Below are 243,793 nucleotides of genomic sequence, written 5' to 3' on the forward strand. Positions count from 1 at the left end.
TCCATCAGAGCAGATGCAGCATTCAAACGCTTCTGACTTCAAAAAGTCCCAAAGATCCTGGAGCGGGCTGGACATGTGCTGAGGAGGAGGCTCCAGAACCAAACGCCGGGACCAGTAGGTGGAACCAAACGCCGGGACCAAACGCCATGACCAATAGGTGGAACTAAACGCCAGAACCAATAGGTGGAACCAAACGCCGGAACCGATAGGTGGGACCAAACGCCGGAACCGATAGGTGGAACCAAACGCTGGGACCAATAGGTGGAACTAAACGCCGGAACCAATAGGTGGAACCAAACGCCGGAACCGATAGGTGGAACCAAACGCTGGGACCAATAGGTGGAACTAAACGCCGGAACCAAACGCCGTGACCAATAGGTGGAACCAAACACTGGGACCAATAGGTGGAACTAAACGCCGGAACCAAACGCCGTGACCAATAGGTGGAACCAAATGCCGGAACCAAACGCCGGGAAAAAACGCCGTGACCAATAGGTGGAACCAAATGCCGGGACCAATAGGTGGAACTAAACGCCGGAACCAATAGGTGGAACCAAACGCCGGAACCAAACGCTGTGACCAATAGGTGGAACCAAACGCTGGGACCAATAGGTGGAACCAAACGCCGGAACCAATAGGTGGAATTAAATTCCGGAACCAATAGGTGGAACCAAACGCCGGGAAAAAACACCGTCACCAATAGGTGGAACCGAATGCCGGGACCAATAGGTGGAACTAAACACCGGAACCAATAGGTGGAACCAAACGCCAGAACCAAACGCTGTGACCAATAGGTGGAACCAAACGCTGGGACCAATAGGTGCAACTAAACGCCGGAACCAAACACTGGGACCAATAGGTGGAAACAAATGCAGGAACCAATCGCCGGGACCAATAGGTGGAACCAAACGCTGGGACCAATAGGTGGAACCAAACGCCGGAACCAATAGGTGGAACCAAACACCAGGACCAAACGCCGGGACCAATAGGTGGAACCAAACGCCGGGACCAATAGGTGGAACCAAAGGCCAGGACCAAATGCCGGGACCAATAAGTGGAAGCAAACGCCAGGACCAAACGCCGGGACCAATAGGTGGAACCAAACGCCGGAACCAAACGCCGGGACCAATAGGCGGAACCAAACGCCAGAACCAAATGCCGGGACCAATAGGTGGAACCAAACACTGGGACCAATAAGTGGAAGCAAACGCCGGGACCAATAGGTGGAACCAAACGCCGGAACCAAACGCCAGAACCAAACGCTGGGACCAATAGGTGGAACTAAATGCCGGAACCAATAGGTGGAACCAAACGCCGGGACCAATAGGCGGAACCAAACGCCGGAACAAAACGCCATGACCAATAGGTGGAACCAAACGCCGGGACCAATAGGCGGAACCAAACGCCGGGACCAATAGGTGGAACCAAACGCCGGAACAAAACGCCATGACCAATAGGTGGAACCAAACGCCATGACCAATAGGTGGAACCAAACGCCAGGACCAATGGGTGGAACCAAACACCGGAACCAAACACCAGAACCAAACGCCGGGACCAATAGGTAGAATCAAATGCCTGAACCAAACGCCGGGACCAATAGGTGGAACCAAATGCCGGAACCAAACACCAGAACCAAACGCCGGGACCAATAGGCGGAACCAAACGCCGGGACCAATTGGTGGAACCAAACGCCGGAACCAAACGCCAGAACCAAACACCGGGACCAATAGGTGGAACCAAACGCTGGGACCAATAGGTGGAACCAAACACTGGGACCAATCAGGAGATAAATAAATCACTATGAAGGTGGATGTGCAGGTGTGTCAATCACATCATCAAAATGTCCAACAACAGTATTAAGCAGAGGTCAGTTCTGCAGGAGAAACCACACACACACACACACACACACACACACACACACACACACACACACACACACACACACACACACACACACACTCACACTATACACACACACACACACACACACTATACACACACTATACACACACTATACACACACACACACGATCTCAGAGCAGGTTTATGGATTGGACAGCGTTCAGCCCGGAGCTAAGTAGAGATGAGAGGTTTCCTGTTTCAGCAATTTGACACACATGAATGATCAGACCACACAAACATGAGCTGAACACACACGCAAACACACCCCAACGCATGCCCACACACACACACACGCAGACACACACACACTATAGACACAAACACACACAGATGCCGTTTAAGTGGTTCTGCTCAGGCTGTTTCTACAAGACTTCTCTAACATAAACATGGCAACTTTCTGTGTGTGTTGGTGTGTGTGTGTGTCTATAGTGTGTGTGTACAGTGTGTGTGTGCATAGTGTGTTCTTTTTGCTCGCTGTCATCAGTTATTTAAATGTTTAAATGAAGTGAGATTCATTAAGACAGAGAGGAAGATCCTCTTTAAACTTTGATGCTAAAGGTGAATTTTTCAGGAGCTCAGCGACAGCAGAGCTCGTTATGCATGTGAGCGTGCACGTATAAACGTGCACGCTCACATGCACGTGCTCTGGTTTGTGAGCATGAATTATCCCAGCACAATCTGAAATATTAATGCAGACCTCAGCTCCAATCATCTTCACCTGCTCAACAGCTGGAAACGTCAAAACACAAAAACAAACGGCTGCGTTTATCGGAGACGTGAGACACACACACACACACACACACGACTCCTGGTACCGGTCCGAACGGACACAGAAAAAGGTTCTGGAACTGATCCAAGCACTGGCCCAAACTCAGAAAAATGATGTGCAGCTCTAATCCTGATCAGCAAACCCTGGAAACTGTTTTGCCTCCATAAAATGAGGAGTTGGCAGCGAATGCAGCTGGTTACTGGTTCCAGTCACAAAACTGGGAAGAAAAGACAGGAATCGATGCAGAGATCCATTAAATTCAAGTTTTTAAAATAGAGAAACCAGGAAGTCATCAAGATTAAGCTCAACTTTAAAAAACTATTAACATTACATACATATAACATGCACAAAAACAAATGTTAAACAAGTTTGAACACAAATACATTTCATTCAGTTAATGTGTGATTTCTTTTGTTTCCATTGTATCATATTGGTACATATAATGTTACCCACCCATCACAATATGTATCATGATATGAAGTTTATGCCGTATTGCACATCCCTACCACACAGTGGATCCAGGAACCGGCGGTTTCTGTCTACACTCGGGTCTTAAAAGTCGCTGATCCAAGTAAACATGAAATCATGGAGAAACAAAGTGGTGACCTGCTCTTGAATCCCGCCTGGCTCTGCATGCTCTCCCTGTAGTCCAGTCAGAACTGACTCATTTTTCAGAGATTACCAATCCATTTATCATCGACCCACTTTAACTCTTCACACTATAAACCAAATCCAAAGTTTTAGCAGCCGAACTCTGGTTGCTTTGACTGGGACATCAGTCGGCAACATTCCTGTTGCAAATTATTACTGAAGCAACAGGCAACAAGCCACAACTAAATAATAGCTTTTATTATTAGGAAACACCATCACACATAAAGTCCAACATCATCTTCATCATCACTACCATGATCTCATTCATCATCATCATCATCTCTGATGTCAACACAAAAACTTTTCTGCAGATTTTACAGTTTTCAGCTACACTGACTGACATCACACAGCTGCTCCATGTTGGCCAATCAGAGTTCATCACAGCACACTAATAGACTGCCAACTGGTTCACACACACACGCGCGCGCGCACATAGCCCCCCACACACACACACAGTCAGTCAGAGTCAGGAGGTGATGACCTGCTATTACTAAGCTTTTCTGCCTCACTGCAGACTGGTAATGATGGTCAGCTACGAGTGTGTGTGTGTTCCTGAGGGTGTGTGTGTTCCAGGGTGTTCCTGAGTGTGTGTGTTCCTGAGTGTGTGTGTTCCTGAGTGTGTGTGTGTGTTCCGGGGTGTTCCTGAGGGTGTGTGTTCCTGAGTGTGTGTGTTCCTGAGTGTGTGTGTTCCTGAGGGTGTGTGTTCCTGAGGGTGTGTGTTCCTGAGTGTGTGTGTTCCTGAGGGTGTGTGTTCCTGAGTGTGTGTGTTCCTGAGGGTGTGTGCTCCTGAGTGTGTGTGTCGGAGCTGTAATGTGTCGGCTGAGTAACTGACTGACTGACAGAGGCGGTTTTGGGGAATGACAGACGGCGTGACAGCAAACGAAGAGGAGAAATGGAAAAAACAGAAAAGTGCGAGTGTGTTGACCCGTCCAGAGTTCAACGTCAGACCCACAGCCAGACACACACACACACACACACACACACCATCACAGCAGGCTTTTAATTAGTGATGTAGTTTTAGTTGACTGATCAGCTTGTAAAGCTAACAATGTTTGCTTCCCTGTGTGCACACACACACACACGCCCACACACACACAGAGGAAATTAACTCGAGTCAAATCAATTTCATTTTGTGCTTCTGGGATCAAACGTGAGTCAACAAACTGGTGTTGTTGGAAGCAGCAGGGGCTGGTATTGACCTGAAAGTTATTAATTCTGTCTGATCCGCTTTATGGTGGACCAGAACACACACACACACACACACCCACCCCTGAATGAAACAAACACACAGCGGTGCTGATCAGCGCCCCCTACAGGCAGTCGGTTCTCTGACATTTCCTCACTCAGTTCAGCTTCTTCTATCTGGAAGATTTCAGGTGTGAACCTCTGGCCAATCAGAGCTCAGGAAGAACACCTGCTCCTGGTGTCCAGGTCATCCTGGGGACCTCGAGGCGTTCCCAAAAGGACAGATAGTCTCAGCAGGGAACTGTGGGTCTGACAGAGTGGAGGTAGACGAGTCCAGACGCTGCAAACAGGAAGCACATTTTAGCTACTCGATCTTTCAGTCATGAACTTCAGCTGATGAAGTTCAGCTGAGGTTGAATGCGGATCGATCAGGAACCTCAGAACCTTTTGTGTCAGCTCTTACAATAGTTCTCGACCCACCCTAGCCTCACTCTGTAGGACTAACCCTAACCAAACTCCTTTACTCCTTTACCGGGCCCTGCGGTGTCCTGGGCAGGGTTTGGTGTTCTCCAAGCACAAACAAATCCCAGTCTGCTGAATGTGTAGCTAACCAGAATGTGATGGGAACATGTAGGAGAATCTAAGATACAGAAGATGAAACTGACATGGAGAACCAAGACGTCTGGTGGACGTCACACAAGTCTTTGTATCTGTTTCTCTCTGTGAAACATTTTCCACCAACCATTGCTTCTTTCAGGTCAGCCATGTTTCTTTTTTCTCCAGAGGTTTTGGGAGGTTCATACATGACGAGTTGCTGCTGCTGTGTATCTCCACACCAAACCTAGTCCTCCTAAAGTTTTTTAAATTGGCCAACAGCTTGCCATGTGAATCTCAGGTGTAGATCTCTCAGAACCAAAGCAGGTTCCATTCGGTGTCCAAAGCCTGCAGGAGGTCAGGTTGAGTAAGAACAGAGAAAATGATCTTTCCGGTTTGTTCTGAGTCAGAAATCACACGCTAACCTTTCCGCAGGCCATCAGCAGGTAGCGGGCGGAGTGGCGACCCCGACCTTCAACGGCTCCTCGGAGGACGAAGCCGTCGTTGGAGGCAGACAGACGGAGACGGACGGGAAAAGAGCCAGAAATCCATTCACAGACGTTAATAAAATCAAAGAGCCCCATATGATCAAGCATGAAGTACATCACAAAGGTAATGTGAATTTAAGCCCAGATCCTTTCATTATCAAAAACAGTGAGCCGTCGCCCAGCAGCGCGCACACGCCGGCGAATTTATGAGGCCGACTTCCTGAATCTAATAGAAGGATTCAGGTGTTACTAATGGGCGAAAGAGGGAGGTAATAGAGGAGAGACGGAGCTAATATGGAGTGATGGAGACGGAGGAGAGGCTCGACCGGCTAAAGAGAAACAGATGAAGACGGATGACAGAAGAAGAAAAGTTGGAGGAAAGATGAAGAGATTCGATTACTTTCAGTTTGATGAAAGATCAGAGTTTAACCTGAAACATTTGCATCCTGATGAAATAGATCCAAACGTGAGTAGAAACTTTGAGCTGACCTCCGACTCTGAACACAAGCCCACCGTTTTAACCCTTGACCCTGATTTCAGAACATAAACTCACCTGGGGGTCAGGGTGAGACGGGTCAGACGGGTAGAGACAGCCTCAGGTCACCGAGTTTACCTGAGGAAGCCTGATCCTGGGAAGGATGGAACCTCACCTGACCCAGTGGGGATTCTGGTTCTGTTTCTAACGGAGACATCTGGATCGTGTGTGTGTGTGTGTGTGTGTGTTGTACAGGGTCTTTATGGAGCCCGACTCGTGAAAATTGATTAGTCGTACAGAAAGAAGGTTAATCGGGACCTTAAATAAGACTCATAACTCTCCCCCCTTGCTGCGTGTCCCCCACAGGGTGAGAGGTATTACCCCGGGTGGGGGTGAAGGGGTGTCGCCTTCGGGTGCTTTATGGTGTCGTCCACCTTAATGATGTCTAACAAAATGTCAGCGGCCGACCAATGACGCGGCAGCACTCAGAGAAAGAAGGTTAGTCGAGTGGGAAGTCTTTAGGAGTCGTTATGGAGACAAAGATTGAGGAGGGGGCGACGGGTAGGAGGAGGGGCAGGTTTAAATCAGCGGGGGGCAGCGGGGGTAGGGGGCAGGTTTAAATCAGCGGGGGGCAGCGGGGGTAGGGGGCAGGTTTAAATCAGCGGGGGGCAGCGGGGATAGGGGGCAGGTTTAAATCAGCGGGGGGCAGCGGGGGTAGGGGGCAGGTTTAAATCAGCGGGGATAGGGGGCAGGTTTAAATCAGCGGGGGGCAGCGGGGGTAGGGGGCAGGTTTAAATCAGCGGGGGGCAGCGGGGATAGGGGGCAGGTTTAAATCAGCGGGGGGCAGCGGGGGTAGGGGGCAGGTTTAAATCAGCGGGGGGCAGCGGGGGTAGGGGGCAGGTTTAAATCAGCGGGGGGCAGCGGGCTGTTCTGGAGTTGCTGAGGAACAGGTGAGGAAGCCGAAGCTGCAGATTCTTCCAGAGGGAAAATCTTCTCTTTGCCTCAGAGCCAGGCAGCGTCTGACCTCTGACCTTACAGCAGCCTACAACATGTTCACTGACTGTGGGACATCAGGCCATCACAGACAGAACAGACTCTGCTCCGTCAGGTAGAAGGAAAACGTTCAGTTACCCCATACTGGTTTCATATTGGTTTTAAACTGGTTTAAGACTGATCTCTTACTGGTTTGAAGCTGCTGTTTTCACCAGGGTTACTGATGTAAGTGCTGATTATCAATCCATTATTTGCTGATCAGTAAATAAAAAAGTTAAAGAAAACATCCTTCCAGTTCATAAACATTTTGAAAGTCAGAACAATTTGATCTCTTAAGACAGTTTCTCATTTTTTAATATTTTTGTATTAATGTTATTTTTGTAACTTGTGTTTGTTTTATGGGACTGCGGATGGAAATTAGCATTTTGCTAAATCAGTAATATTGATAAAATTGTACATCCATTAATATGCACTGTTCCAATAAAACCAATTTAATCTGTCCATCCAGAGGTCAGGGGTGAGAGGTCACCTGGCTGTTAGTCTGTCACTGAGATAACTAGTACAGACACATGCATCCTTACCTAAATGCAGATTAGCATGCTAACAGTAGATTAGCTTGCTAAAGGTTTACTGCTTTATCGTCTTCATGGTGAAACTCTCCCTCCCAGTGTCTCAGCTGTTTATTGATCATTTTCTTTATTAAATGTTGAAACCTTCTCTCTTAAAATGGTCATAATAACTCCCTCCAATACACACACCGACACACACCCTCCCCTGGTGAGCAATTATTGTCGAGACGCAGAGTAAATCAATCAATAATTCCCTCGCTGCCGCTGCAGCGCGACGGCAATCAGGACAAAACAGGAGTCATATTTATGAAGCAACAAAGTGCTGACACAGCAGATCGCTCTGCAGGGTGTGTGTGTGTGTGTGTGTGTGTGTGTGTGTTGCCACTGCAAAAGTGTGTTTATTGCAGCTGCAGCTTTAAGCTTAAATTGAAACTTGAAATAAAACAAATGCTTCCTTTAGATCCGGAACACAAACATCCAGGAAACCACAGAACACGGTCAGAACTGATCAGAGCCGGTCAGAGCCTATCAGAACCGATCAGAATCTCGTCTTTCAGCTGCAGACGGTTCTGGGACCGACTGGTTGAGACAGCTTGAAGCCTCCCAGAGAGTGAAGCATAGGAAAACATTAATGTCAACACATGCAGGACCAACTGGATCCTGCTGACCTGCAGGACCGCAGTGTTTTCTGTTGGACCCGCTCTGACCCGCTCAGCATCTGACCCCTCTGAGCTCCTGTAGTCGCAGCGTCAGTCGGATCAGGAGTTGGTGATTCTGAGCAATCAGATGCTGAATTCAGGAGAATCTGAACATTAACCAGATTTACAGCATTTCACAGAACTGGAGATTAAAAGCTGTGAAAAAGCTCTTCAGGGGGCGTGGCGTGGTGGCGTAGCGGTTAGCGCGACCCACATTTGGAGGCCTGGAGTCCTCGACGCTGCCGTGGCAGGTTCGACTCCCGGACCCGATGATATTTGCTGCATGTCTTCCCCCCTTCCTGTCAGCCTATTTTTATATAAGAGACACCAGAGCCCACAAAAGGCCCCCTGGAGGGGTAAAAAAAAAAAAAGCTCTTCAGAACGTGGCTCCTTGTCCAGCAGCGTCCGACCTCCTGCAGCTGTCCAAGCATTGCAAGACGCCTCTGATTCCAACACATCCCAGAGTCGTTTCTCTTACCTCTACGTTTTATGCTCTTTCCCGAAGCATCGTCTCTCGTTTTAATTATGACCCCAAGAAAATCATAGCAGGCTGAAAAGGTGGGAAATGGGCCGCTCAGTCTGCCCTGAAAAAAAATCAGATAGGAGTCGCAGTTGGCATGAACATCACAATCATTTTGGGTGAAGGAGACTTCTCCCTCTCAAATATGAAAAATATTTGTATGGCCCTCCCATATTTATAAGTAAATCCTACTTGCTCCAGCAGTGTTTCTGCTGCTTGGTGAAATAATCCGTTCCATTTGATTGATTGACAGGAAAGCCATTCCGCTAAAACTCCACTCCAGGTTTTCCTGGTTACTTAAGACAACTCACCGCAGCATGCTCCTGTCATGAACAGTAAAGAAATTCTCTACTGCAGCTGCTAAGAGCTGGATATGGTAACATACTACTAACCTACTACTAACCTACTGCTAACATGTTGCTAACGTCCCGCTAACATATCTCGAAAGTGCCAGTAACGTCTTGTTGACGTCCAACTGACGTACCGTTGACCTAACAATGACATCTCTCTAATGTCCTGCTAACGTACTACTAATGTTTTGTTGATGTACAGCTGAAGTACTGCTAATGTCCCGCTAGCGACTCTGACGTCCCGCTAATGTCTCACATTAGTGTCCAGCTAGCGTAATGAGGTGATAGAACTTCCTGGTCAGGAGGAGGAAGCTGATATTTTTCAAAATAAAATACTCCACAAACTGCAGTTGAACTGAGAAGCAGGAGCCCGTTCTCTCTGCAGATTCCTTCCTCTCTTCCACTCGGTTTTTACATCTCTTCCTCTCCAGGGAAAAAAGCAGATTGCTTTTCTCACCCTGCTGCTCAAAATGTCATTTTCCTGAGAGCAGCTCAAAGACAGAGGAGGAGGAGGAGGAATATAAAATCACTTAAATAAACATGAGAAGAAAAAGCTGGGGGTCAGATGACTGAAAACAGAGTCTGTTTATGAACATCCCATCAGAACCACGGGAGGTTCTGGAAGGGGACTGGACCGGTATCACTGAAGCTGAAGATGTTCAGAAACCAAACTGGGAACAAGCGAGACGCCTTCAGACTCCATAAACATCTGCAGGTCCCATCATCTGGTCTGTGTCTGTGGTTCTGTTTCCTGGATGCTGGTTGGCCTGGTAGCTCCTGGTACGGCCTGGTGGCTCCTGGTGTCACAGAAGCAAAAACTTCTCAAACACCTGGAGAGGCTGCAGAGGAAGACCTTCAGTTGGCCTCAAGGATGATCTGGACAAGAGTCCAGCAGCTCAGGAAGTGAAACCATAGATCAGCCCTTAATCGGTTTGAAACAGAGGACCCGGATTCGAACATGGACCGAGGGCTGGGATGCACAGAGGGAGGTCATGGTCCCAGGCGTGACAGAGGGCAACTCGTTTCTCCTGCCCTGTGGAAAGGCGGCTGGCTGCTGAATCTTCCTGGAGCCATTGTGCCGTCCAGGAACTTTACTCCTGCTGGGACGACCGGATCGGTTCTGATGAGGACAAACCTTAAGGCTCCCAGGGAGAGATGGAGGACCAGGAGGGGCTTTGCAGATCCAAAGGATGGGTCAGTCTGAGTTGCAAAACCGCCGGTACCGCTGGGCCAGACCTGGTTACTTAACAGGCTTCAATCAGGCTGGACCTTTCCTGTCTGCAGGGAGAAACCGGGTCACATCAGAACCGACCGAAGGTCTGAGCGGGTTGCAGCTGTGTCTTCAGAACATCCATTCGGTCCGGTTGAAAGGAAACAATCACTGGTTCTGGTTCTGACTGGTTAGACCTGCTGCTCTGTTGAGACTGAACCACATCAGAACCGGATCAGAAACAGACTCAGAGGTCAGTTCTGTGAGTCCTGAATCCATCTGAGTGTATGTGTGTGTAAAGATCTCTAACAATGAGAAAAATGTCTGGAACAGTAAGAGAAGCAGCCAGCAGGAGGAGCTGTGGTCCTGCTCTCCACTCAGAGACACACACACACACACACACACACACACACACACACACACACACACACACACACACACACACACACACACACACAGCAGCTTCCTTTGTTTCAGCGGTTTGTAAAATGAACTCCACTGAACACAAATCATCTTTATATTATCATCATTAATATTATTCACATTTGTATTTTTACAGTGTGGATGGAAATTATATTTTGTTTTGGAATAATTTTCTGTATTTTTAATGCGTGACTCATTCAGAGTACGTTACATGAACCTTTCAATGTTTCAAATGTATTTTTCATGTAATTTGCAAAGATAACATTTTATCAATTATTTTACATGAGAAGGTCATAATTTTAAAACAAAAATAAAAACCTCTGAAATATTACTTACGTGTTTAAGTCATTGAATAAATTTGATCCTCTGGCTGTCGGCAAACAATTGATAAAAATGTCAAGATTAGAATAAAGAATCTATTTTTTCAAAACCTTTTTCATTATTTCAGTTTTTTGTTTGAACTGATTTGAAAAAAAAGAGTTTTTATTCAGAGAATCAACTCTGTGGAAATAAAATGATCAAAATGAAATTTATTATAAAATAACATAAAAACTTAAAATTAAAGGGCAGTTCTATAGATTTTAGCTTAGGAAGCATCAGCAGAATATTGATCGCTGATCTGAATGCTTTTAGGCTTCCTGACCCAAAAACTGCACTTTCTGTTTCAGTCACTAAAAACCTGCAGAAAAATACAGAAACATCAAATCTGCAAAAACGCAACAAGCTCAGCTATGAATCATATTTTTCTTGTTTATTAAAGAACCTTAAAGTAAAAACATCAGATTCACTAAAGTCTGTAAATTCATTATAAAATGTCAGTTTAAACTCAGAATCATTAAATTAGGAAGAAAGTTAAAAGTATTGCAGGAAATTTTACTCCGAATTAAGAGTTTTTATGTTTCCATTAACAACAATTCAGTAACTACATAATATTTGAATCAGAAAGTCTCACTGGGTCCAGAAGGTTCTGGTTCTGAAAGAGAATAAAACAGAACGATCCCTGAGGAAAAACTGAATTCCTCGAGTTTCTCTCAAAAAACAAATAAAAGTTGAAAAATGGAGACGGAAGCGATGGAGTTCTGCGGTGACCCGGGTTCTGATGAACAACCCAGTTCTGATCATCATCGTTATTAATATCAATAATATCTTTGATTAATGCAGACATAAAAATCCCAGAAAACGGCTCATTCTGACTTTTAATCTCTGGGATTAAAACAAGTTCAGCCTCGCTGCTGGAGATCCAATCCTGCAGTTTATTCCTAAAAGCTGTTTAAATCAGGCCACTGGGGTCACCGGGGTCACCAGGTCCAGCAGAACCTGATGTTTACTCAGTCCAACACTAGTTCAGGTCATTAGGGTTTTATTTTTACTGTAAGTAACTGAAGTTGAGAGGAAAGTTCTGAGGACAATAAAGCAGCGAGATGGAGCAGGTTCTGAGGTGGAACCTGCTCCATCAGAACCAGCTGGTTCTCCACCAGCAGGAACTTCCCAGTGGCTGTACTGGAAACTATTTCAGCCGATTCCATCACAACCACTCCAGGTTTATTCCTGGAACTCTGGGTTGGTCCCACGCTGACCAGAACATGCTAATTATCTGCAAACTCTCTCTCTCTGTGTGTGTGTGTGTGTGTGTGTGTGTGTGTGTGTGTGTGTGTGTGTGTGTGTGTGTGTGTGTGTGTGTGTGTGTGTGCGTGCGTGTGTGTGTGCGTGCGTGTGTGTGTGGGTGTGTAGGTGTTTAATACCAGTGTTAGCCGCTGGCCATCACATCAATCTGTCACTCTAGAGAAGTGTGAGCCAATCACAGCCCAGCACTAGCAGGAGGAGGGACAAAGGTGAAGTCACACCAATTTACCTGCTGGAGGTGTGTGAGGAACCACGCACACACACAGTCGTGTTTTCCTGTCTTGTGGGGACTTGCCATCGATTTCCATTCAGTCTAAACAAGAGCAGCGTTTCCCCTGCTGGGGACCAAAACGTCCCACAAGAAGCAGACGTCCCCACAACCCACTCTATAGAGATAGGTCCCCACAAGGAGCTAAAAATCTGTTTCTCTCTCTCTCTCACACACACACACACTCACACACACACACACACACACACACACGCACACTCCGCAGCTGGAAGAAGTCAGTAATGATGAATCAGCTGAGCTTCACCAGCAGCTTCTTCTGCCAAGTGATCCAGATAGATGGATGCTCGGTTGGATGTATTGTCATACAGATGATGGGAGTTTTGAATATGAATTGTTTCTAAATATTGAAGCTTTTTTAATCTTCAGGTAATAAAAAGTTCAAACAGAGGAAAGAAAACTGATAAAAAAGTGAATTTTATTATAAGTGGAGTTAGGGTGCGACGCAGCAACACGACGCAGCAACACGACGCTGCAACACGACGCAGCAACACGACGCTGCAACACGACGCAGCAACACGACGCAGCAACACGACGCTGCAACACGACGCAGCAACACGACGCAGCAACACGACGCAGCAACACGACGCTGCAACACGACGCTGCAACAAGACGCTGCAACACGACGCTGCAACACGACGCAGCAACAAGACGCAGCAACACGACGCTGCAACACGATGCTGCAACACGACGCTTCAACACGACGCAGCAACACGACGCTGCAACACGACGCTGCAACACGACGCTGCAACACGACGCAGCAACACGACGCTGCAACACGACGCTGCAACACGACGCAGCAACACGACACTGCAACACGACGCAGCAACACGACGCTCCAACACGACACAGCAACAAGACGCAGCAACACGACGCAGCAACAAGACGCAGCAACAAGACGCAGCAACACGACGCAGCAACACGACGCTGCAACACGATGCTCCAACACGACACAGCAACAAGACGCAGCAACACGACGCAGCAACAAGACGCAGCAACACGACGCTGCAACACGACGCAGCAACGAGACGCAGCAACACGACGCAGCAACAAGACGCAGCAACACGACGCTGCATTATTCACACAGGCTCTCAGAAGTAATAATTTATCTTTAATAAAATATTCATCTGCTTTTAATATTTATTCTGGCTTTTAAGAAACTGCGTCTCTGCCAAACCCAGTTGGGACACACACACAGACTTACACACACACACAGACTTACACACACACACACAAGCTGATGCTCATTTTAAATGTTAATAATTACTAAATAAAGATGTTCATTTCCAAAACTGTTTAAGTTTTAATCTACAGTGTCGACTGCAGGCTGCAGCAGCGTCTGACCGGCTGCATGCTAACCTGCATGTTAATCCGTGCACGTGTTAATCCGTGCACGTGTTGTGTCAGCGTGCTGCACGTCGTCTTAAATGGACCAGTGCGAACCCCGTTCATATTTATTTCATGTCAGACATCAGCTCTGGTGGGGAACTTGTGTCTGTAATGAAAGAAAGATGAGCGCTGACATTTCTGCACATTAACTTCTACAACATTCATCCCGTCCACAAACACACATCTCACGCTAATGCGTCGCTTTGTGCGGCTGAAAGCTTCTCCAAAGCTCACTGACACATTTTATTGAGTCTCTGTGTCTCATTACAGGGGAAGTTTTTCTGCACGTCACATTTTATTCTCATCTGCAGAAAACCCGAGTTCACAGCAACAGGAAGAGGAAACGACAAACTATAAACAAATCTAGCAATAGAGACGAGAGATTTATGTTCCACAGCCGCATCGCACGACAGGAAGAGTTAAAAATACAAAACAACCTACAGGGAGACTAAAACGCCGTGCAGTCTTCATGGGAGCTTTACACTCATGTCTTTACCTCTTTTTGTCTTGATTTTTACTCAACTGCTCCAGTCAAACTAGATGCTCTGTAATCTTAGAGGGGGGTCTAACTGTACAATGTATGGATTTTTCTAAAGCTGCTAAAATGACAAAAAAAACAAAAAAAACGCCGTGCAGAAACAGAAACCCGTACTGGAAGGAGCGACGTGGACGTAATGTGCTACACAAATAAGTTTGCAACAGAGGGCAACGGAGGGGCAACAGGAGGGCAACTCCCCTCAGAACCAATCGGACCGGTTCTGCTCCTCCAGAGTTTCTTGATACGTCAGATAATAATGGAGTCGACTCAAAGTGTCTCACACTGACTAATAAGACAGGGTCGCGACCCCAACGTCTCGCATCACAGCGGCGTCCCATCGGACGCCTCAGACACACACACCTCACACCCTCCCCGCGTAGCGTGTGTGATATTTTAATAGCAGTGAGGAAGCGTCTGATTACAGAGAGAATAAACTCTGGAGTCCGTTCTGCCGGACCCGGCCTGCTTCAGCTCCTCCTCCAGTTTCGGCTCATCTTCCCGTTTCATCTTCATCACCTATCAAAACACTGGGTAACCGTGGCAACGGCACAGGTAAGATGTTGGAGATGCTCTCCAAACTCTGGGTCAGGATGAGGCTCAGAGAGCCGTCCATCTCTGAATACTGATGATGCGCCGCGACTGCTCCCCTGGTGCACACACACAAAGATACACTTATACACACACACACACACACACACACGCACTGATGCACCGATTCACAGAGACATGATTGGTATTCCTGACAGGAGGACGAAGAGTGAAGAAAGAGACAAACATTCATCTATTTAGCTCTTTCTGTCAGTTCAGGAAGACAGACGGACAGATGGATGGACATGTAACCCAGCAGACGGCGCTACAGAAGTAGAAATGAAATGAATAACAATTTCATATCTTATTATATCTAAAACTGAAGTTATTATTTTTGGACCTAAAGAGGAACGATCTAGAGTTATAGATCTAGAGTTATAGATCTAGAGTTATAGATCTAGAGTCAACGCACAGCTTCAGTTATTACAACTAAAAACTAGCGATCAGCCCGAAACCTGGGAGTAGTGATGGACTCTGACCTGAACCTCCAGAGCCACATAAAGACAGTTACAAAGTCGGCCTTCTATCACCTGAAGAACATTTCCAGGATTAAAGGACTAATGTCTCAGCCAGATCTAGAGAAACTCATCCATGCCTTCATCTTCAGTCGTATTGATTATTGCAACAGTGTCTTCACAGGTCTGTCCAACAAATCAATCAAACAGCTGCAGCTGATCCAGATGCTGCTGCTGGCATTCTGACTAAAACCAGGAAGATAGAGCACATAACACCAGTTTTAAAGTCCCTCCACTGGCTCCCTGTAGCTCAAAGAATAGACTTTAAAATCCTGTTGTTAGTTTATAAATCACTGAACGGCTTAGCACCACAATACATTAAAGATCTGCTGTTGTTGTATCAACCTTCCAGACCTCTCAGGTTCTGGTTCTGGTTCTGCTCTGCATCCCCAGAACCAGAACCAAAGGAGGAGAAGCAGCTTTCAGCCTCTATGCACCACAAATCTGGAACAAACTTCCAGAAAACTGTAAAACAGCTGAAACACTGACTTCCTTTAAATCTCAACTAAAAACCCACCTGTTTAGGATTGTATTTGAAATGTAATCAATTACCAATTTATTGATGGAACTTGACTTAATGATTGATTCTATGTTGCTTTGTGTTTCTGTGTTTGTAATGATGTAAAGCACTTTGAAATGTCTTGCTGCTGAAATGTGCTATACAAATAACATTTGATTGATTGATTGATTGATTCTACAATAATATTAAAAAGTAATTCAAGAGTTAAAATCAGTTTGTAAATATGAAAAAAAAAAAAGTAAAAAAAATGTTGAAAATCTTTTAAAGCGATGCAATGCAACTTTAATATTCATTTTGGTGACGTCCTCAATGACCAATAGCTGGCACCGATTGATTTCCCATCAGCCAATCAGGTTGATGGTCCCGCCCCTCCCAGGCACAGAGAGTCTGCTGATTGGATCAAGCTTAGTGAGCTATGCCTCTGGCTGCTATTAGCCTTGGAAACCTTAAGGTAGCTGGAGAAAAGTGGAAATTGCTGGGCTGCAGATGACGCAGCACCAACGTCACGCAATGCAGTTGGGAGTCAGGAAGTAAATCTGTTGATCCAGCATCAAAATGTCTAAAGTCTGAGTCCTGTACGGTTGTTCCAACTGTTCTAATAGAGAGAAAGATAAACGTTATTTTTGTGTTTCGAAGGTAGTCGGTCACAAGGGAGTTAATTTCAAAAAACTTAACGAAAAAAGATCAGAAAAGTGGATCAACAATCAAAAAACAGGAGGTGCGGAAACTAACAACGCCAGAGTTTGCAGCGCCACTTTCTAACAGATAACGATTGGATCATTTAAATTGTATTTTCAGATTTTTTATTGGACAGTTACATAGAAAGACAAGAATTCATATGTAGGGTAAAATATGCTATTTTTTGCACCCTAGCTTGGTTGTCCCCAGAAAGGTTTGTATGTTAGCATCTAACTTAGTGCTGACATCTGCAGTTTATATCTTACTTTACTATTTTTTAAGATGTCTAAGTGCAGCAGGTGATGTAGATTCCCAATCCTGCCTGTGACTATTTCCTGACTCTCTCTGGCCACCAAGAGATTGCTGCCAATGGTTGACCTACTTTGTAGAAATGCAATATGATGCAACATGAATTTGGGTTTACAGAAGTTAAATTACTTACCAAGAGATAGAATAGAATAGAAGTACTTTATTCATCCCAGCAGGGAAATTACTTCGCAGTTACAGCAGCATAGAGACAAGACACAATAACAAGGTCCAGGTGTTGAGTCTGTAGTTTGGCTGTGTCAGAGCTGATGATGTCACAGGCCACCGCTGCATCAGCTGATGGGGGAATGTAAACAGCGATCAAAATGGCGGACGTAAACTCCCTCGGTAAATAACACGGCCGCATTCCCACAGCCAGAAGTTCAATGTCCGGGCTACAAATCTGTTCCTTCACGTTAACATGACCGGGATTACACCACCTCTCACTCACATAAAGTGATCCAAGAAACACTGGATCTACGTTTAATTACTACTATTAAACGTAGTAATAACAATAATAATAATAATAAATAAATAAAAAAACTTGACAAGAAGTTGTATTCTTATTATTTGCAGTTGTTTTGCTTGTAGAAAACCAGGTAAAAAATTGAAGGGTTTCCAATTTTGTGCAGATCCAGCTGGACAGGAAATGGCAAACGTCTGGGAATTTCTTCTTTTTTTACAGCATAGAACTAATGCAGCATTTTGAATTTCTTTCCGCAAATGAAATAACATGAAATAGCATGGGTAAGCTTGTTGCTAGCGATAGCATCGTTATCCTAGACTAATTACTTAAAATAGCACAACTCACCCGACAGAAACAAGTCAACAGTCATTTAATGCTTCTTTTGATCCAAAATGGTTGATCCAACCTGAAACTAAATGATTTTATTCTCCAGGCTTTTGAAAACTTTTTTCTGGCTTGTGGTATAATATGAACTCTGCAGCCTCAGATAGTTAGTTATGTGGACAGAGATAATACAGATCATATCCTAAATATACGTGCCAGCCCATTTAGGGCATTAGCTATTGGCTGCGATCCATTTTGCTCTGTTTTAAAATTCACTTCCGGACCCCCGTCTGAATTTTGTGCATCATCTGGGTTGCGTGTCTGAAACCCAGAAATCGGACAGAAATTCAAACTGTTCTGCAAAATATATCAAAAAAGAATAATTTCATGTTAAACTTTAGAAAGCTTTTGTTGTGAGCAAACTGGAGCCAAGGAATCTCCGTTCTGTTAAACACGTAGCATCGGTTTATTCTGCTACTTCATTTAATTTTTTCAAAAAATGTGTCAAACTCAAATCAGTCATTTCTGCTGCTTTCCTATGAACCGTGTACTTCCAATCAATTATGATCAGATCTCTAAAACTTGTTGCAAAAACATTCATTTTCAGTGTTCCCAACAAAACCAGTGCAGAACCAGTGGCCAGTTTCCACCTGACTGTAATGAGAATGCTGAGCGAACCTTTCAAATGCCGTAAAAACAAAAAACAGAATTGGGCGTGTTTCCATCTACTGATTTGCAGCGCAGAACGTGATTTCATCAGATGTTGATGCTACGTAACAGGAAGCAGCAGTCCTGACATAGCTCAGAGCTTCATGCCTCTGGTAAGGCACAGACCTATTTATCACATTAACTGTTTTTCTTAAAAACCAAAACCACCTCGAGTGTAAGACATTTCTGCAAAAATATTTTGAAATTTGCCATTTCCAGAAATCCTCCTCTAATGTAATATTTAAGAAAACAGATGGAAACATTACAGCAGTGGAGCCCACAGTGGGTCCTGGAGGCCCGGCATCCTGCATGTGTCGGTTCCCTTTCTGGTTTAAGTCACCTGGATCCAATAACGGCTCATTAGACGAACTTTGACCTGCTGAGGAGGAAGTTACTGCCACCAGCAGGGAGGAAGTGGAACATGCAGGATGCCGGGCCTCCAGGACCCACTGTGGGCTCCACTGGTTTACAGTGATTGATCAGATCTGATTCCTCTGAAATAAACTTAGTTTGGAGTTTCAGTAAAGTTTCTAATTGTTAACACAAGTTTATAAGCCGTGGACACACACACACACACACACACACCGGGCCAAATAATGGGTGGAGAGGAACTGCTGAGGCCTTATTATCAGGGCTCATCTGCTGTGTTTCATTAAACAACCTCCTGCAGCACAGATCTCTCTCGCTCACACACACACGCACACACACACACACACACACACACACACGCACACACACACACACACACCGAGTCCCAGCAGAGAACGCTCAATAACAGAAACATACTAATTAATACAAAAACTGACACACACTCTGTCTCTCTCTCTGTTTATCTGTCCACCATCTCTGTGCTCGCTCGCCCTCGCACAAGATAATTGCCTCTATGGCTGACATCGTTACTCTGAACTGTGTGTGTGTGTGTGTTGATGAAGAGGTGTCATCACTTAATTAGCCTCCTCTTCTCCCCGTCACCTCCTGCAGAGCGCTCTGATTAGACAGCTTTACATGTTACTGTGTGTGATCACTGTGTTACTGTATGATCAGTGTGTGGATCACACAGTAACACACACACTGATCACACAGTAACACACACACTGATCACACAGTAACACACACACTGATCACACAGTAACACACACACTGATCACACAGTAACACACACACTGATCACACAGTAACACACACACTGATCACACAGTAACCGATCAGAGCAGCAGTTTGGTGTTGGAGCCTCCGTCTGCGATGAGATTATCAAGTAGAAAAGGAGCAACAGCAGCTGAAGCCGTTCAGATACAAACAGAACCATCTGGTTTCCCTGCAAGCAGCCAGACCCAAAAGAACAGCAGAACCTGCTCTGATCCGATTCACTACTACAGCTGCTTCCTTTAACTCTGCAGCAGGTGAGAGAAGGTGAGAGAGGACCGCCAGAACCCGAAAACGACGATCAGCAGGCTCTGCAGTCAGATGAAGATGAGAAACTTTGTTTCCGCTGCTGTTCATAATAATTCTCACAGTTCGTCACTAGAAGCGTGCATGTGTTGTTTACATAAGGTGCACGCGTGTAAACAAACTGGTTGCCATGGCAGCGCCTAATGAGGCTAATTAGAGGAACGCTACTGATGACATAGCTTCATTAACAGAACACACACACAGATGGCGCCAAGCAGCCGTTGGGTCTTGATGTTCTTCATCATATAAAGTGCAGGTCACACACACACACACACACACACACACACACACACACACACACACACACACCCCACACACACACACACACACACACGCACATGGACACACCAAGCCTGAAACGTGTGTGTGTGAAAAATCCAAGTGTGACTGACGAGCTTTTTCTCAGTTCATGTCGTCGGTGGGCGCTAACAGGCTAACAGGTGCTAACGATGTGGCGTCGCTCTCTCACACACACACACACACACACACACTGCCAGGGTTAAGGTGTGTGTCACCGATCCATTAGTGACAGATTATTAACAAGTTCTGAAATTTATTGGTGGACTCATTAATGAGGTGATGATGAAGTGAAGCACCTGTTCACACCTGTCACAGCTCCACTTCCTGCCTGTCGTCATGGAGACAGCTGTTGGGCCCCAGTCTGTGAGCTGATTGGACGGCTGATTTAGCAGTAAGTTATGGCTGAAAGAGCTCAGGGTGTTCTGATTATCAGATCCATCTAAAAACTTTATTTTCTGATTAATTTCACGTTTGCAGGGAGGCAGACGGTTTGGTTCTCTGGTTCCACTCTGACTCCAGTTCTGGTTCTACCCCGACCAGAACCAGCTGGAGGATTCTTCCTGCTAAAAGGGAGTTTTTTTTCTCTCCACTGTCGCCCCCTGGTGGTCCAGGAGGACTGAGTCCTGGAGGTTAACGGCTTGATGCTCTGCTGGGTTTCTTTAGAAACTGTTTAGATGAATGAACTGAAGTTGGTGCGTGGTTGATAATAAGGATTAACTGGAATATCAACGTTTTGTGAGCTATAAAATAAGCTGAATCGTTTTTCCGGCGTGGCTTCTGCTGCTGAACAATCCCAGATGGATTGTTTGTCATGAGCTGATCGTCTCTCTGAGGATCCTCCAGATGTTTCTGCTAACCGAGCAGAAACCGACCCAAGCCATCGGCCTCACAGAGACGCTTTCGTTCCTCAGCTGGTTCGGTTCGTCTGCGGAGGACAAACTGGACGCGCCAGCCTTCTTCCCTTTAGTCAGTAAAAACATCAGTAACTCTTCATCAGCTCCTCCCCTGGGTATGAAGTCCTAGTTAAAGTACTTACGATATTTAAAGACTGTAAGTTTTCTAAATCTGGGCCCACTGCTGACTTCTCCTCACAGCTTCCCCGTCTGTCAGGTGGTGGAAGATCAATTTAAAATGTCTCCACCTGCAGAAACAATCTGCAGATCTGCAGGATGATTGAGCCCCGCAGGAGGAGAGAGAGGATGATTGATAGAAATATAACCCTTCATCTCTCCGTCCCTTCATCTCGGTGTGACAGATAAATCCGTCCCAATATTTGAGAATAATTGTGTCTGTAAAGGTGAATCTGTGAGGACCAGAAACCAAAGCTGGATTTCTGCTGTTTTCCTCCCACAGCGGCCGGACGTCATTTCCCAGAAGACCCGACGCCTCGCCGAGCAGGACTCCCACCCGCTTTCTGATTGGCTCCCGGTGATGATGTCACCCTCAGCAGAGTTCCTGAGGCCCACAGAACCTCTCAGCCCGGCCGCAGCTCCGTCAGCTGAACCCGACAAAAATCCAGGTCCGGTCCGGTCCGGTCTAGTTGGTCCGGTCCGGTTCCACACCTGGAGCTCAAGCTGAAAGTTTCCAAAGCGTCTGCAGTCTGACGTGACGAAAGCAGTCAGTGAACGTATCACATCGCAACCCACCACAGAACCGGGTCAGAACCGGCGTTGGTCCCCACAATGCATCAGATGCACACACACACAGGCGGTGTGTGAGCGGGGTCCGGGTCTCAGGATGACGAATCGAGCTTCGCAGCATTAATCTCATTGTCTCTAAATCAGCTCTCTGTCGCCATGGCGACCGCCATCCATCACAACAAGCCGCCTCAGCGCCTGCAGCACGGCACTAATTGACCTCTGACCCCGAGACCTCTGCAAGTTTGGGTTTTTGAGGTTCCAGTCTCGCTCTGGTTCTGATCTTTCTGAACCATCCGGACCTCCAGCCCGGTCCTGGTTCCGATCCTCCTATGTAGCTGGTTCTGACCCGGCCTGGTGCGGCCGTGGCGCCTCCTGCAGGCCGCACTCTGCTCCCTCGTCTCTCTCTGTTCCGATGAGGCAGCCGGGTCGGCGCCGGTGCTTATCGCTCTCACTCACAGACGCAGAGACACTTGAAGCCCAGAGCTTTGAGTAGGACCCGTCAGAACCGGCCCTATCAGTGCCGCCAGACGGGTCGGCTGAAGGACGCCTTCACAGAAACTCCACATCAAAGGAGCTCTCTGATTGGACGAGAGGGGCGGTGGGCGGGGCCTCGCTTAATGAAGCCAGTTCTGTTTCTGAGGATCTGAACCACACGGGTCAGAACCAGAGCTGCTGATTGGATGGACAGAATCTAAAAGTTGCCTTCTGATTGCCTGAAAAACGTATAAAAAATTTGATCTGGTATGATTTGTTTTCAGATCAGGAGTTGGTACCAACCTGACCCACTGGGACCAGAACCCGACCGGAACCAGAACCCGGTGAGCGGTCTGTGTTGCGGTCCGTCTCCCTGCAGCCATCACAGTCTCTGCAGTTTATTGATAGTTATTGCTTCTGTTTGGAAGCTTCCTATTGGCTGCTGCTGCAGATGGCCCGCCCCCGGCAGGACGTCCATATTTGGTTATCAGATATTGGCAGGAGCCTGGATTCACTTACAGTCTGTCGGCTGAGCAGGAACACCAGGAATCCTGGGAATGATGAGGGTCAGGATTTAATCTGATTCCATGGAATAAAGATCCTCCAGCAGCAGCTGGGATTCTTCAAAACCAACATTTCTCCCACAGGTTTTAGCAGTTGGAGGGTTTCTCTTTATCTTTGGCTAAAAACCAGGAACCATTTCTGCTGCTAGCACTAGGCTAACATGTTGGCTAGGGTTGCATTTACCCAGAATGCCCTGTGCTGTAGTCCACTTCCGGGTTCTGGAGCGGTCTCCGGTCCGCTTAGCGTTCAAACTGAACCAGAGTTCACTTCAACCGAACCCAGACCGAGGTTCGGAGGACCAGAGGTCAGAGGTCAATTAGCGTTCATAAAGCCCCAACGAACCGGACTTTGACTAAGCAGATGGACTGGACTTTGATTAAAGTTTACTGAACAAAATTGGGTTCGATTCCCTGGGTCTTTCTGCATGTTCTCCCTGTGCATGGTGGGTCTCTCTGGTTCTCCAGCTTCCTCCCACAGTCCAGAAACATGTCCTAGGTGAGTGTGTGTGTGTGGTTGTGAGTCCTATCTGTCTCTGTGTCGCCCGGCGACAGACTGGCGACCTGTCCAGGTGACCCCGCTTCTCGCCCGAAATATTAGCTGTAGAGGCAGCAGCTCCTCCTGACCCATTAGATGTTAGAACATGAACAGTATTGGTGGTAATGAGATGTGCAGATGTTCATCAGCGCCGCCTGTCGAACGCTTATGGACTTCCTGTTTCTAAGAGCTGCTCCTTCAGGCTCCCAGTGGAGACAAATCCTTCAGTTTGATGGATCTACAATAAAAGCAACTTCTTCTTCTCTGTCTGCAGGCTGCAATCACGTGCACACGCCCACATGCACAGATCAGTCAGCTGCAGATTAAAAACAAAAGCATGATTTGTTCCTGCTAAACTGGAAGCTTCAATTCTCTGGTGGCTCCGCTCACACACACACTGTAACTGTCTTTGTGCCGAGTCCCTCGGCATCAGCACGCCGCCGCCGTGTTCAGCACATTTCCAGTGCTGAAGCTTCAAACGTCTCCGTCTACCCGATTCTGCCGGTTCGGTTCCCGCAGGCTGAACCTGAACGCGCTGCCGCCGCCGGCCGTCGCGCTCGCCACTGCTGCGGCCGCAGGAAGTCCCAGATGCTCTGGTTCACAGGTCACAGTTTCCATGGAAGTCAGGGGTTGCTACAGGTGCAGGGTGTTACTGTCACCTGAGAGAATCAGCAGCGGACAAACACACACTCACACTGACAGTGTGTGTGTGTGTGTGTGTGATGCTAATAAAGCTGCAGTGTGTTTGGTTGTTGGCTGGTGACCTTTACATGATGATGAAAGACAAATGTCACCACTGTAACTGAGTGTGTTTGTGTGTGTGTGTGTGTGGGTGGGTGTGTGTGTTAGTCTGAGAGAGACATTAACAATATGAGCAGCAGTTTGCAGAAAGTGATGAAATTTTGTTTTTAAAATCTCACATCTTCTTTTGTCTGATCTGAGATCCACTGAAGCACCGGCCTGCTCCTCTTCCTCACCTGTCCCTCCTCTTCCTCACCTCCTCTTCCTCCCAGCCTGCTCCTCTTCCTCTTTCCATACCAACCTCGTTTGAAACTTCATTTCATTTCTGATTCTTCGTCCCTCCTGGTTTCTTTTCATTTTTCCGCCCTGCAGTTCAAACTGAGTTTCAGCCTCACCGGGACAAGAGAGAGTGTGTGTTATGTGTGTGTGTTATGTGTGTTATATGAGTGTGTCTGTGTGTGTTATGTGATGTATGTGTTGCCACGGTGACGGGTAATGGGAAATTGATTGTGACAAAATGACATTACAGACAGACATTTCCATAAGAGTTTATTTACTGCGTCCTCCGCGGGGAGCGTCGTCCGCCTCCATATTGCGGCGCCACGGCGTGAAGTGATGCGGGCGGGCTGCGGCGCTGCGGCCTCGGGGGGAATCGGACCTGCGGCGCACTAACAAATGAACAGCCCCGACAAACTGGCTGCTCTGCTCTCTGATTTACCCTGAATGTGCCGCAGCCGCTCCTCCAAATCAGCAGGTAATTTCATTCCCATCATGCTTTGGGCCTCGGAATGTTTGGAGGAAGTTTATTGGTCCGTATGAGGAAGAAGGGCGCAGCAGCAACGCAACAATTATGGTTGCAATAAACAGTGATCTGCATGTAAATGAAAGAAATGAGAAGAAAACAAACTGGGTGGACCGGCCAATCAGAGCAGAGGAGGCTCGGTTTTGGGGGGGTGGGAGGAAGGATGATCAGCCAATCAGAGCAGAGGAGGCTCGGTTTGCTCCTGGATCAGGAAGTTTGGGATTACGACGGGTTGGATTCTGTTTGTTTCTTTCAGATTCTGGTTTCTGTTTAAACTAGGATGAAGCTAATCTGGGTTAGCTAATCTGGATTAGCATGACTTCACCACATCCTTGCTGACGTCGTGTTGGCCGTCCACCACCCGCCCACTGCTCCGCCCATCTGGACCATCCAGGGCAGCTCAGCATTCATCAGTGAAAATGAGTCTTGATGCTCGTCTGGATCCCTGACTGACCTGGTCGGTGGCCCAATCTGGTCGGTGGCCCAATCTGGTCGCTTTATGGGTCACATCAAGCCTCTGGAGGAGCCAACAGCTTCGGGTTGGTGGGACTCCAGAACCAGCAGCTTCACTGTTTGCTGCTTTGTAAATTTGTTCATTTCAGCAGCTGCTCTCTGAACCCCATGAACGTATAACAGAAACTTTCCTCATTGTTCCTTCATCTGAATCAGCCACAGATCTCTTCAGACTACGATGCTCACGCTTCAGTGTTGGTCAAATATCTAATGTTTTCATCCCTTGTCCACTTTGCTGTCTGACGGGTCAGCAGAGATCTTTTCTCTTTCCCATATTGTTGAAGCCTGATTGATAATGTGGAACATCCTTTTTAAGTAAGTTTCCTTTCGTTGAGCTCACCTGGTGAACTAATCAGAAGAATCACAGAGATCCAAAGAATCCTGAGACACAAAACCATCTAGGAGTTTAATGCAACAACAAAAAATGTAATCTTTATAACTTGAATCCAGCCTGCATAATAATTTGGAACCTGGTGTTCTGAGCGGTTCTCCAGGTCAGAACCAAAATCGGAGAAGTTCAGATCCGTTTCCTGTGAATAGAGCCAGACCCGACCCGTGACAGAGTTAAACTGAATGCTTCCAGACCGATCCGGACCCGTTCCGGTCAGAACCCGTCCTGCGGCTTGCGGATCGTCTTGCTATCATCGGAGCTGTCAGGCGGCCGTCCACTCCTCCTCCTCTGCTGCCGGGTCATTTGTCATGGAGCGAATCGCAGCTCAAATCTGGCGCCGCGGTAATATCTCTGTCATTCACCGGCCGCCCCCCCCCCCCCCCCCCCCCCCCCCCCCCCACCCCCGCCCCGGGCCCGCCCCCCCTCTCATCTCTGAGCGATGCAATCGGGCAGGAGGAGGTGACAGTCTATCAGCGCGCCTCCTCCTGCTCCCTGATAACACTTCACTGCTTATAATGTTAAGAAGATGATAAGGAATAATAGCGTTTCTGCTCTTCATGTCGGAGCGGCGCGCCGGCCGACATCCATCACCTGCTATTTATCAGCAGCAACTTTTCCAGGTGAGGATCCAAATAATAACCAGCCTGGAAACAATCAGCAGATAGATGCAGCCGCGCTGATGGACCGCCACATTACTCCTGCAGTTACACATCGCAGCATGTGGCAGCAAGGAGAACATCTTGCAGACCGTCAGAGGTCAGAGGTCAGCTCATGAGGAGCCAGCACGACTCCTGAATGTTTCCCATTAAACTGGATTCACTGCAGAACGCCGAGGCCGGTTCAGAGCAGCTGGACGCTAACTGGGATGCTAACTGGGATGCTAACTGGGTTGACGCCAAGCCAGGGTCTGAAACTTGAACCCGTTTCAGCTGAAATGTTTAGTTTGGTCTCAGTGTTTTTATGGTTTATGACCTCAGCACTGTTGCTAATACATGTTTACTGTCAGTGACCTGCTGACCCCGGCCGTCTGACTGGTTGACCCAGTGGACCAGATCCCAGCTGATGTCAGTGAACTCACCACGGATCAGAGAAAGCTTTTTGTTCCCAAAATTCAGCTGTTAAACATTGTTGTAGTTTTCTTTCACTTATTGATTTTAATTCAGTTTGTTGAAAGTTGTTATAAAATTCCACGTTTTCCTGCATTCACAGTTCTGGAGCTGAATCCAATTTGTTTGGGATATTTTTATTCAGAGTATCAGCGGCCCGGTTCCACCAGAATCACCAGGATGACCCAGCAGACGCCGGAACCAAACATTCTTTCATTCTGAAAGAGATTTTGATCTCAATGGGTTTGATCTGGTTTAAAAAAAAGGTTTAATAAAACAAAAGAGATCCAGACTGGTTTCAGAGATTGGATCTTTAGTAAGCTCTGATCTTTGTGGGTCGGACCCACGGGCTTTAACAGTCCTACCAGTGATGGAGGAGCAGGCTGGTTTCTCCTCCAGACGGGTCAGCAAATCCACCCAGCGCTTTGGACCAGAAGGTGGGTTCTGGGTCCCCATCACCACGAAGAACTCAAAACGGTTCCCAAATCTCCAAAGCAACCTAGCCTGCATAACACAGAAATAACCGTCCAAATTCTTACTTTTTTATGGCCATAAGACATTATGATCACTTCAACATGTCATGTCAGCATGAATGAACATTCTGTGTTCATCTCACGGTACAGCAGTTTCCTCGAAAATCTATTATTTTACACAATAAATAGATTTTTCCCTTAGTTTAAGTCATGAATTACTTAATTTCAAACAAAACTGATTTTTTAAATAAAACTTTATCAACTGAATTAAGCCTCGGTCTGAATAAAGTAAAACTTACTTTATTAGGTTTTACTTTATTCAGTAAAACTTGAAAGTTTTCACTTTCAGGTGATGAACCAAAAATACAACGGCCAACATTTCTTAATAAGAAACATTAATGTTCAATATGGCAACCAAACTAAAGATAAACAACTACTAATGTCATCAATATATGAACCACAAAGTTGCTTATTTAATGCAACACAAAATGTACCAAACAGTTTCACCCCTCAGCTGTTAACAGCCTGGAAACACTGCTGGTAATGGCGTCTGCCATGTGCTAGTCGGCCGTTCATGGGCGTAGGTTTGGCTGTGGACGGCTGTGACATGTCACGACCAATATTTGCCATATTAATTTAAAAAAAACACATATGTATTTTTTAACAAAAACAAAATAAATAAACGAAAATCTACATTGATTAGTTTAATATTTCAATATACTACGCAGTGGTAGCATTCATTTTAAAATTCGCTGTTCTGAACTATGACGACCCGCTATTGGCTCACAGGACGTGGATCTTCGTTCTTTGATTGGCTGCAGGAACGGAAGCTTGGTCCACGGTGCTGACAGTGAACTCGTCTCCTTCTGAGTTTGACATTTATTATGAGTCTCCATGTCGCCACCAAAAAGAAAAGGACAACAGACATTAGAAGTTATTTCGCTACCTCGGCTGTGAGTACAGTGAGGGGACCCATAAGTTAGATATCTATCACGCAACACATTTGTTGTAAAGTCCGGTGTTTAGTAAGGTCAGCACTGAATGTGAGGTAGAATAGGTCTGTTAATTATGTAATATTTTTTCACATAGGATGCTCAGACAGCAGAGCAAGAAATTTTATGAATCTTTTTTCCTCTTAAATGCATAATATCTCAACAATTGGATCTTTTTCCTGAAGTGCAAGAAGTCATTTTTTGTTCTTATCTGCAATTGTGTTTGTTGTATAATCAGTAGATCCAGAGGATATTTCTTTTGATCTTACTTGTAATGTTTGCTGAATTTTGAAAAGGAAAAAGTAAAGTGTTCTTGAACTGATCTGCTGAGTATGACTGTATCTGGTTGTATACGCAAGATGTATGATCTGGTTATGGTTGGGGGGAGGGGGCTATAAGCCAATGTAGTGACTCCCTCCCCCCCCACTGGTCAAAAATGGTCAGGGGGGGGCTCAGTAAGTTGTAAGGTCCCACTAAAACTTAGACCAAACCTACGCCCTTGCGGCCATTAGCCGTTTCTCTCCGCCGCTCTAACTTTAACTTACCAAGAGTTCGCCAAAAGTTATTTTCTTGACATTTCTATCATTAAAGTCGGAGCCAGATGCGTCACAAAATGTTCCCCCGATATGTAACATATAAATCCAAATCAGTTTGAACTAGCCCAAATTCTGTCCTTCTCTCTTCATATTTGCGTATCGGTCCATTTAGACCTCTAGGACTTCTTCTTCGTTTATGACGGTTGGCAAGCAACGTATTGATGTGCATTACTGCCATCTACTGTAGTGGAGTGTGGACCGGGATGCAACATATATTACCTGTCATGAACGGCTACCTTTTATGAAGAACCAGTTATAGACCAGTTATGCAGCTTGTAGAACTCAACTTTATTACTCTGTGTGACTGACACCAACTGGATGTACAGCGCATGCTCATCGGTTTGCCCCCAGGCTACGGAAGCCTCACTGTGACATATCACTACATCTCCCCCTTTCAGCAGCGAAACACACATGCTTAACCTTATACTGGTACTTTGCAGAAATACTTACAGGTTAGAAAATAGCATATCTGAACACTAGGGGTAAACTGCCCTCAACAGTTGCTGTTCCTATCAATCCTACAAAACAAACTTAAAGTTTTACTTGCTTTTAGTAGACTGCTGGTAACTCCAACATCTTTAGTATGTGAATCTTTACTCTTACAGTTCTAGTGCACTTTCAAATTCCAATTTACTCATTTTCTCTCCCTCCTTTTTTTTTACATGTCAAATTACCCTTATATATGAATAAATCAAAATTGTAATATGCAATAATGTTTTGCCTTGTAAACTTAAAGTAGAACAAACTTAAGACATTTCTGAACTCTATAGTTTTCACACTTTAACATGTGAAGTAGAGGACTTTGAGTCACTAAGTGTCGATATCTCAGAGGAATTCTGACTACTCTTCCCCTGGATGTAATCTGTGAACCTTCAAGTGAAGCAGGATGCTCCACCTCTGGGTACAGCTGCTTTTGCACAGGGCTTCTGGCCATGGAGTCGGAACTGTCCTCAGGTGGAAAGCTACTGGTCGGTTTCACTGTGGAGTCAGGTGACTGTAGCTGATCTGGTCGATCGGTGGGCGGTGGGACGGCTTGCAGGTGTCTCCGATTCCGTCGTAGCACAGCTCCATTCTCTGTTTCCACCATGTAAGACCGTGGCTCCTGGCATTTGGCAATAATCTTAGCCGGGGTTTTCCAGCCTTTTTCACCATCCAATTTTATCCTGACGTTCTGTCCTGGTTGTAGTGTGGGAAGTGATTGTGCAGAATGATGGCGATCATGGAAGAACCGATACCCTGACTTTGTCTGATTGTCCTTTTGCTGTACCAGTTCTTTGTCCACCGGAGCAGCTTGCAGCTTGTTCTCCAGCATCGGAAGTGTAGTTCTAATCTCTCTCCCAATCATAAGTAGTGCAGGGCTCAGGCCTGTGGCACTACTAGGGGTTGCTCTGTAGCACATCAGGGCCAAATGGGGGTCAGGCTGCTTCAAGTTTAATCTCTAACAAAAGGTCTGGTCTACTAATAGCATGATTATTTTCCAATGAATATAATGATGAACCTGAATCAGAGCATATTTTACTTCTTAATGGACAAACTTCCTCAATCCATCCTAAAGCTAAAATGAGTCCCATCATCTGTCCTGTATAAACTGAGACTCCATCAGTAATTCTTTTATATATTTTAATACTGAACTCTGGAACAATGAAGGCACCCCATTATTGCTATTTGAGATTTTTGAAGCATCTGTATAAACTTGTACATATCCGTAGCACTTATTATCTAAATATGATTATACTGAATATGGAGCTGAAAGGTTTTCTTTTTTCATTTTCTCCAACAAAGTAAAATGAACAACACTAATAGGAAATAGAGACAAACTGGGATGAACTGGTGAAAGAGGAAGTGTGAGATATCTCAAAGTCTTGTAGAATGTTTTCTAGAGCGCACTCTGGCGCTTCTTTCCAGAAGTACCGGTCTTAGGGATGGGACCTACATTGCCTGACCAATCAGAAGCCAGCATTTCTTGATAGCGCCAATAACGCTTTCTGTGAAGCTATGATAGACACATTATATAACCAATATTAGTTTTTTGTCAGATTAATAATAAATGCCATATTAAAACACTTAAAATTACTTCAGAAAAAACGGGTTTTACTGACTGATTTGTTACTGAAATGTGATAAAGCTGCTGGATATACAGTAGCTTAACATTATATATATATATATACACTGCTCAAAAAAATAAAGGGAACACTCAAATAACACATCCTAGATCTGAATGAAAGAAATATTCTCATTGAATACTTTGTTCTGTACAAAGTTGAATGTGCTGACAACAAAATCACACAAAAATCATCAATGGAAATCAAATTTATTAACCAATGGAGGCCTGGATTTGGAGCCACACACAAAATTAAAGTGAAATAACACTACACGCTGATCCAACTTTAATGTAATGTCCTTAAAACAAGTCAAAATGAGGCTCAGTATTGTGTGTGGCCTCCACGTGCCTGTATGACCTCCCTACAACGCCTGGGCATGCTCCTGATGAGGTGGCCAATGGTCTCCTGAGGGATCTCCTCCCAGACCTGGACTAAAGCATCCTCCAACTCCTGGACAGTCTGTGGTGCAACGTGACGTTGGTGGATGGAGCGAGACATGATGTCCCAGATGTGCTCAATCGGATTCAGGTCTGGGGAACAGGCTGGCCAGTCCATAGCTTCAATGCCTTCATCTTGCAGGAACTGCTGACACACTCCAGCCACATGAGGTCTAGCATTGTCCTGCATTAGGAGGAACCCAGGGCCAACCGCACCAGCATATGGTCTCACAAGGGGTCTGAGGATCTCATCTCGGTACCTAGTGGCAGTCAGGCTACCTCTGGTGAGCACATGGAGGGCTGTGCGGCCCTCCAAAGAAATGCCACCCCACACCATTACTGACCCACTGCCAAACCGGTCATGCTGAAGGATGTTGCAGGCAGCAGACCGCTCTCCACGGCGTCTCCAGACTCTGTCACGTCTGTCACATGTGCTCAGTGTGAACCTGCTTTCATCTGTGAAGAGCACAAGGCGCCAGTGGCGAATTTGCCAATCCTGGTGTTCTCTGGCAAATGCCAAGCGTCCTGCACGGTGTTGGGCTGTGAGCACAACCCCCATCTGTGGACGTCGGGCCCTCATACCATCCTCATGGAGTCGGTTTCTAACCGTTTGTGCAGACACATGCACATTTGTGGCCTGCTGGAGGTCATTCTGGCAGTGCTCCTCCTGTTCCTTCTTGCACAAAGGCGGAGGTAGCGGTCCTGCTGCTGGGTTGTTGCCCTCCTACGGCCTCCTCCACGTCTCCTGGTGTACTGGCCTGTCTCCTGGTAGCGCCTCCAGCCTCTGGACACTACGCTGACAGACACAGCAAACCTTCTTGCCACAGCTCACATTGATGTGCCATCCTGGATGAGCTGCACTACCTGAGCCACTTGTGTGGGTTGTGGAGTCCGTCTCATGCTACCACGAGTGTGAAAGCACCACCAACATTCAAAACTGACCAAAACATCAGCCAGACAGCATAGGTACTGAGAAGTGGTCTGTGGTCCCAACTGCAGAACCACTCCTTTATTGAGTGTGTCTTGCTAATTGCCAATAATTTCCACCTGTTGTCTATTCCATTTGCACAACAGCAGGTGAAATTGATTGTCAATCAGTGTTGCTTCCTAAGTGGACAGTTTGATTTCACAGAAGTTTGATTTACTTGGAGTTATATTGTTTTGTTTAAGTGTTCCCTTTATTTTTTTGAGCAGTGTATATATGTGTGTGCGGGTTTGTTTCTAATACCTTGTGGGGACCATTTTCCTGACATATACTATGTTGTGGGGACCCGCTGCTCCTTGTGGGGACCGAAACCTGGTCCCCACAAGGGGAAACACTGTTTTTGGGTTCAGATGTCAGATTTAGGACTAAGGTGTGAATTGAGTTTTGGTTAGGCGCTGTAACGCTTGGGTTGTGTTTAAGGGAGGAGAGGAGGCGGCAGATTCGTCAGGACGGTCAAAAACTCACAACCGCACTAGTACTGGGAATTTCCAAGTGTTGTCCTTTAATAAATACGCTCTTCATCAACCTTACAAAGCCCGGCTGAACGGCTGCTATATTATCAGACATGAAAATTGAGCAGCGTCCAAACAACCTGTAACATTACTATAAAGTTAGGGAGCTAACATGTCCGTCTAGCACGTTTCTCCCAAGCTCTCTACAGAGAAGCCGTGGTGCATACTTGTGACATCATTAGCAATACTAGAGTATCTTAAAGAGACACTACACAATTACGGCTGTTACAGCGCCTGACTACGGCCAAATATGGTAATAGGCAATCAGAAAGGTTCTGCTGAGGAGACCGTGTGTGTGAATGCGGCCCAGCCTCACCCAGACTCTACCTCCAGCGGCCCCTGGGTACATTGAGTTTGAGACCCCTGATCTAGATAGACAGATATTAACAGAAAACCCATTAATCTAATAAAAATCAGCAGCCATTGTTTTGAATCCTTAAAGTGTAACTGACCTCTGACCCCGCCCCTGGCAGAGACGCGCCGAGTGAGGGATGGGTGGTGTCATCAGGATGAAAGAAGGACTGTTGTCATCTTATCCACTTTGTTGCTTATCGATTTTTTAGATTCCTCTGTGACTTTTTTCCAAAACAATAACTAATAATAAGCGAATATTATTCTGTGTTGTGTAATGTATTTATGTTATGTAAGATGGATAGAGCGAGGAAACATTTGGCTCTAAGCTTCTGGTTTGTTTATGTCGTCATAGCAACGATAGCAACATAGCAACTGTCATGACAGCTGGGTACAAACACCAACTAAGGACATATAGATCATGTATCTGTTTGCACTCTCAGCAACATATTACATGTTTTATGGCGACAGCGTTCTGCAGCCGAACCGCAGCCTGTCTGTCCTGAGCGAGCCGCTATTAGCAGCTATTAGCTGCTATTAGCAGCTATTAGCTTCTGCTTCTTCCTCAGCACTGCAGTCAGTCTGACAGTCATTCGTTCAACACCAAACCTTCACCAATAGTCCGAGCAGAGCCGTTTCACTCTGTATCCACATTGCAGATAAATCACATAAAGCCGAACAGCTATCGAGCAATGCTTGCCAATCGCCATGGCAACCCTTTCTAGTTCAATTCGGACTCTCATTGGGCGGGCGGGGAGGGAGGGAGTGCTGGCTCACCCACTAGTAGGAAACTAACACACCCAGTATAATGTTTGCATTGTATTGGCTGAGAGGTTGCCAGGCAACAGTACTTTTCTGTTCCAAGCAGAAAATGATTCGTAAGCCAGCAGAGAGGTTAGCAAGAGGAGAGTTGATCCGAGCAGAGAGACGGGTTTTGAGAGCGAGGAGAAAAGTTTGAGAGAGCAGAAGTTTGGAGTTCAAGCATCACAAGTTTTGAGAAGAAAAACATGAAGTCCTGCTTTCAAAATGAAAATGTGTGCTCTGGAATTATGGCAGGAAAAATCCCCCATACTGCTGCAGCTGCTGCTGCTGCAGCACACAGACCAAACCATGAACACAGCACAGCTGTTTCCATTTCCTGGGTTGGAGTGAACCAATCAGACGACGCAGAGCGTGATGTCATCAGATATTCTGGCTGAAGTGAACAGGAAGTAGCGGTTGCTAGCTAGCATGCAGGTTGGTTCCTCTGGTAAGGCTCAGAGCCACCAGTAGATGGCAGCGTTCGTCACATCAGAACATATTCAGTTCACTGGTTTCTGTTTCCCATTTATTAATTCTTCAGAGGAACCATAAATCACCTCAAACTCTTTGTTCAACATTCAAATTATTTTAATTTTCACCATTTCCATCGACCGCGTCTAATGCGAAGCTTCAAAATGCAGAAGCTTCGCATTAGACGCGGTTAGACGTGGTTCGCATTAGACGTGGTTTCCTCCGGTGGTTTCACCGGAGGAAACCACCGGTGCAGAGCTTGGTCAGCAGCAGCAGCAGAAAAACAGGAGAACAAACGCCACCCGACGGATCCGGTCCGTCAGGACCAGCAGAACACGGAAAACCTCTCAACAAGATGAGAAATGTCAAGACGTGTTGTTTGGGGGTTAAAGCTCGTCATCATCATTGTCGTCTCAGAGCTTCGTTTTCATCACTCAGCATCTGGACCCCCAGCTCACCAGAACCCTTCCCAGTTACTCTCACCTCGCTGTGGGCCACAAGACAGTCTGCAGATCAATCAGCCAATCTCTGCAGCCGCTGTGTCGCCGTGGCGACCAAGGTGAAGGCGTCCCCAGAGAGCCGCCATGTTTGTTGATTAAACTAAAACAGGACAAACAAAGAGACAAAACAAACTAATTACCGGCAAACACCTGAGAGCGCTAACGAGGCTTAGCGAGGTCACACTGTGTCTACACAGAGGAGGCCACAGAGAGTGTGTGTGTGTGTATGTGGGTGTGTGTGTGTGGTGTGTTAGCAGGATGCTAACAGGATGTAGCAGTATAAACATAACGTTCCATCAGCTTCCAGAACAGAATCAGAGCTGAATAATAGATGCTTCAGAGACACTAAAACACTGTCTGCTTTAATAAAACACCATGTGTGTGTGTGTGTGTGCGTGTTTGTGCACTGAATGAAAGATCAGCTGCCATGTTAACAGATGAATTATAAATCAACACATTAGGGACACAGTTTGTCAATCACACAGAGACACACTGACCCACAAATCTGGCTCAGAAACAGGTGGGAGAGGGGACCTAGAGTGCAGCCTGGCAGCAGGATGGAGGCGGCCAGATATTAATATCTGTAACTGGATTCGTCGCTCAGACGGCTGGACGCTAACTGGGTTTCATGGCTCTAACTGTGATCCATGCCCGTTGTCACGGCGACACGACGAATTATCATCCTGCCTCCCAGATATTGGACCCAGAAACACTGAGAGGCCCGGCCGGCCCGATAGGACCCAACAGAACCCAACAGCTCTGAGGTTCTGACTGTGCCCCAGATGTAACGGAACCAGAACCTTCCATCAGGTCCACTTTGTCTCTTCATTCACCAGGAAGGTTCTGGCCCACAAAGGCGGGTCTTTGTGTTGTTCTGGGTCAGCGGTGGTTCTGGTGGGTCCTGTTCCCGACCTGTCAGCTTCTAGTTGACTGATTTCTGTGTTTGGACTTGACAGGGAACAAACTAACTCAGTAAATGAATAAATCAATTTATCTGGTCAATATTTACATTTAAAACTTTTAAATGTGATTAAAGAAGGAAAACTTTCTCCCAACTCGGATTCATCCTTTAATATTTATAGGCTTTTATTTTGAAATTCCTCATTGAATTACAATAATAACAATTATTTTACCAACAGAATGAATCACCTCAGACACAGAAGTTATTGATCGGGTATTGATCAGTGTTTGTTGTTGTTGCTCAGAGGTCGAAGGTATTGATGAGGACAGACTGCGTGCGTGTGTGTGTGTGTGTGTGTGTGTGTGTGTGTGTGTGTGTGTGTGTGTGTGTGTGTGTGTGTGTGTGTGTGTGTGTGTGTGTGTGTGTGTGTGCTTTTGGGGTTAATGGTGTTGCTGTTTAGCCTTAGTTGCTTTTGATGCAGAATTAATCTATAAGATTATATTCATTATTACACACACACCCCCACACACACACAGGCTCACAAGTTCACCTCACTGCAGCAGCAAACAGGAAGGGGCGGGACCAACCACTGTCAGTCTCAGACCTCATTTGGAAATGGGACCATGGCACTCCGGAAGTGAAGGGGGCGCTATTTCCTATGTTATTTTTTTTTTATTTTTATTTTTTTTAGATAACTCATTGAGGTACAAAGAACATTGCAACAAAGGTAAAAAAAAGAAACAAAGCATGGGGCTAAGACTAAAGACAAACACGTAGCCTACCAGTAAGGCAATGAATAAAAATAGAGCAAAATCTAAAACAAAAGAAAAGTAGAGATACTGGCAGGTACTTTTTTTGCATAAACATGTTTCAATGAGGTGTAATATAGTTTAAATTGGTTAAGAAAAAAATCAAAACAAGGTGTAGAACTTCTCCATTTACAGCAGTGTATATGATATTTAACAAGCAAGAAGACAATATTTAACATGTCATATTACCATAATGTAATTATATTAGTTGTGTTACTGTAACAGATGGTATCAATGAGTCTCAGAAGTCGTTCAGGTGGGTCTCAACCAGATATTTTATTTTTTTTATTCTGGGGGAAGAAGGGAAAACAAATGAACAACCTCCTCAACTCCTTCTCCCTGCACTCCGGCTCCACAGCAGCGCAGAACAACGCTCTCAGCTAACATTTTATTTTTCTCTCAGATTTAACAAAAGTTAACAAAAAAAAAGAAATCTTCTCACAAAAATCGTAAACTAAAAACAAGAGGAGAAAAACGCCACCTGGTGGCCACAACAACACAATACAGTGGGACAGAGTTAAATAAACAGAGATAAAAAGTATAAATTAAAAATAAAAACACATACCTGGGGGAAGAAGGGAAAACAAATGAACAACCTCCTCAACTCCTTCTCCCTGCACTCCGGCTCTAAAAATGTGGAAATAAAAACAATGTTCAACCGAGCTGTACTGGACTAGCACCGGTCGTTCGCGCCAAAATAAAAAAGAAATTATAATAAAACTGTTTATAAAAAAAACCACAATGACGGTCAAAACTGCAAAATAACACACTAACAAACAATAATAAACAACATATGGTAAAGACATCAACATGAACAACATCCATACAGAAAAACAAACATATCTCAGCAGCTAACTTTCCTCTGACTGACCCACAGCAGCGCAGAACAACCTGAGGGAAAAGGGGGGGGGCAGAGGAGCTATGACCATAGACATAATATAAGGGTAGACGCCGCATTGGCCGCTCCGGCGCAGGAAATACGGCGGCCATCTTAGAGCGGTATACCCTCGTACTTTGCTGAACCAAAACAACAGAAGATGCCTCAGTTCTGCTCGGCTTATTCGTGTTTAAATCTACGAACTGTTGATGTCAGGGACCGGGGGATAACTTTTCACAAGTAAGAATGACATATTATTGTTAGTATGTTGTGAATGTAATATTACTGTACTGTATTTATGCCCACCAGCGAAATGACAGCAAATGTTAGCTATCGGTCTTCAGCCGGAGATTTGATGACAGGACTATGTTTCAAACAGGCCTACTCACAATTTCAGTAGCTTTGTTTAATTATCATTATCAACAAATTTTAATCAAATTTGGAGTTTTATGTTCTTTAAAATATGAAGATCAAAAATAGTGAGTGTAACGTTTTTCTGAATGCTCAGCTTAAGCAGGCAACAAGGCTCCTTAGTTTCAACCGTTGCAAATAACATGGACCTCATTCGGACAATGTTTTTGTGTACACACTCCCAGATATCACGTTTTTGTTTTAAAGGTTTCCAAAAGATAAAGAAAGGAGGAAGAGGTGGGAAATAGCTTTGAGGAGGGATGGATTCACTGCAAGTGATTCATCTGTACTATGCAGTGAGCATTTCAAAACGGAGGATTTTGACAAAACAGGTCAGATTTGACTGAGAGCTGATGTGATACCATCACTTGGAGCTCCTGTTTAATTCCATCAGAGCGTCAGGTACTGTTGATGTCCTTTCAGTTAGAATAACTTCATAAAATATACTTCATGAATGTGTTCATATGTTATGTCGTATGATTAACACATGTATTGTATCCCTGTATTCCATTCAAGGTGGCTGGAATAACAACCCATCAGCATGCCAGTTCCAGGCCATCTTCCGCCGGCTGATGGTTCGGTGTGGGGTTACACCCAGTGAGACTGGCAATGTGGCAGCACAAGACAACACCGTGTCCCTGTCTGCTGTTGAAATGTCCTCTCCTGAATCTAATGAAGAGCATCCCTGTCATTTTGCTAGGATTTCAGCCATTCTGGACGACCACAGCTATCTTCCGACCAAGTTTGGTGGTCTGGTAGAAAATGCCTTGGTTTACATATCTGGATTTGTTGTGAGGCAGATTCTGCGTAAACTAACCTGTGACCCATGTCGAGTCAGTTTGATTCAAGATGCCACACCGTCTTCATTTGATGAGAACTACCATCTTCTCACTTTGAAAAATAATGGCGGGTTAGTGATTCCCTCACAAGGCGTAGTGAAGGTGGTGAGAGCTGCAGAGAGGGTGATTCGTGGTGCTTCACCAAACCATCCTCCTAAGCTGTCCGCCGTCACATACATAGTCCGTGAAGACATTGGAACAGAAGATGTTTTCCAGCTTGGGGAACACACTCAGGAGACACAATTTGGCATTGACAATCACCATTCTGACTTGCTGTCATTGGTTGTGTCTGTGTTTCTGAAGATAAGGATGCACCACATTGCAAAAGTCACATGTCTTGGTTTGCAGAAAGGCAACACCAGAAAAAAGCTCTGCAAAACTGTCCTATTTCAAGGCTATTAGATTGTGTAAAAATGTAATGAATATGTAAATATTGTTGTCACATTAGATAAGTATGTGTTTGTGTGTGTATATATATATATATATATATATATATATATATATATATATATATATATATATATATATATATGTGTGTGTGTGTGTGTATGTATAAGGCTATTAGATTGTGTAAAAATGTAATGAATATGTAAATACTGTCACAACAGATAAGTGTGTATGTGTGTATATATGAGATTATCGGAATATATACATAATGTGTGTGAATAAATTGCATCTTTGGTTGTATCTTGCAAAACATGTCATACTTTAAAACATTGTATTCCACCAAAATTATTTAAATATGCTAAACTATACGTTCCTATATATGCAATTTTAATAGCTGTATGCCTAAAATTTAATTATGTGACAATGTGATTATTATTCAGCGTGTTATGATCTATTAAATGCGCTGATCCTTTATTGTGCCTGCCAAATATATAAGGCTGAGTGGAGTGGTATACCGCTCCAAGATGGCCGCCCTAAATCTCGTCAGCTCCAATAGGCGAGAGCGGCCCGTGAGGCGTCTATCCATATATTATGTCTATGGCTACGAGGGCTGGAATAAACTACGGAAGCCCAGGAAACACAAACGAGGCGGAGAGCAGAAGGGCGACCCCCGCAGGCAAAAACAACAAAATAAATAAAAATAACTGAATAAGATAAAATTCACAAATTCTCAATATAAAATGAATAAGAAATAATAATTTAACAAAGAAACACATTTGTAACTCTGTTACATTACCACCGCCTCGACACTAGAGGCAGTATCAGGCCCGAAAAGATTCAACTAACTAAGCAGCAGATTTAGAAGTTCACAGAAAGCTGCAGAACTTGTTAAAAACTGTGAGCTGCACTGAAGTAAATAAAAGAGAAAAGTTCAAATACATGCTGAGAGTGAAAATCCTTCCTAAAGGTGAAGATATATCACAGATTCCAAAAGAAAATAAAAACGGGAAGCCAAGGATAATATAGGAAATAGCGCCCCCTTCACTTCCGGAGTTCAATGGTCGCATTTCCAAATAAGGTCTGAGACTGACAGCGGTCCGTCCCGCCCTTCCTGTTTGCTGCAGCGAGGTCCTTATCCCACAAGAAGGAAACAAACTCACCCAGTGTAACACTTGCTTTTTATTGGGTGATAGGTTGCCAGGTGACGGTACTTTTCTGTTCCAAGTACGAGCAGAGAAATGAGTTTTGAGCGCAAGGAGAAAGGTTTGAGAAAGAGTGAATATTTGGCAGAAAAATTCCCCCGTACAGCAGCAGCAGCTGCAGCAATTAGCTGCTGAACTCCAGAGAGAAACTTTGTTTTCACCTGAAGAACCTGTCAGTTTGTCTCTGCAGGTCAGGTGACTCTCAACGATCCAATTAAAATCCCTAAGGAGGGAGCAGGTGTGCTAATGAGCTGGACGTGACAGTGCGACACGCTGACTCTCTCTCTCACACACACACACACATATGCACAGAGTGATCAATACAGGCGCGATCAATAGCTGATCTATTGAACAGCAGTAATGGAGAGCATCAGTCTGGCAGCGCAGCGCCCCCTGTGGGTTCATTGAACTCCACCTGATGAGAGCAGAACCGGGTCAGAACCAATCAGAAACTTTTAGTGAAACTAACTGAAAACTATCTGAGAGACTTTCTGCGTTACCTGATTTAACACCTGCTGCCATGGCAACCATCACTTCCTGTCCTCCTCAGGCGGAGCGGCTCATCAGGGCACATTTAGAAACACAACTATAAGATCTACTTCAGGGGTCAGTGGTGTAGATATATCTACCTAGATGCTGTGGTTCCAATGTTCCCACCCAGAGAACCCGTTCTGTTCCCTTTCAGCTCTGCACTCTGAACCGCCATGTTGCATTTTAGCAGGAAACAATTCAGCTGCAGAAGAAGAAGGCACATGGAAAATCTGTGGACCAGTTCTGGTTCTGGTTCTGTAGCTTCCACTCTGCTGTTTCTGAGTCAGAGCAGCTCTTCATCACTCGTCTTCCTCAGGTTCAGGTGAATCCCACAGGAAGCTGTTCTTGTTATCATAACTCATTTTAATCACTTCCTGTTTGTGCCTTTGTGCGAACTGATGTTCATTTTAGGTCTCTGTGTTTTATTTTATTCTTTGCTCCTCAGCTTCTGTGTTCGGAGAAAAGCGGCTCAATTGTTTCCGATCTATTGAAAAAGGTTCTTTCCACTGGGGGTTAGCAGGGCTTGTCCAAGGTAACAGTTAATGATGAACATCGATCTGAAGCCCCGACAATAAGCTGGAGAAAGGTTTTAAGATGTTCGCCTCGTTATTCACAGATACGAAGGTGAGTTTTACTTCCTTTAAACTTTGTGGCTAACATTAGCTTTAGCTTATGCTAGTAGGCAATATTCTCTGACATTTGTCTTGTAAAAATGTGCTATTTAAGTATCTAAACATTTTTCATCATTCATTAACAGACAATGTTTTACCTTGTGTTCAAGTATATTACGTGGTTTATTGTCGTTAGTGTCAGAGACCAAGTAACGGGGATTTTACGGTTCAGGCTTTTTGCTTCTGCAGCCTGAGGAACAACAAGCCCATAGCTTAACAGTAGAGCAGCTCTGGTGTCGGAGTTCTAGTTCAGCTGACGGTTCAGGTTCAGTTGTTGCTTTTAGAAAAATATGGCCGTGTTCCTTAAGGTCTCTGTGTTATTTCACTTTATTAGTTTAGCATGTTTCTTGTGAAGCAGGACGGTGTTTCCAGCAGTGTGTACAGGCGGGTCAGTAGCTCGGCTGTCTGGCTCTGGTCTGCTCTCTGGTTCCCATAAACTCTTTCAGGCTGAATACAGAAGTGATTCCATGGAAATAACACAGGAGGCTCCTTTACCTTCTGCTTTAGGCTGAACAAGTTGATCCGGAGTGAAGTGAAGGCTGTAAACTTTGCTGTGCTGCGTTAGCTTTAACTGGTAGCGACGAATATTTACAAGCCACCGTCTTCTTAATTCAGGACCGCTTGGAAATCCATGAAAACTTAAAAGCCCTTTATATTAGGAAGACAATAATGTTCATAGTATTGTTTTATTTGCGTCTGAAATAAGACTTTGTCTTTTCTAGCTGCCATGGTAACTCAAAGCGGAAACAAGAGCCGCATTTGCGCATGCGGTTGTGACGTCAGCGCCGCAGGTGCAAAGAGTCCATAATGACGGCGCTGAGCTGAAAGCTGATCACATGACCTCCATCAGCTGCAGCAGGCCCAGCAGGGGGCGCTGTGGTGGCTAAATGTGCAAATAAAACCGTCAGTGACGCTGTGGAGCTAAACAGGCTTTTAAATTAATATCTATATAAATTGTAAAATGAAATTACCATATTGTTTATTGATTGAAAATAAAGAAAATTACATATAAGGTTGCATGAGTCACCAGAAAACTCTTTTCTGCTCAGATTAGCAAAATGCCTCCGATCCCTGGAGTTTCTGAAAATGAAAAGTCAAAATGTGATGGAAATAAAGAATCTGGAAGGAAAGAGATGAAACATCCAGGATCCAGCAAACTCTGGAACCGACTGCAGAACCACACAGAAACTCAACCCAGACCTGGGACCCCTGGCAGCATCTTCATCATCATCATCATCTCAGCAGCAGCATTTTCATCATCTTCGTTCTGCTGCCTGCCATCTTTCCTCTTTCTGTTGTGACCAATCATTTCTGTTCCTCACTGTGAGCTCAGCAGAAATAAAAGAGGAATTTATTCATTTCAAAGGAGAAGGATGTCAGTAAGAACTCTAACTCCACCTGCAGAGAAGCTGAAAGTCTAAAAGTATTTGATAAAAATGCGACTTATTTAGTATTTTATTATGATGTCAATAAACAGATAAAATGTAAGGTTATGTGCAAATTCTGCATTTTAACTAAACTTTGTAAAAACTACTGTAGCGCCCTCTGGGATTGACACACAATGTAAATCATAAAACAGGATTTATTCTGGTGTGAGAACCGCTCACGAAAGAAAACCACAACTTATCAGCACTAATTCCTGTACCTTATGTTTAATGGTTAACGACTGATCACAGAAAGCTGACGTCCAGGAGGGGCTAAATAACCCTAACTGGTCTCATTTTCTTCTCCTCCATCGTTTCTCTTCAGTATTTCTTCTTTTTGTCTCCAAATTTTACATTTCTCTCTCTTTCTCTGTGGATCATTGCAGATCGCATCTCACTGCTTGTATGAAACTTAAATATAAACAAATTTAGCAGATAATTCATAACTAGGTGGTGCAAAGGTTGAGATGTACACTGCCTGGCCAAAAAAAAAGTCGCCACCTGGATTTAACTAAGCAAATAGGTCCAAGCCTCCTATTGGATAAGTACTGCATAGGCCATTATCTTTCAGCTGGTGTAGCGTAGCTGATCCTGCGTTGTGTCTTGTAGAAGAGTAACCACAGCTGATTGGAAAGCACTTTTAATGATCCTGCATTCAAATGGCAGAAAATAGTGATCAAGAACAGGCTTTTCTTTTCACAGTGTTCCACAGCGCCTGTTTAATCATGAACAATACTATTTTCAGCACATGGATGAAGCAATGTTTCATGTATCAGAAGAGCAGCTAGATAACTGCTAACTGCAGGTTAAGTGCTTCAACACCCATTGTTTTACAAAAACGGTAGTAAAACTAACACTTATTACCCTTAAAATACACTTATTAAACACAAAAAGCAAAACTTCATACCTTCTCCCACGGGATCCGAACAGAAAGAGCGCGACGGAAAGCGTGGGAAAACCTTTCACAGGTTATAATGGTATGACCCGATAACTTTTCTTTTTAAATTTCGAACTGATACTTTAAACAACAATCTATGAACTCAATATGTTAAACATTAAAGGTAATAATTCACAGTTTTATTCACAACATATTAAATTTGAATAAAGATAATAATTTTGGGACAGGAAGTTACCCACTGTTTTGAAATGGATTGGTCGTCTTTTCAAAATAAAAGCTGTCAGTGCTCATATAATTTCCTACCGGAAAGCTTCTCACTTTACAATCTAGTGTAATAACATCACACTGCTACACTGGCAGCAAGTTATTTAACCCCAGCTGATGCAATGAGTAACTCCTCATTTCTTAAACAACCATGGCAAAAGACACATCCTGTGGTCGTGGAAAATACGTTAGTCTGTTTAAGAAGGGTCAAATCATTGGCATGCATCAAGCAGAGAAAACATCTAAGGAGATTGCAGAAACTACTAGAATTGGGTTAAGAACTGTCCAACGCATCATTAAAAACTGGAAGGATGGTGGGGAACCATCGTCTTCCAGGAAGAAATGTGGTCGGAAAAAAATCCTGAATGATGGTGATCGGCGATTACTTAAACGTTTGGTCAAATCAAATTGAAGAAAAACAACAGCAGAACTCAGGAGTATGTTTAATTGTGAACGAAAAAGCATTTCCACACGCACAATGCGAAGGGAACTCAAGGGGTTGGGATTGAACAGCTGTGTAGCCGTAAGAAAACCTCTATGGTGGAACAGGTGACTTCCTGTTGGAAGGGGGCGGGGTTAAAGTGATGTCACTAATTGACCATTTGAATGTGATGAGCTCTGGTCTGTGATGATACAAATGAAGTTTGATGCAGCTGGGAGCTTAATGTGGGGAAGTTATTCCACCTTGATGTTTCATGGCGACTGGTCAGTTTTGAGGCTTGAAGAAACACTTTATTAAGGCAGATGAGAGCTTCTGGTCTAATCAATGGGGGGGGAAATAATTTTGTCTCATGGTTCTAATAAATCTGCTGGTGTTGCTTTACTATTTCAAAACTTTCAGGATAAACTAGAAAGTCAAAGGAAAGACAAGCAGGGTCACTGGATTATTTGTGACTCAAAATGGAAACTAGTTTTCTGATTCTCTGTAACGTCGATGGTTATAACAGTTTAACTCAGAATAAATCTTATTGTCTGAATTAACTAGTCATCTAACAGAACTAGCTCAGAAATATTCCACTAACTATTTCATATTGGGAGGAGATTTCAACATGGTGCACAATGAATGGCTTGATAGATCACCCTCTAAACTCCAATCTCATCATATAAATGTAGTTTTATAAAACTTTTGCTTAGATCTGAACCTGGTGGATCCTTGGAGAGAAGCAGGTCAGAGGTCAGAGGTCAGTCCTTCTCCTGGTTTAAACCTGATGGCTCAGCTAAGTCCCGTATCGACTTCTGGCTAATTTCAGACAGTCTGATGCAAAATAGTGTTAATGCTGGAATTTCACCTTTATCTGATCACTGTCTGATACAACTTAGTATCACAACTCGGTTGAAAAAGTTCCATAACAAAGGTTACTGGAAGTTTAACTCAACCTGCTAAACAACAAAAAGTTTAATAACGAAATCCTGGAGCATCTCAATTTAATTTGTAGTGATAAAAATCTGAATTCTTACACGGAAAAATGGCAATTCTTTAAATTTAAAATCTGCCAAATCTCAATCAAACACAGTAAATTAATGGCTACCCAAAATAAGGAAAAGGAATTAGAAATCATTCAAGAACTTAGTCACATCTGCTCTAAACCGTTTTTTAATGATGATGACAAACAGTTAGATGATTTTTATACTAAAAAAGCCAAAGGATCATATCTGAGGTCCAGGTCTAAGTGGATTGAAGATGGTGAGAAAAGTTCTGCATATTTTTGTAGATTAGAAAAAATTAGACAAGAAAGAAATGTGATAAATTGCTTGCAAATTAATAATAAACCATGAAAAATTAATATCCAAAGAAATTTTTACCTTTTATAGCAATTTATATTCTTCCGCATATAATAACTCAATGGCAGAAACATTCTATCATTCTGTTCAACATCTAATTCCTAAAATTGATGACAGTTTGAAGCAGATATGTGAGGCAGACATCATCACAGAGGAACTGGATAAAGCTTTTTATCCAAGGACAAAACTCCAGGCTGCGACGGCTTAACAAGGAACTTTATAAACATTTTTGGTTCAGATCAGAACCGTGTTTGGATGCTGACAGAACTATTAGAAAACGGCTGTTTGACCCAAACAAGGTGTCATCAGGCTAAACCTGGAAAAGATCCAACTCTTCTTGATCATTTAAGACCGATAACATTATTAAATAATGATTACAAGCTTCTGACACACATTTTTGCTAAAAGGTTAAAATCAGGAATATCCCAAATTATTTCTGACACTCAGTCTGGTTTTATAAAAGGCGTCTGTACATAATAATATCCGCCTTATTTTGGACTTAATTGACTACAACCACTTAATTGAAAATGAAGGCTTTGTATTATTTTTAGACTTTTATAAAGCCTTTGATATGATAGAACATGAATTTATGTTCAAAGCTTTAGATTTATTTGGGTTTGGAAATAAATTTATTAATGTAATTAAAACATTTTACAAAGATACAAACAGTTCAGTGTGTTTTCCTCATGGAACCTCTCAAAGATTTAATAAAGGTAGAAAACCAGGTTGTTCCATTTCTCCTCTGCTGTTTATTGCTGCTGCAGAAATGTTTTCCATATCAATTAAAATGATCAATTTGGTAAATTATCAGTGGTAGGCAAAGAGTTTTCTATTAGTCAGCTGATGACACAACTATCTACTTAAATAAACTGAATGAAATTCCTGAAGTTCTTAATTTAATTGAAACTTTCTCAAAGGCTTCAGGACTTAAATTCAATTTAAACAAATGTGAAATTTAGCCTCTAACAGACTGTCCTATATCCACTGCTTTTAATATTCCTGTAAAATCCAATGTCAAATATCTGGGTGTGAATATAAATAAAAATAAATCTGAGTTAGAAAATCTGAATATTTGGGAGAAACTTCAAAAATGTAAAACTCATTTAAATAAATGGACACACAGAGATTTATCTATTCTGGGAAGAATATTTCTCACCAAAATAGAAAGCATTTCCAGACTTATCTATCCTGCATATACATTAGGAATAAACAATAATTCAGAAATCAAATCCATCAACAGGATGAATTTTGACTTTATATGGAAACAGAAAACTCACTACATCAGAAAAAGTAATTTAATCAAACAGTCTGAAGATGAAGAACTGCAAGATATTGAATTTGACAGCATGAACTTTAAAAATAAACTGGCTTCGGTCATTTCTAACAAATCAAAATGAATTATGGTTCCATATTCCAAGTAAAATATTTTCAAATCTGGGTGGAGTTAATTTTCTTCTTAGATGTGACTTTGACCTTAAAAAACTGCCTGTTAAACTTTCCTTCTTTCACCAGCAAGTTTTATTATATTGGAGATTAATCTATAAACATAACTATAGCCCACACAATACTCCCTAAGGAACTGTTGTTACATAAAAATTAATAATAAATCCATCTTTGCACATAATTGGCTGGAACAAGGAGTTTGGTCTGTGATGCATTTATTAAATAATGGAGGGATTCAGTGTTAAATATAACCTGCAAATTAATAAAAGTGAATTTCAAAAAATGATTAGTTATTCCCCCAAATATTTTATGCACAGCTAAATGTTTTTATGAGATCCCTGATCTACCTGGACTTCTGATTAATGGACCCAGTATCACAGACAATAAACTAAAAAATTCAAAAATTAGGGAATGCTTTACTAGGACTTTGTTTACTTTTGTATCAAATCCAAATTTTATATCTCATTTCTTTTCAAAGTTTCAAATAGTTAAAATTACAACAAATTACTTAAATCTTCCTCTTCCTCCAAAACCCAAGGAAGTCCATTTAAAATCTTTTCAGGTGTTTTTCCCTCTAAGGAATCCTTAGACTTCGATTTGCTGTTGATGATAAAACTTGTTTATTTTGTGATATGGAGTCGACTGAACATCTTTTCTATGAATGTTTATTGCAAAGCTTTCTGTTATAATGTTCATCACTGGCTTTTCCCTAAAACTCCAAACTTACCTGAATTTTCTAAGAAAGACATTATTTTTGGGACTCTGAGAAAAGAAAAGAAATTTGAAAGGCTACTAAATGTAATAATTATCAAGTTTTTCATTCACAAATGTGGTTTTCTTAAAGCCAAACCTTCTTTCCTCACTTCTCACAAGGAACTCTGCCTCCTCTTCTTATCTTTAACATTCCTGGACAAAGAACAAGATGAAGATCTGTATAAAACGATAAACAATTTGAAACTGATGGAAAACTCCTAATGTGTTTTTTGTTGTTTGTTTGTTTCTGTTTTTTATTGTTCTTTTTGTTATTGTTTTTTTTTTCATCCTCTCTGTAAGTATGGAAGCAACCTGGGTCGGCTTCTTCAAGTTTTTCAGGTTTGTGTACATATGATGCCGATACCATGTATTTTGTATATGATGATAATAAAAAAAAAAAAATGTGGGACACAGGACGACCTTTAACCTTGAACATAAACGCCATTTGAAGGACAGGAAGGAGGAACGAGGAGGAGGGACCGGGACTTCCTGTCTGTGAAGTAGGTGGACGGGTGGCGCCGGGCCTGCGCTGGTTCTTATCAGGATCGTAAAGATGGCCGACGGAGGTCATGTGATCAGAGTTGTGCGCATCCAGTTTTTCCTGTAACATTTTCACTTCTTCCCAAATAATAATGTGTGCAGACTGTAAACTGACCGGGACGGAACATCCGTCTGCCTTGTTCTCCAGGGATTAGACCGATCCCTTCAGGGAAGGAAAGAAAGAGTCTGTCAGAGCGACCTGCTGACTTTATTCACTGTGGAGAAATTACAACATGTTCACATTCAAAACAAACAGGCGCAGCTGGTTGGACAGCAGCAGCTCTATAAACACGTGATATAAAACCAGGGCTGTTGGTGTGGCAACAACACGACGACATGACAAACATCCATCAATACTAAAAACAATCTGATATAAATATCTAGATCTTGATATGATACAAAAACAGGTTGCCATGGTGATGGAGGGGCGTGTCATCAACCACAGCAGTCACAAAAGAGTACTCAGCAAAAATCACAGAACCCAGTGTGAAAGGGGCGGGGCTCCAGTGGCTATTTAGGATGCTATGCAGGGTTAGTTTTTACAGTGTAGCCATCAAAAAGCAGGCGCTTCTGCTTTTTCATAACTGCTTTAACACAACTCTGTGTTTAATAGAAATGAAAGGTTTTAAATAAGCTGATCAGAACCAGGATGGACCCAGTGAGTCCAGATGAGGTTTCTGAATATTAGCTCCGCCCACTTTCAGAATCACCTCCACCCAGGTGTATCCACAGGTCTCTGTGTCATCACACAGCTAACACCTGCTAATATCAGATAAAAACAGCAGACGTTACCTTTAATCTGTCATTAAAAAAAAAGACCAAGCCCACCCAGGTACAAGAAGTGATGTCACATCCCAGGTGCGACATCACAGGTGTACATTAACAGACTAGACATCAGAGCGGAACAGAAGGTTGAAGCACCTGCAGAAAAATGCGGCACTAAAAGTCTTTCTTATGGTCCGTGTCCAATCAGAACAGGATCAGGTCTTTGATTGGTCAGCAGCTGCCTGATGCTCCGCCTCCAGGGACCACTGGCCCCTCCCCCTCTGTGGTGATTGCTGCTCGAGGCTGAGGGTGAGGAAGGATCTACATCGGAGGAACGACGAGTCCTGACATGGCTGCAGAAACGCAAGAAGAAAAAAAAACGTCTCATGAGAAGAAACAACGTTGTAAAATAAAAACATTTTTTGTTCATTATCTGTTCGGATCCCGGGATGTTTTGGTAGTTTGGTTTGCTTTTAGTTTCATTATTATTTTGTGCTCTTCTTTTGGTTAGCTCTGTCTTGTTCCCATTTCCTTTAAGTCCGTCTTAGCATTTCTAGTTATGTTTATATTTATTCTTTGTTACTCTAGTTTCATTATGTTTCTTTAGTGTTAGATTTATTTCCTGTTCCCCTGTACCTCTACCTGCAGTCAGGTAGCTCATAGCCCAGGTCTTTTGTTCAGCATTCACTCTCTCCAGTATTTAAGCTTCTCGTTCTCAGTCACTCCTTGCCGGATCCTCTCGTCTACTCCTGTGATTGTTTCCCAGGATTTCTGGTTTGTGTTCCTCTTTGGCTTTTTGTGTTGTTTTTCTGTAAGTTTGTTTCATTTTTCATTTTTCATAATGTTGTCATTGTGTTAGCAGCGCCGTGTTCTTCCTGCTGCTCCACTGCATCCCTGCTGCTTTACGCAACTAATTATAGTGAGAATAATAATAACAATAGAATAGAATAAAAATCTCCTTTAATGTTCCACAGTGGAGAAATTCAGGAGTAACATGTTGGTTCACACAACATAAAAGTATGAAAAATATATAAAAAACAAAATTAAGTTAATATATCATAGAAAATAATAATTACTATAATAATGATTATTATTTTTAATAATGATAATTGCAGTGACAATAAATATTAGTAACAAATGTCTGCTTCTACTGCAGCTTGTATCACTGTTCAAGTTGGCTTTGTTCAGAAGTAACGCTGCAGATCTGCAAGTGCACACACACACACACACACACACACACACACACACACACACACCAAACCAGCTTGGTGTTCAGTGTGTGTGATGGCAGTATTTTTGACAGAGAGGTTTGTCCATCCTCAAATATTCATGTGGGGACCATTTTCCTGACATATACTACGTTGTGGGGACCCACTGCTCCTTGTGGGACCGAAGCCTGGGCCCCACAAGGGGAAAAACTCTGTTTTTGGATCAGGGGTCAGATTTAGGACTAAGGTGTGAATTGATTTTTTGTTGGTTAGGGTTAGGATAGGAGTAAGGTTAAGGCTGTAGAAATGAATGGAAGTCAGTGGAAAGTCCCTACAAAGGTAGCCACATAAACGTGTGTGTGTGTGTGTGTGTGTGTGTGTGTGTGTGTGTGTGTGTTCAGACAGTGTATCTGTGACTGACTGAATAAAACATGGCAGCCCGTCTCTCTCATGCAGCTCTAACAGGACTCTGTTTACAGAGGAAACCGCAGATGTTTGATTGGCCCAGAACCAGAAAACTACAAACATGGTGCCGAAGCCGTCCTGATGGACAGCGCGCCTGCGCTGAAAACCAACGACCTGATTGGTTCTGAGGAATTAACTGGTTCAGATGGGCTTACTGGTTTCAAATAAACCAGTTCAGGACTAAACTGGTGAAAATGGTCTGGCACGGTGTTTGACTCAAAGCAAAAACATCAGATACAGTTTTACCGAGGCTGGAGACGTGGGCCAGCGTGGGAGCAAAGAGGGCGGGGCTTCACCTTGCAGTCCGTTGGCGTTCCCGCCGGAGCAGTTGGGCGGAGGAGGAGGCGAAGCCGAAGGCCGGACCACCGGAGCGAAGGCGCTCTTCTGTTTGACGGCAGCCGAGAAGGAGAAAACTCCGTGAGACGAGTTACAGTTGGACACGGCCATGCTGGGACTGGACGGGACAACTGGAAGACAACAAACACCAGTTTAACCAGTTCACACAGAGACTCCTGAACTGAGGCTTACTGGAGGCAGACACGTTCAGCTGGGAGACGAGCAACCGTAAAGAGGAGAAACCCCGAGCCGTCTGGCCTTCGACCCCTTCTGTCATCAGAATCTCTGGAAAAATGTTTTACCGGTAGTAGTATTTTACCGGTAGTATTACTACTACAGTACTACGGTAGTATTAGTCCCTGGGTACTTACTGCCGTAGGGCGAGTTGGCCGACGATCCGTTCAGGAAACCCGGAGACGTCGCCACTCCGAGGTTTGGCATGCTGGCATTTCCGTAGCCGTTCATGCTGCTGCTGACGGTGTTGCCATAGTTACTCTGCTGGGGGGTGGAGCTTGGGACGTATCCCCGCGGCGACACGCTGCTGGTGTTCCGATTGTAGCCCACTGGAAGAAGAAAATGTTGTAGACTAAACAAGAGAATTTGATGAGGAAACCAAAATCCGGCATAGCCAGCTGGAGAACCACCAGGACTCCAAGGTTCTAGGTTCCTGTCCTCTGGATCAGAACCGGTTCTCACGTGGATGGCGCCCCCTGCGGTGAGCGCCGGACAGTCGTACCTTGACCCGTCTCGGAGACGTTGACGGCCAGCTGGCCGCCAAAGGAGTTGACTCCCATCATGCCGTGGGAGGTGGAGTTCCCTAGCGACGGGATCTGGTTGTGGTTCCTGGGAACGCTGTAGAGCGCCTCGGCGATGTCCGCCGCTCGCTTCAGGATGATCTCCTGCAGAGACAGAACAGACAGAACATCAGCCGAAACGGGAACCCGACAGGCGCCGACCCGTTTTCTCTCGGGTCCTCTGAACGGAAACCTCTGCCAGCCGTCAGAGGGCGGGACTTCCTCCGCTGTCCGGAGCAGGCTGTGCCTCCGGCTCTGACCCGCCCTGGTTCCTCCTGTTTCGGTGCGGCTCACCTGGTTGTTGTGCGGCATGCCATAGAGCGCCTCCACCAGGTCAGCGGCTCGCTTCAGCAGCACTTCCTGTAGTGGATGACATTAGGGTCAAAGGTCAGCTTCAGCTGCTCAGAGAGAAGCAGAACCTGATGAAGATCAGAGTCTTCATCGCTTCACCAGCAGCTTCCAGGTCACATGACTCCTGCAGATGCTTAACGAGCTTAACGAGTGACTCGACCTGAAGGTTTATTATCATGTTTACACTGATCACTGAACCCCAGGGGTTATCCCACACACAAACTGCAACACACACACACCCCAACACCCCCCCACACATACACACCCCACACACACACACACACACACACACAACACACACACTGCACACACACACCGTCAGGCTCAGAGTGGCTCTGAAGCTGATCCACTTCACTTTAACGAGCTGCTGGAGAGCAAACACACGTCTGACCCGCTCTGTTACTCTGCGTGTGTGTTCTACGTGTGTGTGTGTGTGTAGCAGTGTGTGTGTAATCAGGCAGCAAGAGAACAATGCTTCATTTAGGCTTTATCTTAATTAAACACTCTCCCAGTTAATCTGCTGCTTTTCATTACAAACTCCTTCAGGAGGTTTTTCAATTAACCCCCCCTCCCTCCTTCCATCCCTCCATCCGTCCGTCCGTCCATCCATCCCTCCTTCCATCCCTCCCTCCATCCGTCCATCCATCATCTTTCTCTCTTCTGCATTAATTCTTCTTTTCTCTCATACTCTGCTCTCTGTATTTGTCCGTCCTCTCTCTCTGTCCCCAAATGTTTCTCCTAGTTTTCTACCATCCTCATCTATCTGTTATTCCACTGATTGTTGGGACAACAAAGAAATATTGCAGAGCTGATTTAAAGCCAGTTTAACTCAGTCTGATGAACACGTGTCAGCCACAGTGTGTCAGTGTGTGTGCGTGTGTGTGTGTGTGTGTGTGTGTGTGTGCATGTGTGTTGGGGGGGTTAGGTATCAAACTGGGAGGAAACTGGTTTCCTGTGAAGAAGCTCTCAGATTCAGATTGTCTCTGATCTGCCTGATTATGCAGAGAAACATTTGAGTGTCGCAGCAAGAGCAGATTAATGTGCACACACACACACACAGTGAGACACACACACACACACACACACACACAGTGAGAGTGGCAGTGTTTATGAAGTCAAAAGAAAGCCGTATTATTACAAGTGTTTCGTTGTTTCGCTGCCAGATGACGAGATTCTCACAGAGAGATGAAGGTTGGGATGACATCACTGGGGAGGAAACCAATTATTAGACACACACACACCCCACACACACATACACACACACACTGATGCTTCAGGTTCAGCAGCAGGATATAAACTCTAATCAACTCAACAGGTGAAATAATAACAGGAAGATAAAAGTCTAAATTAATCCAACAATAATCTGAGAAAATGAAGGGCCTCTCCTTCCCCTGCTGCACTGGTTCTGACCCAAAAATATCTGACACCTTGTCCAGAACCAGCAGATTCAATGGCATCAGCAGAAAAGGCCAGATTCCAGTTCTGATCCAACCAGATTCCTGAAGGATCAGGAACATTTTATGAAAAGAGAAAGCAGAGGAAACTGGTTTATAGAACATTTCCAGTACTTCTAGTATAGAAACTGGTTTAGTTGTTCTCCATCCAGATGTTTTGGTTTTCCATTAATCGGATTAGTTATTGAATTGATGATGTCATTATTTATCAGTTCCTATGATGTTTTCTGTCTGAACGAGTCTGTGACCTGCAGTCGAGGTCAGACGCGCTAACAGCCGGTTAGCTGCATATTTACTGCATGGAGATCAGCAGAAACACACACATGTTGGTTTTTATAGAAATCTGATAAGATGGCGGCTGATAATCGTGTGTGTGCCAATCTCTTTTCTTGCCACATGGCTGCACTTCCTGATTACCTGATTTCACTGTTTCAACCGTCTTGTTTACCAATGGGCTTAACGCACACGCGCGCACACACACGCGCGCACACACACGGTGCTCGTCTGGACAGTAACAGCCAGTGATCTTTTTGATGGCTCTGTTTGTTTCATTTACTGGATCCTCCACACAGCGCCTCCTTTCCATTAGAGCAGGAACTGCAGCTAAAGGGCCCAAAGCTAACAGTACTAGCGGCCGACCTTGACCTGCTGTTCAGGGTTAATGAACATGTGAGCGCGGCACCACACTGATGTTAACTCAGGAATGACAACCACATCTTCAATAAGCTGGAAGCAGAACCAGTCTGAAGAACCTGGACCGGACCAGAACCACTGAGTTAAACCAGCAATCCAGTTTGAGCTCCTCAGCAGGAAACATCGTCACAATGCATCTCTGTGTGTGTGTGTGTGTGTGTGTGTGTGTGTGTGTGTGTGTGTGTGTGTGTGTGTGTGTGTGTGTGTGTGTGTGTGTGTGTGTGTGTGTGTGTGTGTGTGACACGTTAAACAGCAGAGTCAGTAGATGATTATCAGCCTGAGCAGCCAACCAGAACGCTCACTGATGGAGACACAGAACCACTAATCGCTTCCTCTGCCAGAGGTTCTGAAGGTTCTTCAGATTCTGGGTGATTCTGTGCGGTACCCTGCGGTTCTGTACCTTGGGTAGCCTCTCAGGGTCTCCAGGGTGACGGGGGATGACCTTCTGTAACCTCTGGAAGCCATAGTCGATGGTTGGCTCATTGAGCGCTGAGGGAGAGGAAGAAAAGGAAGGTTACTACGGTTCTGCAAGTACAGTTGTCAGGAGCGGTCTAGTTGAAGTTCAGAACTGGAACACCTGTGATAACTGACACCGTGTGTGTCTGTTCTGGTGTGGGTTGATTCTGCAGTCTTCCTGACCTCTGACCTCTGACCCTACATCCCTGTTTACATTCTCTCTCAGGCTGGATGGATCAGAACCTCTGCAGTAAGTGAGGAACCAGAGGTTCTGATGGTTCTGTTCGGGTCACAATGAATCATAGTCATTTGTAGGGGGGAATTTTTCTACCATATTTCGAAAGCACACATTTTCTTTCTCAAAAACAGGACTTCATGTCTTTCTTCTCAAAACTTGTAATGCTTGAACTCCAAACTTCTGCTCTCTTTCAAATATTCACTACTTTCTCAAACCTTTTTCCTCATGCTCAAAACTTGTCTCTCTGCTCGCACTTCAAAAAGAAAAGTACCATCGCCTGGCAACCTCTAAGCCAATAGAATGAAAGTGTTACATGGGGTGTGTTTGTTTCCTTCTAGTGGGTGAGCCTGTGTGGCTACTACCCATTGTAGCAACATGTAGCCATTATCTATCTATCTACCTACCTACCTACCTACCTACAACGAAAGGAAGGAAGGAAGGATAGATGGATGGATGGATGGATGGATGGATGGATGGATGGATGGATGGATGGATGGATGGATGGATGGAAAAAGGAGCAGAACGCTGAGGTCATCATTTCTTCCTACATTCAGTGGGTAGCGCAGGTTGCTACAATGGGTAGTAGCCACACTCACCCACTAGAAGTAAACAAACGCACCCAGCATAACACTTACGTTCTATTGGCTGAGAGATTGCCAGGCAACGGTACTTTTCTATTCAAGAAGTCCCGCTTTCACACTGAAAACGTGTGCTCTAAAATGATAGCAGAAACATTCCACCATACATCTGGAATCGGAAGCAAACACTCAAACAGAAACAATCCTGATCTGGAACAGAACTTCTGCTGTCGGACCAAAACAGAACCACCAATAGGTCAAAATTCTAGAGGAACTTTGCTATCATCTCTGACACTCAATCTCGATTTTTATTTCCTGCCACTGAATATTACAGCTAAAGCTGGTTGGAGGCGATAAATCAGAGCATCAGTGAACGCAGCAGAGCACAGCTGGAGGGGTGTGTGTGTGGGCGTGTGTGTGTGGGTGTGTGCATGCGTGTGTGTGTGAATCATAATCCCGTCTTGGTTCAGCTGCATTTAACAAGCTTTAGACTGACTGTCCTATACATCATCACAGCCTGTTACCGAGTGTGTGTTTAGTGTGTCTGTGTGTGTCATTGTGTGTGTGTTCAGTCCTTGAAGGCCCACAGGGCGGAACCAGCAGCAGTTCAGAGTGTGTTGTCTCTCCTGATGTGTGTGTTATCGGTGACCTTGTTGATGTTGTTCACTTTGTTATCGGCTGTTTCTCTCCAACCTGCTGCTTCCTGCTCAGCTGCTCTGAGGAGCCATTATTAAGGGTTGTCTGTTTCTCTCAGGTCTGACTTAGTGGAAATAGACCGCCCTGCGTTGGACTCTGCATGTGTTCATAGTTTATTGGTTTCTGGCAGGCCTAACCATATTGTGAGGGTTTTCTGGGAACTCTCAATCAGGAGAGTGTCGAACACGTTCCGGAGGAGTTGGGAACATCGAGTCCAAGTGGGCCATGCTCCATCGTTGAGGCGGTTTAGTGGTGCTGTGGCCGGTCAGTGCCTGTCGCGACAGAAACCCTTGAACCCATTGGCGGATATCGGTGGTGAGGGATGCTATTGGCTGAAGAAGGGATAGCTGATGGGTTCCTACAGTCCAAGCGGCAGTGTGTTCCAACAACAGAGGATCACACTCCTCAGCCTTTGTGGTAAGGTCTATTCAGGGGTTCTGAAGAGGAGAGTCCACTGGATAGTTGGACCTTGGATACAGGAAGAGCAGTGTGGTTCTAGAACACTAGGTCAGCTATAGACCCTCAGGAGTGTCCTTGAGGATTCTGAAAGTTTGCCCAACCACTCTAGATGTGCTTTGTGGTTTTGGAGAAGGCATTGGACCGTGTCCCTGTGGGGGGTACTCTGATGGTCTGGGGTACCAAGCCCTTCCCTGTGTGACCGGTGCCAGAGTCTGGTCTGCATTGCTGGCAGAAAGTCGGGCTCATTGAACTCTGCCAAATTCTGCCCTTTGTCAGTCACTGTTCATAACATTTCTAGGCACAGTCAACGTGTTGAGGGGATCCGTTTGCAGAAGATGGAGTTCTATTGGCTTCAGTAGGCCATGAGCTACAGCTTTTACTACAGCGGTTTGCATCCGACTGTGAAGTAGCAGGAATGAAGATCAGTGTTTCAAAATCCAAGGGTGTTAAGCCAGAAAAGGGTAGTGGAAAAGTGGAGGAGTTTAAGCATCTTGGGATCTTGTTCATAAGGAAGACATGGAGCAAGAAATGGATCAGCAAGTTGGCGTAGCATCTGCAGTGAAGTGGACGCCGTATCGGTCTGTCATTGTGAAGAGAGAACTGAGTCAAAAGGCAAACTCTCAATTTACTGTTCAATCAACATTTCTACCCACATCTATGGTCATGAGACTGGAATGAGTTTCCTCTGCAGGGTGTCTGGGCTCTCCCTTAGAGATACAGGCTCGGTCATTCAGGAGGGACTGAGGTTAGAGCCGCTACTTCTCCACATGGAGAGGAGCCACTTCAGGATGTTCTGAGATATTCAGGTCCCTAAGGAAGACCCATCACTGGAGGGACGATATTCCTCTGCTGGGAACGCCTTAGTATTTTCCTGGAGAACCTGGATCAGAAGGCTGGGGAGAGCCTATAAGTAGCCAATAATTTATGAGCTAAAAGGGGTTTCTCTGGATCATACGTTTGTTCTGGAATAGAGAGGTATAAAACTAAATGTTGGTTCCAGTTGTTCTGGGTCGAGTTCTAGATTTGTAAAGTATAAAGCTAAATGTTGGTTCTCCACTGCAAGACTGAGCAGAGTTGGGCTGTTGAGGTTCACCTGCCTGCTTCACATGGAGGACTGGGTCCAGTCCACTAAACTGGGCCAGCACCAGTGGAGTTGTCCCAGTCTAGTGGAGTGGTCCCAGTTCAGTTGAATGGTGGTATTGCAGGTTAATTTTCTCATTGGGTACAGCGGCCCAGTTTGGGTCATGTCTACGTCTCTCACCCCTGCAATTAGGTATAGACCCAACTCATTCAGACACGCCCCCTGGTGGTGTAGCAGTTTGGCTAGCAATGAATGATGGCGTTTGCTAGAAATGTCATGGGTCTCCTGTCTGCTGCATGAAAGTCTCCAACAACACAGAAACATGTTGCTGAATTTATCAGTAGTTGTTTTTTAGACAAAAAAGTCCCTAGAGGATCCAGAAAGCTGATATAGCGACAAAATCACTAAGTTGGCAACAATGCTTCTCTCGTCATTACACCATCTCCACACTTGACCACGCCCCTCTGTGTATATTGGCTCCGCCCTCTTTAGTGGAATGCCCAGGGGGCGGGGCTAAGCAGACTCCCAGGTTTTTATCTGTGGGCCGTGGTATAGTAAAGTTTACAGAAATCAAAGATGCCGTCAGAATTCAGGTGATCATATAGAATACAGATTCTCACCACTTGGTGGCAGTAATGTGCCAGTCAGTTGTTTAACAAGCTCTAATGAACATACGAACTAGCCAGGCAGCCACTAGGCTAAAACGGACAATACTGGAGAAGTATTTAATGTGAAAATACTTCCATCTCCAGTGCTGATGGTGAAACTCCTCTTCCCATTAACAACCTGTGAATCCTGTGAATCAGGATTCTCCATTATGGATTCAACAAAAACAAAAACCTGAAACACTCAGAGCTGCTGGAGGCTCTGCCAGGGAGCCTTCACCCCTTCACACCTAAACTGGATCTGATGCGTCCAAGAGGAACAAGTGTCTCATTAGTACTACTCTTCCTTTTTTTTCTATCTAAAGTGGCCCTAATACGCCGTGGTATGATGGTCACAGGCCGAACATGAGCCTTTAATTTTACTCCTGTTGATCAGTTTCATGAATTTCTGGCCTGTTCAGATGTTGTCTTATTTGCAGGTTTGCATAAAAATGATCAATAAATCACATTGGGCCTCATGCATAAAAGAGTGCGCAGTTTTCACACTAAAACATGGCATATGGAAAAATTTAGTAAAGTGCGGCGCACAAAAAAATTTGGATGAATGAAGCCGTTCTGCGCTCCTTTCCTTTATAAATCCTGATTTGGGGGAAGCAGAACAGCTGCTGGTCCCCCTGTCGCCTCCATAAATACATATTAATGTAAATTAGAGAGAGGCGGGGTCACCCTGGACAGGTCGCCAGTCTGTCACAGCGCTAATAATAATTATATATTTTATTTAAAAGGTGCTTTCAGGGCACATAAGGTCACTTCACAAAAATAAAAATGTTAAAAAAATAAAAAATTAAAATAATAATAAAAAAGAAAATAAAGAAATCGTGCAAATGCCTGTTTGAACACTAGAGCGTTAAGCCAGGATTTAAACGTTTCTTCTGAATCCAGGAATCATGAGCAGAAGTTACATTTACAGAGTCCAGATGATTTCTGTCCATAAGGCGCATTCACAAAGCGGGCGGCTCCACTGGAGGACGGCTGCAGCTGGACCGGTACCGGTACCGGTACCTGCTTTAAGTTCTGCTCAGAGCTCCAGGATGATCAGTCTGGATGAATCTAAACGCTCAGAAACCATCAGATCAATCTGATCTCTGATCAATGGCTCCATGTTCTCCATCAGAGCCAAAGCTCCTCAGGTAGCGGCTCACCTTGATGCAGCTACTGATATACCTGGGATTGTCTCCACACCTGATCACCTTCAATAATCAAACTGTTTGATCAGCCCTGGTTTCTCTCTAGTGAGAATAAATAGATGCATTCAGACGATGAATTTCATCTTTATGAGACACAAACTGAGCAACATGATTATTTACATTGAGGTTTTCACATCCTCTATTTCTATTTTCTTTATTTTGTGTTAGCTTATTGTCTGAGGATAAATGCGGTTCAGTTCCATCGTTTAAACAATAAAATATTAAAATCATAAATTATCGGGTTTGAAACTTCTTGGTCTAAATAACTGAATGTCGTCGGGTCTCAGTGGATTTTGGTTTGCAGTTTATTATTGTCCACAGAAAAAGTTTGAGTGGCTGCTGCACATTTTCACGCCAGCGAAAACGTATCCGTATATTTATGCCAACTTTGAACCAAAGTTCATTTGTTTGATGCCGATTTGTGCGTAAAATACGGAGGTGCATGAACGCTTTACACATGAGGCCCCTTGTGATTATCACATTATGCTGTGATTATATTTTATGCTTTTGATGGTCAACCATACATAGATTTGATTTTCAAATAGAACAAAAGCCAGATCAGTTTGGTAAACCAATAGACGGTTAATATTTAAATGGGCCCCGGAGAAAAAAGGAACAATACGGCTTCCATCATGGATCAGGGAGAATGTCTGTCTGCTACTAGCTCCTCATGCTTATGCTGTGTATAAGTGTCTCATTGTGTCCCAGTTTGTCCCAGTATTACCAGTGTAGACAAAGCGTCCCGGCGCTCCTTTGCAGAACTGTTTGGACTTGTAGGACAACGTGACCTCAACGACCCCGGGGATGTGACGGGGCGGAGTCTGGACCCGGATGGCGTGGGGCGTGATCAGCTGGACACAGAGACATCAGAAACATCAGACAGCGTTATTGAACTGTGTCCCCTTTAAATGTAGGCTTCGTCCAATCAGAAATCAGGAGAGCAAGTGTCAGACGTGAAGGCCTCACTGTTTCCTCTGACCTGAGACGATAAACACGACGACCATCTGACTGGAATCTAACTGGTGCTTACTGGTGATGTGACTGGTTGGTGTGCGTTACCTCGCTCCACACCAGCATGGTCCCGAAGACAACCTGGAGTCCATCGAAGAAGTTGTCTCCGATGAGAATGACGGTGGCGCCGCCCGTCGTCCAGCCCTCACTGGGACTGATGGCTTTTATACAGGGAGTGGCTGCTGGAGCACAGACAGACCAGTTAACACCAAACTTGGACAAACTACCTGCTGAGACGACAATCTGGAGAGAGAAGGTGCTGCGTTTGACCCAGAGTCACCTGGAGAGCAGCTGATCACCACTAGAATAGAATAGATGTGTATTGGAGCTGTATGTAAATATCTGAGCCTCTGTGGTGAACTTTGACCCGGTGTGGGTCAGAGTAAATCCAGGATGAAGTCGGAAAAGACTCATCAGATCCAGGTTAAGTTCTGCTGCGACCCGCTTTGATGCATCTGGTGACCTGAGTAGGCCCAGAGTCACAGGTTGGAAACCCCCATCTACATAACAAGAGAACACACAAGGCGAGTCTTAATTGGGTCGCGGATTTTATCCTCTTTCGCTAACTTCAGCACACACACACACACACACACACACACACTCAGTAATAGCTGCTTCGCTTTCCTCTCAAGTACAGCTGCAGATTAATTATAAAGTGAAATGAAAGAAAGTGTGTGAGTGTGTGTGTGTGTGTGAGAGAGAGAGAGCAGCTAATCTCATAACTGATAATTTCAAATGACATTACAGCACCAAACTGTTCTATTCTATTGTGTTTAGTTTTGTTGTGTGTGTTCTGGTGTTCGGTTCTGATCCAGGGACAGTAAGAACAGAACCAGGCCGGAACCATGGCTGAGTCCACCAGGTGTTTCTAATTAACCTTTGACCCCTGGATGCCTCCCCAACAATCTGCCATTGTGACACATGAGCTGTAGGCCCGTAAACCCTGAGGGAACGAGATAGGAGGAAAGGTTCCCCAACAGGGGCAGGCAGTAAAGGACCTGCCGACCAATCACAGCCCGGCTGAACAGCCCGACCAATCACAGGACCGCCCTCCAGGTACACCTGGATGGGACAGGAACATGTTGAAGGCCCCTCGGACGCCATCCATCATGTTCTGTTTGTTTCTGTATCCCAGAACCAATGTTCTCCAGAACCATCAACCACGCAACCAGCTGCCAGGCCCAGAAATCCAAATGGACCGATCCGTGGCCCGGGGGTTGGGGACCACTGCAGTTTAGTTATGCAGCTCCAACTCACAACAAATGCTGTCTCTAGGCAATTCAAAAATAATCATTTGACTTCAATAACTTACATTAAAACTGATGCTAGTTGTCGAACTGTACAGTACGCTCAATTAATTATTCAAAGTAGCTTAAAAACTTTCTAAAGAAAGCCGGAGCCCTGTGGGACTCCACCAGTCATCCTGCTGGTTCACAGATGGGATTTAAACCAGCATACTGCTGTTCCCTTCATGCCTTCACGTTCAAACTGAGAGAACAATGTGGTCGACTGGATCAGAACCAGACCTGAGCTCTAACAGAATCAGAACCAGTCCACTACCTGAGGCCAAGAGAAAAACATTTATCATGACTTTCAGCAGTGCTGCTTCAGAGCTACGATGCGCTCTGAAGCCTGACTGGAACTCTTAACGCAGGTCATTCCAGTTCAGACGCTCAGATTTGGAATTCACAGCTCTGAGGTTCTGCCAGAGGCTGGGAGGGAAAACCCGGCCGATTCAAGAAACAAGCGAGTAGAGACAAGTTGGACCCACGGGACTCTGCAGCACTCAAGGTGGGAGGGGTGGTTTCCATGGCGACCGTCTTTAATTAGGAGGGCAATTAAAGAGGCTGAAAGCATACACATACACACACACACTCAGCCGCGGCCTCTCTGGGGACGGGGGAGGTGTCTGGTCTTCTTACCCACAATGCATTGGGCTGCCTTGTCTATGCAGCTCTGGGTTCTTGCGACCCAAATGTGTGCAGATACAGATATGCAGTCTTGCTTCTTGCTTCTGCAAGACTGCATTCACTGTGCACCGGGTCAGGTCAACGTCCAACACAGAACCTTCAGCCCGTCCATCCCACACAGAACCAAGCCTACAGACCATCCTGCCCATTTGGTTCTGATCAGCAGGCAAAATTGTATCTGCTTACCCTCAGATGGATCCAATCTTCGAGCTCGGCGGCCATGTTTGGAGTTGTTATGGACGAACATGTTGTCTGATACAGCGAGGACATGGCCGTCTACGTTGACGGTTGTAGAAACCACCACCTGCAAACAAACGGGCCCGTCAGAACCGGCAGAGGAGTCATGATCCGACACATCCATTGTTCCTCAACATCTAGAACGTTCCATGACATCCCCCCGCCCCCAGGAACAGCTGCTCTGTGACCTTTAACCTCATCATTGACAGGATCGATAATATAATAATAAGAATATTATTATTATTCCAAACCGTGTCAACACACTGCATTGCATTGTGGGTACGTCAGCTGGTCCGGTGGTCTTACCTGGAACCGCCTCATGTCCCGAGGGTTCCCTGCGTTCTTCAGACAGTTCTGGTTACACTTCAGGAAGAACTTCAGAAAGAACCTGCACACACACACACCACTGGTGATTGGTTCTGTAGACATTCAGTACAGAACAAGTTGGTCCAATCAGGTTGGCATGTTCAGAACCCAGACCAGAAACCTTGGAGTGACCCTCATCATGTGATTCTTGTTCTCCAGCGCGGAGGGTTACGCTCCCTTTATCTGAAGATAAACTTTGATCTGTGATCAGCTGACTAGTCTTATCACCGTGGCAACCCTCAGCATCTCTAGCTGATTATCAGCGCTCTACTCTTCACCTCCTCCCAGCGAACAATCGAGCCGTAAATCTCCACGCAGGACAGATTGAGCTCTCAATTTGTTATGTGATAAGGAGGGATGACCCGACACACACAGACACACACACAGCGACAAAACACAACACACACACACACACTCTTGACATACACTTCCTGTATCGCTGCTGATATTTACGAGCAGCAAATTAGGACACACTGCAAATTTATCTCCTCAGAGAACAGAAGATCCACATTCTGACACTGAAAACACACACACTGTGACACACACACACACACACACACACACACACACACACACACTGTGACACACTCCGTCTCTCTCAGTGTCGGAGTTAATCTGCTCTATGAGGTAGAAAATGTAGTCACAGTGTGAAGATGAATTATCCTGACGGTGAAGTGCAGTCGCACAGTGTGTTGCTGTGTGTGTGTGTCACAGTGTGTGTGTCACAGTGTGTGTGTGTGTCGGGGTGTCTTTGTGTCTCTCACAGTGTGTGTGCGTGTCAGGGTGTGTGCATGTCGGGGTGTGTGTGTGTGTGTGTCACAGTGTGTGTCTCTCACAGTGTGTGTGCGTGTCAGGGTGTGTGTGTGTCACAGTGTGTGTGCGTGTCGGGGTGTGTGTGTGTCACAGTGTGTGTGTTAACATGATGCCAGTCCATTTAGCTGCTCCTCTGATCTCCAGCTCCACAGGCTGGTTCAGCAAGTAAACCAGATCCGGTGAGTCAGACAGATTCTGTCTGGTGTTCTGAAGGTCCAACAGAACCAGCAGCTGGTTCCTCAGCTTCCAGCTGACTGGGAACAGATTATCCCAGTTGAAATCACTGAGATGGGACTGGTGATCTGCTGATGCGGTTGCCAACGGTCACAAGTCACACCAACCAATCAGAACCGACAGGGATATCACTTTAATCCGCACCCAACGGACCCGGCTGCAATGTTGATCCATGTATCTTCTGTGTGTGTGTGCGTGTGTCTCTGAGGCAACATTCCTGGTTCCTCCAGTAATCAGTGGAAACAGCAAGCAGGAAGAAGCTGAACACGTTTCAGTGTTTCAACGAGTCCTGATATAAATTTCCATCTGTACATGAGAAAGTGTGTGTGTGCACGTATACAGGTGTGTGTTGTCGGATGTGTTTATGCTTGTAACTAATTATCACCAAATGTTGAGCAGATTTCTGTTAATTAACATCTGTGGCTCATTTGTACTCAGAGCTCATTAACAGTCGTTAGAACTCTGATCGGCCGACATGATCCAGAAACACGCCGAGAGGTTCTACTGCCAGACAGCTTCGGTTCTAATACAGCACCAACAAAATCAACATGGCCAAACCACATCAGGTCACCTGAAACCAGTTCAGTCCAGCTGAGTGAACCCCTGGCTCTGCAGCAATCTAGCGTGCTCAGCAAGCACAACTTTCCATCTGTGATGATCAAATGTCTCAAGGTTTTAATGTTGACCTGTTGGCAGAATCTGAACTACAATGGACCCTGGAATTACAAGCACCACTACCAAAAAACTTCTAATCGGGGAACAATTGTCAAATTGAAGTGATCAGAAGTCGCCAAGACTCTCTGAGGGGATTTCCTGATCTCACTTCGCTCCAACAGACAAATCCCCCAAGTTGCAGCAGTAGTTCAGCTGCACCCTTTGCCAGACCATCAGGGAGATGATACTCTGATGAGAAATGACTATTAATGATTAGGTAAAGGTAAAGCTAATGTAGCTCTTTTCCTCCTCTTCCTCCTTCCTCGCTAACAAGCAGGTGCAGCAGAAGCTGGATGGAACAATAAGGAGCCGTCTCTGAGGGTCCCGCCCACTTTCTGATAGACGCGCCAATTTTTGGCGGGTATCCGCCCACCTTCTGATGGACCTGCCCATTTCTTGACTGTCCATCAAACTGAAGCAGATCTAGATCAGAACCAGCAGGTTCAGATGTCCCTATGGTGGCCAAACTAAGCCAGGGAAATATTCTGACATTTCACAGCTAAACATGTTAATGCCAGCTAACTCTCTAACACACCTGCAGTTTTCCAGAACCATCTGAACCAGGGTCTCCAGACTCTGAGAGCTCCAGAGGACGAGGAGGAAGAGGAGGAAAAAGAGGATGAAGAGTTAATTAGATGAGATAATGAGAAGTCCATCATCAGCTCTTCAAGGTAAATGGAAGCAGACACCTCTTCTTGTTCTTCGTCTCAGTGAGGAAGAGGAGGAGGAGGAAGAGCAGGTTATTAACAGTTAAAGTCGCGCTTGCTCTGTGGTCCATCAGCACTTCATTATCCTGCTGCAACAACCTGACGCAGATTAATCCGCCGCTGAAAATAGTTCCAGAAGAGTTCAGACGTCAAAGGCACGACTGGCAGCAGCTTCCACTCATCAGCGCTTCATTAAGTCTGTTTGCACAAGTACGTTCTGATCCAAATGGTTCTGGAAACAAGAGCAGGTGGACCCAGCAGAACCCAGTTCTGGAAACAGTGCTGATCCAGTAGAACCTGGATCAACGTGGACCACTGTGGCCCTGAAAGAACCAGATCCATAAAGAACCGAATCCTGGAACTGTTCGAACCCACACCGCCTTCCTCACTGATGAAGATGACGTCTATGACATCATCAGAGGGCCGTAAATATGTCACCACGACAACGACTAGCTCCTCACTTAAGGAGGACTAGCTCCTCCTTAAGTGGAGCTAGTCCACTTAAGGACCTAAGACATAGGTAATCTTAACTGATTACCTATGTAATCAGTTAGCAAGCTTAACTGATTACATAGGTCGTTAAGAGCTCGTTAAGCAATTAACTGGAAAAACACCCAGCTGTCAGTCACACTGTCCGTGTGTGTGTAGGGGTGTGTGTGTATGGGGGGGGGGGGGGGGGGGGGGGGGGGGGGGGGGTTAATTACCCATCTGATGTAATGTTAAACTGTCTCCTGAAATTGCAACAGTGAGTGTGTGTCAGATAAAACACACCGGTTTCTTTTTAAATAGTCAATCAATACTGATGCTTCGGGACCTGCAGTACAGACAATCAATACACACACACACACACACACACACACACACACAGAGTGAGGAGGAGACTCCTGTTAAATACTGATGAGATAGACAGGAGGTTCTTCATCACCTGCTGCATCCAGTGACGATGAGGAGGAGCGGCGAACTGAGCCGCGGCTGGCAGACAGTCCGGCAGGTGAACAGAACCTCTGAAATATTTCCAGTACCAGAATCAGAGGAACCAGAGGTGTGTTGAGATGTGTCCCGGTATGTGTGTCCAGGTGTGTGTGTGGTGTTCCTGTCTGTGTGAAACAGCAGAAGGCGGTGTGTTCAGGGTCACTCCGTTTCCCCGCCTGTTTCCCAGGAACAGAAATATTCGGCTCCACTTCATCTCTCCATCGACTGCCATGCATTCATACATTTAACATTTAGCCGGCCGGGGCCCTCTGGGGCCCCAAACATTATGCTGCTGTCAATCACCCTGCGGCACGGCCGCTAATGAGATTCCGTCCCAAGCCGACCCGCAGCATGAGAGGGAGCTCACACCTACGCTGCCGCATGATTGACGGCACACCGTCCTCCCATAATCCCACGCTGCACACACCAGAGACCCTCGCAGGCAGAGAGCGCGCCGCCAAGAAATTCTCACATCAGGAATTCAGATGGAAAGATGAGAGCTGCTCCCATCGTCATCATCATCACCATCGTCAGCTAGAAACCAGCAGAAACTGGAACTGGCTGAGGATCAGAGAATTAAAACGTTCTCACCAAGTTCAGAGACGATCGACTCTCAGACGGGATCGTCGCATCGTCAGCGGGTCCCAAACACCGCAGACTCAGCAGAAACCTGTGAGACCTGCAGCGTCCCACAGCAAAACTGCAAAGAGATAACGTCTAGGGACGTCCCTGTTCACCGCCATGACCACGACTGTCCTCAGGGATGGCCGGGACAGAAGACTCTGTGTCTTTATTTCCAGTTAACATTTAGATTCTTTACGTTCTGTTCACCGTTTCCTCGTTGTTCTAGGACTTGAATTCTTTTGTTGCTTTTCCGTCTTTCGGAGTTCAGTCTCTTCCGGTTGCTGCTCTTCAGATCATTTCACCTGTCCTGTTTAGATCCCTCTGTCAGTAATTACTCCTCCTCACTTCAGGAACTCAGTGCAGTCACTAATCACCTCCGAGCAGCTATAAGCCAGCCAGCTTCCTTCTCTCCTTGTCAGATCCTTCTGTTAACCTTTGCCAGTTTGCCTCACCTGTTACCTTATCTGCCTGACTGAGAACAACTGGTCTTCTCCAGTTAATCCCAGCAAAAACCTGGTGCACAAAGCGGCGTTACCACAGATCCTTCCTCCAGCAGATCTCTGCCCACAGCACACCCAATAAGTATTCACACCCTGCAGGTATTTGGCCAATCATTTGGACATTTCAAATACAATTTGTATTATTATTAATAGATCTGTTTTTCTGGTATACTGGATGGTAAACAGTCTGTTGTTGATTTAATGTTCAATTCACTTTATGTTAAACAATAACTGCTCAGATGGACTGTGCTTGCATTTAATATATTTATGTTTCTGATAATTACACCCTGTTTTTATGGTGTTTCTGTGTTTTAGTAATCTTGTAAAATAAGCTGCTGTGAATTTTGATAATTTTGAATCACTTTTTGAACTGTCGTGTGATCATAGAGATTGTCTCTATTCAACATCATCTTAATATGAAATCAGAATTAATTAATATTAATAATTGTGATGTTGCAGTGAATGTGCAGACATGGAGGCTGCAGGCTGCGCTGCTGCAGCAGCGCCAGAAGATGAAGCAGCGAGTGTTTGAGCTGCAGTCTGACATGTTTCCTGCTCACTGGACGCTGCTGAAGACACAGGAGACCTTCCCATCATGCATTGCAGCAGGCAGGGGGAGAAAAGAGCTGCTGAACAATCACCACTTCTCTTTTCAAAAGCCTGCTGCACTCATCCATCCATCCATCCATGCATCCATCCATCCATCCATCCATCCATCCGTCCAGGTCCACCTCTCTGCTTTCAGACCAGAGAGGTGTGGAGGGGATTAACACTCAGAGAGGAGAGGGGGGAGGTGAAGACAGGAGAGCGCATGATTCCTCCTGGGACAGAGGAGAGGGGGAAGGAGGAAGGCTAAAAGAAGAAGGGGAGAAGGAAGAGGAGGAATAGGAAAGAAAGAGGAAATTTGAGAAAACTCCGTATTTATGTTTTTGCATGTTCATGGCAAAACATAGATTTAGGATCCCACATAATACAGTCTGCAACAAATAATGTGCCAATTGTTTCAGTGTTTTAGTGTAAAACAACTCCATAAAGAGTATTTTCGCTCTTACACTTCAAGGTTTTAGTGTTTCACTATTTCTGTGTTTTAATGTTTCAGTGTTTCACTGTTTAGTGTTTCAAGGTTTTAGTGGTTCAGTGTTTTAGCATTTCTGTGTTTCACTGTTTCACTGGGTCTGTGTTTCAGTACTTTAGTGGTTCAGTGTTTCACTGTTTCTGTGTTTTAATGTTTCAGTGTTCTAGTGCTTCAAGGTTTTAGTGTTTTAGTGTTTTAGTGTTTCTGTGTTTTGACATCAGCTGTTGTTCTTGTTTTCTTCTTCTCTTCCAGCTTCACCATGTTGATGATACTTTTAATGGTTTTCGTGTTTTCTCGAAAACCATTTAATCTAGACTTCAGCTGTGGAGTCTTTTCTATTTCTGTCATGACCAGCTAGTTGGTGTGTGAAGGAGCAGCGGAGGACTGCTTGGGAACGTTTAATGAGTCATCTGTGGGTGTGTTGAAGCGCTACCTGTCGATGATGACCGGGTCTGATGGCGTCTCATTCCTGTTTCCACAGCTCTTCTTGTCGCAGCATCGGCTAACACAAAGAAGGACAAACAGCTCCATCAGATTCATCTTTAAAGAAGATCACCTGCAGACTGGCAGGCCTCTCTTCAGGAGGTCTTTGGCTTTACCTAAAAACAGCTAACATGCCAGGGAAGGGCGAAACATTAATTGAACAAGTTCTGATGTAGGAAACGCTTCCATCAACTGGTGGATTTGTGCTTTACCAGGGGAACAAAACCCAGGGAAATCCTCCATGTTTTTCTTTGTTTGGGATAAAAAACAGAGATATTGAGAATTTGGGAAAAGCTTTTTCCTAGAACGTCTCCTCTAACTCACGTGTTTTTTTCTGTTCTTGTGACCCAAACATGGTGCAGAGAAGAGGGAGAGTGCTGGTACCAGCAGTTACCAGTTAGTAACTGGGAACTGACTGGCATCAGGTAACATTTGACTGGTACCTGCTGGTGTTCTGGTTCTTTACCAGTTCATTCATTTATTCCTAAGCTTTGAGTCCAACTGGGGCTGGAGGTCTGACTCTAGTCTACAGGGTTTGGTTCTGGTTGTTTCCAGCTTGGAGAACCTCTGGGTTAGGTGAGTCCAGGTGTTCTTACCTGCACATGATCTCATGAGTGAGCAGGACTCGGCACATCTCAGGGTTCTTGTCCTGGCCCTCGTAGATGATGGCCTGAAACAGAGACACGGGTTAGAGAGCAGGTTGAACCTTTGTCTCAATTAGGACTCATTGTTGGTGATTAGTCTCCAGCAAGTTCCACTGGAGACTCGAACGTCTCCAGTCAGAGCAGTGCTAAAGGCACAATAAGTAAATAACTTGTTGGATTTAAACAGTGCTGGTTTCCATTAGCGTCACAGTAGAGAGTGAAGCAGACTAACAGAGTCTCCTGCCACACAGAAACTGCGCCCCCTGCAGGCTGGAGATTAGCTGATGATCAGAGCTTAGACTCTGATCACTTAAAGAATATTCACAGGTTTCAAAATTTAAAGAGTTTGTGAGTCATCTGTTGATCAGACTGTGTGGTGTCTGATCAGAGGAATTTCAGAGGGACAGAGTCAGCCTGTGGCTTCAGACACAGGTTGGTCTTTCTGCTGCCGCAGGTCAGGACTCCTCCAGCAGGGGGAACTGACCGCCTGCTGGGAACAGAAATTGGTGTTTATGCTGCTTCACACACTTTTCAATTTTTCAGTTTCATCGCGAAGAGCTTCTGTGCGTGAACATGAACCTGACCGGATGTTTGCTGAGGAGGTGAAACTGGAACAAACCGGTTCTGGTCCAACAGAGCGAGAGCTGAAAATCACCGAGTCAACAAGCACACCACTCCATCCAGTTTTACCATTATCAACCAGTACCGACCAGAACTGACGAGTTCCAACCAGAACACACACAAACACAACCAGTGAGAAAGACCTCGCTGAAGCAAACTGGCAGGAGCTGGACGGACCAGTGTCAGTCTCATATCTTATTTGCAAATGGGACGCGAATGCTACAGAATTTGTTAAAAACTGTGAGCTTCGCTAAAGTAAATAAAAGAGAGAAGTTCAAATACATGCTGAGAGTGAAACTCCTTCCTAAAGGTGAAGATATATCACAGATTTCTCTGTGGTAGTTGGTACTGGTACTTGCAACCAGTACCAACCAGAATACACACCAACACAACCAGTACCAGTACCAACCAGAACACACACCAACACAACCAGTACCAGTACCAACCAGAACACACACCAACACAACTCTCTGGCACTGAATAGGGGGAAGTTTGGACATTTCCAAGTGCCCCTGACTGCCAGGGTCGCACTAAAAGAAGATTTTTTAAATGTATTTAAATATTTTGGGGGCCCTCTCAATAATAACAGTGATGATGATGGCTGTATTCTTACTTGTTTTTCCCTGTAAAAGTTAAATGTTACCACTTCCAGACAAAAAGCAAGCTTCCATATTTAGTGACCCCCCCGTTTCTGATCGAAATGGTTTGTTCTGCTTTAGCGTTTGACGGTGTTTAGTAGCAGACAGAACGAGAACCACACAAATAATAACGATGCTGCTTTGAAATATAATTAAACTGGTTTTAAAAAAGGAAAGAGAAAAAATAAAAATAAGAAATAAAGCATGTTAATCTGTTACAACGTTTTTCACCTAGAGAGGTGAGTGACTATCAACCTGTTAGCTTAGCGACCGACGAGTGTTAGCTTCCATTTGTCTAACATTTCATTAGTCAAAGGAAATACTTAGCAAGATATACATTCATATATTAAGTTGTCGTTGTACCTTCTACCACATTTACCAGCAGACGAGTCGGAGTCAACATCGGTCTTGACCCCCAGACCAACCTCCCTCCTCCCGGGATGAAGGTGAGAAACAACGACATGCTAGGCTAGTTAGCATCAGAATAGCACCGGTCCAGTCTGACTGTTAGGCCAGATGCAAACAAGAACGATTTTTACATTTTTACAGCCGAGTGACTGAGATATTAATGGAAAAGAGATAGGCACATGGACGTTATAAATGAATGTGAGATCATACAAAATTGTAATTTAATTTTTTTTAAAAGAGTGAGAGATGTGCAAAAGAAAACATTTTAAGCGTTCAAGTAATCAAATTTGATCTCATTAAATATTCATTATTTTTTTTCTCGCTATGGCAGTATTTTACAGAATGGAACCGATTAAAACATAATTAAAAGTTTTCAAGCCAAATAAAGGTTTCAGTTAAGGTAAAAATCTAAATATATTAGCTTCTGAGTTGGATTTTTATGCCTGACTTCAGAGGAATCAGTTCTCCAGTCCAAAACCAAACCCAGCGGCTCGGTTCCGGTTCCGGGTGAGTCAGGCTAATCAGGGCCCAGTCAGCGGTCTAATCTGCTGTTTTCACTACTTTCAGATGATAACATATTTTACTTTAGTTAGCAGTTTTAACTTTATAAATGTTATAGTTATTAATTTAGTGTTTCTGTTTTTTATATTTCAAGAATATTTAGAAAATATTTGTTTTATTTTGTTTTTTACTTCCTTTATTTAACCAGGTAAACCCCGTTGAGATCTAGATCTCATTTTCAAGAGGGACCTGGACAGAAGTCTGCAATACACAGCAACCTGGTTACAAAATAAAACTAATTAATACATATGCACATGTGTAAAACAATAGAAAACAATTTAAAAGCAGTGACACTGTTTAATAGAATCTCGTTGCCTGGTTTTAAGAACCGCTCGAAATAAATCCAATGAAATCACTTCTGACATCTTGAGTTCAGACTGGAGCTGATCCAGGCTGTAGGAGCTTCACACTGAATGCCTGCTTCTCCTTTTCAGTTCGAACACGTGGAACATGCAAAAGAAAAATATTATTAGAGCGTTAAGAATGGGAAATAACAGATCTATGTAAGAGAGATTTAAAGTATGCTGAAGCCAAGCCGAGTAGAGTTTTATAGATCAGGATCATTAAATGATTGTTTCTCCGTTCACTTAAAGGAGCCAGTCAGCTTTTGCGTACAAATCGCAATGATGTGTAAGACGTCTACTACCGGTTATAACCCTTAAAGCTCAATGATACACAGTATTTAATGACATTTGGTTGAAACATTTATATATAAAACATCTCCATAATCCAAAAGTGGCAGGAAAGTCGCTGCTACCAATTTACTTCTAGCTTTGAGAGAGAAACAAGATCCATTTCGGTAATAAAACCCAATCTTCATTTTCAATGTTCATAACAAATTTGCTATGTGATTTTTAAAAGAAAGCTCTTTATCTAGAATAAAGCCAAGCTATTTATAATTACTGACAAACTCAATTTGTGCTCCAGCAGCAGTGGTAAACAATAGGGGGATTTCTGATAGTTTTCTAGCATGTGAAAAAAACCTTTGCTTTTGTCTTATCCACATTCAAAACCAACTTCAGTTTGTAAACGTGTTTGAACTACATTGACAGCAGACTGCAAATACTGTGTGGCCTGTGATAGTGATGCAGAATAGCAGTAAGTTACTAAATCATCTGCATAAAAATGATAAAAATCATTTGACAGATTGTCACACAAGTTATTTATATAAATAGAGAATAAAAGTGGACCCAGAACTGAGCCCTGTGGTACACCATTTAAAATAGTAAGGATAGAAGAAGTGAAGCCAGTTGAACTCTCTGGGTTCTGTTTGACAGATAATCAGCTACCAACATGGTGGCTTGATGCTAGAGCCCAATCCTGTGTAGAATTTCAATTAAAAGCCTGATTTACTGTCAAATGCCTTTGATAAATCAATAAACAAAGCAACACAAAGTTTTTTGTTATCAAGAGCCTGGATAAGATCATTACAAACATTTAAAGTGGCAGTAACAGTAATAAGTTTCTTTATAAAACCAGACTGTACATTTTGTAAAACAGAATTTGAATCTGAAAAAATATTCAATTGATCTGCGAATAATTTTTCAAAACTTTTTGCTAGGACACATAGTTTAGAAATTGGTCTGTAATTGTTTACCTGTGACGATTCCCCACCTTTAAATAGAGGCAAAACAAATGCTGATTTCCAGACACTTGGGATTTTGTTAGAGATTAGATTAAAATATGAGACAATGGCTCTGCTATAAACTCTGCAGCCAACTTTAGATTAAAAGGATCCAGGTTTTCTGGCCCTGCTGATTTTCTGCTGTCTGTTTTTAATTCTCTGAGAATCTCAGCTGTACAAATAGGGGAAAAGTTAAAAGTGGTGGAATTGCAATAATTATTCAAAAACAGCTCATCAATATTTACATTTGGCCAAATGAATTTAAATTATCAAATAAAGAGCCTACAGAGATAAAATGCTCATTAAAATCATTTAAAACTGCTAATTTCTCAGACACCATTTTACAGTTTTTCCAAAAAAATTTGGAAAGCCCCTCAGTGACGCCTGCTCAGTAACTGACTTCACTGTTTTCCAAAATTTCTTTGGGTCATTAAATTTTTTTGTCATCTTGGCAAGGAAATGTTTTATTTTTTTTTGCAACATATAAAGTAAAATATGGTTGTTATGACGTTTTATATATTTAACCTTGCTTCAAGTAATGAATTACAATACGGACACCAACAGAACCAGAACCAACAAGAACACACACACCAACAGAACCAATGGAAATAGTGTGCCGTTCGTCCGGACCGTCAGAACTCTTTAATAAAATCAGTTCTTTGTTAGAAACATGAGAAGAAAATTAAATCACAGAAAATTTCCAGTTGGTGTTCAGTGGGAAGTTTTTCTCCTGTTGTCAGATTAAATCTCCCTGAAGAACAGGAACTTAATAATATGGAGAGGAGGAGGAGGAACTTCCTGAATCACTCACCTGTTTGGTCATGGAGTCGATGAGTCGGACGTAGAGGTCTTGCTCCGTTCGGACACCTGAACGCAGAAATCGGCCGTGTTCATGTTGGTCTGCAGGCTTCAGCTGCTCTGGGCAGTGAAAGAAGCGCACCTACCGTTGCTGTAAAGTAGCTGCAGCTTGTAATGAATCCCGTTGTTGGTTTTCTCTCCGCTTGGCTCCTAAAACAGTAGAAGAAGAACACTCATTCAGCCTGCGGTTTGTTTAAGACGCGTTGACCTCCAAGCTCACAGTTCATGTTTTTATCCATCTACAAGATTTCAGGGTGCGTTTGTTTTATAAGTTGCCAGATGTTTGGGGGTTTCTGTCACCTGGCAGGTGCATCTGCTTTTTTGTCGTCCTGTGGGCGTGTTTGGTTTGTGTCACAGCTCCTCCCTGCCTTTGTCTGACTCACCTTTTCTTTCTCCACAAAGTCGACATATGTGGTGCGTTCGATCTCGACGGGCTGCCCCTGCCGGTCGTACAGCGCCAGCACGAAGTGGAAGAAGTTGGATTTCCTCAGGTTGGACGGCGGCTGCTTCTCAAAGTGAGCTCGAGCTAACCCCACCCCGCTGGAACACACACGAGCAGAAAAATCACCTAAAACACTGTTTTATAGATTTAACATGTAACATAACATATTTTTATTTTACATAATCTTTCATTCAAAAAAGCAGCTCAGAGCTGAGAAAGAAACCTGCATCTATAAGAGTAAAGTTCAGTTTAAATTGTGTTTTTAAAATAAATCCTCACGTTTGTTTTTATCTGTAAAATCTGTGGAGTATTTGCAGCGATGTTTTCAGAACCAGAATGAATTTCTCTGAAGCTTCAGCTAAAGCATCATCGTGTCACTGGTGACCAGTAAAAATCCACCAGTTCAGAAAGCGGCTGCCGCAGCGCGGCGTGAATGAAGCGCTCCTCTGAGGACAGACTGCAGGTCGCCACACCTGGCCGCACGCATCAGAAGCGTGTTTGGGACGCGCGTTGGCGCCTCTGATTAGTTTGTGTGCGGCGATGAAAGCGCGGCGCTTCCCGCGGCTTCAGGTCTAGTCAAAGGAAATAAAGTTAAGAATCACAGCGGAGTCACGACTGATTAATATTCATGGAGATGAAGTCAAACTGCAGCTTCGACCCCGACAGTAAATCTGCTCCTCATTATAATATGAGTGAGAACACCAGGAGCGCTTGTTTCACACACACACACACACTTCAATATTTAATAATCTTCCTGAAATATAAAAATCAGCAGTGGACACAAACTCACTGAAACATTTGGTCAATAAGTATTTTTAAATCCTCAGAATAAATCAGCTAAATGATTTCATTAAAACAAATATTTTATATGTTGGTTAAATATTTACTTTAAACCTTAAAGTCATAATTGTTTCTATAATTGTTCTGGGATTAGATTTTCCATAAAGTGAATAATAAGCCATAGTATTAAAGGGTTGTGTGATTATAATAATTACTGTGCAGAATCACATTAAGGTTCAATTTGGACTTTACCGTATAATCCCAGAAATAATCCCAGACAGGTGTTAAAGAATCAGCCTTTTATTTGATTTCTCAATGTGGAAAATCATTTTTCTTTTCAGATTAGTTTAATTTAGATTCATTGAGGTTTTATTTAGCTCAGTGTCATTTATTATTTAATGTTTAATTTATTTATTTAATGTAAATAAACATATTTTATATTCATTTTAATATTTTTACATAAAAATAAAAAAGACTGACTTAAAATAAATTTTCCTGAATCTTTCTGTTAATATTTCAGAAGGATTTGAATGATTTTATTTATTTTAATTGATGTTTTGTGCAGTGAATAATTCAGGCTGAGGAGATGAAACGATGTTCAAATTCAGCCGCTGCAAAGAAGTCCAGCCTGCTTCACTTACAAAATAGAAACATATGCAGATTTTTTAAATAATTAGAAGAAAAATCATTTTAATAATTTGCTATAAATGTTTTTTCCTTCACAGGGATAAAAGTCATCTCAGATTAGAGGAGAATTTTTATTTTTTATTTCTGTAATCTTTGTTTCCCCAGGAACGTCCCATTAAGATTAAAAATTTCTTTTCTGGTGAGAACTGGCTGCCAAGTTAAAACGCCATAAATAAATTAATTTAAAGATTCCTCAGGAAAAACATTTACAGCCTTCTCAAAATCAAATGTATTTTTCTCTCAAATATAAAAAACATACATAAACATATATACATATTTATTTTGTCTGCATTTCAAATGTAGCACACATTGTGACCTGATCATTTTTAAAATCAGGAAAACTTCCATTTTTAATTAAAACAGTTTTTCATTTTGTGTTCACCAGATTCTTCCTCCAGTTGCTGAATAATAAATATAAAAAGTAAGTTTCAGCAGACGCTCAGTGGACCGATTTTGTTTGAGGAGAATGAATTTTTCCCGTCTGTAAACGTCGGAGCGGAGCGCTGGGACTCCAGCTCCCAGAATCCCCTGGGGCGGCAGCAGCTTACCTCTGAGCGGCGGTGTTGGCGTCCACCACGCCGGCCGAGTGCATCCAGGAGCGGACGGCCAGCGGCTCCTCCTTCAGCCCGGCCGCGGCGCCGCGAGGCAGGCTGTCCTGGATCCCAAACATCTCCCAACAAAAAACACCAGAAGAAGAAGAGCTGGACTGGAGGAGCGCAGCGCTACAGGACGGAGCGCAGGTTCAGGGCGGAAGACATTTTAATAATGGAGGACGAAGAGCAAAAACTGGGAAATTTGAGAAGTTCTTTATTGGCTTCAGAACTTTCTGTTTTTCTGCTTTATTCAACTTTAGGCGATGGAAGGGCAGAAAAAAGATTCAACAGTCGGCCGACATGATGAACCCGCAGAGGAGAGGAAGAGAAGAAGAGAGGAAGAATCCTCAGAGGAAACGCTTTGGACGGCGAATCGAAGCCCAGTGCTCGGCTTTTCCCCAAAGAGAGCAGCGAGGCGGCCGCCCGGGACGGACCACAAACTCTCAGCCCTGCGGCCCCACAGGACTGGACGGCAGAACCCAAAAACCCCACGGGTCTTCCTCCCAGCCGCTGACATCACGGTGGGGGCGGGGTCTGGGCGGGCCAGGGGCGGGGCCTGGACCCGCGGGGAGAGAGGGAGAGAGAGAGGGGCGAGGGAGGGGGGCGACACGCTGACGGAGCAGTGTGTGTGCTGCACCAGTCCCACTGGTTACTGACCTGGTTCCCATGGAAACGCAGCGCCAGAACCCATCAGGACCTGCGAGGTCCAACGGGTCAGAGGATCGATTCTTCAAACGGCGAGCCGGACCCGAACCAGAACCGAACTATCTGCACTGAACTAGAACCGAATCGCATACAGAACCCAAACAGGTCCAGAAGAACTCTGAACCCGAGCAGCAGAAGATCTCAGAGATCTATGAAAACCCAACAGAACCCTGACTGGTACCGCTGACCCAGAAGAACCTGAATCTGCTGATGAACCGGGTCGCTGCTGGATCAAACCAGAACCGTCGTCTGGATCACATGTTCTGGTCGTCTCACTGGTTCTGGACGGGCCAGAGGAAGATGCCTGGACCAAACATCTGAGATCAGAGGTCATCGCTGAAGAACTGGGTCAGAATCCAGGAGGTCCAAATCCGAGTTCTGCACAAAACCCAACGTTGACCCAGACAAGAAGATCCAGGACCCGGTTCTGTCCAGCAACGCCAAGGTGCACAGAACCTCCCTGAGCGGGTCAGGAGGGGAGGTCCAATTGGGTCAGAACCTCTGCTGACAGCTTCCTCCATCCTTATGTTCAGATTGGAGAATCAGAACCGCTGCTGCAGCCGCTGCGCCGCGTTACGTTCAGCTGATTAACTCCGAACCGTCAGACAGGAAGCGAGAAAAGGCTTTTCACAGCCGGGACGCTCCGGCCCACCGCCGCTCCACTGGGGCCTCCGAGGCTCCGAGGGGCGGGCCCAGGAGGAGGAGGAGGAGGAGGAGGAGGAGGAGGAGGAGGAGGAGGAGGAGGAAGAGGAGGAGGAGGAGGAAGAGGAGGAGGAGGAGGAGGAGGGCTTTCATGTTTTTCTGGAGAAATAAAAAGCTGAAGGAGAAGAAGCTCGCCAGAGGGAATTTAACAGAGCCTCAGGTCTACTTCAGCCTGAGGAAGAGGAGGAAGCTGAGGAAGAGGAGTTAGTTCCCAGAATTTAGTTTGTGAAGCTTCCCAGCCTCCGATCAATCAGTCCTGATCAATACTCCGTAACAACAACATGCTGGGTAATGAGGATCAGAGCCTGCGGCTCGCTCTGCGTTGTAATAAAAAGCTGATAATTCAATTTAAACGGAGCAATAAATGAGCTGTCTGCAGGTCTGAGGAGGAAGAGGAGGAGGATGAAGAGCGCGCTGGGCCTCAGAAAAATCCACAAATTACTCACCAGTTTCACTTTATCTGAGTTCTAATTTAAATAAAATAGATTTTAATATTTCTGCTTTTTCCCCATTTCTCTGAAGCTGCACTGAATAAATCCTTCAGGTTAAATCCTGGAACTTCAGATTAATTCAAAGCAAATTATTTGGAGACAGGAATTTCATTCTGGGAATGTTCATCAGGAAAACAGAGATATTCCGGATCCAATCTCATTTCCATAAAGAGAAACCGTGTTAGTGTCGGCTCTCCATCCATCAGCTGCAGCCGGCGGACAAATCATTCCTGATTTCATTTCCCCGTCTGCAGCCGCTCCACGCCGCGCCGCTCCACGCCACGCCGCGCCGCGCCGACAGGCTGCAGCTCCCAAATACAGAAAACCAGGAAATTCTCTGACTTGAATCTACATTTTATAGAAGTCGTTTTATTTCAGATATTTTTTATAAATGTTATATTTTAATGACTTTTTATTACTAGTTAAAAAATGTCAACGTGACATTTAAATAAAGCTGTACAGAATTTGAAATAAAATATAGTTTTTCTGAGTCGTGGAGTGTGTGTGTGAGAGAGAGGTGCAGCACACACACATTTGCATTTAAATAGCGACATCAACCAGCGATCATGGCAGCACACCGGAGGGTTTCCCAGATGTCACGGCAAAGTCAGATGAGCCAGCTGTCTCTCTCTCACACACACACACACACACTCGGCTGGCTCGGTGAGAACCATTGATTCATGTGTTCAGGTTAAAAAGCAGCATTTAAACTGTGTGTAATCTGGGATTAGAACAATTGAACTCTGCTGAGTTGCTGCCAGGCTGCTTCCCTCCCTCGGCGTATCGGCTGAAAGGAGCTGCGGCGTTTCCTGCGACGCAGACCTCAGTGATCTGGATCAGCAGCTGTTCAGCTCTGGAAACGTCTCTCAGGGCCGATTTCTGCAGATGGAGTTCAGGCCTCGGTCCAAACCTCCACCCTGCCAGGAGGAACGGTTCCCTAAAACCAAACTGGAGGACAGACGTCATTCCTGAAAACTTTCCATTGGTTGACCTGGAATTCACTCTTCAAAAAAATGGGATTAAATCCAGACAGGCCTGGATCAGGAGCTGGATGATCCTCCATCCTCAGATGCTGTACTGCGTTCCTGAGCGAAGCTCTCTGCGTTTCAGGCGGACCCAGCAGCGCGGCTCCTGCTCTGATTAGTTCATTAGGTGAAGAGCGAGATCAGCAGAGTCAGCTTTGACCGTCTACACTGATATTTTACCTCCTTAATCCTGTTATTAGCATCACGTCGGACACATTTTCTACTCTCGTCTCAAAAAGCCACAGGAAGAATGAAATACTGAAAGCTGAACTTTTCTTGGAGAGAAATTAGCTTGACCATCTAGGAAAGCATAAAATATTGGCACCAGGCCGATATCAACCGATATTTCTTCCCATCCTGCTGCCATTTCTTACTGTTGGACTGTGTGTGTGTGTGTGTGTGTGTGTGTGTGTGTGTGTGTGTGTGTGTGTGTGTGTGTGTGTGTGTGTGTGTGTGTGTGTGTGTGTAGGGGGGAGGCTGAATGACGACAATTCAGACGTTTGATCCAGAATTGCAGCCAGGTGTTACAGGACAGCAGCTCAGAGCAACCAGGCGACCCAGACATGCTATCTTGGGGATCATCACTGAGTCTGGGTCAAACACGCCTGATCAGGAGTCGTTCAGAACCCGGGCGGAACCAGAGTCCAGCTTTACGCTCAGATCGTCTTTGGTATATGATCAGCTGGAGGAAACTTTCCAGCTGCGTGGTAGAGTTTCTACGGAGGTTTCTTCAGATGTCTGCCATCACCAGCTCCACCTCTAGATGCCAGTAATACCCTAAAACAGCCGACTCTCTTCTCCTCCATTATGTTTGTTCTGCTGCTGTTTAAACCCTGAGGAATCAGCTGCAAGGGGTGGAGGTTGATCTCATAGGACCCACTGAAGAATCAGCACCTCCCTTTTCATTCAGGACAGGAGACCAGACCTGAACATTTAGAAATCATCAAGATACAAATATATTAACCTGGACAGAACCGGCTGGATGGAAGGCACTTTTTTCTTCTTGTTGTTCATGCTAATTAAATGAACCGCAGTCTGTGTGAACGGCTTCCAACACCAAAGTAATCCGCAGAATAACAATATAGCAGTCCCCAGCGGCGCTCCGTTTACGGCAGTAAAGATGGCCGCCACCCAGCGGCGCTCCGTTTACGGCAGTAAAGATGGCCGCCGTCTCTGGATAGATTGTAAAGTTGCAGAGCGATAGCATGATCATCAGGTGAAAGAAGCTTATAGAAAGCTAACAGCAACTGCCTTTAGTGGAGAATTCACTGCAGGTTCTGACCCGGTCCAGGCCCAGTTCTGATCCGGTTCTGTTTGGAGTGGAACCAGGAGTGGTGGGGTTGGGATATGATGCGTTCACTGACTCAGACTGCGTCCGTCACTTTCAGGTAAAGTCTAGCTTCACCGTCTGGATTCTCCTGCTGCTGAATGACCAAAGTTTCACCTTGACGACGAAAAGTCGGTAAAATGCGACATGAGCGTTCAGACTGCAGACGCTTTGGAATCGGTCCGATTTAGCTCCACACCTGGATCGGATCCAATTTCTTTGAGGTAAAAAGATTGAAATCGGGCCGATAAGATTGCCGGGAAATATGAGATATGAGTTAGATTTGCCCGCTGTGTGAACGTGACCGGTTCTCCCTCCGACCCGGTTGGTCCAGAACGCCTTCATCACTGTCATGTGATCTAATATAACTGACCTTCAGGGAAATTAAAGTGTCTCTAAAACAACTTCAATTCTGTCACCATGAAGAAAACCAGAGCATGTCCAGCACATATTTATGTTTAATGTGTTCTATGCTGGTACTGTGTTGGTTCTGGTTGTCCAGAACTACTTGAAAAATGGACAAAACACACAAGAAGCAAAATGAGAAGAATATGGGAGGAAACAAAGAAGTCGACCTTCAGCTGCAAACACAAAAACACTTTCAGCTCTCTGGTACTGTGTGTGTGTGTGTGTGTGTGTGTGTGTGTGTGTGTGTGTGTGTGTGTGTGTGTGTGTGTGTGTGTGTGTGTGTGTGTGTGTGTGTTGCGCAGGGATTCCAGTTGTCCCAGTTCAGGGAATTCCCTCTGTCCCAGCAGAGCTTCTGGCAGACATGCAGACAGTGACACCAAGTGGACACAGAAGGAAATTCAGCAGGATTTCTGGCTCCTGTCTGATCGTTGATGAATTAAAACCTAAACGTGTCCGAGTCGGGATCAGAACCTAAACGTGTCAGGGTCGGGATCAGAACCTAAACATGTTTTTCAGTCTGACACCAGAAAATCAGCTGGGCTCTGGATCAGACGGATCATTTCCAGATTACATTAAAACTGCTTTGATTGAAACAATCAGAGACAAACTGCAGGAAACAAACGATGCAACCAGAAATTAATTTAGAACATAAAAAATAAAAATAAATGAACAATAATATGGGATAAAATTTTTTAGCCGATCTGCAGTATTCTATTCAGATTTCCGGGCAAGGTTCTGTTCCAATGGAGACCCGAACACGGTTAGGTCTAAAGGTGACCAGAACACAGGCAAACAAGGCAACAGAGGATCTGACAATGGAGCCTCGTATTTATGGTGGGGAAGGTGATTGCTGACGGGGACATAATGAAGGAACAGCTGTGGGACAACAAGAAGCTACAAAGTTTTGTTCAACCCCGAGAATAACCTATAACAGGCTCATAATCGATGCGACACCATTTGGATCAGCTTTAATCATGTGATCGGCACCAAACCCAGCATGTTGGATATTAAATGATATTCAAACAGATGGCCCAAACATTCCTGCAGCGGAGCTTCCTCTGTTCAAAGCTCCACCTGCCCAGAATGGAGCCATTTCATTGGCTGTTTGTAGAGCTCACCTCCAGCAGAGGGCGCTCTATGCGTAGGGTTCACCTGCAGATTCAGACCAATTCCTCATACTGTAAAGAGTTTCTAACAGGGAACATGGAGGATTTCCAGCTGAGCTGGTCAGAGTGCATTTCGGTCCGATCACTAACTGCAGAAAGAAAACCCTGACTAGTTTCTCTGAACTATTGTAATCAGTTGGAGGGAAAACCGACCTGGTTCACTGACTCAGTGATGGACACTCGTGATGCCAGCTGCATTAAATACACAAACTGAAAAAGAAAAAAATAATTTATATTCACATGTTTTTGCACCATCAAGGCTCCCACAGCATCACAGAACCTCTTCTGTACCCAGCAGTGGGTTCTTCCACACATCCATCCTCAGAGTTCTTGAAAGGAATCCAAAACCACAACAGAAAATCTGCAGTACTACTATACTGCCAACAGGTGGGGGCGGGGATGAAGAAGTACAATTCTGTCATTAAGATCCGTTTTCCATTTCTCTAGAATTCATGATAGAATAATCCTTCCCATGTATTCCCACAAGAGGGCGCCAGTGCCCGTGGTTTACAGACCCAACAATCACCGATTTAAGCTTCAATTTTTTTATTGAAAAAAAAAGGCAGAGAGGAAAATAAACATGTCTCAGTAGCTCGGCATGATGTCCCATATCCTATCTATGAGAAAATTTGACTTGATTGATCAGACGATTGGATGTAAACGAGTCATTTTCATACAGTAAATATATTCACATATTTTAATCGTCTACCAGAAAAGCCCAGTTAGTTTTGAATAAGGCATGAATTGAACAGAAATTTTGTTACATGACAGTAAAATTAATGGTGAGAAAGTTAAAAAGTCATTTAAACTGGTACTGAGGAGTGAAATCTAAACCAAGAGGAGCTTCATCTGGATCCGCCTTTATTAGATATTCCATTGAAACAACTTTATATAAAATAACTTCTTCTTCACAACCGCCCTCAGACTGCAAACCCACGTCTCCCTTCACCCTCACCTCCTCCGTGCTTCCCAGACAGATTTCCGACCCAATGATGTTTGGCGAGTCAGGAAGGCGGTGGCTGGTCTGGACTGTCCATCAACACACCAACATCTCTTCTCTGTTTTCTCTTTAAAGTTCACATTAAAATGAAAGCCTCATAATTATATTTACACGATATCCGTCGGTCCTCACAGGACCAGACCAGAGGGCCTGGTACTGATCCACCGACCCAAACAGCCCAGAAGATCAATAAATGATGTGCTTAGTTACAGTCAGAAGTCCAGAAAGGTTCAGATTTAAAGCAGAAAGGCTGTCATTGCCATTGATGTAATTACCCTGGTGGTTCTGGGTGTGTCCAATGAACCGGTACCGTCAACTTTAGACTTTTAGCTCCTGATCTGGGATGTCTGCTCATGGCATCGATGGATTTGGAGAACGCTGGTCACATCATAGTGGAGATCAAAGCAGGAGGCGCCTTGTGGACATTTTGTTGAAGCATTTCTCAGATTGTGGTTGAGCCTGTTGTGCCCCTTCACACTGGGCTGAGACCAGCAGGAACACAGCGCTCCCCGAGGCTCTCCTGGACCCCGACGAGGACTCTGCTGCTCATCATAGAACATCAGAGTTCCCACAATGCAACAGCTGCGTGCATTAAGCTCTAGTTTCAACCAAAATGATCAATTAAAACCAGCTAGAGTGACACAATGACAGAGAAACAAAGCATCTCCAGGTGCCCAGGGCTGGAGCCCCATGCATTTGGAGATTTGCATGTGCTGCAGTCAGGCTCATAGCTGCTGACAAGAGCACACACATCTCCAAATTGTGCACATTGTCTAAAGCCTGGGAGAAGTTTTCTGCAACATGGCTTAAACTGATGGTGAATCTGCAGAAACTTCTGCAGATTGATGGGAAGCACCTGGAGATGCAGCAATAAGGCGGTAAGCTAACAGCAGGAGGAAATGCTTAATACTGCAGATTAATTGCAGTTCAGAGGGAAGGAGACCTCAGGGTCACGAGGGTCGATATCAGACACACGGCTGTAGTTTTTGAGGGAGCAGAGAGGTGAGCAGGCTGGGGAGACGTTGGGGAGTTTCTGGGTGGTTCCACTCCTCTGAAGGCGTAGCGGCAGTCCAACTAACTTCTAGATGACCGGAGCGGAGCGGTCGTTTGTGACGGTCGGCCGCAACTTCACTGTTGCAAACGGGTTTCCTCCTCTGCAGGCAGGACACAGACAGGTGCATCAATAAACTGTCAAACAGAAGCAGGAAGAGAGGAGAGTTTGTTACTGGAGCTGCGTCACTCACCCCAAGAAAGGAGGTTTGGCCGTTCCATTAACTAAGGGCACCTGTTAACGAGACAAAGGACAAAAAGTTATTCTGCCTCTGCTGAGGCATCTGGAGAATGCAGCTGCTGAGACACGTCACCATCTCTGGCAAACATCCAGAGCAATCTGGCACCAAGTTCAGGTGTATGACCGAGTTAAATAGCGCCTCCTTTGGCCTGGGGTGGTACTACAGCCACTCAGGAACGTTAGAGGTTTAGGTGCTGCTGATTCATCTCTGTGTGGCAGCATTTTGTCTGCGATCAGATCCTCTACATACATGAACATGACCTCAGTCCCTCTGATCATGGCTGCCTACAGCAACAGGTGACCCAACTAGAGGGATTTATTCACTTGTCTTCAATAACACTCATGTTAGAAAGCATCTAAACTCAGCAAGTTTAAATGATGCTTAACGAGCACTAATTGTCCACTAGAGGGCAGACAACACCCAGATATCACTAAACTGGACTGCATTTAAAGCTCTGAGGAATACCAGCATAAAATGTAATAAACAAGCATTCAGGTCAATAATCTACCAGCTGTAACCTCGCAGGTTTTATTAGCTGAACATGAAATTGGGTCATTCTCATCTACCGGGATCAGGTCCACACAAAGCAGGAAAACAATGTCCATAAATCAGGATTCATTAAGCTGTAACTGAAAGCAGAACTATGGAAATAAGACTGGTGGCCCGCAGCATTACTAACCAACGGCTGTAGAGATGGAAACACGCTTCAATAGAGACTGTTCTGCGGGCCCAGGTAGAGACGTGTTGGACCATGAAACACTGTGAAGCCATCAGATTACAGATTATAATCTGTTGAAATCTGAACTCAGGCATGCAGCATTGCAGCTGACCGGATTGAAACCTTGCAGAGGGAAGCAGTCATGAGGCTATCTGGTAAAGAACCAACCAATCACCTTCCAATCACAACACAGCATCTGACAAATTAGAAGCTACGGCTAACAACATCTCAAGCTAGCCCGGATTTATTAAAGAAAACGTCTGGAATAAACGCCAGAAATGACAGAAAACTAGAGATTCACACCAGATAAACTCTCAGCATCATTTACAGCACAGCTACAACTCACTACTACGATCATTTAGTATAAGGAAGTACAAGTTTAATGCTGTTGTCGTAAATTCAGGGGAAGCCCCGCCCCCAGAGCTCACAGCGACCAAAACAACAACAAGCCAGGAGGAAAGTCAGATTCCTACGTGCTAAAAAACTAAAATCCAGGTAACTGGTGGGAGGATTTGGGACTGGAGACGTATCAGAGGAGAAACTCCCTGATGCAGCAGATGAACAATGAAGGACAACAAAGCGTGTCCGACTTCACCTGCTTTCTGTTTTGAAGACCCTGCCAGCACCTTTAACCCTCTCCATGGCAACCTGCCTGACGCGGTGTTGTCTGCCAAAAGACTAACCAATCAGACCAGGAGTTTCCTTCAGGATGGATGCAGCCCAGCAGCTGCTCGGGGTGTGGAGCTGCTGATAAGAGCAGGACTGAAGTCCAACCTGAGGGAGTGGAGTATCGACTGCTCTGACACGGCAGGAAACACAACCCAGTTCAGACTGGGGAGCTCCCAGCAGCAAGGGCCCAGTCCCTGCCCCTAGGAGGAAGAGGAGGGAAGGTCTTCATCTGGAAACATCAGACAAGTTCTCCAGGTTTCATTTCTAAAGCTTTTGTATTCTGGTGTTAAATCAGTAGGATGGAAGTCCAGGGGTCAGAGGTCAGCTCCAGTTGAAGAAAAAACGTAGAACCTTCAAAGTAGTCACATTCCATCGTGCATTTAAATATAACCCAGTCAATAAACTTCAGCAACCACAGTCCACATGCTTTGGTTCTAGAGACCAACCAGCACCATGGAGACAAAATGGACCGCCTGACGTCCACCTGGACGGACAGGACGGCGTTGATCACAGCAGCAGTCTCAGTGGTGAGAGACAGTGATGAAGTTTGCTTGCTCTGCTCCAAACCGCCATGTGGAAGATGATTTTCTGGTCAGATTAACTAAAACTTGCTGGTCTGTGTGGAAGATGCTACACATCAACCGCACACCCCACAGTGAAGCAGGGTGGTGGCAGTGTCATGCTGTTCTTCGGCACAGGAAGGTCAGCCAGAGCTGATGGAAGATTGGAACACAACAAGGTTCTGCTTTGTGTTGTTTTAATGTGAAACGGGTCCAGGCGTGTGAATGCTTTGGAGATCGTATCAGTGCGTCGGGTTCGGTACTGACCGTGTTCTGAGGCGGAGGCGTTTCTGGGAGTGCTGGTTTGGACGGGTTGACGTCGCTGTAGTCGGGTGGCGGCAGCAGGACCGGCTCGTAGTCTTCATCGCCCTCCTCTTCCTCCTGCAGGCTGGCGGCGCTCAGGCTGCTGCTACAGAGGAACAACACGTCAGCAGAGAAACGCTGACTCCGCCCCCTGACCTGCAGCCATGTCTCCATACCTGCTGGATGTGCTCTGGTCGGCGTATGGCCGGCAGTACGACGAGGGGAACCAGCCGCGTCTGGACACACACACACACACACACACACACCAGATGATGCCATCATGTCTGACATTTGGAGAAACTGTCGACTGCCTCCAGCACAAAGAGCATCTTAACGAGATGACTGAGGCGGGACAGAAACTGCGGAGCCTCCTCCTGATGGGAAACGAGTTGAAGCACGTGGAGGAACCAGAACCAGAACCAGCTGCTCCTCCTGGAGCTGCTGCTGATGATGAAGCTCCACTAAAGGCCTCAGAGAGGAAGAGAGGGAAACATACCAGGCATACTTTCTACCCCGCTGCATCACAACAGAAAGATCTCAACCCGACGGAGGAAACCCGTCCTTCCAGCTGAGCGATGTGAAGCACGCCTCTGAGCCGCCGCCTCCGCTGCTGGGAACTGACGCTTTCCTCCTGGGGGGCGTGGCCTATGAGCAGCCAGTGACCTGCGCATGGTTGGAACCCAACACAACCGGTTCTGACCAGCTTGTTGTGGTTCTGTCTGAGGCCACTGGGTCCACCACTTTGACAACTGAAGTTGGTTCTGATACCCAGATGGAGGAGGTTCTAATCCATCCAGAAGAAACCTGTCCAGGAGTCACACGAAGCAAGAAACTGCAAGTTCCAACAAGTTTTGCCCTGTAGGAACCGAATCTGGATGCGATGACAGAGACTGGATTGCATTGGACCGAGCTGGACAGAATTTTGACTGAATTCTAGATACCAGGATCCGGACCGGACCTGGCTCTTTTAACTGAACTGGGATGAAGTTCTGCTCTCCACTTATATACTGACTGCTCACATTTACAGAACCTTAATCTGGGCCAGTCCAGAACTAGGCATCAACCGGTACCCAGCATAGACCAACCAGAACTTCCTCCGGTCCTGTTGGACCTGGACCACTCACTGCTGCGTCCGGTCCAACTCTCCGTACAGCCAGCCGTCCTTCTCCTGGTGGATGAGCAGCGTGATGACATCACCGTGGTCGAAGCTGAGCAGCGTGTCGTTGTTGCCCGCCGTATGAGGGAAGATGGTCTTGACGTGGGACTTGGTTCCCCCGCTGAGACCGGAGGACATGGATGTGGACCTGGACAGGTCTCCCAGGCTGCCCTGCACTGGAGGACAAAGGGACATTCAGGAGGACGTCCTGGCTGGGACGGCGCAGCGTTCTGGACAGGCGTGTCTCTGGTGGTACCTGAGCTGAGGTCCGAAGACGGGCTCAGAGGGGTTCTGGGCTCGGGGTTGAACATGTTGGCCAGTGGGCTGATCTTCAGCGGCGGCGCCGGAGGTGGAGTCAGTGGGCTCACGTGATTCTGAGGAACAACAAGGAAACTCAGATGAGCGTCTCAGGTCCAGAACCTGATAAACCAGACAAGTTCTAATCAGAACCATAACTCAACTGGGCCAGAGAGCAGCCAGAACTTCCTCTTTAGCTGGACTTTGACCCGGAGCTAGAGAGCAAACACTGTCTCATGTGGACTGAGCAGGAAGTTCCCACACTGCTGGGTTCTGCTCTTTGACCCAAACGATGGACGAAACGTTCTGACCCAGTTCCTACTGATCTAAAGTAACATGAGCATCTGCAGCATCTGTTCTAGTCAGAAACAGAACCTTAGGTTCCTATGAGGCTCCTCAGATCTTCTGTCAGAACGTTTCACTGACCAGAACCGGAACCAGCAGGTTCTCACCTTGCTGTGGCGTCGTGTCTGCGCCGACTCTGGGTCGGAGGACAGACCTTGGATCATGGAGGTCACCGTGTCGGGAATCTTGTCCATGTTGCTGCATTTCTCCTGCCAGCTGGGCAGTCTGGTGCTCAGCAGCTCCTTGGCCTGGCGGACAGAAGGACAGAGGGTTAAAGGTCGTGACCCCACTGAGGAAGACGCAGGTCTGCGTCCGTCCTCACCTTGTCATGGAAGCTGCTGAGCTGGGAGGAAAACATGCAGTGCTTCTCAGCCAGGAACCAGAAGCGCCTCTTCTCCTCCACCAGCGCCTCTCTGCAGCCGTCAGCAATGAACTTCTGCATGTCCGTCTGGCGGGACGAGATGGTCTCCAGGTACTGCAGAGACACGACATGAGGACCAGGATTCACTTTCCAGTGTTTCCTGTGTTGTTGTTTGAATCAGTGAACGTGCCGTCGTCACATATTTACACTCAGAGCTGCTGCTTATCAGCCCCATAAACCAGCTGCTCTTTGCTTTTATTGCTCCAGTTATTAGTTTAGTGCTGACAGACTCAGGGTGTGAAAACAGCAGGTCAAGGCAATGATGAGTTCAGGAGCTTTGGGTGTCTTTCTGCCCCAAACACAAATTAATCATTTCCCTTTCATATCGCAGATGACCCTGTCTGCACCAAACTGTTTTTCTACTACGTCTCGTCCATTTTCTCCAGATCGTCATGGTGACCGAATCTAGTCTCTTGGTTTTCCTTCCAATAGCAGAGATAGAGGAGCAGCAGCTCTGATTCAGTGCTGCCTTTCCTCAAGTCATCCACAGGAAAACCTCAGAGCTGTGACTCAGCGGTTTGCTATGAGATTCCTGAGATTAGCTTTAAGAGAGAACATTTCTGTTCATCCCTCATCTGCTTGTAAAGAAATGTTGGTGATTACCTGAAGCCAAGAGGGCGGGGCTTAAAACCCTCCTGGATGAATAAACAAACACAGGTTCAGCAGATTTGACGAAGAACTGAGGGAAATAACAGCAGAGGCTCCAGCAGGTAAAAGATGAGCTGTTAGAGCCGGTTGATCAGGAATAGAAAGTATTGAAACTGAAAGTGTTCATGGCCTCTTCTGCTGAGCTTCATCCATGTCTGAAGTCTGGCCTCTAATCCACCTCAGCTGGGTCCAGTTCAGGAAACGAGCTGATGGACCAGCAATCAGGTCAAACATTAACCACCCCAGCAGAGAGCAAAAGATTTTCTGTTGTTCTTTCAGGTTCACTGGAGGAGGATGAGGAGGGCCGTGTGAGGAAGAGTTTTTCCTGCCGGGTCGGGGAGAAACTTCCCACATGGAAAACAGACTTCAGGGTCTCCTCTTCCATTTTCAGCCTTGAACTAGATTTCAAATTCTGAGTAAAACAGGATGGAATGGGATGCCATTTTTACCCACTGGTTCTGTTTTTATGACAAAACAACCAGATTCAAACACATTTAAGAGACTCCTCATTTCTCAGCCAACTTGTTGTTCAGTTCAGAATATATTGCACAGGTTGGTTGTTCTGATTGTTTCTGGAAGTTCAGACTTTTAGTCAGTGGGACAGAGATTCATCCAAATCACCGATAGCAGGTTTTATTCTTCCGGGAAACATCTCACGCCAGTCTCTTCCTTTTCCAGATTTTCAGATCATATATTTAGAAAATCAGCAGGATTTGCAGCTGTGACACACTAAATGCATCATCGACCGCGTTCAATGCTGAAATGCGTCTGCCATGTTGAAACGACACCGGTTCATAGAGTAACATCTGGAGAAGGGCGTTGCTATGACGACGCCTTGAGCTGTCCAGAGGGCAGCTCCGTCCAGTCCGGCCATCATCCAAACGGAAGCATTCAACAGAACCTGGAGAAGCAGAGGTCAGAGGTCGGGGCAGTGCGGCGGTCTCACCTCGTTCTCCTTTAGGTCGTACTTGAACGCGTGCTTGGATTGACCTTTCCTCCTGAGCTTCTTCAGGTCAGTCTGGGAGCGGTCCAGAGACTCCTGCTTCTGTTTGTAATCCGTCTGGTAGCGCTTGAAGGTAGCCTGGGGACAGACAGAAGACGGACACATGAGACATGGACGTCCTTCAGACGGAGGCGCTGAAGTCAAACACTCACAGTCATGTACTTTACGTCCATATCCGTCTTCTTCTCCAGCTCTACGATGATCTCTCTGTGGAACCGCTTGAACTGCAGAGAGAAACGTTTAGATCGTGGTTCACCTCCAGTGACGCAGAGCGCCCCCTAGAGGGAGACGTGCCAACACCGGTAACCCGGCACCAGCTCAACACGGTGGAAACGTCCTTCTGTTGGACTTGATATCTGGATTCAAATCTAAGATTTACGGATCAAACCGGAGGTTCTGGAAACCGGTGCACGGCTAAACCCAAATATTTACTAATTTATCACTTTGTATTTATGAAATATGATTTAAAGCTACTTACATTCTCCTCCAGTTCAGTGTGCAGCTTCCAGTGACTTTCTGCCATTTCCATCAGAACAACACCTGCAAGACAACGTGTCATGTCCAGGTCATCACAGCGGCTGCTTTCTTTCACAACACGACACTGAAGCTCGTTCTAGCTAACCGCTTTATTACAGTCTGTAGTCAATGGGAAGGACGATACTAATAAACCTCAACCACTCTGCAACAAACCAGTTAGTGTTCAAACAATGAGGAGCTGCTCAGTCCAACAGAACAGATAGAAGTTCAACTGCAGAAAGCATGTCAAATCACGCCGAGGTAGGAACAGAGATCAGCAGAGACAAAACGAGCAGCTGAGGAAACTATGAGGAAACGCTCGACCTCTAAACCCCTAAATCTCTAAACCCCTAAATCTCTAACCTCTTAACCCCTAAATCTCTAACCTCTTAACCCCTAAACCCCTAAATCTCTAACCTCTTAACCCCTAAATCTCTAACCTCTTAACCCCTAAACCATGAACTGTTCAGAACAAATGGTCAAACTGGGCAAGGTGGGAATACGTATTGGGTTTATTGGTTTCAGAGTCCAACAGGAAGACCAACAAATGTTAGAGCAGAGCGAACAGCACTGGATGGAACCAGAACCAGTACGGAACCAGACCAGAACCCATCCGTCTGGTTCTGTCAGCAGCTAACTCTAGCCTCTTTAATCCAGGTCAGATTATGGATTAATAATCTGACTGGCCTTCCTGCTTTATGAGTCGGGAGCGCCCGGACCGGAACAGCCCCGCCTCTTTGGTTCTGATAAGGGAGCCAGACGGGCTGGCTCAGAACCTGAACTTTGGTCAGAGCCTTCATCACCTGCTGATTGCTATTAAAGATGGCCGCCGCCTCTCTGAGTCAGGACGAGCTGACGGCAGCGGCGCTTTGACCGCCGTCACGATGATGCTGCAGCACACCGGCTTAGTAACTAGTTACTTCTACTCAGTTACATCTACTGGACAAAATGGCCTTTTAGTTTTACTACAAAGTACTTTACTTTTACTTGAGTAATAATACTTTGAAGTACCGTTACTCTTACTGGAGTAAAACTGTAGTTGAAACAGAATTTTAGAGAGAATCCTGTTTGAACTGCAGCTGCACCCAAAACTGTGCCCCCCCCCCCACACACACACACACACACACCTGTTCTACTAATTTAAGTTTTAATATTGAAAGTGTTTCTTTTGCTTTAATTTATGATCATGTTATTTATTTGTCTTCATGCTCTCCATTTTAGTCCTTGAAATAAAAAGCTTTGCTCATAACTGATGACATCATTCAACTCCAAGGGAGATGACCTTTGACCCCAGGCCTTCAGAGCTGATCTGATCGTTTTAAAACAGTTAGAGCTGCTTCACCAGGCGTCTGATCTGTCAGTGTTGTCATGTTTTCTCCTGTCTTGTTGTCGGTGACGGTTTGGTTTCTGGTTTAGTGGAGGATCGTCTCCAGCTGATCTGCACAGGAATTTCACACAAACATGGGCGTGGCCTGCAACAGGTCACATGATCAGTATGGGTCTGAACCCGGTTCTGATTGGGTCCAAAGAGGCAGAAGCTGCAGCAAGTCTCAGCAGAGAAACATTTGCTGCAGCTGAAGGCAGCCATTGTTCACCGCAGGGTGCGGCTGAGAAACCTGATCCTGATTCATAACAGGAACCTGTAAATCACATGGCGGAGCTGAAGCTCGGCCCGGTACCGGCCCGGTACCAGCACGACCCCTCCAGTGTTCAGTCACTGAAGCAGAGCCACAGGTGCCATAGGTCCAGTAAAACCCTGAGCTGCTTCAAAATGCTGGTTGGTCTCCAGAACCAGAACCTCAGACTGCAGCTCTGGGTTTATTTGGGGTCGTCAGGGTCACGGGGCTGAACATGCAGCCAGCGCTGCGTGGCCTGATGCCTCTAGGGTCTGATGATCACTGTGGCCTCAAGTGACCCAGGAAACAATGGATATATTATTAATGTGCTTTTGGTATGAAGGCGCTTTATGATGGACGGACGGACAGATGGGTGGCCGGATCTTGGCTCTGGTCACAGATTGTACTGTCGTTTGTACTGAGAAACAGTTTTCGTGTGGATGAAAGCTACATACTGACTGGTTTTCCCAGGGTCACTGAATCAGCATCATGTTGGGCTGAAAGTTTGAGCTCATTAATGGCGACCCTAGTGACGCCATGGCAACCAGGCCTGAACCAATCAGCTGCGCTCACCCAGCTCCCTGGACATGGGCGACACCATGGCGTTCTCTCCGATCTTTGACACTGCGTTGAAGTAAGATTTTCCGGCCGTGGTCATGGCTGCAAGAGAAAACCGCTGTGAACATCATCATCATCAGCTGCCCCACTGACCTCAGGTGACCCCGGTGACCTCACCTGTGACGGACTTCTCGTAGCTCTTTCCCAGGTTGACGAGGTTCCTCAGGGCCGGGTTGAACTGCTCCATCACATTCTGTGAACCAGAACCAGAAACCAGTTAGTTATCCCCACTGCTGCTACTTTCCCAGTAAGCATCTCTGATCGTTGGAGGAAGAGAAGCGATGAAGAGGAGAGTGAGTCCCCTTGCCGCTCTGGGTGGAGAGCCAGGTCAGTCTCTTCCTGCGGTTGGTCTATAAATGTCGTCATGACGACAATAACCTTCGATCTTTAACTTTCCATCGTCACAGAGCGAAGCCCAGACCCAGGAGCGCTACCATGGAGACAGAAACATCAGAAATACCTGCTTCACACACACCTGAAGAGATCAAGGACAGGAAGGACTTTATATGGACAGAGTGAAGTTCCTGGTTCCATCACTATCCCAGTTTGACCTTTGACCTCCAGGCTGGTTCCAGCCAGGACAGATTAATGATGAGTTCACCTAATTGTCAAGCTGGGCCTCCTGGTTCCTGATAGAGTGTGAAGCTCTGGTTTAACTGGTTGAGCCTAAGACGACGCAGGAAATGCTGCAGTGTGGAAGCAAGCGCCGCATTGCAGCTCCTTCAGATAATCTGGATTGAACATCATCAGATATTCCAGCTCATTGGACCTGATAACAGAACATGGATTACTCACCAAGATTAGCCAGTCAAGATGAGGATTAATCTGTTCACAGCTGGATTAACACGTTTCACAAACTTTTACTCTGTTCCTGAAAGTTCTCTAATCTCTTGTTTCACTCCAACAACAACTGAAAAGATAAAATAATCTGAGTTTTGGACAGAGTATGAAATGTGACGCCTGCCTCAGAAATGATTCATTCTGGCCGACAACAAGCTGTTTGAGCTTATCCATGTTCTGAGAGGCTGAGTCTCTGTTTGGGTCCAGAGCAGCAGAAGCTGGGTTTGCTTCTGCCTCGGGCTGGCTGGGCTCTCATACCTGACATAGGTGGAGGTTAGCTGTGTAAACATCCAGCCCATGAATTTACACAAGATAACCCATCAGAAACTGAAGATTCAATCAGTTCAGTTGAGAAGGGCTCATTTCCCCAGAGAGCAGAATCGGACCGGACCGGACCGACTGGCGGCTATACATCCAAACTTTAAATACCAACTTCAAATTAATCAGTGAATTATACAAACATAGAAACAATTTTTAGATGTTTTATCTCATTTCAAATCATCAGAAAAAAAAACATCCAGATTGAATAGAAAGAGAAGCAGATGAGCAGTTTCACCTGAGACAGTGTTTCTGTCTCGGGTGTTTCTGTCCCGGGTGTTTCTGTCCCGGGTGTTTCTGTCCCGGGTGTTTCTGTCCCGGGTGTTTCTGTCTCGAGTGTTTCTGTCTTGGGTGTTTCTGTCCCGGGTGTTTCTGTCTTGGGTGTTTCTGTCTCGGGTGTTTCTGTCCCGGGTGTTTCTGTCTCGGGTGTTTCTGTCTCGGGTGTTTCTGTCTCACCTTGAACGTGCTCTCCGTCAGCTTGCTCACTCCGTCGGGCGTCCTCGCCATGACGGTAGCTCGTCTCTCTTCCAGGTAGCAGAACTCAGAAAACCCAAACGTGACTCCGTAATCCCGGCTTGTCCTCGGTGCCACTAGAACTCCCAGCGGCTCTAGTCTGGACCTCGGTTCCGAGCTTGAGGGCAGAGACGTTCCGGGACTCAGCGGCGGACCGACTGCTGGGTGGACTGGTCCTGACCGGGACACCGAGGAGGAGGAGGAGGAGGAGGAGGAGGAGGAGGGCGGGTCCTGTGACGTAACGAGGCGTCACTTATTAAAGTCAACAGGTGGGATGAGAAGCGCTTACTAAATGATGACGCATCGACCAATGAAATGCGCTGTGTGGCCAGCAGAGGGCGCTGTTTCAGTATGGCACAAGGTCTAAAGCTGTTTTTAAATCATGTTTTTGCTTTTTAAGGCCTAAATGTTTTAACTCAGCCACACTGGAGGAGTGTTGAGGAGGGTTAGGGTTAGCAGTAGTATTTATTCTGGCCCATAATTTGATGGTTGGTGCCTGACCTGGACACTGGGTTTATGGGGGGGGATCAATAATAATATTACTCAAGTAAAAGATAGAGGCAGAGTATAGTAAAACTACTCTTAAAAAAAATACTTTTTTTTTACAAAAAAGTTACTTGAGTGACTTAGACTTAGACTGACTTTATTGTCATTTTGCATGCACAGGGTGTATAGAATAGAATAGAATAGAATAGAATAGAATAGAATTACTTTATTCATCCCAGCAGGGAAATTATTCCGCAGTTACAGCAGCATAGAGACAAGACACACAACAACCACCACTGAGTAGCAATTGTAGACAAAATAAAGTAAAATATAAATGCTGTCAATATAAAAGCAGCTTAGAGCAGTCCTTGCAAGGATTCAAAATGCAGAAACAGTATGTATATGTAAATATATGTACAGCAAGTGTGCCACAGTGCAGTTGTGCAAAATCGGACTGATTAGTGCAGAACAATGATTTAGCTTTTATTGTACAGTGAGATGGCATGTGGCAGGAAGGATTTCCTGTATCTGTCCCTACGACAGCGGAGCTGGAGCAGCCTATGTGAGAAGGAGCTCCGCTGTCTGTCCACTATGTGGTGGAGAGGGTGCTGTTTATTGTCCATCATAGACAGAACCTTCTTCAGTGTCCTCCTCTCCACCACAGTTTCCAGGGACTCCAGCCTTAGTCCCAGTACAGAGCCAGCCTTCCTGATGATTTTGTCCAGTCTATTAGAGTCGCTGGCTCTGATGCTGCTTCCCCAACACACAGCAGCAAAGAAGATGGTGCCGGCAACAACACTGTGATAAAAGGTCTCCAACATCTTGCTGCACACATTGAAGGATCTCAGCTTCCTTAAAAAATAGAGTCTGCTCATCCCCTTCCTGCACACAGCGTCAGTGTTAGATGCCCAGTCCAGTCTGTTGCCGATTACAACTCCCAGGTATTTGTAATCCTCCACCTCCTCCACCACTTCCCCTTTGACCTTTAGTGGCCGTGAAGGTATCTTCTTCCTTCTGAAGTCAATCACCATCTCTCTGGTCTTACTAATGTTGAGCCTCAGGTGATTCTGCTCAGACCACTCCACAAAGCCGTCCACCAGTGTCCTGTACTCCCCCTCCCCTCCAGCCCCTATACACCCAACAACCGCTGAGTCATCAGAAAACTTCTGTAGGTGACATGACTCAGAGTTGTACTGGAAATCAGTGGTGTACAGGGTGAAGAGAAAGGGAGAAAGCACAGTTCCCTGTGAAGCTCCTACGTCACTGACCACCACATCAGACAGGACACTGCCCAGACGGACAAACTGTGGCCTGCCTGTCAAGTAGTCAGTCACCCAGGAGATCACTGAGTTGTTGACACCCATCCTCCGCAGCTTCTCACCCAGCAGCAGAGGCTGGATGGTGTTGAAGGCACTGGAGAAATCAAAGAATGTGATTCTCACAGTGTCTCCTCCACCACCCAGGTGTGACAGCGCTCGTTGCAGCAGGAAGATGACGGCATCGTCAACTGCTAAGTGGGGCTGGTAGGCAAATTGCAGGGGGTCTAGAAACGTCCTCACCTGAGGCCTCAGCTGGGCCAGGACCAGTCTCTCAATGACCTTCATCACATGAGATGTGAGAGCAACTGGTCTGTAGTCCTCTGGGTCGGATGGCCTTGGCTTCTTGGGAACAGGAACCACATGTGATGTCTTCCACCGCAGCGGGACTCTCTCCAGCCTCAAGCTCAGGTTGTACATGTGTGCCAGTACAGGGGCCAGCTGGATGGAGCAGGTCTTCAGGATCCGTGGTGTAATGCCATCAGGTCCTGCAGCCTTCCCCTGGTGTAATCGCTCCAACTGTCTCTTAACCTGGCCTGTAGTCACCGTTAGCTGGGGGTAGGTGTTGTTGTCTGCAGTGGAGATGGGGGAGGAGGGGGCTGAAGGAGAGGTGGTGTGCAGGAGAATGCCGGTAGGTGGATTGAACAACTTGGGGCGGTGTGGATATGTGGGGGGCTGGTGGTGGTAGGGGAGTAGCAGGAGGTGAGCTAAACCTGTTGAAAAACTGGTTGAACTGGTTTGCTCTATCGAGGCTCCCAGATGTCTGTGTGTCCTTCCCCTTCATTCCAGCGACGTTCTTCATTCCTTTCCACACATCTCTCACACTGTTCTGCTCGAGTTTGGACTCAAGCTTCCTATTGTAGTTGTCCTTGCATGTCCTCAGTGTCTCTCTGATTTCAAGCTGGACTCTCCTCTGCTCCTCCTTATCTCCAGACCTGAAAGCCATCTTCTTTTTGTTTAGGTCACTTCAGGTCACTGGTAATCCAGGGTTTGTTGTTGGAGAAGCAGCGCACGGTCCAGGCTGGCATGACAGTGTCCTCACAGAATCTGATGTAGTCCGTGATGCAGTCAGACATGTTGTCGATGTCCTCCCCATGAGGCCCACAGAGCACATACAGAACGAAATTTCGTTGCATACGGCTCAGGACAATGTTTTGAGCTTCCAATGTGTGAGGTTACTCCAGAATAAAATAAAATACAGTATAAAATATGAATATAAAATATAAAGTGCAGGACTGACAGTAAAATGGAAGTTATTTAGCTCTGTACATGTGTAAGGTATGAAGTGATAAGAGACCAGATTTTAAGTGCAGTCCAGATAAGAGTTCAGCAGTCTGATGGCAAGTGGGAAAAAGCTGTTTCGGAACCTGGTGGACCTGCACCGGATGCTGCAGAACCTCTTTCCAGAGGGCAGCAGGGAGAACAGTCCATGGTGGGGGTGTGAGGGGTCACTGACGATGTTTCGGCCTCGGGACACGCAGCGCTGGGATGAAATGTCCTGAATGGAGGGAAGGGGGGCCCCGATGATCCTCTCTGCTGTCCGCACCACTCTCCTCACGTTCTTCCAGTCGGAGGCGCTGCAGCCTCCACACCACACAGAGAGGCAGCTGGTCAGAATGCTCTCTATGGTGCTTCTGTAGAACGTCTTGAGGATGGGCGGGGGCAGGTGTGCTCTTCTCATCCTCCGCAGGAAATACAAGCATTTCTGTGCATCTTGACCAGAGACGTGGTGTTCACAGTCCAGGTGAGGTCGTTAGTGATGTGCAGCCCCAGGAATTTGGTGCTGCTGACCACCTCCACAGCCGAGCTGTTGATGAGCAGTGGAGCGTGGCTGGGCCGGTTCTTCCTGAAGTCGACGATCATCTCCTTCGTCTTGTCAACGTTCAGGATCAGGCTGTTGTCTCTGCACCAGTCCACCAGCTGCTCCACCTCCTCTCTGTAGTCCAGGAATGTAAGAAGTCCTGCCCACTTCTGAACACAGACAACACCAGTAGTCTATGTTTGTTAACAGGCTTAAGGTGCTGTATTGGTGTTAGCTAGTCATCTTTTAGCTAACATTAGCTAATCATCTTTAGCTAACATTAGCTAGTCATCTTTTAGCTAACATTAGATAGTCATCTTTAACTAACATTAGCTAGTCATCTTTAGCTAACATTAGCTAGTCATCTTTAGCTAACATTAGCTAGTCATCTTTTAGCTAACATTAGCTAGTCATCTTTAGCTAACATTAGCTAATCATCTTTAACTAACATTAGCTAGTCATCTTTTAGCTAACATTAGCTAGTCATCTTTTAGCTAACATTAGATAGTCATCTTTTAGCTAATATTAGCTAGTCATCTTTAGCTAACATTAGCTAGTCATCTTTTAGCTAACATTAGCTAGTTATCTTTTAGCTAACATTAGCTAATCATCTTTAGCTAATATTAGCTAGTCATCTTTTAGCTAACATTAGCTAGTCATCTTTTAGCTAACATTAGCAAGTCATCTTTTAACTAACATTAGCTAGTCATCTTTTAGCTAACATTAGCTAGTCATCTTTAGCTAACATTAGCTAATCATCTTTAGCTAACATTAGCTAGTCATCTTTTAGCTAACATTAGCTAGTCATCTTTAGCTAACATTAGCTAATCATCTTTAGCTAACATTATCTAGTCATCTTTTAGCTAACATTAGCTAGTCATTTTTAGCTAACATTAGCTAGTCATTTTTAGCTAACATTAGCTAGTCATCTTTAGCTAACATTAGCTAATCATCTTTAGCTAACATTATCTAGTCATCTTTTAGCTAACATTAGCTAGTCATCTTTTAGCTAACATTAGCTAGTCATCTTTAGCTAACATTAGCTAATCATCTTTAGCTAACATTAGCTAGTCATCTTTTAGCTAACATTAGCTAGTCATCTTTAGCTAACATTAGCTAATCATCTTTAGCTAACATTATCTAGTCATCTTTTAGCTAACATTAGCTAGTCATTTTTTAGCTAACATTAGCTAGTCATCTTTTAGCTAATATTAGCTAGTCATCTTTTAGCTAACATTAGCTAGTCATCTTTTAGCTAACATTAGCTAGTTATCTTTTAGCTAACATTAGCTAATCATCTTTTAGCTAACATTAGCTAGTCATCTTTTAGCTAACATTAGCAAGTCATCTTTTAACTAACATTAGCTAGTCATCTTTTAGCTAACATTAGCTAGTTATCTTTTAGCTAACATTAGCTAATCATCTTTAGCTAATATTAGCTAGTCATCTTTTAGCTAACATTAGCTAGTTATATTTTAGCTAACATTAGCAAATCATCTTTAGCTAATATTAGCTAATCATCTTTAGCTAACATTAGCTAGTCATCTTTTAGCTAACATTAGCTAGTCATCTTTTAGCTAACATTAGCTAGTCATCTTTTAGCTAACATTAGCTAGTCATCTTTTAGCTAACATTAGCTAGTCATCTTTTAGCTAACATTAGCTAGTCATCTTTTAGCTAACATTAGCTAGTCATCTTTTAGCTAACATTAGCTGCATCCAACATTATTACTCAACTCAGTCGGTTAGTTTGAGAAAAACTGTGCAAAGTTCTTTGCGTGTTGCTACCATGATTCAAACACTAACCTTTGCGGCTCTGCGCAGCAGCAGCAGGTATAAACCCAGCTAGCGTCTTAGTGCTCATGTTGCATTTAAAGGCGGCTCGGAAAAACAGGCTAAGACGTGTTAATAACGGATTAAACAGATTTAACTGCTGAGAAAAAGTGACAGAAGGCACAGATATGGGAAGTGCTGAAGCCCCTACTGTATCAAATCGATATAGGAATAACAGACAGTTGGCCACTTTAAGGTCAAAACAACAAACAGCTTCCAGTCCAGAGGCACAGCGACTCTGTGGGCGGGCAATGCCACAACAGGGTCAGGAATGCATGGCGGCTCTGACCGGAAGGATCCTCTGAGCCACCATCCATGACAGGACCTGGAGTCTGTTTGGAAGGACGGGACGGCTCACGTTGTGCCAAACTGTGGTGGCGGCTCCGTACAGGAGGCCGCGCACTGGAGTCACTGGCTTCCGGTGTGGTGCCGAGAATTGCATGCCCTGTTTTTCAGCTCAAATGGTGTCATACAGATATGAAAGTCACACCAATAGCTCAGAGGATACGTGTCATTTTGTAGAAAATGTCATATTCCCATAGGCGTAACATCCTGAAGGACTGGTGTGGACATGTCCCCACCAATACCTCCTGCTCCTTTCTTTTTCTTTTTCTTTTTCTTTTTCTTTACGTGTCTGCTTCTATGTGCGGACAGTAACCCAGCAGCATCTGCACGCTGTATTCAAAGCATTAACAGTTAGTTAATGAATTTTAAAATTCCTTTGTCAAACGTAAACGGTAAGTCCGCTCAGTGTCCAGTGGGTTGGACATCACGTGACTCACTGTTGCTTTGCCCAATCAAGCAAAGAATCTAAAATAGGGACGCAAAATTTTAACTGAAAATGCCACGACAGCAAGATAACAAGGTCCAGGGGAATCACTTCACAGGTCAGTGAAAGGCCTTCATTAAACATGTATCAGAAAGTGGAGAGAAGGTTAGCTAGGCTAGCTTAGCTTTTATCAACATGTACTCTTGCTGCGCAGTTCGGAGTATTGCGGTTCAATTAACACAAAATAAGGTGAACTATTTTCTGACAGGTAATCAGTTCAGGTGTTGAAGTAACTAATCAACCACCGCGAGTTCAGCCGATCACTTTGGTGTTTTGACTTTTTTGTGTTTTGTAGTTTTTAGTGTTAATTCCTGATTCACTTGAACTTAATCTTTGCTCTGCGCAATCACCCGTTTTTCTACATTTTCCTTGGACTAATTGAATGATTGAACGTGGCAATATTCAGATCAATCATCAAATAGAATGAAATATTTCATAAAGCATATAGGAAACAAAGTTTGTTAAATTTTAAACCATGACTCCTACAGCGACTATTAAATAAAATTAAATTATTAGTCAATATAAAAGAGAAATTCGCTTTGTTCTCTCTTGTATCTTTACAGAAGTGACAGAAAAAACTATTTATAGATTTATATTCAGAGAAAATATACATGTGCAAACATCAGCATCTCAGCTTTAAGCCGCATTTTATTGAATCCAGTGATAGTGATAACTCTACTCACCAAATGCCCCAACCAGACCCAAAAAAGGTTTTTGCGTCTTTAATATTTGCTATATTAAAGCAAATATACTCAGCAAATACAGACTCATTCCATAAATTAGAATATGACTGAAAAGTTCCTTTGTTAGTAGTTCCATCACCAAGTGAAAGACTTTATATAGATTAATTAGATGTTTTAACATTTTTATATTTCATAGTATGTTTAATAGCTGCTAAAAGGTTATTTTCTAAAGGTGCTGTTAATCTGACAACCTGATCAGGATGTATAAGACTGTCTGGCATTCACATGTAAGTTTTGGTTTTATTCTCCCAGTGACTGTGGTACATCAGGGCCCTGACCCCCCCTGACCCCCCAAGTTACATCCTTGCTTATAACACATTACCATCCAGCATCTCCACATGGCAGGGCGTGCTTTTCTGATGACCTTCCTCATCTGGCGTCACTGGACTGTTTGACCTTATGCATTCATTATGTCACAACAAAGGTTAAGACTGCAAAGATTATTCATAAAGAGCCCACTTTACTCAAATCTAACTCTCCAGTAACACATTCATCAATCTGTGTCAGTTGGGGGTTCTTGGTACCACTTGTCTGAAAATGAAAAGATTCAAATGGTCTGGAGTTCAGCACCCTCCAGACCTGGATGGATGGATTTCTCTAAATGAACATTTAGAACATCTCATCTAAATGAAACGATGAGATGAATTAAAATACTAAAATATATTATTGACATCAGCAGTAAAAATGTTCAGATGCCGTTTTTTACAGGCTGACATGTTGTTGCCTCAGTGGCCTGCAGGGGGCGGCCTGTGGCTGGTGGAGGAAAGGAGATGCGTCATGAAGGCCAAAACTCTGCACTGATTGTTTATAATAATCCCTCATTGATCCTTGTTATCAATTATTATGAAATAAGGCTGAAGTAGAGCGTGGAGTCATAGACAGAACATCTTTGGTTGTGTTTATATTGCAGTGATTGTTGGAAGTAAAGTCAGTTCAGTAAAATGAGATTTCTTCATCCAGAAGCTGTCCTTCAATATTCCTGCCATTTGATGTGAAAATGTTCATCAGGCTGAGAATCAGCTCTCATCATCAAAATCATTCAAAATCAATCTGTGAACAAATCACATCGCCATCCATAAGAGACATTATGAATCATTTTAAGCGTTTTCCATATTCCAGTCTTATTGATATGATTTGTGCAGATCCTGTTTTGACAGCAGGTTTCTGTTTTACTCCAGTTCGTCTTTCCTCAGTGATTCTACTTTATTCTTTTCTACAGGTTATGTTTAGGTTCATATTCCTAGTTCCCCTGTTGTGTGCTCTCCCTCGCCCCCTGTGCCATGCCCTCTCTCTCCTCACACCTGTGACCCGTTAGCTCATCAGCCCAGGGATTTTCTTCCAGCTTTCAGCTGCACAGTATTAAACTTGTCACTTCCTGGTTTCTCCTGTTCACTTTTTGTTCTGGATTCAGGTTTTTGTTCGGCTCTGGCTCCCTGTGGTTCTTATAAGCTCTTTGTAATTTTTCCCATTAAAATATTCAACACAATCCCAGTTCCTGCCTCATTTTGGGTCCACCAGCAAAATGATCTGCAGTGTTTGGGAGCTTTAGCAGGGACATGAGGCTTTTATTTCATGAAGTGTGACCTGAACCCAGCGTCCTGACTGGGCCACAGCCATGCCGCCGGGAAACGTCCCGGTGCTCCCAATGGCCGCTCGCTCCGATGGCCGCTCGCCCCACTGGTCTCAGTTTCCATGTTTGGATCTCTAAGAGAAAAGTTTGCTTTCTGTGCTTGTTTTCTGGATTTGACCATTCCTGGCCTTAGAAAAGTTCTGGGTCAGCTGTTTGACACCAGAACCGAAACACAAAGGCCAAACCTTTTCATCTGCTCTTCATGGTTTGCTTGGAAGTTGAATCATTCTCAGAAGAGCCACTTTGAGCTCTATAACCGTTAGAAAAACCAAACATCAGCTGAGCGTTCAGCTCTGATTTGTGTTTCAGAGGAAATTATTAGATCAACATTAATTAACCGTGAGAAAGCGTGACGGAACCAGAACCTCCTTCAAAAGCTGCTTGTGTTTCTGCTGCCTCCTGACTGAACGCATGCTGCCGATTTCAGGCTTCAGCTCTGGAGCTCAGAGAGCAGGCTGACGCTCCACCCTGACTCCACCCTTGCTGCCTCCTCGGTCGGAGCGCTGGGCCGTTTGGAGCAGAGCAGCAGCAGACATGGACAGGTAACAACTTCTGTGGTGTGGAAGCTGTTTTCCTCCCAGAATCCTTTCTGAGCGTTTTATTCTGCAGAGCGCGTCCTGCGTGGTTCCTGCTGCGCCTCCTGCTGACAGCCGCCGCCCTGACGGAGGCCGCCGCCCTGACGGAGGCCGCCGCCCTGACGGAGGCCGCCGCCCTGACGGAGGCCGCCGCCCTGACGGAGGCCGCCGCCCTGACGGAGGCCGCCGCCCTGACGGAGGCCGCCGCCCTGACAGACCCGGGTACGTCGTCCAGCGGCTCCTCGGCAGTCGCCAGCGGTTTGGTTGTTTCTTGACCCTGGAACTCGTTGGTGTGTTTACGGCAGAGCGCGTCGCTGGGAGGCTGGTCTTCTACCAGACGGAGGGCAGCGCCACCTACCTGAGAGACTCGGGAGCACTGGCGTCAGGGGTTGCCACGGAGACCGTGTTTGAACTCTTGGATCCTGAGAGGAACTTCCGCTCGGCCGGGTTCAGCTACACCTGGGACCTGGGGAACGGGTACGGCGCCGTCCTGTGGCTCCGTTCTGCTCCGTCTCGTGTTTATTGTCTTCTTTGGTGCAGAGAGGTGATCCGGGGAACCGAGCCGGTGGTCCGGTACCGATACTCAGAGTCAGGAAACTACACGCTGCGGCTGAACGTCGGAGGCGACCCGCCACAGCTCGCTCCTGTTGGAGTCTATGCCCAGGAAGTCCAAGTGCTGGGTTTGTTAAAGTTCTGATGCAGATTTTTCCTGGAGGTTCTGATGGAAACGATGGAATCCAGCTTCAGCTGAAACTTTCATCGTTCCTGACTGAAGATCCAGTTACAGGAAAAATGTGACTTTGCATTTTATTAGAACATTTTTAACAGTTAGCTCAGGATGTTAGCATTTCCACATTAGCTGTATTTATGGGCGTCAGAGTAAAGGGGGGAGAGGCCCTCTCCGTTTCTTTTGTGTTTGTGAAGGGGGTGTGAATACTTTAGCAGACAGCTGATGACCCGGTACCAGCTGGGTCCAAACCCTCACAACCCATCTGGGATTTCACTCCAGATGTGGTCAGGAGCATCCAGCTGGTGGCGCCGTTGGACTACAGCGTGAACCAGAACTCCAGCCTGGACCTGCAGCTGGACGGGAGGTGAGCAGCACCAGAACCTGTCTGCCGGTCGGGACCCGGTTCTCTTTTCTGACCCGGTTCCTTGCTGTGTGTCCAGTCCTCCCATGTGGGTTTGTTGGCGGTTCCTGAGGAACTGCGCCCCGGACCCGGAGGCGGGCTGCACGCTGACCCTGCTGCGTGCCGCCAGCCTGCGGTTGAGCCACACCTTCGGCTCGTCCGGCCTGCACTGCCTGGACATCAGTGCCCGCAACGCCGTGAGCGCGCTGCGGGCGACCTTCAGCCTCAAGGTCACGAGGAACGGTGAGCCTAAACCTAACCCTAACCCGCACCAACACCATAGAAGAAGAAATGGTCCATCAGAAATATCCAAGTCTTTAACCAGGAGGAACGTTGGCAGAAAACTCAGAGCAGAAAAACAGCAAGCGATTCATCTGTAGCTTTCATTGGAACGTTTTAGCTTCCCAACAGACTGAGCCCAACCGGACCGGTCCCACAGTGAGCCCAACCGGACTGGCCCCACATGGCGGTCGTGTGGGGCCAGTCCCGGATCGGTTCCGGTCTAATCCGTTTATCCCTGTGGTCCAGAGATTCCGGATTTTTCACCAAAACGAACTCCAGGAGATAATTTTCCTTCATTTGGTCCCATTAGAAACTCATGGAGCTGCTGTGGTTCCTGGTTTCGGGTTTTTTCTTGTTTCAGCTCCAGATTACTGAGATTCTTGTCAGAGGAATGGCTTCATATTTTACCATCTGTAGTAACATTGTTGCTGTCGCTGTGTGAGGTGATGAGGCGATGAAACCATGAGGCAATGAAACCATGAGGCAATGAAACCATGAGGTGTTTCAGGCTGACATGGGTGTTTCTGCAGATCGCTGCCACCTGCTGTTCATCCTGAGCTGCGCCACCGTTCTCGCTGCCACCTTCTCCTTCATCCTGGCCATCGCCTGTCGCCCTCGGCAACTAAACAGCTCACAGGTACGACACCCAACCAGCCCAACATGGCGGCAGCTGGAATAATGCTCCATTAGCATAATACTCTGTACTATGCCAATGCACAGTTTTATACTATGCTAGTACTATAATATTAGCATAGTATAGTGCTAATAATTTACTAGCATTATACAATAGTATAATATAGTATGACATAGTTTAGGTAGTAGTAGTACTTGGTATAGTGTGTTGTGATCTAGAATATTGTAGTATTATATAGTACAGGGCAGCATAGTGTGGTAATAGTAAAGTATGATAGTACAACTAGTAATAGTAGCTACATAGTACACTGTATTATAGAATAGTGTAGTGTTTAATTTAGCATATTCTAGTATAATGTACTGCAGTATAGAGCAGTGCAGTGGTAGTGTAGAATCGCACAGTGTTGCATAGTAAAGTACATATTATAATATAGTGTGGCATAATGTAGTATATTGTAGTGTCCTACAGTGTGCAGAAGTTTCTAGTCAAATTGTAGATCTGCAGCTTCGCTTCGTGTCGCCGGCTGCTGACACTGGGTGGGTTTATGTTCGTCCTGCAGGTTGCCGCTTCCAGCAACGCCACGTTTCTGAAGGACCAAGACTCTAAAATCATTCTCAGCTTCTCTTCTGTGGAGAAAGGAGAGAGAGTTCCCCTCATCCTGCAGCCTGGGAGCCAGTACCGCGGCTGAACGCCGCCCAGGAGCTACATGGAGCTACATGTTCACCTTTACTCACCTGAGTTTGGGACTGGAACCTCCTCAGTCAGAACTGCTCCTCACATCTCCTCCTCCTGGTTTTCTAGATTTCTACCAGTGACCATGTGAGTCACCAGACTCATCCCGTTATGGCTGTAATCCTAAATAAAGCTGATCGACTAGTAATGTCTGCTTCTGTTTGTCTATGAGAGGAAATGCTGAGCAGTGATTAAATATTGATGACTGATCGACTCAGAGAGGTTGACATTTAAATGGATTTAATAAATGAGTGGCTGATGTGCAGCTCATGTTTAAACAATCAGAACTAAAGGAGCTGTTCAAAAAGCGTAGACTGGGTTCTGTGGAGTGCGTTTGAGAAGTCAGTATCTTACCTGGAGTAAACCTCAAACGGTAATTTTAGTTGAGGGGATCAGGACCAGAAATCATGTGAGTATAGTTGGCAGGTACCAGAAGAAAGCCCAGAACCTCATGAGTATTAAACCCAGCAGTCAGAGCAAATGGTGCTAGAATCGAAAGTTCTAGTGAAACATGCTAATATGTTAGCATGGTAGCATGATTTCCATGTGAAATCTAACTGTAGACTGTGAAGAGTTGCTGTTGTGGTTGTATTGTTACAACAACAAATCCTCTCTGCCAAACTCCTGCAGCTTGTTGCGCTGTTGACTCGTGTTTGGTGTCGTCTAGTAGCCGAAAGTCGGTCACTTCGCCTTGAAGCCTTGTCTAAATCTGTAGAAGAGGCCTCTCTCTGGCGTCTGCTTGAATGTCCACCTTGTGGATGAGAAATAGCCTTCAAAGGGTCAAACAATGCTCCACCATTAGAACCCCCAACATGGCTGCTATTAGGATACCTGAGCTCATCTGGAGGCTGATTGGCCAGCTGAACAGGTATACCTAATAAAGCGCCCATCTGGTTTAGAAATGATCAAATATTAAGTAAGTTAGGAAGTCTTAGATAAAATTAAAACATTTCATTTTCCTGAACAGCTTTGGAGGAAACCAAGGTGGTGGGGCTTCTCACCTGATCTTCTGGCCTTTCACCAGTTAAGCGTTGCTAATACCACATAGTGCACCTGTTGTTGCTGTTTGTGCCAACTGAGCCTGAAGATCCCACGCAACCTGTGTCATTACCGACTCACGTCACACCTGCTTCAGCAGCTTAACAGATCCGAGACAGCGGGTAAACAACCCAGAAAGGTTCATCCTGCTGCACTGCACAGAGCTGAAACCAAAAACACATAGAAGCTAATGCTAAACCCAAAAAACACATTGAAGCTGATGCTAAACCCAAAAAACACACGGAAGCTAATGCTAAACCCAAAAACACATGGAAGCTAATGCTAAACCCAAAAACGCACGGAAGCTAATGCTAAACCCAAAAACACATGGAAGCTAATGCTAAACCCAAAAACACATGGAAGCTAATGCTAAACCCCAAAACACATGGAAGCTAATGCTAAACCCAAAAACACATGGAAGGTAATGCTAAACCCAAAAACGCACGGAAGCTAATGCTAAACCCCAAAACGCACGGAAGCTAATGCTAAACCCAAAAACACATGGAAGCTAATGCTAAACCCAAAAACACATGGAAGCTAATGCTAAACCCAAAAACACATGGAAGCTAATGCTAAACCCAAAAACGCACGGAAGCTAATGCTAAACCCAAAAACACATGGAAGCTAATGCTAAACCCAAAAACACATGGAAGCTAATGCTAAACCCCAAAACACATGGAAGCTAATGCTAAACCCAAAAACACATGGAAGGTAATGCTAAACCCAAAAACGCACGGAAGCTAATGCTAAACCCCAAAACGCACGGAAGCTAATGCTAAACCCAAAAACACATGGAAGCTAATGCTAAACCCAAAAACACATGGAAGCTAATGCTAAACCCAAAAACACATGGAAGCTAAGGTTACTACTAAAAACGCATGTAAAACAGCTGCAACATGAATCATCTTTATTCTCTTTCTGTGATGTCAAAACAGGTAAAAAAACCAAACATTTAATGGCACTTAGACGTCTGTGAAGGCCATGTGATGAGGCGCCAACACTGTAAAACCTAATGATGGGAATTTACAAAATTAAGTAACAATTTAGATTCATAAAAATACATATTAAAGCTTTTTATAGGCTCATTTTCTACAGTGTAACACAGTAACAACATGAAGATAAATATCATTTACAGCAGTTAGTGACGAGAAATGCCCAATGTTCCTTTGGAGAACAAAGAACATTGGTTCCTTTGTTCTCCTCTTTCTTTGGCCTACTGGGAGCGAGGAAGAGGAGGAGAAAGTGGAAGAAGAAGAGGAGGAGGAGGAAGAGGAAGCAGGCTGGATGTTTGCTGCAACACAGAGTTTCATGAAGGAGTTCAGACACATCAGGGAAAACTTTTCCACAGATCATTTCAGATTAGACAGACTTTGACTTTACTACCAGTGGGAGGGGGATGGGCGGATGGATGAACGGGTGGATGGATGAATGGACGGATGGATGAACGGGTGGATGGATGAACAGACGGATGGATGAACAGATGGATGGATGAACGGGCGGATGAATGAACAGATGGATGGATGAACGGGTGGATGGATGAACAGATGGATGGATGAACGGACGGATGGATGAACAGATGGATGGATGAACGGACGGATGGATGAACAGATGGATGGATGAACAGACGGATGGATGAACGGGCGGATGGATGAACAGATGGATGGATGAACGGATGGATGGATGAACAGATGGATGGATGAACGGACGGATGGATGAACGGGTGGATGGATGAACAGACGGATGGATGAACAGATGGATGGATGAACGGACGGATGGATGAACGGGCGGATGGATGAACAGATGGATGGATGAACGGACGGATGGATGAACAGACGGATGGATGAACGGGCGGATGGATGAACAGATGGATGGATGAACGGATGGATGGATGAACAGATGGATGGATGAACGGACGGATGGATGAACGGGTGGATGGATGAACAGACGGATGGATGAACAGATGGATGGATGAACGGACGGATGGATGAACGGGCGGATGGATGAACAGATGGATGGATGAACGGACGGATGGATGAACAGATGGCTGGATGAACGGACGGATGGATGAACGGGTGGATGGATGAACAGACGGATGGATGAACGGGCGGATGGATGAACAGATGGATGGATGAACGGACGGATGGATGAACAGATGGATGGATGAACGGGCGGATGAATGAACAGATGGATGGATGAACAGGTGGATGGATGAACGGGCGGATGGATGAACAGATGGATGGATGAACGGACGGATGGATGGACGGATGGATGAACGGACGGATGGATGAACGGGTGGATGGATGAACAGACGGATGGATGAACGGGCGGATGGATGAACAGATGGATGGATGAACGGACGGATGGATGAACGGGTGGATGGATGAACGGGTGGATGGATGAACAGGTGGATGGATGAACGGGTGGATGGATGAACAGACGGATGCATGAAGAGCTTTCAGAAACTTTCACATTAAAAGCTCGAACCACACAATGGAGATGTAAACTCTGACAGGAAGTCCAGGACGGCGTTGCCATGGTGACGGCGCTCTAGAAGTTGGGGAGCCGCTCCTGGCAGACCTCCAGGGGGCGCTTGGAGGCGCCTCTGCCGAACACCTCCACGCTGCCGGGCAGCCAGGCCACCACGTTCCCGGCCAGGTAGGCGCTGCAGTTGGCCATGGAGCGGATCTCGGCCGGCTTCAGGACTCGGTCCCAGATGTTCACCTGGCTCAGCTCCCCCACGAAGGCCTGGCCCGCGTCAAACCGGCCGCCTACCACGTCCTGCGAGGGACAAACACAGCGGCAGCTAGCAGCTAGCAAGTGAACGAGAGCGCTCTGGTCCGAATGGGCTCCTGATTGGCCTGATATTATGGTTATCATTACTGGGATGATCACATGCAACTGGTGGGAATGGGAAAGCTGCCGCCTTCCTCCCAGTTGAACTGGTTCCTCCATCCCAGGGAACTGCAACCATACTGGTTGGGTTTCCCAGCAGGATCAGTACTTCTCTTGAAGATCTCTAATGTAACTGAGTAAAATACTCAAGTCAAAGTAAAAGTGTAGGTACTGACTGTACTTAGTTACAGCAACAGGAGTAAATGTAACTAGTTACTTCCCCTCTGGTTCTGGTCAGTCTGAGGCAGGTCTTTGGGTTTGTCTGGGTCAGTGGTGGTTCTGGTTCTGGTCTCTCATGGAGGCCATTTTCTCTCTGAATCATGACCTCTGACCTTAGCTGAGGCCAGCAGAGCTCCAGATGTTCTGGTTCACCAAGGTGAATCATTGGTTCTGGTTCTGAGTCGGGTTAGCACTAGCTTTAGCCTGCTTCCTGTTGTCAGCCAGGTTCTGTTAGAGTTCATGACCTTTACCTCCGGGTTTGACCCCAGCTGGTTTCCGTTCTGTCTAAACTGAAAAGCTTTAAAGACCTTCAGCAGCCTGGAGTCACAGCGGGTTCCTCCTGTGCTGCACTAAATACCGAGAGGTTCCCGCTCAAAGCCCTGACCCTGTGACCTCTGACCCTCAGGCCCCCTGACCCTGTGACCTCCTGCTACCTGCTCCTGCCCCAGGATGATGACTCCTCCAGGCTTGATGGGGTGCCAAGCTGCCAGGTTGTCTCCGGCGCCCAGCTTGTCTCCGTCCTGGTAGGCGTCCCACTGGCCGTCCCGGGTCGTCCAGCTGATGCAAATGTGGTGCCACTTCCCGTCCCGGACCTCCAGCGGCAGCTGGGCCACCTGCAGCACAACCACATGTTCTGTTAGCAATCTTTATAGTGGCCTGTTGGCCACTGTTAGCAGCCTTTATAGCAGCCATTAGCATTAGCGGCCTTTATAGCAGCCATTTACGTTAGCAGCCTTTATAGCAGCCATTAACGTTAGCGGCCTTTATAGCGGCCATTAGCGTTAGCAGCCTGTTAGCATTAGCGGCCTTTATAGCAGCCATTAGCGTTAGCGTCCTGTTAGCTTTAGTCGCCTTTATAGCAGCCATTAGCGTTAGCGTCCTGTTAGCTTTAGTCGCCTTTATAGCAGCCATTAACGTTAGCGGCCTTTATAGCAGCCATTAGCATTAGCGGCCTTTATAGCAGCCATTAACGTTAGCAGCCTTTATAGCAGCCATTAACGTTAACAGCCTTTATAGCAGCCATTAACGTTAGCAGCCTTTATAGCAGCCATTAACGTTAGCGGCCTTTATAGCAGCCATTTACGTTAGCGACCTTTCTAGCAGCCATTAACGTTAGCAGCCTTTATAGCAGCCATTAACGTTAGCAGCCTTTATAGCAGCCATTAACGTTAGCGGCCTTTATAGCAGCCATTAGCATTAGCGGCCTTTATAGCAGCCATTAACGTTAGCAGCCTTGATAGCAGCCATTAACGTTAGCAGCCTTTATAGCAGCCATTAACGTTAGCAGCCTTTATAGCAGCCATTAACGTTAGCGGCCTTTATAGCAGCCATTAGCATTAGCGGCCTTTATAGCAGCCATTAGCATTAGCGGCCTTTATAGCAGCCATTAACGTTAGCAGCCTTTATAGCAGCCATTAACGTTAGCGGCCTTTATAGCGGCCATTAGCGTTAGCAGCCTGTTAGCATTAGCGGCCTTTATAGCAGCCATTAGCGTTAGCGTCCTGTTAGCTTTAGTCGCCTTTATAGCGGCCATTAGCGTTAGCGGCCTGTTAGCGACCGTTAGCATTAGTGGCCTGTTAGCGACCGGTTAGTGTTAGCGGCCTTTATAGCGACCCCTTAGCGTTAGCGGCCTTTATAGCAGCCATTAGCATTAGCGGCCTTTATAGCAGCCATTAACGTTAGCGGCCTTTATAGCAGCCATTAACGTTAGCGGCCTTTATAGCAGCCATTTACGTTAGCGACCTTCTAGCAGCCATTAACGTTAGCGGCCTTTATAGCAGCCATTAACATTAGCGGCCTTTATAGCGGCCATTAGCGTTAGCAGCCTGTTAGCGTTAGCGGCCTTTATAGCAGCCATTAGTGTTAGCGTCCTGTTAGCTTTAGTCGCCTTTATAGCGGCCATTAGCGTTAGCGGCCTGTTAGCGACCCGTTAGCATTAGTGGCCTGTTAACGACCCGTTAGCGTTAGCGGCCTTTATAGCGACCCATTAGCAGCCTGTTAGCGACCCCTTAGCATTAGCGGCCTTTATAGCGACCCGTTAGCGTTAGCGGCCTCTATGGCGGCCTGATTGGCCCCGGCAGCGGCTGCCGCGGCCGGACACTTGCCTTGTCGTTGATGAGCAGCTCGATGGGGTTGTTGCCCCACTCGATCAGGACGATCTCGTTGGCTTGGCCCGGAACTCCGTAGGAGAAAGGCGTTCCTACCCCAGGGCTGGCGCTGGACTTGATCCACATGCAGAGCGTGAAGGCGTACATCTCCGGCAGGGACTTGGTGATGCGGCCGTACAGGTAGTTGGTCCTCTGGGGGAGGGACAGCTTGAACTGCTCAGGGGACTTAAAGTCTCCGGCCCCTGTTAGGACAGACGGCAGCAGGGTTAGAGCCTAAAGCGTCCGCCGGACGTTCTGCTCTCACCTTCCCTCTGAGCTCAGCTGGACTTGGATTTGCAAAAATTCAAATCAGATTTTTTTTTCTGCCAATTTATTCCCAACAAACCTTCGTGCATTTTATCAGAACCAACGTTCTGCTGCTGAGCAGGAACTGAAGATATTAAAGAGGAACAATCTAGAGTTACTGACCTAGGGTCAGAAATCTAGAGTCAACACATAGCTTCAGGTATTCAGGCCTGAGATCTGGGAGCAGGGAGCTCTGAGTGCAAGGTACCTTTCTCCAGCTCACTGATCCTCTCCACCAGCGCGTTCAGCGTGCTCTCGGTCTTCAGCCGGTAGGCGGCCGTGGCGTTGGACAGCTGGCTCTTCTCCTCCTCCAGGCTGCTGACCTTCTTCAGCAGCTGCTTCTCCAGCTCCCCCAGGCGGCGCTGCAGCAGCTCCCGCAGCTCGCTGGGGAACGAGGCGCCCGACAAGTTGGCCCTCATCTGCTGCTGCTGCAGATCAAACAGGAAGTGCAGCATTACAGATCAGGAGACTTCCTGCGGGAGCCTTACATCACCACCAGGGAGTCAGGGGAAGCAGTTCAGTTCAGGGAAAGTAGTTCAGTTCAGCTCTAGTAAAGTAGTTCAGTTCAGGTAAAGTGGTTCGGTTCTGCTCTATTACGGCATTCAGAACCATCTGGGTTCTGACTCAGTCGTGCTTCTGATGCTAAAAATATCTATTCTGTAATTCATTATTGCTGATTAGTCAAATTAGACAAACGGATTTAATTCCTGATTCCCAGAAAGCGAAGCTCGGTTTTACGCATGCGCTCCAGCTCACCTCCAGGTTCTCCAGCCGCTCCTTGAGCCCCTGCATGGTTTTTCCGAGGCTGTCGACGGAGTCGTTGGGGTCCGTGGGAACGTCTCCCATCGTGTTCTGCTTGTCCTTCCCCCACGTGCCCCCCTTGCCGGACTTCCGGTCGCTGGCGGCCGAGGCGCAGAGGGACAGCTTGGTGGTCAGCTCGTTGATGGTGCCCAGCTGCTTGGAGATGGTGTCCTTCTGCTGGACGATGGTCTCCCGAAGCTGCATGACGGTGTTCCGCAGCTCCTCCTCCTGGCCGCCGGCGCTCAGGTCCGGCAGTAAAGTCACTGGGCAGCCGGCGTCGCCGCTGACGGCCACTGCGCGGCAGATGTACCGCTTCCCATCATCCGGCTGAGCGCAGATTAGCACGCAAAAGCTGAGAAACCCGCACCAGAGAGATAACATCCTGGTTCCCCTGAACAGAACTGTCCTGCAGGGACAGAACTCCGAACCCTGACCCAACAAACTCCGGAGCTTGTCTGCGTAAAAGCCGGTCCGCGGGGTTTCTTCCGGCGGCTCCTCAGCGCAGCGCCGTGGAGCAGCGGCCGGGAATCCGATCAAGTGTCAGGCTGCCGCTGAGAGCCCGCTGGTGCTATTTCTGGCGCAGAGAGCGCGCAGAGCGTGGCGCTGGACACACAGCTCCGAGCGCCAAAGCCGATTACCCACAAGGTGTCTGTGAAAACGCGCTGATTGGGCGGAGGCGGCTGACGTCACGGGCCAGATAAAACTACTGTTTAGTGTCCATTAGTGAAGTGAAGAGGCAACAGGTAATCCACTTCCTGTCCAGAGAGTCCGGTTACCATGACAACGTGGAGAGAAAATCATAAAACTCTGAGATAAATCCACATACTTACAGCAGGGGCGGCCTCTGAGTCTAAGCTGCGCTGGGCAGGGCCCCCGGATGGGGCCCACACAAAAACACACCGATCAGACCTAAAGGGGGCGCTGTAGCTGATTGTATCGTAACATTCCACAATGTCGAATATTATAAAACCTGAACGCAAAGTGATTCATTTCACAGTCTGCTGCTTTCTAGACAATATTAGTTATTTATGATGCTTCCTGCTTGATGAAGACATGAACACATTGCATCAGACAAGAAACATTTAAAACGGTTACTGTTTGAATGAGAAGTGTGTTTCATACCAACTGTAAGGTCTAAAAGCTTCTTTAAATCTGACAAATGAGCCCAGCAGAACCAGAGCCCAGCAGAACCTGAGCTCTGTCTGGCGGTGACCCCCTGTTGTGTGCCGCCCTGGGCAGAGAGCCTGCTGATGTTACAGAATGCTACCAGCAGTAAAAACACACAAAAACCTGTTTAAAGTCAGAACCAGAACCAGAACCAGAACCGGTCTTCCATCAGGAGCCACATGTTGAATGGAGGCAGCAGAAAAGAACCAGCATGTGGTTCTGATCCGTTAGGCCCGGTTCGCTGTGAGCAGAGGGAGAAGCGGCGGCTCCACCTCAGGCTTCCAGGTAACGTCAGACTGATGACATCACGACTCCAAGCGTTCAGAATCCCGTTAAGTTGCCACGATAAATATCTGAGCTACAAGAATCTGGACCCGATCAGGACAAACCCTCGGGTTCGATCACAGCTGAAGGTTCAGGCTCCTGCTCAGGTGATGGAGGTCGTTAACGAGGAAATGATTCCAGGTGAGTCGTCTCTGAATCAGCAGGTGACTCATTTCAAGTTTCTTCTTTTCACACTTTTTGAGTTAAAACCACAAACTTCTAAATATTCGTGGGGTTTATGGAGACAGGTCAACAGACAGCAGGTGAGAGACAATGACTGGATCTGAAAGGTGCGGAGTGCTTGTTAGTGAACCATCAGCTGCAGGTTTCCACCAGATTTAAACCCCAGGTTTTGAAGCGACTGAGATTAACGTCCATTTTCACGTCTTCCAACAGATTCTCAGCTGGATTCAGGACTGCACTTTGACTAGGCCATTTTAACCCATAAATATTTTCTCTCTTTTTAAACAACATGTTTTAATTTTTAATGTTTAATTTATATTTTAATGACGTAGGTTTTTATTCTGTTTTATTGATTGTTAAACTTTAAGATTTCTATAAATTTAAAGTGGATTAGAAACTAAAATTATTATAATAATGTGTTCTGATCTAAATCTCCGACCATTTCTGAGCTGCTTCTCCACAGAACCAGAACATCTGGACTCTGGTTCTGTTCAGAAGGCGGCTGCTTGTGTTTTAATCAGGGGTCTCAGAGTAAAGGGGTTTGGATGAACTCAGACTCTGTCCTGTTACGATGCGATGAACATGTCAGGCTGCCCTGTTCAGGAAGCGATCATCAACACCTTCAGCTAGACGCCGCGCCGCTCGGATGTGTGACATCACACCTACTTCCTGGTAACTGAGCGACGCAGTTCCTGGAATACCAGAAAACTGCAGGATGAGCAGCAGGCGGTGAGTGCATGTGTCTCTGCCGGGTTGCATCAAACACAAAGCGTCCTCTTTATCTGCAGAAAGCTGAGTGAGGCTGGGCCTTCAGAGGCTGAATGGAGGACGGGCGGCGCTGATGATTCAGAGCCGGTCTGAAGGAGAGGACGCTCCGGTTTCATCACTAATGCAGCGGCCAGATGAGAGGGCTCAGCGTGTCACAACGCCCCCACCGCAGCCGAGTAAAAAAACTAAATAGATCCACTAATGAAACAAGCAGGACAGCGCAATAAAGCAGAGACAAACAACTCTTAGCAGATCATTATTACTTAAGGGAGAAAGTGGCTTTATGTGTCGAATTATCTCCTCCAGGATGTGACGCTCAGTGAGGAGGATGAACAGAAACCCATTAGCTGCTGGGAGGAGACGTCAAATAACTTTCAGCTCAACTGCATGAAAACACAGAACTGGGGATGAGAAACTACAGGAAACTACAAGGAAAACGCAGAAAACTACAGGAGAAAACAGGGGTAACACTTTGACAGGGTGTGAATAAGACTGTCATAAACATGAGAAAGTCTTCATGAATATTTATGACTGGTGTCATAAAGTGTAATTTGGTAAATCATGACATTTTTAATACAAAGTTGACATTATTCAAAATGTCTTCATTATGACAACTTGACATTAACCAAGAAATCATCATCTGTCATAATAATGTCATTAAGTGTTATTACACTTTCAAAAGCTTTAACAGTAATTAATATTTCCCCCTACCTGAAATAAAGCGGAACAAGTAGGACCAACAGTAAAGATTTCATTAAGCTTTATTATACTGTCAAATGATTTATTAACAGAGTCATTAATATTAACTCTTACATCAAGTGGAACAAGTAGCATCAGTTATAAAGACCTCATTAGTGTCACGTGCTATATTAACATGTTATTAATGTTAAGTCTTACCTCAAGTGAAGTGGGAAACACTGGACTACTTATAACTACCATCAGAGATGTAGAACAAACTCTTTGTACATTGGAATAAAACAAAGGATAACTTCTTCAAACAGAGGGTTGAACTTCTGGCCAGTATATTGTAACTTTAAAATACTGATTGAAAAACTAAAACAGAATGAATTATTCTTTAGCTGAAGGAAATCAGTTCTTTCAACAGTCCTAACATTTTTGCTCTCATCATGTCAGCCATCTCCTTGGTTATAGTCTAACGCTCTGATAACAGAGACCTTCTTCTTGTCTTCATGTCCAGGAAGCAGAACTTTGAAGGAAATGCTCAGAAATTATAGCTGTTCTTGTTATAGTTAATCATGGTGAATTCAAACTTGGTGAATCTCTTCAGGACATTCTCACAGTGGGTGGAGACTCAATCCACTGAGGTCACTTCAAAAACCAATAAACAAAAAACAATGTGATCTTAATTATATAATATATTATATATTAAATACCATTTTAAAAATGTCCCTTGCTGCAAACTGTCAGGATGGTAGACTAGCAGACAAATGTCTAGTTACATGACTGGTTGTTATAAAGTAAAATTATTAATACAATTAGCATAAAGACTAGAGCTGAGCAAAATTATTCTGAATATTTGTTTGACAGAAATTCATACAGCCTGTTATTCAAATTGCATCATTTAATGTATAGTTTTAGGATCTTTTCACTTAATGAGCATTTGAAATTATTTCCAATCAGATACTCTGGTTTATGGCTTAAGAAGTTTATTAAATAAATAGAATAAACACCAGTTTTTCATTTGACAACAATTAGGTGTCTAAAACGTAACTTATTAACTCAGCTGGTGGATGTTGATTCCTTCTCCCCCTTCTCCACTTACCTGGAGAAAATAGTAACACAAAAATGACTTACCTAATTTTCTTTGGGAGTATTTCATCTGCTTTTTCCTCTGGTGGCTGGTCCTCATCATCATCCTCCACACCTGTAGCTCGTCTTCATTAGCCGCCTTTGTCCCGCCCCCATTCCCCTCCCAGTGTCCTTAGGCTGAAATGGACCTTACCAAGCTCCGCCCACAACCGACCCACATGACCACAAGTCTCACAAACAAAGCCTGGTTGTTTCTCTGTAAACATGACTGATTAGTGCATCATTTCTAGCGGATTTTCACAATAAATCAGCTACTAAATGGACAGAGGAACTAACAAGTTCATGTCATCATCTGGGAGGAGGTTACTGGTTTCTCAGTCACAAGCTGGTTGCAAACCTGAGGCCAGCAGGTGTCAGTCAGTTATGGTAGATCTGAACTTTGACCTCAATATGAGAAGCTACAGACTGATAGGAGGAACCAAAGAGCTCTGTAAAGGTAAAGGCAAATCTTCTGAAGTTGGGATATAATTAATTTAATTTCACATAATTATCGCGGTAGAAGCCATTTGTTTGTTAAAATTTTATGAAATATATTTGTTCTATTTGATGTTTGTTGTGAATGACGTAAACTCACAAACGAACGAGGTAATTAGTCCAACATTTAGAAACTACAGCGGCTGTAATGAGCCACAGCAAAGGGAAACAAAGGTAAAATAACCTGAACAGGTGATCAACTCAAAACCACTCCTACCTTTTTACTCTCTCTCTCTCTCTCTCTCTCTCTGTAGTTTAAGCACACCTGTTACCGTGGCAACCAAGACGAGCAAAGATTACGTTAAATACATAACATTCAGTCCGTTACAATATCAAGTTTCCAGGCTTGATATTTATTTCTTGATTATTAATCAGCGCTTCCCTGAACACTGACTAGCTGTACTTGGTGCTAACGTGGCTAACAGGAGTAACAGTTTAGTCCAAAGCCTTTTCTTTAGTGTATGTCAGATACAGACACATTGCATATTGATCTGTTTAGCTAACGTCAGACTGTGTAGCAGACAGGCTTCAAGGTGTACAAGTTGTATCAGTTCTGCCATTATGCTGTACTTAGCTAACGGGAAGCTAAGTGTGTTTGTGAGACGGCCACGCAGAATGGGCATCAGCCAATGAAAAGCGGCCTCTCTGGTAAGGTCCATGGGTCTTTATGTGGCTAAAGTTGCCAAAGCAAACAACACAAGCACCATGTCACATCAGCCAAGTTGCTAAATAAAACATAAAGGATAGCTTTACTAACATATTAGCTTTTAATTTGTCAGATTAAAATTAGAGGGAAAAAACTTATTTACCTGCCTTTAAAATATGTTTAATATTAAGGGCTAACGTTACAGTAATGTAGTTTAATAACTTTAGCTAACATTAACTTACAGCAAGGTAGCATTAGCTTGAATGGTTCATAGCTAACATTATAAAGAAAGAGAACATAGACAATGTTATTTTCTCAAAGAAAATGTAAAGTTAATAAGACACAGACATACCTCAGATGTATTAGGTGTCAGACTTCGGCTTCTTTTTAAACAGAAGGTCTGGTCATTATAGCTTGTGTTAGGTTGGCCTCACAAGATGGAAGATTTCTTCTTCACCAACACACCAACACTGCTGCCTCCCACTGGTGGAGATGGTGTACTGCACTACTTAAAACAGCCTTAAATAATGTTTCAAATGTAAAGTTCATAGGTGCTTTGTAGACATCTTGCTGTAAAACTTTAGGATCAATTAAATAAAGAAATATGTAACAAATGACATAGTGATGTAATAATACACAAAGATACATAACATTTTAAATTTTGATAATTAACAACTATTATGACATATGTATGACATATGATGATTCTTGGATAATGTCAAGTTGTCATAACGAAGACATTTTGAATAATGTCAACTTTATATTAAAAGTGTCATGATTTACCGAATGACACTTGAATGACACACAATATTCATGAAGACTTTCTTATGTTCATTACAGGTGTCATGTCATGTTCATGACAGTGTCAGTGTCTTATTCACACCCAGTCAAATAAAGTGTTACCAAAACAGGAAACTGCAGGGAAAAAACAGGAAATTACAGGGAAAAAAACATGAAACTACAGGGAAAACACAGAAAACTACAAGAAAAACACAGGAAACTACAGGAAAAAAACAGGAGATAACTGATCCAGAAACCCTGTGGGTCTGATGCGACTCATACAGTTTAAAGGTATTTCTGTCAAATATTATGGGGAAATTGTCATTATTCTGACATTAGTAAATAGTAGTAATTTAGACAATCTGAGCTAAAACGGGAAATGATAGATCTATGATAACCTGACCCACCAGTGGGGATTTCTCCGACCGTCCTGAGAGATTTCTAATTTTCTCCAGCTTTTAATTTGTCTCTCCAAACAATAATCGTTCTTCCACTCAACTGTCATTTACTGAAATGTTGAACAGACATTTTATACAACAGTTTTTCGGAAAGAAAATAGGAAAGAAAGAAAAGTAGCACAAGTATTCCATCATCTACCACGGAACATTGCCACCTACTGGTAGAACACTTAATTCTGTGCGATGAAGTTATAGATTTTATTAACATTACAAATGTATAAATCACAATAATGTACACTAACTGGTTGTTAAATATGGCAATAAAGATCCCATTTCTATTTACAAATGTTTTAAAACATTCTGTTTATCTTTTTTTAGCAACCTTTATTGACGTTGATTTCCCGAGAGCAAGAAGACCATCGAAAACGATGGTCTTATATCGTTTGTTCTGAGTTCTTATCCTTCCGCTGGTACTATTGTGGACATTTCTGACCAATAAAACATGTTATGCACCGCCAAATGCTAACCATACTCTCTTTATACATACACCATTGGTAGACATACATTACTGGTCTGTAAATGTAGTTGAATATTGAGGATGTAGGAACCAACGCGCGGAGGGATTTCTGACAGGTTCGCTAGGAGCAGGAGCGCGAACGGCGGTGAGAAAGCGACTGTTTCCTGTCGGCGGAGCAGGGTAAGCTCTGCTTTGTCATTTAAACTTTGAACTAATATCAAAATTAGAATTTAGCTACTTTCGTGCGAGTTTTCTCTGTATTGTGATATTTTTATGAATTACTTAGAGTTGTCCTTTGTGTGACTTGGGCTGGTGTTCTTTGAAGTGCCGCTTAATGTTAACACACGAGCGCTTTCTTTCTTTAGGGAAGCTAGCTGCTCTGCTAACGGTTAGCCTGTTTTCCAGCAGGAATAACAACCCTAACTTCCCTCGCTTGGATTAATCAATAAAGATCTCAGATAAGTAGAGCTGGAAAGGTTTTTATTATGCATTAAAATAGTTTTAAACGCTTTAATTTTGATCGTAGTTCACATCACTAGAGCTCGGCGATGCTAATGATGACGCCATCACCAAGCGCCGTTTAAACGGCGTGTTTTTCTGTTGCTAGATGTCAACATGTTCTCTAGTTTGTGTCTCTTCGCTTAATTGAAACAATCAGAACTGTTTTCAGTTCTGGGCAGAAAAATGACGAGTAAAAGTCTAGAAAAAGAACCAACAGATCTGCTTCACCAGAAGCGGTGCTGTTCTAGATTTATATTCCGCTTCAACTTGGTGGATGGATGGTTTCTGTAAACCTTTAGATAACTTGTTCTGTGACAGTTTCCTCATTAAAACCGTTCCTTAACATTTCTTTATTTGAATCTAAACAAACTACCAAAGGGATCAAACAGATTCTGTTCACTCCTGTTAAGCTGCCAGGCTTGATTAAATGGCTAAAGATCTGTTTTGTCCTTTATTGTAAGCTGGAACACCTACAGCTCCGTTAAAAAACAAACTCAGTAGTTTTCAGGGAAGCATAATGTGGCTGCTGAGTCACCAAACACTGAAACCAACCCAGGTTGATGAACCTTTTCCTTCCCTTGGAGTGGAAAAGGTTTTAACACATCTTCCCTTGGAGTGGGAAGATATGTTGTCCTTGTCAGGACAACATATCTTCACTTTGTGACAGATGCTCACTCACGATGAGATATTTCCCTGCAGTAGATGATCTGAACATTCAGCCTCAACTATCAGATTGTTTCCTCGCTGGATGATCTTCCTCCACATGGCAACATGTTCCTGTCGTTTAAGTTGATCCTGTGCAATATTCTGCTGCGTTTATGGATAACAATAGGAGACGTCAGCAGGTCATAGATAAATTTTTAGTTCTGTTTCTTTGTCTTCTACAGTTCAGTTGAGATCGGTGCTGCTCGGTCACCTCCAGCCGTCGCCATGGCGTTCGTCCCCACGCCTAGCCCCACCGTGGTGGACCAGACCACGCTCATGAAGAAGTACCTGCAGTTTGTGGCGGCGCTCACAGACGCCAACACGCGTGAGTTCACCGGCCTGACTCTTTCTGTTCAAGCTGAGTTCGAGCTTTACTGATTGGTGGGACATTAAATATGAATATTATTGATTAATCAATGTTTCCTGTAGTATTTCCACCCAGTTTTGCTCTGTGTGTTTGTGGCGCTTTGATGAGGGCGATGAGCTTTAGTCCAGTCGGAGATACGAGTGAGAGTGTGTGTGAGAGTGTGTGTGAGAGTGACTGGCTCTCCTCGTACCTTCTGACCATCCTGGACGCTGAAAGGAAAACTGATAAGATCTGAGCGCCTCAGCTGAACCCTGGAGGCTATGACACCTCCGTCTCGAAGCGCTCTAACGGCTCTGTTCCTCCTGCAGCCGATGAAACCAAACTGAAGATGATGCAGGAGGTCAGCGAGAACTTTGAGGTCAGTTTGATGGATTACATTCATTTCCTGAGATGACGTGTTCAGGGTCCCTGATGTGGAGGTTTTTTCTGTCCCAGAACGTGACATCGTCGCCTCAGTACTCCACCTTCCTGGAACACATCATCCCTCGCTTCCTGACCTTCCTGCAGGACGGCGAGGTGCAGTTTCTGCAGGAAAAACCCACGCAGGTGAGGCTCTGGCCTTTCTGTACAGCCTTGTCTGTTTGAGTCCAACTGGAAGTAAGAAAGAATAACTGGCTCTCCGTATGAACATCTCACTTTCTTTTCTTTTGTTCAGCAACTGAGAAAGTTGGTTCTGGAAATTATCCACCGGATCCCAACCAATGAGCATCTTCGTCCTCACACCAAGAACGTTTTATCGGTCATGTTTCGCTTCCTGGAGGTAAAATGATAAAAATGGAGCAGCTTTCAGTAAACCAGTCATTGTTCTGAAAACCAGCGCTGCAGAAAAACAAGCCTTCATGTTTCCTCTGATTCGTTTTCTCAGATTGAAAGTGAGGAGAACGTCCTGATCTGCCTTCGGATCATTATTGAGCTGCACAAACAGTTCCGGCCTCCCATCTCCCAGGAGGTGAGCATCTCCGGCGGTTAGAGGTAGAAACCACGTTCAGACGTTAAGTCGACTCATGAACCTAATCTGGGTCTTAGCAGACAGAGCTTTGGTAGAGATCACCTATAATCGCAGGTTTCATTCAGCTGCTGCAGACAGTAAGGCACATAAATGATAGAAAACATCTTCATGTCATCGTTTCTTCTCAGATCCACCACTTTCTGGACTTTGTGAAGCAGATTTACAAAGATCTTCCAAAAGTTGTTGTGAGTGAAATCCCTGTATTGTTTTGTCATTGCTCCATCTCTGTTCTGTGTGAATAATATTTGTGTTGCGTTCCTCTAGGCCAGGTACTTTGAGAACCCACAGGTGATCGCTGAGAACACTGTTCCCTCTCCAGAGATGGTGGGCATGATCACATCTGTTCTGGTTAAGACGGCGCCGGAGAGAGAGGACAGCGAAACACGAACAGTAAGAGACGTCTCCCTGCACTGCCTGGGGTAACCACTGGGTGGCAGTAGAGCGCTGCTACAGGACAGGAAGCAGAGGCCATGATTCTGCACTTGCAGAAGAACGAGAACAGAGCAGAGCTTTAACTGTGACTGATTGACAGCAGCAACAAAAGAAAGGCTGTCACATATTCACCATGTTCATTTATAAATATCACAGCTTGCTAATTAAACACTTAATTCTGAACTACGTATTTAGTTTACAAACTAAAAATGGATCCTAGGACTAAGTATTTAGTTTGGACCTGTGACATTTATAGACGTAAGAATAACATGATGAAAATATTACTGTAAAAAATTAAAGCTAATTTATTTTCTCTCGCCAGACTTTTGTTCCCAGTTATTGCTGTTAATGTGTATCTTTAGAAACAGCGCCCCCTGTCTTCCTGCTGTTGAATGGTTCTGGTCGGCGTTTCTTACCGTTTCCTGTCTGTGTCCGTCTGCAGCACACCATCATCCCCCGCGGGTCGCTGTCCCTCAAGGTTCTGGCTGAACTGCCTATCATCGTGGTTCTGATGTATCAGGTGAGAGACGCTCTCTGGCCTGGTTCTGGTTCTGGTAGAAGGAACCATTTTCGGTCCAGCTGGTGGTGAACTGAAGCTGTTCCTGTTTCCTCAGCTCTACAAGCTGAACATCCATAATGTGGTGTCAGAGTTCGTTCCCCTCATCATGAACACCATCATGCTGCAGGTGTCTCCTCAGGCCAGGTGAGAGCTGGGCTAACTGGGTTTACTGGGCTAACTGGGTTTACTGGGTTCTGAGAGCGAAGGCCTTCATCAACCCGTTTTTTTTAGGTTTTATTGGCTCTAGTGGCCTTTACTTGATAGTGAATTGACAGGAAGGAGGGTGATGAAAGAAGGGGAAGACATGGGGCAAAGGTCACCAGGCCGGGAATTGAACCTGCGACAGCCGTGTCGAGGACTAAGGCGCCCCACAGCGCCCCTTGGGAAACAGTTTGAGGCGTTTGGATTTGTGGAGCTGCTTCTTTCTCTCTGTCTTGAAATGAGCTCAGCGGCGTCCGTCCTGTCCTCCATTTGGTCTCCTGGTTTTATGATCTGATGCTTTATTTTCTGTGCAGGCATCACAAGTTGTTCAACAAGGAGCTGTATGCAGACTTCATCGCTGCCCAGATCAAGACTCTGTCCTTCTTGGCCTACATCATCCGGATCTACCAGGTGATCACGGCACCTGTTTTTTCTCCCCTTCAGGGTCTTTTGTGGGCTCTAGCGTCCCTTATATGAAAGTAGGCTGACAGAGGGGGGAAGACATGCGGCAAATGTTGCCGGGTCCGGGACTCGAACTCGCAACAGCTGTGTCGAGGACTCAAGGCCTCCAAACGTGGGTCAGGCTAACCCCTACGCCACCACAGCACTCCCCTATCTCTGTGTTTTATTCATGGGGGAACAACAGCAACTTCCCATATCAGAGAATCTGTAGCAACATTTGAAGCTTCTAGGAATGATTTCCTCCTGATGGCACTGAGATGAGCTGGTTTACTCAGACTGGCAGCTGAATAAACCAGCAACAACCGGATCCGATTTACCTCCACATGGTGGGATCGGTCCGTTCACATATGACTGCTTAGGAGTCCTCTGATTTATGGCCTAGCTTTTATTTAGGGGCATCAGAATAAAGAGGGTTAAGTACATTTTTCTGATTTTTATTAGTAGAAAGTTATAAAAGCCAGAATTTTCTTTCTGCTCTTGGTCAGATAACTTAGCATCAATCTGACTGATATACTTTTTTCTCTGCTGTCCCTGTCCCACCTGCCCCCCCTCCAGGACCTGGTGGGTAAATACTCCCAGCAGCTGGTGAAGGGAATGCTGCAGCTTCTGTCCAACTGTCCCTCTGAAACGGCTCACCTCCGCAAGGAGCTGCTCATCGCCGCCAAGCACATCCTGACCACCGACCTGCGCAGCCGTATGCGCGCGCGCACACACACACACACATCTTCAGATACAAACACACACATGACTAGATGACTAAAACATTTAATCTTTAGAGAGACCAGCCAGAGGTATTTCATGTTTTTTCTAAACAAATTATTCTGCACCAGTAAAAGACAAATTAATTTGAAGATTTTTAGACATTTTTCTCCGGTTAGAGTAACATTTAAAATGAGTGACTCTCCGATCAGGTTTTTTGCTGCCAATTCCAATCATCCATGAAGCCGATCTCTGCCAATCACCTGGATTGGCTATTAATTTTTCGCTTTAGGTATAAATAACATTATGTTATCTGGCAAAATGATCTGGCAATAAATTCACCTAAGTTAGACATTTCAATACATATCTAAAATCTTTTTTTAAGTTACATGCTGCAGCTTAAAACAGACGTAAAGGTTGAGCGGCGCCGGCGCTCCGTCTGTGAAATATTGCTACCAACAGCAGGAGCAGAACCAGCGTCTCACTCCGCAGCTCCAAGACTTGAATTATTGTTGGGGTTTTTTGTTTAGCTTTCCGACCGAGATGCTAATCCAGGTGAACGTTAGTAGCTGTGCTGCTCTACCTGCTGTCTGGATGTCTTTTGTTCCTGCATTGAGCCTTGATGTAGCCAAACTCCATCAAGTGTTTGTTTTACAAATATCACATTAGATTCGTTGCGTTGATGCATTGTGACGAGCTTCACCTCGAGGTCAAACGTCCTCATCCTCTCAGAGCGTCAAAGTTCCTCACTACAGGATTTGATGCTGCGCAGCGAAAAGGAAACAGGAGACCAGCTGCAGGCTGAGAATGAGATACAGGTGATCGGATTTGGTGATCGGCAACAAGAGACGGTGATGGGCGATCACCAATTATACACTATTTCATTGAAATCGGCTGATTATGATCAGTGGCCAATCGATCGGCACACCTCTATTTAAAATATATAAAACTGAACCTATATATATCTTTTTTATTTTGCAGAGTTCATTCCTTGCATGGACAAACTGTTTGATGAGTCCATCCTGATCGGTTCTGGATACACGGCCCGGGAGACGCTCCGGTGAGTCCGGTCCGGTCCAGTTTGCCGATTTAGCTGTGAATTGGTTCTACCAGAACTCCTCCAGTTCACCTGCTTCACATTCAGGAAAAATCTGCTGTTAATCGTCTTTTCCTATCAGTTACTGACCAGTTAATCAGTAATAATCAATTATATTTTCTCCTTCCGTCTCCATTCTTTTATACAAATGATCAGATATTTGCTGAAGGAATGCTGTCACTGACTTTTAGGAAATAAAATTATTTGTGTATTTCTAATATTGCATAAAACCTTAAAATCTGCAGAGTGTGGTAACTGTTTCTGTCTGTCGTAACAAACGCTAAGTAAAAGTGGTTAGCGGTAGCTTGGCTGCCTGTTGCTATGGTTACATGAGAGGCCTGTGTGTGCAGACCGCTGGCCTACAGCACCCTGGCCGACCTGGTGCACCACGTCCGCCAGAACCTGCCCCTCACCGACCTGTCGCTGGCGGTTCAGCTCTTCGCCAAGAACATCGACGACGAGTCTCTGCCCAGCAACATCCAGACCATGTCCTGCAAGCTGCTGCTGAACCTGGTGGACTGCATCCGCTCCAAGTCGGAGCAGGAGAACGGGAACGGCCGGGACATCCTCATGCGGATGCTGGAGGTTTGAGCCGCGGCGCCCGGGTGTTTCCGCGCCGAGCAGCAGGAAACGTGACTCACTGCTTTCTCTCAAACAGGTGTTTGTGCTGAAATTTCACACTATCGCCCGCTACCAGCTCGTCTCCATCTTCAAGAAGTGCAAGCCTCAGTCGGAGATGGGCGTGGTGGACCCGGGGGTGCTGCCGGGGGTGCCGGCCACACCCACGCCGTCCACCACGCCGGCCATCCCGCCGCCCGCCCCGCCCACGCCGGTCGCCGCTGCGGCTCCGCCATCAGCGATGCCCTTCGATCGACCCGGGGAGAAGGAGGACAAGCAGACTTTCCAGGTGTCGGACTGCCGCAGTCTGGTCAAGACCCTGGTGTGCGGAGTCAAGACCATCACCTGGGGAATCACTTCCTGCAAAGCTCCGGGAGGTGAGCTGCTCTTCCAGGATGAGACTAAGCAGCAGCAGCTTCAGAGTTCGGTTAGCAGTCCTGGGATTTGTTGTGAATTTTATGTGAAACTTGTTTCCTTCTGTCTTTCAGAAGCTCAGTTCATCCCCAACAAGCAGCTCCAGCCGAAGGAGACGCAGATCTACATCAAGCTGGTGAAGTACGCCATGCAGGCCTTGGACATCTACCAGGTACCGCCCAGCTGGAGCTGCAGCGATTGGCTGATTCAATCAAAGCCAGAGTGTGTTAAGGCGGTTGGCTCTGCTGCTCAGGTCCAGGTTGCCAACAACCAGCAGACGTACATCCGGGTGGCCAACTGCCAGACGGTTCGCATGAAGGAGGAGAAGGAGGTTCTGGAGCATTTTGCTGGTGTCTTCACCATGATGAACCCACTGACCTTCAAGGAGATCTTCCAGACCACCGTGCCCTACATGGTGGAGAGGATCTCCAAGAACTACGCCCTGCAGGTGCCTCTGAACACGCTTCCTACTTGCTCCTAGCTGCTCTGGGTTTAAATGTTTCCGGGGGTCATTGCTCAGATCTCTGCTCTGATTGGTTCCCAGATCGTGGCCAACTCCTTCCTGGCCAACCTGTCCACGTCGGCCCTCTTTGCCACCATCTTGGTGGAGTATCTCCTGGAGAGGTTGCCGGAGATGGGCTCCAATGTGGAGCTGTCCAACCTCTACCTGAAGCTCTTCAAGCTGGTGTTTGGCTCCGTCTCGTTGTTTGCTGCTGAGAACGAGCAGATGCTGAAGGTACTTCCTGCTGTAGCTCCACAGCAGAACCTAACATCCCCTTCAGCCCTTCTGTGCGTCTGTAACGCTGTTTGTTGTTCTCCTCAGCCTCACCTCCATAAGATAGTGAACAGCTCCATGGAGCTGGCCCAGTCCGCCAAGGAGCCCTACAACTACTTCCTGCTGCTGCGCGCCCTGTTCCGCTCCATTGGCGGCGGCAGCCACGACCTGCTCTACCAGGAGTTTCTCCCTCTGCTCCCCAACCTGCTGCAAGGTGCAACATGGCTGCCTCTCCTCAGGGCCCATTCAGGTTGTTCGTAATGGCCGCTGGTGGAGAAGGTTCACCCAGTGCTTTACTTTCTCCAGGCCTCAACATGCTGCAGAGCGGCCTCCACAAGCAGCACATGAAGGACCTGTTCGTGGAGCTGTGCCTGACGGTTCCGGTCCGCCTCAGCTCCTTGCTGCCCTACCTGCCCATGCTGATGGACCCGCTAGTGTCGGCGCTCAACGGCTCCCAGACTCTGGTCAGCCAGGGCCTCCGCACCCTGGAGCTGTGTGTGGACAACCTGCAGCCTGACTTCCTGTATGACCACATCCAGCCGGTCCGGGCCGAGCTCATGCAGGTGATGGTTTGGACCTGCTGAAGTCTCTACAGACTCATCCTGAACTCTGGTAGCCTGGCCTAGCATTGACTGGGCTAGCATTGGATGGGCTAGCATTAGGTGGGCTAGCATTAGGTACTCTAGCATTAGCTAGGCTAGCATTGGCTGGGCTAGCTTTGGATGGGCCAGCATTAGCTAGGCTAGCATTAGCTTGTTCAGATCATTTGGCTCAAATGTCCCCTGATTGCCAGTAATTGTGGGTTTGTGGCTTCTGCTTTTAGATTGAACTTTCAGCTGTTCTTACTGAACGGATCAGAACCAGAACATCTGTTTTTTTCATGTGATCTTACAATCCTCCAGGTTTGTGTTTCAGTTGCCATGGTGACTAAATGTGATGATTTAACTGATGTTGTACAGAGATAGCAGAGCTGTTCTGTGCCGTTACACGGGTCAGAACCTATCGACCAATCAGAGAGCTCCCCAGTGTTTTTAGCTGGGAGTCATTTAATCCCCAGAACCAGGCTGTAAATGGGTTCCGGTCGGGTTCTGGGCCCGTCCGTCGTTCTGCTGCGGTCTGAAGCTGTGCTTCTGGCGCCCCGCAGGCCCTGTGGCGCACGCTGCGCAACCCGGCGGAGAACATCTCCCACGTGGCGTATCGCGTTCTGGGGAAGTTCGGCGGCAGCAACAGGAAGATGCTGAAGGAGTCCCAGAGGCTGCACTACGTGGTGACGGAGGTTCAGGGCCCCAGCATTAAGGTGGAGTTCACCGACTGCAAGGCCTCCATCCAGCTCCCCATGGAGAAGGTAGGACGACGATGATGATGATGGTGACCTCTTGACCTCTCTCTGCCTGTTACATTTAAGCTGAAGAGAAGAATCAGCCATAAAGGAGCTTTATATTCCTCACTATTGTTCTCCACAGAGAGCCATAAGTCTCTGTCACAGGTGTGTGTGTGTGTGACTGTGTGTGTGACTGTGTGAGTCCTTCAGGTAATTAAATTCTTGTCTTGTTTCTCCTCCTCATCCAGTCAGTAATCATCAATCTGGTGCTGGGCCACCGTGACGGCATTATTTACTCTCTCTAATGACTGCTCTCTTTTTGGACATCAGGAGACACACACACACACACACACTCACACCCAGGAAAGCAGTGCTGCGTCTCAGAGGGTTCGATGTGAGACATCAACACTTTTCTGATCTGGAGGGAAAATGATGATTTTTATTTGTGTGTTGGAACTTGACTTCATTTCAGCGATTAATTAAATATTGAATCACATTTTAATCATTTTCAATTCAAAACATATTTTTGTTGCTGACATTAGCGTTAGCTGCTGCATGTTTAGCGTCAGATTTACAGGCGTAAAACAGACAAATAGAAAACAACGGGGTCTCTCTCCTTCTCCTCTCTCTTCTCTTCCCTGCTCCTCCCTCTGAGGGTTTACTGTGTCTGCGTGTCTCTGCTGTGTCCAGGCGATAGAGACGGCCCTGGACTGTCTGAAGAGCGCCAACACGGAGCCGTACTACAGGCGGCAGGCCTGGGAGGTCATCAAGTGCTTCCTAGTGGCCATGACTAGCCTGGACGACAACAAACACGCCCTCTACCAACTGCTGTCCCACCCCAAGTCAGTACTCTCTGCTTCCCCAGAGCGCATCGTAGCTTTCAGGCTGAGCTCAAAGGTTGCAGGACTGTAAGTGAAGAAGCAGCAGGAAATGATCCTCTGGGATCCCAGGAATCTGAAGATCACAAGATCTCACTGTGTTCAACTTGCTGCTTTTCAGCACAACCGGTTTAAACTGTGATCGACCAAAGGCAGCCAGAAACAAAAGCAAACGTTGTCAACATAATGACAAAGGTGGAAAATGTTTTAATTTCACAGAAATAATTGAGCCTGGCAGCGATGAAACCTGCAGGCAAAATGAGTTTATCTGCCTCAACATTAAAATGACGATTATTTAAAGGAAACTGCACTGATTTTATAGCAACAGTTTGAACATGAAATGTTTCCTGATTGCTTCTCGTTTGGCTCAGGAGCGAAAGTGGGTTGTGAGTTTGAGTCCATCGTTTCTCCTGCGCTAGCTACACGCTTCAGTGTTAGCCATTTAGAGTTAGCAGAACAGCAGGTTAGCATTAGCTTCTGCTAATTTTTCTTTGTGTGTGGGTTAGCTGAGGATCACACAGCTGCGGTGTGACACCTACTTCCTGACTCGTTCAGTCTCTCTGTCCAGACCAGGAGCTAATGATGATGTAAACGCGTTAAAACCACATTAGTAACGGTGGGAATGTGATTATTGAGCATCAGCCGATCCTTGTTAGCTGCTGACTCTGATCACCTTCTCAGCTGCTGCTACTCCCCCTGCAGCATGCTTTGCTGCCCCAATCAGCTGCTTCCAGGTGTTTCCATTCATTGATTCCTGCCTGGCAGCAGAGGGTTTAAAGCCTGGCGCCAGGTGATCATGTGACCTGATGTTTCCTCTGCAGCTTCACTGAGAAGTGGATTCCCAGCGTGATCATCTCCCACCGCTACAAGGCCCAGGACACGCCGGCCCGCCGCACCTTTGAGCAGGCCCTGACCGGAGCCTTCATGTCCGCCGTGATCAAGGACCTGCGGCCCAGCGCGCTGCCCTTCGTCGCCAGCCTCATCCGCCATTACACCATGGTGGCCGTGGCCCAGCAGTGCGGTGAGGCCCAATCAGTTCGATCAGAGACATGGCGACCCGCCTGCTGCTTCGCCATTTTATTCTGTCCTCATCGTTATTTTACTGTCCAGGACCTTTCCTGCTGCCCTGCTACCAGCTGGGCAGTCAGCCCAGCACCGCCATGTTCCACAGTGAGGAGAACGGGTCGAAGGGCATGGACCCTCTGGTTCTGATCGACGCCATCGCCATCTGCATGGCGTACGAGGAGAAGGAGCTGTGTAAGATCGGAGAGGTGGCTCTGGCCGTCATCTTTGACGTGGCCAGCATCATCCTGGGCTCCAAGGAGCGGGTAGGCCTCGCTAACCGTGACCGTGCTGAGGTGGTGTGTGTTGCCATGGTAACCCCCTCGTTCCGCCCCCAGGCCTGCCAGCTGCCCCTGTTCTCCTACATCGTGGAGCGCCTGTGTGCCTGCTGCTACGAGCAGGCCTGGTACGCCAAGCTGGGCGGCGTCGTGTCCATCAAGTTCCTGATGGAGCGGCTGCCTCTCATCTGGGTTCTGCAGAACCAGCTCACCTTCCTCAAAGCGCTCCTCTTCGTCATGATGGACCTCACTGGAGAGGTGGGATCATAACCAGCTGCCTGTAACTTAGTTACTTTCCTGATTACTGGATTTCTCGCACACACTGCCTCGGCCCACCAGGCTGCCAACACGCTTTAACAGAAATGTTTCAAATTTAATCGGGGAAAAAAAAACTGCTTCATAAAAATGTAAATAAATTAAAGACTTTCTTAAAACCCATACTGGTTTTGCCCTGAAGTTCAGCTTTGTTTTGACTGTTTGGGCTGGACAGAACCTCCTGCGCTCTACAATACTTATTTCTTTATTTGCAAGTCCAACTTTCACACTTTTTGTTTTATGTATTGTATGATATCCAGTTAGAAGCAGAGGGAGTTTAAAATCCAAAATCACCGCTAAACATTTTACTTCATTTATGTGTTCCACTAAATTATCATTTATAGACATTTTAATAGAATCATCTTTGTTGTTTTATTCCAATATATTAATTTATTGTCTTTAAATCACTTATTTAGAAATCTCTATAGTGTTGTTAAATAATCATTCCCAGAGCAAAAAAATGTATCAAATGTGAACAGGATGAATTCCAACACTTAGACACGGTGGTCCCAGCGCTAAATCCCAGTAAAACCATTCAAGTTTGAGGCTGAAGCAGGAACAGATTCTCTGGCTGAGAAAGCGTCTCCTCATTGATTTGTCCCCAGGTGTCGAACGGAGCGGTCGCCATGGCGAAGACCACTTTGGAGCAGCTGCTGGTTCGCTGCGCCACGCCACTGAAGGACGAGGAGAAGACGGAGGAGCTGCTGGCTGCCCAGGATAAATCCTTCCACATGGTGACCCATGACCTGGTGCGAGAGGTCACTTCCCCCAACTCCACTGTCAGGAAGCAGGCCATGCACTCGCTGCAGGTCCTGGCCCAGGTCACCGGCAAGAGCGTGACGGTCATCATGGAGCCCCACAAGGAGGTAACCCGCCACCACACTGGCACAACAGAGGTTAAAGATCAGGAGGGTCCTGTTAATACCCGGCTGCTCTGCAGGTTCTGCAGGACATGGTTCCTCCCAAGAAGCACCTGCTCCGCCATCAGCCCGCCAACGCCCAGATCGGCCTGATGGAGGGCAACACCTTCTGCACCACGCTGCAGCCGCGCCTCTTCACCATGGACCTCAACGTCATGGAGCACAAGGTCTTCTACACAGAGGTGCTACGCCCCCGTCCACCCAGTCCATCCAGCCTGCTGCTCTTTAAACAACCAGTTTAACTCAACACTTCCCAACCTATGTGCAGCTGCTGAACCTGTGTGAGGCAGAGGATGCTGCTCTGATGAAGCTGCCTTGCTACAAGAGCCTTCCCTCCCTGGTTCCTCTGCGAATTGCTGCCCTCAGTGAGTCAATTTGACCTGGACAGACTCCAACGTGACGCCGACAGACTCCATCGTGACGCCGACAGACTCCATCGTGACGCCGACAGACTCCATCGTGACGCCGACAGACTCCATCGTGACGCCGTCGGACTCCAACGTGACGCCGTCGGACTCCAACGTGACGCCGACGGACTGCAACGTGACGCCGACAGACTGCAACGTGACGCCGTCAGACTCCAACGTGACGCCGTCAGACTCCAACGTGACGCCGACAGACTGCAACGTGACGCCGACAGACTGCAACGTGACGCCGTCAGACTCCAACGTGACGCCGTCAGACTCCAACGTGACGCCGACAGACTCCAACGTGACGCCGTCGGACTCCAACGTGACGCCGTCAGACTCCAACGTGACGCCGTCAGACTCCAACGTGACGCCGTCGGACTCCAACGTGACGTCGTCGGACTCCAACGTGACGCCGTCAGACTCCAACGTGACGCCGTCGGACTCCAACGTGACGCCGACAGACTCCAACGTGACGCCGTCGGACTCCAACGTGACGCCGTCAGACTCCAACGTGACGCCGTCAGACTCCAACGTGACGCCGTCGGACTCCAACGTGACGCCGTCGGACTCCAACGTGACGCCGTCAGACTCCAACGTGACGCTAACGATTTGTGGTCTTTTGAACAGATGCTCTGGCAGCCTGCAACTACCTGCCTCAGTCCAGGGAGAAGATCATCGCTGCTCTGTTTAAAGCTCTGAACTCCACCAACAATGAGCTGCAGGAGGCAGGGGAAGCCTGCATGAGGAAGGTTAGCATGTTGCTGCTTCACTGACACATGATGCTAAACATGGCTAACTCCCCTTTGAGTTGCTCTCTGATCTGAGAGCCAGGAACATGGAGGACACACTGTGGGACTCTAATGCTGCTTTGCACTGAACTGTGTTTAGTGCTTCTTCTCTTTGGTACCTGCCTCTCCAGCTGAAAATAACGTTTAGCTATTACTTAGGCGTTAGTGCAAGTGAGAGTGCAACACAAGTAGCCTTCCAGCCAGACCCCAGTGAATAGTTTAACAGTTTTTAATAGTAATAAGAAAACCTTTATTAGTCCCCTGGGGCCGAAACATGTTTCAGTACAGCTGGTCCAAAAAGCAAAAAACAAACATAAGCCATAGGTAGACGGGTAAAGGAGGCTGCTGCCATGGCAGCGGTCCTTTCAGTAGATCAGAACAAGGACAGACAGGATATTTGACAAAACTGTGAGGAACCTGAATTACCTGGGGAATCGTTTCAGCCGTAGCAGAACTAAATCCTGGTTCCTGATTGGTTCAGAGCGACCGGCTCCTGGATGTTTACTCTGGAAAGGCGATGATGGTGAATCATGGCGCTTGGTAGTCATGGTAACCTGGAAACCAGGAAGCTGTCCTTGTCTTTTATCTTCCAGTAGAAGGTGGAAACAGATTAAATAAAACCAATTTTTATTTCAAATCCAGCTCATTTTTATTTCTACCTTTGTTCTTGATTTGGTTCAGATTTCGAGATAAGAGATAAATCTTTATTGTCATTGTCACAAGAACGACGAAATTTAAAAGGTGCCATCAGTCAGTGCATATGCTTAAAAACAAAAAATAACTGTCTCACAATTCACACACAATGTAAGAATTAACAAATAACTGGTAAAAAAAAGATGTGACAGAGCAGCATGGAGGGCCGTGATCACAGCGTCCTCTGTGGATCTGTTGGCTCTGTAGGCGAACTGGTGGTAGTTAAAGCCAGGAGGGAGAAGTGCTGTGATGTGACCCTGGACCAGTTTTTCAAAACACTTCGTCACCACAGGGGTTAGTGCCACTGGCCGGTAGTCGTTGAGGCAGGAGATGTGAGGTTTCTTGGGTATGGGGACTATGGTGGAAGATTTCAGGCAGGATGGGACTGTAGACAGGGCTAGGGACTGGTTGAAGATCCTGGTGAAGACTCCAGCCAGCTGATCGGTGCAGTCTTTCAGGACACGTCCAGGGACGCCATCAGGTCCAGCAGCCTTCCGTGGGTTGACAGCCCGCAGTGTGCGCCTCACCTCGTGCTCCTCTACAACGAGGGGTGTGGTGTTGTGGGTTGCTTGGTGTAGTGTGGCTGCCTCTGTTGGCTTCACCTCAAAGCGGGCAAAGAAGAGGTTCAGCTCCTCTGCCAGCGTGGCGTCGCCTTCCACAGCTGTGAGGTTGGTCCTGTAGTTGGTGAGATGCTGGATTCCCTGCCACACCTGCCTGCTGTTGTTGCTATCAAGGTAGCCCTCTATCCTCCTCCTGTAGTCAGACTTAGCCATTCTGATGCCGCTCTTCAAGTTAGCTCGGGCTGTACTGTAGACGGTCCTGTCCCCAGACCTGAAGGCGGTATTCCTGGTCTTTAGCAGTCGCTGGACCTCCTGAGTCATCCAGGGCTTCTGGTTTGGGAAGACCCGGATGCGTTTATCCACAGCTACAGTGTCAATACAGTACTTGATGTAGCACAGTACACTGTCTGTAAAAACCTCCAGGTCCTGATGTTCAAAAACATCCCAGTTCATTTGAATTACCTGAAAAATTTTTGCTTTTTTTAAACTGAGTTGGTGCCGATCAGCTTGAGCCGATCATGGCCGTCCGTCAGCACTTTTATGGATCGGTCTGGGCCTGAAACGGGACGGCGGTTTTAATGAAATCCCATTTCCTGTGGACGGGATCCGCCGCCACTTATCTTCATATGAACCTGGCCGGCCATTCCATCACGCCGTCCCCGAACCGTCACTTCCTCCTCATCCATCCTCGCTCCCCGGCCCGCCGCTGCTAATCAGCGTTGCCATGGCGAGATCGATATGAGATGGAGAAAATGGAGGAGGCTGCCATGCATCAGGCCCTCCACCTGCTCAGCATCCAGAGCCGCTCAGGAAGTGCATGATCCAAAACCGATCAGTTAGGTCTCTGAGGGTAAAGCTGTGAAAACATCCAGAACCAGAACCAGCCGGCTAACACTTTCTGTCACGTGGGTCAAAACTATTTGTAAACTAAAATGAAGTGATTGAAATAATCCTGCTTTTATTTTGTAGGAGAGTGAGGTCATTTCCTGTGGATCCAGAAGCTAAAAAGCATTTTGTGTCTGCAGTTCCTGGAGGGAGCGACCATCGAGGTGGACCAGATCCACACTCACATGCGCCCCCTGCTGATGATGCTGGGCGACTACCGCAGCCTGACGCTCAACGTGGTGAACCGCCTCACCTCCGTCACGCGCCTCTTCCCCAACTCCTTCAACGACAAGTTCTGCGACCAGATGATGGTGAGAGCAAGAAGTACTCACAGTCCCGAAAGTATTCGCACCCCGCCCGCCGCCGTTAACATGGTTCTTCCACCTGAGCCTGGCCTGTCTGACCAACCAGAACCTGCAGCCGGACCGGCGGGCCGAGGTGGTTCTGGTGGTTCTGGATCCAGTCTAAAGGATCAGCTCAGATTAAACCAGCTTTGTGTGGAAATGAAACATTTTGTGTTTGTAACAGAAAAGATGTGAAAACTTTTGTAATGTGCCTTAAAGTTCTGCAGAACCAGATCCAGCTGGATTGAACTGGTCCATCAGCAGCTACTGCCTTGCTCCAGTTTGTCGTTTGCTGCTGGACACACACACACACACACACACACACACACACACACCCTGACGTGTGTCCTCTGCTCCTGCAGCAACACCTGCGGAAGTGGATGGAGGTGGTGGTGATAACCCACAAGGGCGGCCAGCGCAGCGACGGCAGCGTAAGTCACCGACTCCGAGACGAAGCCCCCGACACACACACACACACACTGCAACACACACGCACACACACCGCAACACACACACTGAAACACGAAGACAGACATTTAAAAGCCTCTGCCATCGCAGTTTCCCTGCAGTGTGAAGTGCAGTGGCTCCCCAGTGTGTGGCGATGTTTGCAGAGGAATCGATGCTGACAATCTGGTCTTCCACAGCCGCTGTTCTGACTTCCTGATCGTGTTTCCGTCAAGCTCAACAGGCAACGCTCTCGTCCCTCCCAGGAACGGCTCACTCTGCCATGTCGGGCCGATGCAGTCCGACATGTTGGGCATCCTGATTTTAGATCGGAGCAGACCTGAACACACAGCAGGAACGTCTACTCAGATTATTCCTAGAACCTGCGGATTGTCGGAAGGAAAACCCAGGATAAAGCTCTTGCTGTGTGAGCCTCTGCTCCGTTCGCCGCGCGGTTAGCAGCCCGTCTCCCCTTGGGCCACCTGGACTGCAGGTGTGTCCTCTGCGTCTGCAGGTCATCCTGGCCTGATCTCTCTGTGGAGCCCAGAGACAGTTTTCTGCGAGCCGCCGCAGTCAGCAGCCCTTCAATCAGTGATTAATTAGGCGGACGGCGGCGGGCCGCCACGCTCGTCCTCATTATCTCCCGACAGATAACCTTGGAAAGGCAGTGAAGGGACAAACTGCAGCCGCTCGTCTCCTCTGCTGGCTCACCTGGCGGGGTTCACAACTCGCCACTAATTACATGCTAATTAGCCTTTAGCCTGCGTCACCCCCAAACTGCCTCCTGTCTGGGCAGCAGGCCGAGGTCACAAGGTCAATTAGCTCAGACTGATGGAGACAGAAACAGGGTGAGAAGAGGGAATCAAGATGGTCTGTGTAGACAACTAGACAGTCGAGGCGAGCTGGATGCGGTCAGAGGTGAGCTGGACGGGGTCAGAGGCGAGCTGGAGGCGGTCAGAGGTGAGCTGGACGGGGTCAGAGGCGAGCTGGAGGCGGTCAGAGGCGAGCTGGAGGCGGTCAGAGGCGAGCTGGACGGGGTCAGAGGCGAGCTGGACGGGGTCAGAGGCGAGCTGGACGGGGTCAGAGGCGAGCTGGACGGGGTCAGAGGCGAGCTGAGGAGAGAGAGTGAAGTTTAATTAGGATGAAACTCCGGATCGTTTCCTGACGTTTTGACTGAATTTCAGCTTTTACTTATGGCTCCAAAACATGAACCTTGCTTTGTATTTCCAAAGATGTTAAAGTTTTCCTGTTGTTTGCTTTTATATTAGTAAAGAACTTTATTGAAAGGACAGAGTACAACTCAAATAGTAACACACACTCACACACTCTGACTCACACACACACACACACGCCCAGCCTTGTTGTTGTGCTCACTGACCGTTGTCTCCATCTCGGTGCAGCCTGCGTTGGAGGGGGTCGAGGTGAGGCTCGTCCCGGCGCTCTGCCAGCTGTCAGTGAGTTTGTTGGTGGTTGACCTTTGACCCCAGTGTCCCGTAGTGGTGGCCGTGACCCGTACCTCTGTCCGTGTGTCTGTGGTGTTGCTAGAAGATGTTCCTGTTCTCCTGAGACTCCAGGTTTCTACCTGCAAAACTATTCACACCCTGTAAACTGTTCTGCATGCCGTCACGTTGGCGGCCTTCAGTCATTTCTGAGATGGACCAGCAGAGCGAGACAGGAAGAGCACCGGTTCTACACAGAAACATCTGGGAAGTGTGGCATGCAAATGTTTTCAGAACCACAGAGTCCTCCAGCCTGCTGCTGCCACTACCAGAACAAGCAGCTGCGTTTCTGCTTCCTGACAGAAGCTTGGAGATGGCATTGCCTTCAGCTTCCTGACTTCCTGCTTCTCCACGCTCATGTTATAGAACAAACCGTCATCAGGAAACTTCTGGAGACTTGAAGAGAGGAGAGCCGGTTTCCTTTCAGGGTGTCAGCTTTGGGGGTTGATAGCAGCCCAGAGCGGCGCTCAGGTTTTTGTGATGAGAGAAGGTTGAGGGTTTGAATACTTCTGCAGTTGCTGCTCATGGTTCCATCAGACTGTCTGTAGAAGCCAGAGTTCATCAGCTGCTTCTTCTTCTTCTCCTCCTCCTCCTGGTGTTTGGTCCTCCCGGCGTCTGTAGGAGATGAAGATCTGCTCGGCCATCATCAACCTCTTCCACCTGATCCCGGCGGCACCGCAGACTCTGGTCAAGCCTCTGCTGGAGGTGGTGATGAAGACGGAGCGGGCCATGCTGATCGAGGTGGGACCACCGACCTCTGACCTCACTCTGACCTCACTCTGACATCACTCTGACCACCTCCTCTTCCTCAGGCCGGCAGTCCCTTCAGAGAGCCTCTCATCAAGTTCCTGACCCGCCATCCGTCCCAGACAGTGGAGCTGTTCATGATGGAGGCAACGCTCAACGACCCGCAGTGGAGCCGCATGTTCATGGTACCGGACCGACCCAGTGTTCTGTGTTCTGCTGGTTCTGGTTCCGGACCGACCCGGTGTTCTGTGTTCTGCTGGTTCTGGTTCCGGACCGACCCGGTGTTCTGTGCTCTACAGAGTTTCCTGAAGCACCGGGATGCCAAGCCACTCAGAGACGTTTTGGCCTCCAATCCCAACCGCTTTGTCCCCCTGCTGGTTCCGGCCGGTACCGCGGCCACGGTCCGACCCGGTTCTCCCTCCACCGCCACAGTCAGACTGGACCTGCAGTTCCAGGCCATTAAGGTGCGTCAGGAGTATTAATGGGACTCGTGTGATTTAACTAGACCTGGGGGACACAGATCAGAAACTAAGTAGCTGCTTTATTTCTTACCAGATCAGATTTTAATCTGTTTTTCTTGCTTGATTTTCTAAAAACAAAATTACAAATGAAGGAAAATAATTTAAAAATGGTTTTAATGTCAGTCATCCCTCCATGACGGAGAATCACAGCTATGATGGGAATCATAGCAGATTAAAAACGTCTTAAAATTGAGAGAAAAAAGTTACCACTTTATTCTGGTAAAATTACGACTTGTCCTGACTCTAATCCTGATGTGGATGTGGGTTTCCTGCTTGTAACTTTTCAGATCATCAGCATCATCGTGAAGAACGATGAAGGCTGGCTGGCCGGCCAGCACTCCCTGGTCAGCCAGCTGCGCCGCGTCTGGGTCAGCGAGGCCTTCCAGGAAAGACACCGCAAAGACAACATGGCCGCCACCAACTGGAAGGAGCCTAAGCTGCTGGCGTACTGCCTGCTGAGCTACTGCAAGTAGGTCGGCCGGGCCGGGCCGGGTTCTGGAGCGCCAGACGGCTGGGATGGAAACGTCGCAGCGCCTTAATAAGCTGTACTGCTGTTCTGACCGGTCCGGTTCTCTGCAGGAGGAACTACTCTGAGATCGAGCTGCTGTTCCAGCTGGTGCGGGCGTTCACGGGCCGCTTCCTGTGCAACATGACGTTCCTGAAGGAGTACATGGAGGAGGAGATTCCCCGGAACTACTCCATCTCCCAGAAACGCGCGCTGTTCTTCCGCTTCGTGGAGTTTAACGACCCGCACTTTAACGACGAGCTCAAAGCCAAGGTAGTCGCGCCGCCTCCAGATGCAGCACAAAGCAGGCTGCAGCAGCAGCAAAAAACATGATTCAGCAGCAGAATGCAGCACAAAACATGATTCAGCAACAGAACGCAGCACAAAACATGATGCAGCAACAGAACACAGCACAAAACATCATTCAGTGACAGAACGCAGCACAAAACATGATGCAGCAACAGAACACAGCACAAAACACGATTCAGTGACAGAACGCAGCACAAAACATGATTCAGCAACAGAACGCAGCACAAAACATGATGCAGCAACAGAACGCAGCACAAAACATGATGCAGCAACAGAACGCAGCACAAAACATGATTCAGCAACAGAACGCAGCACAAAACATGATGCAGCAACAGAACACAGCACAAAACATCATTCAGTGACAGAACGCAGCACAAAACATGATGCAGCAACAGAACACAGCACAAAACACGATTCAGTGACAGAACGCAGCACAAAACATGATTCAGCAACAGAACGCAGCACAAAACATGATGCAGCAACAGAACGCAGCACAAAACATGATGCAGCAACAGAACGCAGCACAAAACATGATGCAGCAACAGAACGCAGCACAAAACATGATGCAGCAACAGAACACAGCACAAAACATCATTCAGTGACAGAACGCAGCACAAAACATGATGCAGCAGCAGAAGGCATCTCCTCATGGCCCCTCAACCCTGCAGTATTACACTTTGACTGCAGCAAGCCCCCTGTTGGTCCCCAGGTGCTGCAGCACATCCTGAACCCGGCCTTCCTGCACAGCTTTGAGAAGGGGGAGGGCGAGCAGCTGCTGGGGCCCCCCAATCCTGAGGGCGACAACCCGGAGAGCATCACCAGCGTCTTCATCACCAAGGTAACCACTGGTTTGCTTCTCTGCATCAGATCAGTAAAAGCAGCAGAAAAGATTCAGCTGATCCTTCCCTCGTTAAAATACTGCTGAGTTTATTCAGCAACACAGTTTGACCCGGTTTGACCCCGGTGTGTTGCTCTGTTTCCAGGTTCTGGACCCAGAGAAGCAGGCGGACCTGCTGGACTCGCTGCGGATCTGCCTGCTGCAGTTCTCCACTCTGCTGGTGGAGCACGCCCCCCACCACATCCACGACAACAACAAGTCCCGCAACAGCAAGCTGCGGCGCCTCATGACCTTCGCCTGGCCCTGCCTGCTGCCCAAGGCCTGCGTTGACCCGGCCTGCAAGTACAGCGGCCACCTGCTGCTGGCTCACATCATCGCCAAGTTCGCCATCCACAAGAAGATCGTCCTGCAGGTCAGTGCCGGCCCAGCCCGGCCCGGCCGAGCCGACACCAGCCCGATCCTCACCGACCCGTCTGCCTCCAGGTGTTCCACAGCCTGCTGAAGGCCCACACCATGGAGGCGCGCGCCATCGTCCGCCAGGCCATGGCCATCCTGACGCCCGCCGTGCCGGCCCGCATGGAGGACGGCCACCAGATGCTGACCCACTGGACCCGCAAGATCATCGTGGAGGAGGGCCACACCGTGCCGCAGCTGGTCCACATCCTGCACCTCATAGTGCAGCACTTCAGGGTGAGCAGGACCAGTAGGACCAGTATAGTGTCCCTGCTGCAGGAGCTGAGGCTGGGGAAACTCAGTCTCTGTGTTTCTGGTTAAACTGGAGGAAAAACTTCATTCAAATGTTTAATGGAGTTCTAGTTCTGTAGAACTCGAGACCGGTTTTGGTCTCAGACCACTTTTTGATGGTCTCCATCTTGTCTCGGGCGTTGAGGATTTTATTTCAAGATCACAACTGTAAAATTATCACTAAATTGCCAGCATATTGTCCAGTTTATATCTTAGCATCTTTGTTTTCACTGGATGTAAAACATACAGATTAAAATCCAAGCAATAACGTGACTTACTAATTACATGTTTCCGCCGTCAGCCATCGCCTCCCCTTTAACTCGCAGGCGGTGCTGAGACATGCACAGTGGTTTCCTCTGAGCGGCAGAAGTCTGTCTAATCGTCAGCAATAGAAATCCGCTACATAAATCATCAGACATGGCGACATGTAAATTCAGCAGCGCTTCGCTTTCAGACGGTGGAACTACGTCTAACTTTTATCGTCACTTAGAAAAAAAGCTCAAAGAAAGGTAAGCTCTGTGAGGTGATGCTAGCAAAGCTAGCTGTAGACCAAGAGAGAGAGAGACAGTCGCCTTCTTGCTCCTTCGTCAGTGTCCATAATTGAGTGTTTTCTGTTTTTACTGTGTTTAATGCAGCAGACAGTGGTGGTTTCTGACATGGGCAACTGCCCAGGGCATTATCTTGTTTAGGGGTGGCATGAGACCTCTGCATCATGGCTCAGAGATGGAAGCAAAGCAGAACAAAGTGTTTGGATTGGTAATGACATTGGTTACATTTATTTCAGCTCTAAGTATTTAATATTGGCTGTTTTTATGGAAATGTGAATCTTTCAGATCAATTTAAGAAGCAGTTTTGATCATATTTCACAGTTTATTATATCATGTAGCACGGAGCGCTGGTCTGTGGTTAGATGGTCTGGACTACAACGCTATGGAGTTCAGCGTCTGTCACTAATTTAAAAATGGAAATCAGCAACATTTTCATCAAATTCTCTTTTTTTCTGCTAAGTTATTGAATAAATATGGTCAGATCTGAATGTCAGAGATGAGTTCATCTCAGAGTTTCTCTCATTTGTGGAGCTTCTTTAGAAATCAGGACTGTGGACGCTAACATTAGCATTAGCTACTCCATGTTAGCATTCAGATGCTATTTTAGGTTAGCATAACTTCACTGCTAGGCTAACTGCTGTTAGCACAACTTGAACACAATAATAGTCTCTTCCATCGTCCAGCAGACTGGATCTACTGGATCTACTGGTCCTGGAGGAACTGCATGTCAGTAACTGCCACTGAACCGGCCCAAATGAACTGGACCGTTTCTGTTGAGCAGGATGCTCCCGTATTCAGACAGGATGAGGCCAGAACCTCGGTACTGTTGTGACCCAATCACTGGAACGAACACAGCTTCCTGTCTCTCTGCTTCCATCACCTGCCGACCCACCATGAGGACGGGACGCTCTTCCTTCAGCTCCTCTTCCTCTCTGACAGGCGGCTCTCTGGGCCAGATGACTGATCTAATGTAATCACATCAGCATAATTGCACTGAGGAGGAGATAATGACACACAGATGACAGGGTGTGTGTGTGTGTGTCTGATAAAGTCATAGAGAGATGCCATCTCTGTTTGTGGATGTGATGTACAGAGCTGCAGAGTTCTGCTCCATCACCTGTAATTACCCTCAGAGTGAGAAGCTGTAATGTCCTCTGACACCCAGATGGACGCCTCGTCTCCTCTGGGTCTCCGTGTTCGGTCCGGTCGCCTCGTCATCGCAGGCTGTTTCCCTCCTGACGGTCCGGTCGACCCGGTTCTACTGGAACCAGAACTCCATCATCTGTTCCACCTCCTGCTGCTGTGGTTCTGACCCAAACCAACCTGTTCCCCTCCTGGCCTGTGGGGGCGCTGCACCAAGAACCACTGAAGGAAACGACACAAAAACCTCTGAAGACGCTGAGAGCAACTTCCTTCTTCACCAGATGGAAACAAGATGGAGGATTTTAGTGTTGGAGGATTTCTCTTTAGTCTTTGGCTGAAGACCAGGAGCCATTTCTGCTGCTAGCGCTAGGCTAGCACGTTAGCTTTGGTTGTATTTACCCAGAATGCCCTGCGCTGTAGTCCACTTATAGCTTTTGGAGCGGTCTCCAGAGTCCAGTTCTCGTCTCCAAATCTCCTCTGCCATTTTGGACTTCTATATTTAAACTAGAACCAGAAAATATTTTGAATTCTTAGCTTTAAATGAAATCTTGCCTGATGCAGAGCCCAGCAGCAGCAGCCTTCCTCCCAGTGGGCCCTCAGCATCACAGAGGCGTTCTGCCATGGCCGTACTCACCCTCTGTCTGTGCTGCTGCAGGTGTACTACCCGGTGCGCCACCACCTGGTGCAACACATGATCAGCGCCATGCAGCGGCTGGGCTTCACGCCCAGCGTCACCATAGAGCAGAGGAAGCTGGCTGTGGACCTGGCTGAGGTCGTCATCAAGTGGGAGCTGCAGAGGATCAAAGACCAGCAGGTGAATATTTACATCCACATCTTCTGACCTGCAAGCGATGCCATCGAGGCGCTAACTGGGTGAAAATATTCAAAATTTCTGCAGAACGAAGAGAAAACTGATTAGGGTTTGATTCGCCGTCATCCTGCCGTCTGCTGCTTCATCGGTTTCCTGATTACAACTTTGATCAAACAAACACAAATAATAATAATCATAAAATAAAACCAGACAAAGCATCAGATATGCCCTGTTGACCTCTGACCCTTCGCTGACCCGTCCCGCTCTCTTTGTTCCGGCAGCCGGAGTCCGAGTCCGAAGCCACGGCCGGTGAGGGAACCAGTGGCGGCGCTGTGAAGAGAGGCTTGTCTCTGGAACCGGCCGGCACCGGGCAGGACGTCAAGCGGTTCCGGACCGCAGCCGGCACCGCGTCCACGGTCCGTTTAGTTTCTTTGTCCAGCCGTCTTTGTGTTTTATCGGTTCTAGAAGCAGTTTCGATCCCCTGGATCTGCTCTGACTAGATCATGTGTCAAACTCATGGCCTGGGGGCCAAATCTGGCCCGCCATAGCTTTTTATGTGGCCCTCTACACTCCAAATTAAATCTCTAAGTCTCTCTAGTTTTTCACAAATCCACAAAATTCTCAGAAAATCAACAGATCCCACAATTTCTCAGATTTTACTGAACTTTTTTCTCAAAATTGGCCAAAAACATTGGCTTGAAGTGACTGCTGCCTCAGCCTTATTTGATGTCAAACTATATTCTGTGAACGATTAAGAAAAAGTCACATTGAACATCATACAAAAGTTCTTTCAAATATTTCTATATTTGCATCACAAAAATCTATGATTTTAATTGCAAAAAACACAAAAACAATCATAAAATCCTGGATGGACTGGTCAGTGTGAAAAGATGCTCAGTATTATTTATATTAACTGCTGAAACAGCTACTTATTGATATTTAATGGTTTATCAACACATTCTGGCTCTATAAGAACATTCAGATTTTTGATATGGCCCAAAATGAAAATGAGTTTGACATCCCTGGCCTAGAGGATCCAGTGGGTCTCCATGTTGTGCATCTTGTGAGCCGTGTGTGTGTGTGTGTGTGTTCAGGTGTTTGGCCGCAGCCAGTCCATGCCAGGAACAGAGACCATGCTCAGCAAACCCGTGGAGAAGCAACACACCGACACTGTGGTCAACTTCCTCATCAGGATCGCCTGCCAGGTGAGAACCGGACCAGATCCGTCGCAGCATTTCTGGTCATCATGTCCATGTTGCCTGTAGTTTGGTTTGTTATGAATTTGTCGATTGGTTATCCGCTTCATCCTCTCTGCTCTGTACGTTACGAGCTCATTACTTTCCCTCTGAAGCATCATGTCTGTCGTGGCTTGTTCCTGAGATAACAATAATAATTATAACAATAATAATAGTAATACCCCCTCCAGGTGAATGACTCCACCAACGTGGCCGGGTCTCCAGGTGAGCTGCTGTCCCGCCGCTGCGTTAATCTAATGAAGACCGCCCTGAGGCCAGACATGTGGCCCCGTGCCGAGCTCAAGCTGCAGTGGTTCGACAAGCTGCTGATGACCGTGGTAAGATGGCCACCGCCATCACACTGGTGGTCTGTCTGACTTTTGGTCTGTCTGACTGGTGGCCTGTCTGTCTGGTGGTCTGTCTGTCTGGTGGCCTGTCTGTCTGGTGGTCTGTCTGTCTGGTGGTCTGTCTGTCTGGTGGTCTGTCTGTCTGGTGGTCTGTCTGTCTGGTGGTCTGTCTGTCTGGTGGTCTGTCTGTCTGGTGGTCTGTCTGTCTGGTGGCCTGTCTGTCTGGTGGCCTGTCTGTCTGGTGGTCTGTCCTGCTGCATCCAGCTTTGCTCCTGGAAATGAGAACGGAAGAATTATTTTCCGTGATAAGATCAAAATGATCCCACACGCGAGAAAACTTCCTCTTCCTCTGTTGATCCATGACGGTTTTCAAATATGAGCCAAAAACCAACAGCAAAGAACACAAAGTATCTCCATCCAACAAAACCCACAAACGTGTCAACAGTTTCTCCCTCATCCATACAATTTGGCTCAGTCACATCCAAATGACAGGAACTGTATTGGTCTCGTGGTTTTCCTTACAGTGATACGTGCGCCGACACCGGGTTTCGGCTTGTTTGCTCGGCGCATGTGCCGAAGTTTCGGTGTCGTCTGGCCCATCACTAATTTATTGAATTTAACAAGTGAAACCGTTCAGACCAGCTTCTGGTCTTAAAGAGCCAATCAGCAGTGAGGAGAACTAATAGCAGCCAATCAGCAGCCAGGAGGCGGGTCCTGTGAGCTTCAGTCTTTTCTCCTCTGATTCACAAAGTGAGTAATAATGACAGCTAACGGGTCAGAACCCATCCTCCTCTCTCTGTCTTGTTCTGTTTGCTGATCGGAGCGGATCGGTTTCATCCAGGATTTTCCTCTCTGCTTCTTTCGATGATTGCAGTTTGGAAAGAATTAGTCTATTGATTTTTGATTTATCAGCGCGTTTTCTGCCGCGTCTGATTGGCTGCTTCTAACAGCAGGTCAACACAACATTCTCCAAGTTTATTTTACTCTGGAAGAATTTATTAAATCATAAAATAATTAAATCTAGTTTTGAAAATTTAATCCAAATGTTTAATTGGGGTTCATATAATTCTATATTAAACAAATTATTTCAGTTTTAATAAATTGATTCATTTAAACAATTAAATATGGGTTATTTATTGCAATTTGGTGCTTTTCACTCAATATGATGTATGTCCTCCTCCTGTCTCTCCTTCTGTCTCTCCTTCTGTCTCTCCTCCTGTCTCTCTTCCTGTCTCTCCTTCTGTCTGTCTTCGTGTCCCTCAGGAGCAACCAGCTCAGGCGAACATCTCTAACATCTGCACGGGTCTGGAAATCCTGTGCTTCCTGCTGACTGTGCTGCAGTCGTCGGCCATCTTGGCCCACTTCAAGCCTCTGCAGCGGGGCATCGCCGCATGCATGACCTGCGGCAACACCAAGATCCTGCGGGCCGTCCACTCCCTGCTGTCCCGCCTCATGAGCATCTTCCCCACTGAGCCCAGTGAGTTCCTCTTCCTGGGCCACGTTTCTCTGACCATTTCCCTGGCTGGACAAATGAAACTAAAATCAGATTCAGGAGCAGCGAAACTGTAGAGTTTCTGGATTGATGAGGACCTCCAGGAAAACGCAACTAGCCAACATTTCCTGTCTTAAGAAGAGATTACTTTTTATCTGATCATTTTTCCCTAATTAAAAATACAAAGTCTTCATCTGACATCTGCAGAATCTGATGTGTTTGTTTTCACTTCCTGTTTCCCTCCTGTCTCCTTCCTGTCTCTTTCAGGCACGTCCAGCGTTGCCTCTAAGTACGAGGAGTTGGAGTCTCTCTACGCCGCTGTGGGAAAAGTTATCTATGAAGGGTTGACCAACTACGAGAAGGCAACCAGCAACACCAACCCCACCCAGCTGTTTGGTAGCTGTCTGTCCTCCTCTTCATTGTCCTCCTCTTTATCCTCCTGCTCTTCATCATCCCCCTCCTCCTCCTCCTCCCAGGAACTCTGATGATCTTGAAGTCGGCCTGCAGCTACAACGCCAGCTACATCGACCGCCTCATCTCCGTCTTCATGCGATCGTTGCAGAAGATGGTGCGGGAACACCTGAGCCCCCAGCAGGCCAACCCAGGGGTCACTGAGGCCAGCACAGGTACATCAGGGTTCAGAGGTCAGCCCGGGGGTCACTGAGGCCAGCACAGGTACATCAGGGTTCAGAGGTCAGCCCGGGGGTCACCGAGGCCAGCACAGGTACATCAGGGTTCAGAGGTCAGCCCGGGGGTCACCGAGGCCAGCACAATAGGTCACAGTTTGTTTGCAGGATTCGCTCTGAGCGTTCAGAAGGAAAAGATGGAGAGACGTTAGCTAATGAAGCTGCTGCTAACCTCTGACCCCGCCCCCCTCTGTGACCCCTCCCACAGTGACCAGTGAGCTGGTGATGCTCAGCCTGGATCTGGTGAAGACTCGGCTGTCGGTGATGAGCATGGAGATGAGGAAGAACTTCATCCAGGTCATTCTCACGTCTCTGATAGAGAAGTCGGCCGACCCCAAGATCCTTCGCGCCGTGGTGAAGATTGTAGAGGAGTGGGTGAAGAACAACTCGCCCATGGCCGCCAACCAGGTGGGGGTTAGCCACTCCTCTACCGCCGCGACTTCCTGCTTCCGTCTCTCCGCTTCCTGACGCGTCTGTCTGCTTCCTGCCAGATGCCCAACCTGCGGGAGAAATCCGTCCTGCTGGTGAAGATGATGACCTACATAGAGAAACGTTTCCCGGACGAGCTGGAACTCAACGCTCACTTCCTGGACCTGGTCAACTACGTCTACAGGTAACCTGTGACCTGCAGAGGTCAACAGGTCGCTTTAAATACTCAGTTGCTGCCCTCTGTGGTTCCTCTGGGTTTTATTTAGGCTCATCAGAGTAGAGGGGGTCTAACCTCAGAGTCCTTCATCGCAGTAAGATTCTGTTGTAGTGATTCCAACATGGTAAATGTGAGTAGGGTGTAAATACTTTGGGAAATCTGTTAAATGTTTAGTCATCAATAAATAAATCAATCAGTTAATCAGTAATAATCTCCAGATCAGCTCCACTCTATTGATGTTCAGATTTTCTCATGTTGGTGTTAGACGGATTCTTCATGAAGGAATGCTGCGATTGATGGTTAGAAAATAAAATGTTTATTTTCTGATTTAGGAAGGAATTGAATTAGTTAATCTGCATCTTTTATGTTTTTCTAATGTATAAAAACAAACTTTAGTGATTAAAGCAGAATGATTATTGATCATCAAACTGAACCGATAGCTCTGCTGCTGCTGAGGCGTTTGGACTCTGCTGATGACGCAGCGTTCGTCTTTCTCCAGAGACGAGAGCCTGTCAGGAAGTGACATCACGTCCAAGCTGGAGCCGGCCTTCCTGTCGGGCCTGCGCTGCAGCCAGCCGGCCATCCGGGCCAAGTTCTTTGAGGTTTTCGACGCATCCATGAAGCGGCGTGTCTATGAGCGGCTGCTCTACATCTGCTGCTCCCAGAACTGGGAGGCCATGGGCGGCCACTTCTGGACCAAGCAGTGCATCGAGGTGAGCGCCGGCTCTGGTGCCGGCTCTGGTTCCGGCTCTGGTTCTGACCGGGTTCTGGTTGTGACAGCTGCTGCTGGCGGTGTGTGAGCGCCACACGGTGATCGGTACCAGCTGCCAGGGCTCCATGCTGCCCTCCATCACCAACGTTATCAACCTGGCCGACAGCCACGACCGCGCCGCCTTCGCCATGGCAACGCATGTGAAGCAGGAGCCTCGCGAGCGGGAGACCAGCGAGACCAAGGAGGAGGTGACCCGTTAACCTTTAACCCCAGAGAGCCGCAGCTCGGCCAGTGGGGATGCGGCTCTTAACCTCTTCCCCCTGCAGGACGTGGAGATCGACATCGAGCTGGCGCCCGGCGACCAGTCGGCGCTGCCGAAGACGAAGGAGCAGGCGGAGCGAGACACGGGGAACCAGCTGCACATGCTCACCAACCGCCATGACAAGTTCCTGGACTCGCTGCGGGAGGTCAAGGTAGCGGCGGAGCCAGACGCCTCCGACTGCGCAAAACATTCATTCAGCACAAAACTTTATCCTGCTAATCACAAAAACTCTCCAGAGACAAACAAATTTCTAATTAGCCTGTTTCCTTTCAGGAAATTTGTTTTCATAATTTCAGTTTTATGATTGATGGAAACACAGAAACCCAGATGCTGCTGAACGCAGCTCCACCGGGCCCGTCATGCTCACTCTGGTTCTGGTTCTGGTTCTGATTGGTGGCTGTGTGGTGTTGCAGACCGGCGCCCTGCTGAACGCTCTGGTCCAGCTGTGCCACATCTCCACTCCGCTGGCTGAACGGACCATGGTGCAGCTGTTTCCCCGACTCTGGAAGATCCTGTCCGACCGCCAGCAGCATGTGAGTTTCCAGCTGCTGCTAACCCTTTAAATAGGCCGTACATTTTTACCTTTACGTTTCTAAATGGTCAATCTAAGGGAAAAAAACTTTCCGTAAATATGGGAAAGTTTAAGGTGCTCTTTTGATAAGAGAGCACCTTATTAAAAGCTGCATGCTCTAATTTTAGAAGGAAAATACATTTTGTACAAGCTGCACTGGATTTTGCGCTGCAGGTGTCCCACATTGCTATATGAGACATTTACTCAGAAAGATATTACACCTGAGGATTTTTTAACTTTTAATTTAAAAGATAACATAAACAAATATTATTGCAAATGCTTTTTATTTGAACTCTAACACAGCTACCTTTAAATAAACATACGTATCAGAAACACAAATTGCGTTGCAATGCTGGAACGGCGAAGCTTTCCAAATGCACCACTGCACCTGAGCCACTCCCCGAGGCGCTGCGCCATCACGCTCGTGTCGCACCAAAGCAGCACAAATACTAGACCACACAAACACCGGCTGTATGCACACGGTTCACAGAAACAGCGGATCTGCTCTGTGATTTTTTGTTTTCTTTTTTTACAAATTATACTAAATAATAAAGAAAGGAAATATAAGCCTACCCCTGTGATCCACGAAAGGTTGTGAGATTCGCAGATTCAAATGATGTTTCTGAGACGTCCAGAGGAAGAGGAGGTGAAGCAACAATGTTTGCTTGATTTCTACTCTTTTGGCAAAGTTTGACTAGATTCAACTGTTTAACCCGCAGTCTTAGCGTGACATTCAGGAAACGTGAGGCAGATGTCACGGTCGGCCCGTCGGGTGACCCGTCAGCTCTTCAGTTCAGGAAACCACCCAAAAAAAAGTTACCCTAGAACTAGAACCGTGCTCACTGTAAAAAGCTCAGGCGGGGTAAAACTCCTCTAACTGGTTTTTAGTTAGCTTCACTGCATAGTCAGAGCTTACAGAAAGAGCTGCTGACAACAACATTTAGGTTTATGACAGACATGTCCCCCCCACAGGCTCACACAGGCTACGTACAAGATATTTTGACACAAAATACCTTCTTGCTTATCTACAATGCTGTTAATAACAAAGACGGTTAGATAATAAAACAATCCAGTAACTATTTTTTTAATTTAAAGGAAAATCTCCAGGTATGCACAGCGCCACTGGATTTACTGCTCTTTGAATTGTGAAAGTGCTCTTGATATATTGCACAATTTCATTGGACCTCTGCGAACTACTGATCAGTTTGATTGGTCTACTGCTGCGGCCAGCATGAAAACAACCATGCGTCAGCTGCACCGTATTATAGGCTGCAGAGCTCAGCAGCTAGTACTCCAGAACTTACGGTATTTTACTTTCACTGCATTAAATCTTTTTAACAACTTCAGGTTTATTCGTAAATGCAGTTTTTAAGTCTTAAAATCTTTTCTTTATTTATATGTTTTGTTTTGTCAAAAAAAGCTTAATTTCTTTTTTATATAGTTTTGAAGGATAAAACCCCCAAATATTTTCCAAAAATAAACTGATGTTGGTGTTTCAGCCTTGATCAGGTCAAAAATTAAAAACCCAGAACAGTTTACTAATTAAAAGTGTAATAAAAATTACATTTTTTTCACTGCATTAAATCTAAGCCAGACTTAGTTTTTATATATTTATTTTCATATTTGTGTTTTTCTGCCCTTTTTGTAAAACACTTTGAGCTGCTCAAATAAACTTAACTTGATCCAAAAACCATTTCTTAATAAAAAACAGAAAATGTGCAGTATTTTGTCGAAGGACTAAAGCTGATCCTGTTGCTCTGAGAGGAAACCGCTGTGTCTCTGTCGCAAAGGAACAAGAGAACCAATAAAACTCCTGGTTCAGTTTGATAGAATTAACCTTTAATCAGAGATATTGATCGTCTAAAGGACCAGATAAGCTGGAGGGCTCATGGTGGGGCAGGAAGGGTTAAAATGATCAGCTGTGTAGTTTGTGGTAGTTTGTTGCTCCAGCTGTGTGTAACTCCAGAAATGTTTCAGTTTCCAGAAAGTGAAGCTTCCTCTGTTCATGCTTGAACATGCTCACCTTGATGCTAAGCGATTAGCCTCTCCAGCAGCTGCTTGTTTACTCTGGTCGCCAGCGCGTCGCATGGCTGCAGGACGGCGCAGAGAGCATCTGCTCGTCAGATGACGCCTTGGCATTTGGCGGTGTGATTAAAAGCAGCATTGATCTGCAGCAGAGGGAATTCTGTTCATAACTGACATCAGAAGGTGTCGGTCATGATTCCCACCTGCAGAATCATCTGAGGTTTAGTTTTCTTCCAAACTGAGCCAATTTGTTCAGGTTGTGGAGAAACGCTCAGGAAGGCAGTAAATTATTAATGCAGCAATGAATTCATGGGTCTGTCTGTCATTCCTGGAAACCTGCATCATGTTGCATCCTGAACACGCAACAAAATGCTGTTATCAACAGTATTTATTAATATCATGCAGCTGCTAGTGAGGCGCAGGTGATGATGGTGTGTGTGTGTGTGTGTGTCAGGCCTTGTCTGGAGAGATGAGCCCCTTCCTGTGCAGCGGCAGCCACCAGGCGCAGCGGGACTGCCAGCCCAGCGCGCTGCACTGCTTCGTGGAGGCCATGTCCCAGTGCGTGCCCCCCATCCCCATCCGGCCCTGCGTGCTCAAGTACCTGGGGAAGACGCACAACCTGTGGCTGCGCTCCACCCTCATGCTGGAGCAGCAGGCCTTCGAGAAGGGCCTCAGCCTGCACAGCAAGCCCAAGCAGAGCGCCGACTTCTACGAGCAGGAGAGCATCACTCCACCTCAGCAGGTAGGCTGGCGCTAACCTCTGCGCCAGAGGTGGTTCTGGTTCTGGCTGGTTCTGGGCTCATGGCTCCGCTCCCTGCAGGAGATCCTGGACTCGCTGGCAGAGCTTTACTCGCTGCTGCAGGAGGAGGACATGTGGGCCGGACTCTGGCAGAAGAGATGCAAGTTTCCTGAGACGGCGACGGCCATCGCCTACGAGCAGCACGGCTTCTTTGAGCAGGTCAGGAACACGGAGTCCGGTTAATCCAGTTAATCCGGTTAGTCTGGTTAATCTGGGTTATCAGCTGGAGATGAGCAGGATGAGCTTTGATGCTCTGATATGAAATCCTGTCTGGATGATTGAAGCTTCCTGTTGATCTATCAGAGAGGATCCATCATGGCCGCTCTTCTGTCCAAGGCTTTGTTCTCTGCAGGTTTTGTTTGTTGCTACTTAAATGAGCCGCAGTCAGATGTCTGTGTGAACGATTCCCATCCCAAAGTGACTTGGAGAAGAAGAACGAAGCCGTCCTGCCGCAGCGCTCGGTTTACGCAGTAAAGATGGCCGCCACTAACTACAACATGTCTCATGTTAATGACGAAAAAGTCGTTAAATGCAACATGAGCGTTCAGACTGCAGGTGCTTTGAAAACTATTAGATTTATTTCTTCACCTGAATGAGGATCAGATTATTTTCTGTGAAGATCGGAATCGGATCAACTGATTCCGACCCAGTCAGTCGGATTCGCCTGCGGTGTGAACCAGAGCTGAAACGATTCCTCCAATGATTCCAGGACCTCCATTATTAAAATTCCTCGAGGAAAATGTACCTGCCTCAAAGCTTCGTTAATTTATGTTTTATTATTTAGCGCACCGTGTTTCGGCCGGGACATTATTTGCGTTGCGCTGAGCTCTGACTTCCTCCTCTGAGTTGTTGACCAAAGCTAAGTGTTAGCGGCATAACGTCCAATGTTCAAGTTCAGCCTGGGAGGATTTTATTGATCCATGATAACGTCCGGGGTTTCGTTGTTTTCGGGGGACCAATAAGCATCTTTAAAATGACTGGCGCCATGCCTGCAGTACGGCAGCCTTTCTCCTCCGGGAGCTGCTGGTTCAGAGCGAACGGCAGGAAGAGCTGCAGGTATTAATACAGGTGAGCTGATAGACTGAGCACGGCGGGCGGCTGAGTAGCTGATGGTTACAGTGTAAGTGTAGCTTTACGGATGAACCGCACAATAAATTTCATATCATCCTGGTCTGAACAAACGCCTGGCGGAGCGTCATGATGGTTCATGGCTGTAGACGAGTTTCTGAGTGTGACGAACGAAGGTGCCATAAATATCCCGTATTGCTCCCCCAGTTCTTACGTTTGCCCCCGGTGTATTTCCTCCCATCTTACTTCGTTCGTTCGCCTGCCCCCCACTGCCCCAAAGCTCCAGGAGACATTTCCCGTTTTCTCAAACCCAAAGCTTGTCAGGTTATGGGGCAAGGCGAGGATTCATCTATTAAACTGACTGGAGATAAATACATAAACTAAAAGCTGGAGTATAGACTTTTTTTCTTTTAGCCTGACTCTTTATTATTAAATTGAATATAATTTCAGATTTTTGTATAACTTTTCTTCAGGTTAATTTAGAAAGTGAGCTGTTATTGTTACAGGTTAGTTTTCTAAACTACAGAGAAGTTATTGTTAGAGAAGCTCAAAAATGAAAAATTAGACTGATATTGATATCTGATAGTAACACCGGTGTTATGCCAGATTTACCAATATTTTATTTTATCAAATTTTTTATCCGAATACTCTATTAATCCTAAGAATAATTGATAGATTACTCGATTACTAAAATATTCATTTACAACAGCCCTAGTGTGAATGCAGCCAGAATCAGAGTTCCTGAACTTTTCTCCACATGTGAATATCTTGCTGCAGCCTGGCGCTAACCCAGAAAGCTAACCTCAGTGTGATACGTTCACTGGGTCGTAAAGCGTGGGATTTCAGAGTGTCTGGCCTGTGAGACTGTATCCGCTGGTTTCTCTGGATTAATCGTACGGTTTATGGATTTTCCTGGCAAACCTTTCAGTAGATATCGTCCATTTTGTTGTTCTCATGGAAACCTCCGAGTGTGTCTGTAAGCGCCTCCATGTTGCCCAGGCCCAGGAGAGCTACGAGAAGGCCATGGAGAAGGCCAGGAAGGAGCATGAACGGAGCAACGTGTCTCCGGCCATCTTCCCTGAGTACCAACTGTGGGAGGATCACTGGATCCGGTAAGATCTCTGCTAGCAGCTCTTCAGACGCGCCTCAGGAAGTATCCACACCCGGAAGTTTGATTAAAAAACCGGCTTGAAGAACAAATAAACATTTAATGACAAACTGATTTCAGCAGAATAATGATTCACTGACTGATTACAAAATCATTATTTTGTTGAAATCAGTTTTTTGTGAAAAGTCTGCCGATGAAAGGGGTGAGTAGTTTCTGAAGGCGCCGTCATGAGCCTCTCTGTGGCCAGCAGGATTTAAATGGACGCAGCAGTTTAACTGGTTTTAATGTTTGTTTCTGTGCAGCTGCTCCAAGGAGCTGAACCAGTGGGAGCCACTGACTGAGTACGGCCAGTCCAAAGGCCACTGCAACCCCTACCTGGTGCTGGAATGCGCCTGGAGGGTCTCCAACTGGAGCGCCATGAAGGAGGCGCTGGTCCAGGTGAGCAGCAAGCCGCCATGTCGGCTCCTGTGAGAAACCAAAGGATGAGTGTAGGGGCTGCGACCTCTGCTTTTTTTAATCCCCAAATTTCACTCTTTTCCATTTCTGCCATGTTTATTAGCCAGCAGAAACTCCTGAGTTTTATGTTCAGCTAGAAAAAGTGACTGTATTCTGTGAAAATCTGGGATTTATTATGGATTCTGGTTCGTTAGTTTCAGCATTTCCACAGCGATCGCAGGTGCTAGCAGCATTAGCTAACCTCTGTTTTTTATTGCCTCTCTGGTTTCTGCTACATATTAAACCCAGAGCAGCGTTAATGGAAGCAACCTGATATCAGCGCCGTCCAGCTGGAGGGAAACATCAGCTTCCTCCCACCTGCTCCTCATGCATCTGCCCCAGCCTCCCACCTGCTCCTCATGCATCTGCCCCAGCCTCCCAACTGCTCCTCATGCATCTGCCCCAGCCTCCCAACTGCCCCTCATGCATCTGCCCCAGCCTCCCAACTGCTCCCCATTCATCTGGCCCAGCCTCCCAACTGCTCCCCATTCATCTGGCCCAGCCTCCCAACTGCTCCCCATTCATCTGGCCCAGCCTCCCAACTGCCCCCATTCAGCTGCCCCAGCCTCCCACCTGCCCCTCATCTACTTGTCCCAGCCTCCCACCTGCCCCCAGCCCACCTCCCGGTCCAGGTTTCAGCAGCTGCTGTAACAACCGGAGCGTTTGCTGCAGAATGATTGGTTTTTACGGCGGAGGAGCAGGGAGCCGCCGCCGTCGCTTGGTCTGGACTTCCTGCTTTCCATCAGAGCGGCCTGCGGCTAATGGCGGAGCGACGACGCTCTGACTGATCGCTGTGGTCACAAGAGCGTCCTCACCTGAGCTTAGCTGGTCCCACTGAAACAGGAAGAGCTTGGTGCTGAAATATCTTCAGCATTTTGTAATTGATTTTTCTGGAAAGTGAGAAACAAACTGAAATGAAGCTCAGATGTAATTCTGGCACGACGTTCAGGTCAGCTGCTGGAACCTGCTGGCGGTTCTAGAGGGACGGGTCCGTTTCAGTAGCACTTCCATTTTGATTCGTTGGGTTTTACGCGGTTGTTTTTCTGAATGGCTTGGTTAACATGTGTGACCTCTGACCCCAGGTGGAGCTGAGCTGCCCCAAGGAGATGGCCTGGAAGGTGAACATGCACCGCGGCTACCTGGCCATCTGTAACCCGGAGGAGCAGCAGCTCAACTTCATCGAGAGGCTGGTGGAGATGGCCTCCAGCCTGGCCATCCGGGAGTGGAGGCGGCTGCCGCACATCGTGTCCCACGTTCACACACCGCTGCTGCAGGTCAGAGGTCACCCGGAGGTCAGGCCGCAGCACGAAGCAGCTCTGACAATCTCCGTCTTCTTCTTGTATGGAAACAAAGAGAGCAGCTGGAGAGAAACAGCTTCCTGTTTTCCCCCAGCTCTGCTCTGGGTGGGGGTAACTACAGGGGTACACGGTGTGTAATTACCCCCCTGCCATCAGATACTGTGTGATTAAGTAGCTGCAGCAGAATCACATTTCCATGATGGATGGAGGCTATGAGTGAAGTTCAGCTTCGGGGGGTCCGGTCCGGTTTCTATCAGAACCAGGACCGGACTGGTGGGAGGTTCTGTTATTTCCCTCCATCCTTCCCTCTGTTTCACACTCTCAGCCATCGGTGACTTCTTTCCCCTCACTATCGATTGCAGGGCCAGGTGAATATTGACTGATTATCGATCATTCAGTCAGTCAGTCAGTCATCTACTGTGAGCCAGTCAGAGAGGACAACCCCCCCTCTATTCTGTGATCTATTCAGGATCACAGAATAGAGCCTGGGGAGCCTGTCGCTAACGTCGCCGGCTGCGGTGTCGCTAACGTCGCCGGCTGCGGTGTCGCTAACGTCGCCGGCTGCGGTGTCGCTAACGTCGCCGGCTGCGGTGTCGCGAAGGTCGCCGGCTGCGGTGTCGCTAACGTCGCCGGCTGCGGTGTCGCTAACGTCGCCGGCTGCGGTGTCGCGAAGGTCGCCGGCTGCGGTGTCGCTAACGTCGCCGGCTGCGGTGTCGCTAACGTCGCCGGCTGCGGTGTCGCTAACGTCGCCGGCTGCGGTGTCGCTAACGTTGCTGGTTGCTGTGCAGGCGGCGCAACAGATCATCGAGCTGCAGGAAGCGGCACAGATCAACACCGGGCTGCAGCCCAGCAACCTGGGCCGCAACACCAGCCTGCACGACATGAAGACGGTGGTGAAGACATGGAGGAACCGGCTGCCCATCGTCTCTGACGACCTGTCCCACTGGAGCAGCATCTTCATGTGGCGGCAGCACCACTACCAGGGTGAGGGGCGTCATTACTGTAGCTAACTGTGTGTTAGCATGCTAGCTTTCGCCACAAACACAGATGAAAACCATTTGTATTTAAAACAGGCTTCTTTCAGGACGTCTCTGACTAAACCATGTGTGTTTATCGCTAAGCTGCTCACAGGAACTGATTTTAATCACATTTTTAAATTTATTGATATTTATTGCTGCTATTATGGAACAATTACTGCAGAAAATTGTAAAACTGTTTTAGATAATTCTGTCTAGTTTGTTTTTATTTAACTTTATTGGAATTTATTCAAACAAAGATTGAGAATTATTTTACAATAAAATCCCGCTGCTAGCCGCCGTAGCTCTCCTTAGTGTTGCCATGGTAACATAGACACACCCTGAGAGATGGCTGCTTGGTGGCAGGAAGGGTCGACTTTAAAAGGCTGCGAAGAGATCAGGGCAACATGCACAGTAACACACACGCAGTAACGATGCATTCAGGGACCCCGGGTTTCTGGAACGTCCTCTTGACCGCTGTCTCTCTGCAGCCATAGTGACGGCGTACGAGACGAACACGCAGCACGACCCCAACAACAATAACGCCATGCTGGGCGTCCACGCCTCGGCGTCCGCCATCATCCAGTACGGGAAGATCGCCAGGAAGCAGGTACGGCTCAGGCTCCACCCACACAGGAAGACTGACTGGGTTCTGGGGACAGGAGGACTGGAAGCAGTTAGCGTTTCGCCCTCAGTGGAAACTCAGATGAAGAGCCAGAGGCTGAACCGGACCAGTTCGGACGGGACCTCCACCCCTTCAGAACCGCTTTACAACCCTTTGGGCCATTATCGGGTTTCCTATGGGAACGTTTTACCCAGAAGCACAAGCTGATCTGAACAGGAAGTGGAGGCAGTGCACCACTGATGAACTTCCTGCCTGAATTGCATCCGGAACATGGAAGAGTTCCCGGTCAGAAGAACGATAGATCAGGCTGTAAAAAAAAAAACAACCTCTCTTACTCCAGATAATACAGGAACTGCTTGGTTCTTAGCACTCGTTTCCCAGGGGAAACTTTTTAACGACACACTGCCTCCATTAAACACCATCAATATGAACTGATATCATGTTTCGTCTGACTTTGGATTTAAACTCGGTGTAATAGACTCTGACTGCTTCCAACCCTCAACTGAACCCCAGTTCAATGCATTCGCTCTGTCCCTGTAAGCGCTTCCTGTTGTGGGCTGATCACTTCCTGTCTTCTGAAACCTCAGGGTCTGGTGAACGTGGCTCTGGACATCCTGAGCCGCATCCACACCATCCCCACCGTTCCCATCGTCGACTGCTTCCAGAAGATCCGGCAGCAGGTCAAATGCTACCTGCAGCTAGCCGGAGTCATGGGCAAGAACGAATGCATGCAGGTAACGCCAGCGCAGCGAATGCATGCAGGTAACACCAGCGCAGCGAATGCAGGCAGGTAACACCAGCGCAGCGAATGCAGGCAATACCAGCGAATGCAGGCAATGCCAGCGAATGCAGGCAATGCCAGCGAATGCAGGCAGGCAACACCAGCGCAGCGAATGCATGCAGGCAACACCAGCGCAGCGAATGCATGCAGGTAACACCAGCGCAGCGAATGCAGGCAGGTCACGCTAGCGCCATCAGATAGATAGATAGATAGATAGATAGCATTTATTGTCATTGAACAGAATTCAACGAAATTTCCATTGCAGCTCCCGTGCAAAAGGTCAAATATATACAGTATAAATAAGCAAACACACAATAATAATAATAACAATATATACAACTAAATTAACTAAAGGCACTCAACCATCCAAAGAAGTAGCAGCAGGTCCAATTATGGCAAAGTACAGATAATGTGACAGTGCAAAGTGCAGAACAATATGGCTGTGTGGGGGTGGGGGATATGTATGTGTGACTGCGAGGTTATGATATGTGTGGGAGGGGGGGGCGGCAGGGAGTAATGGCTCTGACGGCTGTGGGGAAGAAACTGTTTCTCAGTCTATTTGTTGTAGTCCGTATATTCCTGTACCGCTTGCCTGATGGCAGCGGCACAAACAGTCTGTGGCCTGGGTGGCTGGAATCCATGGCTATGGATCCAGCTCTCTTCTTGACCCGGTCTGTGTAAATGGAGTCCAGGTCTGGGAGGGGGCATCCCACAATGCCTTGTGCTGTTCTCACCACCCGTGTCAGTTGTTTCCTCTCCAGTGCTGTGCAGCTACCATACCACACAGTCATGTTGAGGCAGAGGATGCTCTCGATCGTCGCCCTGTAAAAGTTCACGAGCAGCCGTGAGGAAAGTCCAGCCCGTCTCAGTTTCCTGAGGAAGAAGAGCCTTTGTTGTGCTTTCTTCACCAGGTGGGAGGTGTTTGTGTTCCAGGAGAGGTCAGACGTGATGTGGAGGCCCAGGAACTTGATGTTGTCCACACGTTCCACCACTTCTCCATCTATGAGAAGGGGAGTGTGAGCCGTCCTCCTGGACCTTCTGTAATCCACAATGACCTCCTTGGTCTTCCCTGTGTTCAGCACCAAGTTGTTGGCTGAACACCACTGAGTGAGCTGCAGAATCTCCTCTCTGTAGTGGGTCTCGTTGTTGTCTGAAATGAGACCCACTACTGTTGTGTCGTCCGCGTACTTCACGACTGTGTTGGTGGGGTGGATGGCCACGCAGTCGTGTGTAAACAGGGTGAAGAGAGCTGGGCTGAGCACACAGCCCTGCGGCGTGCCTGTGTTGAGGACCAGTGGGGACGATGTTGAGCCACTTATTCTGTTGGTGAGGAAGTCTCTGATCCAGTGGCACAGTGAAGCGGGCAGCCCCACCTCGAGTAGCTTCAGCACCAGCTTGTCTGGGATGACGGTGTTAAATGCTGAGCTGAAGTCTACAAATAGCATCCTGACGTAGGTGTTGGGATGCTGCAGATGGGTCAGGGCTGTGTGCAGAGTGATGGAGACAGCATCCTCTGTTGACCGGTTCGCTCTGTAGGCGAACTGAAGGCTGTCCAGGTTTGCGGGGATGAAGTCTCTGATGTACCTCAGAAGAATCCTCTCAAAGCACTTCATGATCACCGGGGTCAGAGCGACAGGCCGGTAATCGTTCAGGCTGGTGATGGACCTCTTCTTCGGTACAGGGATGATGGTGGAAGACTTGAGACACTCAGGAACCGTGGCGAGCTGCAGGGACAGATTGAAAATGTCCAGAAACACTCCTGCCAGCTGGTCGGCGCAGGTTTTCAGTGTCTGGCCTGACACCTTGTCCGGTCCTGGAGCTTTGTGGGTGTTGATCCTCCTCAAGGTGGACGTCACCTGATGCTTCTGTAGGACGAGGGGCTGGTGCTGCTCTTCCAGTTGGGGTAGATGTACGGCTTCTCTGCTGCCCGCCGTGTCAAAGCGGGCAAAGAAACTGTTTAAGGTGTCAGGCAGGGTGGGGTCGCGGCTGGTCAGCTGAGTGCTGTGTTTGTAGTCCGTCATGGTTCTAATGCCTCTCCACATGCTTCGGGGGTTGTTGTTGATGAAATGTTCCTCAATCTGCTGTTTGTACTGGAGCTTGGCCTGCTTAATACCTTTTTTCAGTTCCGACCGGGCCCTGCTATAAGCCAACCTGTCTCCAGACCTGTAGGCAGCATCCCGGGCTTTCAGCAGGGCCCGTACTGTGCTGTCCAGCCATGGTTTCTGGTTTGGAAACACTTTTATGGTCTTAACAGGGAGCACAGAGTCGGTGCAGAACTGAACATAGGACAGAACGGACGATGAGTATTCCTCCAAGTCTGCGCCGTCCCTGAACACACTCCAGTCTGTATGCTCAAAGCAGTCCTGAAGTGCAGAGGAGGCCTCCTCAGTCCAGACCTGAACTATTCTGGTGGTCGGCTTAGTTCTGCAGGCCAGAGGCTTGTAGACAGGAATCAGCTCCACTGAGATGTGGTCAGACATGCCCAGATGTGGAGCTGCTACAGCCTTGTAGGCTCCGGGGATATTGCAGTACCTGATCCAAAATGTTATTGTCTCTGGTGGGAAAGTTTATGGATTTGTGGAATTTGGGAAACACAGCCTTCAGTTCCACGTGATTAAAGTCCCCCGCCACAATCACGGCCGCCTCCGGGTTGGAGTTCATCTGCACGCTGATCAGTACAGCTCCTCTAATGCTAGCTTAGCATTAGCCCTTGGTGGTATGTAGACGGCCACGATCACAATGGACGAGAGTTCTCTCACCAACTTGAAGGGTCTGCATTTCACCGCCAGATATTCCAAGTCAGGAGAGCAGAATGTTCCGACAGAGTGTGTGGCTGTACACCAGGCATTGTGTACATACAATGCCAAACCTCCGCCTCTGCCCTTACCCGAAGCTGCAGTCCGATCCGCCCGGAACAGAGCGCGCCCCGTTATCTCCACCGCTGCGTCCGGGATGTTGTCATCCAGCCAGGTCTCTGTGACAACAGTCACACAGCTGTCCATCCGGCGAGAAGTAATCCGGAGTCGCATCTCGTCGATTTTGTTGACGAGGGACCTGGCATTGGCGAGGAAGAGGCTGGGGAGGGCCGGTCTGTGAGGGCTAGCTTGTAGCCTAGCACGCACGCCAGCTCTCTTACCCCTCTTTTGTTTGCGCTGCCTCCTCCGTCGCCTTGGCAGCAGGGGGGGAATGATCATAGTCCCAGGTGTTCGTAGCAGCTCTGGAGGAATAAAGTCCAGCTTGGTGGGTGTGTGAAGTCCAAACTGTGTTCCTATGTCCCACAGTTCTAATCTGATGTAAGTTGTAACGGCTTCCAGTAGTGTGTTGAGCGAAGATATCAATAAAAACAAGTAAAAAAAAAACGAAAACACAGGAGCTCCGAGCCGCAGCGTCTACACGCGCCGCCATCTTGCCATTATCCAGCTCCAGCTCCGTCATGAAGGGTCACTGCTCTAGAACTTGAGACTCGCCAAATTGACATTGTTAGGTATCTGAATTAAGAATTGCATGCAAGGCCCCCTTCTGGTTCCTCTTAGCTGTCCAAACAGTTGCCTGCATACTCAGAAAATACCACAAAGTAGGAAATTGCAGCAGGATGAGAGTTGAAGACGAGAATTTCATTAGCTTGAAGAATGCTGCAGAAATCTCCAGAACTTTTCCTATTATTCTCTGCTGAGACATAAACTGCATCTAAAACAGTTTAGAGCAGAAAGAGCTGCAAGCTGAAACTGGAACATCTTTCATTTTTTATTGAAATTTCAAAATGCTCCCTAAATCTGGGACATTTTGACTAGATTAATTATTCCAGATAATCCAGATATAGTGATTATCACCAGTCAGAATATTAACTCAAGATATCTGAAATTAAAAAGCTGTTGTGATTAAAAAATGTTCCAGATATCTCATTTGGAGATTTCTTAAAAGGATTTGTGGGTTAGTTTGCTGAGTCATTATTTCAGAATATCTGCAGTTTAATGTGGACCAGTCAAATCTTTTATCTCTGCTATATAAAAACACATTTAAGAAATCCATTTACCGGTCATTTGAATTATGACCAGTCAAAACAAACAGTGAAATGTCTCAGATTTACTTTATAACTAGTTTGTAACTGAAATCTGTTTCAGATTGTCAGTAATTCAGTGCAGATGCCTCCAAACAGCTGGATGATAAATCTGCAATTAGAGAAATCTGAATGAACCGGTCTGAGGTGTCTGGGCTGTCCAACAGCTGATTTAATGTGAAACTGCCTGCCGTAGGGGTGGCTGCAGGTCGTAGCAGGGACGCATCAGCGCGGCGGCTGCTGTTGAGCCGCACAGCGCTCTGATTAATGGCGCCTTCGCCTCGCCGCTAGTCATTAGCAGAGCCAGCAGACATCGTTCCCTCTGCATCTCCTCCCGCGCCGCGCCTCGTTTGTCACGCCGCCGCATGGAGACACCTAATCAGAGGCGCTCCGTAATGGAAGTTCTGCTTCCTGTCGACCTTCCCTCCAACGAACAGAGCTGCTCCGCTCTTATCTGCAGAGCAATAATCAGAGTCTCTCTGCTTGTGCTCTCAGGGCCTGGAGGTGATCGAGTCGACCAACCTCAAGTATTTCACCAAGGAGATGACCGCCGAGTTCTACGCTCTCAAGGGCATGTTCCTGGCCCAGATCAACAAGTACACTGCCTCCTCTTACATCCTGTTTCCTCAGTTCGATGCTCCTCAGCTAACCTGTTAGCTTTTAGCCCACTAGCTGTGTTCTTGAAGTTCTTTGTCTCCATTTTTGAACTTTTGTGAAGCTTATGTCCAGTTCGGTTTTCTTCCTGGGAATTCGGTAAAAACCCAAAAGAGTCCAAATGTTTCCTTCTACGAAGACGGAGCCACTGGAATCCATTTTGTTTCTGTAGCTTCCCCTTTGTTTCGGTAATGTTCCTGTACCGTCTCCATGGCAACATCAGGACTTCCCACGTAGTTACAAAATGGAGGCCGACAGAAAGAGCATTTGTTTTATTTTTTAATCTAAAATGTCGAAATCTAAATTTCGATATTTTAGATTGATTTTGAATCATAGGAAATGAGAATCAGGATTCTAACGGGAGTCTTCTTCTTTTTGGTACCTCTTTGTCATCCTGACTCCGCCCCATCTGATCATTGGCTCCACCCCCTCCTGTTCCCTGGCTCCGCCTCCTCTGACCCCTGTCCCCTCTTGTCCTCCCCCTGCAGGTCGGAGGAGGCCAACAAGGCGTTCTCGGCGGCGGTGCAGATGCACGATGTCCTGGTCAAGGCCTGGGCCATGTGGGGAGATTACCTGGAGAACATCTTCGTTAAAGACCGCCAGCTGCACCTGGGCGTCTCTGCCATCACCTGCTACCTGCACGCCTGCCGCCACCAGAACGAGAGCAAGTCCCGCAAGTACCTGGCCAAGGTGAGTGGGGACATCGTCAGGATCCTCCATATCGAACCGCCCGTCTCCTGACCCAATCTACACCTGATCACTGGGTGGATGGCAGTGCAGCAGTAGCAGTCTGTGTTCCTCCCTGCAGGTCCTCTGGCTGCTGAGCTTTGACGATAAGAACACCCTGGCGGACGCCGTGGATAAATATTGCATTGGCGTTCCTCCCATCCAATGGCTGGCCTGGATTCCTCAGCTGCTGACCTGCCTGGTGGGGTCAGAGGGCAAACCGCTGCTCAACCTCATCAGCCAGGTGAGACCTGAACATCTCCACCCCGTCGCTGGGAGGAAATCAGTCTTCCTCATCTTCATCTCTCTCTGCTCTTCTTTCAGCTCAATTTGTTTTTAAATTATTTGTTGAAGAAATTAACCTTAATATCGCATCGCGCCGCGAGAACCGAGCCAGAAATTAAAAGTGGGACCAGTTAGCTCTGGCTAGTGCAGGATTATTATAATCCTGGCTATCGTGGCTGGGATTATTATAATCCTGCACTAGCCAGGATTATAATCCTGGATAATCATTTAATTATGATAAATGATTATCCAGGATTATTATAAACACACAAGTTAAAGAAGCTGATCTTACAGCTGGAGATCATCAGGCAGCTGAATCCTCTCCTCAGAGCTGGACCCAACAGAACCAGTAGAACCATCAGGAGCAGTAGAACCATCAAAATAATCAGGACCAGTAGAACCAGTATTACCACCAGAACCAGTACAACCAGTAGAAGCTAACAGTCTCAGCCTGGCTGTTAGCTTCTGGTGTTAATGAACACAATCAGTTTATTATTACCACAATAAATTACTGTTCTTCTTCTCACTGTGTTCCTAATTATCAATAATTAATAACTGCACGTCCCTGAAACAGTGAAGCTTCTGGCTGCTGCTGGTTGGTCGGTTTATGTGCCTAGCCCCGCCCCTTTATCTGATTGGTTGTCCGGTTTGCTTCCTGGATCAGATCCTCTCTGCCCCAAATAAAAGCAACTAGTGCTGAAAAACATCTTCCTAGAGACTACAGGAGTAATGTGGGACAAGGCGTCATGATGTCAGGCTTTTTTATCCCTCCAGCTGATCGGCGTCTCTCTGCTATTGAAGCTTCTAACCTGGCAGCTTTACGCTCTTATAAAAATACTGTCTAACATCTGGAAACAAAGTCCAAGCTTCACCCTGAGGGCCTGATGGAGGCGATCTCCACTCAGGAAGAAGTTCAGGATAAAGTTCTGTTTCTTGTTCTATTAATTCTGCATAATAATTTATTTAAAGCTGTTTTTCATCAATATTTGCTGTGAATTTAGCTGATAAAGTCTAACTTGCGTCACTATGACATCACAGCGACTAATCGACTTTGACGTGACTTTTATCATGTTGTAGTCGACCTTAAAAAATCTGAAGTGGGGCGTACCGTGGTGGCGTAGGGGACAGCGCCACCCACGTTTGGAGGCCTTGAGTCCTCGATACGGCCGTCGCGGGTTCGATTCCCGGACCCAGCGACATTTCCCACATGTCTTCCCCCTTTCCTGTCAGCCCACTTTCATATAAGGGACACTAGAGCCCACAAAAGACCCTGGAGGGGAGGAAATAAATAAATAAAATAAATAAATCTGAAGTCGTTCAACTCCTAGAACCAGGCGATACAGACTCAGTTTGATCACCAGAATTTGGCACGATTGTGATAAGAAATATTCTGATAAAAAACTAATTTTTACAGTAAGTTTTAGGAGGCTGCAGTATTATACTGCCACAAACACAAATTTCATTAAAAAACATTTGTATTTTAAACAGGCTTCCGCAGGGACGCCTCTGGCTGAATGAAGGGAGATTTATTCACTGACGTTGCATTGAATCATATTTTCTATTCTGCTGATATTTGTTGACATTTTTGTGCAACAAACTGGAGAAGCTTGTAAATATAATATTTGATATTATACAGTCAGTTTATTTAACATCAATAAATTAATTTTATCATGACAACGAATCAAAATGCTTCAAAAACTTTTCAAAATAAAGTTAAACCAATGAATGAGGCGTAGCGCTCTCTCTCTCTCTCTCTCTCCTGCTGACCGTTTATCTTCATCAGTGTCTTCCTCTTCTTTGGGGTCAGTGTGTGACCTTTGACCCTGCTATTCCCGCCAGGTGGGGCGCGTCTACCCGCAGGCCGTCTACTTCCCCATCCGGACGCTCTACCTGACCCTGAAGATCGAGCAGCGGGAGCGCTACAAGAGCGGTGAGTCGCCCCGACCTTTGACCCATTGGAAGACAAACCAGAGCCTAAAGAGGCTTTCAAAAGTATTCACACCCTGGCAGTGGTTCTCATGGCAACCACAACCTGCATGTGTTTAGGGTAAAATGTGACAGGAAGCCACTCAGGGGCAGTGTTGTTACAACGGCCTAGTCAAAGTCCAGACCTCAGTCCACCACTGCATCTAGACGTGATGTTGAAGATCTCAGATGTTCTCACAGGAACTAAACATTCCGCCACACTTTTCAGATTTGTCTTTAAATATAGAATCGTGGATTAGTTTGGTTGCCGTTGCTCGGTTCTGGTCCAGACCCGGTTGCTCCGTTCTGGTCCAGACCCGGTTGCTCCGTTCTGGTCCAGACCCGGTTGCTCCGTTCTGGTCCAGACCCGGATGTAGAACTGCCATCAGGATTTCCTGATGTCTCTGCGTTTCAGATTCGTCCGGCCAGCAGCAGCCCGGCTCGGTGGGGGCCCAGCCTCACTCGGGGGCGTCCGACCCGGGCCCCATCCGGGCCACGGCGCCGATGTGGCGCTGCAGCCGCATCATGCACATGCAGCGGGAGCTTCACCCGACGCTGCTGTCGTCTCTGGAGGGGATTGTGGACCAGATGGTTTGGTTCAGGGAGAACTGGCATGAGGAGGTGAGGCGCAACACCCACAGCTGGTTACCATGGTTACAGCCACCCACAGCTGGTTACCATGGTTAACTACAAGGTCTGTCATTAACTAGTCACATTTTAAACCGTCCCTCCACGTCGTCCCAGTGAGGCTGCTGGTGTTTATCTCCGGGTCGGCCTGGTCAACTTTCTAAAGCAGTGGTCCCCAACCACCGGGCCACGGACCAATTGGTACCGGGCCGCGCAAGAAATAATGAACTACTTCTGGATCTTTTATTTTGAAAATCCTAAACCGGATTTTACAGCTTACGTCTTGGGCATCAAAATTGAGCCAACTTGCAGCAGAATGAGTTAGGGTTAGGGTAACCCGCTCCCCCCTGGTCCGTAGCAAGATTGCGAAGGGCTGACCGGTCCGCGTGACTAAAAAGGTAAATCTACTAAATAATTAACATTTTCATCAAATTCTCTTTTTTCTGCTAAGTTATTTAATAAATATGATCAGATCTGAACGTCAGATGAGTTCATCTCAGAGTTTCTCATCATTTATGGAGCTTCTTTAGAAATCTGGACTGTGGATGCTGACATTAGCATTAGCTGCTACATGTTAGCATTCAGATGCTATTTTAGGCTAGCATGGCTGCTGACAGGCTAACTGCTGTTAGCACAACTTGAACACAACAACAGTCTCTTCCATCGTCCAATCAGATCATGTAGAAACAGAAACTAACCTAGAGAATCGGCCTCCATCGCTGCTGTTAGCAATGTAGCTTTAGCATCAGGCTTACAGGTGGGGTTAGGGTTCCAGGCAGAACCTTAATATATAAAACATACAAAGTGATTAATGCTGCTTATTGTTTGAAAAATCTACATAATTAATCTAATTGAATGCATTAAAATCCATATTCCTAATATTTCTTCATCGGAACTGAACATGTAAATTACCAAAGAGGTTGTTTCATGTTTTTCGTCCTCCTCGTCTCTGCTGAATTCACTCTTCATCCTCACCTTCCTGTCAGTGAAACGTGCTCCTGTCCAGCACTAATGGAGCAGCTGATGAAGGTCTAACCCTCCTCCTCCTCCACCTGCAGGTGCTGCGGCAGCTGCAGCAGGGCCTAGCTAAATGCTACTCTGTGGCGTTTGAGAAGAGCGGCGCCGTGTCGGACGCCAAGATCACGCCTCACACGCTGAACTTTGTGAAGAAGTTGGTGAGCACGTTTGGTGTGGGCCTGGAGAACGTGTCCAACGTGTCCACCATGTTCTCCAGCGCCGCTTCAGAGTCGCTGGCCCGCCGGGCCCAGGCCACCGCTCAGGACCCCGTCTTCCAGAAGATGAAGGGCCAGTTCACCACAGGTTGGCTCAGGCACACACCTGGAGGGTCTCTTCACTAATTGTGGCATATCTATAGGAAACTAGCTCCTCTGGATTCATTTTTTATTTTTTTGGGAGGAATATGAAAACAATTGCATGCCACACTTTTCAGATTTATATTGGAAAATCATTCGTCACATTTCTGCAGCACCAGCCGGGGATTTACTCCACCAGTTTGACTCAGATTCACAAGGAACTAAATCTGAGTTTCCTCCTCCTAGGACCAGAACCAGAACCAGATGGTTTAGTTTCTCTGAGCAGCTGAGAGAAAAAGCGTCTCAGATTCCCTGCTGTTGCTGCAGCTGCAGTGGAGCTGCGGCGCCTGTGGGGCTCCAGCCTGGTTTTGCTCTGCATGAGGGAACCAGACTGCTGTTCACTGGGACCAGTTTAAACCGGTACAAACCGGGTCCGACCAACCGGCTGTTTTGATTGGTCGTTCTTGGTTCCAGATGTTTTATTCCTGCACTGAAGTTATTTTCCAGCTGGATGTGATTTCCTCCATGATCCACTAGAGGCAGCGTTGAGTCTTCAGGCTGTGGTTGCCATGGAGACGGCAGATAGAGACGCCATGGTCTCGCTAACATCAAGTAATTCCAGTCAGTCGAAACGTAAATAAATAAAAGGTCAAAAGTCAGCAGCTTCCTGGTGAACCAAGCCAGGAGTCCAGGGGCCTCAGGTGTCAATGTAGAAAAGTGCGGCGCACAAAACAATTTGGATGTATGGAGCCGTGCTGCGCTCCTTTCCTTTATAAATCCTGATTTGCAGCTGCTGCTCCGCCTGTCGCCTCCATAAATACATATTAATGTAATTTGGTATAAATACTAGGAAGTCGCCATGTGAAGCCGTAACCATGGCAACATCCTTGTTTGTGGCAGAATAGTATTTATAATAGTTATTATATATTTTATTTAAAAGGTGCTTTCACTTAAAAAAATGTAAAAATTAAAGAAAAAACCTCCAAATGAACCCTAAAGATCTCAGAGCAGCAGAGCGTTCAGCCGGGATTTAAACGTTTCTTCTGAATCCAGGAATCATGAGCAGAAGTTACATTTACAGAGTCCAGATGATTTCTGTCCATAAGGCGCATTCACAAAGCGGGCGGCTCCACTGGAGGACGGCTGCAGCTGGACCGGTACCGGTACCGGTACCTGCTTTAAGTTCTGCTCAGAGCTCCAGGATGATCAGTCTGGATGAATCTAAACGCTCAGAAACCATCAGATCAATCTGATCTCTGATCAATGGCTCCATGTTCTCCATCAGAGCCAAAGCTCCTCAGGTAGCGGCTCACCTTGATGCAGCTACTGATATACCTGGGATTGTCTCCACACCTGATCACCTTCAATAATCAAACTGTTTGATCAGCCCTGGTTTCTCTCTAGTGAGAATAAATAGATGCATTCAGACGATGAATTTCATCTTTATGAGACACAAACTGAGCAACATGATTATTTACATTGAGGTTTTCACATCCTCTATTTCTATTTTCTTTATTTTGTGTTAGCTTATTGTCTGAGGATAAATGCGGTTCAGTTCCATCGTTTAAACAATAAAATATTAAAATCATAAATTATCGGGTTTGAAACTTCTTGGTCTAAATAACTGAATGTCGTCGGGTCTCAGTGGATTTTGGTTTGCAGTTTATTATTGTCCACAGAAAAAGTTTGAGTGGCTGCTGCACATTTTCACGCCAGCGAAAACGTATGCGTATATTTATGCCAACTTTGAACCAAAGTTCATTTGTTTGATGCCGATTTGTGCGTAAAATACGGCGGCGCACATTTTTTTAACGCTTTACACATGAGGCCCTGCTGCTGTTCTGCAGCATCGTGACTCTGAGGAGTTAGTTTCCTCTCCTGCTCAGCGCTGAGCGATGTTTATAACTCAGCTCCAGCTCTGCAGCGCGTACAGGCTGTGACGGTCTGGAGGAGGAGAGTGGGAACGGTGGCTGTTTTAAAGTGGGGTGGAAAACTTTTCCAGGTTTCATGGATCCACAGGAGAAGCTGAGCAGAAATCATATTTAAACAGATTCAGTAGATTTTCTCCAACTGTGAGGATCAGTTCTTTACAAGCTTCCACCTCGTTTTTGACTATTAAATGAACGTCTCTGTTTCCACCCAGATTTGGATGAATATTAAAATGAAAAGCTTTTTTCCTCTCACAGACTTTGACTTCAGCGTTCCCGGCTCCATGAAGCTCCACAACCTGATCTCCAAGCTGAAGAAGTGGATCAAGATCCTGGAGGCCAAGACCAAGCAGCTTCCCAAGTTCTTCCTCATCGAGGAGAAATGTCGCTTCCTCAGCAACTTTTCTGCTCAGACCGCCGAGGTGGAAATCCCCGGAGAGTTCCTGATGCCCAAACCAACACACTACTACATCAAGATCGCCAGGTAGGCGCCGTTCCCGCCACACAGCTGAGGAGTGGCAACCCGTCCCTCCGTCATGCCTGCTCCTCCTCTGCAGGTTCATGCCCCGCGTGGAAATCGTCCAGAAGCACAACACGGCCGCGCGCCGCCTCTACATCCGCGGCCACAACGGGAAGATCTACCCGTACCTGGTGATGAACGATGCCTGCCTGACTGAGTCGCGCCGCGAGGAGAGGGTGCTGCAGCTGCTGCGGCTGCTCAACCCCTGCCTGGAGAAGAGGAAGGAGACCACCAAGAGGCATCTCTTCTTCACCGGTATGACCTCTGACCTCTTCAGCCTTTGCAGAGCCTGCTTCCTGCAGGGCTAAAGTTCTTTCCAGTGTTCCAGTCTTTAGATTTCCCTCTGAGATTTTTCCATGCAGCGTCTCGGTGTTTCCTCACTTCCTGTTTCCTCCTCAGTTCCGCGAGTGGTTGCAGTTTCGCCTCAGATGCGTCTGGTGGAGGACAATCCGTCCTCGCTGTCGCTGGTGGAGATCTACAAGCAGCGCTGCGCCAAGAAAGGCATCGAGCACGACAATCCCATCTCACGCTACTATGACCGCCTGGCGACGGTGCAGGCCAGAGGAACGCAGGCCAGCCACCAGGTAGCAAACCCGGCCTGCGGCTCAGCGCCACATCAAGCTAACTGATCCATGGAAGCAGTTTGGTCAGCGGGTATGTAAAGTTGTGAGCCGGCTAAGCGGCGGTGCTGTTGCCTGCAGGTGCTGAGGGACATCCTGAAGGAGGTGCAGGGCAACATGGTTCCCCGCAGCATGCTGAAGGAGTGGGCTCTGCACACCTTCCCCAACGCCACCGACTACTGGACCTTCCGCAAGATGTTCACCATCCAGCTGGCGCTGATCGGCCTGGCCGAGTTCATGCTGCACCTGAACCGCCTCAACCCGGAGATGCTACAGATCGCCCAGGTAGGACGCTGTGGCGCCATCTGGGAGCGCCTGACTGGACCGTCCTGCAGGGACGATCAAGGTGCCAGTTCACCTTATCTAGGCCTCCGTGATGCTTTCAGGGCCCAATCTACACCTCCGTGATGCTTTCAGGGCCCAATCTACACCTCCGTGGTGCGTTCAGGGACCAATCTACACCTCCGTGGTGTGTTCAGGGACCAATCGACATCTCCGTGGTGCGTTCAAAGCCTCATTTAGTCCTCTTGATGCATTCAGAGACCTCCAAAACGCCAGCTGCTCCAGTCAGCCAGACGTTGTTCCGACAGACGGTTCCATTCAGTCGCTGCTCGCCTCCCTGACTTGTGTGTCGGCGTGTGTGTCGGTGTGTGTGTCGGCGTGCTCCGCTCCACAGTTCCCATCAGACCCCGGGGCCTTACGGTGGCAGACGGCCCAGCTGCAGCAGAACTTGTGATCCTCCAGAACCTAAGAGGTTCTGCTGCAGCTGAACAGAACCCAGAGCTGGAGGACGCCCGGATTGTCTCATGTCTTCCTGTGTCCGCTTCATGTTGCTACGACGACCAGCAGAGGCCAGGTGTTTGTCACCTGTCTTCAGCTCCCCCGCTGACCTCTGCCCTCTGTCTCCGTTTCCTAGGATACGGGGAAGCTGAATGTCTCCTACTTCCGCTTTGACATCAACGACGCCACCGGCGACCTGGACGCCAACAGGCCGGTTCCGTTCCGCCTGACGCCAAACATCTCCGAGTTCCTGACCACCATCGGCGTCTCCGGGCCGCTCACCGCCTCCATGATCGCTGTGGCGCGGTGCTTCGCCCAGCCCAACTTCAAGGTACCAGAACTAGGCCGTGCTCATCTCTGGGTCGCAGCTTCAGCCTTCAGGCACTCTACACTTTGACTGGGACGTCATGTGACGCAGCGACACAGAGTAATTCAGCAGACCGAAAAGTGTTCTGCCCTTTTTACTCTGAAACCCCTTAACCACGACTGAGCAGAGAAGATCTGAGCAGAGCGACTGAGGCTGACTATGAAACTGACCTGCATGTTTTCCCAGTGACTGCCAATGACTCCCAGTGTCTCCCAGTTCCTCCCAGTGTCTCCCAATGACTCCCAGTGTCTCCCAATCTCTCCCAGTGACTGCCAATGCCTCTGTGTCTCCGAATGATTCCCAGTGTCTCCCAATGACTCTCAGTGTCTCCTAATGACTCCCAGTGACTGCCAATGCCTCCCAGTGTCTCCCAATTACTCCCAGTCTCTCCCAATGTCTCCCAATCCCTCCCAGTGTGTCCCAATGCCTCCCAATAACTCCCAATCTCTCCCGATGACTCCCAGTGTCTCCCAATCTCTCTGTGTCTCCCAATGCCTCTCAGTGTCTCCCAATGATTCCCAGTGTCTCCCAATGCCTCTCAGTGTCTCCCAATGATTCCCAGTGTCTCCTAATTACTCCCAGTCTCTCCCAATGTCTCCCAATCCCTCCCAGTGTGTCCCAATGCCTCCCAGTGTCTCCCAATGCCTCCCAATAACTCCCAGTCTCTCCCAATGCCTCCCAGTGTCTCCCAGTACCTCTACCTCCCAGTAACAGATGTTGTCTCATGTCCACCTTGGATAGTTTGGACGTATTTTTGCAGACAGACTGAACCTGTTCTCAGCAGGGGTCTAGTGACGTTTAGTCTTCCTGGCATCCGACTCGGTTTGGGTTTAGCAGCCAGAATGTTCTGACCGTCACAGCATGGTCCGAACATGGGTTCCGGTTGGAGCGTTCTGAGGTCCTGACCCGTCTCTCTGCTCTGTCCCAGGTGGACGGCGTCCTGAAGGCGGTGCTTCGGGACGAGATCATAGCGTGGCACAAGAAGACCCAGGAGGACACGTCGGTCCCACTGTCCCCGGCCGGCCAGCCGGAGAACATGGACTCCCAGCAGCTGGTGTCGCTGGTCCAGAAGGCGGTCACCGCCATCATGACCCGCCTCCACAACCTGGCCCAGTTCGAGGGCGGGGAGAGCAAGGTCAACACACTGGTGGCTGCAGCCAACAGCCTGGACAACCTGTGTCGCATGGACCCGGCGTGGCACCCCTGGCTCTGAGACTGGGACCGGGCCGGTTCTGATGGGGACGGGTCCCTGGAGCTGAAGCTCTGCCCACCTTTTAATTTCAGACTCGAGTTGATCAAGTCAGAACCACGGGTCCATTGGGTCACCTGGTTCCGTCTGCAGAGGTTCTCTTTCTGCCTCTGGATCCCAGGCAGAACCAACCAGAACCGGAACCACTGCAGGAAATTCCTCTTTGTTTTTATGCCCATCAAGGAGTCAAATCTTGTAAAATGTGTATTTTTACTACCTGTTGAATGAGGAATATTTTAGGGTCAAAGGTCACCGGGAGCCGACTCTTCATGCTGATGATGAGGAGGAATCGTTCGCCTCCAGCTGCTCGTGTTTCTTTGGTCTCCTGTACAGAAGCAACTTGTTGGAATAAAATGACATTTTTATCATTAAGAAGCTCAGAGTTTCTGGTTCCGATCGGTTCCGATCGGTTCCGATCGGTTCCTCTGGTGCCCAGAACATCTTGGATCTGGTGAAGTTCTGTTGTTGTCCTCCATATTTGCTGCTCCGGCCCAAAGTGGTTCTGTTTGCTGGTCTCCTTGCTTCCCGCCAGCGCCGTGGCCCAGCCCAGTCCGGCCCGTAAACTGTGGTTCTGGTTCTGTTTGGGTCGGTGCGGTCTGCTTGCTCCCTGCTTGTTTACACTCTGCTGCGGTTCTGCTGAGGGTCGGCCCGGTTTCCCTCAACTGGAAATATCTGTGAAGTTCTGTTTGTTTGGTTCCGTGTGAGCGGAGTCTTATTGGGTTTTCAGGTCCGGTTCTGTTCAATCAATCAATCAATCAATCAAATGTTATTTGTATAGCACATTTCAGCAGCAAGGCATTTCAAAGTGCTTTACATCATTACAAACACAGAAACACAAAGCAACATAGAATCAATCATTAAGTCAAGTTCCATCAATAAATTGGTAACTGATTACATTTCAAATACAATCCTAAACAGGTGGGTTTTTAGTTGAGATTTAAAGGAAGTCAGTGTTTCAGCTGTTTTACAGTTTTCTGGAAGTTTGTTCCAGATTTGTGGTGCATAGATGCTGAAAGCTGCTTCTCCTCGTTTGGTTCTGGTTCTGGGGATGCAGAGCAGAACCTGAACCAGAACCTGAGAGGTCTGGAAGGTTGATACAACAACAGCAGATCTTTAATGTATTGTGGTGCTAAGCCGTTCAGTGATTTATAAACTAACAACAGGATTTTAAAGTCTATTCTTTGAGCTACAGGGAGCCAGTGGAGGGACTTTAAAACTGGTGTTATGTGCTCTATCTTCCTGGTTTTAGTCAGAACGCCAGCAGCAGCATCTGGATCAGCTGCAGCTGTTTGATTGATTTGTTGGACAGACCTGTGAAGACACTGTTGCAATAATCAATACGACTGAAGATGAAGGCATGGATGAGTTTCTCTAGATCTGGCTGAGACATTAGTCCTTTAATCCTGGAAATGTTCTTCAGGTGATAGAAGGCCGACTTTGTAACTGTCTTTATGTGGCTCTGGAGGTTCAGGTCAGAGTCCATCACTACTCCCAGGTTTCGGGCTGATCGCTGGTTTTTAGTTGTAATAACTGAAGCTGTGCGTTGACTCTAGATCTATAACTCTAGATCGTTCCTCTTTAGGTCCAAAAATAATAACTTCAGTTTTGTTTCTGTTCAACTGGAGAAAGTTTTGGCACATCCACACATTTATCTGTTCTAAGCATCTGTTCAGTGATTGGATGGGGTCAAAGGTCACCTGGTGACATCGTAATGTAGAGCTGTGTGTCATCTGCATAGTTATGGTAGCTAATATTATTTCCTGTTATAACCTGAGCTAGTGGGAGCATATAAATATTGAATAAGAGGGGTCCTAGGATTGGACCTTGGGGTACCCCACATGTGACCTTTGACCTCTTTGATGAGAAGTTTCCAATTGAAACAAAGAAATCCCTGTTCTTTATGTAGGATTTAAACCAGTTAAGCTCTGGACCGGAGAGTCCGACCCAACTCTCCAGTCGATTCAGTAATATGTCATGGTCAACACTGAGGTCCAACAGAACCAGCACTGTGGTTCTGCCACAGTCCGTATTTATATGGATGTCATTGAACACTTTGACTAGGCCAGTCTCTGTGCTGTGGTGACCATGGAAACCAGACTGGAAGGAGTCAAAGAGGTTGGTTATAGTTAGGAAGCTAGTTAATTGTTTACACAGCTTTTTCAATAACTTTGCTGATGAATCAGAGGTCAGAGGTCAGAGGTCGGCCTGTAATTCTGCAGTAGTGATTTGTCCAGATTGTTCTTTTTTATCAGTGGTTTGATTACTGCTGTTTTCAGAGCCTGGGGGAAAACGCCTGATGAGAGCGATGAGTTTAATATCTGGATCAGATCAGCAGCAATAACAGGCAGAACTTTCTTAAAGAAATGTTCTAGAGTTATAGATCTAGGACATCAAGACAGCAGGAACTGGAGCTTATTGACTTATAATTTCCTGTAGGGTTTTATAATTAAGTAGTTGAAATTGGGTCATTTTTCCTGTATTTGTTTTGTTTGGGCTCAGCATTGGTACTGACTTTATAGTGGATGTTCAGATTAATAATCTGATTTTATTAATTTTCTCTGAAAAGAAGCTGGAAAACTGGTTGCAGGCGGCAATACATTGGAAATCAGGTGGTAACGTCACAGGAGGGTTTGTGATTCTGTCAACTGTTGCAAATAAAGCTGGAGCATTGTTAATGTTTTTGTTTATGACATCTGCAAAGAAAGCCTCTCTTGCATGTTTTAGTGCTAAATGATAGTTACGTAGTCTTTCCTTATAGATGTAACAATGAACGTGGAGTTGAGTTTTATGCCATTTTTGTTCTGCCCTACGGCAGAGTTGTCTTGCAGATCTAACTGTTTGTGCATTTCTCCATGGAGATTTCTTTTTACCAGACACAACCTTCATTTTAATGGAATCAATAATATCTGAGACTTTAGACTGAAAATCTTTTACCAACTTATCTACATCATTACAGCTTAAGGGTGAGGAAGAAGAGTAGATTTGATTAAAAGTTTCTGCTGTGTTTTCAGTGAGAGAACGTTTTGTGATGGTTGCTGTTTGTATAAGTGGGTTAAAAGATAAAGAACTTTCAAAGATAACAGGAAGTGATGCGACAGGCGACATCAGTTACAGAGACATTGGAAATATTCACACCCTTACTGATAACCAGGTCCAGTGTGTGTCCTTGAGTGTGTTGCTTGTTTGACATGTTGTGTTAGACCAAAAGTCTCTAAAATATTAGCGAGCTTTTTTCAGCTGAACTGTACTCCATCATTAGAATCTGCTTCAATCGGATCGGACGGGGTCGCCACTCAGAACCAACATGGCTGCTGCTGAGTCACTACTGCCAGGTAAACATGAGGAGACCCAGAACAGAACCAGGTTCTGAAAGGTTCTGCTGCACAGAGGAACTTCAGACCTGATTGAACTGAAAATTTCTGCAGATTGTTTAGAAACATTTTGGTTCAAAAGTTTAGATTTAAAAATCCACCGAGCTGACTGGAATAAACTAACTAAATGTTTAGTTAATAAACTAATACTTCGCTTCAAACTACGCTACTTGGCAGGACGCTAAATATTTGCTGAGCAAGCTAACGATTTACTAGCTAGCTGGAAACCGGAAGTGGACTATCAAAACAAAACCTGAATTTTTCCGAATCGCTTTGTGTCACTGCTTCCTCTTTTCTTGGATAACATTACAGGTTAAAAAAATTGTTTAAAGGCAATATTCAGTTTATTCCCTCACACAATTTAATAAATTCCATAATACAACATATTGTTTTACCAGATCACAGCAGCAAATTCATAGTGAGTGAATCAGGCCTCCAAAGATCAATCAGAAGGATTCCGTCTTCACCCCGCTTTTGTTTTGACGGTCCATTTCCGCTTATCGGTAAGTGATAAATATTAAGCTAGTTCAAAGCAAAGTTTTCGGTTGCTCACGAAATATTTAGTTTGTTCTGAGTTAGTTTGTAAGCTAAATATTACGCTAGCTCCGACATAAATATTTAGCTTGGAGCTAAATATTTACCTCCAAACTAAATTTTAGTTTGACACTTAGCTTTAACTAACCAGTTAGTTTGTAGACTGGCATTTATAAAGAATGAATAACATTACGAAAATATGAGTAAACCGTCATGTTTTCTTTCTTATGACAGGCTAAACCCAAATTATTGCTGCTAATTTTTGACTAACTTTTCAAACGTCTCCACATGTAGATGCATAAACTCCCAGAATTTTGCTCCGACTCCCTGGATAACTTCCTCTGATCATTATGGGATGTCTGTATCTACAGCACAGCTGCGGCTGCTGCTAAAACATACAATCAGCGGAGCGAACAGCCTTTACTGGCTGATTGTGTTCATTAGTTTACTGGCTGATTGTGTTCATTAGTTTACTGGCTGATTGTGTTCATTAGTTTATGTACATTAGCAGCGGAAAATAATAGTTTATGCGCCCATGACTTCCGATGATGCTGATTTTATGGAAATCAAAGCAAAAGCTAGGAGCAGTTCTGCTTCCAGGTTGATCCTCAGCCGTCTGTCAGGACCTCCGCCCTCCTCCACCTTCCCACCGCCCGTCCGCTAGCTGCTGTCGGAACGCATTAGCATGCTGCTAACAGGCCCCCCAGGCCTGTCAGGTAATGAGGCGGAAACACGGGAGTGTGGAGGGAAGGTTTAACAGCATAAAGGGTCATAAAGGTGTTCCAGTTATGGTCAGAAATTGAGGAGAAAATTCAGGATTTTATATGTTATGGAGATAAATTTAGATTGACCACAAACAGCAGAGAGGCGGATCAACAGCGGCTCCACTTTAAAATAAAAACCTGAAAATGAGAAGGAACTTTTTCCAACTTCGATCATCCGACTCCAACATCCCTCTGCGACAGTCAGAGGCCTCTGTAGAGTCGTTGCAACACTCACTGGTACAGGAGAACCTTTCTATCATTTAGTTTCTATCAAACTAAATGATAGAAATATGACCTTCCTCCTCCTCTTCCTCCTCCTCTCTCTGGCAGCTGTCAAGGTGAGGCAGGTTTAACACTGTGAGGCTCCAATGCTCTGGTCCAATTTGACTTTAGGGTGAAGCTGGGCTCAACCTGCCAGTCCTGATATTACCAAACAAATTAAATCAGGCTCTCAGCCTCAGAGGAGGAAGAGGAGGAGTGCTGAGAATGCAGAGATGAAGAGCGCAGGATGTCAGAGCAGCTTCCTCATGAACTGCTGCAGCATATTAATGTAAATATTTTAATGTGTTAGCATTAGCCTAGCACGCTGTCCCTCAGGTTGGATGTTTATCATGACTTTTAAACCAACTGTTGCCATGAAATGTAACGGAGGAACTTCAGCTTCAACAAGAAGAGAGACAGTCCACTTAACGGTTAGTGCTAGCTTCCGCTAACTTTTGCTTAGCAATGTAGCGTTAGCTTCGGTTTTATTAGCATTAGCTTCTGTTTTTACCTGTTTTTTCTGCGGTTGCAGTTTTGTTGTTTTCAGTGTTTTTTTTGTTGTGTTTGCACCTGTCGGCCATCTTAAAGCTAGCTGTTAGCTTCAGCCTCCATAATGTCTAATATGATCTACAGTAAATAAACAGGAGAGTTTCCTACTGCAGGTAAGATATTATCTGCTCAGAGTGTTTCAACAGAAGCTCCCTATAAAACTCCTGAAACACTTTAAACACAGAAAAGTTCAACTGAGTGACTAACTTTCTTTGTAACAGAGGAACAAATTCTCTCCATTTGCAACAATCAGAAAACATGTCAGAGTTTTTATTATTCCCAAACTTCATCACCTTCCTGTCTGACGGGACCAGATTATTTCACTGAAACCATCTCCGGGGTTAAATTAATTTCAGCAGCTGGAAAATCCCATAAATATAAAATAAGTCCAGTTATTAGCAGATGGAGCAGCAATGGAGGCTCAGCTGGTAGAAATCTGCTCACATGAAGAAAACTCATAAATCTGTTGATGATTGGAAATCATGTGGGCAAACCTGATAAAGATGTGAGCTTTAATTTAGTTCAAGTATTTTCAGGCTGAATGAATAAAAATCAGGAAGAAGAGACAAAAAAGAAGCTGAAGCTTCGAGCTAACGGCTAACGGCTTCTGCCTGGAGGAAACGGGAATCTGAGCCGGAGGAGGAACCGGCTCAGGAGGATCCAAGCTGCTTTTGTCAGTAATCAGCAGCAGAGGTGATGATGTCAGTGACGATGTCAGCTGGATGTTTGCTCATTTGTCCTGTAGACTGAGCCTCCCAGCAGGGGGCCAGTAGGACGGGTTGGGCCATCCTGCTGACTCGTTTTATGGGCTCTTTGCTCCTCAGCTTCTGTGTTCGGAGAAAAGCGGCTCAATTGTTTCCGATCTATTGAAAAAGGTTCTTTCCACTGGGGGTTAGCAGGGCTTGTCCAAGGTAACAGTTAATGATGAACATCGATCTGAAGCCCCGACAATAAGCTGGAGAAAGGTTTTAAGATGTTCGCCTCGTTATTCACAGATACGAAGGTGAGTTTTACTTTCTTTAAACTTTGTGGCTAACATTAGCTTTAGCTTATGCTAGTAGGCAATATTCTCTGACATTTGTCTTGTAAAAATGTGCTATTTAAGTATCTAAACATTTTTCATCATTCATTAACAGACAATATTTTACCTTGTGTTCAAGTATATTACGTGGTTTATTGTCGTTAGTGTCAGAGACCAAGTAACGGGGATTTTACGGTTCAGGCTTTTTGCTTCTGCAGCCTGAGGAACAACAAGCCCATAGCTTAACAGTAGAGCAGCTCTGGTGTCGGAGTTCTAGTTCAGCTGACGGTTCAGGTTCAGTTGTTGCTTTTAGAAAAATATGGCCGTGTTCCTTAAGGTCTCTGTGTTATTTCACTTTATTAGTTTAGCATGTTTCTAGTGAAGCAGGACGGTGTTTCCAGCAGTGTGTACAGGCGGGTCAGTAGCTCGGCTGTCTGGCTCTGGTCTGCTCTCTGGTTCCCATAAACTCTTTCAGGCTGAATACAGAAGTGAGTCCATGGAAATAACACAGGAGGCTCCTTTACCTTCTGCTTTAGGCTGAACAAGTTGATCCGGAGTGAAGTGAAGGCTGTAAACTTTGCTGTGCTGCGTTAGCTTTAACTGGTAGCCACGAATATTTACAAGACATCTTCTTCTTAATTCAGGACCGCTTGGAAATCCATGAAAACTTAAAAGCCCTTTATATTAGGAAGACAATAATGTTCATAGTATTGTTTTATTTGCGTCTGAAATAAGACTTTGTCTTTTCTAGCTGCCATGGTAACTCAAAGCGGAAACAAGAGCCGCATTTGCGCATGCGGTTGTGACGTCATCGCCGCAGGTGCAAAGAGCCCATTGCATGAGAGAAGTTTACAGGAAGTGACATCATTAAACTTTTGCATGTTTTATTCTGCAGCTGTTTAACTGGGGTCAGAGGTCAGAGTCAGCTCAGGCCTGTAACACTGAAATCACAGCAGCTGTGATTTCACCGGATCAACCAGAACCGCCTCCTGATCGCCGTGACGACACCTTTCTGCTCTCATATTAATAATTAAAACTCTGATGCTGACGGAAGCAGCCTGATCATCACCACGGCGACGACCTTCACCGTGGCAACAAAGAGAAGCGGCGGAAAGCTCAACTCTTTAGAGTAAACAAACTGAGACGGACGGTTCTGGAGGCACTCTGGACCCGGACGGATCCAAATGGGTTTCGTTTCCCCGGCAACAAAATAAGAGAGAGCAGAGGACGGACGCCAGCAACATGTTTAATTAATTCATCACATTTTAATCTCAACAAAATCAGTAACATTGTCAATAAAAACCATTTTTCTGCTAAATTATTGAATAAATATCAGATTGGAGCAAAATTAATCTCAGAGTTTTTCTCATCGTTCATTCTTTAGAAATCTGGACTGTGGACGCTAACATTAGCATTAGCTACTACATGTTAGCATTCAGATGCTATTTTAGGCTAGCATAGCTTCGCTGCTAGGCTAATTGCTGTTAGCACAACATGGACACAACAGCAGTCTTCTCCAGGCAGAACCTTATGTAAAAAGAAAAAGTGATTAATTGCATTCCTTTTTGAACATATTAAAATCTATAATTAATTATTCAGACTGAAAATATTAAAGAAACGCCAGAGAACATGAGAACATGAAGCAGTTTAATAGAGAAATAATATCAACAGCTTTATTATAGATGCTGCTCGGCCCTGGAATGAGGTCCGGTTCTGATTCTGAAGCAGATCTACCTGCTGGTTTCTCACACTTGTTGTCATGGAAACGGTTGGACTTGGGGCTGAACTTCAGCCTGACATCACTGCCCATATATGGTCTGGCGGCAGCTGTTCCTGTCCGAACATCAACGGTTCAGAGACCAGTTTCTTTCTGCCGGTTGGTTTTTTTCCGGTGTTTAAATTGGAGGGTTGAACGTCCAACTCGGGTACCGGCGGCACCGCCTGCTGCCCCCGCTCACAAGGCCATCTGCAACATTTAATCATTAGTCAATACATGAAATTGCTTAATGGCTTTTGCTGCTAATGTTGCATAACGGCAGGAAGACGGAGCTCCGGAAAATGTTGCCAAAACCAAATCTAATAGATTGGAAGGAAAACAGGACAATAACAGAAACCAATTTGCTGCCCAGAGAGGAGAGCTGAGTGACGGGAAGCAAGTTTGTGTCTGTAGGAGCCGTTTTACTGGTTAGCATGGAGGGTTAGCATGGAGCCACACTGAGGCCCTCTGGTCTCATAGTAAAGTTTGTTTTTGCTCTGCAGATCTTTCATGAATCAGTGAACTCTTTATCTCTTTTCCTTAGCGCCCCAGAGCTGAACGCTTCCTGCTACATTCAGACAGCTCAGCGTCTCTGTGGGCGACCCTCATCAGCTAGCTAGCTAACTAGCTAACTAACTAGCTAACTAACTAGCTAGCTAACCCTGAATCTGTCATCACGGCCTGAATGCAGCAGCCAGAGGCTCAGCGCGGCGGGAAATCAGCTGCTTTGTCTAACACTGAGGAGACGCCGCCTTTCTGGGACCATCTGGGAGTTTTGTCAAACTTAATGTTTCTTCTTCTTCTCTGAACCGTTTTTGTCTCTGCTGCCATGGTAACCAGCTAGCATAATAGCTAATTACCCCTGAAAGCACCAGAACTAATGAACGAGATCATAAGATGATTTCTGACTTTGATCTTAAAGAATGAAGCTGAATTGATTTTAATTATTGATTCTCAGCAGGTTTCTGAACCAGTTTATTCAAGCCTGGAGGAAAATTTCTGTTCATATTTCTGAAGATTATTTAAGAGTATTTGGATGAAAATGAATATTTTCAGGTTAAAATGTGTACAGGATGATCAATTAAAATGTCAAAAACTCTCATGCATAAAGATCTGTGATGCTAAACTAAGACTATAAATATTCATGTTTCATTGCTTGTTAGATAAAACTGATGAAATGCAGGAGGAGAAAGTGACTCTAGTCATTCCTCCGTCTGCATCGCCTCTGATGTTCTGGTTCTGTTTGACCCGATTCACCACCAGCTGATGTGTCTATGTGACCCAGAAAGAACCAGAACTGAAAAATTTGATTTGATTGATTGATTTATGCTAACTCTTCATGCTAGGAGACGCATATTGAAAATATGAAGCAAATATCAAATAAAGATGCGCAGCACTGAGACGGATTCAGCAGAAAACAGGATTTAAGGGCCAAGAACGGATTTTAGGTATTTATTAGAAAATTTTATTATTTTTATTTATTAGACATTGTAACAGTTATGACATTAAAGAGGAAATGATTTCTGCATCACATCCTCTGGTCATTTAGACAGAAATCAGCATCTGAAGGACATCAGACCTCCTGACCTTTGACCTCACAATGCAGAATGTAAGGCTTGGACCAAAAGGTCAAAGGTAACCTCTGATTTCCTGGCCTCACTCTGTGATGTCACACGCTGCTCTCTGTTCACTTCTTGTTTGCGGCAGAGCCCCGCCCCCCTCGCAGGAATATAATCTGCTCTTATGTTCCTGGATGAAGTCGGGTTGTGATTGGAGGAGCCTCAGTTTCCTGTTTGATCCTCTGAACTGGACAGGAAATGGTTGGCGGCAGAAGCCGATCGCGTTCCGGCTCCGATTCACCAGATCCGTTTTTATCATCGTTTTCTCTTTACAACGAACCAATGAAAACATCCAGATGCAGCAGAATTCATGTCGAGATTTAATGGGCTAAACTGGAGATACGGAGAGCAAACAAGTCATTTTACTGAGTCCAAGTCTGCAGGTCCTAGTCAAAGTCTCAGGTCTCTAGCTGCATGTCCTAGTCAAAGTCTCAGGTCTGTAGCTGCAGGTCCTAGTCAAAGTCTCAGGTCTCTAGCTGCATGTCCTAGTCAAAGTCTCAGGTCTGTAGCTGCATGTCCTAGTCAAAGTCTCAGGTCTCTAGCTGAAGGTCCTAGTCAAAGTCTCAGGTCTGTAGCTGCATGTCCTAGTCAAAGTCTCAGGTTTCTAGCTGCATGTCCTAGTCAAAGTCTCAGGTTTCTAGCTGAAGGTCCTAGTCAAAGTCTCAGGTCTGTAGCTACATGTCCTAGTCAAAGTCTCAGGTCTCTAGCTGAAGGTCCTAGTCAAAGTCTCAGGTCTGTAGCTGCAGGTCCTAGTCAAAGTCTCAGGTCTGTAGCTGCAGGTCCTAGTCAAAGTCTCAGGTCTCTAGCTGCATGTCCTAGTCAAAGTCTCAGGTTTCTAGCTGCATGTCCTAGTCAAAGTCTCAGGTTTCTAGCTGAAGGTCCTAGTCAAAGTCTCAGGTCTCTAGCTGAAGGTCCTAGTCAAAGTCTCAGGTCTCTAGCTGCATGTCCTAGTCAAAGTCTCAGGTTTCTAGCTGAAGGTCCTAGTCAAAGTCTCAGGTTTCTAGCTGCATGTCCTAGTCAAAATCTCAGGTCTCCAGCTGCATGTCCTAGTCAAAGTCTCAGGTTTCTAGCTGCATGTCCTAGTCAAAGTCTCAGGTTTCTAGCTGAAGGTCCTAGTCAAAGTCTCAGGTCTCTAGCTGAAGGTCCTAGTCAAAGTCTCAGGTCTCCAGCTGCATGTCCTAGTCAAAATCTCAGGTCTCCAGCTGCATGTCCTAGTCAAAGTCTCAGGTTTCTAGCTGCATGTCCTAGTCAAAGTCTCAGGTTTCTAGCTGAAGGTCCTAGTCAAAGTCTCAGGTCTGTAGCTACATGTCCTAGTCAAAGTCTCAGGTTTCTAGCTGAAGGTCCTAGTCAAAGTCTCAGGTTTCTAGCTGCATGTCCTAGTCAAAGTCTCAGGTCTCTAGCTGAAGGTCCTAGTCAAAGTCTCAGGTCTCTAGCTGAAGGTCCTAGTCAAAGTCTCAGGTTTCTAGCTGAAGGTCCTAGTCAAAGTCTCAGGTTTCTAGCTGCATGTCCTAGTCAAAATCTCAGGTCTCCAGCTGCATGTCCTAGTCAAAGTCTCAGGTTTCTAGCTGCATGTCCTAGTCAAAGTCTCAGGTTTCTAGCTGCATGTCCTAGTCAAAGTCTCAGGTTTCTAGCTGAAGGTCCTAGTCAAAGTCTCAGGTCTCTAGCTGAAGGTCCTAGTCAAAGTCTCAGGTCTCTAGCTGCATGTCCTAGTCAAAGTCTCAGGTTTCTAGCTGAAGGTCCTAGTCAAAGTCTCAGGTTTCTAGCTGCATGTCCTAGTCAAAATCTCAGGTCTCCAGCTGCATGTCCTAGTCAAAGTCTCAGGTTTCTAGCTGAAGGTCCTAGTCAAAGTCTCAGGTCTCTAGCTGAAGGTCCTAGTCAAAGTCTCAGGTTTCTAGCTGCATGTCCTAGTCAAAGTCTCAGGTTTCTAGCTGCATGTCCTAGTCAAAGTCTCAGGTTTCTAGCTGAAGGTCCTAGTCAAAGTCTCAGGTCTGTAGCTACATGTCCTAGTCAAAGTCTGAGGTCTCTAGCTGCATGTCCTAGTCAAAGTCTCAGGTTTCTAGCTGAAGGTCCTAGTCAAAGTCTCAGCTCTCTGACCTGCTGCAGGTCCTTGGCGTCTGATTTCAGTCACATTTTAAGAGATTTAATCTTTAATTTCGCAGCATGACACAACCTCCGCCATGCTTCACTGTTGATCAGCGACCAGCTGTCGGTCGTCGTGTCGCGCAGCAGCTTGCTGGCGGTTGCCATGGAGACGGTGATTCAGACAGGACCGCAATGATCCATGTTTCCCTTCATGTTCTCCTGATCAGAAAATTAGAAACCAGGATCAGTTTTCATCCTGTAGGTGGCGCTGTCTGGATGTTTAAACCATTTTTGATTGTGATCTCACTTCCTGTTGATCTTCATCATGTCTGGCTGGGTTTTGGTTCCTTGAAGCTCCGCCTGGAGTTAGCCAATCAGCTTCAGAGTTTCAAAGCTGATAGTTATGATGAGGTGAGAGAGCGAAGCCGATAAGAGGAGAGTGAGAATCCATCGGTCACCAAGCGGGTCCAATTTAGTTTGCTGGAGCCTGAATGAGAGAATCCAGACTGAGGACGGATTGTCTCTGTTGTTGGGATGTTTCTCTGGATCGGACCGGCAGCTAGTGGAGGGGCTGGGGAAACCTTAGCCAGGCGCTAAAGGAGAGGAAGGAATGTGGTTCTGAAGTACTTCCTGTACGTACAGGAAGTACTTCGGATCCAGACCAGTTTGAACTCTACTGGGACCTGGAACCACTGGAACCACTAATCTGCAGGATTGTTTGAGCTCTGACGTTTGCTTTGCTGCTCTTGTTTCATGTGAAACGTTGAAGCGTTTGGTTGGTGCAGAGCGGTGAGTCCGGTCGGACCAGCAGACGTGGATCAGAACCTTCGCTGGTTTATCTGAGGATGATGTTCGTTTCAGGTTCGGATTTAACGAAGCGCGTTAAACACTCGGCTGATGATGTGACTCCATTCAGTGTAAAACCAGAGGCCAAATGAAAACCTCCTGAGGGCCACAAAAGGCCCCCGGGCCACACTTTGGACCTCCCTGTTCACTCACACGTTTGGCCAATTATTTCAGATTCTACACAAAACAAATTCCAACTCTGTTAATAATTTGTTTAACCGTTAAAGCCTGACCCACATGGAGGCCCGAGTTCTGACCCGGACGCCACAGGTCCGTGTCCCGGCCTGGTGACCTTTGCCCCCCTGTCTCATTACCCACTTTCCTGCCAATTCACTATGAAATAAAGGACAATAAAGCCTTTAAAAGCCTGTAAAAGTTATTAACAATACATTTTAATCATAACTAATAATAGTTTTATGAACCAATCAGCGGTTGCAGAACAAGAGAATTCTGCTGATCCGGGTTGATCCAGAGATGCTAAAGGGATGCTAACAGGATGCTGTTTAGAATAACCTGCAATGCTAACCTCCCACTCAGACTGATTCTGCAGCGATCCTCCATGTTTCATCAGTTTGGGAGGAGAGAGAGGAGAGGAGATGTAATTGCTTTCTTGTCTCTTTCGGTTCCTCCCAAGTGCAGGAGGTGAAGCTGAGTGACGGAGGTTATCTGCCTCCTGCTATCTGCTGAAGCAGCACATTAATGAAGTGGATTAAAAGTTTGGCTCCATCCAGAACAAAAAAACCTTCCCTCTTCTGAAAACGGATTTCACTGCAGCCTGAGAGAAACCAGCAACCAGAGTCCAGGAGATTCATCCGTTCATTTCTCTCTCTGCCTAATTGATTCATTTTGGATCCTGCAGCAAGAACCTCCACCTGCATTCAGGAGGAATATGAAGCAGCTGGAGTCCTGACTGCTGCAGCTGCTGTCAAACATTCTCTATTAGCCTGCAGCTCGTTAGGCGGCTAACTGCTATGCTAGCACAGCGCAGAAACACACCACCAATGCGTTGTTGCGTTGCTGCGTTGCGTTGCGTTGCTGCGTTGCGTTGCTGCCTGCTGCTGCACCAGAGGCCAACTGGAACATGGATTGCTGCTAAACATGAAGCCGGTTTTGAAACTGGTTAGACGGTGTTTCCATGGCAACGGAAACCTTTCCTGATGGGAGTGACGGGACTCCCATCTGTCTCTCTGAAAATAATTAGAAATAATAATAAATAAACTATAATTATAAAATAATTATTCTGAAGATTAAATCATTTTTTTACAGCGTCTCCTGCGCCCTCTGCTGGTCTTTCTGCCACAAGCTGCCAGCTGGATTCACATCTGGACTTTGACTAGGCCACTCTCTGATCTAACAATGCCATAATGATCCTCCACCTGTCTCAGGTCCCCACAGCATGAACTGGATCTGGAGGGTCAGAGGTCAGCCTGCTCTCTGGTTTATAGCTAGAAGAATTGACTCTAGATCTTTAACTAGATATATAGCTCTAGATTTCTGACTCTAGCTATATAACTGTCTATAACTATAGATCTATATCTATAGACCTCTGACTCGCATATTCTGCCATCCCTGAAAAATCCTTGCCACCCCATAGATATTTTTCTAGATCCGCCACTGGCTGCCGGTGAAAGTGAGAGGTGACATGTTCAGATCGCTGAGCAGATTTAAATTTTGCTAATTGAGTCACGATTAGCGACATTTGGAGAAGCCTTATTAAAACGGCCTGTAACTCAGAGAGCGGCTCCTCCGGTTAGCCGCGGCGCTAGTCCTCATCCTGACAGCCAATCAGATCACAGCTAGCACCCTCAGCCTCTTCCCCACTCTGCTCACTGGGCGGCAATTTACTGTGACAGGTTCCAGCCACAGAGTGTGTGTGTGTGTGTGTGTGTGTGTGTGTGTGTGTGTGTGTGTGTGTGTGTGTGTGTGCGTGTGTGTGTGTGTGTGTGTGTGCACTAACTGCAGCCATTAGGCCTGCTTAATGAGGAGAGCACAGTGAGATAAATGAGACATTGTCTGTGTGATGTTGGAGCAACGATCCAGTGACATTTACAGCTTTGGGTCGAATGTGAGCAGCTCCAGCAGCTCTGGGGAAAAAACTTCAAAATGTTCATGAATCATAAAAATTAAGGATATTGTTGTTCATTTTTGTGCTGATTGTGTTTTTGTTGTGAGGGTCTGGACTGAACGTGTGTCTAATGTAGAACAATCAGAGGTTGTGAACCCAAAGAGCAACATGGAGCTCCTGTATGAACGATGAAGGATTATTATATTAAATATGATTAAATATGAAAGTCTCTCTAAATAATAAAGTCTCTTCTGGCCTGGAATAATAACCGGTTCTACTGTCTGTCCTTGTTAAACTGAAGCTCAGGCTCATCGAATACACAAAATGAAAATGACATCATATATTCAACTACAACCCAAAAGACCAGTGGTAAACTGGTTTCTATGGTAACCCACATGCTAATGGTAGCAGGGAAACAGCTAATTGTGGAATCAAAGCTACACTTTACATGCTACATGGTTTAAGTCCATGTTAGTCAACTTGTTAACTCCATATGCTACTGACAACATTTTAGCTAACCTTAGCATTGTTGCTAACTTTAGCTTCTACAATAGTGTTTGTTACTGAATGCAGTGATTTAATGTTAGTGATAGCTGACATGCTATTGACAGCATTTTAGCTAAGTTTAGCTATTATTCTGCTGTTTGCATGGTACATGGGGTATATAACTAGCTCCCATATTAATATTAGCCTTTTAGCTAAAATGCCTAAATGCTTCAGCTTGATATAAAAGCTAAATTTAGCATTTTTATTTTTATTTTATTTTTATTTCCTTTGTTGAACCAGGTAAACTCAGGATCAAGAGGGACCTGGGCAGAAGTCTGCAACTCACAGCAACCTGGTAACAAAACAAAACTAATTAATACATATGCACAAGTGTAAAAAATTATGTTTTGATAGTCAGAGTTCATCAACATGAGAAACATTTTAATTTTTCATGTTTCATTAATTCATCTCTTCTGTCAGATTCCTTCTTGTTGAGTTTTTAAAGTCTTGTAAAGTCCAGATCAGTTCCTGGAGGAGGCTGAAGGCCCGGCACCGGCAGCATCAGAACCGGGCCTGCTGGACGGGTCGGTCCTCCAAGGAGCTGAATCTCCAGTTTCCAACAGATCAGTTTAAATGTTAGCTCTGTAACGTCTGAACCTGCTGCTCAGATTTCATCACAAGCTGCTTGCTGCCGTCAGGAAACTCAATCAGGCCTGCAGCTCCTGTTGGGCCAAGAAACAGAAGAAGAAGAAGAAGAAGAAGAAGAAGAAGAGTTGCCTTCATGAGAGGATCTATACTTCACTTCTGAAACATCACAGCTGAAAACAAACATTCAGTCCATCTGAACCGGAACCACAGAACCTCTGAGAAATCCTCCAAACCGTCAGTCGATAAGTTAAAATGTGGTTTGGAAATGTTTTTAAATGTAGGTAGAAATGCAGGTTTAGTCATCATTAAGTCAAACCTGCAGTGTTGCTTTGATTTTAGAAATCCTTTCATCTCCATGACAACCATTCAGCTGTTAAACGCCTGGGTGGACGTAGCCCCGCCTTCGAGGCGCAGCTCCTCCCCCCCTCAGTTCCTCCAGACTAGCCAGCAGCAATTAGCAAACAGCTGATTATAGGAGCTGCTGCTCAGAGCAGCGCTGGTAAAAATGTTAAAGGGTTAATAGAGGAGCCATGTTGGGACGACTTCCTGGGGGCGGAGCTTCAGGAAGAGCAGGAATTCTTAAAGAGACAGAGGCCCAATTTCAAGATGTTAAATCAGGAAGTCTAATGTGGGTTGTTTTTTTACCCCTCCAGGGGGTCTTTTTGTGGGCTCTAGTGTCCCTTGTGTGATAGTAGACTGACAGGAAACGGGGAAGGAGAAAGACATGCAGCAAATATCGTTGGGTCCGGGAGTCGAACCAGCGACGGCCGCGTCGAGGACTCAAGGCCTCCAAATACGGGTCGTGCTAACCACTACGCCACCACAGCACGCCCCAAGTCTAATGTATTTTAAGTCATATTTGTCATATAATTAACATAATTACTGCCTTATGCTATAAAACGGCTCCATGTGCCTGGAAAATATGATACTGGCCCTTTAACCAGAATAATACTCATCTAGATTTTAATGTTGATCATAAACATTTTCTGCTCTGATGGTGCAGTGGGATCAGGTTCGGGTCTGACCCGAACAGAACCATGCAGGAACCTTCTGGTGTCAGACTGAGGCTCCAGACGGGACGGCTCCTCATGCAACACAGCAGTACATCGGCCCGGTTCTGCATGCTGCATGAGGTCCAGACTGGTTCTGGTTCTGGTTCTGTCTGCTTGCTGGGCTTAGTAGTGAGCGAAGCCCCGGGCCAAAGCGGGTCATGTTCCTCCCGTCTTCCTAATCAATCCCACTTTGGATGCTGCAGCTTCTCCAGGCAGCAACAGATCAATAGTGGGATTGAATGACTGAAGCCTGCTAATCCAATCAGAGGCCTGGGATTTAATCCAATCAGAGGCCTGGGATTGTTTTCCTTAATGTGAGCTGCTTGATGACAGATGGAGACAGAAACCATTAGAGTCTCTGGGCTGAAGCTGATGGCCGACTGCTGATCACCAGCGTCAGCCTGGAGGCCGTGACCTCTGGACTGACCGCCGGCCAGGAACCGTTTCCAGGTCATAGATCAGCTGCAGTGATAAAGTGCAGAAGAAGAACTGTGCGGCAGAGACTCACTGGAAAGCTCTGAAGCTGCTAATCAGTAGAAAATAAACCAGACGCTTTGATTCCATGTTTGGTGTGAGAATAAAAGGAAATGAAACACTGATGTTAAAATATTTTCTTCTCTTGTCAGGATGCAAATGCAGGATCTGAGAAAGTATCCCCACCTCTTCAACATAAAAGTCCTTTCTAACTTTAAACCAGAAACTTTCATGTATTTTATTGATTTTATGTGATGAATCAAAGTTGTGCATAAATGAAAGCAAAATGATTCCTGGGTTTTAAAAGTTTTAACCCTCTATGGCATGGCGTTGCCCTCAGGCAACAAACCACATAGCTGTACCTCACATTGCTCCTTTATTTTATTTTTTGGGGGGCATGATTTTTGACATATTTTTGTCCAAAAAATAGTTCTTTTATGAATATAGTTTTTGTTTGATTTGTATTTCATTTCTCATAATCAGTGTAGACAATCTTGGTGTTCTAGACCAATGTTACCCTGAGGCAACAAACCCAAATCTGGTTCCAGGAGGTGTCAGAGTCCGATTTTATGATTGACATGTAATTAGGGACCACCAAGCTCCCAAAGAATGCAGGAAAATATTTCTTCCCCACAAAAATAAAAAGTCATGCCATAGAGGGTTAACAAACAGGAATCCAACCTCCAGGTTCAGAAGCCAAAGAAACAAACATGCTGGAGGATTTTATATGTAGTGACGAACCTGGATAGGCCACACCCACAACCTTCTGACCAATCACCAGAGCTCTGTACCGGAGCTCCGCCCACTAGCCGTGTTCCTGAACTTTGAACCCAGTGAAGCTCGTGTCCGGCTCGGTTTTCTTCCCGGAAATTCAGTAAAAACCAAAAAGAGACCAAATGTTTTCTTCACTGAAGACCCAGGATCTTATGTAGGTTCCTCTTTGTTTAGGTGCTTTCAGCGCATGCGCACGTTCAGTACTGTCTCCATGGCAACGTCAGGACGTCCTCCATCATTACAAGATGGAGACATGCGGACAGCGGATTAGTTTTACTCTGGCTTAATTGATTCTGAATCAAAGTAAATGAGAATCTGGATTGTGTTCAGACTGCTGGTCCGGCTCTCCTGCTAACTGGTTTAGCTTCATTCCCATCACAGTGCAAGGAAATGGACCCGACCTCCCACTCTCCTGCTGGGCTCAGAGGAACCCGACCGAGGCTGGGTGAGTAAAGTTTATTTCTAAAGAGACATAAAATCACAAAGCAACAAAAATCAATTTTCAATAATACACAGAATGAGACGAGAAGCACAAAGAGACCATGAGATAAAGAGTGGAACCGGTGAAATGGACCGATGACCGGTCCAGACTGGAACAAACAGCTTCACTGCAGTCCAGAAGCAAAGGCATGAAAATGAGAATACGTTTCTTTGCAGACCATAAGTCATATTTTAGAAATGTTTCTGAAACGAAAGAAGAACAGGAAGTATGGGAGCCTGATGGGTCAAATGGGACTTTTACATTTTTGACCTTTGGTTTGGCTGCTGGGCAGAAAGAATCACCCGACTGACTGACTTCAGGTTGTAGGTACTGGAAGCTTCAAAGCCTTACTGGTGTTTGAAACCAGTGAGTTACTGGGAACCAGTCACTGATGGGAGACAAACGATGGACAATCTATGGTTTACATGAAAGGCACAGTTGGACGTCATCAGCATAAATATGGTGTTAAATATCCAGAAAGGCTTGAATAACTGCAGGAAGTGAGACAAAGAAAAGCAAAGTGGGCCCAGAACCGAGCCCAGTCCTGCAGCCTGGAGGGAAATGATCCAAATTGTTTTTTGCTAAATTGAATCAATATATTTTTAGTGAATATTGGAAAGTGTGTGTGCTGCCTGCTGTGTTCGTGCGTCACTTTAACAGTGTGTGTGTGTCGTATAGCATGCTTCATGAGGCCCAAATGGAAACCTGAGCGCTGCAGCAGAATAGTGCTGGACATGACGCCCAGCGCCGCTCATATCAGCCTCCAGTCCAGTGTCTCCTCTCAGAGCCGCCGCTTCTCCCTTAATGCGTTTTCATAGTGAGAATGTTTCCATCCGCACTAAATAATCTGTTTGCCCTCCAAGCCGGCAGGCGGAGGAGATCGGACTTTATCGCAATTTTCTCTGACATTTCATAAGGAAAGTTCCCGAGGGGGAACTCACCTCAGGAAGGAGAGAGGCGGCTAACATTTAGCCGATCAGCTAAAGGTCAGGCTGCTCCGGATCCCATGGAGAAGTCTGCTGAGGACTCGCCGGGCCGGGCCGGGCCACAGATCATGTCTGCTACAATAACACCATAACATTTCCACATCATGGCGGGGGGGCAGGAGGGGGGGCCTCAATATCTGTAGAGAATGTCAGGGCAAAGCGCCGACCTTTGGATCAGCTCTGCTGATGTCAGAACCGTGGCCCGACTCGCTGCCTTCATGTCTGGTTCTGGTCTGTAGCAATGCTGCAGATAATTATTAACTTAGTGATCAGTTATTCTATCGATTAGTCAATAAATCAGATAAAAAAACTAGCACATTCTCCAGATTTTTTATTTAAACCTTTTTATGTCATTTCACAGATTATAAAAACATGTAAATAAACAAATCATTCAATTCCTTTAATAAATATCAAAATAAACATTTTCTTACCTAAAAGTTAATAAGAGCAGTGCAAAACTTCAGAGATGTAGCCATGACAACACAAGGCTAACAGCGGTGAGGCTAACAGCGGTGAGGCTAACAGCGGTGAAGCTAACAGCGGTGAGGCTAACAGCGGTGAGGCTAACAGCGGTGAGGCTAACAGCAGTGAGGCTAACAGCGGTGAGGCTAACAGCGGTGAGGCTAACAGCGGTGAAGCTAACAGCGGTGAGGCTAACAGCGGTGAGGCTAACAGCAGTGAAGCTAACAGCGGTGAGGCTAACAGCGGTGAGGCTAACAGCAGTGAGGCTAACAGCAGTGAAGCTAACAGCGGTGAGGCTAACAGCGGTGAAGCTAACAGCGGTGAGGCTAACAGCGGTGAGGCTAACAGCGGTGAGGCTAACAGCGGTGAGGCTAACAGCGCTGAGGCTAACAGCGGTGAGGCTAACAGCGCTGAGGCTAACAGCGCTGAGGCTAACAGCGGTGAGGCTAACAGCAGTGAAGCTAACAGCGGTGAGGCTAACAGCGGTGAGGCTAACAGCAGTGAGGCTAACAGCAGTGAAGCTAACAGCGGTGAGGCTAACAGCGGTGAAGCTAACAGCAGTGAAGCTAACAGCGGTGAGGCTAACAGCAGTGAAGCTAACAGCGGTGAGGCTAACAGCGGTGAGGCTAACAGCGGTGAGGCTAACAGCGGTGAGGCTAACAGCAATGAAGCTAACAGCGGTGAGGCTAACAGCAGTGAAGCTAACAGCGGTGAGGCTAACAGCGGTGAGGCTAACAGCGGTGAGGCTAACAGCGGTGAGGCTAACAGCAGTGAGGCTAACAGCGGTGAGGCTAACAGCGGTGAGGCTAACAGCGGTGAAGCTAACAGCGGTGAGGCTAACAGCAGTGAGGCTAACAGCGGTGAGGCTAACAGCGCTGAGGCTAACAGCGCTGAGTGTTGATGTTGTGTTTGTTGCTCCACAGTTTCTTCCTGTTCAATGTATCAACTATAAACAGACTTTCAGCAGTTCTGGCTCTGCTCTGCCGGTGAAGTGCACAGCAGAGCAGAGCGCAGCAAAGACGCATTCAGTCTACAGCATGAGTCAACAAAAACAATTGAAATAAAAAACAAGCAGCGCTCAGCCTGGCGGCTGCCAGGCTGATAACTCACTGGAGGAAAACCTGAAGGGCTTCATTACTGATCTGAATCTGTTGTTCTGTCAGCAGATGGAATTTTGAGACCATTAATCAATTAATCGGATTCAGATTCAACAGAACTGGTTCAGACCCAAACTGCTGGCTCTGCTGCAGCTGACAGGCTGAAGGTGGAGAGAGAGAGAGGATGAGGATGATGAAGGTGATGATGATGAGGATGATGAAGAACTGGAAACTAAGAGAGATGAAGGATCTCTGTTAGTCTCTGTGTGTGTGTGTGTTTCCTCTGACCCGGTCATGTTTCCCTCCTGATGGTTCTGACCCAGACTCAGAGCTTTCTGCTCTCTGTCTTAATGGTTCTGGTTCTGACCCGGTGTCATCAGAACCGAGCCGCTCTGCTGATGAAGCCACGTTCAGGAAACCGGACTGCAGGCAGGATTAACACACACACGCACACACGCACACACGCACACACACACACACACACACACACACACACACACACACTTCTTCATGTCTGTCTGCTGTTTGTCCTTCCCTCCGCTGGTCCAAATGTCCAGCTCGGTGCCGCAGCAGCATGCGGGTCCAGCAGGCGGCCCGGTTGATGTAAAATGTTAGTATAAATGCTGATTGGGTCGGTGCTGAGTGGCGACGGGTCACAGACAGATAATAATGTTTTTATGCTTAAATGATGCTCAGCCATAACTTGAATATATTTGCATGAAATTGAAAATGTGGGGAAAAAATCAGGTGAAATGAAAGGTTCTGACTTCTGTGTTTGGAAAACGAATCTCATTTCCAAGCAGCCAGGTCGTTAACTAAAACTTTAAATTAAATTTAAATAAAGTTGGACAAACTGATTGAAACTTTCCTGAAAACCAGCAGATGAGTTTCTGGCTGGAGAAATGAGCTGCAGACGTTCAGCCTCTTCATTACAAACTTATTCTGATTTCAAAGTGAAACCAGTTTCCTGATGTTTTTAAATCTGAATGAAACGTTCATGATGGATCCTGATGCTGGTGAGATTCTCCGCATCATCATACCTCCACTACCTTGTTCCTGGAGACCAAAGGTTCCTCCTGGTTCAGCCTCGTTCTGATTGGACAGACAGGAACCTTCACATCAACATGGAGACTCTGCTGGAGGTCCAGTGAGGACATTTAAAACAAATGGACTGGATTTGGGTTGAAGCGGACTGGAGTCAGGGTGAAGCTGCTCAGACAGACTTGGACCTACTGGCAGATGTTCTGGAACCCAACTCCAGTCCATCTGCCTAGTCAAAGTTCGGTCTGGTTGGTGAGGTGTGAACACTAATCGACCTCTGACCTCTGGTCCTCCAAACCTCGGTCTGGGTTCAGTTTGAATGTGAACGCCAAGTGGACCAGAGAGCGCTCCAAAACCAGGAAGTGGACTACAGTGCAGGGCATTCTGGGTAAATACAACCAAAGCTAACATGCTAGCCTAGTGCTAGCAGCAGAAATGGCTCCTGGTCTTCAGCCAAAGACTAAAGAGAAAAATCTGACGCCTCCATCTTGTTTCCATCTGGTGAAGAAGGAAGTTGCTTTCAGTGTCTTCAGAGGTTCTTGGTGCAGCGCCCCCACAGGCCAGGAGGGGAACAGGTTGGTTTGACTCAGAACCACACTCTAAAATAAACCTGCCGCAGCCACGGGTCGGTCCGACCCGCCCAGCCAGCCGTCATTAAGCAGCTCCACCCAGACTCTAATTATAGGATTAGAGGTCAGAACACAGCAGATCTCTGATTGGCTGCAGCCGCCCCAAAACACACTGATCACTGCTCCTAGTGACCCAGGTACACACACACACACACACACACACCCTAACCTCAAACACTGATTTGCACAGAGCCAGTGTTTGTCTGCTGCTCTCACCTGGTAAGTATAGTGCTGACTGGGCTGCTGGACCCAAAATAATCCTCAGCACCACCAGCCAGGCTGCCAGCGGGCCGGGTCGGCACCGCTCGGCTCAATAACAGCTTATTATAGCTGCAGACCGTCTGGGTCTGCAGAGGTTCTGCTGACGATCCACAGCAGCTTCCTCTTCCTCGTCTTCCTCCACTCAGGGAGAAAACACACATGGTGTCAGAAAGGAAACTAGAGCTGCTTCTCAAACCACCAAGATATTTAGTTCTGTCAGTAAATCAGGTGAAATATAGAAACTCATTTATTTATTTCAGGTTTATGCTGAAAAGTTCAGCTTCTGAGATCAGACCAATAAAAACATTTTATTTTCATCTGATCGTTTTGGAATTTAAACACAAATGTCACAAAAAGAAAAACAAATAAAACCTGAATTAGTTGAGTTTCCATTTCCTGGTTAGAAGTGAAACGACCAGGCGGCGCAGAGTGTGATGTCATCTGATGTTGGCGCTACACCTGGCTGGAGTAAACAGGAAGTAGAGGTTGCTAACAGGAAGTAGAGGTTGTTAGCTACATGGGGTTGGTTCCTCTGAGACACCGGTGCCGGCTAACACGTCTCCATCTCCTCTTTGGAAAAACTTTTGTTTCAAATTTTTCCGTTTCCATCGAGATTTTTGAATATTCAAAAAACTGTTGATGGAGAAACGACAGCGGCTCCAAGTTCTGTCCAGTTTCTGCTCCAGTCTGGGCTCCTTCTGCACCAATCACTGCATTAATGCGGCGTGGCGCGGAGGAGGCCAGACGGACCGGTTCTGTTGAGGTTCTGGAAGCCTCCGGCTCGTTGTTGGTTCCGTTGTTTCTTCTCTTCCTCCACTTTTCCAGCCTGGCTGGTTGGTTTAACCTGGAGTTCCTGGTTAGTTTCAGACAGAACTGGAGAGTTCATGAGAGAAATGTTTAGATTTATAGTAAACGTTTCCAGTAATCCTCCCTGAGTCGACCCAGATGTAAAGTTCTGCTTCCTGCGCCGGCGCCTTTCTCTGAGGAAGCAGCTGGTTCTTCCCGGTCTCCGTTGGCGACGATGCGTGGCTAATATGCAATCAGGCAGGATGTCAGGTTTGATTTGTGAAAACAGCCACAGCTGATGAATATGGAAGCAAAGCTTCAGCTTTCATTCAAACATCAGGAGGAAACATGGAAACATGACGGTTCTGCACATCTGGACCCAAAGCAGCAGCTGGAACCAGGAGGTGGAGCACGCTGAGGCTAACTGGGGTCAAGAGGTCATTGTTGTGTGGAGCATCCAGTCAGACGTGCCGCGGCTTCAGGATGGAGACGAGTCCGCTGTGAAAAATGAGTTATGTTTTCAAAAAGTTCAAAATGTTCCTACAGTGGTTGGGGTGCGGTCAGGACGAAGGACCTGGCAACATTTCAGACTCTTTAGTGACTTTTTATCAAAAAGATGAGCAACAAATCTAGGAACTTTCTGTTGTTGAGACTTTTACTGCGACGGCGCTCTGCAGCAGAGGACAGCCGCTCCACTCCGAGGCCACGTTGCTAATCTAGCTAGCATCGCTGCTATTCCAGCTCCTGGCTCACCACCAGGTGGCGTCTGAGTGAGATGGGTCCATATCTGAACACAGGAATGACAGGAACCAATCTGGACCGGAACAACAGGAAAATTCACCTGCAGAACCACCATTCAACCCAAAGAGGGCAGCATTGAGACTGATTTAGTTAAAATTTACAGTTAAACAAATTTACCAAAATGTAAATTTTCACAGAAACATCAAGATAAAACCATAAATGAGCAGCAAATACATGAGCATGATTAACAGCACTAAGGCCCTCCTCCTGGCCCTGGTTGTGTCTGACTTGTCAGATGACAGCAGGTCCACATTCACCATGGTAACACGCAGACCAGATATGGAAAAACCTTTTATAAGTTACATGTTGCAGCGGATGTAGAGTCTGAATCGGACCCGATGAATCGGACCCGATGAATCGGACCTGATCTAAACATTTAGATTATCGGTAGAAAAAGAAAAGTTGTTTTTGTTGTTCAGCTCAGTTTGACATGAACTGAATGTGAGGATTTGGTTCGTTTAGTTTCTGCTGTCGTCTTTTGTTCATTTCCTCTACAAACCTGAGTTCACCGATTTTACCTCAGCAGCAACAAAACCACCAATCATGACCAGCAGGAAGTTCTGCTTGGAAAAGTGGATGAAGAAAAGACGCATCATGCAGGCTGAAGCAGAACGGCGCCCCCTAGCGGAGCAGCAGGGATGTTCCTCTCTCTCTCTCTCTCTCTCTCTCTCTCTCTCTCTCTCTCTCTCTCTCTCTCTCTCCTCCAATCTGCGCGCGGTGACGCTGCGTTAAAAGCTCCAGTCCAGCTTCATCCTGCTCCTCATCCTCATGTTTACCCCCGGACCCCTCTCTCTCTCTCTCTCTCTCTCTCGGTGACTCGGTTCTGTTTCTGCTCTCCAGCTGCAGCGCAGTGATCGCAGTGATCGCGGCGTGGGCCGCGGCTTTTCACGGGACGTGGAGGACAGCTCTGATTTCCGGGGACTTTCCACTCTAAGGTGACGTTTCTCCTCCAGAACCGGACCGCCCGCTTCCTGTTTGGCTTCTGGACCGGAGCGGGACGAAGAGAGCCGAGCAGAGCCGCGCGCGCGCTGCCAGGTCCGGACGGGACCCGACGGGATCGTGGGTCCAGCTGCGTGTTTCCTGTTGATCCGCGCAGGGAAGAGACGCGAACAGGACCGGGTGGAGGAGTTAGAGCCGCCGGTCCGAACCGAGCCGAACCCGGGCTGTGAAGGCTGAGCCGGTCCTGAAGACGGCCAGTGGAGATGGTTCCGACCCGCTGTCCGCGCTCCTGCTGCGGCTGGCGGCCGCTCTCATCAACATCTGCAGCGATGTAGTCAGCCTCTTCATCTGCGTCCTCCTCATCCTCAGCGACCCGACCCACCTGAAGATGATCCTGCTGCGCCGGTTCCGAGTCCTCATCCTCACCGTCTTCCTGGTGGCCTGCTCCATGCACATCATGGTGGACCTGCTGCCCAAGCTGGAGCGCCAGGGCGCCGGCTGCTCCTGCTCGCACGGCCCGGCCCAGGCTCCGGAGCGCGGCTGGGCCGAACCGGGCTGGCCCGACAAGCACACGCTGCGGATCCTGCAGGACTTCAGCAGCGAGCCCGGATCCAACGCGTCCTCCCGAGCCCTGGACCGGCTCCCTTTGGACGGGGCGCCGGCCCCGGAGCCGCCGGGCCCGCGGGGCGACAGGAGCAGACTCTTCCTCCAGGGGCCGGCGGCGGCCCGGCTCGGTCCAGCCCGGGGTTCGAGGCTGGCGCTGCTGTTCGAGCATCCCCTCTATAGACGATCTGTGCCGCCGCTGACGGAGGAAGACACGCTGTTCAACGTCAACACGGACATCAGGTTCGACCCCAAAGCGGCGGAGGACCAGGCATGGTGAGCAGGGGCGCACAGATGCATTCTGGGAGATTTAGTCAGGCCGGACTGGAGTCTCAGTTAAACTGGGAGGAAATTCATAGTTTTACAGACATTATTATTATTATCATTATAATAATAATAATAATAATAATAATAATAATAATAATAATAATAATAATATGTATTGTATCTTACAACCTGCTGTTCTCTTCCTGCAGAATAAATCCAATAATATTTTTCGGACTATAAGCCGTTACTTTCTTCTCACTTTGAACCAGACGATTTGTAGGCCGATGCGGCTTTTCTGTGGATTTTTCTTCAACCACCAGGGGGCTCTTTAGCAGGATGTGAATCATTGGGAGTCAAAATTGGAAATCAAAGAAGAGAGTGCTGATTTTCATTTAGAACAAGCTCATGCCACAGCAGGCACGACCCAGAAATGTCTTCAAACTCATTTCCCCACTTCATGGAAACCACAGGAAGAAGTTCATATGATGTCGCTTTTAAGTTGAAGGTTATCGATCTGGCAGGACAGGAGGGAAATACAGCCGCTGCACGTAAACTCAGCGTGAACGAATCCATGGTTCTGCGTTGGAGACGCAGGGCTGGGCAGCCGAGAGCGGCGGAGATACCAGGGGCTTGTAGCCCCATGAGGCTTATATATGTACGTTTTCAGTTTAAAAAAAAACAATAAAAACTTTGTGGATCAATCAATCAAATGTTATTTGTATAGCACATTTCAGCAGCAAGACATTTCAAAGTGCTTTACATCATTACAAACACAGAAACACAAAGCAACATAGAATCAACAATCAAAACACAGCATTAAGTCAAGTTCCATCAATAAAGTGGGTGCGGCTTATAGTGAGGTGCGATCTATAGTCTGGAAAATATGGTAGTTCAGATATTTTCATGTTAATTTTTCTGTTTTTCCATTTTTATTTTTTGAACCTCCACATTTTAGTGAATAAAACGTTTTCACCCAAGTCTCTCAGTTTTCATACGTTTATTAAAAGACTAAAGACAATTTATTAGTCATTGGCCATGTAGTTGTTATTTAAACACTTCACACAAGTTTATGATGAAAATAAAGAAACAATCTAAAGAAATGAACTTAAACTTCCAGCAGCAATATTCCAGAAGTTCAGGATGTTGTGAACGCTGGTTTAGCGCTCGGCTAACTGAAACTCTGTTCTAATAAACATCTTCACCGAAATCAGGCAAAGTTCTGATTCTGAAGATCTACAAAAAGCTATGCTGAGTGTGCATCAAGGATCTTTGCAGAGGGAGGAGTTTGCTGGACCTTTGTGCTAATGCTAATGCTAGCAGCCCTCCTGTATGTTTTGATATGTCTTGTTGATCTCTTCCTGTTTCCTGATGTCATCAGAGGAACTGACCTCTGACCTCTTGGCTGGCGTCTTTCTCTAAATGTAGAGAAACGTCTTTCTTCACGTAGCATTCATCAGCAGTACCATCAATTGGTCACAGGGGGCGCTAATTCCCACTTCTGACTGTAAATCTACACATAATCCAGATTCAGATGCAGGTTTTCAGTTTTAGTGCGTTTCCACGGCGACCCAGTTGTTTTTCACCTAAACGTTGATATTTTTCTCCTCAGTAACAGCTGGAATATCGCTGGTTAGTTCTAATAACTTAGATCGTCACAGCGACCATCAGAACTAGAAGTTTAATATTTTCTGTTGACTTCTTTTTCCTGTTCAGTGTTAGTAATCTCCTCCTTCCTGTTCAGATCCTGTCTCGGTATTTAAACTTCCCGTTCCTCTTCCTGCCGCCATCCAGGACCGGCGAGGGCGCCGACGACGAGCTGAGCCCGGCGGGCGAGCTGACGGCCGAGTCGTACCCCAACTGGCTGCGCTTCCACATCGGGATCAACCGCTACGAGCTTTACGGCCGGCACAGCCCGGTGGTGGAGGCGCTGCTCAGGGACCTGCTGACCCAGAGGATCACCAGCGTGGGTGAGTCCACGCGACCTTTGACCTTCCATGTTGGGCATTTGGAGTCATGCAAACTGTCTGTTTCTGTTGGAAATAAAACATGTGGAACCCGGGTTCCATCAGAACCATCCCGATCCCCACAACATCCAGAACCGGGTTTAATAAATCACAACCAAAATGTTCAAAGCATCAATAATCCATCCAGCTGAGCGACTCTTTAAACTCTCAGTTTAATTTATTTTGTTTAACTTTGATTTAGTTTTATTTTGTATAATTTAATTCAATTCCATTTAGTTTTTAATTTATTTTCTGTATTTTAATTTAGTCATATTTTGTTTTATTTTCATTTTGTTATTTTTTATTTAATGTTATTGTGCATCATTTAAATGAAAACTTGAGTTCATTCAGGCTGTGAAGGAGCTGAAACATTTCTGATACGGATCAATAAATCCAGTTCAGATCAATAAATCCAGTTCAGATCAATAAATCCAGATCTATGTAATGTAGTGGCAGTAAATATGATGTCTAATTCAGATTATAGTCCCAGCTGACGTTGCACCAGACCCTCTTCCTGATCAAGCATGTGGCGACAGTGGAAAGGAACGACTCACTTCCAACGAGTCTGGTTCCAGCAGAACCAGAACCAGAACCAGAACCGGGCTCAGTAGGAGCGGTTCTCAGAACACTGACCCATTAGCCTGAGGGACCAGAGAGACCCAAGGGCTGGAGGCAGCGTAGCTGTGCCCCTCCCCCACCTGCTGCTGAACACTTTTCACTTCCTGTTCAGCCTTTCAGTTTTAAATCTGTTAATAACATGAAATTCTGATATTTTCCTAATAATCCTAATTAAATGTTGGGAAACGTATCAGAAGCAACACTCAGTGCAGCCGATGTCCACAACATTCCCAGGACTGGACCTGCAGGTCCAGTTGCAGGTCCAGTTGCAGGTCCAGTTGCAGGTCCAGTTGCAGGTCCAGTTGCAGGTCCAGTTGCAGATCCAGTTGCAGGTCTAGTTGCAGGTCCAGTTGCAGGTCCAGTTGCAGGTCCAGTTGCAGGTCTAGTTGCAGGTCCAGTTGCAGGTCCAGTTGCAGATCCAGTTGCAGGTCCAGTTGCCTCTCTGTTTTAACACATGAAGGCAGGTCAGAAAAAACTTAGTCAGTCAACAGCTCCAGTAGGAAACACCTCAAAGCTGCAGCAGGCAGACCCACATGGTGACGGCTCACTGCACACACACACACACACACACACACACACACACACACACACACACACACACACGCACGCACACACACACACACACACACACACACACACACACACACACACACACACGCACGCACACACACACACACACACACACACACACACACACACACCGCTCTGTTTGGAGGAGATGTTTCTTGTTTCCTGACTTTTCTCTTCAGCAAGTCGTTCTTCAAATCAGAGATTACAGCATCAGAACCCAGCCTAGGCCCGGTTCAGCCCGGTAGTAAACCAGGCCGGGAATAATCTGACCTGGAATCTCCTCCCAGCCAAAGCTGATTGTAGGGGTTTGAAATCAGAACCGGATCAGAACCAGTTTGTCTTCAGCCCTCAGATCTTCCTCGTTCTAGTTGTGCTGTAGAATCCGCCGGCGGCTGGAGGAACCAGAACCAGAACCAGAACTCTGATAGTTTTTGTTCTTTGTTTAAGTCTAAACTGATTAAATTGTTTGTTTGGCATAAAGACGATGATTTGTTTTGTTTTCACTGCAACAGCCATGAAGTCTGGAGGAACGCAGCTGAAGCTCATCATGACCTTCCACAACTACGGCCAGGCGCTCTTCAAGCCCATGAAGTAAGTCCTGCTGCTTCACCACTCAGGGGGCGGAGCCTGGGCCCCACAGGGTCAGGGGGGCGGAGCCTGGGCCCCACGGGGTCAGGGGGGCGGAGCCTGGGCCCCACGGGGTCAGGGGGGCGGAGCCTGGGCCCCACGGGGTGAGGGGGGAGGAGCCTGGGCCCCACGGGGTCAGGGGGGCTCCTGGAGATCCTGCACGTTTTATTCCCTCCCTGGTTTTAGTAACAACCTTTCAGCAGGTCCAAGTTCTTCTTAGTCTCTAATGATCCATCATTGGATCCAGGTGAGTTAAACCAGGGAGAGACTGAAACATGCAGCATGTCGGCCCCCAGGGACCCACTTTGGACCCCACTCAGTTATACTATGATTTGCAACACTGATTATAAAACTGCAAAGATGAATTGAGTGTGAAAACGTAAAAATCCATCCAGTGTTTCTCCGTGTTTAACACTGAAAGACGGATAATTCCTTCAGGATTCAGCTGTAAAGCTAACAGTAGCTGCTTCATCAGCAGCTGAGCGACAGGCTAACATGTCATTAGAGTCTCTCATCCTGAGATTACGCCGCATGCAGCCTGCTACGGCGACGACACGCTGCCTCAGGAAAACCTAATGAAATCATCAGCAGAGACGCAGCGGCAGCTTCATCCGTTTCATAAGAACCTGAATTCGCTAAGATCCAGGAGGAGCTAACGTGGCGCTAACCCAGACAGCTAACAGTTTGAACTAATGCTAACAGCTTGAGCTAATGCTAGCTGTTTTACTAGATGTTTGTGCTAGATTGTAATAACTATTTTTTTTGTTTTATATTCATTTGCAGTTTAAATTTCATTGAAAAAAAGAAATTCTCACTTTCATTAGAAACTTGTTGCAACATCATTTAAAATCTTAAAAATCACAAAACAAAGTTTCATATTCAGGTGGAAATGTGTCAGATAATTCATCACAAAGATATGGCTGCTGCCATTTTGACCCTCATTAAAAGCCCCAGTGTAATCAAATCAGGCTGTGGAAGTTTGAGCTAATGCTAACAGCTTGAGCTAATGCTAGCAACTTGGCTGGATGGTAACAGTTGGTTTTGTTATGAAACTAAACTCGTTATGTTTAAGTTACAAACTTTTCCACTCCAGTTTCTAGATGTTTGTAATATTTTCCCATAACATTCTGGATATTTTGATACAAATTATGTTTGCAGTTTGGGTCTGCTGACTGTAGTGCTTAGCATCCTGGCTAACTACTGTTAGCATTTCAAGCTAATGTTAAAGTGTTTTAAAACCTGCTGGGTATTCTGGAGTCTGGTCATCACTGTGATGGATAGCAGGCCAATAGAAACATATTTATTGTTATCATGTTGTTGTGTTGGCAGCCATATTGGATTTTGTGGTCAGACTAGGTGAGAAAAGGCCAACTTTCTCAGTCAGGGTTCCATCTCTGGAGCTTTTTGCTTGTTTTTGGAAGTTTCTACTTTCAAGGCTTTCCTGGCTAACCAGGAAGTGAGGAAGAGCTTCATGGAAGACGAAGCTGAATGTTTACAGATATGAAGCTGGAAAGAAAACAGGACAAAGAAACAAACGGAGAAACAGACAGAAGGCTCAGAGTTTGATGTGGAAGTTACGTTGGAAAGCTTTACGAGCTGAAACATGGCGTCCGACTGGTTAGAAATGATCAAATCCTTCCTGCTGTAAAGTCACATTAATTCACGTTTCCTTTGTGAACCAGTCATATTTCTGCCATAACACAACAAGGAGCGGTGTGTGATGCGAACTCCCCCCTGATTGGTGGATTTAAATGTCACCTTGGCTTTGTGGTGCTGAATTAATGGAGGGTTAACGTTGAGCAGCCGGAGCAGCGCGGGGCGAAGCCTCTGGCTGCAGCAGCAGGGAGGAGGAGCAGCTATTCACACTCTGTAATTACTGCTGCAGTCGCAGCGCAGCGGCCAGGGGTCATCCTGACAGGCTGGGGGCAAAGGGCGGAGCTCCGGAATGGGCGGGGCCAGGAGGGGCAGCCTGCACACTCAGATCAGCTCCCTGCATGGCTTCACATGTTGGGCTGATGTGAGACGGGCTGAGAGCGGCACTGCTGGATGTCAGAGCTCAGTAAGACTGACAGGATTTAACTAGACCGTTTAGATGTTTCTCACTGCTTCACGCCTCTTTAACGTCCTCAAGCCGACCAAAGGCTTCAGTGTGTTTTAATGGGGAGGACCGGCCAGTGAATGCATCGTGGTGTGTTTGTGTTTCCCTTCCTGATCAATATTTTTTCTGCTTATTCAGATCATTCTCTGTGAACATCAGTTTTCAAATCTTGCTACTGATTTTCAAATGGATTTTGGTCAGGACTTTGACTAGGCCATTCTTACCTGGTTTGTTTGTTTGGTGTAAATGCTAATCGACCTCTGACCTCTGGTCCTCCAAACCTCAGTCTGGGTTCGGTTTGAATGTGAACGCCAAGCGGACTAGAGACCGCTCCAAAACCAGGAAGTGGACTACAGCGCAGGGCTTTCTGGGTAAATCCAACCAAAGCTAACCTGCTAGCCTAGCGCTAGCAGCAGAAATGGCTTCTGGTCTTCAGCCAAAGACTAAAGAGAAAAATCTGACGCCTCCATCTTGTTTCCATCTGGTGAAGAAGGAAGTTGCTCTCAGTGTCTTCAGAGGTTTTTGTGTCGTTTCCTTCAGTGGTTCTTGGTGCAGCGCCCCCACAGGCCAGGAGGGGAACAGGCTGGTTTGGGTCAGAGCAGAGAGAAAACCAACAGAACCGAGTCAGTCGGACCATCAGGAAGAAAACAGCCTGAAACTTTTTATTTTGAACAAATTCAAAATAAAAAGCTTTGCTGGCTAGGGGTCAGGGTTCAACTGGAACAATCAACTGATCACTTGGTCTTCAGTCCTCTCTCTCCTAATCATCTCCTGGTTCCCAACCTGCAGCTGAGTTTTCACATCAGAGCGTCTCCTCTCAGCCTGCATGCTAACGCGCCGCAGCAGCAGGCGGTAAATGTGATGAACATCTCGGTAGCCATCGACCATCAGCCATCTTTGTGAAGCTGCTCTGCGCCTGGATATCGACTCGTCTGTCGGTTTTTCCTCATTCTGCTTCTAAAAGGTTTTCACGATTGATCCTTTGGCTGTTTTCTGTTTTCAGAACAAGATCAGAAAGTAAAATCAGTTCTTCTTCTCTGTGCTGTCACAGTTTCTCAAAACGCGCCTGCTCTGATTTCTGTGTTTGTGTGATGAAACACCTACCATGAATCAGTTCCAGACATGCAGCTAGCCTGGCATTAACCGGTCTAGTCCAAGTCAGCGCCTGTCTAGCCTCGAAGGATTTGTGTGGCTCCATGTGAGAGAGGAGACAATCCTCTGTGACGCCCAGCCCAGGATTTCTGAGACTTACAGCTGAACTCATCGTTTCACAACAACCAGACCTGCAGCTGATGAAGCAGCTTAATCATCATCATCATCATCATGACGCTCCGCCAGCCGTTTGTTCAGTCCGGGATGATATGAAATTTATTGTGCGGTTCATCCGTAAAGCTACACTTACACTGTAACCATCAGCTACTCAGCCGCCCGCCGTGCTCAGTCTATCAGCTCACCTGTATTAATACCTGCAGCTCTTCCTGCCGTTCGCTCTGAACCAGCAGCTCCCGGAGGAGAAAGGCTGCCGTACTGCAGGCATGGCGCCAGTCATTTTAAAGATGCTTATTGGTCCCCCGAAAACAACGAAACCCCGGACGTTATCATGGATCAATAAAATCCTCCCAGGCTGAACTTGAACATTGGACGTTATGCCGCTAACACTTAGCTTTGGTCAACAACTCAGAGGAGGAAGTCAGAGCTCAGCGCAACGCAAATAATGTCCCGGCCGAAACACGGTGCGCTAAATAATAAAACATAAATTAACGAAGCTTTGAGGCAGGTACATTTTCCTCGAGGAATTTTAATAATGGAGGTCCTGGAATCATTGGAGGAATCGTTTCAGCCCTGGTTGAGATTTACATCCAAGAAAAATATTTTCAAGTTTGTACTAAGAAAGCAGCAACTCAACACAGCTTCACCTGGAGGAGCTCAGGCTCATCTGACTCAAAACCAAACCGATGTCCTGGGAGTAAATGAACCACATTATGATCTGAATTGCCAAGAGGTGATCCAGCTCTAGCTGGTCGGGTTCTGATCAGGTTCTGCTCAGGTTCTTGCTGTCAGTGTGCTGAGCTGACTGACTGACTGCTGATGACCTTTGACCCAGTTTATCATGTTTGGCTTCTGCAAAGACAAAATGCTGATCACCTCTGTGATGACCTCTGGTTCTGGTTCTGAACACAGATCAACATCCAAGCGGAGGAAATTCTGAGGTAAATGAAATGAAATTTGAACTTTGGTTCCAAGTGTAAATAGAACAACAGTCAGCAGAGGGTTTTGCCTGGTGACCTTTGACCTTTATAGAACAGTTGAAACTAGCTAGCTAGCTAGCTGTCTCTGCCGTTAGCTTCAGCCTGTCGGCCATTAGAGATGGACTGAAGGCTGTGGCTGCTTTAGCTCCAGCAGCAACTAGTGGGGGATGGGCCTTAGTGTGAGCATCATGAAGCTGGAGAAGGCAGAACTTTTTAGAACCAGGTCATCAGATCCAAAGTCAACTTTTGGTCCAAACAGAACCCAGTTTGGGTCTGGATCCGGTTCTGTAAGCTTAATCAGGACTGACCCGGAGGAATGAGAGGGAACAACCAGGAGCTGACCGGGTTCTTATGCCTCAGCTTCATCGAATCGCTGGTCAATCGGTCGGCTTTCTGGATCGGCAACACGCAGATCAATCAGAGATCAATATAAGATCAGCCTGATCAGACTGCATGGCTCCATGGAGCCAGTGTGTTAAACCCAAGTACACTGCTCAAAAAAATAAAGGGAACACTTAAACAACACAATATAACTCCAAGTAAATCAAACTTCTGTGAAATCAAACTGTCCACTTAGGAAGCAACACTGATTGACAATCAATTTCACCTGCTGTTGTGCAAATGGATAGACAACAGGTGGAAATTATTGGCAATTAGCAAGACACACTCAATAAAGGAGTGGTTCTGCAGTTGGGACCACAGACCACTTCTCAGTACCTATGCTGTCTGGCTGATGTTTTGGTCAGTTTTGAATGTTGGTGGTGCTTTCACACTCGTGGTAGCATGAGACGGACTCCACAACCCACACAAGTGGCTCAGGTAGTGCAGCTCATCCAGGATGGCACATCAATGTGAGCTGTGGCAAGAAGGTTTGCTGTGTCTGTCAGCATAGTGTCCAGAGGCTGGAGGCGCTACCAGGAGACAGGCCAGTACACCAGGAGACGTGGAGGAGGCCGTAGGAGGGCAACAACCCAGCAGCAGGACCGCTACCTCCGCCTTTGTGCAAGAAGGAACAGGAGGAGCACTGCCAGAGCCCTGCAAAATGACCTCCAGCAGGCCACAAATGTGCATGTGTCTGCACAAACGGTTAGAAACCGACTCCATGAGGATGGTATGAGGGCCCGACGTCCACAGATGGGGGTTGTGCTCACAGCCCAACACCATGCAGGACGCTTGGCATTTGCCAGAGAACACCAGGATTGGCAAATTCGCCACTGGCGCCTTGTGCTCTTCACAGATGAAAGCAGGTTCACACTGAGCACATGTGACAGACGTGACAGAGTCTGGAGACGCCGTGGAGAGCGGTCTGCTGCCTGCAACATCCTTCAGCATGACCGGTTTGGCAGTGGGTCAGTAATGGTGTGGGGTGGCATTTCTTTGGAGGGCCGCACAGCCCTCCATGTGCTCACCAGAGGTAGCCTGGCTGCCACTAGGTACCGAGATGAGATCCTCAGACCCCTTGTGAGACCATATGCTGGTGCGGTTGGCCCTGGGTTCCTCCTAATGCAGGACAATGCTAGACCTCATGTGGCTGGAGTGTGTCAGCAGTTCCTGCAAGATGAAGGCATTGAAGCTATGGACTGGCCAGCCTGTTCCCCAGACCTGAATCCGATTGAGCACATCTGGGACATCATGTCTCGCTCCATCCACCAACGTCACGTTGCACCACAGACTGTCCAGGAGTTGGCGGATGCTTTAGTCCAGGTCTGGGAGGAGATCCCTCAGGAGACCATCCGCCACCTCATCAGGAGCATGCCCAGGCGTTGTAGGGAGGTCATACAGGCACGTGGAGGCCACACACAATACTGAGCCTCATTTTGACTTGTTTTAAGGACATTACATTAAAGTTGGATCAGCGTGTAGTGTTATTTCACTTTAATTTTGTGTGTGGCTCCAAATCCAGGCCTCCATTGGTTAATAAATTTGATTTCCATTGATGATTTTTGTGTGATTTTGTTGTCAGCACATTCAACTTTGTACAGAACAAAGTATTCAATGAGAATATTTCTTTCATTCAGATCTAGGATGTGTTATTTGAGTGTTCCCTTTATTTTTTTGAGCAGTGTATATGTCCCGTTAAGCGCAGCCCACTGCCCCCCACTGCCCCTCGCTGCAGCTGTTAGCTTCTATGGCTGTTAGCTTCTATGGCTGTTAGCGTCTGCAGCTGTTAGCGTCTGTGGTAGTGCTAATATGGCTTCCAATGTGCACATTAATACATCTTAAGGTGCATTCAGTGTCTGGCTGTTGAAACAGATGAGCTGCTATTGGCTGTGGTGAGGAAATTAGAGCTGTATCATTTCCTGCGTCACCATCGCAGCATCGTCGGCCATCTTGGTTTTCTTTACATTAAACAGGGCTCAACAGGAAGTTAGTTATTACTAATTTAGTTGACAATTAGTTCAATAATTGAGTCATCCCGATAAATTGATCCAGCCCTAAACCTGATAGATTTCTGTTCTATTGTGATTTGTCTATTTTTAGCCATAAAAGGAGAAATGCAGCAGTTTATATATGCTGAGATTAAAAAGTTCTTAAGTTATTTTCTGAATATTGTTTTGGTTCGGCAGCAGGAGAATCTGCAACTGGCAGATTATTAACACCAGAGAAACGGATGAGCAGCAGCTGCAGCTGGTTGTTGTTTTGGAGGAAAAGCAGCAGAAAGGAGAAAGCAGCTCGGATTAACACGCTGTCGTCTGACCGGGCCGGGCCGGGTCGGACCGGGCCGGGAGGTTCCCATTTATCGTGTTTGCACAGCGTCTGCTCAAACATGAGCTTTGGAGCCTCGGCTGACCATGGGGCGGGTCAGGAACCCAAAGTACAATCCATGGAGCTCTGCACTGTTGGATCACCAGGACCAGTTAGGATTTAGAGCTGGACTGGAATGGAATGGATTGGACTGGACTGGATTGAACTGGATTGAATTGGACTGGACTGGATTGGACTACTCTGGACTGGATTGAACTGGACTGGACTGGACTGGATTGAACTGGACTGGATTGGAATGGATTGGATTGAACTGGACTGTACTGAACTGGACTTAGTTGGATTGAACTGGATTGAACCGGACTGGATTGAACTGGACTGAACTGGATTGAACCGGACTGGACTGGATTGAACTGGACTGGACTGGATTGGACTACTCTGGACTGGATTGAACTGGACCGGACTGGACTGGACTGGATTGAACTGGACTGGACTGGACTGGATTGAATTGGACTGGACTGGATTGGACTACTCGGGACTGGATTGAACTGGACCGGACTGGACTGGACTGGATTGAACTGGACTGGACTGGATTGAACTGGACTGGATTGGATTGGATTGGATTGGATTGGATTGAACTGGACTGTACTGAACTGGACTTAATTGGATTGAACTGGATTGAACCGGACTGGATTGAACTGGACTGGATTGGATTGGATTGGATTGGATTGGATTGGATTGGACTGGGCTGGACTGGACTGGACTGGATTGGACTGGACCGGACGGAACTGGACTGGACTGGATTGGACTGGACTGTACTGAACTGGACTGGATTGAACTGGACTGAATTGAACTGGACTGGTACGACTGGACTGGATTGAACTGGAATGGATTGGATTGGATTGGATTGAACTGGACTGGACTGGACTGGAATGGACTGGGCTGGGCTGGACTGGAATGGACTGGGCTGGGCTGGACTGGATTGGACTGGACTGGACGGAACTGGGCTGGACTGGATTGGATTGAACTGGATTGAACTGGACTGGACTGGATTGAACTGGACTGGACTGGACTGGGTTGGATTGGACTACTCTGGACTGGATTGAACTGGACTGGACTGGACTGGATTGAACTGGACTGGATAGGATTGGATTGGAGTGGACTGGAATGGATTTAACTGGACTGGACTGGATTGGATTCAACTGGATTGAACTGGACTGGACTGGACTGAACTGGATTGAACTGGACTGGATTGGACTACTTGGGACTGGATTGAACTGGACTGTACTGAACTGTACTTAATTGGATTGAACTGGATTGAACCGGACTGGACTGGATTGGATTACTGTGGACTGGATTGAACTAGACCGGACTGGACTGGATTGGATTAAACTGGACTGGATGGAATTGGATTGTATTATATTGGAATGGATTGGATTGAACTGGACTGTACTGAACTGGACTTAATTGGATTGAATTGGATTGAACCGGACTGGATTGAACTGGACTGGACTGGATTGGACTACTCTGGACTGGATTGAACTGGACCGGACTGGACTGGACTGGATTGAACTGGACTGAACTGGACTGGATTGGATTGGACTGGACTGGACTGGATTGGATTGAACTGGATTGAACTGGACTGGATTGGATTGAACTGGACTGGACTGAACTGAACTGGATTGAACTTTACTGGATTGAACTTCACTGGATTGAACTGGACTGGACTGGTATAAACTGGACTGGACTGGAATGAACTGGACTGGACTGGTATAAACTGGACTGAACTGGACTGGAATGAACTGGACTGGACTGGTATAAACTGGACTGGATTGGATTGAACTGGATTGAACTGGACTGGACTGGATTGAACTGGACTGGATTGGATTGGATTGGATTGGACTGGGCTGGACTGGACTGGACTGGACTGGACTGGATTGGACTGGACCGGACGGAACTGGACTGGACTGGATTGGACTGGACTGTACTGAACTGGACTGGATTGGACTACTCGGGACTGGATTGAACTGGACTGTACTGAACTGTACTTAATTGGATTGAACTGGATTGAACCGGACTGGACTGGATTGGATTAAACTGGACTGGATGGAATTGGATTGTATTATATTGGAATGGATTGGATTGAACTGGACTGTACTGAACTGGACTTAATTGGATTGAATTGGATTGAACCGGACTGGATTGAACTGGACTGGACTGGATTGGACTACTCTGGACTGGATTGAACTGGACCGGACTGGACTGGACTGAACTGGACTGGATTGGATTGGACTGGACTGTACTGGATTGGATTGAACTGGATTGAACTGGACTGGATTGGATTGAACTGGACTGGACTGAACTGAACTGGATTGAACTTTACTGGATTGAACTTCACTGGATTGAACTGGACTGGACTGGTATAAACTGGACTGGACTGGACTGGAATGAACTGGACTGGACTGGTATAAACTGGACTGAACTGGACTGGAATGAACTGGACTGGACTCGTATAAACTGGACTGGATTGGATTGAACTGGATTGAACTGGACTGGACTGGTATAAACTGGACTGGATTGGATTGAACTGGATTGAACTTTACTGGATTGAACTTCACTGGATTGAACTGGACTGCACTGGACTGGACTGGTATAAACTGGACTGGACTGAACTGGACTGGATTGAACTGGACTGGACTGGTATAAACTGGACTGGATTGGACTGTTTAAAGCTGCATCTCTTTATGCTTCGAGATCAGAGTCAGAATTTATTTCTCGTTTGTTGCTGAACATGAATGAGATTAAACCAATCCTAAATATGGTTATATGTTATATTTACAATATAGATATAGATATGCACATATAGATCAGACCGTATATTTGTCAAGGTTATTAATTACTTTCAGGAAGAATCTGTTTTTGTTCTGAAGATGGAAGTCCGTTCCAGTAAATTCCTCCTTTTTAAATTGAAGAGTTTAATTTCCTTCCTGTGAAACGGTTCCTGGATATTTCAGCATGTTTTCGTCTCGTTTTATTTTTACTGCTTCCTGTTTTCCAAACGTTCAGCCGCACCCGTCCATCCGCTCTTCATCACACCATCCTCCCCGTTTGCTACAGACACGCAGCGTCTGATTGGCTGAGAGGAAAGGGGCGTGGCCTGCCGTCTCTCTCACAGCTCTGGAAAATGTTCATTTGCTCTTTATTGTTTTTCTTCTCATAAAACATGTTTTTCCTCCATAAAACTTTCCAGCTCCTCCTTATAAACTGTTAACTAGCCCAGTTTGTTCCTCTGAACAGTTTTGCTTTCTGCTGATGAAACGCTCAGATTAGGATCAGCAGCCACCATCATCCACACCCACTAATTTACCGACCCAGCCTTCAGACTCCAGAACCAAACAGAACCAAAGAGAGGCCTCCAACCAGGCCCCTCAACCCCAACCGGCCCCGAGCTGCAGCCTGGAGTCGGACCGGTCCAGACCTGAAGAGAACGGACCGCTCTCTCTCTCTCCTTCTCTGTCTCCCTCTCCCTCTGACTCTTCCTGACCTTTGACCTGCTCCCTGCTCTGTGCGTTGCTGTGGTTTTGACGGTTGCTCTGTAATCTGCACACATTTGTGTTCAGTAAATCAGTAAATTGTTGGAAGTTGCCCGCCGCGTTGACCGATTACGTGAGTTTCCTTTCCGTTGCCATCGCCCGCCGCGGCGCTGCGTGTCGGAGCTCCGCCGCCAAACAGTCCAATTAGTCTAATTGTGTTGGCTATAAATTCCCGTCCAGACATGAAGGAATCTGAAGGAGGCTGCATTACTAATTACTCAGGCAGTTTGCAGCTCGTGCTCGGAGTGGCGGCACAAAGAAATGGGTTTAATGGCGGGGAGTGGCGCGGTGGTGGATGGTGGTAATTTGAAGCTAGAATTGATTAAAGAAACCCACAAGTTGAGGCAGTTAAATGAAACTGTGCACAGCGGGCCGGGTAGAAAAAGCCTCTTGGCTTTATTTGTGGAACAGCGTGAGACCTGGCGGCAGGTTCAGCTGCTGTCAATCATCCGCAGGTGAAACGCTTCTCGTTTCTCCCCGATGCTTCCTCGGGGAGAAACGAGGAATATGCTGGGAATATTCCAAAGAAATCCATGGATTAGCATTTTTAGCGTGTGGTTGTGCTTTCATTGAAGCCGCGCTAAAGAAAACTTCAGTCCGTAATTATGCAGCTGCAGTTACAACAAACATATGAAGAGCTTTAAATAAACCTGGAAAAGGCAATAATTCTCCTGCAAACGGGTCGGGAAGAACACAATGTTCCTCTCTGATGTGGTTCTGCTGACATGGACCCGATCCAGGCCCAGTTCTAACCCTGTTCCAACACCGCCCGGTTCTGACCTGGCTCCGACCCGATCCAGACCTGGTTCTGACCTGGTTCTGTTTGGAGTGGGACCAGGAGTGGTGGGGTTGGGATGTGATGCGTTCACTGACTCAGGTAAAGTCTAGCTTCACCGTCTGGATTGTCCTGCTGCTGAATGACCAAAGTTTCACCTTGACGACGAAAAGTCGGTAAAATGCGACATGAGCGTTCAGACTGCAGACGCTTTGGAATCGGTCCGATTTAGCTCCACACCTGGATCGGATCGGATCGGATCTGGATCAGTTCAGCTGCTGTGTGAACGTAGTGACTAAGGTGCATTCAGACTGGATAGTCCGGTAGACTCGGTTCGATTGGGGACTAAAATTGCAACATTTGTTACATTTTCAGAACTCTAGTTCTCATTCACACTGCATGGGGTCAAACAAACTAAAACTAACTGAAAAACCTGTTCCCCCTGTCGCCTGTGGGGGCGCTGCACCAAGAACTACTGAAGGAATCGACACAAAATCTCTGAAGAAGAACAGCGCAACTTTCTTCACAAAACGTAAACAAAAACGGAGCGGCGTCAGATTTTAGTGGTTGTAGGATTTCTTCATTCATATACATTAGTGGTTAGCCTGTTAGCCGCTAACTCTAGTGACGCTCCTGCAGGCGCCAGTGTTATAGATTTACTGGTGGCTAAATTACCTGGTGGCAGCAGCTGGGAGAGACAGATGTTTGTGTGGGCGTGGCTTTTTAGGACCCCTTTACTGAACCAGGAAGTAAACAATGCAATTAGCTTAAAAAACTACAAATTTTTGCAAAAATGCTATCCGATTCCATAAGACAACCATTAAGATCTTGGGAATAACTAATTAGAAAGACTTTTATTGGTCTAACATGGTATGTTGCCCTTTTTTTTTTTTACAGAAGCTGTAAAATGACCAAAACATGTAAATTACGCAGAACTTGTCCTGATTTCTGTGTTGCTTCAGAGGTTGAAACTCGTCAAAAGAAGATCGAAATAGATCTCAAGATGCCTGAAAGCAAAGATTAATGCCTGAAAGCCACATAAATGTTGAAGATTGAAGATCCATGGGATTAAAAATAATGTTAATGTTTAAAAAGATCGACTGGCTATGTTGTTTTCCACATCTCCCTCATATTGTACAACCCCTGGCAAAAAGTATGGAATCACCAGTCTTGGATGAGCACTCATTCAGACATTTCATGCTGTAAAACAAACTCAGATCAAAAACATGATACAATATTAAGGTCGTTCCAAAGTGCAACTCGTTGGCCTTCAGGAACACTCAAAGAAATGAAGAGAAAACATTGTGGAAGTCAGTGAATGATACTTTAATTGACCAAACACAGGGAAATAAATATGGAATCACTCAATTCTGAGGAAAAAAGTATGGAATCATGAAAAACGCATAAACAAAAGACCATTCAAAATACATCACTAGTATTTAGTTGCACCACCTTTGGCTTTTATAACAGCTTTCAGTCTGTGAGGCATGGACTTGATGAGTGACAAACAGTATTCTGCATCAATTTGGTGCCAACTCTCTTTGATAGCAGTTGCCAGATCAGCTTTGCTGGTTGGACCCTTCTTGTGGACCATTTTTTTCAATCTCCACCACAGGTTTTCAATTGGGTTGAGATCTGGACTATTTGCAGGCCATGACATCGACTGAATGTGTCTTTCTTCAAGGAATGCCTTCACTGTTTTTGCCCGATGGCACGATGCATTGTCATCTTGGAAAATTATTTCATCATCACCAAACATCTGTTCAATTGAAGGGATGAGAAAACTGTCCAAAATGTCAATGTAAACTTGTGCATTGATAGAAGAATTAACCACAGTCATCTCCCCAGTGCCTTTGCCTGACATGCAGCCCCATATCATCAAGGACTGTGGAAATTTGGTTGTTTTCTTCAGGCAGGCCTCTTCATAAATCTCACTGGAATGGCACCAAACAAAAGTTACAGCATCATCACCTTGTCCAATGCAGATTCTTGACTCATCACTGAAGACAACTTTCATCCAGTCATCCACAGTCCATGATTGCCTCTCCTTAGCCCATTGGAGTCTCGTTCTTTTATGTTTAGGTGTCAATGCTGGTTTTCGTTTAGCTTTCCTGTATTGAAATCCCATCTCCTTTAGGCGATTTCTTACGGTTCGGTCACATACATTGACTCCAACTTCCTCCCATTTATGCTTCATCTGTTTAGTTGTACTTTTTCGGTTTTCAAGACAAATGGCCTTAAGTTGTTTGTCTTGACGCTTTGATGTCTTTCTTGGTCTACCAGTACGCTTGGCTTTAACAACCATTCCATGCTGTTTGTATTTGGTCCATATCTTGGATACAGCTGACTGTGAACAGCCCACATCTTTAGCAACCATGCGTAAAGGGTTACCTTCCTCAAGAAGTTTCACAATCCTCTCTTTTGTTTCAAGGGACATTTCTCTTGTTGGAGCCATGGTTCTCACCACTCCACTTCATCCAGCAGCCCTCCAAGGTGTCATGACTGCAGGTGTTTTGAACTGCACACTAACGGGCACATCTAATCTGGGGCAGGTGTCCATTTAGGGAAAGGAAATAGACTGGGTGTGTCCTTTTTTTTCTACCTCCAATTTGAGTGATTCCATACTTTTTTCCTCAGAATTGAGTGATTCCATATTTATTTCCCTGTGCTTGGTTAATAAAAGTATCATTCACTGACTCCCACAATAGTTTCTCTTCATTTCTTTGAGTGTTCCTGAAAGCCAACAAGTTGCACTTTGGAACGACCTTAATATTGTATCATGTTTTTGATCTGAGTTTGTTTTACAGAATGAAATGTCTGAATGAGTGCTCATCCAAGACTGGTGATTCCATACTTTTTGCCAGGGGTTGTATGATATTTGAATTAGATATCCACAGAAACAATAGTGAAATCTTTTTAAACACTGTTTTTCTAACATGTTATAGTTTATTTCCTAGTTCATGGCAGATCTGTGTGGCAGTGTCATTTCTTCTTTATTGTTGATATTTCTCGTAATTTAATTAAACATCTTTATTCTTTTCATCAAGTGACTCTAATACTCAACTATAAGAGACAAAAAACTATTGTCTTTTATACTTTTACATCAGAAACAGGTTCAAATCTTCACTCAAACTGAGATTCTGAAAGTGTCACCAGTTAATCCAGGTTTGCCTCTTAAAGCGCAGAGTGTCTGATAGATCAGGATCAATAACAGGTGATTATTGGTCTTCTGTCAGCCGATATAGTTTAGTGGATAAAACGGCTCTCTGAACTCAGCGACCAGTGGTACCAGTTCAGTTAGAGATTTAGTCTGATTTACTTTTTGGACCAGTTTATTTTATTGTCTAAAACAAATAAAATTCACTTGCTGCCAATGTTTTGGAGGTAACATCGTTTAGCAGGTTTGCCAGACAAACTTTTAACTGTAAGAATTTTGTGAAATTACTAAATTACTCAGCTTTGTGTCTGCAGCCCAGTTAAGGTGCAAACAAAATAAAGTGGCTTCTATTAAATGAGCAAAGAATTAGTTTGCATGATATCAGAACTGTTTACATTTATTGACATGTTTGCAGAACATGTCAGTCAATATAAGACAGAGAAAATGTAAAATAATCGTCATTATTCTAAATGCTGGGTGATGGTAGAAATTCTTAGTTTAGCTCAGTCTCCTCCTGAAGTCTGGTATATTTTAGTTATATTTCAATATATTCTTGAATATTCCTTCACATACAAAGAATTATGATTGTTTTGAAGAGATCATAGAGAAAGAGACATTTTATAATCCGTTTATTTACGTTTGTCGCGTTTTGATCAGGAAACGACACAGCCACCTAATTTTTTACAAACATCTGCGTTGAGGACCCCGTCTGACTGTCACTAGTTAATTTTAATGCGGTTCGTTTTGTTTTTAAGTTTATTTCCCCTGGTCACCAGCCTGCAAACTGGTTCCCAGTAGAGAACACAGATAAATACTGTAGATATGGATCATAATCTGTTGGTGTCTGTCTGACAGTATAATGTAGGAACATTTATAATTATAATTTTGTTTTGTCCATTTTTATATCACCACCAACCACAACATTGGCTGTTAACTTTATATCATTTAGATTAGATTTTATTGCAGTATAACTTATTACTTTATATTTCTCTCTATTTGGACATTTAAACACCACAAGCAACACCATCAGGTATGTGATTTAAACTTTATTAAATATCCAGCAGGGAAATTATTTCGCAGTTACAGCAAGAATTTTTTATACACAGATTAACACACACACACACGACAGGAGCTGCATCTGCAGGCAGCCAGCTGAGCCGGCGCCATTTTTGAAGGAGGACATGCGGCAAAGATCGTCGGGACCGGGAGTCGACCCTGCGACGTCCACGGATATAAGGCCTCCAAATGTGGGGCGTGCTAACCCGCTGCGCCACCACAGCACGCCCCCAATTACTTAGCATGTATTAAAAAAGAGGATCATTTAATGCTAGCTTTGGACAAAACGTTTGGCTCTTTTCCTCTTTAATCTTGCCCGGGATCGGTGAGTGACGTTCTCCGTGAGCGACCTGCAGCGACCGCGTGCTGCTAAAACGAAACAACAACAAAGCGTGTTGACGTCACAGATCACAGAGTTTAATCTCATACAAAGGAATCAACAACAAAGCTGCAGAGGAACAGAGATATGCATTTTCTCATAAAAATAAGACACACAAGGGAAGACAAACGAACATAAAGACAGACAAAGGCGCCCACGTGCAGACAAAGATGAAAAAACTTTCTCTCGTTTTTTCTTAACACGGAATCTTAAAGTAAAAAGGTGTTTCCCTATTTAATATATGCAGCCAAGGCGTTCCGTTCTTTGACCAATCAGAAACTCCCTCAACACCCAGAGATCCTGGGACTTCCCCCATCTCAGCTCCGATGTCTGGCTTTTATCTAAGTGAAAGGGCGGACGACTTCGTCTTGGGCCGCGCCAGGTACGAGGGAGAGGCGCCAAAGAGTCTGTAACTCCTATCAGAGTGTAAATTTTATAGCTTTGTGTCTGTCAGCGGGGGAGGCAAAAAAGGCCCTGCCTTGTCTGCTGCATTCCCAACTGCTCAACAGAAACTATTCCAAATTAAAGTGTTGGCTATACCTTTACACATGTCGTGGATTAGCTGTATTAAGCACCAAACAATAATTATTTTTCTTTAACAGTCCCCCTTTTGAGGTCTGAAAAACAGACCTCACTAAAATTGATTAAGCCTTCTAATACAGAGCCAAAAACTGTGTATTAAACTAAAAGAAAAACGAAAAAAACCAAAAAATGAAAACCAAAAGAGTGACGTACCCTAATTATATCCAGTCCCCCTTTTTAAACAAAACCCAAGGGTAAGAAATACTTAACCTCCCAAAAATAAAATCATAAAACAAAATTATCACAATAGAACCAAAAACACAGGACAAACAAAACCCAAAGTATAAAATGAAAAAAATAAAACAGGAACATACATAGAAAAATTAGTAAGAAATGTCTGCAACTTAAAGGACAACATTCACCACAAAATTACAATCTGTCAAATGAGAAACACACAAAATTACAATCTGTTGCTCGTCTTTTTCTGTTTTTTTTTTTTTTTTTAAATGTCCATGAACAGTCTCTCAAAAAAAATATGAAGTCTTCGTCAGGAATTGTTCAAAAAATGCGCGCAAAAAAAAAAAAAAAACGAAAGTCCTTTCCAGAGTTCACAACGAACGAAAAAACACGCAATAAAAGTTTATGATGATCCTCTTGCAGCTTGATCTTCTTCGGTCGGAAACCTCAGGCTTCCACCTGAGCATCCGTTGCTCACTGAAAATGGGATTATTAGGTCAATATTACAGAGAGATGTCAAGGAGAAAATGAAATCTCCTCGTGAGGAAACTAAATCTCGTGAAATGACCTGTCACAGGTTATTAAACAGACATTTTGTTTTCAACATGAATTTCATTAGCATCAGAAACACCATTACAACATTCTTTATTATCATCTTCATTAATGTCAGTATAATCAAACGATGGTTTCACCTAAAAAATAAATTTGCTTTGTTATTTTCCATCCGGGAAATTATTTTAATCCTTTTTATCAAAGAACGCAGACTTTGAATGAGACCACACCCACAGGGCACCAGGAAAATGGCTGCAAACTGAAACGACAAACAGAGATCAGATTTTCCAAAAGCATCATTCATTTTGTGTATTCAACACAAACATCTTAAAGTCACCCCGTGTCAGAGTGAATCCTCCACCGCTCGTGACTCTGTGGCTGCTATCTTCGAAATAAGTGTGAAGCCGCTTCTCCAAGCAGCCCCACCCCCGCCTCGCATGACAACAGCTTGTGTGACAGAGTCCAAAGTTCGAAACTCCAGGGCAGTCCGCGTGTAAAACCATGAGCAACACATCACTTGAAACCTTATCTCCTACTTTGTCCAGTTCTGTTCATCAAATGGTGGATGTGATCCCTTCAATTTACGTTTCTATTATGTTAAACTATTGTTCCTACCCGATGGAAAACAGCAAAACCTTGTAATCACCCGCTTCAAAAGACATGTTTCCAAAGTAACGTTTTGCCAGAATATCAAACAAATGCAGACCTTTTCTTAAACCAATCTTGTAAAAATAGGATTAAACAAACGAAACAAAACAATAACAAAAACTTAAAAATGTAGTTGTAAAGCTTACATTTACCATCAAAAATGAATAACAATGTGAATTAAACAGTCCAGTTTAAATTACTTTTATAGAACAAACTAGATCTTACTGGTTGTTTGTCTAAATCATTTTACATGCGTTCCTTAAACAAAATTCAAAAGAGTCAAACCTGGAGAAATTATAATGTAACAAATCCAGACATTTTCAAAATATACCAATCTTACCTAGGCTTTTACTTATCGTCGAATTTAAAGTTTTATTCAAAATCGTTTTAAATGTTTGTAAATCAAAAAATCAAAATCAAGTTTAGAAAAATCATTATAATCCCACCTGTGTACTTTTACTGATTAGTGATAACTTTAATCAAGAACAGATTCTTCAAAACATTTCGTAAAACATTCATGCTCCATTAAATTAATGCTCTGAAAATGGCTGACACAATAATATTTTAATTTCTATAATTATTTTCCCAAGTTAATTAACCAAAATATGCTTCATTATCACTATAAATTTATCTATTTTCTCAAAATATGTTAGCCCATTGTCAGAAAATCTTTTAATGGAGAACAACTCAAACCTATTTAAAATAAGCACATATATTACCAGAGAATATTTTCCTTTCACTTTTTATGTGTAACACAGATCAGACATGTTCGTCAAAAAATTTGTTTAAGTAATATAAATGTCAGTAAATTACTTAAGTAATATAAAAATAACCCATAACATATTCTCCCTCTGTATGATACATTACTGGCTAATGTATCATCATTACCTAATATGTTAACTAACGATGTTGATGAAACAGGGTCATTATTTTACTGAGAAATTCTACCCAATACTGCCCCGTCCTAACAGGCAAACTGTCAAAACAAACAGAACAAGTTATTATAGCGTGCTGTAAACCTTCAAGATTACTATTTTCAAAAAACATTTCACATTACAGTTTTAAAACTCATAATTACATTTTACTGTTATGATTGTCAAATAAGTCATTTTACAAACTTCTCAAAAATTTTCACTAGCGTTTGACAAAACGTGTTTACCAATTAAGACTCAGTGAAGGTTATGCATAAACCAGGCAGAAAGACGTTGAAAAAGAAAAAAAAAAAAAAAAATTCAAAATATATTCTTAAGAAAATCCAAAAATGCTAAATTTTGACAAATACTGGTCAGAATATTACCAAATCAACAAATGAAAGAAATTAAACTGAAGACTGAATTTCCCCCTCCCCCTTTCGAACGGGTCAAGAGGAAACTGGTAACTCAAAAGAAAGAAATTAATTTGGTAGATTTAACAAAATATAAAGAACTGACATTTAAAATTAACTAAATGGGAGTCAAACTAATGAAAACAAATTTTAAAGAAAACGTTTCACTAAATCTAGGAAACCAAACTGCATCAAAAATCCTGTCTTATGTGATGAGAAAAGACTCTCTACTCCTTCCTATAATCTATAATGTGAAACAATACCCTAAAATTTAAACAGCCAATCTCTATGGTCCTTAGGAAAAAAAAATTAAATCCTTTTGTATTTTTAAAGTTTATAAGTTGTATTTTTAAAGTCACTACACTTATCCGAGCAACGTCTTCTGCCAGAGCACAAAGCAAATCTACAACCCACCATAAAACCCCTCCCTCACCTCTTGGAGGGGCTGATTTTATGGCAGGAAGAGAGCCGATAAGGATTTCAGGAGGAACACCTAATTCTTTATTAGGCTTTGGCACTGGAATCATCAGATATGTTTTAGTTCCTTCTACTTTTAAAAATGAACTTACATGCAGATATTTTGTCAGGAAGTACTGTAAACGATGGGAGAGAGTATAATTTGCCTTACAGCTGCTGGTGCTCCCTTGCTGAACTTCTGTGAGCAGAGGTTGCTTCGCACTTAAAATTAGTGGTATGCAAAGAGGCTTCACATGTTAATTAGTTGAATCTAGTGGGGTAGCAGTTACAGCCCAGCTCTGTGGCCCTCCTGGAGCGGCTGCAAGGGGGGGGCTGCAAGTCCCCTTGTCCACATTATTCTCTACAAAAGTTCCATATGATCTTTTTCATTAACCAATAAGTTATTTCAAACTTAATGTTATCCTTCAACAACCAATCTTGTAAATTTTAGCAAACTGTTCTATATTAAATCAATTTCTATTTAACAAGAGAGTGACTACTAATTTATCCTGTCTAATTATCCGTAAGTCCTGTAGATTCAACAATATTTTATCTATCTTAAAGTTTTGGTCAGTTTGAAAAAAGACTGATTGTGAAAATATCTAGAGTCAGTTGCATATTGCAATTTGTTGTTATCTGAGCAATTCCTCTTACAGTTAGAGCCTGTTTCTCTAAAGATCTGTTCTGTTTTTTGTCTGTATCCTCAACTCATTAAAAAGGTCCTATTTTAACTCATTGTATTTTATTCTATTTTGCTGCTACCTTCTCAGCGTAGAATGAATAATTAACATTTTATCCACTATTTTAGTTCTCAATTCTATACACAGGTTTTATTTTATTTATTTCTCTACTTAATCAGTCATGTATTTAGCCATTTATTCATTCACTATATTTATGTATTTAACTATTAATTTGCCAAGACAGCATTTCTAGAATCCTCTGTGACCTCATATTCTTGGCTTATTCTTTCTTATTTTATTTATGTATTTATTCATTTATTTAACCTTAGAACCCATAATTTATTTTCAATTTGTGCAGATGATTTATTTTATCAAGATTCTATCCTTTAATCGCCTTCCAAACTTTACACTGCAGGTCACATTTTACTGCTGTTATCGCTTAATCTAATAATTTAGTCCAAGTTAACACAGAGGATGTTTGTAAAAACTGGAAATTTTGCACCACATAACAGCACTAGAAAATTGCTCTGTATTTTATATGACATGAAATACCCAGTGGTATTTTATCTCCAATCACACACTCTCTCACACCAACATGAATTGCAACACAATACAAAAACACAAAACATGTTACAGAAAACACAAAACACACATCCGGCCAGGTTTCATAGTCAGTCAGAATTTCATCAGTCCCCAAGTGTCAGTCTGTGGTCATTATTCTATCAAATTTTACTGTAATTTATATCAATTTTACTAAAGTTTATATGAAATTTACTGAAGCTTCAGGAATTGTCCAATGTTTTATTAACATATTTTCATGTGTCAATTTAATTAATTTTAAACTCCAATCTTAAGGAACCTTTTAATTCCCCGTGCACGTTTAAAAAGAGAGATCTCAAAGTTATGTTAAAATCAAACCACAACCAATAATTTTGTTTCCTGGTACCAGTTTTATGTACTTAACTCCTATTTTTATTTATTTATTTTCAAACTAAAAGACCACGTTTCGCCATCGTTCTACTTTCCCCGTTAAGACTCTTCTACGAACCCCGACCATAAAATAGCGTACAGCACGTGTCGCAACTCAGTGTCCATAATAACTTTACAATAAAACGCAGCAAAATCAACTCACATTCAAGCAAACAGCGCTTTGCAAACAACTTAACACTCCGCTCAAACACACAGCCAGCCCGAACTCGCGCACGCGCACACACACGGCCACACACACACACACACAGATACACACATGCACACATACACACACCTAGAGCTCTGGAGCACACAGCCTCGTGTCGCGGCAACAAGCACACATCGCGACACACAGAGAAACACAAACACGGTGTCGAACAAACGGAAGAGACAACGGGGAAAAAATAAAATAAAATGCCGGCTTCAAAAATGCATTTCTATTCGTCACCACGGGCGACGCAACCTAGCTCAGTCACTTCGTCTTCCTGAATACAAACGATTTGCCTTGCTAAAGCACTACGTCTGACTGAAGACAGGCGATTCAGCCTTGTTAAGCCAATTGTAAGTCTACTGGAGATGAGTCAGTCTCCGGGCCAATACAAGCCCAAACTACCAAATTGATACACAATTACCAAATTCTTTTTTAGGGACCCAGTCATTGATTCCCAGGGCACAAGAACATAATTAAGAAACCCAGCCTTTTTACGACGGAGTGAGCGCTACGTACTCCGTCTGAACCCGCCACGATTCCCTGTAGTGTATTTCGACCAATTACTAAACCACAAACTCTTTTAAAAACAAATCTATCCTCCCCTGCAGCTTCGAAACTCCGAGCAGCCGCACACAACAAAAGAGTAATTAAAAAAAAAAAAAACGTCTTACCGCTCGAGCCGGACGGATCGGGGAGAGACCGCCACCCGCCAAGATTCCAGAACCGGACGAAGCCCCCAATTATTAAAAAAGAGGATCATTTAATGCTAGCTTTGGACAAAACGTTTGGCTCTTTTCCTCTTTAATCTTGCCCGGGATCGGTGAGTGACGTTCTCCGTGAGCGACCTGCAGCGACCGCGTGCTGCTAAAACGAAACAACAACAAAGCGTGTTGACGTCACAGATCACAGAGTTTAATCTCATACAAAGGAATCAACAACAAAGCTGCAGAGGAACAGAGATATGCATTTTCTCATAAAAATAAGACACACAAGGGAAGACAAACGAACATAAAGACAGACAAAGGCGCCCACGTGCAGACAAAGATGAAAAAACTTTCTCTCGTTTTTTCTTAACACGGAATCTTAAAGTAAAAAGGTGTTTCCCTATTTAATATATGCAGCCAAGGCGTTCCGTTCTTTGACCAATCAGAAACTCCCTCAACACCCAGAGATCCTGGGACTTCCCCCATCTCAGCTCCGATGTCTGGCTTTTATCTAAGTGAAAGGGCGGACGACTTCGTCTTGGGCCGCGCCAGGTACGAGGGAGAGGCGCCAAAGAGTCTGTAACTCCTATCAGAGTGTAAATTTTATAGCTTTGTGTCTGTCAGCGGGGGAGGAAAAAAGGCCCTGCCTTGTCTGCTGCATTCCCAACTGCTCAACAGAAACTATTCCAAATTAAAGTGTTGGCTATACCTTTACACATGTCGTGGATTAGCTGTATTAAGCACCAAACAATAATTATTTTTCTTTAACACATGGCAACCGACACAACATCTTCATTAACCTGCAGAGCAGAGAGCAATATATTACCCAGAATGCCCTGCACTGTATCTAACTTCCTGCTTTTGGAACGGTCTCTAGTCAGGTTGCATTCAGACAGGTTTTCTACCGTTTAGAGTTCACTTCTACCGGAGCCAGACCCAGGCTTTTAGGCGGATCAGAGTTCGGTTTTAAGTCCGTTTTGGAATTCAAATTTGCATTCAGAACCTCCCCCAAAAATCAAACTTTCTAGACAAACCGTTCAGAGTCTGATTCAGGAACCTAATCCTGGTTGGTCTGAATGCAGCCTAAAATGCCGTAGAAACATTTATGCGACATGCTAGCGACATGCTAACAGCATGTAAAACATGCAGGTCGGATGGTGAATGTCACGTCATCAGAATGACTTCATTCTCATTGCACAGAAACACAATAAAACTGTATTTCAGTCCAGCCCGTCCAAGAAAGAACATTTGCTGTAAAAGCTGTAAATAAATTCGTACCTGGATCCATGACCAGAATTTGTTACAGTGTTTGAGATTAGAGTTGCTAAGTCCAACAGAAATCATCTGTCCTCATAATTCTGACCATTGTTAATACACATCTATAAAATATTAGTAATATATATTGATGACAGTTCATTTAATGATTTTGCCCATGACTCGTTGTGCTGTCTCGAAAGCACAGACTGCAGCACAAAACATATAAATGAACATGAAATATCTGATAATATCTGACATCAGAGCCGCAGCGTCTGGAAATGATTTGCTCATTTTTTATGTTTTTACTGTTTAAACAACAATAGTTTTATGTGTTTAAGGCAGATGACATGCAGTAAAGCTGCTTTTGTAGTTTTGACCAATTCTACAATTCAAAATAAAAAGCTGCATACTTTAGCATTAACACTAGCATGGTCCTTTTCTTTGTCAAAGAATAACTGAAATCCATAAATACCTGAGACCTTTTTTTAAAATGCTAATAGCTGCATATTTTAAGAGTTCAAACACCAAACATACCTTAATATGCAGAGTAGAAACCATCTGAGCACACAGAAGCTAATATCTAGTCTCAGATAACAGCGTAGCATTTAGCCTGTAGCTATCTCAGCTTAGCGAGCATTTCTTTAGAATATTTCAGAAAAGGTCTGTGAAGAAGATATATTTTGTTGATAATAGTGAACCGTGTTGAGCAGACTAGGTGGGGGTTCGCTGAACTCTCAGTAACTCTAAATGAGCTCCTTCTTATCAATGCTAAGCTAAGCAGCCATGTTGAAATGACATTATTGTTTAAATGTTTTTAACTTCCTGTGCGTTTAATCATGGCTGCAGCAGGGATGTTTCCAGTCTGACATGCAGCGTTAACTAATCACCACCATTAACACCTGAGAAGGTTTTCTCTCTTTCAAGTCCAGGAAATGAGAAAACCCATTAGCTGAAAACCAGCGTTGCCCTGTGGGGCGGCGTGACGAGGGCGGAGGAAACGGCGCCATTAGTGGCAGCTTTGATTCCCCTGCTGTCTCTAATGCAGCCACATGAAACACAAGGAGAGCAGAATCAGCGACCTGATGGCGGCCTGGATCAACACCGACACCATCAGACTCTCCGTTACGCTGCAGGTGTGACCTGATGGCTCCTGGGAACCAGGATGTGGTCCAGCCGGGTCGTTGACGGGTTGCCAGGTTGGCTGCTTTCGACCCAGAATCAGATCCTCTTTTTGTGTTTATTGATCAAATCTAACGATCAGAACTGAGAGTTTCTACTGTGACGGTTCCACTGGAGGCATCGCTGCTTCACTGATTAGCTTTTATTGCAAACTAAATATTTAGTTGGAATAGAACAGAAAACTATTCCTAGCTCTTCAACTACATCACATTTTGTCACATTTCATCTATAAACTTGAATATTTTTCGTAGGATTTTCTGTGATTGACCAACTCAAATGTCAAATGTTGAAAACATGAATCATTTTCTTCACACTTTGGTCTCATAAAATCCCAGTAAAATATTCTGATGTTTGTGGCTGTAATGGGACCACAAACCCATTACAGCCACATATATGGCTGAACTGTTGTGGGTTTGCTGCATCGTCACAGTCCAGCCCACTGTGTTGGTCAAACTGTCATGTTTTCTGAAAAGTGTGAAGACGTTAAGCAGCCCAGCTGGACCAGCCTGTCGTTTTACATGTCAGAGTCCTGCTGTAGATTTTCTCCAGCCAATCAAATCCACTCAGACTTCCAGGCACCTTGAATTATTACCATAAGCATATTTACATCTCGGCACGTCCGATTCATAAAAACCTCATCACAGCTCCAAGCTGCGGTCAGATTCATGAACCAAACGGCTGTTCTAACTTTGTAAAGGAAATGATTTCAGTTGAAATGTTTTTCTGCATGTTGAAGGAACAAAGTTCTTCAGAGCAGCTTGTTCTAACCGAGACGGTGGATTTATCCTAATTTTCACAAATTATTGATGCTGTAGCTCAACTGACTGAGGAGTGAAGAACCCAGAGCGCTCCGTTTACAAACAGGACCATGAATGCAGCACCAAGTCATTTGTACCTGAGAGTAACATTCTGATCATTGTTTCATCATAAACTGATTGTTTAAATGTTTAAAGTAATGTTTAACATTACTGAACATTTACATAAACGTTGCATATTTAATCCTTTACTCTCGTGGCAGAAGCCGAGCGCTGCAGAGAAACTCTGGAAAGATGAACTTTGCTTGTATAGGTTTTGGTTAATTACAGACCTGCAGTTAACAGGATGAACAACTGAAACTGAGTCCCAGTAAACTGGGACCATTAGAAGGTTTACAGGAGGAAACGCAGCTGCCACTCCGCACTCTGGAGATTTATTCATAAATATTGTTCTGTCCTTTAAATTCACCTGCATCTCCTGACTGCAGCTGCTTTTCCCCTGCGCTGTTGCTGCAGGCGGCGCAGTTGCTGCAGGCGGCGCAGTTGCTGCAGGCGGCGCTGTTGCTGCAGGCGGCGCTGTTGCTGCAGGCGGCGCTGTTGCTGCAGGTGCTGCTGCAGCTTGCCTTCACAGCGTCTTGCTCCAACAGCAGAGCGTTTCTCTCAGGCCTTTAGAAAAACTCTGGACTCGTTCAGTTTGTGGAAAGAAGAAGAAGAAAGTTCTGGGTTTACATGGAGCCTTAAAAGCCGCCTGCATAGTTCATGGCAGTAACTTCCTCTTAGTTCTGAGTTCTGGTCCAGTTACAGCTTTAGACAGGACGATTCTCTGAGTACAGGGGTCCAAAGTGCAGCTCAGGGGCCATTTGTGGCACTCTGGATGATTTTGTGTGGCCTGTAAACACAGGTGAACATTTTTTTTAACTTTTTATTTTAGATCCACAAATGTTACAGACAAAAACAGTTTCTTATTTGCTGTGCAGGTTTCTGTATTGGTTGTAATTTAGTGTTGTTATACGAATAAAGCAGCTCTAAAAAAAACACCGTTTTTAAGTTTGCATCTAAAAATGTCCAACTATTTTGTTTGTTTTAATAAAATCTTGCATGTTTTAGTTTATCGTTTTGAGCAGATAAAATCATAAATGTCACAAAAAAAGGCTTTTAACCTGACAATTATGGCCATCAGGACAAAAAGTTTGGACACCCGTGTGCTAACTTTACTGATCAGGAGAGAATACAGTTTCTACAGTCGACCTCTTTGACTTCCTGCCTCCTCCTTTAGCTCCACTAATGTTTGTATCAGGCGTGTTTTTATGGCAGTAAATAATTATAATGAACAAAAGAAACACCTGAAATATATTTCTGTTTAATAAATGTAGAAAATGAAAGAAAAAAATCTGGCATTAACAAACACTTCATTCCTAAAACTACAGTGAGCGACAGAGAAACAGGAAATGTTTCCTCAGGTAGATTTCCAAGATGGCCGCTCTGAGTTTGCTGCTTGTCTGCAGACGCCCCGGCGGCGGCCCAGGGCCCCTCGGAGCAGGGAGCGGAGCCAACGAACTGTCTGGCCACCCACAGAAAACTATGTGTTTACAGCGGGCCGGCCCGCTCTGAGCATGCTCAGTTCACCTGATGAGGAAGGGCGGCTGACTGAGGAAGAGGAGGAGGAAGCTTCTAGCAGCTCAGTGAGAAACTCAAACGGCTGCAGCTGATTTTCTCCTGGAGGAAGAATAATACATCTGATCAATTGTCATGTTCTGTTATGTATTTCTGACTATAAAAATATATTTTTTTCATTTCTTTCATTTCTAAAGCAAACAGCCAAAAGAGAGGAAGATAAAAAATCTTTTTTAAGTTTTATTTCCTCATATATGTGACCAGGATAAGAAAATAATAAGTTACGAGGGCAAAGTTATATGAGAATAAAGTCGGCATAATATGAGAACAATATGTTAGTTGAATGAAATAGTAATTTTATAACTCCAACAGAAAAATGAAATGAATGTTGAGCATCTTGTGAAGTTTCACAAATAAATAATAATTCATCTCTTAACAAATCAGCAGAACAATAAAACATGAAACCAGAAGAACTGAGCGGCTCACATTCAAGCCCTAAAACTTTCTAGCATTAAAAACTCTTTTCTAGAAATTTTGGTAATGTTTCGTCTTCATTCTTGTAATTTCAGAAAGAAAATCTCTTCATTAAAAAATAAAATGTATTATTTTTCCCTCTTGCCATTCAGAGTGAAAGCAGAAGAAAAGGTGAAAAAGAGTCTTTCATTTTGTTTGCTGTCAAAATAAAAGAAAATTTGTTTTTAGTCAGAAATACTGACTAAAAACACTAACTAATAAAACAAACTGACTAATAATAAAAAAAAACACAAGTGATGAAATTTTGCAGTGTACATTTTTTTGTTCCCTTCAGGAAAAAAATAACCAAACATTAAAATAGTTTACTCTTTTAGCTAAACTCTTAAAGCCAAGAGAAAAATAAAATTCCTTCAGACTGAAAAATGTTTCCATAGAAATTTGCTTTTGGTTCAGTAAACATATCAACATGTTTTACAGCGCATGCTTCGCTGTCCCTCCACACGTTTCAGAAAGTTTTCTCTCATCATCAGTAACAATATGAACTGATGATGCAGCCAGTAATAATAATATTCTTCTGGACCAGAACCCGGTTCTGGTTCCGGTTCTGGTCGTTGTTCCAAATTTGCAGATCAAATTAAAACATTTTCAGATTTTTCCCACCGTGTTTCTGTGTATTAATAATTTCTACGCCGTTCAGGTTAAACTAACAGTTTTATTATATATGGAGAAAATAAAGTGCAGCTGACTCAGCCTTCAGCTGGGGTCAAAGGTCACTTCCTCTGTGCAGGTCAGAGGTCAAGCTAAGGATTTCATCAGGAACAGTAATCTGGTTCTTTTGCTCGGCCCGGTTCGGTCCAGACGGGTCAGAACCGACTACTCTCTAAAGCTTCCCACAGGAAGTGAGCGACAGGAAGTACCCGGCCTTTAACAGGAAGTAGAGAAGGAAGAACCCGACTCAGAACCAAATGGAGCTCAGCTGCAGAAGGTCAAAGGTCAGCAGAGAGAGGTGCTGGAGGAGAGCAGCAGGGGTCTGTTGGTTCAGTTCGTGACTGCTGAGGAAGAGGAGGAAGATCTGCAGCATCAAACCACTGATGCAAAATAAACATGGAGGGAGACGGTCAGAGGAAGAGGACAGGAAGACAAGAGGAAGAGGAGAGGAAGAGGAGAGGAAGAGGCTGAATGTAGGCTGGCCTCTTCCTCCAGCCGTTGGCACATCGTCTGCTCCTCTGGTTCTGAGCTCTGTCAGACATGGTTCTGTTGGACCCCATTCTGTCAGACCCGGTTCTCAGCAGGTGTCTGTGTTTCTCATGTCCGCCATCTTGTCTCTCTCTGCCCCTGCAGACAGACCCGGGAGCAGGAAACCCCGCCTGACTTCTTCTACTTCTCTGACTTTGAGAGACACAACGCAGAGATCGCAGCCTTTCACCTGGACAAGTAGGTCAAATCTGAAAAGTGTGGCATGCCTCGCGTCATCAATGTCTTCACCCTCTACTGCCAGCCTGTCATGTTTCCCTACCTGACCTACAGGAGGCGCCGTAACGAACAGAGAAATCCTCAGAGGATCTCTGAAAGACATCAGAGTCTAGAGCAGGGGCCCCCAAAGTGGGTCCCTGAGGGCCGGCATCCTGCATGTTTTATTCCCTTCCTGGAACCAACTGGTAACAACCTTCTCAGCAGGTCAATGTTCTTCTTAGTCTCTAATGATCCATCATTTGATCCAGGTGAGTTAAACCAGGGAGAGACTGAAACATGCAGGATGCCGGGAATCAGGGGCCCACTTAAATATAATCCTGCAGCTCTTTATTTTCCCCGGTTTTTTTTTTGTCTGAATTAGAGTTTAGCAGAGAGGAACTGCTGGTGTTACTGGTGTTACTGGTGTTACTGGTTGTCGCCTCCTCCTTAGTGCTGATTGGTTCGATCGTGTCTCGCTGACGGACTTCAGCCTCTCAGGAGTTTTTACAATAAAATGAGCAAAAAGCTGAAGTTAAAAATGTATCTGAGGAAGAGTCACATCCTCTTCATCGTCGCGGAGCGTGATAGTGCAGCACTGCCCCCTAGTGGCCGTGCTGTTAACCTGCATCTGGTCTAAGCGCCAGGAAGCAGGTGGATAGCTGTAAAAAATGTAAGTTAAAATGTTAGTTTTTGTTTTTATTGTTTATTAACTTTTGTTTCACCAGGAAAATCCCACTGAGATTAAAAATCTAATTTTCTAGAGAGATTACAGAACATTCACAGCAAAACAAGGAAATATTTCCAGACAGATTCAGCAAAGACAGAATAACAGAAACAGCTCTTTATGCACGTACTGACTTGTTTCTGTTTATTTTGATGATTGATTTACAGCTGATTAAAAAAACAAATTGACTTTAACAAAAAAATTAAAATATTAAAACAATAAAATGATTTCATCAGAGAAATGTTCTGCTGCTTCCCAGTTCCACTTTCTGAAACTGGGAACAAATCAATCAAATCAACTTTATGAACTTTTCCATGTTGGTCTGATCCAATCAGAGCAGAGCTTCCCATCAGAACCGGCCCAGTAGGTTCATGCTGGGTTCTGTGTTGATCAGCGTTGCTCCTCGTACCCGTGTCTCCGTCCCACCCGTCCCTCAGTGTCTCCTGTCCTCATGTCTCTCTGTGTCCAACAGGATCCTGGACTTCCGCCGAGTCCCTCCAGTCGCCGGCCGGCTGCTCAACATGACCAAAGAGATCCGAGACGTAACCAGAGACAAGAAGCTGTGGAGAACCTTCTTCATTTCCCCAGGTACAACCAGTTCATTTCCCAGTAGAACCAGTTCATTTCCAGGTACAACCAGTTCATTTCCAGGTACAACCAGTTCATTTCCAGGTACAACCAGTTCCTTTCCCAGTAGAAGCAGTTCATTTCTCGGTAGAACCAGTTCATTTCCGAAATAAAACCAGTTCATTTCCCAGTAGAACTAGTACATTTCCAGGTAGAACCAGTTAATTTCCCGGTAGAACCAGTTCATTTCCGAAGTAGAACCAGTTCATTTCCAGGTAGAACCAGTTCATTTCCCAGTAAAACCAGTTCATTTCCCAGTAGAACCAGTTCATTTCCCAGTAAAACCAGTTCATTTCCCAGTAGAACCAGTTCATTTCCCAGTAGAACCAGTTCATTTCCCAGTAAAACCAGTTCATTTCCCAGTAGAACCAGTTCATTTCCCAGTAAAACCAGTTCATTTCCCAGTAGAACCAGTTCATTTCCCAGTAAAACCAGTTCATTTCCCAGTAAAACCAGTTCATTTCCCAGTAGAACCAGTTCATTTCCCAGTAGAACCAGTTCATTTCCCAGTAGAACCAGTTCATTTCCAGGTAGAACCAGTTCATTTCCCAGTAAAACCAGTTCATTTCCCAGTAAAACCAGTTCATTTCCCAGTAAAACCAGTTCATTTCCCAGTAGAACCAGTTCATTTCCCAGTAAAACCAGTTCATTTCCCAGTAGAACCAGTTCATTTCCAGGTAGAACCAGTTCATTTCCCAGTAAAACCAGTTCATTTCCCAGTAGAACCAGTTCATTTCCAGGTAGAACCAGTTCATTTCCCAGTAAAACCAGTTCATTTCCCAGTAAAACCAGTTCATTTCCCAGTAAAACCAGTTCATTTCCCAGTAGAACCAGTTCATTTCCCAGTAAAACCAGTTCATTTCCCAGTAGAACCAGTTCATTTCCAGGTAGAACCAGTTCATTTCCCAGTAAAACCAGTTCATTTCCCAGTAGAACCAGTTCATTTCCAGGTAGAACCAGTTCATTTCCCAGTAAAACCAGTTCATTTCCCAGTAAAACCAGTTCATTTCCCAGTAGAACCAGTCCGCTCTCCGTCCTGCCTGTGCTCCTCCAGCCACCAGGTGGCGCCAGCAGCTGCTAACCCTCCTGTGTGTCTCCCAGCCAACAACGTGTGTTTCTACGGTGAATGCTCCTACTACTGCTCCACTGAACACGCTCTGTGTGGGAAACCGGACCGGATCGAGGGATCGCTGGCCGCCTTCCTGCCCGACCTGGCTCTGGCCAAGCGCAAGACCTGGAGGAACCCCTGGAGGCGCTCCTACCACAAGCGCAAGAAGGCAGAGTAAGAGACGCAGAGGTTTGGACTAGACCGCTGGTCAAAGGAGAGCTAACCTGTGGAAAACCAGTCAGTCAGTTTGACCTGCAAAGACGACAGACAGAAATATAAGTTAAAATAAGTTTATTTAGATAAAAACATGAAGATTATTGAACCATACTTAATAACCATAAATGTAGTGCTGCAGCCAATCATTATTTTAGTAATCAATTAGTCTGTTGATTATTCTACCTACTAATCAGATCGAAAATTGTTTCTTATATTAACAGCATTTTATTTTATATTTTATTTTTTATTTTATCTACAACTGCTACTCAGTGGTTTTTGTTATTGTGTCTCTATGCTGAAACTGCGAAGTCATTTCCCTGCTGGGATGAATAAAATACTTCTATTCTATTCTATTCTATTATTCTATTCTATTCTATTATTCTATTCTATAAAAATCGGCTACTTCTGCAGATTTGTCTTTTTATACAATATTAGAAATGCACTAAAATGCAAATAAACAAATAATTCAATTCTTTTTAAATAAGAAAACAATTTTATTGTCAATAAGTTTCCAGGTTTGATCATCTGCATATAAAAATCCTTTAAACATCAACATGAGAGTCAATACAGAGTATGGATGATCTGGGGATTATTGCAGATTATCTGGTTAATCTGATGCAAACGGCGATTAGTAGAATATTTTTCCAGAATGTGAACAGAACCAGGATTTTATCTTGACGCCGTTTTTACATTCTGTTCAGTTTTGGCTTCATTTCTGCTCCAGTTGATGATTAACAGTCAATAACTGATGGATGTGATTATTGGTTCGGTGTTTGGGCTGCAGGTGGGAAGTGGACCCGGATTACTGCGAGGAGGTGAAGCAGACGCCGCCGTACGACAGCGGCTCGCGGCTGCTGGACGTCATGGACATGACGGTCTTTGACTTCCTGATGGGTCGGTCTCTTCTGCAGCGTTACCTAGGCAACCGTCGCTCGCTGCATTCATGTCTTCATCCTCCATCTTGTTTGTGTGCAGGAAACATGGACCGGCACCACTACGAGACGTTTGAGAAGTTCGGTAACGAGACTTTCATCATCCACCTGGACAACGGCAGAGGGTAAAAACACGCAGCTCAGCGAATCTCTGATTATTAACCCTAAACAGCCTGATCATCTGCTTCCTGCTGCTGTTTGTCCGGCCAGCTTTGGGAAACATTCTCATGATGAGATGTCCATCCTGGTTCCTCTGCTGCAGTGCTGCAGGTCTGATTCAATATTCAGTTCCATTAAAACTTCAGATGCTACAAAAAAGATCCGATCAAGATGGTGGCTATCGTCCACAGCCTTCACCTGTGCTTTGACCTTTGACCTGCAGGGTCAGGAAGTCCACCCACCTGCGTCTGCAGCTGCTGGCGAAGGAGGAGTACAAGCTGTCGGTTCTGATGGCCGAGTCCATGACGCGGGACCGGCTGGACCCGATTCTTATCCAGCCTCACCTGGACGCCATGGACCGCCGCCTGCGCCTGGTCAGTGATCTGTTAGCATCGCTAGCTCCATTAGCACCACTAGCTCTCTGAGTGTCATTAGCAGCATTAGACCCGTTAGCAGTGTTGGCTCCGTTAACACCATTAGCTCAGCAGTGTTAGCACCTTTAGGTCCATTAGAGCTGTTAGCAACATTAGGAGTATAAGAACCTGTACTCTGTTAGCACCATTAGCACTATTAGCAGTGTTACCTCTGTTAGCACCACTAGCAGCTACTAGCCAACCTGCGGCAGTTCAGAACCAAACGGGTCAGACTTCACTCAGCGTTAGCTGCAACACCACAGGCGGATCTTGCAGAACGGACCGGCTCTGACTGATAAATCCGTCCATCTGTGTAACTGTTTGTTAAAATGGTTCTGGTTCTGGTTCTGGTCCAGAACAAAAGCAGCCCAACTTCAGAAACCAGGAAGAGATGAAGGCAGCGAGCTAAACTGGAGCTAAAACACCGAGCCTAGCAGACAACTCCACTGCAGTTAGCTGCCTCTGTAGCGTTAGCAGCAGCTAATGCTAATCTGTAAATAATGATGATGTCATCAGCATAAAGATACATATTAGCTATTATAAACAGGAGGGGGCCCAATGTGGAGCCCTGTGGCTCCCTCTGGTGGTCACTACGCAGACTGCATCTGATCTGAGCTCAGCAGCGGTACCATCAGAACCAGCTGATACCGCTCCTCTGTGTCCAGGTCCTGAAGGCGCTGTCTGACTGCATCGACAAGGAGGGCTACGGCTACGTGGTGGAGGACGACCTGCAGGGGGCGCCGGGGGCCCGCAGCGGCCCCAGGACGAGGTAGCCAGGGGCTGGGTCCGACCCGCTCCCAGGAGAACCGACTGTGCCGCGATCTGAAGCCCAAACCGAGCCAGAACCACCGGGTTTCACCTGGACTCCTTCAAATCAACATGTAGCTTAGAACCAACCGGGTCAGACATGGGTCGTAGCTTAGAACCGGGTCAAACCCAGAACATGGGCTCTGGTTATGGAGTCTGGTTCCATTCAGAGAATTCTGAGGGAATCAAACTTCCAAACTCACTTCCTTAGTGTGAGCTGCAGACTTTTACCACAGAAGAAGAACTGGAGCTGCAGACTTTTACCACAGAAGAAGAACTGGATCAAAATGAGGTTATTTTGTAAACTGTTTTTTTAACCTGATTTCTGCTGATTCTGCCGTGTCAGCGTCTTATCAGAGGGTTCTGGTGGGAGTACTGGTTTACTCCTGGATTATCTTCTCTGTAAGTTTTTACTTGACAGCGTATTTATTAAAGTTTATATTTATTGTTTGCCAAAAGAAATCAGAGGAAGAGGAAGCGAAACGATTTCCACCAGAACAGTGAACTTCTCTGTGTGCCCACCAGGGGGCAGCGGCAGCATGTGCAGCAATCCAAGCTGTTAGTTTCTCATGGTTCTCTCTCCTCTCTTAACACTGAGTCTGTTTCCAGCAGCTGTTCAGGCCTCTTCCTGAGATTTAAACCAAATGTGACACTAATTCCTCTGGTTGTTTTGGTTTTAATGTCTTTGGTGTCTGATGTGGGAGATGATTCTCCTTCCTGAGCAGCAGCTGATCTGTTGTCTCTACTCGCCTCTGGCTGACGTTCATATATTCAGTAGGAAACTCTAGTGCCTGTGCAATGATAGAAATACTTGAATGTGTGGTTTTGCTAGCTGCGGGTTCTTTGTGTGTCTGGTTCTGCGGCCGCTCGGCGTCAGCCTCAGCAGCGTGTGTGACTGAATTCATGCAGAACGTGAAAAAGCTTCTTTTGATTTTCTTTCACTCTTTGTTTTTTATTTCATTTCTTATTTCTTTGCATCATGGTATCAGTGCAATAAAATGAAATCAGCAAAATCTTCTGCAGTTTGTGGTTTTGATTGAACCGGATCGGCTGCAGGACCAACTACATTAATTCTGCATATATATGTATATATATATAATATTAATTTATTTGTAAACATAATAAAAAAAATTCTGTTTACTTTATAGGTCCGATTTAGTGGAAATTGTAAACTTTAACAGGTCCAGCCTGTTTTTCCATTGACGTAATTCAA

General features: G+C 45.9%; 7 protein-coding genes and 1 long non-coding RNA gene across 11 annotated transcripts; 4 read left to right on the top strand and 4 right to left on the bottom strand.

The window, feature by feature from the left end:
* The first annotated feature begins 38,869 nt into the window (after positions 1–38,869).
* LOC111609929 lies at positions 38,870–39,777 on the top strand. The gene is made up of 2 exons (XM_023341391.1): positions 38,870–38,902; positions 39,017–39,777. Exon 2 carries the CDS (start codon positions 39,073–39,075, stop codon positions 39,739–39,741), a length of 669 nt encoding a protein of 222 aa, XP_023197159.1. The 5' UTR covers positions 38,870–38,902; positions 39,017–39,072; the 3' UTR covers positions 39,742–39,777.
* Positions 39,778–49,438: 9,661 nt separating this feature from the next.
* Positions 49,439–78,702, bottom strand: LOC102236209 (transcription factor COE3-like). 2 transcript variants are annotated; one of them, XM_023341522.1, is made up of 16 exons: positions 78,178–78,702; positions 76,104–76,260; positions 75,807–75,870; positions 75,674–75,729; positions 70,963–71,036; positions 70,317–70,385; positions 64,185–64,266; positions 63,828–63,945; positions 61,720–61,853; positions 61,385–61,511; positions 55,701–55,789; positions 53,097–53,162; positions 52,745–52,907; positions 52,380–52,571; positions 51,969–52,139; positions 49,439–50,352 (listed from the first exon to the last, which is right to left on the bottom strand). In XM_023341522.1, exons 1-16 carry the CDS (start codon positions 78,297–78,299, stop codon positions 50,321–50,323), a joined length of 1,716 nt encoding a protein of 571 aa, XP_023197290.1. In that variant the 5' UTR covers positions 78,300–78,702; the 3' UTR covers positions 49,439–50,320. The 2 variants fall into 2 exon arrangements, with proteins under 2 accessions (XP_023197290.1, XP_023197291.1); XM_023341523.1 differs by having other exon boundaries at positions 61,720–61,850; positions 78,178–78,299.
* Positions 78,703–84,568: 5,866 nt separating this feature from the next.
* Positions 84,569–97,079, bottom strand: LOC102221331 (brain-specific angiogenesis inhibitor 1-associated protein 2-like protein 1). Of its 2 annotated transcripts, none has more exons than XM_023341036.1 (14): positions 96,823–97,079; positions 95,326–95,401; positions 95,164–95,250; positions 92,937–92,998; positions 92,611–92,682; positions 92,402–92,536; positions 90,709–90,861; positions 90,494–90,634; positions 90,001–90,118; positions 89,713–89,920; positions 88,765–88,824; positions 88,553–88,691; positions 86,291–86,331; positions 84,569–86,200 (listed from the first exon to the last, which is right to left on the bottom strand). In XM_023341036.1, the coding sequence occupies exons 1-14, from the start codon at positions 96,871–96,873 to the stop codon at positions 86,128–86,130; spliced, it is 1,416 nt and encodes a 471-aa protein (XP_023196804.1). In that variant the 5' UTR covers positions 96,874–97,079; the 3' UTR covers positions 84,569–86,127. The 2 variants fall into 2 exon arrangements, with proteins under 2 accessions (XP_023196804.1, XP_023196803.1); XM_023341035.1 differs by having other exon boundaries at positions 88,553–88,694.
* Positions 97,080–105,951: 8,872 nt separating this feature from the next.
* tmem130 (transmembrane protein 130) lies at positions 105,952–109,023 on the top strand. Its single transcript, XM_023341037.1, has 8 exons — positions 105,952–106,058; positions 106,126–106,313; positions 106,397–106,568; positions 106,632–106,771; positions 107,101–107,185; positions 107,262–107,464; positions 108,034–108,140; positions 108,697–109,023. Exons 1-8 carry the CDS (start codon positions 106,051–106,053, stop codon positions 108,823–108,825), a joined length of 1,032 nt encoding a protein of 343 aa, XP_023196805.1. The 5' UTR covers positions 105,952–106,050; the 3' UTR covers positions 108,826–109,023.
* Positions 109,024–112,287: 3,264 nt separating this feature from the next.
* On the bottom strand, positions 112,288–117,200 carry LOC102221855 (neuronal pentraxin-2-like). The gene is made up of 5 exons (XM_005807611.2): positions 116,228–117,200; positions 115,680–115,899; positions 115,124–115,368; positions 113,453–113,632; positions 112,288–112,685 (listed from the first exon to the last, which is right to left on the bottom strand). Exons 1-5 carry the CDS (start codon positions 116,651–116,653, stop codon positions 112,455–112,457), a joined length of 1,302 nt encoding a protein of 433 aa, XP_005807668.1. The 5' UTR covers positions 116,654–117,200; the 3' UTR covers positions 112,288–112,454.
* A 6,267-nt stretch (positions 117,201–123,467) lies between these two features.
* trrap (transformation/transcription domain associated protein) lies at positions 123,468–178,449 on the top strand. 2 transcript variants are annotated; one of them, XM_023341050.1, is made up of 72 exons: positions 123,468–123,539; positions 124,748–124,890; positions 125,241–125,290; positions 125,368–125,478; positions 125,588–125,692; positions 125,798–125,881; positions 126,070–126,126; positions 126,206–126,331; positions 126,816–126,893; positions 126,988–127,076; positions 127,448–127,544; positions 128,151–128,289; positions 129,276–129,354; positions 129,741–129,975; positions 130,049–130,385; positions 130,497–130,594; positions 130,676–130,870; positions 130,967–131,158; positions 131,246–131,411; positions 131,504–131,760; positions 132,342–132,542; positions 133,209–133,360; positions 134,218–134,417; positions 134,507–134,724; positions 134,797–134,994; positions 135,657–135,917; positions 135,992–136,153; positions 136,240–136,336; positions 137,009–137,130; positions 139,448–139,618; positions 140,014–140,082; positions 142,216–142,335; positions 142,407–142,526; positions 142,641–142,805; positions 143,150–143,331; positions 143,442–143,640; positions 144,386–144,514; positions 144,660–144,926; positions 144,998–145,204; positions 147,605–147,763; positions 148,042–148,176; positions 148,855–148,965; positions 149,187–149,333; positions 150,606–150,819; positions 151,102–151,230; positions 151,311–151,460; positions 151,729–151,928; positions 152,012–152,133; positions 152,666–152,879; positions 152,947–153,126; positions 153,205–153,351; positions 153,614–153,733; positions 156,251–156,538; positions 156,617–156,754; positions 158,663–158,775; positions 159,074–159,209; positions 160,349–160,540; positions 161,353–161,548; positions 162,072–162,190; positions 162,793–162,939; positions 167,539–167,639; positions 168,186–168,387; positions 168,506–168,667; positions 170,548–170,638; positions 171,089–171,294; positions 172,359–172,620; positions 174,800–175,025; positions 175,099–175,316; positions 175,461–175,645; positions 175,763–175,966; positions 176,598–176,792; positions 177,757–178,041. In XM_023341050.1, exons 2-72 carry the CDS (start codon positions 124,791–124,793, stop codon positions 178,039–178,041), a joined length of 11,529 nt encoding a protein of 3,842 aa, XP_023196818.1. In that variant the 5' UTR covers positions 123,468–123,539; positions 124,748–124,790. The 2 variants fall into 2 exon arrangements, with proteins under 2 accessions (XP_023196818.1, XP_023196819.1); XM_023341051.1 differs by lacking the exon at positions 123,468–123,539 and having other exon boundaries at positions 124,791–124,890; positions 177,757–178,449.
* Positions 178,450–204,056: 25,607 nt separating this feature from the next.
* Positions 204,057–243,577, top strand: LOC102236103 (extracellular serine/threonine protein kinase FAM20C-like). The gene is made up of 11 exons (XM_023340611.1): positions 204,057–204,741; positions 206,524–206,699; positions 208,436–208,514; positions 237,484–237,576; positions 238,791–238,906; positions 240,047–240,227; positions 241,054–241,163; positions 241,245–241,326; positions 241,412–241,471; positions 241,584–241,734; positions 242,439–243,577. The coding sequence occupies exons 1-11, from the start codon at positions 204,251–204,253 to the stop codon at positions 242,544–242,546; spliced, it is 1,647 nt and encodes a 548-aa protein (XP_023196379.1). The 5' UTR covers positions 204,057–204,250; the 3' UTR covers positions 242,547–243,577.
* Positions 224,577–226,954, bottom strand: LOC111609851. The gene is made up of 2 exons (XR_002753369.1): positions 226,209–226,954; positions 224,577–226,130 (listed from the first exon to the last, which is right to left on the bottom strand). It is a non-coding gene; the product is annotated as an uncharacterized LOC111609851 (long non-coding RNA).
* Positions 243,578–243,793: the final 216 nt, after the last annotated feature.

Source organism: Xiphophorus maculatus, chromosome 10 (genome assembly GCF_002775205.1).
Source record: "Xiphophorus maculatus strain JP 163 A chromosome 10, X_maculatus-5.0-male, whole genome shotgun sequence".
NCBI classification, from domain to species: domain Eukaryota; kingdom Metazoa; phylum Chordata; class Actinopteri; order Cyprinodontiformes; family Poeciliidae; genus Xiphophorus; species Xiphophorus maculatus.

Excerpts from the sequence above, each read along its gene's own strand:
- tmem130 (XM_023341037.1), top strand. Across the intron at positions 107,186-107,261 it reads GACCTGCAGCTGGACGGGAG|TCCTCCCATGTGGGTTTGTT; the intron begins GTGAGCAGCACC and ends CTGTGTGTCCAG. Across the intron at positions 107,465-108,033 it reads CCTCAAGGTCACGAGGAACG|ATCGCTGCCACCTGCTGTTC; the intron begins GTGAGCCTAAAC and ends GTGTTTCTGCAG.
- LOC111609929 (XM_023341391.1), top strand. The coding sequence starts at position 39,073 with ATGGTTCGGTGTGGGGTTACACCCAGTGAGACTGGCAATGTGGCAGCA.
- LOC102236103 (XM_023340611.1), top strand. The coding sequence starts at position 204,251 with ATGATCCTGCTGCGCCGGTTCCGAGTCCTCATCCTCACCGTCTTCCTG. Across the intron at positions 206,700-208,435 it reads CCAGAGGATCACCAGCGTGG|CCATGAAGTCTGGAGGAACG; the intron begins GTGAGTCCACGC and ends TCACTGCAACAG. Across the intron at positions 237,577-238,790 it reads GCAGCCTTTCACCTGGACAA|GATCCTGGACTTCCGCCGAG; the intron begins GTAGGTCAAATC and ends TGTGTCCAACAG.
- trrap (XM_023341050.1), top strand. The coding sequence starts at position 124,791 with ATGGCGTTCGTCCCCACGCCTAGCCCCACCGTGGTGGACCAGACCACG. Across the intron at positions 151,231-151,310 it reads CAACCCCACCCAGCTGTTTG|GAACTCTGATGATCTTGAAG; the intron begins GTAGCTGTCTGT and ends TCCTCCTCCCAG. Across the intron at positions 161,549-162,071 it reads GCGGCAGCACCACTACCAGG|CCATAGTGACGGCGTACGAG; the intron begins GTGAGGGGCGTC and ends GTCTCTCTGCAG.
- LOC102236209 (XM_023341522.1), bottom strand. The coding sequence starts at position 78,299 with ATGTTTGGGATCCAGGACAGCCTGCCTCGCGGCGCCGCGGCCGGGCTG. Across the intron at positions 55,790-61,384 it reads GGGACGCTTTGTCTACACTG|CGCTCAATGAGCCAACCATC; the intron begins GTAATACTGGGA and ends CCTCTCCCTCAG. Across the intron at positions 53,163-55,700 it reads ACCCTGAGAGGCTACCCAAG|GAAGTGCTGCTGAAGCGAGC; the intron begins GTACAGAACCGC and ends CATCCACTACAG.
- LOC102221331 (XM_023341035.1), bottom strand. The coding sequence starts at position 96,873 with ATGGCGAGGACGCCCGACGGAGTGAGCAAGCTGACGGAGAGCACGTTC. Across the intron at positions 95,251-95,325 it reads CTACGAGAAGTCCGTCACAG|CCATGACCACGGCCGGAAAA; the intron begins GTGAGGTCACCG and ends TTTCTCTTGCAG. Across the intron at positions 90,635-90,708 it reads TCAGCAGCTTCCATGACAAG|GCCAAGGAGCTGCTGAGCAC; the intron begins GTGAGGACGGAC and ends TCTGTCCGCCAG.
- LOC102221855 (XM_005807611.2), bottom strand. The coding sequence starts at position 116,653 with ATGTTATCTCTCTGGTGCGGGTTTCTCAGCTTTTGCGTGCTAATCTGC. Across the intron at positions 115,369-115,679 it reads GATCAGTGAGCTGGAGAAAG|GGGCCGGAGACTTTAAGTCC; the intron begins GTACCTTGCACT and ends CTGTCCTAACAG. Across the intron at positions 112,686-113,452 it reads TCATCCTGGGGCAGGAGCAG|GACGTGGTAGGCGGCCGGTT; the intron begins GTAGCAGGAGGT and ends TGTCCCTCGCAG.